The sequence below is a fragment of the Choloepus didactylus genome, chromosome 7 (genome assembly GCF_015220235.1).
Source record: "Choloepus didactylus isolate mChoDid1 chromosome 7, mChoDid1.pri, whole genome shotgun sequence".
NCBI lineage: Eukaryota > Metazoa > Chordata > Mammalia > Pilosa > Megalonychidae > Choloepus > Choloepus didactylus.
The window spans coordinates 98500205-98743997 of record NC_051313.1 but is presented as its reverse complement, the minus strand read 5'-3'; the positions used below and the strand labels follow the sequence as shown (position 1 = coordinate 98743997).

Below are 243793 nucleotides of genomic sequence, written 5' to 3'. Positions count from 1 at the left end.
TTTACAGCTGCCGGTATAACCCAGAGATAAGGAGAATTGACATGAGCACCTCCAGCTCTTCTGTCTGCAAATAGCGAGCACCCATAGAGGTGCACCATGTCATTTGGGGAATAAGCAAGATCCGGTCTGCAAGAACCTGGAGGCTGCTGAAACGGCAGAATTGACAGAATAAAGAGAGCTGAAAGGGAAACATTTTCTTTGGACAGTGACAAGATCAGAGACGAGGTTTTGCATTAGTTCATTGAATATCCCCGAACAACAGAAAAACAATAACCAATCCACGGCCCCTGCCTCTAGAAGTACCGGGTCTGGGTAGATAACACTTTTATCCAACATTTACAGTTCAGTGTAAACTGGGACAAGAACCCTTTCCGCAAAGCTGAGAGAAAGGAGTGCCTTAAGCGTCACGGCGCCGGCGTGTCGTGGTAAGAGCTACGAGGACTGGGATGGAAACAAAGAATTGCTTTTCCTCTGTAACTCTGCTAAGGTCTGCTACCTCCGACCCCAAGACGTCACTGGGAGAACCACCGCCTCCCCCACCTCGCCTAACATTTTCCACGTTTGCTCTTCACGGAGTGGGGAGCGGCCAAAGCCCACCGCTCACGTAGCCGCGCAGCTCCGCCGCCAACCACCTCACCGCGAGAACGCGGAGCCTGCAGGCGGCGCACGCGCAAACTGTAACGCCTGTGCCTCAGGTCTTGCCCTCTGCTTGCGGACGCTCGAGTTGTTTGGCGTTACCATGGAGCGTCGAGGGGCTGGGAAGAGCGGCAGGTTGTCCCGGCAACCCGGGAGGACGCAACGGCTCCGAGTGGGCGCGGGCAAAAGCGGCTGCGATGGTGTCCAACCCCGTGCACGGCCTTCCCTTTCTCCCGGGCACGTCCTTTAAGGACTCCACGGTGAGGACTTACCTGCCCTCCACCTGCCCCCACTTCCGGCCTCCCCGGGGTCTCGCCGCTTAGTGCTCCTGCATTCTCAGACCTGCCCAGGTCTGTCCTCTCCCTTCAAACCCGCCTTCTGCCCTACTCTGTTCTCACTTCGCCGCCGCCGTTCTGTCGTCCTTCCCCATCCAGCCTTATCCTCCCTCCCATCCTGTTGCCTCCGCTCCATCCCTCTTCAATGTCTGTACTCCACCCTGGCAGTCCAGCCGTACCGTCCTCCCCCCCCCCCCCCCACGTCCCAGTGCCATCTCCCTATCTGTATTCTTCTTGCTGCTCTGCTCCTCCAGCCCCTGCCTTCCTCCTTCTTAATCACTGTGTTCCTCACCTTACTCCCAGTATTTCTAGGCCCTCTCTCTGGCTCGTTCTCCCACACCATACCTTATTCTCTCCCCACCTCTTTCCGCCCACTCTTCTCGGAGCCCAGCATTTCCGCCATGCCTGCTTCCTCTTCTAAATCCCAGACCTCGTAATGTGTCCTACTTCCAGCTCCATCTACTGTCTTGTGTATCTTTTCCACTCATTTTCTTTTTTTCCTCCCGCCAGTTCCCACTCTTCCGGTTTGTACTTCTACCTAACCCCCTTTTCTGTCCTGCACTGCTGCCTTTCTACGGCCTATGCCACCCCATACTCATCCTCGTTTTATCTTCTTTCTTAATTACCATTTCTCCGAAAGTCAGACATTGAACACTTGCCCATCTTCCTCTCAAACCATCTTTCCTTGCTTTGTAGAAGATACTCCATTTCATTTCCCGGAACTACAATTGGTTACTTGCTATTTTCTCTTCCTTTAGCACTAGTCTTCTCCCCCTAATATTTTTGTAAAACGTTCCAATCCAGGTTTTGTTTTACTTCTCCCCCCACTCCCCAACCTTAAGTGTTTTCAGTTGAGTTCTTTAGACCAAACTGGGGTGGGGAAGCTTGCATTTGTTTCTTTTCCTGACATAGTTTAGCCCTTGACAAAATTATTTAGTATTAGTTTTAATTCTAACAGGGTTACTGAAATATAAGTTAGTATTGAGGTTCAGAAGGCTGATTATTCTGGATGAACCAATGATAATGGCATAATTTAAGCTGTAAGTTCCTCTCCACATTCATAAAGTTGAGTTAAAATATTTACTCAATTTCTTTTCTTTGAGAGAATGAATTTAAATCATTTCCATTGAAAATTTAGTCAAGGAATTTGGATTCTGAATTGCTCCTTCTTCACAATTATTCCTGCATTAAGACACAGCATGGTAGATTTTTGGTTTCATTGGACTATTCAGTTTTATGTAAATTAGAAAAGGTTGTAGGCAATTTTCTGCCTCATACAGGGGCAGTCAAAGGGTATAATGTTGGTGAGTGTGGGTTACCTGCAAAGCTGAATTGCAGGAATTGGTAGTAAAATAAAGCCGAAGAGGAAAAAAGATAATTTGGTAATGGGAGTATTAGAGTTGATTTGATTTGGGGGATTACAGAACTGTGCATTGGAAATAGTAATGAAATATAAAACTGAGTTGAATTAATTTGTGATTCCAGCCATCATATAGTAGGTGGGAGACTTTTCATATTTTAAATTCACTGGCCGAGTATCAGAAAATTTGCCTTATTTGAAGTTTGGTAAATATGGCTATCATATCTTCAACAGTGAAGGACTAGGTTATGTGTAACTCTAAGGGCATTCAGAAGGTGATAATAATGAATAATGAATAATGAATAACCTTAGGGGTGGGAGGCCTAGGGTTGCCTTGCCTGGGATTGCCTATGAGGGTTCACTAATAAAGGTGGTGTAGCTAAGTGACAGCAGAGATGTCCTTCTAAAACAGGGAGAGCTAACTGAAGCAGCTAATGTAGCTTCTGTCTTTTAGAGGTGGAAGAAGAGGAGCTTGAAGTTACACAAGTTACCCAGTGAGGAAGTCACCTCAGCTCATTTCATTCTAGGTCATGTGTATTATGTATCTGAGGCAGCTCCTGTCACCTGTGACTTGTGACCCTGAACATGTGGTCCTTAAACACAAGTCCACAGTCTGAAACTCTTTTAGCCAAAGAAGTTTCATCTATTGTACCTTTCATATTTGAACAGATCTTGAAAGATGGTAGGCTGGGCTCCAAAGAAATTATGAGGTAGACAAGTAAGTCTTTTTTTTCATTAAAAAATAATTATGAGTAGTTCTAAGTGATTTGTCACAGTGTTAGTGGTACATTCATATAACTCGGGAAGATAGCAGGATAACATATTACAAAGAAAAGGAAAAGGAAAGAAACATTCCATTGAACTAATACAACCTCTAATATTCATTTCTGCTCCTTTTTCTCTTTTTATATTTAATCTTTTATTTTTTTCCAATTACAAATGAAAACATGTTCATTGTGAAAAATTAACGTAATTTAGAAATGTATAATATAGACAGAGTAATGTTCCCCAACTCTTGTTTCTCTTCATGTACATGTTTACAAGCTTGTCATTGTAGTGCATATATACTTTTATGTGCTGCTTTTATTAGATCATAAACATTTTCCCTAAGTTGCTGCATCATCTTTTAAAACCAATATTTTAATGGCCGCAAAATAGCCCATTGAGTGAGTCTTTCATCATTTACTCACTCACATCATCATACAATGTTTTTTAGACTGTTTCAGACATTTTACTACTGTAATTAACATTGTAATGGGCAGCTTATATAATTTTCCCCCATAATTTTGAATTCTATCCTTAAAATACATTCTCAGGGGTGGAATTATTGAGTCCAAGACTATAAGTGTATAATATCATGTTATTTTCCAAAGAGTTATAAGAATGTACCTATGTTACTATGACAAGAAGGGCTTTTCATTTCAGGTAAGAATAAAATGTACAGAACCAGATCTTATAGGTTCCATGGATCAAAACCACCAGATAAGATGAAAACCATGGGAAGAATAGTGGAAAATTGAGTATTGATGAGATAGTATTTTAGTCTTTCATGAAAGATGAGCTGGTAGTTAAATTGGGGATTACCAAGCAGGGCTTTAAATTTTGTTTTAAGGTCAGGTCATTGCTTATCTCCTTGTTCCTTGCCAACTTTTTTTAGCTTATAGTACAAGAGTATTTTCTCAAAAGCTGGTAGTCAAAGGTGAAACCAACACCTATTGTTGTATTCTGGGTTTCTGTATTATCACATTATGGAAAGAGTCTTGGACCCTCAGCCCATCCTTCTGCTTCCAGGCAAGGAAGTCAACCATTCAAGAAAAGTAGTTGTCATTTGTGTCTACATTTCCTTACAATTTCTCACACATTGGTGTAGTTTAAGACCAATGTTCTCATCTTTCAGTGGAAGGATACTGCCTCTTAAAACAGTTCATATTGCAGATGAAAATCGGCACTTTTTTCCTCATATAATTAATTACAACTCTCTTTCACCTTTTCTTTTGTTTTAATACATTCTACTTTCCACTCATTGTTCATCTTTGTGTGTTTCTCCTAAACCCTCTCAGGCCCTCCAACTCTCCTCTATGTTGAGGCATGCAGAACTGGACCTTGGATCACAGGGGAGGTTCACCCAGGATTTAGAACAAAGAAGCTGATTTCTCCCTCCTGGATTAAATTTTTTAACCTTTGGAATAAAGCAATATGATATTCCAACAAAAAAATACAAGAGTATTTTAATGTAAACTTTTTTTTTAAACTTTGTATTGTAGTAACAAATGCAACTTAAAATTTCCTGTTTTAACCACTTTGAAATGTAAAATTCAGTGGTATTAATTGCATTCACAATATTGTGCTAACATCAACATCTGTTATCCCAATTTTCATCACTTCAAACAGAAACTTGCACCCCGTTAAGCATTAACATTCCCTTCCCACCACCCCCTTCACCCTGCCTCTTGGTAACCTGTAATGTATTATCTGTTTCTATGAGTTTGCATAGTCTAGGTATTTCGTGTAAGCAAGATCATACAATATCTGTCTTTTTATTTTTGGCCTCTTTCACTAAACATGTCTTTTAGTAGATAAACTTTTTTTTTAAATAGCTGTTTTACCTAACAAATATCTTTATGATTTTATTAATGACATAATTTTCTTCTTCAGAAAACAGCCTTCCACAGAAGCCAGACGCTGGGCTACAGGAACGGCTATGCAATTGTTCGACGTCCAACAGTTGGGATAGGCGGGGAGCGGCTCCAGGTCAACCAGCTGTCCCAGGCTGAGCTGGATGAGTTGGCCAGTAAGGCACCAATGCTAACTTACGGCCAACCTAAGCAGGCCCCACCTCCTGAATTTATTCCTGCACATGTGGCTTTTGACAAAAAGGTATTATCTGGGATTTTAGGCTACCTCTTGAATGCAGGTTTCTGAGAACCAACAGCTTGTAGAGAAGTTAACAGTAAACAGCAGGGTTCCCAGAGTGCTGTGAGGAGAAAATTGTTCAAATGCTTCAACCCTTAGTCACAGACAGCTGAACTGGGAATTGAAAGAGGCTTTTTCAGTGAGGAAACCGATTATAGGAAGTAAATATAAGACATTCCCTGTAGATTTCACTGGAATATTTTCCAAATACAATTAAAGAAAAGTTCGGACTTCTTGAGTTTGTATTGCTCTATTTTTATCTGCTCTGTCTTTTCCTCTTTTTAAAAGTTCTATAGTCTGTAATTGTGACAAATCCTTAATCTCTGTGAAATGCAAAATGTCACCATGAAAACAATGACTCCGTCTATTGTTAATTTTCTCCAAGCTGTCTCCATAAGATTTTGTCAGGCGGCATTGCAGATTTGGCATAACATAACCAAAAGGTGGTATAATATTTTTGTTTGTTTGTTTCTTAGTTGGCCTTATGCTTTTGCAGCGCAAGTTGCTTTATTTCCATTGGTTGACATTCCCACATTATCCTTTCTTTTCCTTGTCAGTAAGCCTCCTCTTTTCAGGTAGTTCTAACCATGGCAATGCTGCAGAATCACTGATGGAAATTTTAACAAATTCAGATGTTGCCCAACCTTTCTTCCATTCTAATTTTCAAGTGGTTGTTATGTATAACTGGATCTGACAGCTACTGACCAATTTTTATAAGTTAGCTTTGTTAATTTACTCCTCGCCTGTCTCTTCTTTCTTCTTTGTCTTAATTTTCATTTTATTATTATTTCTGGTAAATGTCTATGACATTTTCATCCATTCAGTCAACCTTTATTGAGTGCCTGTTGTAAGCTAGAAGCTGGGAGATACAAAATATTCTGGCAGAGGAAATATGCCATTTACTAATAATCACTTAGTTTTTTCTTTAAATGTGTCATCCAGAATCCATATCATCTCCTCTTCCCTATCTCAAGTTGACTCATTTGATAGAAACACATTTACATGTCCATTCACAGGCTGACCCTAAGCATTCTCTAGACAGAATAAATAGTACAATTGGGTTTTTCTTTACTTTTTCTTGTTTTTCGTGTTTATTCACAGCTGTGACAGGCATTGCAAATTCAGTAGAGAAAGGGGGAGAGGTGAAACCACACGAAAGCAGTGGGATAGGCTTTTAACACTTCATCAAGATATAAATCCTGGCACATTCAATTTTTATTGAAAGAATTGTTAATAACTATATTGTAAGGAAGAAAGTGATAAAGTAATATGGGTCACAAGAAACTATTAATGAAATTCAGAAGGAAAGAAATTGTGCCTGAGTAGAAAATAATAATAGTTCTTTTCTATGTTATTTTATACTAATTGTCATTATTTATTTTATTCTTATTTAGTATTATTCATGATTTATTTCTGGAAGGATGGGGGCATGAAGAATATTATTCACATTTTCATTTTCCTATTCATTTTACTTGGATCATCAAAATTTCTAAATAAATGATCCTTAACATAGATAATGAGGTAGAACATAGTTGAATGCATGGTTTTGAAACTAAGGTTTTTTTGTTTTGTTTTACAATAAGGAAATTACAGTTTTTATATCTCAAGGTCCACTTAATAGTCAACATATTTGCCCATAGTTTTTGGATATTCTCTGGCCTGTTCCTCATCCTCAGGATATGACTTCATTTCTTACTTAGGTGATAAAGACCAGGACAATCTAATATGAGCAACCTAAGTTTTACTCCTTGCTCCCATAAAATTCTTTTTTATTATCATCCACGATATTCTACATTCTGTTTTGCAGACTGTCTTCCCTTTTGTGTTCCTGATGTTATTCTTTTTTTCACCTTTTTTCATCTTTAATCCCTATTCTTCTTCCATTTCAAATGCTCCAGTAATAACATCTCTACCTAGGGTCATGCTGCCCTGTCGTGAAAAACTCTCTCTCTACCTTGTGACTCCTTTAAGCAACAGTACTTTATTCCTCACTTGACAGATCACTTATAATCTGACTCCTGCCCACCTCCAAGGCCCTAGACTACTTTTTCCTATATAACCAATGTTGTCTTTTTTGCCAAATGTAGAGGGTTTTTTTTGCCAGCATTCTCTTTGACTCATTTATAACATCTGACTGCTGATCCTCTCTTCCTTCTTGAAACCCTGTTCTTTTGTTCCCGTGACTCTTCCTTCTCCTGGTTTCCCTCCTCCTCTCTTTCTGGTTGCTTCTAATTGGCCTCCCTTCCTTCTCTCACTTCTTAGCGTTTTCAAGGTTCTGTTTTCATTCCTTATGCTACCTTCTTTGGAGATGTAACCCACATTCATGGTTTCAGCTATCACCTCAATGTAGACAACTGTCAAATAATTGTTTCCAACTCTGACCTTATTAAAACTCCAGATTTATATCCTACTGTCCATGAAATAGTTTCATCTGGATGAGCTGTTCACCTCAAGTTCTGTATGTCTCTATCTGAGCTCATCACCACTTCCCATAGATGTGTTCTTCCTAAAGTTTCAACTGGTAATCCAAGCTGTAAATCTGAGCCATCGTTGGCCTTTTCTCCTGTTCATTCTTCACAGTCAGTGAGTTGCCCAGTCAAGTATCTCTTACTTCCATTTCCTCTACCACTATCATAGTTCAAACAAGCAATATGACTCAAAGTGTTGTATTAGTCTCATGCTTAGTCTTTATGCTCATAACAGGGCTACTGCTTGGCTTGTTCCCCAAAGCATAGCTCTGATTATGTCGTTTCTCTGGGAAAATACCTTTGGGAGCTGTCACTGACTTTTGAATACAATTAGACTCTTTAGGCTGTCATTCTCATAAATGCTTTATTTGTCCTTAGTCCTTATAACACAGTATTCATATTTCTAGACTTTCCATCTACCACTTTCTTTCACATACCTCATGTTCCAGCTGGAAGGGATTACTCACCATATCCAGAATTTGCCCCATGCTTTCCTTCCTCTGTGCATCTGCTTACTGTCCTTTAATCTTCCTGGAATGTATGCCTGTTACCCCCTTCTCCACCCCCGCTTATTTTGAATATTCATATTCTAGCCGTTCATCAAGGCCCAGCTCAGATGTTGCCTTTTTATTGAATCTCCATGATCCCTTCAGCTGATCCTTCTGCTGAACACTCACAACACTTTAGTCTCTTGTCAGCCCCCACATTGTAATTTTTTGTGTACATGTTTTATTTTATCTCTCTTAATAGAATGTAAGTTCCTTGAGTCTGAGATTATGCTTATACATCTTTGAATGTTTCATAGTGCCTTATATACAGTGCCTTGGATGGAGTAGGTGTTCAATAAACCTTTGTTTTATAAGTGAGTAAATAAATGTCTTATTTTGAGATTGGACTGAAAACATATCAGTTAGTGTTCTGGTATCTCTGTATTTAATTCATGGTCTCAAAACTCAAATGGGGTTCTCAACATTGTCTGACAATCTTATACATTTCTCTAGTATGGTTGCTTTTTTTACTGTTCAGGACAATTCATGCCTTCTAGCACCTTAAATTTCCTATCCCTCAAATCACTGGCTTCTAGCTTTTATCTTCACCATTTTATCAGATCTTGTAACCAGTAGCTTCTTTGTTAGAAAATCCAATGGATGTTTACTCTTTCAGCACAATTTGATGTAATTGACACTTTTTTGGCTTATATGACACCATACTCTTGATTTTTCCTTCTACCTATCTCTCTGGCCACTCTTCTCCATTTTCTTTGTAGGTTTCTCCTCCCCCTTTTAGACTCTAAAATTTGGAGTTCCTCTGGGTTTGTTGCTCAGCCTGCTTCTTTTCTTTCTGTATATTATCTTTAGCCCAAACTTTACCTCTAAGCCTCCATCTCAAAAATATACCATTTCACTTGGATTAACATATTAAAATTCAGAGTCAAGGCCACCATCCTCAAACCTGTTTCTCTTCTAATGTTAATCAGTACAGTGAATATTACTACTATTCACCTAACTGCTCTAACTCCCAACTTGAAAGCCATCTTTGATTCTTCTCTTCCCTCACAACCCATATCTAATCTATTAACAAGTTCTGTCATTTCTATCTGTAAAATGTATCATTAACTTGTCCATTTATTTCCTTCTCCACTATTATTACTATTAAACCATTTATTTTCCATAAAGCAGCCAAACTTATCTTTTAAAAGTAAATTTTGGATTATGTTATATCCTGACCTAAAATGTTTCCGTGACTTCGCTATTGTAATTAAGACCAGCATCCAACTGAACAGGACCCTCACAGCCCTACTGGAGCTGGCCCTGCCTGCTATTTCCCTAACCTCACCTTGGGCTCCTCTTTTCCTTACCTACTATGCTTTAATCATACTGAATTTATTTCATTTATCCTTGAAATTGCAGCACTTTTTTCCCCTAATTCAGGAGCTTTGCACATACTGTTCCTCCTGCCTGGAAGAACTTTTCCTCCACCCTTCAGTGGCTGACTCTATCTCATCCTTCAGTGTGGCTTAAATGATACCTCCTGGAGACCTTTCCTGGCTGCTCTACTGAGAACATCCTTCTGTTTTTCTCTATCACTTTCCTTTCTTGGGTTTCTTCTTAGTACTATATAATTTGTTTAATTGACTTGTTTAATGTTTATCTGCCTCACCTGATTATATACTTCATGAGGGCAGGAATTTGTCTGGTTTATTCTGTAATCAGTGTTCATTAAATATTAGTTGAAAAAATAAGATGCATATACTTAGCAAATAAAATTAGTTTTCTGTCCCTGCTGAGAACTTAAAACTGTAAACATGCAAAACACACAGATATACTGTGTAAAATTAAAAATAATAAAAAATGTGAGTAGGCTTTTTATAATTGTGTGACAAAAATATTTATTCAGCATTTTCCCTTCTCAATCTTGAAGTAAATGCAAGTATTTCCATGTTTATTGTGACATTCTGAGCACTGTTTAGGAGTTAGGAGACGTGGGTTCTAATTTTGGTTCTTCAACTAATTAACTAACTAGCTCTGAGGACAGTCATAATAGTTTCCTCATCTATAAAATTAGAAGGTTAGAATACATGATAACTAAGACCCCATCCAGTTCTAAACTTCCATGAAAATGCATTTTTAAACACAGTATTTAAATATTATATTTTTCTGTCCTTTCTACTTAATATGCCAAAATCTACCTGAGAAAGCTAGTGCTAACTGCTAACGAGCTTTCCTATATTAACTTCTTTCTCAGTCATATCTTTATGAGAGGAGCATAGAACTCTTACTCCTATTCTTAAAAAGTAAATAGATAAGTGCCTTTTGGATTAACAATCAAATAGATAAGTACTTTTTGGGTTAGATTATTCTTTACCTGAATCCTTGCATATTGGTTTGACTCTCTGTAATATGAATTCCATGTTGAAAATACATAATTTTAGCCATTTTTATAGATTATATGCCAGAGGAAACCCAAGTACTTTATTAGACAAACTGATACCTGTTAAACTATCAGGAATGTGTATAGACAGAAAAAAAAAAAACCTTTTAGGGGGTGATTTAACAGGTGAAATTTTCACCACTTAAAGTTTATGTCAGGCAATCAATTCCCATTTATCCAAAGAACTTGAGAATTTATTTCCCCAGTTAATAGTAGGTTTCCTAAATAAGTACCAATATACTGTACATACATCACGAGTTACTTCTTTTCCCTACAGAATCCAAATATAATTTAAATTAATGTAAATCTGAGCTATACATTATTTAATCTTTCTTTGCTTCAAAGGAAGTTTTAGATTTTACAAAATACTCATACAATTACAATTCAGTACTGTAGATATACAACAATAGGAGATTAGGATTAATATGTACTGATCATATGGCACAGTCTAGAAGGTTTTTTTTTAAGTTTTTATTGAAATTTAACAATTTAACGGAAAACTGCACAGATCATAAATGTACAGCTAGATGAATTTTCACAAAATGGATACATCCATGTAACCAGCACTCAGATCAAGAAACAGAACATGATAAGTACCCCCTTTCCCCCAAGGATAACCACTGTACTGATTTCTGATGGCACAAATTAGTTTTGCTGATTTTGGTCTTCACATAAATGGAATCCTATAGTATGCTTGCTTTCATGTCTGGCCTCCTTTGCTCCACATGGTGTTTGTGAGATCCATCTGTGCTATTGTGAAGCATTGTAGTTTGTTTATTTTGATTGCTCTACAGGAATGATTCTCAAACATTTTAGTTTCAGGATCCCGTTACACTTAGAAGTTTTGAAGGCTCCAAAGAGCTCTTGTTTATGTGGATTGTATCTATCAATACTTGCTGTATTAGAAATTAAAACTGAGAAATATTTAAAATCCAAGAATATACAAGCCACAAATTCCATTATTTGAGAGCAATGATGTCATTACAAGTCATGTAGCTTCTGGAAAACACTGTACATCCATGAGAAGATGAGAGTGGAAAAGGCAAATAACTTCTTAGTATTGTTATAAAAATAGTGTTGACCTCCTGGATCCCTTGAAAGGGTTTTCCCCCATTGTTCTGTGGGTCACACTTTGAAAACTGTTGTTGAATAGTATTCCTTGGTGAATATACTACAATTTATCCATTCACTTGGTGATGGATTAAGGCAGTTTCCAGTTAGGGCTGTTAGAAATAAATAATGCTGCTGTAAATAATTTCGTTCACATATTTTGGTGCACATTTGTACACTTTTCTGTCGTACATACACAGAATGAGAGGGAATGTAGGATGCAAATGGAATGTAGGATGCAAATGGAACCATGTGAAATATTTTCCTAATTAAAAAATTAAATTTACAAAAAAATTCTCTGTCTTCACCCATCCCACTCCTCCCCACCACTATAGGAAGCAGCTGTCCTCCTTTGCAAGGCAAATGCCCCTCCCCTCTAATGTCCTCTCTCCATTACACCTGATTTCTCTTGCATTGTTAATCTCTCTCCTAGTCTTCTAACCCATGTGCTACCATAAATGACCAGAGCAAACCAACCCTTGGTCTTACCACCCTCTCTTACTACCCTCCCTTGTCTCCTTAAAGCATCCTTAAAGGCTTCCTGCCTAGGTTTGCTTTTAATAACTCATTGTCATTTGTTTTTTTTTTTTTTAATAGAATGTAGAACTATCTGGTTATTTGAGCCTCCCTGTCTCCCAAGTTTCTGTAGCCATGGTATTTTCATCTCCTTCTTTTGTCTTAGACAATATACCCTTTAGGAATATCAGTGTGTCTCAGACCTAGTACTTGATTCTCTTCTTGTTCTACACTGACTTCTTTGGTGACCTCATGCAGACTCATGAAATGTCTTCTATATGATTAGCTCTCTCCTGAATTCCAGACTGGTATGTGCAAGTGGCCTATCTGACATTTCTTCTTGAATTTCTAAGAGATATCTCAAACTAAATGTGTTCAAAACTGAACAACTAATTCTGCCTCACCCCCACTCCCCAGTGTCCTCCACTGCAGTCTTCTCATATCAAGTTGAGAGTAATTCCATCCTTCCAGTTGCTCATACCAAAAATTTTGGAGTTGTCCTTGACTGTTCTCTTTCTCTCATATCTCTCATCTAATCCATCTTCAAAATTTAACCAGAATTCAACTACTACTGTTCCCTTACTACTACGATTTAAGCCAACATTATTTGGTCTGGATTGTTTCAATAGCCTTCTAATTGGTTTCCCTACTTCCATCCTTGTCCCTACCCTGGCAATCTGTTCTCAACATAGCAGCCAGAATAATCCTGCTAAAAACACAAGACTGATCATGGCACATTCTTTACTGTACCTCCTAATGATATATTTGACAGCTGTCTTTCTCTACATGTAGGCCATCATAAAATCCTTGTCTCTTGTTTCCTTTGAATTATTTAAGAAATAGTCATCTCCTCTACAGGTGGGCCACAAAGTCTTTTCTCCAATTTTGACTTCTTTCCCAAAACCCAGTCCTGAACTTCAGATTTGCCCCTTGGCATGTATCAGTTTGACCTGTCATTTAATTTCAGTAAGTCTAAAATCGAATTCACCATCTGCCCTTCTAAAATTATCTCCTCCCCCCTTGTGTTTCCATTTCTGTGAGTCACTACTGAACTCCAGCACCGTGTTCATGATGCCTCATCTGGTTTCCATTCTCCTGCTTCCTCACTATCAATGCAGTCAGTCTTCCTTTGTTTTTCTGCTGCTGGTAATTTAGTACTCCAGGCTTGGGTTATTGCAGGGGCGTTTATTCTGATAGTCCTGCCTAGCACCTCCCTCTTCCACCACAGCCTGCATACTGCTGCTGGATTTCTCTCCTCTGCTTCTGTGTTATCATTGTCCAGAACCCCCTCTGCTCCCCTCTGCTTATCTAAATTCTTCCCAGTCTTCAGGTCTAATACATCTGTTATCTTCTCAGTTAAAACTTTCTCTGACAACTTTAGTCCATGCAGGTCCCCTTTCTGAACCACTACAACACCCGTTATCTAACAAGTAGTGAGGCGTGTGGAGAGAACATTGGGCTGTGAGCTAACGGACTGTGTTGCAGTCCCATCTCTGCCCCTAACTACCTGCATGGCCCCAGGCAAGCTATTTTACCACTCTAGGTCTGTTTCCTCATTTGTAAAATGAAGGAATTGGATTAGCTGATGGCTTCTGGCTCCAACATTTTATGTATCTGTAAATCTGTGGCTCAAAACCAGGCAGTTTCATATATGTTACTGTGATCCTGTCCCCACTTTCAGTTCTTTGTAGTTGATCTAAATGTTATGTAAAAGTTGTCTTTTTGTTCTTTGCTTTTACCTTATTATTTTTCTTCTCCATACATGCTGCTGCATTCATCCATTCCACCTTTTTATTATGCTTTAAGATCATCACTCCATTGTGTTTATATTTCTTCTATATAATTGTCAGTTCTATTCTGTTCTTTATCTTGTTCTTCCATGTTAAACACCGTACCTTTTTTAGCAACAACTCTCATATATAGAATTATTATAGAATTATAATAATTACTGTAATATATAGTCTATATTATAGAATTGTGTGGAATTATTTCATCTGTCCATTGAGTTGTATTTGTGTCTTAATTTAAGGGCCTCCCTTGGTTTGTTCCCCTTATTCTAGTAGAGATTTGGGTAAAACATTCTTGCCTACATAAAACATCATTCTAACATTTTCCTTCCCTGAAAGGAAATATTAAAAATATAAACAGCATGACAGAAATTGAAAAATTAAAAACCCCAAAGCATGTCAACATATGCTTTTTATAATATTATTTAATATTTTTTAAAACATACAATGGATGTGCCATTTTGACTCTGCATTGATGTTCCCAAGAAGACTGAAGTTTTGCTCATGTATGTTCTTGAGCACAGTAAGGGTATTTATGCCCTCTAAAGATTCTACAATGGATTGATGAGTTGAAAGTCTTTCATATAAAGTGTGTAAGAATGAATGTGTCTGTTTAATGGCAGCCAGTCTAATTGATATGAGATGATATCTCATTGTGGTCTTAATTTGCATCTTTGTAAGAATGAATGTGTCAGTAATAGTCATTTAGAAGGGACTCTGCTTCTAAAGAAATGGACTTGAGTCTTAGCTTTCATAGTCTTGTCCAATTTGTTTCTCTTTCCAGAAGTTCTAGGTGGGATTTTGACGTGAAGTTGAAGCTAGTAGAGTTAAGATCTTTGAGTAATCTCACCAAGTAACACCAGTAAATGGTGGTACAATACAGTTTGAGTATTTTTGGAGCAGAAGTAAGCAAACTTTTTCTATAAGCACAGAGTAAGTATTTTACACTTTGTTGCAACTTGTCAACTCTGCCCTTGTAATATGAAAGTAGCCATTAATAAATAAGTATGATTGTTTTCCAATAAAACTTTATTTTTGGGTACTGAATTTGAATTTTCATGACAGTTTTTTTTTGTGTGTTTATAAGATATTGTTCGTCTTTCCTTCGATTTCTCCAACCATTTATAAATGTGTAAAAACCCGTTCTTAGCTCGCAAATCCTGCAAAAAACAGGTGGCAAGGTAGATTTGGCCCCATGGACCATAGTTCACTGATTTAGAGGGCAGGAATGATGGTATTCAAATCTCCCTGTGTGGTTCTCTTTACAGAAGGGTACTCTGATTTTTTTTATGATGAGAGACTAATGCAATACCATTTCTCCCTCCTTTGTGTATTATAGGTGTTAAAATTTGATGCCTATTTCCAAGAAGATACCCCTATATCAAACGAGGAAAATTATAGAATCCGTCAAGTGAACATTTACTATTATTTGGAAGATGACAGCATGTCTGTCATAGAGCCCATTGTGGAAAACTCCGGGATCCCTCAAGGCAAGTTAATCAAACGCCAGCGGCTACCCAAGAATGACCGGGGAGACCATTACAATTGGAAAGACCTAAATCGGGGAATAGATATCACAATTTATGGCAGAACTTTCCACATTGTTGACTGCGACCGATTCACACAGGTATCCTATATATTTTTAAAAGTTGAGGGGTCTGAGGTATCATTCTAATTTGTAGAGGGATATGTTTCATTTATTAGAGTAATGGGAGATACTGATAATCAGTCCTATATGAATTATTATGCAGGTTAACTTGGTATTTATATATGTGTGTGTGTGTGTATATACATGTGATGGACAGTTTATTGGGAAGTTTGAGTTTTCAAAAATAGTACTATTCTGTGTAGCCAATATAAGCCTAAATTTTTTTGTGCAATTCATGTTTTTTTTATAAACCTTACTTGCTATATTCTAGGGAAACTTCCCATCTAAAGTATTCCTGAAATAAAACCATTTTTAAGTGAAAAAACCTTTCTTTAATATTGAGAAAAATTCTACATTTTCTTTATTTCATAAATTTTAGTTTTTTAATACAAAGTCAACTTAAAGTGTGGTGTATCTATAGAGAGAGAGGAGATGGTGACCTCTCTTTAGCACAAATGGTAATTAGGAAATCAATCCCAAATTTGTCCTAATTAAAAAAATATATTTCTAGAAGCAAAGATATAGTTTCACAAGTATTCTAAAATACTTCTAAATTTCTAAATTATTCTCAAGTATTTTATGCCATGGAACCGAATACCAAATGTGATTCATTTTTACCATTCACTAAGTGTTCTAGTTTGCTAATGCTGCCGGAATGCAAACACCAGAAATGGATTGGCTTTTATAAAAGGGGGTTTATTTGGTTACACAGTTACAGTCTTAAGGCCATAAAGTGTCCAAGGTAACACATCAGCAGTCGGTATCTTCAATGGAGGATGGCCAATGGTGTCTGTAAAACCTCTGTTAGCTGGGAAGACACGTGGCTGGTGTCTGCTCCAAAGTTCTGGTTTCAAAATGGCTTTCTCCCATGACATTCCTCTCTAGGCTGCAGTTCCTCAAAAATGTCACTCTTAGTTGCACTTGGGGTATTTGTCCTCTCTTATCTTCTCTGGAGCAAGAGTCTGCTTTCAACGGCCGTCTTCAAACTGTCTCTCATCTGCAGGTCCTGTGCTTTCTTCAAAGTGTCCCTCTTGGCTGTAGCTCCTCTTCAGAATGTCACTCTCAGCTGCACTGAGTTCCTTCTGTTTGTCAGCTCATTTATATGGCTCCAGTGATTTAATTTAGACCGACCCTCAATGGGTGGGGTTACACCTCCATGGAAATTATCCAGTCAGAGTCATCACCCACAGCTGGGTGGGGTGCATCTCCATGGAAACACCCTAATCCAAATATTTGAATGTAATCCCCACTAATACATTTGCCCCGACAAGACCTCATCAAAGACAGAACATGGCTTTTTCTGGGGGACACAGTATACACAAACTGGTACACTAAGGTCCTATGAATTCATTTTTTAATCCCTTTTTATTGTGGGATATAACATATAAATAGAAGTGTTAACTTTCCAAGTGCAATTTAATAAGTAGAGAGCAAATTTCAAAGAATATTATGGGTTACAGTACCACAGTTTCAGTTATTTCCTTATTGTGAAATATAACATATATGCAAAAAGTAATAACATTCAAAGTAAGATTTAACAAATAGTTATATAGGACATTTCCAAAAATGTTATGAGTTATAGTACCATAGTTTCAGTAATTTCCTTACTGTGAAGTACAACATATATACAAAAAGGTGATAACTTTCAAATTACAATTTAACAAGTAGCTATAGAGCAAATATCAAAGAAAGCTATGGGTTACAGTTCCACCATTTCAGTTCTTTCTTCTATGCTATTCTAATATCCTAGCAACTAAGGAAAAGAAAATTATATACAGGTTCAGTATTCATATACCCTCTTGTTAAATTCCATCATGTCTGTTGCTACCGTTTCCTCTAGTGACTCACTTCCAGTCTTCAGAGATGTCTAGACAGTGACCATCTTAACCTTGTTCATGTTGAAAAGGAGTATCGACTTAATGGGAAAGGGAATTATCTGGTTGATTCGTGTTCTTCAAGAGGCTATTGGCCTCTGGGTTTTGGATCTTAGTTGGCATAGGTTACTCTCTGGAGGATTTAAATTTCTGAAGAATAAGCTTAGTGAGTAAAGCTTTTGTAGAGTCTCAGATAGGGACCAGGGTATTCTTTAGGGTTTTGGGGACTACTGTTGACCTGGGCTTATCATACTATGGCCATTTGGCATATCTAGCTGAAGCTTGCATAGGAGTACCTCCAGGACAGCCTCTCAACTCGATTTCAAATCTCTTAGCCACTGAAACCTTATTTTGTTGCCTTTCTTTTCCCCCTTTTGGTCAGAAAGGCATTCTCAGCCCCACAATGCCAGGGTCAGGCTCATTCCCAGAATCCGTGTCCCACGTCTCCAGGGAAACATTCACATGGGGGGTCCTGTCCCAAATCGGAGGGGAGGGTAATGAATTTATTTGCAGATTGGGCTTAGAGAAAGTCCACATTTGAGCAACAAAAGAGGTTCTCTGGAGGTGACTCCTAGGCATAATTATAGGTGGGCTTAGACTCCCCTTTACAAGTTTCACAAGAGCAAGCCTCAAAATCAAGGGCTTGACTTATAAAGTAGGGGGTTCCTAAGTTCACATAGCATAAGTTCTATCCACAGTAATCCATCAATATCTCACTTTATCATCACTTAGTTGTACAATCCTCATCACTCTGCATTGTAAACAGTTTTCATGAGCCCAAACACCCTGTAGATCTTTTCAGCCCTCAGTTATTTGTCCCTAGTATTTGTGTGGTACTAGTAAGGTATTCCTATTAATTAAAGTCCCCAGTATGCAACAGGTAGATTTTTCCCATATACTATTCTGTCGTCAACTCTCTGTACCAGTGTTATACCTTAGAAGTATATCATGTAAGCACCTATCTAAAATTGTAGTGCTGATCTGTGGGATATATGCCTTTAAACAGCCCTTTCAATCCTATTAGCCTTGAATGCAGCTCTGATACTTACAATCCCATTAACAAACAATCATCACTATCCATTCCTATACCTTTGAATTCACCATTATTAACATATATGGACATATTAGATTATCATTCCCCTTTCACTAACTTCTGTCTATCACTAGGTCCCCAATATTCTACATTATAAGACATTGATTTTCCGTTGTTCAGGGAGTTCATTGTAGTGGTAACATATAATATCTCTCCTTTTGTGTCTGACTTATTTCATTCAGCATTGTATCTTCAAGGTTCATCCATGTTACCATATGTTTCAGGACTTTGTTCCTTCTTACTGCTGCATAGTATTCCATTGTATGTATATACCACATTTTGTTTATCTACTCATCTGTTGAAGGACACTTAGATTATTTCATCTCTTGGCAATTGTGAACAATGCCACTATGAACATCGATATACAAATGTCTGTTAGTGTCTCTGCTTTCAGATCTTCTGGGTATATACCGAGAAGTGGAATTGTCGGATCATAGGGCAATTCGATAACTAGTTTTCTGAGAAACTGACAAACTGTCTTCCACAGTGGCTGTGCCATTATACATTCCCACCAGCAATGAATAAGAGTTCCAGCATCTCCACATCCTCTCCAGCATTTGTAGTTTCCTGTTTGTTTAATAGCAGTCATTCTTATTGGTGTGAGGTGGTATTGATTTGAATTTCCCTAAAGCTAGTGAAGATGAACATTTTTTCATGTGTTTTTTAGCTGTTTGTATTTCCTCTTCGGAAAATGCCTTTTCATATCTTTTGCCCATTTTATAATTGGGCTTTTTGTACTACTGTTGAGTTGTAGGATTTCTTTATATATGTTGTATCCATCAGTCTCTTATCAGATATATGGTTTCCAAATATTTTCTCCCATTCAGTTGGCTGCCTCTTCACCTTTTTGACAGAGTCTTTTGAGGCACAGAAGCTTTTAATTTTGAGGAGTTCCCATTTATCTATTTTTTCTTTTGTTGCCTCTGCTTTGGGTATAAGGTCTAAGAAGCTACCTCCTAATACTAGGTCTTGAAGATGTTTCCCTATATTATCTTCTAAGAGTTTTATTGTGCTGTCTCTTATATTGAGGTCTTTGATCCACTTTGAGTTAATTTTTGAATGGGGTTTGAGGTAGGGGTCCTCTTTGATTCTTATAGATATGGATATCCAGTTCTCCCAGTCTCAGTTGTTGAAGAGACTGTTCTGTCCCAGTTAAGTGGATTTGGGTGTCTTATCAAAAGTCAGTCAACCATAAATCTGGGGTCTATTTCCAAACTCAATTTGATTCCATTGATCAATATGTCTTTGTGCCAATACCATGCTGTTTTAACCACTGTGGCTTTATTGTAGGCTTCGAAGTCAGGAAGTGTAAGTCCTCCCTTTATTCTTCTTTTTTAGGATGTATTTGGCAATTCAAAACCCCTTTTCCTTCCAAATAAATTTGATAACTAGCTTTTCCAAGTCTGACAAGTAGGTTGTTGGAATTTTGATTGGAATTGCATTAATCTGTAGATCAGTTTGGATAGAATTGACATCTTAACCACATTTAGCCTTCCTACCCATGGGCACAAAATATCTTTCCACTTATTTAGGTCCTTTTTAAATTTCTTTTAGTAAAGTTATTAATTTTCTGTGTAGAGGTCTTTTACATCCTTGGTTAAGTTTATTCCTAGGTACTTGATTTTTTTAGTTGCTGTTGTGAATGGAATTTTTTTTTTTAATCCCTCCTCAGTTAGGTCATTACTAATGTATAGGAACATTACTGACTTACGTGCATTAATCTTGTATCCACCACTCTGCTGAATTTGTTTATTAACTCAAGTAGCTTTGTCGTCATTTTCTCAGGATTTTTCAAATATAAGATCATGTCATCTGCAAATAATGACAGTTTTACTTCTTCCTTTCCAATTTAGATACCTTTTATTTCTTTATCTTGGTGAATTGCTCTGGCTAGAATTTCTAGCACAATGTTGAATAATAGAGGTGACAGTGGGCATCCTTGTCTTGTTCCTGATCTTAGGTGGAAGGCTTTCAGCCTCTCACTGTAGAGTACTATTCTGACCGTGAGTTTTTCATATATGCCCTTTATCATATTGAGGAAGGTGTCCTCAATTCCTGCCTTTTGATGTGTTTTTGTCAAAAAGGGATGCTGAGTTTTGTCAAATGCTTTCTCAGCGTCTATCAAGATATCAATTGATTTTTCCCTTTCTGTTTGTTAACGTATTGTATTACATTGATTTTCTTATGTTGAACCACTCTTGCATGCCAGGAATGAACCCCACTTGGTCATGGTGTATAATTCTTTTAATGTGCCCTTAGATTCAATTTGCAAGTATTTTTTTTTTTATCTTCATTTTATTGAGATATATTCACATACCACGCAGTCATACAAAACAAATCGTACTTTCGATTGTTTACAGTACCATTACATAGTGGTACATTCATCACCCAAATCAATCCCTGCACCTTCATTAGCACACACACAAAAATAACAAGAATAATAATTAGAGTGAAAAAGAGCAATTGAAGTAAAAAAGAACACTGGGTACCTTTGTCTGTTTGTTTCCTTCCCCTATTTTTCTACTCATCCATCCATAAACTAGACAAAGTGGAGTGTGGTCCTTATGGCTTTCCCAATCCCATTGTCACCCCTCATAAGCTACATTTTTATACAACTGTCTTCGAGATTCATGGGTTCTGGGTTGTAGTTTGATAGTTTCAGGTATCCACCACCACCCCAATTCTTTAGAACCTAAAAAGGGTTGTCTAAAGTGTGCTAAGAGTGCCCACCAGAGTGACCTCTTGGCTCCTTTTGGATTCTCTCTGCCACTGAAGCTTATTTCATTTCCTTTCACATCCCCCTTTTGGTCAAGAAGATGTTCGTCCCCCGACGATGCCAGGTCTACATTCCTCCCGGGAGTCATATTCCACGTTGCCAGGGAGATTCACTCCCCTGGGTGTCTGATCCCACGTAGCGGGAGGGCAGTGATTTCACCTTTCAAGTTGGCTTAGCTAGAGAGACAGGGCCACATCTGAGCAATTTGCAAGTATTTTGTTGAGAATTTTTTGCATCTATATTCATTAGTGAGATTGGCCTATAATTTTCCTTTTTTGTAGTATCTTTATCTTCTTTTGTATTAGAGTGATATTAGCTTTATAAAATGAGTTAGGTAGTATTCCTTTTTCTTGAATTTTTTGAATGAGTTTGAGCAGGAATGGTGTCAGTTCTTTTTGGAAAGTTTGGTGAAATTCCCCTGTGACGCCATCTGGCCTGGGCTTTTATTTGTAGGTAGATTTTTGATGACTGGATCTCTTTGCTTGTGATTGGTTTGTTGAGGTCTTCTATTCTTCTTGGGTCAGTCTAGGTTGTTTATGTGTTTCTAGAAAATTGTCCATTTCTTCTGAATTGTCTAGCTTGCTGCCATACAGTTGTTCAGTGTATCTACTTATGGTTGTTGTTTCTCTTGTTGTTTGTTTGTTTTTTAATTTCTTTGGGATCTGTAGTAATTATCCCTCTTCCTTTCTGATTCTGTTTATTTGGGTCTTCTCTCTTTTTGACATTGTCAGTCTAGCTAAGGATCTGTCAATCTTTCTGACCTCAAAGAACCAACTTTGGTTTTATTTATTCTATTTTTTTGTTCTCTGGTTCATTTTTCTGCTTAATTTTTGTTATTTCTTTTCTCTACTTGTTTTAGGGTTAGTTTGCTGATCATTCACTAGCCTTTTCAGTTGTTCGGTGTTCTTTGATTTTAGCTCTTTCTTGCTTTTGATGTATGCATTTAGAGCTATAAATTTCCCTCTCAGCATGCCATCACTGCATCCCATAGGTTTGATATTCTGTATTCTCATTTTCATTCATTCTAGATATTAACCAACTTCTCTTGCAATTTCCTGTTTGACCCACTGATTGTTTAGGAGTGTGTTGTTTAACTGCCACATATTGTTGATGTTTGGTTCTTTGATGGTTATTGATTTCTAGTTGCATTCCATTACGGTCTATTTTGTCCAATATTAGTATAGCTATCCTGTTTTCTTTTGGTTGCAGCTTGCCTGGAGTATTTTTTCCCCTCCTTTCACTTTCAATCTCTTTGTATCACAGTGTCTTCTAAATAGCGTACAGTGGTCATACTTTTTAATCCATTCTACCCATCTGTATCTTTTAATTGGTTTAATCCATTCACATTCAAAGTTATTACTGTGAAGGGCATTCTTGAACCAGCCATCTTATCCTTTGGTTTTAATTGTCAGATCTATTCCCGTTCCCCCCCCCCCTCTTTTGCCTTTAAGTTATCCTTACTAATACTCTTCCGTCTGTGCCATTTTCCAGACCTCTCACTTCTTTCTTTTTTTCTCAACCATTAGAGCTCCCTTAAGTATTTCTTGCAGGGCCGGTCTCTTGTTAAATTCTCTCAGCGTTTGTCTGTGAAAATTTTAAACTCTCAATTTGAAGGAGAGCTTTGCTGGGCGTAAGAAATTCTTGGCTGGCAATTTTTATATTTCAGAATCTAAATATGTCATACCATTGCCTTCTCACCTCCATAGGGCCCGCTGAGTAGTCAGTACTTGCTTAGTCTTATGTTGTTTCTCTTGTATGTGGCGCGATCTCAATCGCTTCTCCCTTGATGCTTTCGAACTTTCTTCTTCTTCAGCATTTGACATCTGATCATATGTGTCTTAGAGTAGGTTTATTTGGATTTATTTCTATTTGGAGATCATTGGGCATCTTGATTTGCATATTAATATTGTTTAGAAGGGTGGAGAAGTTTTCCCCCAACTGGTCTTGAAGCACTCTTCTAGCCTCTTAACTCATCTCTCTCCTTCTGAGACAGCAGTGATCTTTATATTTCCTTGCTTCATGTTGTCAACATTCCCTGAGATCGTTTCAAATTTTGAGATTTTTTTTTTTTAACCATTTGTGCTTTAGTTCTTTCCATTTGATTGCTTGTCCTTAGTTCATCTTTCTTTTCTGCCTCTTCAATCTGCTGTGTGGGTCTCTAGATATTTTTTAATTTGATCACACAATATTTTATTCCATAAGATCTGCTATTTTTTAATTTACTGTTTCAAATTCTTCTTTATGCTCTTTTAGATTCCTCTTGATGTACTTTATGTCCTTAACTATTTCATTGAAGTTGTTTTGGAGATTTGTGTGACTTCTTAATTATTTTGCCCAAATTTTGTGTCTCCTCCAGTTTTTTTTAATTTGTTCATTTGGTTTGTCCATATCTTCTATGTTCTTCAAGTGCTTTATGATTTTCTGTTGGCTTCAGGCCCTTTTCCTTGTCTTGATAAGGTTATTTTGGGAAATGTGGGATTATTTTGAGATTTGTATACAATTGGCAGAGCTACTGCTTGCTGGAGTGTAGTTTCCTATCCTATGAGATGTAGCCCTCTTGAGCTGCCTCTTGCTCTCAGCCAGCCTTCCCTGAACTTCTCCTTTGCACTGGGCAGAGTCCAAACCAGGTGGAGATTCAATCAGCTTACCAGTTCTTTGTGTGCACTGGGACTGCCTGCCCTGGGGGTACGATGTGGGCTCTGTGCAGTGTCCACTCAAGGGCACCCTCCAGCTCAGACGTGCCCTTCTCCCTGCCTGCCATGTCCCCATGAGCCTCTGGTGTGTGGGAAGGGTTCCTAGTGTTTCCATGTGACTCCCTCTCCTATCCTTGCTTCTTGCCAGTACACACCCCAGACTTCTGTGGGGGTAGAGTGAATGCTGCCTCACAGGTTCCCTCACGGGAGCTCCCGGCCATATGATTGTGGAGGATCACCTCTGCAGCTAACTGCCAAGGTGGGTACACAGGAATGGAGAGCTGCTGCTCACTCCCTTGTCTGGTGGCTATTTTGTGGCTGCTGGCCCCAGGAGGTGGTCCTGGCTGAACAAACTTACCCCGTCCCTCGAGGTGCAGTCTCTCCATTTTTTGTCCATGTCCCCACCACATATTGTAGGAGTCTCTCTATGGATGATAATACCCTGAAAACTGTGGTCCCGGGCATCCTCTGCCCCTCTCTAGTTTCTTCTGGAGTAGATTCCGCTCCACCTCGCCCACTCCACCATCTTCCTGAAAGTCACATTTTTTTCATATAGTAATTTATTTAAATATTTCCTGAGTTGCCTGCTATGTGCCTGGTAGTGTTCTAGGTTCCAAGGGTAAAGACTTGCCCTTATGAAGGTTACATTCTTTTTGAGGAGAGAAACAAAAACGAATAAATAAATATAACATATATCAAATGGTGATAAAATCCATGGAGAAAATTAAAGGAAAGGGGGTAAGACTGGTGGGGTGCTGTTTCTAAGGAGGGGTCATAGAAGGCCTCACTGATGAGATGACAGTTGAACAGAGACCTGAAGGAAGTGAAGAAAGGAGCCATGGCATTAATGCCATCCAAAAGGAATAGAGTAAAACAGTAAAGGAGGTGGAGGTTAGACCATCTTTTAAATATTGTCCCCTTCAAACATGTTTTGATTTCTCTCTAATTTTTATTGTTTATTTATTTTTAAAATCTTATTTACATGTACTCTATATCCATCAAAAAGACACTCTCATCTTCCCCCTCTCTCTATTCCCTGGTAACTTCTAATCTACTTTCTGTCTCTGCAGATTTGCTGTTTCTAGACATCTCTTGTAAGAGACATCATACAATATTTGACCTCATGTCTTAACTTATTTCACTGAGCAAAATGTTTTCAGGGTTCTTCCATGATGTCATATGCCTCAGAGCTTCTTTCTTGAAGCCAAATAATATTCCATCATGGGTCTCTTACTTTTTAGATGTCTGAGGTCATGTTTATCGGTTTCAGAATTGTACCAACCATGAGAAATTATAAAATGTTATGTAAATTTTAGGTGTTACAATATTTCTATGGTGTGTCTTTATGGAAAATTTGAATATGTGCAAGTTGATCACTGAGTAGTTGATCTAAGTCGGTTGTTTTAATGACTGATATTTGACTAGAGCTGTGTAGTTCAGGCACTGATGACTAGATTGAATTATGTTTTCTACAATTGATCTGCTGGTTTGGAAGCTGGCTTCTATGACAGTTTAAAATTTATACATGTAGTAATCTCATCAAATTTAGTGTTTTTCATTGGGGTGGACCTGTGAGTGTGTAGGGAAGATAATTTAATTGTCTTTATGGTGTGATTTGAACCAGAAATCACCTCTAATCAAATATATCACCACCCCTTCTTACCACCTTGTCACTGCTGCAGATAAATGTTTACTCCTACAGACAGAATTAAATCTAGAATTCATTATCTTTGTTAAAGTATTATTGCCAGTAAAGCAGATGTGAATTCTACTCCACAAATGCAGGCATGCACGAAATACTGTTTTATTTTTTAAAGATAACCTAAAACCATCTTGAGCCCCAACCCAACTGGGCTGGTGTTTCTAATCACCCTCGGCTTTGCCAAAGATTCTAGTTCCTAAGAAGAACCAAGAAGCAGTGGCACATCCAGATCTAAAGGGATCAGACAGACAAGGATTCTGGTGTGGACTGCTGTCCAGTGACCTAGGGCACCTCCCTGCTGCTTTGGTGCTAGGTGAGATCCTGAGACTGGGAAATGCTGGAGACTGACTGCTCCTGACTATGGTTGCTTCTGTGTTCTGAGCACTGCTGCAGAGAGACCTGCCAACCTCTGCCTGTTTTCCAGTCTGGGGGATTTCTCTCTTCTTGCCCCCAAAGGCACTACCTTCTCTCTCCTCTCCTTCTGGGACACTTGAGAATAATCACTTCATAGAGTTTAGGCTTTTCTAAGAGACAGGAAGAACAGTCAACTTCGGGAAGTTTCTACATTTCTGCCTAAGTCCCTAAGGTTAGGTTAACAAAGGACCTTGTTATCTGTTTGAAGCAACAGAAGGGTGTGAGTGAACTAGGCTCCTCAGTAGGTTTACTCCTTTCCAAAACATCCAATAATACCTCAATCAATAATCCTGCTATACTAATCCACCATCTCAAAGGAGAGGAGAATTTTATTGTTAGTCATTATCTCCAGTTGAGCAATTTTAATAGAAATTAAGATCATAATATTTTTATATTGAGAGGATATTGGAGACTGCCTAGTAAAGCTAGTTAGCTGCAGAAGTGATACTAGACCAAATATACTGGCCCTGAGTTCTATATGTTTTTCTATTGGGTTTTCTAAAAGCAAACCTCGTAATTCCCAGAAGGAACCCAGTCTTCGGGCTTATTTCCAATTCTAAAATGTAAACAGATACCATGAAATTATACTTTTCTTATGATCAAACAAGAAACAGGTTATTTTGGTGCTTTTAAGATGAAATGCTAAGTTGTAGTATAAAAATATATAGTGGCTGTGAAAATAATACTTTATTTATTTATTATTAGCAAAAGAAAATCAAAGATCATGTCAAATTCAGATGCTTTCTTTAATTTTTTTTTTTTTTTTGTGTGTGTGTGAGATGTGAGTACTTGATATGGTTTTCCTAAATTGCCAAAATGTTTTGTAGTCTAAAATAACCTGTGGGTAGTGCTTTTTTTTCCCCTCCTCTTTTTTTTGGGTAGGGAAAACTTAATCATATACCTGTTCTAAGTAAGTTGGAAAGTTGGGAATATGATTTCATCTTCACTTGGCCATTGTGCAGCTTGTCCCCACACCTAACATTGTTTTGAAACCATGGTTAGATGTAAGCAATCCTAGGACATGCTCTGTTCTTTGACACCTACGTAAATTTTATTGATCTGAACTCATATTTGGAGCTGGTAACCTTACTATCAGGTCTCCTAGACTAGCTTAGTGTATTGCCTAGCACTTTTTTTTTTTTTTTAATTTTTCTTGACTGTATTCTTTATTATTTTTTTTTAATCATTTTATTGAGATATATTCACATACCACGCAGTCATACAAAACAAATTGTACTTTCTATTGTTTACAGTACCATTACATAGTTGTACATTCATCACCTAAATCAATCCCTGACACCTTCATTAGCACACACAAAAATAACAAGAATAATAATTAGAGTGAAAAAGAGCAATTGAAGTAAAAAAGAACACTGGGTACCTTTGTCTGTTTGTTTCCTTCCCCTACTTTTCTACACATCCATCCATAAACTAGACAAAGTGGAGTTTGGTCCTTATGGCATTCCCAATCCCTTTGTCATCCCTCATAAGCTACATTTTTATACGACTGTCTTCGATATTCATGGGTTCTGGGTTGTAGTTTGATAGTTTCAGGTATCCACCACCAGCTACCCCAATTCTTTAGAACCTAAAAAGGGTTGTCTAAAGTGTGCGTAAGAGTGCCCACCAGAGTGATCTCTCGGCTCGTTTTGGAATCTCTCTGCCACTGAAGCTTATTTCATTTCCTTTCACATCCCCCTTTTGGTCAAGAAGATGTTCTCCGTCCCACGATGCCGGGTCTACATTCCTCCGCGGGAGTCATATTCCATGTTGCCAGGGAGATTCACTCCCCTGGGTGTCTGATCCCACGTAGGGGGGAGGGCAGTGATTTCTCCTTTCAAGTTGGCTTAGCTAGAGAGACAGGGCCACATCTGAGCAACAAAGAGGCATTCGGGAGGAGGCTCTTAGGCACAACCATAGGGAGGCCTAGCCTCTCCTTTGCAGCAACCGTCTTCCCAAGGGTAAAACCTGTGGTAGAGGGCTCAACCCATCAAACCACGAGTCCCCTATGTCTGTGGTCATGTTAGCAACCATGGAGGTGGGGTAGGTGAATACCCCTGCACTCTCCACAGGCTCCTCAAGGGGGCACTACATCTTTTTTTTTTTTCCTTGTTTTTCTTTCTTTTTTTTTTTTTTAACTTTCCCTTCTTTTTTAAATCAACTGTATGAAAAAAAAAAGTTAAAAAGAAAACAAACATACAATAAAAGAACATTTCAAAGAGACCATAACAAGGGAGTAAGAAAAAGACAACTAACCTAAGATAACTGCTTAACTTCCAACATGTTCCTACTTTACCCCAAGAAAGTTACATAATATAGCAACATTTCTGTGGACTTGTTCCTACTATATCCATCAGAAATTAACAGACCATAGTCATTTCTGGGCATCCCCAGAACGTTAAATAGCTTATCTGTTCTTCTTGGATTATTGTTCCCCCTTCCTTAATTGCTCTCTACTGCTAGTTCCCCTACATTCTACATTATAAACCATTTGTTTTACATTTTTCAAAGTTCACATTAGTGGTAGCATATAATATTTCTCTTTTTGTGCCTGGCTTATTTCACTCAGCATTATGTCTTCAAGGTTCATCCATGTTGTCATATGTTTCACCAGATCGTTCCTTCTTACTGCCGCGTAGTATTCCATCATGTGTATATACCACATTTTATTTATCCACTCATCTGTTGAAGGACATTTGGGTTGTTTCCATCTCTTGGCAATTGTGAATAATGCTGCTATGAACATTGGCGTGCAGATATCTGTTCGTGTCACTGCTTTCCGATCTTCCGGGTATATACCGAGAAGTGCAATCGCTGGATCGAATGGTAGCTCTATATCTAGTTTTCTAAGGAACTGCCAGACTGACTTCCAGAGTGGCTGAACCATTATACAGTCACACCAACAATGAATAAGACTTCCAATTTCTCCACATCCCCTCCAGCATTTGTAGTTTCCTGTTTGTTTAATGGCAGCCATTCTAACCGGTGTTAGATGGTATCTCATTGTGGTCTTAATTTGCATCTCTCTAATAGCTAGTGAAGCTGAACATTTTTTCATGTGTTTCTTGGCCATTTGTATTTCCTCTTCAGAGAACTGTCTTTTCATATCTTTTGCCCATTTTATAATTGGGCTGTCTGTACTATTGTCATTGAGTTGTAGGATTTCTTTATATATGCAAGATATCAGTCTTTTGTCAGATACATGGTTTCCAAAAATTTTTTCCCATTGAGTTGGCTGCCTCTTTACCTTTTTGAGAAATTCCTTTGAGGTGCAGAAACTTCTAAGCTTGAGGAGTTCCCATTTATCTATTTTCTCTTTTGTTGCTTGTGCTTTGGGTGTAAAGTCTAGGAAGTGGCCGCCTAATACAAGGTCTTGAAGATGTTTTCCTACATTATCTTCTAGGAGTTTTATGGTACTTTCTTTTATATTGAGATCTTTGGTCCATTTTGAGTTAATTTTTGTGTAGGGGGTGAGGTAGGGGTCCTCTTTCATTCTTTTGGATATGGATATCCAACTCTCCCAGCCCCATTTGTTGAAAAGACCATTATGGCTCAGTTCGGTGACTTTGGGGGCCTTATCAAAGATCAGTCGGCCATAGATCTGAGGGTCTATCTCTGAATTCTCAATTCAATTCCATTGATCTATATGTCTATCTTTGTGCCAGTACCATGCTGTTTTGGCAACTGTGGCTTTATAATAAGCTTCAAAGTCAGGGAGTGTAAGTCCTCCCACTTCGTTTTTCTTTTTTAGAGTGTCTTTGGCAATTCGAGGTATCTTCCCTTTCCAAATAAATTTGATAACTAGCTTTTCCAAGTCTGCAAAGTAGGTTGTTGGAATTTTGATTGGGATTGCATTGAATCTGTAGATGAGTTTGGGTAGAATTGACATCTTAATGACATTTAGCCTTCCTATCCATGAACATGGAATATTTTTCCATCTTTTAAGGTCCCCTTCTATTTCTTTTAGTAGAGTTATGTAGTTTTCTTTGTATAGGTCTTTTACGTCTTTGGTTAAGTTTATTCCTAGGTACTTTATTTTTTTAGTTGCTATTGAAAATGGTATCTTTTTCTTGAGTGTCTCTTCAGTTTGTTCATTTCTAGCATATAGAAACATTACTGACTTATGTGCATTAATCTTGTATCCCGCTACTTTGCTAAATTTGTTTATTAGCTCTAGTAGGTGTATCGTTGATTTCTCAGGGTTTTCTAGATATAAGATCATATCATCTGCAAACAATGACAGTTTTACTTCTTCTTTTCCAATTTGGATGCCTTTTATTTCTTTGTCTTGCCGGATTGCCCTGGCTAGCACTTCCAGCACAATGTTGAATAACAGTGGTGACAGCGGGCATCCTTGTCTTGTTCCTGATCTTAGAGGGAAGGCTTTCAGTCTCTCACCATTGAGTACTATGCTGGCTGTGGGTTTTTCATATATGCTCTTTATCATGTTGAGGAAGTTTCCTTCAATTCCTACCTTTTGAAGTGTTTTTATCAAAAAGGGATGTTGGATTTTGTCAAATGCTTTTTCAGCATCTATTGAGATGATCAATTGATTTTTCCCTTTCGAGTTTTTAATGTGTTGTAATACATTGATTGTTTTTCTTATGTTGAACCATCCTTGCATGCCTGGAATGAACCCCACTTGGTCATGGTGTATGATTTTTTTAATGTGTCTTTGGATTCGATTTGCAAGTATTTTGTTGAGGATTTTTGCATCTATATTCATTAGGGAGATTGGCCGGTAGTTTTCCTTTTTTGTAGCATCTTTGCCTGGTTTTGGTATTAGATTGATGTTAGCTTCATAAAATGAGTTAGGTAATGTTCCATTTTTTTCAGTGTTTTGAAAGAGTTTGAGTAAGATTGGTGTCAGTTCTTTCTGGAAAGTTTGGTAGAATTCCCCTGTGAAGCCGTCTGGCCCTGGGCATTTATTTGTGGGAAGATTTTTGACGACTGATTGGATCTCTTTGCTTGTGATGGGTTGGTTGAGGTCTTCTATTTCTTCTCTGGTCAGTCTAGGTTGTTCATATGTTTCCAGGAAATTGTCCATTTCTTCTACATTATCCAGTTTGTTGCCATACAGTTGTTCATAATATCCTCTTACAATTTTTTTAATTTCTTCAGGATCTGCAGTTATGTCACCTTTTTCATTCATTATTTTGTTTATATGGGTCTTCTCTCTTTTTGATTTTGTCAGTCTAGCTAGGGGCTTGTCAATCTTGTTGATCTTCTCAAAGAACCAACTTTTGGTGATATTTATCCTCTCTTGTTTTTTTGTTCTCTATGTCATTTATTTCTGCTTTAATCCTTGTTATTTCTTTTCTTCTACTTGGTTTAGGATTGGTTTGCTGTTCATTTTCTAGCTTCTTCAGTTGATCCATTAGTTCTTTGATTTTGGCTCTTTCTTCCTTTTTAATATATGCGTTTAGTGCTATAAATTTCCCCCTTAGCACTGCTTTTGCTGCATCCCATAGGTTTTGGTATGTTGTGTTCTCATTTTCATTCGTCTCTATATATTTAGCAATTTCTCTTGCTATTTCTTCTTTAACCCACTGATTGTTTAGGAGTGTGTTGTTTAACCTCCAGGTATTTGTGAATTTTCTAAGTCTCTGATGGTTATTGACTTCTAATTGTATTCCATTGTGGTCAGAGAATGTGCTTTGAATAATTTCAATCTTTTTAAATTTATTGAGGCTTGTTTTATGTCCCAGCATATGATCTATTCTGGAGAAAGTTCCATGAGCACTAGAAAAGTATGTGTATCCTGGTGATTTGGGATGTAATGTCCTGTATATGTCTGTTAAATCTAATTCATTTATCAGATTGTTTAGGTTTTCAATGTCCTTATTGGTCTTCTGTCTGGTTGATCTATCTATAGGAGAGAGTGATGTGTTGAAGTCTCCCACAATTATTGTGGAAACATCAATTGCTTCCTTTAGTTTTGCCAGTGTTTCTCTCATGTATTTTGTGGCACCTTGATTGGGTGCATAGACATTTACGATTGTTATTTCTTCTTGCTGAATTGCCCCTTTTATTAGTACGTAGTGGCCTTCTTTGTCTCTCAAAACATCCCTGCATTTGAAGTCTATTTTATCTGAGATTAATATTGCTACACCTGCTTTCTTTTGGCTGTAGCTTGCATGAAATATTTTTTTCCATCCTTTCACTTTCAGTTTCTTTGTGTCCCTGTGTCTAAGATGAGTCTCTTGTATGCAACATATTGATGGTTCATTTTTTTTGATCCATTCTGCGAATCTATATCTTTTAATTGGGGAGTTTAATCCATTTACATTCAACGTTAAAACCGTGAAGGCATTTCTTGAATCGGCCATCTTATCCTTTGGTTTATGTTTGCCATATTTTTCCCTCTCTCTGTTAATATCCTTTATTGTACCCATACCGAATCTCTTTAGTACTGAACCTTTCTCCAAGTCTCTCTGTCCTTTCTTTGTTTCTCTGTCTGTAGGGCTCCCTTTAGTATCTCCAGTAGGGCAGGTCTCTTGTTAGCAAATTATCTCAGCATTTCTTTGTCTGTGAAAAATTTAAGCTCTCCCTCAAATTTGAAGGAGAGCTTTGCTGGATAAAGTATTCTTGGCTGGAAATTCCTCTCACTCAGAATTTTAAATATATCATGCCACTGCCTTCTTGCCTCCATGGTGGCTGCTGAGTAGTCACTACTTAGTCTTATGCTGTTTCCTTTGTATGTGGTGAATTGCTTTTCTCTTGCTGCTTTCAGAACTTGCTCCTTCTCTTCTATGTTTGACAGTGTGATCAGTATATGTCTCGGAGTGGGTTTATTTGGATTTATTCTATTTGGAGTTCGCTGAGCATTTATGATTTGTGTCAGCTGAGGTTGCAGGGAAGGCTAATGACCACTCCCAGTTTTGTGGTCTGTGCCTGTTATTTGAAGCACTTCCGTCACACTGGGTTGTCTGGGGCAGCTCTGGGCTATGGGGCTGGCGATGGGCAGGAGTGTTTCCTGTCCACCAGGATGGTGGCTGTGAGCGGACACCCCCCTTTTCTTGGGAAGTTGTGGTGTTTAGTGAATTTTCTCAGCCACTGGATTATTGCCTTTTGTCTCAGAGCTCTCTTAGTTCTGCTCTTGACTTGACGTGCCCAAATTGCAATTCTTTTAAGCTTTCTGTATTGGGCTTCTTAGAGTAATTGTTTTAGAAAAAGAAAAAAGGATTTAAAAAAAAAAAAAAAAAAAAGGGCCCTCCTCAGAGATCTAATGGGTTATTGAAATGCTAATAGACAAAGCAACCAGGGCCATTAAGGAAAGGTCCACAGGGCAGAGAGATCAGCTTTTCTTCGGGATTTGCATATGCGCCTCAAGGCCTGAGCTCCGCCCTTCCCCTTTCTGTGTTCACCAGACTACAAAAATCCTCTGCTTTTATTTTGGAGTTTTTCGTGTTGTTTTTTTTCTATGCCTGTCTCCTCTCTGCTGGGCTGGCTGCTCTCAGATTCTCTGGTGTCTGGTCTCAGTCTATCTATGGTTGGAGTTTGAATCAGTAGAATGAGTTTCCGATAAGGGCTACCACTGCAGTTCTCCCTTCTCCTTCCCGGAGCTGACAGCCCCTGCTCCCACGGGACTGAGCCTGGCAGGGAGGGGCGCGGGTCCCCTGGCTGCAAAAACTTACAGATTTCGCTGATCTCAGCAGTTCGACATTTTCATGAGTGTTGTATGAAGTATGCCCAAAGACAGATTGCTCTGTGGTGTCCAGTCCACGCAGTTCCTGGCTTTTTACCTACTTTCCTGGAGGAGTAACTAAAACTTACAGGTCACCAGTCTGCCATCTTGCCCCGCCTTCTGCCTAGCACTTTTCTAATACGAAATACTTAAAGTAATTATCAGTTATTATCTGCATTATAGAATTGGGTCAGTTGGAGCTTTAGTACTGTTAACACATGCTCAAGCTATAAACTAAAGGTTAAATTGGGCAGTAGTGTAGAAATTATGGTTATACTTATTTTTACGCCATTAGATTATTACTTATTCTAAGAAGCCAAGAAAGATGGCCATTATTTATTTTGACTTATTTAGGTATTTTTGGAAAGTCAAGGAATTGAATTAAATCCCCCAGGGAAGATGGCTCTTGATCCTTATACTGAACTCCGGAAACAGCCTCTTCGTAAGTATGTCACTCCATCGGACTTTGATCAACTGAAGCAGTTTCTCACCTTTGACAAACAGGTAAGTGAACTAGGCTCCTCAGTAGGTTTACTCCTTTCCAAATGTGGCACATGTGTTTGTTGGCAAGTTGTTTTGGTAGAAGTATATTTCACAACATTACCTCTATAATTTAGTCGTTTGGTTCAGTGCTAGCTTTCTGATTTCATCTAGGTTTGGAGGCATAGCAAATCTAAATTTTATGTTAGAGAGCCAAAGAAAATTGTGGCATTAAGTTTTGTGAGTTCCACCAGACTTTTAAATCCTAAAACAATTCCTGAACTGCATATGCTTCCCATTTTATATTTCTGATTGAACATTTCTGTCCCCAAATGTGAGTTAATTTCATAGAGTCCTTTGGGAAACCTTAAATGAATTATTGGGAAATTTCAAAGCTATTGAATATATGTTGGTTTCTAATATTAAAATAGTTATTTCATAGAAACTCCTTTGCAGATGCTTCCCTGTGAAATTTTATATTAATGTATGAGTGTAGAATGTTCCTGGGTATTTTCCAACTCTGTTCCAACCTTCCTGTCCTCCTCTGTGGGCTGGTGTTTACAGACAGATTTGAATCTTTTCCTTTATGTACTAAAGGGAAAGAGTAAAAGGAGAGCATTGCCTTTTCTTCAGTGTCCTTCTTTCAGAAATTTAACTCCTTTTAGTTCAGAAAATTTTGCGTGTCAGCCACAAGGCCTTAAAAGAATTTTCTTTTTATCAGTCATACATCTGTTACTCCTTTGTATTTAAAGATTATGTTGTTGATATTGTTAGTAGAGATGTGTGTTGATGGGATCCTTCCGTATTATCAGCCATTCATGTGTACCTTTATTAATACATATAAACCACTGTAAAAAGGGGCCACTGCTCTTTTAATTCAGCTTCTTTTTCACTGACTAATATTTTGAATCTAAGCAAACTCATCTTTCTCTGCACAAACTTACAAGTCTATTATTTAATTATTTCCAAAATGTTGATATTTGGTAAATAATGTCCAATATTGTTTTAGTGTCTTTGATGAATTTTCCTTTTTCTATTTCACCCTCTGAGATTACTTCACAGTCTTTTCAGCTAATATTTTCATCACTGTCTTATATATAAATGCCCAAGTAGCTGAACTCTCTACTTGTAGGAGTCTTACTTAAATCACTGCTTTGGATCCCTCAAAGGTTCTTCGATACTATGCAATCTGGGATGATACAGACAGTATGTTCGGTGAATGTCAGAACTATATCATTCATTACTATCTTGTGGATGACACAGTGGAAATTCGAGAGGTCCATGAGCGTAACGATGGACGAGATCCTTTCCCACTCTTGATGAACCGCCAGCGCATGCCCAAAGTTTTGGCAGAGCATGCAAGTATGTTTGATTCAGTTTATCCTCTGTTGGCTGGGAACTCTTTGGAATCTCATAGGAGCTACTTAATCAGTGTGGTCGTTCCCTTTACACTGGGGGTGCTCTCTACCTGTGTTTTCCTAGGTGCTCAGAAAATGATTTCCCCAAACCTTTCCTCTTTTACTTGCCTCTTGGTCCAGGCATGCCTCTGAGACAGTCTGGTGGAGATGATGGATACCCAGTTCAAGGAAGCAAAAGCAAAACAGCACTGGGAGATGCATTTAAAGTACAGTAGGGGAAGGCTTCTGAGTTGAAGTGATTAAATAACAGATTTTTAATGAATTTTTAAAATAGGCCCATTTTCAGTCAAGGATGGGTTAGCATTTTCTTATGTGCTCTCCTGACTTCACTTCTCGCTTCAAGTGCTTCCTAAACAGGAAGTTTCTAGTGGGATAACTTGAGATTGGAAGAGGCATGTCTGTGACTCATAGAGGTGGAACCTTATTATGTCAACCTCTGCTCTTTCTTTGCTAGTTTAAAATAGCCTAGTGGGTTGGAAGGTGAGAATGCAGCAAAATACACTGACCACCTGCCATCCACCAATATTTCTCTGGAATAAGTAGGCTTGCTTTAGCTGTTTACTTAGTAGTTGAAGAGTTTTCTCTTACGAAAATGTCATCTTGGTCACATGTAATGACATCTCTCATGTTATTACATGACATGAGAAAATTCATTGAATTTTTTTCTTTTTACTATATTTTTGGGAAATAGGAGGTAAGAATTTCCAGGTATTGAGAAAGAGATTCATCTAGATTAGAAGTTAAAAGCAGTCTGCAGGATAGTTTCAACCCACCCACATGTTGTTTGGCCTGCACAGTGTTTAAAAACAACAGCAACAAAAACAGTGTTATTTGTGGGCAAGGAGTTGGAGGTTTCAGTCAATGAGAGAGTAGATACACACAAAAAAATGTGAAGATACATCTTGATTAATATGTGGTAGTTAGAAGCAATAAACAAGATGTAGCCAAGAAACAAATGGATGGATCTTAAATACGTAATGCTTTGTGGAAAAAAAAAAAGTTAAACAAGATGTATAATGCTATAATGCAATACCATTTACATAACTAAGAATACATGCACACAAAACATAGTTCACTTAGTACTCCTATAATCAGGCATAAAGCTGCACATTAGAATGGTTGCATGTGAGGGAGAGAAGAACGAGAGTGGGGAAAGGGAATTGTGTCATTGTATTGTAACTTACAGGAGACACACACTGTATGCTCACATACACACAAATTGTTTTAAGGGATTGATTCATAAAGTTAGCAAGTTGGAAATCTGTAGGGCAGGCTCTCAGGCTGCACATTCATTCAGGAGTTGATGTTGTAGTCTCCTATGAGAAACCTCAGTTTTTGCTCTGAAAGCCTTTCAACTGATTGGATGAGAGGCCCACTCATATTATCAGGAGTAGTCTCCTTTACTTAAATCAGCTGGTTGTGTATGTTTAACCACATCTATAAAATACTTCCATAGCAACACCTATTTTAGTGTTTGATTAAATAACTGGTACTGTATATAGCCTGGCCAAGTTAACACATAAAACTAACCAATATAGGGATAAAAGAGAGTAAAAATTAATTGTCATCATTTTAAAATTAGGAGAATTCATGTAAATAATATCTAGATTTCTGAGTTCTCTTGAGAAATAAAAATATCTGCTATCATGGTTTGTATTGTTACACAGCCTCAGCAACAACTGGATCAGTGCCCTAGGTCACTGTAATCCGGATGCTTCCTACTAATATTCTTATATTCAACCCCCTGTAGAACCCTCTTAGAGTTCTGTGACACTGGGACTAATACTGATTTTGGCTTTTCTGGATGTTTAAAGGAGTCTGAAATTCCTGCTGTCTGGAACTGACAAACATTAGATTTATGGTATAGTCAAAGAAACAATGGGGATGTATTCAAGGTAGTGTGAGAGGAATGACACTGAAACTGAATCCCTTGAAATCTCAGATTCCAGGTCTGACTCTATCTTATCAATGTGACCCATGTTTAAAATTTTCAGTATGTAACCAGTCTTCTTCTGTAACTTCTGAATTTTTTATTTTCACCAAAGGTGTATGGAGAGGCAGCCCTGTGACATAGGTATGAGACATATCTTTTTGTGGAAGTCATTTTTGTCATGAGGCAGTAGTACAGAAAAAGGCTAAATTCCTACCAGTTAAATAATTCCTTAAACTAGAATGATGGTGTCAAAGGAGTGTCATATAATTGGCTCTTGAAGGCATTTATCCAATGAATGGTTTGTATTAAATTCAATTAAACAAGAGTTAAATATCTGCTATGGAAATCATTTCATGTGATAAGCACATTTTCCACGTTTCATGTGGAAAATAAAATGAAGATGTACCTCCTAGACCTAGAATTCCCGACCTTCTGGCACTTCTAGTATCACTGGGGAGACAGGTCATCTGTTTTCCAGATTACCTGATTATATAATTAGTCATGTCATATAGAAAGTGCTCAGAAGAAGAGAGATGTGTGCTAGAGAGACTTAAAAAGGCTTTGAGGAAGAACTGGGATTGGGCCCAGATTTGGAATGCCATTAAGTGAAGGAAAAGATTACTCTAGAGAGAGCAACAAGAGCAAGGGACCAGGAATTAGGAATAAGTATGACATGTTTGGGGAGACCTGTGTGGCTAAGCAGAGAGTTTGTGTTGGACAGTAATAAGGAATTACAGGAGTGTCTTTCAAAAGTTCTCTCTGTCAGAGCTGACTTTTAAGTAAAGATGAATCAAAATAATATTTTTCTGATGGACAGAGTTAAAATAACAGGAATTCTAAAAGTTCTTTGTGAAGAGTAATTGTGGATTACCAGTATATGGTAAGTAATGTCAAAGGAAGGGCATGTGTAACAAAAGATTCTAGCTCTCTGCTTGTATATTTTTTTCAGCTTTTTATCTCAGGGCACTAGGTTCTGAAAGTCTAAATATATGAGTTATCTTATACTGGCTGTCATACTTTGACCCTGCCTTTTAAATGAATCCAAAAGAAGTTCTCAGACATTTAGTGCTCCAGAAATTTGAAAGTTTTTCCTCACGCTCTGGGCATCTTTATTGCCTTATTCAAGCAATACTTAGAGTTATCCATTATATATGAAGGAGGCACTGTGCTAGGCACTGAGAATCCAAGACTAGGTATAAGCCCATATCTCAAAGGCTTTTACAATCTAGTGAGTAATGCATATCAGTAAGCATGTAATTGCCATATAGTGTGATAATGCTACATTTGGAAAGAATGTCAGTGGTTCTGCATCCCAAAATTACCTGTAAAAATATGGATCCTGAAACTTCCATTTTCAGCAATGATAGATTAGGTATTTATGGAAATCCCTCCTAATATGTCATAATTTAAAATGCTGATTTTATATATATTTATATATATATTTTATATATATTTATATATATATTTTTGGCATGTTGGATTTGGTAACAAGTAAGGGGATTCTGCAGGGGCTAGAAGTGACACGAAATCACCAATGCATAAAGATAAACAAATACTAGAATTGGCGTTTATAGAAGACCACACAGGAAGGGCAGGAGACAAGGCCACAGGAATAGCAGGGTGAGAGGTCAGGGATGGGCTATCAGAAGGATAACCATTAGTGAGTGAACTAGGAAAAAACTCCTCCTGCAGGGGTAAACAGGGATGCTTGCCTCTTTGTGCCTTGGCTTTTGAGTAGAACAGGATGAAAGAAGTCTCCCTGAGATCCCCACAAACCTGTACTTTCATATGTGTGGGGCCAGCATTTACATCTCTTTTGTGTCCCCATAATGCTAAGCTGAAATTAAAAGTAGTGTGGCTTAATAATGCCCACAGGTACCCATCAAAGGAGAATGGAAATCCACTTTGAAAGAACTACTTTATTTTTTTTGTAATCCACAGATAATCCTCAAACTTTGTTAGTAGCTTTAATTTCCCTTTCCCCCACCCTCTCCCCCACCCCTTTTTTTTAAAAAAATATTGTGGTAAAATATCTATAACACAAATTTTGCCATTTTAACTAATTTTAAGTGCACAATTCAGTGTCATTTTTTACATTCACAAAGTTGAGCAACTGTCACCACTATTTCCAAAACTTTCTTGTCACCCCAAACAGAAATTCTGTATCTATTAAGCAATAACTTCCAATTTTCCCCTTCTGCCATTCTCTGGTAAACTCTAATCTGCTTTCTGTCTCTATGAATATGCCTATTCTAGGTATTTCATGTAAGTAAAATCACACAATATTTGTCCTTTCATGGAAAGAATTGCTTTGTGTAGTCAGGCCTCAAAAATTCCCACAAATAAAAATCACCAAGCACATCTTTAATGCAAAGAATTTCCACTTGCCTAGAACCATGAGGTCACAAAAAATCACCATAAAATAATAATAATAATCCCAATGAACTAGTCAGAAGAAACAACTGCATACAGACGTGAAAAGAATGAAAACATGTGAATTATAGACAATATAAAATAACTATGTCTAATTTTTTTTAAAGTAAAAATATGGCGAAGGAATAAGAGATTATCAAAATTGACTAAGTAGATTTGGGAAAGAACTAGAGAATTTCTAAAAATAATAAACATAAACACTGAAATGAGAAAGGCAGTGAATAGGTAAAATAGCAGATTAGCCACAGCTGAAGAGAGAATTAATGACCTGGAAGATAATCTAAAGGAATTACCAAGGGCACAGAACAAAAACATTAAGAGATGAAAAAATTAAAAGAGAGTTTAAGATATGTGGAGAACAGGTCCAATGTAGGTTTAACTGGAATTCTAATAGGAGAGACTAATGATAAATAAGGGAAAAGCAATATTCAAAGAGAAAATGGCTAATAATTTCCCAGAATTTATGAAAGACACTAACCTCAGATTTAGGATGTCCCGTGACCCTCAAGCAGGATAAAATCTACACCTAGATATATCTTAATCAAACTTAAGAACACCAGAGACTAAAAAAATCTTACAAGCAGCCAGAAAAAAGAATTACCAACAGCTAATTTCTTAGAAGAAACGGAAACGTAGTGATTTAGAGAGCTATTTCAACATCTATATCTCAGTTGATAGAACAAGTGCATACAAAATCAGCAAAGACATAGAAGAACAGTATCAACCAAGTTGATCTAATTGACATTTATAGAACACTCCAGCCAGTGATAGCAGAATATACATTTTCCTTAGTGCACACAGAACATTTACCAAGAAAGACCCTATTCTGGACCATACAACAAATCTCAGTCAACTTAAAATAATTCAGATTAGTCATACAAACCATGTTCTCTGACCACAGTAGAAATAAATTAGAAATCACTAACAAAAGATACTTGGAAAATCCATAGATATTCAGAAACCAAATGACATACTTCTGAATAACCCATGGGTCAAAGAAGAAATCAAAAAGGAAACTAGAAATTATTTTAAACTGAATGAAAATTAAAACACAAGAGATGAAAATTTCTGGGATGGAGTTAAACCAGAGCTTAGCAGCAAATTATAGCTGTAAATATGTAGAAAAGATGAAAGATCTCCAAGCAATGACTCTAGTTTCTACCTTAAGAAACTACAAAAATAAGAACAAATTTGTAGTTTTAAGATCTTTCACCAAGAAAACTCCAGGCCTAAATGGCTTTACTGGTGAATAAATTCTGGGAAATTATTAGCCATTTTCTCTATGCTTAAGAAGTGAAAGAATACCAATTCTACACAAGCTCTTCCAGATAATTGAAGGGGAGGAACATTTCCTAACTTATTCTATGGGGCCAGCATTATCCTGATACCCAACTCAGAAAAATACAGTACAAAAGAAAACTCTAAATGAATATCCTTCATGAACATCAGTGTAAAAGTTCTTTAAAAATTTTTAGCAAATTGAATCCAACAGTGTATAAAAAGAATAATATATCCTGACCAAGTGAGTTTATCCCAAAAATGCAAGGTTGATTGAACATTTGAAAATCATTCTGTGTAATTCATTATATTAACAGACTAAAAAAGAAAAGAAACCAACATATAATCATTTATTGTATTCAGAAAAGGCATTCAACAAAATCCTATATCCAGTCTTGATTAAAAAAAAAAAAAACCTGTAGCAAACTAGGAACAGAAAAAGATGTGGGACTAGGCATTAGACACTGGGAGAAGGATCCCTAGGATGATAGGGCTTTTAAGATGCATGATTGGGGAAATTATCAGCCCCTTTCCTGACATGATCAAGTACTGGGATACAAACCTTATGTACAATGTAGCATAGCCTAAGCCTACTTCCCTGTTTTTCCATTTTTGCAGTTATCAGTGAGGAGATTACCAGCCTACTTCTCATCCCCACCCAGTGATCAGGATTCTGGGTCCAACCTTATGTTTGCTGGTATACGTGTCATTCTGCCAGAACTGATTGACTGCTTTATGGTTTCCATAGAGACCAAGCTGCAGAGAATCAGTCTTAAAACAGGCCAACCCTTCATTCTCATAAAACAGTATGAAAAAATGGAATTTATTCCAAGAATGCAAGGTTCAGTCTTTATTTGAATAAATTTGAATAAATTTTTGAAAATTTATTGATTTACCCCATAAATGGATGACTGTAATCATCTCAATGATTGCCCTGCCCCCTGTTCCTGGGATTAGGTAGGACTCTTCTAATAGTAGTGGTCACTGCTGAAATGAATTTCTTTTTGTGTAGTTGTTTTTTTTGTGTGTGTGTCTGTCTCCTCTTACAGAATGTTATATCCATGAAGGCAGGAATCGCATCTTTATTGTTCATTGTTGTAGTCTCAGTATGTAGCTGTGCACCTGGTGCCTAGTTTATGTGGTCTCTAATAATTTGCTGCATGACTGAATAAATGGGTGGAGTTTAAACTAAATAACTTGGGGTCCCTCCTAGGTCTAAGACTATGTGTATAGAAGGGCATTTATTCTTTCCCCTGGAATGATTACTTCTATACATTAATCCTAAAATTAGTAACATGGCATGATAGTTCAAACTGAATATGGGAGAGAGACATTATAAAAACCATTTAGGATATTATTTTTGTGTCCTGTCAACAACTGAAATACACAGTTTTATATTCTGATGGGAATATAAGGGAGTTCTTGAACCTTGAGCAAAGAAAAATACTGTATTCCCTCGGGTTCTCAAGAATGCCCAGCTGTGTGTGTCAGTCTTCCTTCCCGTACTCATTCCTTCTCTTTTTCTCCCTCTTCTATCTTATGATAGAGGACTTCCCTCAGTGTGTGCTGGAAATCTCTGATCAAGAGGTGTTGGAATGGTATACTGCCAAAGACTTTATCGTTGGGAAACCACTCACTATACTTGGGAGAACATTCTTTATTTATGATTGTGATCCATTTACTCGACGGTATTACCAAGAAAAGTTTGGAATCACCAATTTACCACGTATTGATGTGAGCAAGAAGGAGCCACCTCCCGTAAAACAGGTAATGGAACACCACTGAGTATGGTGAAAGAATTAATCTTTTGATATAGAAATTTAAGAAAAAGGAAAAAAATGACTTATATGAAGAGCTGATTAAAAAAAAGGACAAAGTATATAACATAAAGCAGTTCACAAAAGAAGAAATAAAGAAGAAATTCCTATGGCCAATAAACATGTGAAAAAAGGTCCTCAATCTAACTGATAAATAATTAAATGAAAATAATGAAGTGTTTTGATCTATCTGATTTGCAGAGATTAAAAAGACTCACTAGAGGCGGGGCAAGATGGCAGACTGGTGAGCTGTATGTTTTAGTTACTCCTCCAGGAAAGTAGGTAGAAAGCCAGGAACTGCGTGGACTGGACACCACAGAGCAATCTGACTTTGGGCATACTTCATACAACACTCATGAAAACGTGGAACTGCTGAGATCAGCGAAATCTGTAAGTTTTTGCGGCCAGGGGACCCGCGCACCTCCCTGCCAGGCTCAGTCCCGTGGGAGCAGGGGCTGTCAGCTCCGGGAAGGAGAAGGGAGAACTGCAGTGGCAGCCCTTATCGGAAACTCATTCTGCTGATCCAAACTCCAACCATAGATAGACTGAGACCAGACACCAGAGAATCTGAGAGCAGCCAGCCCAGCAGAGAGGAGACAGGCATAGAAAAAAAACAACACAAAAAACTCCAAAATAAAAGTGGAGGATTTTTGGAGTTCTGGTGAACATAGAAAGGGGAAGGGCAGAGCTCAAGCCCGAGCTCAGGCCCTGAGGCTAATATGCAAATCCCGAAGAAAAGCTTATCTCTCTGCCCTGTGGACTGTTCCTTAATGGCCCTAATTGCTTTGTCTCTTAGCATTTCAATAACCCATTAGATCTCTGAGGAGGGCTGTTTTTGTTTTTTTGTTTTTTTTTTTAATCCTTTTTTCTTTTTCTAAAACAATTACTCTAAGAAGCCCAATACAGAAAGCTTCAAAGACTTGCAATTTGGGCAGGTCAAGTCAAGAGCAGAACTAGGAGAGATCTGAGACAAAACGCAATAATCCAGTGGCTGAGAAAATTCACTAAACACCACAACTTCCCAAGAAAAGGGGGGTGTCCGCTCACAGCCATCATCCTGGTGGACAGGAAACACTCCTGCCCATCGCCAGCCCTATAGCCCAGAACTTCCCCAGACAACCCAGTGTGATGGAAGTGCTTCAAATAACAGGCACACACCACAAAACTGGGCGTGGACATTAGCCTTCCCTGCAACCTCAGCTGATTGTCCCAGAGTTGGGAAGGTAGAGCAGTGTGAATTAACAAAGCCCCATTCAGCCATCATTTCAGCAGACTGGGAGCCTCCCTACACAGCCCAGCAGCCCAGAACTGCCCTGGGGGGATGGCACTCACCTGTGACATAGCACAGTCATCCCTCAACAGAGGACCCGGGGTGCACGGCCTGGAAGAGGGGCCCACTTGCAAGTCTCAGGAGCCATACGCCAATACCAAGGACTTGTGGGTCAGTGGCAGAGACAAACTGTGGCAGGACTGAACTGAAGGATTAGACTATTGCAGCAGCTTTAAAACTCTAGGATCACCAGGGAGATTTGATTGTTAGAGCCACCCCCCCCCTCCCTGACTGCCCAGAAACATGCCCCATATACAGGGCAGGCAACACCAACTACACATGCAAGCTTGGTACACCAATTGGACCCCACAAGACTCACTCCCCCACTCACCAAAAAGGCTAAGCAGGGGAGAACTGGCTTGTGGAGAACAGGTGTCTCGTGGACGCCACCTGCTGGTTAGTTAGAGAAAGTGTACTCCACGAAGCTGTACATCTGATAAATTAGAGATAAGGACTTCAATTGGTCTACAAATCCTAAAAGAACCCTATCAAGTTCAGCAAATGCCACGAGGCCAAAAACAACAGAAATTATAAAGCATATGAAAAAAACAGACGATATGGATAACACAAGCCCAAGCACCCAAATCAAAAGACCAGAAGAGACACAGCACCTAGACCAGCTACTGAAAGAACTAAAGATGAACAATGAGACCATAGTACGGGAGACAGAGGAAATCAAGAGGACCCTAGAAGAGCATAAAGAAGACATTGCAAGACTAAATAAAAAAATGGATGATCTTATGGAAATTAAAGAAACTGTTGACCAAATTAAAAAGATTCTGGACACTCATAGTACAAGACTAGAGGAAGTTGAACAACGAATCAGTGACCTGGAAGATGACAGAATGGAAAATGAAAGCATAAAAGAAAGAATGGGGAAAAAAATTGAAAAAATCGAAATGGACCTCAGGGATATGATAGATAATATGAAACGTCCAAATATAAGACTCATTGGTGTCCCAGAAGGGGAAGAAAAGGGTAAAGGTCTAGGAAGAGTATTCAAAGAAATTGTTGGGGAAAACTTCCCAAATCTTCTAAACAACATAAATACAGAAATCATAAATGCTCAGCGAACCCCAAATAGAATAAATCCAAATAAACCCACTCCGAGACATATACTGATCACACTGTCAAACACAGAAGAGAAGGAGCAAGTTCTTAAAGCAAAAGAGAAAAGCAATTCACCACATACAAAGGAAACAGCATAAGACTAAGTAGTGACTACTCAGCAGCCACCATGGAGGCAAGAAGGCAGTGGCACGATATATTTAAAATTCTGAGTGAGAAAAATTTCCAGCCAAGAATACTTTATCCAGCAAAGCTCTCCTTCAAATTTGAGGGAGAGCTTAAATTTTTCACAGACAAACAAATGCTGAGAGAATTTGCTAACAAGAGACCTGCCCTACTGGAGATCCTCAAGGGAGCCCTACAGACAGAGAAACAAAGAAAGGACAGAGAGACTTGGAGAAAGGTTCAGTACTAAAGAGATTCGGTGTGGGTACAATAAAGGATATTAATAGACAGAGGGGAAAAATATGACAAACATAAACCAAAGGATAAGATGGCTGATTCAAGAAATGCCTTCACGGTTATAACGTTGAATGTAAATGGATTAAACTCCCCAATTAAAAGATATAGATTCGCAGAATGGATCAAAAAAAATGAACCATCAATATGTTGCATACAAGAAACTCATCTTAGACACAGGGACACAAAGAAACTGAAAGTGAAAGGATGGAAAAAAATATTTCATGCAAGCTACAGCCAAAAGAAAGCAGGTGTAGCAATATTAATCTCAGATAAAATAGACTTCAAATGCAGGGATGTTTTGAGAGACAAAGAAGGCCACTACATACTAATAAAAGGGGCAATTCAGCAAGAAGAAATAACAATCGTAAATGTCTATGCACCCAATCAAGGTGCCACAAAATACATGAGAGAAACACTGGCAAAACTAAAGGAAGCAATTGATGTTTCCACAATAATTGTGGGAGACTTCAACACATCACTCTCTCCTATAGATAGATCAGCCAGACAGAAGACCAATAAGGACATTGAAAACCTAAACAATCTGATAAATGAATTAGATTTAACAGACATATACAGGACATTACATCCCAAATCACCAGGATACACATACTTTTCTAGTGCTCATGGAACTTTCTCCAGAATAGATCATATGCTGGGACATAAAACAAGCCTCAATAAATTTAAAAAGATTGAAATTATTCAAAGCACATTCTCTGACCACAATGGAATACAATTAGAAGTCAATAACCATCAGAGACTTAGAAAATTCACAAATACCTGGAGGTTAAACAACACACTCCTAAACAATCAGTGGGTTAAAGAAGAAATAACAAGAGAAATTGCTAAATAATAGAGACGAATGAAAATGAGAACACAACATACCAAAACCTATGGGATGCAGCAAAAGCAGTGCTAAGGGGGAAATTTATAGCACTAAACGCATATATTAAAAAGGAAGAAAGAGCCAAAATCAAAGAACTAATGGATCAACTGAAGAAGCTAGAAAATGAACAGCAAACCAATCCTAAACCAAGTAGAAGAAGAGAAATAACAAGGATTAAAGCAGAAATAAATGACATAGAGAACAAAAAAACAAGAGAGGATAAATATCACCAAAAGTTGGTTCTTTGAGAAGATCAATAAGATTGACAAGCCCCTAGCTAGACTGACAAAATCAAAAAGAGAGAAGACCCATATAAACAAAATAATGAATGAAAAAGGTGACATAACTGCAGATCCTGAAGAAATTAAAAAAATTATAAGAGGATATTATGAACAACTGTATGGCAACAAACTGGATAATGTAGAGGAAATGGACAATTTCCTGGAAACATATGAACAACCTAGACTGACCAGAGAAGAAATAGAAGACCTCAACCAACCCATCACAAGCAAAGAGATCCAATCAGTCATCAAAAATCTTCCCACAAATAAATGCCCAGGGCCAGATGGCTTCACAGGGGAATTCTACCAAACTTTCCAGAAAGAACTGACACCAATCTTACTCAAACTCTTTCAAAACATTGAAAAAAATGGAACACTACCTAACTCATTTTATGAAGGTAACAGCAATCTAATACCCAAACCAGGCAAAGATGCTACAAAAAAGGAAAACTACCGGCCAATCTCCCTAATGAATATAGATGCAAAAATCCTCAACAAAATACTTGCAAATCGAATCCAAGACACATTAAAAAAATCATACACCATGACCAAGTGGGGTTTATTCCAGGCATGCAAGGATGGTTCAACATAAGAAAATCAATCAATGTATTACAACACATTAACAAGTCAAAAGGGAAAAATCAATTGATCATCTCAATAGATGCTGAAAAAGCATTTGACAAAATCCAACATCCCTTTTTGATAAAAACACTTCAAAAGGTAGGAATTGAAGGAAACTTCCTCAACATGATAAAGAGCATATATGAAAAACCCACAGCCAGCATAGTACTCAATGGTGAGAGACTGAAAGCCTTCCCTCTAAGATCAGGAACAAGACAAGGATGCCCGCTGTCACCACTGTTATTCAACATTGTGCTGGAAGTGCTAGCCAGGGCAATCCGGCAAGACAAAGAAATAAAAGGCATCCAAATTGGAAAAGAAGTAAAACTGTCATTGTTTGCAGATGATAGATCTTATATCTAGAAAACCCTAAGAAATCGACGATACAGCTACTAGAGCTAATAAACAAATTTAGCAAAGTAGCGGGATACAAGATTAATGCACATAAGTCAGTAATGTTTCTATATGCTAGAAATGAACAAACTGAAGAGACACTCAAGAAAAAGATACCATTTTCAATAGCAACTAAAAAAATCAAGTACCTAGGAATAAACTTAACCAAAGATGTAAAAGACGTATACAAAGAAAACTACATAACTCTACTAAAAGAAATAGAAGGGGACCTTAAAAGATGGAAAAATATTCCATGTTCATGGATAGGAAGACTAAATGTCATTAAGATGTCAATTCTACCGAAACTCATCTACAGATTCAATGCAATCCCAATCAAAATTCCAACAACCTACTTTGCAGACTTGGAAAAGCTAGGTATCAAATTTATTTGGAAAGGGAAGATGCCTCGAATTGCTAAAGACACTCTAAAAAAGAAAAACGAAGTGGGAGGACTTACACTCCCTGACTTTGAAGCTTATTATAAAGCCACAGTTGCCAAAACAGCATGGTACTGGCACAAAGATAGACATATAGATCAATGGAATCGAATTGAGAATTCGGAGATAGACCCTCAGATCTATGGCCGACTGATCTTTGATAAGGCCCCCAAAGTCACTGAACTGAGTCATAATGGTCTTTTCAGCAAATGGGGCTGGGAGAGTTGGATATCCATATCCAAAAGAATGAAAGAGGACGCCTACCTCACCCCCTACACAAAAATTAACTCAAAATGGACCAAAGATCTCAATATAAAAGAAAGTACCATAAAACTCCTAGAAGATTATGTAGGAAAACATCTTCAAGACCTTGTATTAGGCGGCCACTTCCTAGACTTTACACCCAAAGCACAAGCAACAAAAGAGAAATTAGATAAATGGGAACTCCTCAAGCTTAGACGTTTCTGCACCTCAAAGGAATTTCTCAAAAAGGTAAAGAGGCAGCCAACTCAATGGGAAAAAATTTTTGGAAACCATGTATCTGACAAAAGACTGATATCTTGCATATATAAAGAAATCCTACAACTCAATGACAATAGTACAGTCGGCCCAATTATAAAATGGGCAAAAGATATGAAAAGACAGTTCTCTGAAGAGGAAATACAAATGGCCAAGAAACACATGAAAAAATGTTCAGCTTCACTAGCTATTAGAGAGATGCAAATTAAGACCACAATGAGATACCATCTAACACCGGTTAGAATGGCTGCCATTAAACAAACAGGAAACTACAAATGCTGGAAGGGATGTGGAGAAATTGGAACTCTTATTCATTGTTGGTGGGACTGTATAATGGTTCAGCCACTCTGGAAGTCAGTCTGGCAGTTCCTTAGAAAACTAGATATAGAGTTACCATTCGATCCAGCGATTGCACTTCTCGGTATATACCCGGAAGATCGGAAAGCAGTGACATGAACATATCTGCACGCCAATGTTCATAGCAGCATTATTCACAATTGCCAAGAGATGGAAACAACCCAAATGTCCTTCAACAGATGAGTGGATAAATAAAATGTGGTATATACACACGATGGAATACTACGTGGCAGTAAGAAGGAACGATCTCGTGAAACATATGACAACATGGATGAACCTTGAAGACATAATGCTGAGCGAAATAAGCCAGGCACAAAAAGAGAAATATTATATGCTACCACTAATGTGAACTTTGAAAAATGTAAAACAAATGGTTTATAAAGTAGAATGTAGGAGAAGTAGCAATAGAGAGCAATTAAGGAAGGGGGAACAATAATCCAAGAAGAACAGATAAGCTATTTAACGTTCTGGGGATGCCCAGGAATGACTATGGTCTGTTAATTTCTGATGGATATAGTAGGAGCAAGTTCACAGAAATGTTGCTATATTAGGTAACTTTCTTGGGGTAAAGTAGGAACATGTTGGAAGTTAAGCAGTTATCTTAGGTTAGTTGTCTTTTTCTTACTCCCTTGTTATGGTCTCTTTGAAATGTTCTTTTATTGTATGTTTGTTTTCTTTTTAACTTTTTTTCATACAGTTGATTTAAAAAAGAAGGGAAAGTTAAAAAAAAAAAACAAACAGGGAAAAAAAAAAGATGTAGTGTCCCCTTGAGGAGCCTGTGGAGAATGCAGGGGTATTCGCCTACCCCACTTCCATGGTTGCTAACATGACCACAGACATAGGGGACTGGTGGTTTGATGGGTTGAGCCCTCTACCACAGGTTTTACCCTTGGGAAGACGGTTGCTGCAAAGGAGAGGCTAGGCCTCCCTATGGTTGTGCCTAAGAGCCTCCTCCCGAATGCCTCTTTGTTGCTCAGATGTGGCCCTGTCTCTCTAGCTAAGCCAACTTGAAAGGTGAAATCACTGCCCTCCCCCCTACGTGGGATCAGACACCCAGGGGAGTGAATCTCCCTGGCAACGTGGAATATGACTCCCGGGGAGGAATGTAGACCTGGCATCGTGGGACGGAGAACATCTTCCTGACCAAAAGGGGGATGTGAAAGGAAATGAAATAAGCTTCAGTGGCAGAGAGATTCCAAAAGGAGCCGAGAGGTCACTCTGGTGGGCACTCTTACGCACACTTTAGACAACCCTTTTTAGGTTCTAAAGAATTGGGGTAGCTGGTGGTGGATACCTGAAACTATCAAACTACAACCCAGAACCCATGAATCTCGAAGACAGTTGTATAAAAATGTAGCTTATGAGGGGTGACAATGGGATTGGGAAAGCCATAAGGACCACACTCCACTTTGTCTAGTTTATGGATGGATGAATAGAAAAATAGGGAAGGAAACAAACAGACAAAGGCACCCAGTGTTCTTTTTTACTTCAATTGCTCTTTTTCACTCTAATTATTATTCTTGTTATTTTTGTGTGTGTGCTAATGAATGTGTCAGGGATTGATTTGGGTGATGAATGTACCACTATGTAATGGTACTGTAAACAATCAAAAGTATGATTTGTTTTGTATGACTGCGTGGTATGTGAATATATCTCAATAAAATGAAGATTAAAAAAAAAAAAAAAAAAAAGACTCACTATAGCCAGTATTTGCCTTGGTTTGAAGAAATGGGCATTTTCATATACTGTTAATGAGAGAGCCAAGCAGAATGACCTTTCTGAAGGGCAGTTTGTTATCATTTTTGTTTTTGTTTTTTTTTTACAAACAAAATACTATATGCCTCTTGATTTAGAAAATCTGCTTTGGAGAATATAAAAAGATATGTGCAAGGATGTGTATTATTGCAGCATTATTTATCATAAAACAGTATGTAAGGAGATTGGCAAAATAAATTATCCTACATCCATCTGTACAACTGAAGGTTAAAAATAAAGAAAGTAATTCTGTGCATATTAACATGGAAAAATGTCCATGGAGTGTGTGTGTGTGTGTGTGTGTGTGTGTGTGTGTATTTAAATTCAGTTTTATTGAGATATATTCAAATGCTGTACAGTCATCCACGGTGTACAGTCAATTGTTCACATTACCATCATATAGTTTTACATTCATCACCCCAGTCAATTTTTTAACATTTTCCTTACTCCAGAAAGAATAAAAATAAAAGTAGAAAAGAATGCCCGGAGCATTCCATCTCCCCTACCCTGTTTTTCGTTGAGTTTTTGTCCACATTTTTCTACTCATCTGTCCGTACACTGGATAAAGGGAGTGTGGGCCACAAGGTTTTATAATCACATAGTCACACCATGTAAGCTACATAGTTATGCAGTCATCTTCAGGAATCAAGGCTACTGGGTTGCAGTTTGACAGTTTCAGGTATTTCCTTCTAGCTATTCCAATACATTAAAAACTAAAAAGGGATATCTATATGAGTGTATAAGAATGCCCTCCAGAATGACCTCTTGACTCCATTTGAAATCTCCCAGCCACTGAAACTTTATTTTGTTTCATTTTGCTTCCCCCTTTTGATCAAGAAGGTTTTCTCAATCCCACGATGCTGGGTCCAGGCTCATCCCTGGGAGTCATGTCCCACATTGCCAGGGAGATTTATACCCCTTGGAGTCATGTCCCACGTAGGGGGACATGGTATATTTTAAAGTAAATATATAAAATATGGTCCTATTTTTATATATTACCATATACAATATCTCTTTATATATGCTAAGGAAAAGACCTGGAGGAATATACATCATAACATTAACAGTGGTTAGTTCAACATGTGGGAATGGGGAAGTAGAGAAGGAAAGGGAAAATGACAAGGGACCTTTCTTTATATACTCCCATGTGTAGCTTTAATATGTATGTTTTTTTACACCAAGCCCTGTATTACTTTAATAATATTTTTTGTTTTGATTAAAAAATAGAGAGTCGTTTAAAATTCTAGAACCCTAGGGCATTTCATTATTCCTTGTCTATTTATCAAACCCTTTGGCCTAAAAAGCAATTGGGAACAATAGAAAGACTGGTTAATTGAAGATGTGGAAATATGGCTTTCTTTCATTGCAACATAGCTTTCCTTAGAGCCACACAGAACTGCACACTTCTGTGTATACTACACAAGTCCATTCTGATCTGAACGTAAGTTCATGTATCTTTTAATGTACTGAGATAGTAATCCAATAAACTTAGTATTCAGAATTCTAGTCAAACCACATATATTTTTTCATGCCTGTCTTTAATTTGTTACTCATCTACCCATACACTGGATAAAGGGAGTGTCAGACACAGGTTTTTATAATCACATGGTCATAAGATAAAAGCTATATAGTTATACAATCATTATCAAAGATCAAGGCTGCTGGGTTACAGTTCAGCAATTACAGGTATTTCTTTCTGTCTATTCTAATACACTAGAAATTAAAAAGAAATATCTGTGTAATGATTCAGTAGTCATAGTCATTTGTTAAATCCTAACTCCTCAGTTACAATTCCTCCCTCTCATTTGATCATACTCTCAGTCTTCAGGGATATCTGGGCAGTGACCATTCTAATTTCTTCATGCTGAAAAAGGGTGTCAAGATTTTGAAGCAAAGGAATGAAACTGGTTGATGTTCTTGGAGAGATTGGTACCTCTGGGTTTCAGAGCTTATCTGGCATAGGAGCCATCTGGAGGCTTTAAGTTTCTGAAAAAATAAACTTAATAAGTAAAACTTTATAAGTCTTAGTAGAGCCCAGGGTATTTTTTTTTTATTGTAGAATATAACATATCCACATAGAAGTGTTAACTTTCCAAGTGCAATTTAACAAGTAGTTAGAGATCAAATTCCAAAGGATGTTATGGGTTACGGTTCCACAGTTTCAGTCAGTTCCCCATTGTGAAACATAACATACGCAAAAAGGTACCAACTTTCAAAGTACGATTCAACCAGCAGTCATATAGAAAATTTCCAAGAATGTAATGGGTTACAACACCAAAGTTTCAGTCACTTTCCCATTGTAAAATACAACACACAAACAAAAGGTGATAACCCTCAAATTACAATTTAACAAATAGCTATATAGCAAATTTCAAAGAATGCTATGGACCAGAGTTCCATCACTTCAGTTTGTTCCTTCCATCTATTCCAACACCCCAGCAACCAAGAAAAAGAAAATTATACAGAGATTCAGTATTCATAATCCTTTGTTAAATTCTGTCTTGTCTCTTGCTACCCCTTCCTCTAGTTGAATCACTCTTCTGATCCTCATGTCTAGGCAGTGACCACCCTAACTTGTTCATGTTGAGAAGAGATGTCAACATCATGGGAAAAGGGGATGCAACTGGTTGATGTTCTTGAAGAGGCCAGGGTATTCTTTAGGGTTTTCAGGAATACTCTTGGTTGGGGCTTGGCATTCTGTGACAATTTGTAATATCTAGCTGATGCTTGCATATGAATAAACACCAGAATGACCTCTCGACTCTACTGGAAATCTCTTAGCCACTGAAACTTTATTATTTATTTTTTATTTTTTCATTTCTTTTCCCCTTTTTGGACAAGAAGGCTTGTCAATTCCACAATGCTAGGGCTGGTCTCATCCCTGGGAGTCATGTCACATGTTGCCAGGGAGACTTGCACTCCTGAAATTACATATTTAGCAAGGCTAAATGTCTCTTTCTATTTTCCTGGGGTGCTCTTTGCCTCCCTCACCTAACACTTTCCTATTATGTTATATTAAAATATCTGTTTATGAATCTTTTCTACTAGACTGTAATTTCCTTGAGGGCAGGGTCTATGTCCTATTCATCTTTGTCCTCCCAGTGCCTAATAAACAGGAGACAGGTAATATTTTTCTTGAACTGAACTGAAGACAGTTGCCTCTGAAGTATATGTTTGTTCCCCAAAAAGGTGGGTAATGTCTAGGCAAGCCTTTTAGAAGCAATGTTTCTTTAAAAAACAACAACAACAAAACTAGCACTTGTGGAGCCTGAGAATCCTATAATCCTTCAGGTACTGCTTTTGAGGCCATAGTCTCATAGCAGATTAGCTCTCCTAGTCCTAGAAGTACAAGAAGTAAGGGACCAGCAAGTCTCCAGGTGGAGCAAACCTAAGCTAGAACACAATCTGGGCATCAGATCCATGTATGCTTCCTCCTGATCTAGCAGATCAGTTTGACCTATGAATGTCCTGAGTCTCAGCTTGAGTATACCCATTTCATATCCACATCTGTTTCTGACCATTCACCAGGGATTCTTCCAGACACTCCTACAGCTTTTCAGGCCTAGTTGCTACCCACAAGGTCCAGGGTTAAATTGACTGAGCTAAGTGGAGCTCTCCTACTTTCATGTAGAGGCAGAGAGAAAAAGTAGCATGAGTTAAGTCCTGACTACTCCTCCACCTCCCAACTCCAACACACACAACCCATTTTGGGTGGGCTGAGAAAACAGTTTCTAGATCTGTCAGGTTGAAGACCACAATCTAAAAAAAAGAGGCCACGGAGAGACCCATGGTCCTCACCATCCTAGGATGACCATAAGGGCTGGGATTGGGACTGGGGATGGGGCCAGACCCTGCTTTGACAGTAAGAGGTCAGTGGACATCAACAATCATTTCTGTCTAGCCCTGGGGGTTACTTGGTAGCAGCATCAGTTACTTTTTTGACCAGTGAGCACAATGTAAAATCTGTAAATAAAGAAGGGAGTGTGCAATGTGTTATTTTTTCTGAATATACTTGTGTACATGGGAATTGTTTTTTAATAAATGTTTTCTAGAGGTATTTTTTTAAAAGAAACTTACCTTATAACATCTCCTGTATTTCTTGCTTCCTGTATGTCTCCAGGAATTACCTCCTTATAATGGTTTTGGACTAGTTGAGGATTCGGCTCAGAATTGCTTTGCTCTGATTCCAAAAGCTCCTCCAAAAGATGTTATCAAAATGCTGGTGAATGATAACAAGGTGCTTCGTTATTTGGCTGCACTGGTAAGGCTAGTCTTTATATACAATTCTGTTCTGTCTCAGTAATGTATACAATTGTCCATTTTGAAAGCTGTAGAATAACAGTTGTCAGAATTATGTATTTACTCAAATGATCTTTTGATCTAGTATCCAGCCTCCGGGAAGGTTAGATAGTATTAAGTATGGTGCCTCTGAACCAAAACCTAGCTCAAGTCCTCTCTCCCATAATAGTCTCACTTAGATCTTCCCTCTCAAAATTTCAGAGACTTTTTTTATTAAGCAATTATGAGAGTCTGGTTTGGATTAAACTTGTGTGTTCCATTTGTTGGGGATTGAATCATGGCCCCCACAAGACATGTTCCATTCTTGACCCCAAGTTCTGTGGGTGTGAACTTATTTGAAAATAGGAAGATCCTATTAAGATGAAGTCAAATTGAATCAGAGTGGGCCTTAATCCCATATGATTGGAATCCTCATGAGCAAATTTGGACATGGAAGTACAAGCCACAGGAGGAGACTGAAGGAGACAGATAGCCAGGTGATGGCGGCAGAGACTGACTGCCAGCAAGCCACAGTGAGAATATACTATAGACTTCAGAGAAAGCATGGCCTACCAATACCTTGATGTTGGACTTCTAGCCTCTAAAACTGTGAGACAATAAGTTCCTATTTTTTACGCCAATCCATGTGTGATATTTGTTATAGCAGCCCTGGCAAACTAAGACAACAATATTGTGATTTCCTTGAGGATAGGGACTATGTCTCACTAATTCTTACCGTTACTATGGTATCTAGCTTGATATATTTTTACATCAAATATATGTAAAAAATTGTATTGTACCAATTTAACAGATGCTTCCTTTGAGAGGTAATAGAACATGGCATTTGGAAGCTGACAGACATAAATTCAAATCCTGAATATTCCACTTACTGGCTAACCTACCTGAAACAAATTACTGGTAGGATTTCAAAGGATAAGCCTAATAAAGGGAAGAAAATCTAGAAATAGGAATATAAGCATTTTATTTAGAAATATGGACATAAATATTAGAAGGGAAATCAGTTATTTCCAAGAATAAGAATTGGGTGTGAAAAGGTGGGTGAGGCGACTTTTCAAACCATCTACATATATCTTTGAAAAGATAAAAATTGAATGAAAACACAGTTGACTAATACATTTTAGAAAAATATTTAACAAGGCTTTAAATTAAAGACAGGGAAGGACTCTAGCAAGCACTAGGCTAACTAGAACACTCCACTTCCAGCAATTCTGATTAATTAAACCTTTATAGTACTAAGTTACTATTAAAATTCAAGAAGTTTATTGACTTATGATGTGGTAACTGTAGATTCCTTGAGGGTAGGACCCATGTTTTAGGAGACTTTGTAGGTACATAATAACTATTCATTGAATGAGTGAATGTATTTATTTACGCTTATACCGTCCATGAGTTATGCAATATAATATTTACCCATTTTATGTTTTCAGACATAAGAGTCAGAGGCTAATTGGCTTGTCCCAGGTCTCAATGCTGCTTGGGCAGAGAGAGGACTAGAACTCAGCTTTCTGACTTTTAACCCAATATTCTTTTGAATAAGAACCAGTATAATACTTAGACTAGGAAAAGGAAAAAGGACTGACAGGAGTTTTGTTTTTTTTTTTTTTTTTTTTGTTCTTTTTTTAAGTAACTACTTTACTTCCAAAATGTTCCTACTCTACCCCAAGAAAATAACCTAATATAGCAACATTTTTGTGAAATTGTTCCTACCATACCCACTAGAAATTAACAAACCATATATGTACACTTATCTTCTCTACTTGAAAAAATCTTGGAAAAATTATTATATAATTGATTACCAAAACTGTTAGGAATATTGTTAGACATTGCTAAATGAGGAGAAAGGATAAATTTATATTGATTGTAGTCTTCTATATTCATAAGTAACCTGGGAAAATATATCACAAAAGGTTGAAGAGTGCATAGAAAACTTCTAGTAATGATAGACTAGAAAATTTAGATCAGTCCTCTTACTGCAGACATCTAGAAAAACTGGAATACTATATATATATTCTGCTTGAAGGTGTTGAACAACTAACAATATGTGAATCACTGAACAAGAAACAAGAAGAGACGTAAATTCAGAGAGGTGAGCCTGGCATATGGGGGAGTTTTTTCCTGGGCATGTTTCTGATTCCAGAAGCAGATGTGAGGGCAAACATGGGAATCTAGGGCTTGTTAAAAGACAGAAACAACTGGTAAACCCTCTGTGCTTTAGTTCAGAAATGAATAATCCTTGTTGCCTGGCTTTGAATTATGTCAGTCCCTGAATTATCTCAGTACTAGAAATTGGATTAAGCTGATCCTGGGTTACTAATGTGCCCAGGCATCTGGCGTAAGCAGATGAAAATTGTCTGAAGATAGCATCATCCTAGGCCTCAAATTGCTGTTACAAACAATTTAAGAAATACAATTTCTAGAAAATCAGTGGAACCTAAAGTTGATTCTTTAAAAAGGTCAACAAAATTGACAAAGCTTTAGCTAGATTGACTAAAAGAGGAGACCCAAATTACTAAATCAGAAATGAAAGAGACAGCATCACTACTGACGTTACAGAAATAAAAAGGATTGCAAGAGAATATTGTGAGCAATTATAAGCCAACAAATTGGATAACCTAGACTAACTGGACAAATTCCTAGAAACACACAAACTACCAAAACTGACTCAACAGGACACAGAAAATCTGAGTGGACCAGTAAGTAAAGAGATTGAATCAGTAATTGAAAACCTCCCAACAAAGAAAAGCCCAGGGTCAGATGGCTTCACTGGTGAATTCTACCACACATTTAAAGAATAATTAACACTAATACTTGCTAAACTCTTTGAAAAAATTGAAGACAAGGGAATACCTCCTAACTTATTCTATGAGGCCAGTATTTCCCTGTTACCACAACCAGACAAAGACACCACAAGAAAACTACACACCAATATTTCTTATGAATATAGATGCAAAAATCCTCAACAAAATATCAAACCAAATGCAACAGCATATTAGAAGGCTTTTTACACCATGACTAGGTGGGATTTATTCCAACAATGCCAGGGTAATTCAACATATGAAAAATGAACCAATGTAATGTACCAGATCAGTAGAATGAATGGGAAAAAAACACATAATCATCTCAGTTCATGAAGAAAAACCACTTAACAAAATCCAACACCCTTTTTAGTTAAAGGCACTCAGAAAAATAGGAATAGAAGGGAACTTCCTTAATAGGATAAAGGCCTTTTATGAAAACAAAAACAAAAAGACACATAGCTAGCATCATAATGGTGAAATGCTGAAAGCTCCTGAAAGATAAGGAATAAGACAAGGATGCCTGCTTTCACCACTTCTATTTAACATAGTACTGGAAGTTCTAGCCAGAACAATTAGGCAACAGAAAGATATAAAAGGCATTCAAATTGGAAAGAAAGAAGTAAAACTATTTCTGTTCACAGATGATATGATCTTATATATAGAAAACCCTAAGGAATCCACACAGATAAATTTTTTTTAGAGCTAATAAATGAATTCAGCAAAATTTCAGGATACAAATCAGTACAAAAAAATCTGTTGTAGTTCTATGCACTAGCAATGAATAATCCAAAAAGAAAATTTAGAAAACAATTCCATTTACAATAGTATCAAAAAGAATATGATACTTAGGAATAAATTTTATCATGGAAATGAAAGACTTATGCACTGAAAACTACAAATCATTATTTATAATGATATTATCATTAATAATTATAATAATATCATTATCATTATATTAATAATTAATCATTAATAATTATAATAATATTAATAATTAATATTATTAAGATGACAGCACTACCCAAAATGATATACAGATTCAATGCAATCTTGATCAAAACCCTAATGACGTTTTTTTTTTTTTTTCAGAATTGGAAAACCGATATATTCTAGTTTGCTAATGCTGCTGGAATGCAAAACACCAGAGATGGATTGGCTTTTATAAAAGGGGGTTTATTTGGTTGCACAGTTACAGTCTTAAGGCCATAAAGTGTCCAAGGTAACACCTCAGCAATCAGGTACCTTTACTGGAGGATGGCCCATGGTGTCCGGAAAATCTCTATTAGCTCGGAAGGCACGTGGCTGGCATCTGCTCCAAAGTTCTGGTTTTAAAATGGCTTTCTCCCATGACATTCCTCTCTAGGCTGCAGTTCCTCAAAAATGTCACTCTTAGTTGCACTTGGGATATTTGTCCTCCCTCAGCTTCTCCAGAGCAAGAGTCTTCTTTCAATGGTCGTCTTCAAGCTGTCTCTCATCTGCAGCTCCTGTGCTTTCTTCAAAGTGTCCCTCTTGGCTGTAGCTCCTCTTCAAAACATCACTCACAGCTTCATTGAGTTCCTTCTGTTTGTCAGCTCGTTTATATGGCTCCACTAATCAAGGCCCACCCTGAATGAGTGGGGTCATGTCTCCATGGAAATATCTCATCAGAATTATCACCTACAGTTGGGTGGGGTGCATTTCCATGCAAACAACCTAATCCAGACTTTCCAACTTAATCCCCACTAATATGTCTAGCCACAAGATTGCATCAAAGAATATGGCTTTTTCTGGGGGACATAATACATTCAAACCGGCACATTCCACCCCCTGGACCCCAGAAAAACATATTCTTTCCAAATACAAAATACATTCATCCCATCACAATATCACAAAACTTAAAATCATTTCAGTAACGATAGTTAAGTAGAAGATCCCATCAAAATCAGTTATAGGCATGGTCAGTCCTAAGGCATAATTTTCCTTTAGCTGTGGATCTGTGAGCTTAGAGCAACCTGTGTGCTTCCAATATACAAAGGGGGGACATTCATAGGACAAACATTCCCATTGCCATGAGGAGAAAGAGCAAGGAAAACAGGGTTAACAGGACCAAAACAGTTCTTAAAACCTGCAGGACAAACTCCATTAGATTTCAAAGTCTGAGAGTCATTTACAGAATGACATTGCATCTTTGGGGCTTGAAAGAGCAGGAGTCTAACCCTTCCTAAGGGCCTTTTCAGCAGCCCTTTCCTCTCCAAACACTGGGTTGAGTTCTCCAATGTATCCACACACCGGGGAGACCACCTTCTCGGCCCCACCCTCCTCAAATATCGGGGCAGCACTCGGATTCCCTTCCATCTCCAGGGCACATGCTCAACCCCGTCAGAACAGTGGGGTGGCAGCCAGGCTCTCCCCAATTCCTTGGGAATATGCTCCACCCCCTTTGGAACCTGGGATGGCAAAACTCTTCCAGAGCATCGAGGCGGAAGGCCTACCCTCGACCTCCAGGGCCAACTCACCCTTTCCATGCATGTGGGCTTCTCCGCTCTCCCAGCCCGAGACCTCTTGACTCCAGACCTCAACCTCCACAGCTCTGTCTTTGAAGAAATTTTTCCTTCAGTTTGTTCCTTGTCTGTCTTCTCCAGTCCAGACTGGCAACAGCTCTGTCTATAAAGATCTCGCAAAAATTCTGTTGGCTTCACGTGAAGCATACAGGTCAAAGCCATCAGACAATAGGATTTTCCACAGATCCTTTCTGCTTAACTCCCTTTCCAATCTTGACTTGTACTGAAATGGCGGCTGGGTTCAATGTTTGGTTACATCCTCATGTTGGGCTGTAGCTTCTGGGATTCCACCCCCTGGAAGCCCGTAATTTTCCAAGCTATCAGCTTCTGGTTTCTTTGAACCCAAGAGTTCTGTTCTAAGTTTATCTCTCTCCGCTCGCATTTTACTATAAGCTGCAAGGAGAAGCCAGGGTACGTCCTCCACACGTAGTCTGGAGATCTCCGCAGCTAAATATTCCAGGTTGTCACTTTCAAATTCTTCCTTCCATCTGACACCAGCACTCAGTTTTGCCAACTTCTCTGCCACTTTAAAACAAGGATCGCCTTTCTTCCAGTTCGCAACAACACATTCATCATTTCTGTTCAAGTCCTTGTCAGAAGTATCTTTAGAGCCCATATTTCCACAAACAGTCTCTTCAAAGCAGTTTAGGCCTTTTCTATCAAGCTTCTCATAGTTCTTCCACAATCTTCCCCTTCTCCATTTAAAAAGCCATTCCAACATGTTTGGTATTTGCAAACTCAGCAGCAAAAGCACCCCACTCCTGGTACCAAAATCTGTTCTAGTTTGCTAATACTGCTGGAATGCAAAACACCAGAGATGGATTGGCTTTTATAAAAGGGGGTCTATTTGGTTACACAGTTACAGTCTTAAGGCCATAAAGTGTCCAAGGTAACACATCAGCAATTGGGTACCTTCACTGGAGGATGGCCAATGGTGTCCGGAAAACCTCTGTTAGCTGAGAAGGCACGTGGCTGGTGTCTACTCCAAAGTTCTGGTTTCAAAATGGCTTTCTCCCAGGATGTTCCTCTTTAGGCTGCAGTTCCTCAAAAATGTTACTCTTAGTTGCACTTGGGATTTTGTCCTCTCTCAGCTTCTCCAGAGCATCTGCTTTCAATGGTTGTCTTCACACTGTCTCTCATCTGCAGCTCCTGTGCTTTCTTCACATTGTCCCTCTTGGCTGTAGCTCTTCTTCAAAACATCATTCACAGCTGCACTGAGTTTCTTCTGTTTGTCAGCTCATTTATATGGCTCCACTGATCAAGGCCCACCCTGAATGGGTGGGGCCATGCCTGCATGGAAATCTCATCAGAGTTATCACCTACAGTTGGGTGGGGTGCATTTCCATGAAAACAACCTAATCCAAATGTTCCAACTTAATCCCCACTAATATGTCTAGCCCAGAAGATTGCATCAAAGAATATGGCTTTTTCTGGGGGACATAATACATTCAAACCAGCACTGCATCCTAATTCATATGGAATTTCAAGGTACCCAGAATAGCCAAAACAATCTTGAAGAGGACAAAGTTAGAGACTCATACTTCCTGATTTCAAACCTTACTACAAAGCTACAGTAATCAAAACAGTGTGGTACTGGCATAAGGATAGACCTGTAGACCAGTGGAATAGAATTGAGTGCCAGAAATAAACCCTCACAACTATGTTCAACTGATTTTCAACAAGGGTCCTAAGACCATTCAATGGTGAAAGAACAGTCTTTTCAACAAATTGTGCTGGGAAATCTGGATATCTACCTGCAGAAGAATGAAGTTGTACCCTTACCTTATACCATATACAACAATTAACTGAAAATAGATCAGATACGTAAGTTTTTTTTTAAACAGTTTTATTCATACACCATACTGTCTATCCAAAGTGTACAATCAATGGATCTCAGTATAATCACAGAGCTGTGTTTACACCACAATCAATTTTAGAACCTTTTCATAGCTCCCCAAAGAAAAACCCCATGCCTCTTATACCACCCCCCCCCATTAACGACACTTAGCTTCAGTGTGGTACCTTTGTTAAATTCATGGAAGAACATTAAGATATTGCTGTTAACTATAGTCCATAGTTTGCATTAGGTGGACTTTTCCCATATATCACCCTATTATTAACAACTTGTAATTGTGACATATATTTTTTCTAATTCATGGCAGAACATTCTTGTATTTTTACCATTAACCATCTTCATCATCCACAAGGTTCACTATGTTATACAGTCCCTTGTTTCATCATCTAGCTTTCTGTCTAGTGATATACATGACCCTAAGTTTCCTCTTTGAACCACAATCACACACCCCATTCATCCCTGTTATTTACACACATGATAATATGTTACCATCACCTCTGTCCATTTTCAAATATTTACAATCAGCCTTACTTAAAAATGCTGCACAAATTAAGCATTAGTTCTTCATTCTCTGTCCTCTTACTGTCTTCTGGTAACCTATATTCTAGATATTAACTCCATGAGTTTGCTCATTATATTTATTTCATATTAGTGAGATCATACCATATTTGTCTTTTTCTGTCTGGTTTATTTCACTCAACATAATGTCCTCCAGGTTCATCCATGCTGTCACATGTATCAGAACCTCATTCCTTCTTATAGCTGAATAACACTTCACCTGTGCCAGTTTGGTTGTGTTATGTTCCCCAAAACACCATGTTCTTCAATGCAGTCATGTGGAGGCAGACATATTACTATTGATTAGGTTGGAATCTTTGGATTAGGTTGTTTCCATAGAGATGTGACCCATCCAACTGTGGGTAATACCTTTGATTAGATTATTTCCATGGAGGTGTGGCCCCACCCATTCAGTGTGGGTCTTGATTTAATCACTGGAATCCTATAAAAGAGTGTCAAACAGAAGGACCTCAGAGCAGCTGAGAGTGACATTTTGGAGAGCAGCTAAGAGAGACATTTTGGAGACAGCTGTTGAAAGTAGAATTTGCTAGCCCAGAGTTTGCTCCAGAGAATCTAAGAGAGATGAAGACCAGAGTTTGCCCTGGGATATGCTAAGACAGGACCTCTAGGCACTCAGAAACATCCTGGGAGAAAGAACCAAGAATGCACAGGAGCTGAGAGAGGAGCTGGAACATAACCAGGGATCAGCAGATGCCAGCCACGTGCCTTCCCAGCTAACATGTTTTCCGGATGCCATCGGCCATCCTTCATTGAAGGTACTCTATCGTTGACACCTTAGCTTGGACACTTTTATGGCCTTAAGACTGTAACTTTGTACCAAATAAACCCCCTTTATAAAAGCCAATCCATTTCTGGCATTTTGCATAATGGCGGCATTAACAAACCAGAAGACCATCATATGTATATATCACATTTTTATTTATCCATACATTGGTTGATGGACATTTGGATTGCGTCCATCTTTTGGCAATTGTGAATAATGCCACTATGAACATTGGTGTGCAGATGTCTTTTCATGTCTCTGCTTTCAGTTCTTCTGGGTATATACCTAATAGTGGGATTGCCAGATTGTATGGCAGTTTTATATTTAGCTTCCTGAGGAACGGCCAACTGTCTTCCACAGCGGCTGTCTCATTTTGCATTCCCACCAACAGTGAATAAGTGTTCTGTTTTTCCACATTGTCTCCAACACTTGCAGTTTTCTGTTTGTTTAATAGTGGCCATTCTAGTAGTTGTGAAATATCTCATTGTGGTTTTGATTTGCATTTTCCTAATAGCTAGTGAAGTTGAGCATTTTTTCATGTCCTTTTTAGCCATTTATATTTCTTCTTTGGAAATGTCTATTCAAGTCTTTTGCCCGTTTTTAATTGGGTTGTTTGTCTTTTTATTGTTGAGTTGGATATTAAACCTTGTCAGATATGGTTTCCAAATACTTTCTCCCATTGAGTAGGGTGCCCTTTCACCTTCTTGACAAAATCCTTTGAAGCACAAAAGTATTCAATTTTGAGGAGGATCCGTTCATCTATTTTTTCTTTCATTGCTTGGGCTTTGGGTGTAAGATCTAAGAAACCACTGCATACAACAAGATCTTGAAGATGCTTCCCTACATTTTCTTCTAGGAATTTTATGGTATTGGCTTTTATATTTAGGCTTTTGATCCATTTTGAGTTAATTTTTGTATAGGATGGGAGATAGGGGTCCTCTTTCATTCTTTTGCTTATGGATATCCAGTTCTCCCAGCACCATTCATTGAAGAGACTGTTCTTTCCCAGATGAGTTTACTTGGGAGCCTTGTCAAAAATGAATTGACCATAGATGTGAAGGTCCATTTCTGAACTCTCAGTTTGATTCCATTGATCAAAATGTCTACCTTTATGGCCGTACCTGGCTGTTTTGACTATTGTAGCTTGGCAATATGCTTCCAAGTCAGGAAATGTGAGACCTCCAACTTCATTCTTCTTTTTCAAGATGTTTTAGCTACTTGGGACCCCTTACCCTTCCAAATAAATATAATTGGCTTCTCCATTTCTGCAAAGTAGACTATTAGAATTTTGAGGAGGATTGCATTGAACCTGTAGATGAATTTGGATAGAATTGACATCTTAAGGACATTTAGCCTTTCAATCCACAAAAACAGAATGCCCTTCCATTTCTTTAGGTCTTTTTTGTTTCCTTCTAGCAATATTTTGCAGTTTTCTGAATACAGGTCATTTACATCCTTGGTTAAGTTTATTCCTAGATATTTGATTCTTTTAGTTGCTATTGTAAATGGAATTTTTTCTCTTGATTTCCTCCTCAGATAGTTCATTAACAGTGTATAGAAAACACTACTGATTTTTGCATGCTGATCTTGTATCCTGCCACTTTGCTGAACTCACTTTTTAGTTCTAGTAGCTTTATCATGGCTTTTTCAGGACTTTTGTAGAATCATGTCATCTGCAAATTTTCAAAATTTTGCTTTTTCCTTTCCAATTTGGATGCCTTTTGTTTCTTTTTCTTGTCTAATTGCTCGAGCTAGAACTTCCAGTACGATATTGAAGAATAGTGGTGACAGTGGGCATCTTGTTTTGTTCCCGATCTTAGAGGGAAAGCTTTCAGTCTCTTACCATTGAGTAGGATGTTAGCTGTGGGTTTCTCATATATGCCCTTTATCATATTGAGGAAGTTTCCTTCAATTCCTGTCTTTTGAAGTGGTGTTATCAAGAGAGGATGCTGGATTTTGTCAGATGCCTTCTCTGCATTGATTGAGATGATTGTGTGGTTTTTCCCTTTCAGTTTGTTAATGTGCTGTATTACATTAATTGATTTTCTTTTATTGAACCACCCTTGCATACCTGGAATAAAACACATTTGATCATGGTATATAATTCTTTTAATATGCTGTTGGATTTGATTTGCAATTATTTTGTTGAGGATTTTTGCGTTTATATTCATCAGAGAGATTGGTCTGTAATTGTCTTTTCTTGTAGTATCTTTATATCGGGCTTTGGTATTAGGATGATGTTGGCTTCATAGTATGGTTAGGTAGTCTTCCCTCCTTTTCAGTTTTTTGGAAGTGTTTGAGCAGGATTGGTATTAATACTTCTTGGAATGATTGGTAGAATTCACCTGTGAAGCCATCTGGTCTGGGCTTTTTCTTGTTGGGAGGTTTTGATGCCTGATACAATCTCTTTACTTGTGATTGGTCTGCTGAGGTCTTCTATTTCTTCTTGAGTCAGCATATGTTGTTCACGTGTTTCCAGGAAATTGTTTGTTTCATCTAAATTGTCTAATGTGTTAGCATACAACCGTTCATCATATCCTCTTATGATCTTTTATATTTCTATGGGGTCAGTGGTAATGACCCCCCCCCCCATTTCTGGTTTTATTTGCATCTTCTCTCTTCTTTGTCTGTTTAGCTAAGGGTTTGCCAATTGTATTGATCTTCTCAAAGCACCAACTTTTGGTTTTATTGATTCTATTGTTGTTTTTATCTCAGTTTCATTTTTTCTGCTCTAATCTTTGTTATTTCTTTCCTTCTGCTTACTTTGGGATTAGTTTGCTGTTCTTTCTCTAGTTCCTCTGTATGTTCAGTTAGGTCTTTGATTTCAGTGTTTTCTTCCTTTTTAGTGTAAGCATTCAGGGCTATAAATTACCCTCTCAGCACTGCCTTCTACTGCATCCCTTGAGTTTTGATTTGTTGTGTTCTCATTTTCATTCATCTTGAGATATTTACTGATTTATTTTGACCTACTGATTGTTTAAGAGTGTGTTGTTTACCCTCCATATATTTGTACATTTTCCGGTTCTCTGCCTATTATTGATTTCCAGCTTCATTCCATTATGATCAAAGTGCTTTGTATAATTTCAATCTTTTTAAACTTATGAAGACCTCTTTTATGACTCAACATGTGTTATATCCTGAAGAATGATCCATGAGTACTTGAGAAGAATGTATATCCTGCTGTTCTGGGGTGTAATGTTCTGTATATGTCTGTTAGGTCTAGTTCATTTATCATATTGTTAGGTTCTCTGTTTCCTTACTGATCTTGTGTTTAGATATTCTATCTATTGATGAGAGTGGTATGTTGAAGTCTTCAACTATTATTGTAGAGATATCTGTTACTTCTTTCAGTTTTGCCAATGTTTGCCTCATGTACTTTGGGGCTCCTTGGTTAGGTGCATAGATATTTATGATTATTATTTCTTCTTGGTAAATTGCCTCTTTTATTAATATATAATGTCCATCTTTGTCTCTTACAACATTTTTGCATTTAATTCTTGTTTTGTCTGATATTAGAATAGCTACTCCAGCCCTTTTATGCTTAATGCTTACATGGAATACCTTTTCCAGCCTTTCACTTTCAACCTATTTGTATCTTTGGATCTAAAATGAGTCTCCTGTAAACAGCATAGATGGATCATATTTTTAAAATTCTTTCTGCCAATCAGTGTCTTTTAATTGGGAATTAACATTCAATTTTATTACTGTAAAGGCACTGCTTACTTCAACCATTTTATCCATTGGCTATTATTTGTCATATCTTATTTTTTTCTCTTTTTTCCTTTTAGTTACCCTTACAGATAATCTTCATTTCTACATTCTCTTCCAAGCCTATTTCTCCTGTCTTTTCAGCAAACTTCCTTTAGTATTTCTTGTAGGGCAGTTCTCTTGTTAACAAACTCAGCTTCTGTTTATCTGTGAATATTTTAAACCCTGCCTTATTTTTTTCTACATTTTTTATTGTGACTATAATATATATACAGAAAAATGGTAACTTTAAAGTATGTTTTAACAAGTAGTTAGCAGATTTCAAAGCATGTTATATGTTACAATTCCACCATGTCAGTTATTTTCTTCTAGCTATTCTAATACCCTAGAAACTAAAAAAAAAAAAAAGAAAAAAAATTCAAATAGAGATTCAGTATTTGGTTTGGTATGCGTAATCCTTTGTTAAATCCTATCTTATCAGTTGCTACCCCTCTCTCTCAGTTGATCACTGTCTCAATCTTCAGGGATATCTGGGCAGTGACCAACCTAACTTATTCATACTAAAAAGGGGTGTTGACATTATGGGGAAGGGGGATACATCTGGTTGATGTTCTTGGAGACACTGTTGCCTCTGGGTTTGGGTTCTGGAATAGGAACATTCTGGGGATTTAAGTTTCTAAAAAGTAAACTTTGTGAGTGAGACTTTTATAGAATTTCAGATAAGGACCTAGGTATTTGTACTGGTTTGCTAATGCTGCCATTAAGTAAAATACCAGAAACAGATTGGCTTTTATAATGGGGGTTTATTTGGTTACAAAGTTATAGTCTAAAGGCCATACAGTGTCCAAGTTAAGGCATCAACAATTGGGTACCTTCACTGAAGGATGGCCGTTGGTGTCTAGAAAACCTCTGTTAGCTGAGAAGGCACGTGGCTGGCCTCCACTTGCTCCCAGGTTGCGTTTCAAAATGGCATTCTCCAAAATGTTGCTCTTGGGGTGTTTTGTCGCCTCTTAGCTGCAGCTCCTCTTCAAAATGTCACTCTCAGTTGCTCTGAGGTCCTTCTGCTTGTGAATTCCTTTATATGACTCCAGTGATTCACTTAACACCCATCCTGAATGGGTAGGGTAACACCTCCATGGAAATTATCCAATCAGACGTTTTACTCATAGTTGATTGAGTCACATCCCCATGGAAACACTCAAAGGATTCCAATCTAATCAACACTAATACATCTGCCCCCACAAGATTGCATCAAAGAATATGGCTTTTGGCAGGACATAATATATCCAAACTAGTACAGTATTCTTTAGTATTTTGGGGACTACTGATGGTTAGGGCTTGGCATACTGTGGGCATTTGGAATATCTAGCTGAAGGTTGCATAAGGGTAACCTCCAGGATACCCTCTCAACTCTATTTGAAGTCTCTTGTCCACTGAAACCTTATTTTGTTACCTTTCTTTTTCCCCTTTATGGTCAGAAAGGCACTCTCAATCCCTTGATGCCAGGGCTAGGCTCATTCCTGGGAGTCATGTCCCATGTTGCCAGGGAGATTCACTCCCCTAGGAGTCATGTCCCATGTAGGTGTGAGGGTAATGAATTAATTTACAGAGCTGGGCTTAGAGAGAAAAAGGTCACATCTGAGCAACAAAATAATTTTTCTGGAGGTGACTCCTCAGCATAATTATAGGTAGGCTTAGCCTCTCCTTTACAACCATAAGTTTCACAAGAGCAAGCCTCAAGATTGAGGGCTTGACTTATTAAGCAGGGGGGCTCCTAATTTCACGTAACATATATTCTGTCGAAGATAAACAATCAGTGTCTCACATTACCTTCACTCTCAAATTTTGAAAGATTATCATAACCCCAAACACCCAAAAGCTCTTATCAGCCTCTAGTTATTTATCCCAAATGTTAGTGTGGTACTGGTAAGGTATTCCTATTAAATATAGTCTATAATATGCAATATGTAATTTTTGCATATACCATTCTGTTGTTAAGTCTTTGTACCAGTGTCATACCTTAGAAGTAGATCAAGCAAGCATTTGTGGGATACATACGTTTAAACAAACCCTTTCAATCAAGTTGCGTTCGATGTGGAAATGATACTTATAATCCCATTAATGAACTATCATCACTTCTGTCCATTCCCATACCTTTAAGTTCACCCTCATTATAATGTCTGTTCATATTAGGTAATCATTATCCCTTCACTAGCTTCTGACTACCTCTAGTTCCCCTATATTCTAAATTATAAGACACTGATTTTACATTGTTCAGGGAGTTATATTAGTGATAACATACAATGTCTCTCCTTTTGTGTCTGACTTATTTCACTCAGCATTATATCTTCAGGGTTCATCCATGTTGTCATATGTTTCAGGACCTTGTTCCTTCTTACTGCTGCATAGTATTTCATCATATATAAATACCACATTTTGTTTATACACTCTTCTGTTGAAGGAAAGTTGGGTTGTTTCCACCTCTTGGCAATGCCGCTGTGAACATCGGTGTCCAAATGTCTGTTCATTTCACTGCTTTCAGATCTTCTGGGTATATACTGAGAAGTGAAATTGCTGGATAATAGGGTAACTCAGTATGTGGTTTTCTGAGGAACCACCTATCTGTCTTCCACAGTGGCTGTATCATTATACATTCCCACCAGAAATGAATAAGAGTTCCAACTTCTCTACATCCTCTCCAGCATTTGTAATTTCCTGTTTGTTTAATGGCAGCCATTCTTATTGGTGTGAGATGATAATCTCATTGTGGTTTTGATTTGCATTTCCCTAATAGCTAGTGAAGATGTACATTTTTTTCATGTGTTTTTTAGCCATTTGTATTTCCTCTTCAGAAAAATGTGTTTTCATATATTTTGCCCATTTTATAAGTGGGCTGTTTGGAGTTGTAGGATTTCTTTGTGTATGCTGGATCCATCAATCTCTTATCAGATATATGGTGTTCTGGTTTGCTAATGCTGCCATTATGCAAAATACTAAAAATGGATTGACTTTTATAAAAGGAATTTATTAAGTTACAAATTTACATTTCTACAGCCATGAAGGTGTCCAAACTAAGGCATCAACAAGATGATACCTTCACTGAAGGATGGCCAATGTTGTCTGCAAAACCTGTCACTGGGAAGGCACTTGGCTGATGTCTATCCCGGATTGTGTTTCAGCTACTCTCTCAGCTCCTGTGTGTCCTTAGCTTAGCTTCTCCAAATGTCTCCAAGCATCTGTTTTCAACAGCTGTCTCCAGAATGTCTCCTTCAGCTCTTCTTGGGGCATTTTGTCATCTCTTAGCTTCTCCAGAACAAACTCTGATCTAGCATCTCAAAGTGTCAGCAAGCGTCTTTCCAGAAGTATCTCTTAGCTGCCCCCAGCTCCTTCTGTCTGTGGGCTATTATAGGACTCCAGTGATTTAATTAAGACCCATGCTGAATGGGCGGGGTCCATATCTCCATGGAGAGAATTTAATCAAAGTTCTCACTCATGGTTGATTGAGTCACATCTCCGTGGAAACATTCAATCAAGAGATCACACCCTAATCAAAAAGATTAATCAGTCTGCCCTTGCAAGATTTCATTAAAGAATATGGCTTTTTCTGGGACACACACACACACACACACACACACACATACACATGTACACAAACTGGCACATATGGTTTCCAAATATTTTCTCCCATTGAGTTGGCTGCCTCTTCACTTTTGGACATAGTCCTTTGAGGTACAGAAGCTTTTGATTTTGAGGAGTTCCCGTTTATCTATTTTTTCTTTTGGTGCTTGTGCTTTGGATGTAAGATCTAAGAAGCTACCTCCTAACGTAGATCTTGGAGATGTTTCCCTCCCCTATCTTCTTGGAGTTTTATGATACTGTCTCTAATATTGAGGTCTTATATCCAGTTTGAGTTAATTTTTGTATAAGGTGTGAGGTAGGAGTCCTCTTTCATTCTTTTGGATATAGATATGCAGTTCTCGCAGCCCCATTTATTGAAGAGACTGTTCTGTCACAGTTCAGTGGATTTGGGGACCTTATCAAAAATCAGTCAACTAGGAGGAGCTAAGATGGCAGCATAGAGAGGAGTGGAAGACTGTTAGTCCCCCCTGGAACAATTCATAAATGACCAAAAACTAGCAAATATCCTGGAATAACTGTGGGGAGACAAACGTGACTGTCCACTCATCATCCACCAACCTGAATTGGGAGGAATGCCTGAGATTGCAGCATAAAATCTGTAAGTAAAAAGTGCGGACGCACGCCAAGAGCCGAGAATCCCTCCTTCATGGAAGCCTCACGGTGCTAGAGAGCAGAACTCTCCAAACAAGCTAGTAGACCTCAGTCCAGCTCCAACTGGGGTTTTAATGTTAACTGCTCAATACAGACAGTGAATCCCCAACAAGCAGACAGAGACTTTTGGTGACAGCTGACCTTGGGAGAGTCAGGGGACATATCTGTCTCAGGATGGGGAGCCCAGAGGATTGGGTGCTATCTCTGGCTGACGGGTGAATCGGGGAGCTCTCTGTCCCTTTCTCTCTCTGTGGAGAAAGCCTCAGCCATTTTCAGCCCACAGTGCTTTGCAGTAAAGAAAGCCTCAGCCATTTTAAAATCTCAGCACTTTGACCTGCAGAGTCAGAGAAACAAAGAACTTATTGCTATGCAGATGACATCTCTGGAGGGGGCATAGCTTCCCAAGAGGAAAGGCAGGGGCCCAGCTCTACTGCCTGCCTTACTGGAACGAGACCTCAAAGCCTGGGGGAGGAGAACCACAGGCCACACCCCCTTACACCAGCCGGTGACAGGCTCACAGGTGCACCTGCCAGGCAGAAAAGCACAGGGTGTGTCAATCCTCTAAGAAAAACCATCAGGGAAAACGGATACTAAATATTTCCTCCTTTTGTGACCTGAGCCTGTTCTCGTCTGGAAAACCTGATTGGGGTGGTCTAGGATGTCGGATGCCTAGACAACAGAAGACTACAACCTACACTAAGAAAAACGAAGTTATGGCCCAGTCAAAGGAACAAACGTACACTTCAACTGAGATACAGGAATTTAAACAACTAATGCTAAATCAATTCAAAAAGTTTAGAGAAGATTTGGCAAAAGAGATAAAGGCTATAAAGAAAACACTGGACATATGTAAGGCAGAAATCGAAAGTTCAAAAAAGCAACTAGCAGAATCTATGGAAATGAAAGGCACAACACAAGAGATGAAAGACACAATGGAAACACACAACAGCAGATCTCAAGAGGCAGAAGAAAACACTCAGGAACTGGAGGACAAAACACCTGAAAGCTTACACGCAAAGGAGCAGATGGAGGAAAGAATGAAAAAATATGAGCAACATCTCCAGGAACTTAAGGACCAAACAAAGTACAAGAATGTATGTATCATTGGTGTCCCAGAAGAAAAGGGAAAAGGGATGGAAGCACTAATAGAGGAAATAATCAATGAAAATTTCCCATCTCTTATGAAAGACATAAAATTACAGATCCAAGAAGCACAGTGATCTCCAAACAGAATAGATCTGAATAGGCCTATGCCAAGACACTTAATAATCAGATTATCTACTGTCAAAGACAGAGAATCCTGAAAGCAGCAAGAGAAAAGCAATCCATCACATACAAAGGAAGCTTAATAAGACTATGTGCAGATCTCTCAGCAGAAACCATGGAGGCAAGAAGGAAGTGGTGTGATATATTTAAGATAGTGAAAGAGAAAAATCACCAACCAAGAATCCTATATCCAGCAAAGCTGTCCTTCAATTACGAGGGAGAGCTCAAAATATTTTCTGACAAACAGACATGAGAGACTTTGTGAACAAGACACCTGCCCTACAGGAAATACTAAAGGGAGCACTACAGAGTGATAGGAGAAGACAGGAGTGTGTGGTTTGGAACACAATTTTGGCAGATGGTAGCACAGCAATGTAAGTACCTTGGACAAAGATAGCTATGAATATAGTTGAGAGAGGAAGGTTGGGAGCATGTGAGACACCAGAAGAAAAGAGGAAAGATAAAGACTTGAACTGTGTAACTCAGTGAAATCTAGAGTGTTCAACAATTGTGGTAAAATGTACAAATAATGTTCTTTTATGAGGGAGAACAAGCAAATGTCAACCTTGCAAGGTGTTAAAAATGGGGGGGCATTGGGGGAGGGATGCAATCAACATAAACTAGAGACTGTAACTAACAGAATCATTGCATTTTGCTTCCTTTAATGTAACAAAGGCGATATGCCAAGGTAAATGCAGATAAGAGGAGGGGATAGAGGATCTAAGATGGTGGCATAGAGAGGAGTGGAAGCTATGTAGTCCCCATGGAACAACTGAAAAAAACCAGAAACAACTAGTAAATAATCTGGAATAACTGCAGGGGGACAAACGTGACTGTCCACTCATCATACACTAACCTGAATTGGGAGGAATGTCCGAGATCACAGCATAAAATCTGTAAGTAAAAACTGCGGATCCAAATTGGGAGACCCCTCTCCCACAGCCCAAGCTACAAAGCCTTGTGGTGCCAGAGAGAAGCTTTCTCCTAGCAAGTGAATATAGCTCAGCTGAGCTCCAACTGGGGTTTTAATTAGCGAGTGTGAACTGCTCACTATGAGGTACAAATCCCCAACAAGTAGACAGAGGCTTTGGGTGATGACTGACCTTGGAGAGCCGGAGGGTCGCCTTGGACTAGCTCTATTCCTTTTTCCACTCAGTGGAGAAAGCCTCAGCCATTTTCAGTTCCCAGTTCTGTGACCCAGACAAGGGTATAGCACAGGCAGAGAGAGACTATTGAAATGCTAATGACCTCCCCCTAAGGTATCTATCTTCTCTAAGAGGAAAGGGGTGGGGGCCCAGCTCTACTACCTGCCTTTCATTCAGAACTTAAACCAGTCAAGAATTATAGGCTAATCTTTGCATCAGGCAGAGAGTGCCCCTGCATGACCCGGCGGCCCGGGGCTTCCCTTGAGGGACAATGTGCTCTAGTGATGTAGCACAACCTTCCCTCAGCAGAGGTCCTGGAAGATCACAGCTGAGAAGGGGGGTCTGCTCAGAAAACCCAGGGACACTACTTCAATACTGCTGGTTTGTGGGTTAGCAACAGAGAAAATTTGTGGCAAAACTGAAATGAAGGCTTAGATTCTTGCAACAGCCTTGAATTTCCGGGAACACCTGGGAGGTTTCAATATTAAAGCTGCCCTACCTCGCTGACCACCCAGACACATGCCCCACGTTCAGGGTGGACAGCTCCAACAGCAAACCCAAACTGAGTTCACCAACTGAACCCCACAAAAATCATTTCCCCACACACCATAGAGACAGAGATGGGGAGAACTGACTTGAGGGGTATAGGTGACTTGCAGATGCAATCTGCTGGTTAGTTGGAGAAAGTGTACATCACCAACATGTATTTCTGAAAAATTAGATTGGTATTTTTTTTCCAACTTGAAAGAACAGTCTCAAACAAAGCAAATGCCAAGAGGCCAAAAACAACAGAAAATCGTAATGCATATGATAAAACAAGACAATATGGGGAACCCAATCCCAAACACCCAAATCAAAATATCAGAAGAGACACAGTACTGGGCACAATTAATCGAACAGTTACAATCGAGGGATGAAAACATGGCACAGGATATAAAAGACATGAAGAAGACCATGGAACAGGATAAAAGGGACATAAAGAAGACCCTAGAAGAGCATAAAGAAGAAGTTGCAAGATTAAATAAAAAAATAGAAGATCTTATGGAAATAAAAGAAATTGTTGGCCAAATTAAAAAGACTCTGGATACTCATAATACAAGATTAGAGGAAGTTGAACAACAACTCAGTGTCCTAGAGGTCCACAGAACAGAAAATGAAAGAACGAAAGAATGGAGAAAAAAATTGAAAAGGATCTCAGGGATACAATAGATAAAATAAAACGTCCAAATGTAAGACTCATTGGTGTCCCCGAAGGGGAAGAGAAGGGTAAAGGTCTAGAAAGAGTATTCAAAGAAATTGTTGGGGAAAACTTCCCCAACCTTCTACACAATATAAATACACAAAGCATAAATGCACAGCAAACTCCAAATAGAATAAATCAAATAAACCCACTCCAAGGCATATTCTGATCAGACTCTCAAATACTGAAGAGAAGGAGCAAGTTTCGAAAGCCACAAGAGGAAAGCAATTCACCACATACAAAGGAAACAACATAAGACTAAGTTGTGACTACTCAGCAGCCACCATGGAGGCAAGAAGGCAGTGGCATGACATATTTAAAACTCTGAGAGAGAAAAATTTCCAACCAAGAATACTTTATCCAGCAAAACTCTCCTTCAAGTTTGAGGGAGAGCTTAAATTTTTCACAGACAAACAAATGCTGAGAATTTGCCAATAAAAGACCTGCCCTACTTCAGATACTAAAAAGAGCCCTACGAAAGAGAAGCAAAGAAAGGAGAAAGAGATATAGAGAATTTTAACAGACATACATAGAACCATACATCCCAAATCACCAGGACACTTATTTTTCTCTAGTGATCACGGATCTTTCTCCAGAATGGACCATATGCTGGGACATAAAACAAGCCTCAATAAATTAAAAAAAAAAAAAAAAAAAACAATTGAACATATTCAAAGTACAATCTCTGACCACAATGGAATACAAATAGAAGTCAATAATTTTTGAATTATAACTCCGCTATTTACTTCCTACATGATATAAAATACACACTCTAATGACAAATGAATGGTTTTGAACTCAATGTAAAATATGTAATTTTTGACAAGAACTATATAAAGGTGGGGGAATGGAGGAGTATACGTACATAGTTTATGTTTCCTATTGAAATTAAGTTGGTATCAAAAAAAAACAAGATTGTTATGGATTTAAAAGTTTAATTTTAAGCCACACAGTAAACACAAATTATTAGAGAATATGACCATAGAGATGAAAAGTAGAGTATGGGTTAAGAGAAATGGGGGGAGGGGCAATGGGTAGTTAAGAAATGAGTGTAGGATTTCTGTTTGAGGTGAAGGGAAATTTCTAGTAATGGATGGTGGGAAGGTGATAGCATTACAACATTCTAAATGTGATTAATCCCACTAATGGAATGCTAGGGAGGGGGTGGAATGGGAAGTTTTAGGCTGTATATATGTTTCCACAATTGAGGAAAAAAAAAAAAAGTCTAAATAGATGACAATTGAATGCCAAGGGTAACCGTGGATAGGATCTGAGGATGGAGGACAGGAGGCTCAAAGGGACACAGTTGAGACATAAGGAAAAGGAAATATAGAATGTAAGCTTTATATCACTGTTGAATCTCTTGTACTTCTTAGGTGCGCTTAATGGGATTGCATAAAAGAATGTTCTTGTTCATGGGAATTGTATATGTGAATGATAGTGTTTGTTCAAGGATGTGTGCAGCTAGCTCTCATGTTCAGATGACAGAGCAATAGATGATGGATGAGAGATAGGGAGAGAGGGAGGGAGGGAGGGAAAGAAATAGCGATAGCGGTGTGACAATATGTTAAAGTTAGTGGATCGGGGTATCGGGGGAGGGGGGTCAGGGAATGCTGGAGTTCTGTGTATGGGGTTTGTATTGTTTTTGCAACTGTTCTTATAACTTTGAATTTATTTCAAAATAAAATTTAAAAAAAAGGGGGGGGATAGGGGAGGCATGTTAGACACTTGATATTGGTGGTGGTGTCTGACTCTTTACTTTGATTTAAGGTTATCTTTCCTTTTGCTGCTTCCTAGCTGTCATTTTTTTTCCTCTTTCTTTTTTTTTTCTTTTGCCTCTCTACCTTCTTTGACTCTCCCTCCTGCCTTGTGGAAGAATGTAGATGCCCTTATATAGATAGTTGTGAAGGTGGTGAACACATAAATATGTGACCATACGGAGAGCCATCAATTGTTTACTTAGGATGGAATGTATGACATGAACAAAACCATCTGAAAAAAAAAAATGGGTTGCTGAAGAAACCTCGAGGGCAATATACTGAGTGAAATAAGCCAGACACATAAGGACAAATATTGCAGGGTCTCACTGATAGGAACTAATTATAATATGTAAACTCATAGACATGAAATATAAGGTACCAAGATATAGGATGAGGCTAAAGAATGGGGAGTGGTTGCTTAGTGTAAGCAGAATGTTCAACTAGGATGAACTTAAATGTTTGGCAATGAACAGAGGTGTCAGTAGCAAGATGTGAGAATAACTAACAATGCTGAATGGTGTGTGAATGAGGTGGAAAGGGGAAGCTCAGAGTCATATATGTCACCAGAAGGAAGGTTGGAGGTCAGAAGATGGGAATGTATAAAACTGAATCCTATGGTGGGCAATGTCCATGATTAACTACAAATTTTAGAAATCTCTTCCATGAACCAGAACAAATGTATGACAATACAATTAGAAGTTAATAATAGAGGGGCATATAGGGAAAAAATATATATACCTATTGCGAACTATATACTCAAGTTAGTAGTATTTCAATGTTCTTTCATAAACAGTAAGAAATGTACTATACCAATACTATGAGTCAACAATTGAGGGGGGTTGGTTAGGGATATGGGAGGATTCACGTATCCTTTTCTTTTTTTTTTTCTTTTTTCATCTTTTGCTTTATTACTTGTCTGGAGTAATGGAAAGGTTATAAAAATTGAACAAAAATTAAGTGTGGTGATGGATGCACAGCTGTATGAGGGTACCAGGGGCAACTGATTGTACACTTTGAATCTTTGGATAATTGTATGGTATGTGAACAATCTCAATAAAAATTTTAAAAAAAATCAGTCTTTGTTCAAACACCACAATTGCATGGAACTTTGAATAGGAAGTGAGATACGGTAGGTTAGTATAGGCTGGAGTGAAATAGTGACACATCCCAGAATAATATGGGCAGATAATAAAAAATATATTTACAGCCTCCCCCTCCCCAGCCCCGAGGATCTGGGGGAAGGTGCGGATGTGTTGGACATCCTCACCTGGACTGGTGATGTTGTCACAAACATTGGGGCTGGCAGTTTGATGTGCTGAGCCCTCAATCATGAGACTTGTCCTTATGAAGCTTGTTGCTGCAAAAGAGAGGCTAAACTTGCATATAATTGTGCCTAAGAGTCTCCCCCTGAGTACCTCTTTGTTGCTCAGATGTGGCCCTCTCTCTCTCTAACTGAGCCATCTCGACAGGTGAACTCGCTGCCCTCCCCCCTATGTGGGACCCGACTCCCAGGGTTGTAAATCTCCCTGGCAATGCAGAATATGACTCCTGGGGATGAATGTGGACCCGGCGTCTTGGGACTGAGAGTATCTTGTTTACCAAAAGGAGGATGCAAAATGAGACGAAATAGTTTCAGTGGCTGAGAGATTTCAAATTGAGTCGAGCGGTCACTCTGGTGGACATTCTTATGCACTATATAGATAACACCTCTTAGGTTTTAATGTATTGTAATAGCTAGAAGTAAATACCTGAAGCTACCAAACTCCAACCCAGCAGTCTGGACTCCTGAAGACAATTATATAATAATGTAGATTACAAGGGGTGACAGTGTGATTGTGAAGACCTAGTGGATCACACCCCCTTTGTCTAGTGTATGGATGAGTAGAAAAATGGGGATAAAAACTAAAGGACAGATGGGGTGGGATGGGGGGATGATTTGGGTGTTCTTTTTTCACTTTTATTTTTTATTCTTGTTCTGGTTCTTTCTGATGTAAAGAAAATGTTCAGAGATAGATTGTGGTGATGAACGCGTAACTATGTTATACTGTGGACAGTGGATTGTATATCATGGATGATTGTATGGTGTGTGAATATATTTCAGTAAAACTGAATTTAACAAAAAAAAAATCAGTCAACTAGAGATCTGGTGGTCTATTTCCAAACTCTCTATTTGAGTCCATTTATCAATATGTCTATCTTTGTGCCAATACCATGCTGTTTTGACCACTGTGGCTTTATAGTAGGCTTTAAAGTCACAGGGTGTATGTCCTCTCACTTCTTTCTTTTTTAGAATGTTTTTGACAATTTGAGGCCTCTTTCCCTTCCAGAGAAATTTGATAACTAGCTTTTTCCAAATCTACAATGGAGACTGTTGACATTTTGATTGAAATGGTGTTGAATCTGTAGATCAGTTTGGGTAGAATTAACATCTTAATGATGTTTAGCCTTCTTATCCATGAACATGGAATATCTTTCCACCTATTTAGGTCCTCTTTGATTTCTTTTAGTAAAGTTTTGTAGTTTTCTCTGTAGAGGTCTTTTACATCCTTGGTTAAGTTTATTCCTAACTGCTTGATTTTTTTAGTTGCCATTTTGGAATTTTTTTCTTGATTGCCTCTTAAGTTAGGTCATTTTTAGTATAGGAACATTACTGACTTTTGCGCATTAATCTTGTATCCTGCACTTTGCTGAATTTGTTTATAGCTCAAGTAGCTTTGTCATCAATTTCTCAGGATTTTCCAAATATACAATCACATCATCTGCAAATAATGACAGTTTTAGTTCTTTCTTTCCAATTTGAATGCCTTTTATTTCTTTGTCTTGCTGGATTGCTCTGGCTAGAACTTCCAGCACAATGTTGAATAACAGTGGTGACAGTGGTCATTCTTGTCTCATTCCCAATCTTAGGGGGAAGGCTTTCAGTCTCTCACCATTAAGTACTATGCTGGCTGTGGATTTTTCATATATGCCCTTTATCATGTTGAGGGTTTCCTTCAATTCCTACCTTTTGAAGTAATTTTATCAAAAAAGGATGCTGAATTTGTTGAATGCTTTTCTTCATCCATTGAGATGATAATTTGATATTTTTCCCTTTCGATTTGTTAATGTGTTGTATTACACTGATTGATTTTCTTATATTGAACCATCCTTGCATGCCTGGAATGAACCCCACTTGGTCGTGGTATATGTGTCTTTTAATGTGTCTTTGGATTCAGTTTTCAAGGATTTTGTTGATAATTTTTGCATCTATATTCATTAGGGAGATTGGCCTGTAGTTTTCCTTTCTTGTAGAATCTTTATCTGGTTTTGGCTTAGAGTGATGTTAGCTTCATAAAATGAGTTAGGTAGTTATGCCATTTTGAATGTATTATGTCCCCCAAACGCCATTATCTTTGATGTAATCTTGTGTGGGCAGACCTTCAGTGTTAATTAGATTGTAATTCTTTGAGTGTTTCCATGGAGATGCACCCCACCCAACTGTGGGTGATGACTCTGATTGGATAATTTCCATGGAGGTGTTGGCCCACCCATTGGGTCGGTCTGAATTAAATTACTGGCACACTATATAAGATCAGACAGAACGAGCAAGCTTGCTACAGCCAAGAGGGACATTTTGAAGAAAACACAGGAACTACAGATGAAAGACAGTTTGAAGATGGCTGTTGAAAGCAGACTCTTGCTCTGGAGAAGCTAAGAGAGGACAAATACCCCAAGTGCAACTAAGAGTGACATTCTTGAGGAACTGCAGCCTAGAGAGGAACATCCTGGGAGAAAGCCATTTTGAAACCAGAACTTTGGAGCAGACGCTAGCCACGTGCCTTCCTGGCTAACAGAGGTTTTCCAGACACCATTGGCCATCCTTCAGTGAAGATACCCAATTGTTGATGTGTTACCTTGGACACTTTATGGCCTTAGGACTGTAATTGTGTAACCAAATAAACCCCCTTTTATAAAAGCCAGTCCATCTCTGGTGTTTTGCATTCCAGCAGCATTAGCAAACTAGAACAGTAGTGTTCCTTTTTCTTCATTTTTTTGAAAGAGTTTGAGCAGGAATTGTGTCAATTCTTTTTGGAAAGTTTGGTAAAATTCCCCTGTGAAGCCATCTGGCCATGGGCTTTTGTTTGTAGGAAGCTTTTTGATGACTGATTGGATCTCTTTTTTTGTGATTGGTTTGTTGAGATCTTCTGTTTCTACTTGGGTCAGTCTAGGATGTTGATTTATTTTGAGGAAAGTGTCCATTTCCTCTAAATTGTCTAGTTTATTGGCATTCTGTTGTTCATAGTATCCTCATAATTTTTAAGATTTCCTTGGGATCCACAGTTATGTCTTCCCTCTCCTTTCTGATTTTATTTGGGTCTTCTCTCTTTTTGACTTTGTCAGTCTAGCTAAAGGTCTGTCAATCTTGTGGATCTTCTCAAAGAACCAACTTTTGGTTTTTATTTATTCTCTCTATTGTTTTTTTGTTCTCTATGTCATTTATTTCTGCTTTATTCCTTGTTATTTCTTTTCTTCTACTTTTTTTAGGGTTAGTTTGTTGATCTTTCTCCAGTTTTTCTAGTTGTTCAGTTAGGTCTTTGATTTTAACTCTTTCTTCCTTTCTAATGTATGCATTTAGAGCTCTAAATTTCCCTCTCAGCACTGCCATCACTGCATCCCATAGGTTTTGATATTCTGTATTCTCATTTTCATTCGTCTCTAGATATTTACCAACTTCTCTTGCAATTTCCTGTTTGACCCACTGATTGTTTAGGAGTGTGTTGTTTAACCACTACATATTGTTGATGTTCTGGTTCTTTGGTGGTTATTGATTTTTAGTTTCATTCCATTACGGTCAAAGAATGTGCTTTGAATAATTTCAGTCTTTATAAATTTATTGAGGCTGGTTTGTGCCTCAGCATATGATCTATCCTGGAAACATTCCATAAGTGCTAGAGAAGAATGTATATTCTGATAATTTAGGATGTAATGCTCTATATATGTTTGTTGTTGAATTCATTTGTCACATTGTTTAGGCTCTCAGTTTCCTCATTGGTCCTCTGTCTGCTTGTTCTGTCTGTGGAAGGGAGTGGTGTATTGCAGTCTCCCACTGTTATTGTAGAAACTTCTGTTGCTCCTTTCAGTTTCACCAGTGATTGTCTCATGTACTTTGTAGCAACTTCACTGGGTACATAAAAATTTTTGATTATTTCTTCCTGGTGAATTTTCTCTTTTATTAATATGTAGTGTCCTTCCTTGTTTCTCATGACATCTTTGCATTTAAAGTCTATTTTGTCTGATATTAGTATTACTACTCCTGCTTTCTTTTGGCTGCTGCTTGCATGGAATATTTTTTTCCATCCTTTTACTTTCAGTGTCTTTATGTTGCTGGTTCTAAGATGAATCTCTTGTAAACAGCATATCTATGGACCATACTTTATTTCTTTTTTTAATCATTTTTAATTGTATAATATAGCATATATACATAAAAGTTATAGCTTTCCAAGTGCAATTTAACAAATAGAGAGCAAATTTCAAAGAATATTATAGTTTAAAATTCCGCAGTTTCAGTTATTTCCTTATTATGAAATATAGAAAGGGTAATGTCTTTCAAAGTATGATTTAACAAGTAGATATATAGGACATTTCCAAAGTTATTATGAGTTATAGTACCATAGTTTCAGCTCTTTCCTTATTGTGAAATATGACATATAAACAAAAAGGTATAGCTTTCAAATTACAATTGAACCAGTAGCTATAGAATAAATTTCAAAGGATACTATAGGTTACAGTTCCACCATTTCAATTCTTTCTTTCTAACTATTCTAATACCCTAGCAACTAAGAAAAAGAAAATTATATAAATATTCAGTATTCATAATCCTTTGTTAAATTCCACCTTGTCTGTTGCTTTCCTTCATCTAGTTAAATCACTTTCCTGATCTTCAGGGCTGTCTAGGCAGTGACCACCCTAACCTGTTCATTTTGAAAAGGGTTGTCAACTTTATGAGCAATGGGGACATCTGGTTTTTGTTCTTAAGATGCTATTGCCTCTGTTTTTGGGGACTTAGCCTACATAGGAGCACTCTGAAGAATTTAAGTTTCTGATGAATAAACTTAGTGAGTGAAACTTTATAGAGTCCCAGATATTCCAGGGTATTCTTCAGGGTTTTTGGGAATTCTGTTGACTTGGGCTTATCATACTGTGGCCATTTGTCATATCTAGGTGAAGCTTGCATAGGAGTAATGTCCAGGACAACCTCTTGATTCTATTTGAATTCTCTTAGACACTAAAACCTTATTTTGTTGCCTTTCTTTCCCCTCTTTTGGTCAAAAAGGCATTCTCAATCCCTCAATGCCAAGGTCAGGCTCATTTCCGGAATCCATGTCCCACGTCACCAGGAAGGCTCATTCATCTTGGGGTGGACCATACTTTTTGTCTATTCTGCCAATCTGCGTCTTTTAATTGGGGAGTTTAATCAAGTCACAGTAGATGTTATTTCTTTGAAGACAGTTCTGGAACTAACCATCTTATCCTTTGGTTTTTATTTTTCAGGTCTATTCCCACCCTGTTTTTTTTCTTTAAGTTACCCTTACTAATACTCTTCAGTTCTGTGCCTTTCTCCAGACCTCTTCTCTCTTTCTTCGTTTCTCAGCCTGTAGAACTCCCTTTAATATTTCTTGCAGGACAGGTCTCTTGTTAACAAATTCTCTCAGCATTTCTTTTGTCTGAAAATTTTAAGCTTTTCCTCAATTTTGAGGGAGAGCTTTGCTGGATAAAGAATTCTTGGCTGGCAATTTTTCTCTTTCAGTATCTTAAATATATCATACCATTGCCTCCTCATCTCCATGATTCCTAATGGTAAATCAGCACTTACTCTTATTTGCTGTTCCTTGTGTTGATGAATCACCTTTCCTTTGCTGCTTTCAGAATTTTCTCTTTATTTTGGCATTTGACAGCCTTATTAGTATGTGTCTTGTAGTGTGTCTATTCAGGTTTATTCTTTTTGGTGTGTGTTGAACTTTTTAGGGTACAACATGCATGAACCTTGAAAACATTATGTTGAATGAAATAAGCCAGACACAAAAGGACAAAGGTTGCATGATTCCACTTATATGAAATATCTAGAATAGGTAAATTTGTAGAGACAGCAAGTAGATTTGAGGTTGCCAGAGGCTGGGGAATGGGGTAAATGAATAGTTATTGCTTAATGAGTACATTGTTTCTATTTTGATTGATTAAAAATTTTGGAAATAGATAGTGGTGATGGTTGCAAAACATTGTGAATGTAATTAATGCCACTGAAATGTACACATTAAAAATGGTTAAAATGGGGAATTGTGGGAAGATGGTAGAGTAGGGAGCTCCAAGACTCAGTCCTTCCATCACAACCACCATTAAACTGGCAGGAACTGTCTGAAACAACTATTTTGATACTCTGGAGTCTAGAAGTACACTGTTCAGCATCCAGGGAGGAGCAGGAGGAGGAGGCTGATGAATTGTGATAAAGAGCAGTAAATTGCTCTCTCCATGCAGTGGCTACCTGCACCCATCCCCCACTATAAAGACAGGCTGCATGGGCTGCTGCCTCTGGCTAGCTTGCTGGTGACAGAAAGGAACATAAAAATCCTCTTTCCCAAGAACAGGGGTGGGCATGGCCGATCACTAATCACAGCTTTTGTTTAATATATTCAGATTGCTGGGGGCTCTGATCTGTGGGCAGCCATTGTTTCAACCTGCCCTGCATAGGGGCGGCAGCATTGGAGACTTAAAGATGCTGTGCTTCCTCAGGGCTGCAAGGGACAGGTAGCTTAAGGGCTGCATTTGCTTGACAGGACAGGAAAGCTCAGCTTTGGTGAACCATTAGAGAAGCTATTGGCACCCTTCCTGACCCCCTCCCCAGGGCACTTTGTAGCCAATCTGCACCTCCTGGTAGATTCCTGGCCCTGTTTTGGCTGGGTAAGACTGACCTGGAAAAGTCCCCTGTGGCATGCTCCTCCTCCTAGAATTTACCCTCCAGACAAAAGCAGCTTGAGACAAGGAAAAGAGTGTGAGGAACGATAGAGGTAGACAGTCTGGGGCGAAGGCCTGCCGGCTTCAGAAACACAGGAGAGGAAGGTCTGTCTCTTGGGAAACATAAGGGATGACCAAAATCCTGTAAACGGGAATTCCAAAACAACTAACGAGAAAAATCCCAGGACAAGATAGAGTCTCAGAAAGATAGAGAACTCTGCCTACTGCATTCACCTTGGGGCAGACCTTTCTGACAGGAGGGCTGAGGCTCAAGAAAATCTCTGTCTTATCACCAGCTGGTTACAAAAAAAAAAAAAAAAAAGAATAGACATCTCAGAGAATAAATCCCAGAGTCAACATTTAAAAATATTAAAATTGTACAGTGTGCAACAGAAGAGTACAAGACAAAGAAACAGGAAGTGATGGCCCATCCAAAAGAAGAGGATAAAAATCCAGAAAACACCAGTGAAGAAAAGCAGAGTGTGGACATACCAAACAAGGCCTTTTTTAAAAAAATGATCTTAAAAATGCTTGAGGAGATGAAGGAAAATACAGAGAAAGAACCAAAGGATATCAGGAAAACAATGAATGAGTCTTCCAGGAGTCTTAGTAAAGAGCTAGAAACCTTAAAAAGGAACCAGACAGAACTACTGGAGTTGAAAACCACAATAATTGAAATGAAAATTTCCCAGGCATGTTTCAAGAGCAGATTAGAACTGGCAGAAGAAATAACAAGTGGATTTGAAGACAGGACACTTGAAATGAGGCTGAGGAGCAGAAAGACAAAGAAAATTATTAAAAGCAAAAATAGCCTATGACACTTCTGGGACACCATCATGCTTACCAATATACACATTATGGGAGTCCCAAAAGGAGAAGAAAGAAAGAGACAGAAGGAATATTCAAAGAAATAATGAAAGAGAACTTCCTGAACTTAGCAAAACATGTGATTATGCACATCCAAGAAGCCCACTGAACACCAAACAGAATAAACATGAAGGAAATACGTATATTGATCACATCATCGAATGGAAAAATCAACTCAAAATGGATCAAAGGCCTAAATATAAGAGCTAGAACAATCAAACTCCTAGAAGAAAACACAGGGAAGCATCTTCAGGACCCTGTGTTAGGCAATGGTTTCTTAAACTTTACACACAAAGCACAAGCAACAAAAGAAAAAAAATAGATAAATGGGACCTCATCAAAACAAAAAAACTTTTGTTCCTCTGAGGACTTTATTATGAAAGTAAAATGACAACCTATGCAATGGGAGAAAATATTTGGAAACTACATATCTGATAAAGGATTAATATCCAGACTATATGAAGAAATCTTTCAACTTAAGAAGATAAACAACCCAATTGAAAGATGAACAAAAGACTTACATTTCTCCAAAGAAGATATATTAATGGACATAAAGCACATGAAAAGATGCTCAAAATCATTAGCCATCAGCGAAATGCAAATCAAAACCACAATGCAATACCATTTCATATCCAATAGAATGGCTGCTATTAAAAAAAATGGAAAATAACAAGTGCTGGAGAGGATGCAGAGAAATAGGAACACTCATTCATTGATGATGGCAATGTAAAATGGTGTAGCCGGTCTGGGAGACACAGTCTGGCAATTCCTCAGACAGCTAAGTATAGAACTACATATGGCCTGGCAATCCCACTGCTAGGTATATACCCAAAAGAATTGAAAGCAGGACTCAAACAGAAATTTGCACACCAGTGTTCATAGCAGCATTATTCACAATTGCCAAGAAGATGGAAGCAACGCAAGTGTCCATCAGCTGATGAATGGATAAATAAGATGTGGTGTATTACATACAATGGAATATTATTCTGCTTTAAAAAGGAATGAAGTCTTGGTACATATGACGACATGGATGAACCCTGAAGACATCATATGGAGTGAAATAAGCCAGATACAAAAGGACAAATATTGTATGATGTCACTGATTTGAAACAATTAGAATAAGCAAACTCATAAAGTCAGAATCTGGAATGTAGATTACCAGGGGATGGGGCAGAATAAGGACTGGGACATTAAGACTTAAAATGTACAAAGTTCCTATTTAGAATGATGGAAATGTTTTGGTAATGCATAGTGGTGATGGTAACACAGCATTGTTAATGTAATTAACAGCATTGAAATACATATCTGAATATGACTAAAGGGGGAAATGTTAGACTGATATATATGGTAACAGTAAATATTTTGTAAAAATTTCATGGAACCACACTACACAAACAGTGAACTCTAAGTTAAACCATGGTCTGTAGTTAATAGTACAGTTATTCAAGTGTGCTGCCATCAGCTGTAACAAATGTTCCACAGCAAGGCAAGGTGTTGCTAATAGGGTGGTGTATAGGTATCCTGTATTTTATACATGATTAATCTGTAAACGCACAACTTCTCTAATAAAAAATTTTTAAATGGCTAAAATGGAAAATTTTGTGTTATGTACATATTTTACCACAATAAAAAACACGCTGGCACTTACTCAAGAAAACAATATTAATAATACAATGCCCAGACACAAAGCAAGGAAACATGAAGGAAAATGAACAGAAACAATAGACAATAGAAATTGATCTATATGGACTTCAAATATTTGTGTTAACAAATGCAAACTTTTAAAAAATCTATATTTACTATGTTTAAGGAGATAAAAGAAAAGATTGAGAATTTCAGAAGAGAACTAGAAACAGTAAAAACAAAGTCCATTTCAGTTTTGAAAAAGCAGCATGTTAACAGAATAAAAGAGAAAAATTAGGTGCATAAAAGCATTTGGTAAAATTCATCTATTCATGGTTAAAAAAAACAATCTTAGTGTTTCAGTTTGCTAACGCTGCTAGAATGCAAAATACCAGAGATGGATTGGCTTTTTTATAAAGGGGGTTTATTTGGTTACAAAGTTACAGTCTAAAGGCCATAAAGTTTCCAAAGTTAGGCATCAGCACAGGGTACCTTCACTGGAGGATGGCCAATGGCGTCCAGAAAACCTCTGTTAGCTGGGAAGGCACGTGGCTGGCGTCTGCTCTGGACTTCTGGTTTCAAAACGGCTTTCACCCAGGGTGTTCCTCTCTAGGCTGCAGTTCCTCAAAAATGTCACTCTCAGTTGCTCTGAGTCCCTCTGTCTGTGAATTCCTTTATATGACCCCAGTGATCCAATTAACACCCACTCCGAATGGGCAGGGTAACACCTCCATGGAAATTATCCCATCAAATGTTTCACTCACAGTTGATGGAGTTACATCTCCATGGAAACACTCAATCAAAGAATTCCAATCTAATGAACACCAATAAGTCTGCCCACGCAAGATGGCATCAAAGAACATGGTGTTTTGGGGGACATAATACATCCAAACTGGCACACTTAGTAAAGGAATAGAAGGCAGTTTCCTTAATCTGATAAATGATACCCACCAAATTCCTCTTGCAAACAGCATACTTATGATGAAATGTGAAAGTGTACTCTTTGAGATTAGGAACAAGGCAAGAATTTCTGTAGCATCCCTTCTATTCAACATTGTACTGGAAGTCCTAGCTATAGCAATTAGACAAGAAAGGAAATAGAAAGATACAGGGATTGAAAATCAAGAAATATAGCTGTCGTTACTCAAAATTAATGATTGTATATGTAGAAAATAAAAAACGATTCTATATTCCACATTAGTAAGATCAATATACAATGTTGACCAACAGAAAATAAAGTTAAAAATGTGCCATTTAACATTTCATCACCATAATAAAGATAAATCAATATCTTGAACCCCTTGATATGATGCACTGAAAAGGACATGATATCTTTTCTGTGGTATTTTTCCAAAAATGCAAAAATGAGATGCATGAGGGACATTCAAGAAAATAACTGATCAGTGCTCTTAAAAAAATGTCAAGAACATGAAAGATAAGGAAAGACTGGAGGAGAAATAACAACTACATGCAATGTGGGATCCTGGATAGGATCCTGAAACACAGCTGAAGAACATTAGTGAAAAACAGGTGCAATTTAAATAAGGACAGTTTATTTAGTAGTATTGTACCAATATTATTTTCCTGTTTTTGGTCATTGGCTGATGGTTATGTATGATGTTAATATTAGAGGAAGCTTGGTGAGGGGTATATGGGAATTCTTTGTATGAGTTCTTTAACTTTTCAATAGGTCTAAACTTAATTAAAATTAAAAATTTTTTAAATTTTTTTTTTTTTTAAGTTAAAAAAATACTCGATCCTGCCAGAGCAAACCATTCCTACTCCCTCCAACTCTCTTGATACACCTCTGCCTGTAGCCCTGCTCAAAACTTTGTATTTTATTCTCCATGTGGTGGGAATCCTTTGGAAGTTTGAGAGCAGAGCTGTGATGTGATTGATTTATATTAACTGTATTGTGGGTGTTTCTTTAATTTTTTAATTTGTAGGAGTGTCAGATCAAAAAAGTTTTAAGACAGACTGGGGAATGGCATAAGGAAATTATTTTACTAAGAGAAAACCTAATGACTTTCTTCAATATATGAGAAGTCATTACACAAATATTTCCATGGTCTGAGCAAGATGATATGTGCTGAAGATGCAAAATGAGAGGATTTTAGTCAGAATTAAGCATGTCTGAATTAAAGTTTATTCTATCTAGAATTTCTCAATGGGTTGTATGATCAATCTCAGTGATTTGATTTAGGAAAAGTCTTGTCTGAAAGATAGTTTCTCAAAATTATTTTAATCCTGTGATTTTATATTATTCTTATTCCTCCAAACTCAATTTTTAAAATTATGTATATAAATGGATATGTTTAAAGAACTAAACTTTGCATAATTGTCTTAGTGTCCACTAAGTTGAACATGTCAACCAAGAGGTCTCAAACTGATAGCCTGTGGGTAGAATGTAGCCCATGTATGTGTTTTGTTTGGCTGTTATGTGGCTTTAAAAATTTGTGCCAACATTTTAAAATCAGGGAGTAGTAATCCAGATTTCTATCTTAAAAAACTAGAAGATCCATAACATTGGACTTACGTTCCCACAAGGCAACAAGCCACTGAAGTTGACTTGGGGCTGTCCCCTTTAGTTGAGGCATGTCCTTTCCAGGTCACCAGAGTGCCCCAATACCTATTAAACCCGTATTCCAACCTGCTTCACTTAAATTGAATACCTGGCCCCTGTAGGCATTTGAGTTTGGGAAATCTAGGTAGATCGTGGACCTTCCTCTTCTGATTATCTTCTTTTCTTCACCTCTCTAGGAATCACCCATCCCAGAAGACAAAGATCGCCGATTCATCTTCTCTTATTTTCTAGCCACAGACATGATCAGTATCTTTGAGCCTCCAGTTCGCAATTCTGGCATCATTGGGGGCAAGTACCTTGGCAGGACTAAAGTTGTTAAACCATTCTCTTTGGTGGACAACCCTGTCTACTATGGCCCTGGTGACTTCTTCATTGGTGCTGTGATTGAGGGTAGGTCTAAACACAGTTCAGGCTTTCCTGCTAGCCAAGTGAATGGATTCTTGCTAGTTGGAATTTAATTCATTTAACCCTTGTAAGAAGCAATTAGGCTGTATTCCAGCTGTGATAAAGATAATATTCTTATATATTTGGTACAATGTCTTAATCTTCTTCTTATCAATTAAACTCTAAATTGGTTGCATTTCTTGGCTATAAATGTATACACCAAGCTTCCTAAGCACTGAGCAACTTGCTGCATATTAGTTTATAGAGCTATTGGAAGTTCATTGGGGTCTCAAATGCATATCTGTGAATTTGTCATTGGGGGGTCAATATTATTTTATTCCTGATTGCATGATAGGAACATAACCAAGCTAAATGTATTGTTACCTTTTTTCCAGTGTTTGGCCACCGGTTTGTCATCCTTGATGTAGACAAATATGTTTTGAAATATATGGAGAGCAATGCTGCCCAGTATTCACCGGAAGCACTCTTGTCAACTCAGAACCATGTCCGAAAGCAAGAGGCTCCTGCACCAGAATTGGAAAAGTATGTTTTATTGCCTAGGGTCCATTTTGGTTTTGGCACATATTAGGTAGTCATGGAATAGTTCTTGAGAAAATGAATAGGTAATCACACTTCAGACTTTCAGGTTTCCCTCACCAACTAGAAGTTCTCAGACATACACAGAAGGTTCCCTGGGTCCTACGTAGAGACTAGTAATTTACAACTTTTTCAACTTCATTTATTTAACAAATAATTATTGAATGCCTACCGTGTGTCAGATACTGTCATTATATCCTTGAGCTTTTATTAGTAAACAAAATAGAGAAGAAGTTGTTCTCCTCATGAGTTGATCTTCTAAGCAGCAAGAAGAGAGACAGTAAACTCAGGTAAGTAAATTATGCAGTATATTAGTTTCCTAGGGCTTCTGTAATAAATTACCACAAACTTGGTGGCTTCAAACAACAGAAATTTGTTCTATCGTGGTCCTGAAGAAGAGAAGTCTGAAATCAGAGGCTTGACAGGGTTTGCACCTTCTGGAAGCTGTGAGGCCATTCCATGCCTCTCTTCTGGTTTCTGGTGGCTGCTAGCAATTCCTGACAGTCTTTGACTTTTAGCTACGTAACTTCTCTCTGCCTCTTTCTTCACATGGCCTTCTCTTCTGTGTGTCTGAGTGTCAAATCTCCTCCTTTATCTTATAAAGAACACCAGTCATTGGATTTAGGGCCCAACCTAAATTTAGGATGGTCTCATCTCCAGATCCTTAACTTATTTACATCTGCAAATATTCTTATTCCAAATAAGGTTCCATTCTCAGTTTTGGGGGTAAGGTGGGGTGGGGTTGGGTATGAATTTTGCCAGGGTCAAATATACAGTATATTAAGTGGTAAGTACCATGTGAAAATGGAGCAGAATAAGACTGGTAATGGTTTCTGGAGGGATGGAGGAAGCACATGATTGAGATAGGCCTCCTTGAGGAGGTGACATGGAGTGAACACTTGAAGGTAAGGAAGGTAGCCATGTGGATATCTAGAGAGAGAAAAGCTTTCCAGAAAGACAGGATGGTGAATGCAAAATCCTGGATGGTGTTATAACTAGAGTACTCAGGTAACACAGCAAGAAGTAGGTCATTGGGCATGCCTGGAATGGATTTAGTGAGTGTGCTGGTTTGAATGTATTGTGTCCCCCAAATGCCATTATCTTTGTGGTCTTGTGGGGCAGATAGATGTTTTGGTGCTGGTAGATTTGCTTGGAATATGCCCCACTCAGCTGTGGGTAATGATTCTGATGAGATGTTCCCATGGAGGTGTGGCCCCGCCCATTCAGGGTGGGCCTTGATCAGTGGGGCTGTATAAATGAGCTGACTCAGAGAGAGGGAACTCAGTGAGTGCAGCTGTGAGTGATGTTTTGAGGAGGAGCAAGCTTGCTGGAGAGGAACGTCCTAGGAGAAAGCCGTTTTGAGGCCAGAGCTTTGGAGCGGATGCTGGCTGCCTTCCTAGCTAGTAGAGGTTTTCCGGAGGCCATTGGCCATCCTCTGGTGAAGGTACCTGATTGCTGGTGTGTTACCTTGGACGCTTTGCGGCCTTACGACTGTAACTGTGTAGCAAAATAAACCCCCGTTTTTATAAAAGCCTATCCATCTCTGGTGTTTTGCATTCTGCAGCATTAGCAAACTAGGACAGTGAGTAAAAGAGAAGTAGTAGGTGAAATCAGGAAATTAACAAGGGGCCAGATCGTGTAGGACCTAGTAGGTCTTTGGAAGGATGTTGGCTTCTTTTTTTTTTTAGTGAAATGGAGAGTAATTGGGGAGTTCTGACTAGAGGAGTGAGAAGATTTGGCCTATATTTTAAAAGAATCATCCTGGCTTTTGTGTTGAGAATAGATCAGGAGGGAGATTAGTTAAGAGAATACTGCAGTAATCCAGGCAAGAGATGATGGTTCATGGACCAGGGTTGTACTGGTGGAAATGGTGACAAGCATTGTGATTTTGGATATATTTTAAAGGTAGAGCCAATAGGATCTCAGACATATTAGATAGGGATGTGAGAGAAAGAGAGTAGTTAAGGATGACTCCAGATTTTTTGGCCTGACCAACTGGAAGAAAGGAGTTGCCATCAGCTGAGATGGGGAAGCTGTTGACTGTGGGTAGAGAAGCATTTTTTCCCGCATAGTTGCAGCGGGTAGAGGGAGATCAGGATTTCAGTTTTGGATCATCTAGGTTTAAGATCTCTATTAGACATCTGTTCTGGTTTGCTAAAGCTGCTGGAATCCAATATACCAGAAATGGGTTGGCTTTTACAATGGGGATTTATTAACTTACAATTTATAGTTCTTAGGCCATGAAAACGTCCAACTCAAGGCATCAACAAGATGATAACTGGGCTCTGAAGACAGGCTGCTGGCATACAGGACACCTCTGTCTCATGGAAGGCACATGGCTGGCATCTGTTGGTCCATCTCTCCTGGGTTTCATTGCTTTCAGCTTCTGGCTTCAGTGGCTTCCTCTCTGTTTTCTGTGGGTCCTCTTTTAGCTTTTCTCTAAACTTCTCTGGTTTTTTTCTGTCTTTTATCCTCCTATAAAGGACTCCAGTAAGAGGATTAAGACTCACTCTGGGGCAGGCTCAACTGAAACAACCTAATCAAAAGGTCCCACTGACAATAGGTCTGCACCCACAGGAATGGATTAAAAGAACATGATCCTATCTGGGGTACATACAGCCTCTAAACCACCACAGCATCCAAGTAGAGATATCACACGGGCTGTTGGACATAAAAATTTTGAGTTCAGGCAAGAGGCCTGGACTGGAGATGTAAATGTGGGAGTTGTTGGCAAATAGATGATATTTTAGGCCATGAGACTGGATGAAATCACTAAGGAAGTCAGTGTAAATAAAGAAGATCAGGGCTCCAAAGACTGGACTCTGGGGTCCTTCAACACTAAGATTTGAGAAGAGGAGACTGAGAAGGACAGCCTGTGAGGCAGGAAGCAAACCAAGTGGGTATGGTGTCCTGGAAGCCAAATGAAGGAAATAGAAGCATCCTCCCTTTGCACAGTAGTGTGAGGCTGTAAAAATGGCTGTGCAAGCAAAAACCATGCAAAAAAATTCTTAATGGGAAAATATATATTGTTCTGTGGTTTTAAAATTTTTTTGTCAAAACATTATAAAGTCTTTGGTTATAAATATATAAGGAAATGAGAAAAAAGTAGTAAAACTAGTATCTTTTTAGTACATTGTAATTTAAAGCATTGGAAACATTAAGAAAGTATATTATTTCTCTGTCAAAGACTAGTAGTTTGAATAGCACTTGACTTCTTGTTATAATGGAGTGAGCAACTTTTCTTGGCAAACTCTCATACTTATTTCTAAGTTTGGATCAACTACCAACATTTCATTATTTTTGCTTTCATTGCCATGAAATATCTCTGAGAGTTCTTTTAATGTGAAGTTTATTGCTGGTGTCCTTCCTCAGGGACATCTTCATTCTTTCCATCACAACCACTTTCCTCATTTATGTGGGTAAGTTCTGCTTGATCACGTTCCTCTGGCTGCGTACTCTCAAATGACAGTAGTGTCAATATTCAACAGTCAGCTGTTTTCTATAACTCCATTTACTTTTTTTTCCTTTAAACAGTTTTATTCACACACTACACAATCCATCCTAAGTGTACAATCAGTGCCTCCTGAAATAATCACATAATTAGCATTCACCAGCACAATCTATATGAGATCATTTCCATTTCTTCCAAAAAGAAAAAAAATCCCACATCCCTCCCTTATATCCCCATATTATTGATATTTAGCTTTGGTATATTGCCTTTGTTACAATTAATGAGAGAATATTACAATGTTACTGTTAACTATAGACATTAGTTTGCACTCATTGTATTTTTCCCATATACCACCACATTATTAATACCTTATAATAGTGACATACATTTCTTCTAGTTCATGTAAAAACTTTTCTTATATTTGTACAATTAATCACCATCATTGTCCACTCTAGGTTTTGCTAAGTTACACAGTCCCAGTTTTTATCCTCCAGCTCTCCTTCTGTTCACCGTTTACTTTTGATTTGAATTTTACTTCTACTATTAATCACTTTTTGTTTCTTTGATGTACTTTCATCTTTGTTGGCCAATTCCTTCTTCAGTTATCCAGTTTTGTAAAATGTCACATGCATTTTTCATTGAGAGACAAGGAGGCAACATAACTCCATGTTTTGCTGTTGCCCAGTTTATGAACTGGATATCAGATGCATAGTGGCCAATCACAAACAGACTCTGAAAGAAGTGATACAATTGGTCACTGATCATGATGCACATCTATTATTTACATAGTGATCTATGGACTGAAGAGTTAGCAATGAAGTTTACACCTTTTGCAATTACTCACAGTTACCATATGGTCATAACTGAAATTCGAGCCATGTTGTTGGGGGACTGGATTTTTTCACTAGATGGTGATAAGTGAAATTCATGCAGAAGAGAGAGTGATTCTCTGTGTCAAATGCTGCTGATAGGTCAAGCAAGATACGGACTGAGAATTGACCCTGGGATTTAGCAAAGTGGGGGCATTGGTGACTTTAATGAGGAGTTTCAGTGGAATAGAAGTGGTAGGAAAACCTGACTGGAGTGAATTTAAGAAAACGTGTCAGAAGAGGAATTTGAGCCAGCAGGACTCTTTGGAGGAAGTTTGTTGCAAAGGGAAGTGGAGAAATAGTGTAGTAGTTGGCAGAGAGAGTAGAATCAAGACAAGAGTTTTGGTTTTGATCTTTTTTTTTAAGATAGAAAAAATATCAGTGTGTTTGTACGCTAATGGAAATGATCCTGTAGAGAGGGAAGCATTGCTAATGTGGGAGACAGAGGAGGAATTGCTGGAGTAGGTGAGAGGGCCTGGGATGGCATTTAGTACACAAGTGGAGAAATTGGCAATACATAGATGCACCAATCATTCATCTAGGGTAGCAGTTCCCAAACTTCTTGGTCTCGGGACACCGTTATACTCTTAAAAAGTAATTAGGGGAGGGGCAAGATGTTGGCATAGAGAGGTGTGGAATTCAGTTAGTCCCCTGGAGCAACTAACAAACAACCAGGAACAACTAATAAATAATCTGGCACAACTGCTGGGGAACAATCTTGACTGTCCACACTTCGTACACCAACCTGGACTGGGAAGAATGGCTGAGATTACAGCATAAAAGCTGTAAGTAAAACTGAGGAACTGCACCGGGAGCCCCTGCCCCACACAGAAGGCTGAGCTGCAAGACCTTGCCATGGGAGAAAGCAGCATTCCCAGTGCAAGCGAATATACCTCAGCCTAGCTCCAACTGGGGTTTTAATTAACAAATGTGTACTGCTGAATACAAGCTACAAACACAGACAAACCCGTAATAAGCAGCAAAGTACCCTGAGGTTGCTCTCAGTGGAGAGGAGGTGGGGCTGGTGGAAAAAAATTAAAAAAAAAAAAAAAATACAGGCTTTTAGAGACAGCTGAACTTAGAAAGCCAGAAAACTCCTGTGTCCGGGAAAGGGAGCCCAGAAGACCAGGTGCTATCTCTGGCTGACAGGCAAAACTGGTGGGCTCTGGACTGGCTCTTAAAAGGGGATTTCTTCAGATAGCAGGAAGATGGCGGCATAGAGAGGAGTGGAAGCTAAGTAGTCCCCCTGGAACAACTAAAAAAAAACCAGAAACAACTAGTAAATAATCCAGAATAATTGCGGGGAGCCAAATGAGACCATCCACTCATCATACACTAACCTGAATTGGGAGGAATGCCCGAGATCACAGCATAAAATCTGTAAGTAGAACCTGCGGATCCAAGTCGTAAGGCCCCCTCCCCCATAGCCCGAGCTGCAAAGCCTTGTGGTGCCAGAGAGAAGCTCTCTCCCAGCAAGCAAATATAGCTCAGCTGAGCTCCAACTGGGGTTTTAAGTAGCGAGTGTGAACTGCTCACTACAGGTACGAATCCCCAAAAAATGACGGAGGCTTTGGGTGACAACTGACCTTGGAGAGCCAGAGGGTCACCTTGGACTAGGTCTGAAGGGGACTGTCTGTTTCTTTTTTGGCTCAGTGGAGAAAGCCCCAGCCATTTTCAGTTCCCAGTGCTGTGACTCAGAGAAGGGTGGAGATAGCACAAGCAGGAAGAGAGACCATTGAAATCCTAATGACCTCCCCCTAGGGGCTCTATCTTCTCCAAGAGGAAAGGGGTGGGGCCCTTTCCATTCAGGACCAGACCCCAGAGGCTGGAGGAACACGGTCACACCTCCTCACACCAGTCAAGAGTTATAGGCTACCAGGCGCCACCTGCTGGGCAGAAAAGCACAGTGACCTGAGGCATCAGAGGGTGGAGCAATTTTCTAAGACACACCCTCAGGGAAACCAGATACTGAACATTTCTTCCCTCTGGGACCTGAACCTGTTCTGGTCTGGGAAAACCTGATTGGGGTAACCAAGGAAACCATGCCTAGACAACAGAAAATTACAACCTACACTAAGAAAAACGAAGTTATGGCCCAGTCAAAGGAACAAACGTACACTTCAGCTGAGATACAGGAATTTAAACAACTAATGCTAAATCAATTAAAGTTCAGAGAAGATATTGCAAAAGAGATAGAGGCTGTAAAGAAAACACTGGGCATACATAAGGCAGAAATCAAAAGTTCAAAAAAACAACTAGTAGAATCTATGGAAACGAAAGGCACAACACAAGAGACGAAAGACACAATGGAAACATACAACAGCAGATCTCAAGAGGCAGAAGAAAACACTCAGGAACTGGAGAACAAAATACCTGAAAGCTTACATGCAAAGGAGCAGATGGAGAAAAGAATGAAAAAATATGAGCAACGTCTTTGGGAACTTAAAAATGAAACATAGTAAAAGAATGTACGTATCTTTGGTGTCCCAGAAGGAGAAGAGAAGGGAAAAGGGGCAGAGGCAATAATAGAGGAAATAATTAATGAAAATTTCCCATCTCTTATGAAAGACGTAAAATTACAGATCCAAGAAGCGCAGCGCACTCCAAACAGAATAGATCTGAATAGGCCTACGCCAATACACTTAATAATCAGATTATCAAATGTCAAAGACAGAGAGAGAATCCTGAAAGCAGCAAGAGAAAAGCAATCCATCACATACAAAGGAAGCTTAATAAGACTATGTGCAGATCTCTCAGCAGAAACCATGGAGGCAAGAAGGAAGTGGTGTGATATATTTAAGATACTGAAAGAGGAAAACCGCCAATCAAGAATCCTATATCCAGCAAAGCTGTCCTTCAAATATGAGGGAGAGCTCAAAATATTTTCTGACAAACAGACAATGAGAGGCTTTGTGAACAAGACACCTGCCCTACAGGAAGTACTAAAGGGAGCACTACAGAGTGATAGGAGAAGACAGGAGTATGTGGTTTGGAACAATTTTGGGAGATGGTAACACAGCAATGTAAGTACACTGAACAAAGATAACTATGAATATGGTTGAGAGAGGAAGGTTGGGAGCAGGTGAGACACCAGAAGAAAGGAGGAAAGATAAAGACTGGGACTGTGTAACTTGGTGAAATCTAGTGTTCAACAATTGTGATAAAATGTACAAATATATTCTTTTACGAGGGAGAACAAGCAAATGTCAACCTTGCAAGGTGTTAGAAATGGGGAGGCATTGGGGGAGGGATGCAATCAACGTCAACTAGAGACTGTAACTAACAGAATCATTGTATTATGCTTCCTTTAATGTAACAAAGGTAATATACCAAGGTAAATGCAGATAAGAGGGGGGGATGGGGAGGCATATTAGACAATTGACACTGGTGGTGTTGTCTGACTCTTTATTCTGCTTTGATTTAAGATTATTTTCCCTTTTGCTGCTTCCTGGCTGTCATTTTTCTTCCTCTTTCTTTTGCCTCTCTACCTTCTTTGACTCTCCCTCCTGCCTTGTAGAAGAAATGTAGATGCCCTTATATAGATAGTGGTGAAGGTGGTAAACACATAAATATATGACCATACAGAGAATCATCAATTATTTACTTAGGATGGAATGTACAGTGTGTGAACAAAACCATATTTAAAAAAAATGGGTTGATGACAAAACCTCGAGAGCAATATACTGAGTGAAATAAGCCAGACACATAGGGACAAATATTGCAGGGTCTCACTGATAGGAACTAATTATAATATGTAAACTCATAGACATGAAATATAAGGTACCAAGATATAGGACAAGGCTTAAGAATGGGGAGCGGTTGCTTAGTATGAGCAGAATGTTCAACTAGGATGAGCTTAAATGTTTGGAAAGAAACAAAGGTGTCAGTAGCAAGATGTGAGAATAACTAACAGTGCCACATGGTGCATGAATGAGGTGGAAAGGGGAAGCTCAGAGTCATATATGTCACCAGAAGGGAAGTTGGAGATCAAAAGATGGGATTGCATAAAACTGAATCCTGTGGTGGGCAATGTCCATGATTAACTGTACAAATATTAGAAATCTCTTCCATGAACCAGAACAAATGTATGACAATGCAACTAGAAGTTAATAATAGAGGAGCATATGGGGAAGAAATATATACCTATTGCAAACTATATACTACAGTTAGTAGTATTTCAACATTTTTTCATAAACAGTAACAAATGTACTATACCAACACTACGAGTCAACAATTGAGGGGGGTTGGTTAGGGATAGGGGAGGATTCGAGTTTCCTTTTCTTTTTTTCTTTTTTCATCTTTTACTTTATTTCTTGTCTGGAGTAATGAAAAGCTTCTAAAAATTGAACAAAAATTAAGTGTGGCTATGGATGCACAGCTGTATGAGGGTACCAGGGGCAGCTGATGGTACACTTTGGATCTTTGGATAATTGTATGGTATCTGAACAATCCCAATAAAAATTTAAAAAAAAAGTGGGGGGCTTTCTTTCCCTTTTTCTCTCTCTCATCCTGAGTGGCTCAGTAGAGAAAGCCTCAGCCATTTCAGTTCACAGTGCTCTGACCCAGATGGGGTGGAGTTAACAAAGTCAGAGAGACAAAGGAGTAATTCAAGTGCAGAAGATAACTCCCTAGGGGGTGTATCTTCCTTAAGAGGAAGGAGAAGGGGCCCAGCTCTAGTGCCTACCATCCCTTCAGAACTCAGATCCCAGGGCCTGGGGAAAAACAGTCAAAACAGAAACAACTTAAGCTGAGAATTAAAGGGACCACACCTCCTTATACCAGTGGGGAGTGACAGGCTGACAGGTGCCACCTGCTGGGCAGGTTAGGAAAAGCCCAGCAACAGTCTGTCAGTCTTCCAAGACCACCCTCAGGGAAACCTGATACTGAATATAGGCCCCTTCTGAGACCTGAGCCCCTCCTTGTCTGGGAAAATCTGATTCAGGTAATCAAGGAAACCAGATGCCTAGACAATAGAAAACTACAAACCACACTAAGAAAAACAAAGATGTGGCCCAGTGAAAGGAACAAACTTACATCTCATTTGAGATACAGTTGAGATATTGTTTCACTTTAATGAAACAATCAAAGATTTTCAAATAAATATGCAAAATCAATTCAAAAACCAAGTCAACGAGTTTAGGGAAGATATGGCAAAAGAGATGAGGGATATAAAGAAAACAGAACAAATGTGAGGTAGAAATCGAAAGTTTGAAAAAACTACTGGCAGAATCTATGGAAATGAAAGGCACAACACAAGAGATGAAAAACACAATGGAGACATACAACAGCAGATCTCAAGAGGCAGAAGAAAACATTCAGGAACTGGAGAACAACACACCTGAAATCCTACACACAAGAACAGACAAGAAAAAGAATGGGAAAATATGAGCAACATCTCAGGGAATTGAATGACAACATAAAGTTATTCAGGCAGAATAACTTAGTGAATAACTTAGTGACTGAATAACTTAGTGAAACCTAGAGTGCTCAAAAATTGTGATAAAATGTACAAATATGTTTTTACATGAGGGAGAACAAATGAGTGTCAACCTTGCAAGGTGTTAAAAAATGGAGTGGTATTGGGGAGAAAAATTCAATCAATGCAAACTAGAGACTGTAGTTGGTGGAAACATTGTATTATGTTTCCTTTGATGTGGCAGCAGCAATGTACCAAAGCTGGATGCCTGTAAGAGGGGGATATAAGGGAGGGAAGTGGGACTCTTGGCATTGGTGATGTTGTCTGACTCTTCTATTATACTTTATTTTAATTCTATCTTTTCCTTTTGTTGCTTTTTAGCTGTCATCTTTTTCTTTTTCTTTTGTCTCTCCACCTTCTTTGACTCTTCCTTTTTCTTTGTGGAAAAAATGGAAATGTCCTTATATAGATAGTGGTGAATGCATAAATATGTGATTATGCAGGGAACCATCGATTGTTTACTTAGGACGGAAAGTATGGTGTGTGAACAAAACTGTCTTAAAAAAAAAATGGGTTGATGAAGAAACCTTGAGGGCATTATATTGAGTGAAATAAGTCAGACATAAAAGGGCAAATATTGTATGGTCTCACTGATGTGAACTAATTATAATATAAAAACTCATAGACATGAAATATGAGTTACCAGGATATAGAACGAGGCTAAAGAATGGGGAGCGGTTGCTTATTATGAGCAGAATGTTTAACTAGGTTGAATTTAAGTGTTTGGAAATAGACAGAGGTGATGGTAGCACGTTATTGTGAGAATAACTAACAGTGCTGAATGGTGTGTGAATGTGGTGGAAAGGGGAAGCTTAGAGTCACGTATGTCACCAGAAGGAAAGTTGGAGGTTAAAAGATGGAAATGTATAAAACATTGAATCTTGTGGTGGACAATCCCTGTGATTAACTGTACAAATATTAGAAATCTCTTTCATGAACTAGAACAAATGTATGACACTATAACTAGAAGTTAATAATAGAGGTCTATATAGAGAAAAAATACACCTATTGCAAACTATGTACTACAGTTAGTAGTATTTTAACATTCTTTCATCAACAGTAACAAATGTACTATACCAATACTATGAGTCAGTAATGGTGGGGGTTGGTTAGGGTTATGGGAGGATTTGAGTTTTCTTTTTTATTTTTATTTCTTTTCTGGAGAATGAAAATGTTCTAAAAATTGAAAAAAAAATTAATTGTGGTGATGAATGCACAACTATATAATGGTACCGTGAACAATTGATTGTATACTCTGGATGGTTGTATGGTATGTGAACAATCTCAATAAAACTGAATTTAAAAAAAAGTAATTAGGACCCCAAAGAGTTTTTGTTTACATGGTTTATATCTATTGATATTTACCATATTAGAAATTATATCTAAGAAATTGTAAAAAGTATTTATTCATTTATTTTCAAGAATAGTAATAAACGCATTCCATATTAACACAAATAACATTTTTTTAATGAAAATAACTGTATTTTTCCAAACCAAAAAAAAAATTAATGAGAAGTGTGGATTGTTTTCCATTTTTGCAAATCTCTTTAATGTCTGACTTGAAAGAAAACAGCTGCATTTTCATACCTGATTCTATATTCAGCCTGTTGTGATATCACTCTTCATGTAACGTTTGGAAAACTCTACTGAGCGCTTGTGGGAAAACAAGAGTAAAAAGGCAAATAATGACTTAGTATTGTTATGAAAATACTTTTGACCACCTGAACCCTCAAAAGCATCTTGGGAACCTTCAGGGATCCAGGAGTTTGAGAACATTGATATATGGTAACAGGCAGAAGGTAAAGGATATGGGTATGAATGCTGATGGGTCAGTAGATAAGGTTGTGGTGGCGGATCAATGGGGATCATCTTCTGGTTGTGTAGTAGTGCAATACGACGAATGAGGTTGGGGAGAAGATGTTGGAGGTTAAGGAGTGAGGGGAAGTTGTAAAATACTAATTTTATTGAATATATAAATAAAATGATTATAAAAATAAAATGAAAATAAAGACATAGCATTATTTTATCTATTACTAAGAAATTAAAAAAATGCCAGTTATAATTGATATTCACCATCGAATACAAAATACATCCTAATTCCAGAGATGTTAAAATGTGAAGATATTTGTCTGAGGACTAATGAAATATGGTAGCTGTCTAGGAACGTGGGACAGTGAGTGACTAAAGAAGCACAGTATGATGGCTGGGCAACATTCAGGAACTTGAGATTCATAGTCATATATAATTCAAATACCTCTCAAAAGTTTTTTCTGTAATTTTCCCATGTGATCTAGCAGACACTGAAAAACTTCTTGCTTTCGCACACTACCAGCAAAAGCATCTTTATTCCCCCTATATTTAGCAATAAGAAAAAGATAAATCATGAAGTCCCCTAGAATTAGACACCAGTAAAAATAAAGTTAAATTCAAGTTCAGGCTTAAGAGATCCATAGCTATCCTCATTTTGATCCTCACTTTCCCTCTATTCTATTGTGATGGTCAGCGAAAAGAGAGAAAATGCTTGAAGATGTTATGAACCCAAGTGTCATGCCTTCCGTGTCTTCTGGCTGTTCTGTTTTTGGCTCCTAATTCTACCCATTGGATAACACTCTCACTCTAGAGGAGAACCTAAGATGGCGGCTAGGTGAGACAGGGCAAAAAAACACCTCCATGAAAAACACTAGATAAAAACCAGAAAGTGACCCAGAATGCTAGTTACAGCGATGTGCCAGCTGGACGAGGTCTGCTAGTACCACAGGGGCCATACACTGCATTCTGAAATGAGTGAATAAGCTGGCTGCGCAGCGGTGTGGGGAAGCCAGGGGTTGACATTTGGAGACTGACTGGTTCTTTTAAAAAAAAAAAAAAAAGGGAAAAACCCAGGAGCAGCTGCAGTTATGACAGTGGGAACCACACAGTAAAACACAGCAGGAGAGGGTGGAGCCGGCCTCTCGGTGTCTGGCCTGGCGGATAGCCCGCTGCAGATACCCTCAGGGCCAGGGGAGCAGAGGGGAGAGCCAGAAGCAGAAAGAAACCCCGCGGCTTGCAGCTGGCTCCCCGGAGGGCTGGATAGACTCCTACCCAGGGCCATGCCCACAGCTCAGAGCCCTGCCAGTTGTCCTGGAGCTGGGAAGGAGGAACTGTGTGAGGAGAGGGGTGTGGAGATGCCCCGTTTGGTCATCTTTGCATCAGGCTGAGAGTGCCCCTGCACGGCCCGGCAGCCTGGGGCTTTCCTTGAGGGACGGCATGCACTGGTGACATAGTACAGCATTCCCTCAGCAGAGGTCCTGGAAGATCACAGCTGAGAAAGGGGGTCCACTTGGAAAACCCAGGAATGCTATGCCAAGTCCGGTGGTTTGTGGGACAGTGAGAGAGAGGGTCTGGGGCTGAACTGAAATGAAGGCTTAGACTCTTGCGGCGGCCTTGAATCTCCGGGAACCTGGGGGGTTTGAATATTAAAGCTGCCCTTCCTGCCTGGCCACCCGGACACACGGCCCACATTCAGGGCGGACGGCTCCAGCAACACACCCAAACTGAGTTCTCCAGCTGAATCCCACAAGAAGCATTTCCCCACACACCGCGGGGACAAGGTTGAGAACTGACTTGAAGGGGATAGGTGACTCGCAGACGCCATCTGCTGGTTAGTTAAAGTGTACACCACCAACTTGTGTTTCTGAAAAATTAGATTGGTATCTTTTTTTACAATTTGAAAGAACCCTATCAAGCAAAGCAAATGCCAAGAGGCCAAAAACAACAGAAAATCTCAATGCATATGATAAAACCAGACGATATGGAGAATCCAGTTCCAAACACCCAAATCAAAATATCAGAAGAGACACAGTACTTGGCACAATTAATCAAAGAACTACAATCGAGGAACGAAAACATGGCAAAGGATTTAAAGGACATCAAGAAGACCATGGCCCAGGATATAAGCGACATAAAGAAGACATTACAAGAGTAAATAAAAAAATAGAAGATCTTATGGAAATAAAATAAACTTGGCCAAATTAAAAAGACTCTGGATACTCACAATACAAGATTAGAGGAAGCTGAACAATGTCTCAGTGTCCTAGAAGTCCACAGAACAGAAAATGAAAGAACAAAAGAAAGAATGGAGAAAAAAAATCTAAAACATCTAAATGGATCTCAGGGATACGATAGATAAAATAAAACGTCCAAAGTTAAGACTCATTGGTGTCCCAGAAGGAGCAGAGAAGGGTAAAAGTCTAGAAAGAGTATTCAAAGAAATACTATATCTACACAATATAAATACACAAAGCATAAATGCACAGCAAACTCCAAATAGAATAAATCCAAATAAACCCACTCCAAGATATATTCTGATCAGACTCTCAAATACTGAAGAGAAGGAGCAAGTTCTGAAAGCAGCAAGAGAAAAGCAATTCACCACATACAAAGGAAACAACATAAGACTAAGTTGTGACTACTCACAACTGGAGGCGAGAAGGCAGTGGCATGACATATTTAAAACTCTGAGAGAGAAAAATTTCCAACCAAGAATACTTTATCCAGCAAAACTCTCCTTCAAATTTGAGGGAGAGCTTAAATTTTTCACAGACAAGCAAATGCTGAGAGACTTTGCCAATAAAAGACCTGCCCTACTTCAGATACTAAAGAGAGCCCTACCAACAGAGAAACAAAGGAGAAAGAGATATAGAGAATTTTAACAGACATACATAGAACCTTACATCCCAAATCACCAGGACACTCATTTTTCTCTAGTGATCACGGATCTTTCTCCAGAATGGACCATAAGCTGGGACATAAAACAAGCCTCAATAAATTTATTTACTTCCTACATGATATAAAATACACAAACTTTAATGACAAATCAGTGGTTTTGAACTCAACGTAAAATATGTAATTTTAGACAACTATATAAAGGTGGGGGAATGGAGGAATATAGGAACATAGTTTATGTGTCCTATTGAAGTGAAGGTGGTATCAAAGAAAAACAAGATTGTTATGGATTTAATAGGTTAATTTTAAGCCCCACAGTAAACACAAAGAAATTATCAGAGAATATGACCATAGAGATGAAAAGTAGAGTATGGGTTAAGAGAAATGGGGGAAGGGGCAATGGGGAGTTAAGAAATGAGTGTAGGGTTGCTGTTTGAGGTGAAGGGAAATTTCTAGTAATGGATGGTGGGAAAGAGCATTACAACATTCTAAATGTGATTAATCCCACTAATGGAATTCTAGGGAGGGGGTGGAATGGGAAGATGTAGGCTGTATATATGTTTCCACAATTGAAAAAAAAAAAGAAAAGACAGTCTAAATAGATGACAATTGAATGCCAAGGATGAACCTGGATGGGATTGGAGGATGGAGGACAGGAGGCTCAAAGGGACACAGTTGAGACATAAGGAAAAGGAAGTATAGAATGTAAGCTTTGTATCAATGTTGAATCTCTTGTACTTCTTAGCTGCGCTTAATGGGATTGCATAAAAGAATGTTCTTGTTCATGGGAAGTGTATATGTGAATTATAGTGTTTGTTCAAGGATGTGTGCAGCTAGTTCTCATACGTTCAGAAGACAGAGCAATAGATGATGGATGATAGGGAGGGAGGGAGGGAGGGAGGGAAAGAAATAGTGATGTGACAGCATGTTAAAGTTGGTGGATTGGGCTATTGGGGGAGGGGGGTCAGGGTATGCTGGAGTTCTGTGTATGGGGTTAGTGTTGTTTTTGCAACTGTTCCTATAACTTTGAATTTATTTCAAAAAAAAAAAAATCTCACTCTAACGATATACAAATCCTTTATTTGAGTAATGAAAAGAGGTTCTGAGTACTTGTCAGCCCTAAGTACTTTTTTATGTCAAGTGTCAGTTACAAGATGAAACTTGGAGTTAACCGTTTGTTTTCTCTGAACCAGAAAATTAAAATAGTGCACAGTTTACTGCTATTCAGTTAATCTTGAAGTTCTTTTGGAGTTTTGGATCCTTACTGCGATATATCAAACTCTGACTTAAGGATCACAAGTGCACATGCTTGTAAGCCCACCCCTCTACACAAATATGTATGTGTGAGTAGCATATATAAACACACACACCCACATATATTCGTATATACTATTCTTGTTCTGTTAGCATGCCCATTTGTGCTCTTCAGTTTCAAGAGGACTCTCCTTTCTTGCTCAGTGATCCTTTCAATCTTCTCTTTTTCACTTCCATATAGAAGTCTCCAAATATTCTCATTTCTTTTTTCATTTTCTATAAGCGCCAAGCTCTTACTCATTTACTTTGCAGTTGGTCCAGTATAAACATATTTAATTTTCCCACTCTTCACCTTGCGATGTTTCTGGACTATCACTCCTCTTCTCTTTACCTTCTTTTTTCAGACATAGGTAGCTGTCTATTTCTTCAAATTTAATTCTTCTCTTTTATGCTTGTAACCTCTTCCCTCCTGACTGTTCCAGAACTTTACAAAACAGGCTTCATGAATTGCTTTCTTCAAGGTCATCATTGTTTCCAAATCTAATGGTCTCTTCTCATTTATTCATTAATTCACCAGATATTTGAGCTTGCACCATGTGCCAGACCTTATCATAAATGTTTAGGCAAATATATGAGTAGGGAGTTCGTAGTCTAGAGCAGGGATCAGCAAACTTGTTCTGTAAAGGGGCAGATAGTAAGTACTTTAGGCTTTGCGGGCCAGACTGTCTGTTGCAAGAACTCAAATCTGTGATTATAGTGTGAAAGCAGTCATGACAGTACATAAATGAATGAATATAGTCGTTGAAATAAAACTTTATTTACAAAAACAGGCAGCAGGCTGAATTTGGTGTGTGGGCCATATTGCTGACCGCTTAGTCTATTTTAGTCTTTTTTTTTTTTTTTTTAATCTAGATATTGTATTGATTACTCTTTACCACCTCCTTTTTGAAACTCCCCCTTTTGAGTTTTGGAAAGTTTCTGTTACTCTCTACCTCTCTGAAAGCCCATTCCTTGTATCTTTTTCCTACTCTATCTACTAGGTTGGTGTTTCTCAAGGTCCTATTTTTGGCCCTCTTGTTTGCATTCTCTAAACTTTCTTGACAATTGCCATCTTATCCCATACTGTCTAAATGACTCATTCTCCATCCTGACCATTCTCCTGAATCCATTCCTACATTCCTGTCTGCCTGTTGGATGTGTCTTCATCCAGCTGAACTATCAGCACTTCACGCTTCTTAAAACTAAAAATGAAGCTGTTGTCATGTTCATCTTTCCACCTGTTTCTCCTTATTCCCTCTTTCTGTTTCTCTGTCTCCTACAGTTGAGATAGCAACTTAACTGTGCTAACATATGGAAAGCACCAGTATAGTGTCTGGCTCACAGGAGGCAATCAATAAATGTTAATTCCCTGCCTTCTTTTAATGACATTAGTGCTCCATTTTCCTTGATTTGAAACATTAGAGATATATTTGACCCCTTCAATTTTGTACTACATCCAATAAGCTTCTAAGTTCTTTAGTTTTATTCTGCAATATCTCTTTTTGCCCCTGACATCTCCTTTCCTTTTCACCATTTCCTAATGTAAAGAACTCTGTTAGGAATTACATTTGCCTGCACATCATAAAAACAAAAGCATGTATTCATTAGGTTAACCAAATGAAGGTTTTATGTTCCTCATGTGATACAAAGTCTGGAGATAAGCAGTTCAGGGCTGACTTCTGTCAGGGACTTGACTTCTTTCTCTTTTCAGATATCCTTCAGCAAGTAGCCTTTCTCCTCATGCTTTGCACTTGGTGGCCACAAAATCAATGTCTGATCTCCAGCATTGCATTATATTTCAGGCAGGAAGAAGGGGAAGAACAAAGGGTAAAAGACCAAAGGGCCAATCTCACTGGGTATTTCCTAGTTTTAAAGGGCTATCCCAGAAGCCCCATCTAACAACTTTTGCTTACTCTCATTGGCTGGACCAATCACATAGCTGGGCCAATCACATGGCTACTCCTAATTGCTTCCCCCAATGAAATAAAGCCTCAGTTACAAAGAAGGAGAGAGTAGATATTGGACAGGAACTAGGATCTGCTATACCCTCATTTCTACTTATGGAGGCTCTTCCACAATATCTCCTAACTCATATTCCCACCCCCACTCTCTCCATTTTTTAATCCATTTGCCAGACCAAATGTGCTGGAACTTGACTCCAAATTCATCATACCACTTTAAAAGGTGGCTGCCACTTAAAAATAAATGTCTAAGATTCTTAGTCTGGTATTCAAGACCCACCATAGTGTAATGCCAGAGACCCTCTCATCTAGAGTTGTAGCTCTGCTTTCCACACATGCTGCACTCCAGGCCAGGTGAGTTTATTGTATTAACCTCAGGCATGGCTTTCTTCATGCCTTTTCTTAGGCAGTTCCTTATTTCATTCTGCACATCCAAGTTCTCATATCTTTCAAGGTCTAGGTCAAATGCCACCTCCTCTGTTCAGCTCTTCCTGGTCCTCACATCTTCTGTACCTCTCCTAAATGGTATTGGTCAATTTCTCCCCTCTGTTAGGGATTTAAAGTCTGTGTCTTACCCCTCCTATTGGAGAACAAGCTCCTTACAGGATCCTTGTCATACTCAACAGGTTATTCTACTCTTCTGCAAAAGCTGGCATAGAGCCTTACATGTTCGAATAAAGAGCTGCTAGATTAATGAATGAATATTTCTACCAGGACTGCCAAAGGAATTTTGTTAAAAGCTAATATTTATAACATGTCTGCTATGTGTCTGGCACTAAGTGCTTTATATATAATAACTCATTTAATTCTCACAACAACCTTTATGAAGTGGCTTTCCTTAAAAACTCAGATGAGGAAACTGAAGCTCAGAGTGGTGAAGCTGTTTACGCAAGATCATGCAGCCTCTAAGTGGCAAAGCTGAAATTTTCATTCATGCAGTCAGATTCCAGAGCTCATGCTCTTTACAACAATGCTATTATTATTATGCCTTTCACCAGAAAAAAGCACCGAGACAGCTGAGATGTTCTTCAGAAACTACTCCTGACAACCTGAAGCCCTCTGGGCAAGTGACTCTCCGCACTGGCAGTGGGTTTGCCTTCACTGGGGCAAAGAGCTAAGGTCAGGCCAGGCAGTCGATTTCTTTGTGATTGAAATGGTCGCCCTTTAAAGCTGTGATATATTGTTGATATCAAAGTGTTGTCCGTCACCCAAAAGAAATACCATAGGAAGGGGAGAACAGGACTGCAGACTGTTTGCTTTTTAAGGAAACAAGGGCTTCCACTCAGGTCTTGCTAAGTGGAGGACTTCGCCCGGGTGCACATAGCAAAATATTGTTAAAGCAGACTGAAAACTGTGATGTGTCTCTTACCTATGGGAAATTACATTTGCTTTTATGGAAAAAACGGTGGGGCACAGGAGGGCTTAGGCAGAGTTCTCGCCTATCATGCTGGGGGCCCCAGAGTTCTCGGTGAACCTCGGCTGCCTCCCATTCAGCAGTGCCCGTTGGGGATAACCAGCTGGTCCCTGCATTCCCTTGTTTACCCATGAGAACAAAACCTTACCCTGGGACTTGCAACTCTCCTATTGAGCAGCCTTGGCTTGGGCCTGGCAGTAAACAAAGCAGGGGCTGTAACATGAACTAGCTTGTGCCTTAAACAGGACAACCTGTAAATTTACTCGTCTTGCTCAAAGGCACCAGATGCCCCGGGGCATTTTCTCTGTTGTATGAAGGGGGAATGGGTATTTGCTTCTTCAGGGAAGGGGGAGTTATCCTGTTTCTGAAAAGGGTTGGATGATCACATTTTAACTTTGTTCCATGGCTCTAACTCCTGGGATCATATGGAAGATAGGAATTTGACTGATTTTTGCCAGTAAAATAGCTCCCTGGCAGTGATTCAAAATTTAGCATAGATGATTAGAGTTACACCAGCAGATAAATATCTTCTGCTTCTAAAATAAATAATGCCCAAGAGCATTTAGATAGTGGGGTTTTTATAACAATTTTTATTGTTCACATTAACTACAAAAATGCCATGTGATCAGAAAAAAAAAAAAAATCAGGGAGGGAAAATTTGGGAACCACAAATAGAAATTAGCAAAATGACTTTTAAACAACCCCAAGATGGCTACTTCTAATATATTTTTTTTAATATGCATATAAATAGGATAATTCTATAATACTATTTTACCAGCTCTTTTCACTTGATAGTATATCATGAACATTTCTAATATCATAAAATATTCTGTATAGCACTGTTTTGAGTAGGTATTGCATTCACATGGATCATATATATATGAAGCCCCCAGTGAAAAGTTTTGCCCCACTTAGTTCTCACTCTCTACTCCCCATAGGTAACTATCTCTTCCATTAGTCTTTTGATTATTTTCTCCAAGTTTATTTACATAATATAAGCAAATTTAAAAATATTTTCTTACTCCCCACACAACTTTAACACAAAAGGTAGCATTTTTAATGTACTTTTGTGCTTTTCTTTAATGCAGCATTGTCTATGCAGAACTATCATTACATTATCTGACTATAGTGTAGCATTTTTAATGTACTTTTGTGCTTTTCTTTAATGCAGCATTGTCTATGCAGAACTATCATTACATTATCTGACTATAGTGTTAAATTTTTTAGCCATTTCCCTGTTTTTTGGACATTTAGGCTGTACAAAAATAGCCTTATAGATGTATCTTTGTATACACCCAGGATTATTTCTTTAAGATAAATTAGTTGAAATTCTCTGCTGGGCTTTTGCTTCATGTTTCCAGTTGTTCCAAAAAGTTTATTTCACTTTACCCCTTCCCCAACAAGGGTTGCCAGTAGGTAAAAAGGGAAGGTAGCTAAAAGAGAATATTTGGAACAATGAGCTTTTTGAACATTTTATACAAGAAAAAATAAGCACAGAAACGCGATGGTGGATTGATCTTGTTGAAGGCACAGAAGGAGAGGGATTCAGTGAAATGTGGTTGGGAATTCTTGAAACTGGAGTGAGGTGCGAGATCTGCTCTGGCCTCTGACATGATATCTGTGATGAACCTCATGTCTTCAAGTCTGTTTTCTCTTCATCGGCAAAGGGAAGAGGGCTCACTTAGATCTATTTGGGCCCCATTTTGTTCCCCAAGTATTTAAGTAGGTGAAACATGAGGGAGTCTTTTCCAGCTGTAAAATTCTTTATCATTGTGACTTCATGTTCAGAGGAAATAAAATTTAGGCTTCTACCAATTGTAGTTGTGCTTTGAAGGGAAAATCTCTGTCTTCCTTATGCTCTGGGTTCCTAATCTCTCTTCATTTCAGTAAATGAAAGCTTCAGTAAACTGAGTCTGAACTTCTCATTCCATCACTTCCATAGAGAACCTTTCACAAAATTCAGAGTGAATGGGAGAGGGAATGTTAAAACTACAAGAGATTCCTAGCTGCATAGTTAAATTGGAAAAAAAAAAGACCCAGACATTTATTTTTAGATGGTGTAATATTAACCTGCAACAACATTAAGCAACAATCATGTGACTCCTACTAACGGCAGACTTGGGATAGTGGTGATGTTGGATTTGGCTCCTTGCGGTGTAGTGATTTAGCAGATGGCAGAAAGGGAGGCTGAGCTTTAGCAAAAACTAGTGTGGAGGTCAGCCGTCAGTCAGCATGCAGGATGTGTTTAGTTAATGGTCGGTTCAGTGTCAAAGCTTTGTCATTAGAAGCTTCCCCATCTTCACCAAGTGAGAACTTTGGTCACTGAGATAAGATTGGTCACAAATAAATACCATATCCAGTCATTTCCTTCCTTTCTCTACAGCAAGCAAACTGAAGAAGATCCAGGCACTAAGGATCTGGAGACATTAATAGACACAATCCAGAAGCAACTGAAAGATCATTCATGTAAAGAAAACATTCGAGAGGCATTTCAAGATTATGACAAGGAAGCTTCAGGATTTGTGGACAGGGAGATGTTCTTTAAAATCTGTGAATCTCTTAATGTCCCAATAGATGACTCCTTGGTTAAGGAGGTGAGCTCCATTCATTTGCCCCCAAAGGCATTTGCTTGTGTGTTTTGTTTTAATTGGGGAAGGTTTGGGATGTTCAAATCAGATCTCCTATCCTGACTGTGGAATTTCCCCATTTCTGGGATTGGCATATTTTTTCTAAATGATATCCCAGGGCAGGAAACAAAATCTTTCTTTAAATGGGCATAGGGCTAGAGAGCACAGACTGGTTAGTAGACCAAGAAGTCATGGCTGAAGGTGGGCAGCAGAGGTGAATCCTGGAGGGGCAGCTGCCATAGGGAGACTCCAGGAGAAGCTGATTGAATGGGATGGCTGGCAGCCTTTGCCACCTTTACAGCCAGTGCCCACTGCAGCCCATCAGTAAGGCAAGCACGGAAGAGAGCATGAGTACTGCCCAGGGGCAGTGGTGTCTGCTCAGTTGGGGCAGCGGCCAACTGCAAATGTAGGAAGGCCATGGAAACTGTCCTCCCAGAATTTTCATGAGAGTGATTGAAGAGGGTGTTCTGTACCCTTTCTCACTAAAAACCCCTCTCACCAGGGTTCCCCTGGAAGTCAGAACAGAATCTCCCCTACAGTTGCTAATGCTCTGGCTTATTATTATCCAGACAGTCTCAATGACAGAAAACATTGAGGCGCTGTAGTCCTTTGTCAAGATCTTTGGGGAAAAGGAATGTTCAGAAGTTAAGCCTCATTTAGGTAAAGTTTATGTTTGGGGCTATAGAACAACCAGGTTGGATACAAGGGTTTTTCATAAACAGGAACAATTAGTGGAGGGTGGGGCAGATAAAAGGGTATTTGTTTATGTGGCCAAACACCCATTTAGCTTCTCAGACCTCAGACTGGCAGCACACCAGCTTTTGATTCTCAAGTCCTTTGCCCCATCTATGACACGACAGGGGAGAAGGGAACAGCAGCTCATGGGAAGTGGGGGAGGAGGGGTGGGCGGGGGGTGGATTTGTACTTGCCTTATCAAGTGCCTATTACCACTGACAGGTGGGCTTCAGAGGATTGGTTTGACTGGTGACATGGTAGGTCCTTATCTTAGAGTGTCATAACAGGAACCTACTCTTTTATATCTTACTCCACACGGCCTCTGTGGACAGAGTCTTGTATTTGGATATAAAAACAATTATAAGTATTTGAAAATGAAACCACCCTTTATAAATATGGATGTCAGTCATGAAAAGTTCAGCAGGTCATTCATTCCGTCTGAGCTTCGGTCTCAAGTGTAAAATGGGGATAAGGTCTGACCTATCTACCGGGTTCATAGGATTGTTTCAGAATCAACTGAGGACATAAAAACTCTGAATTGGTTTGCAAACGTCCAGAATCATTATGTATTAGCATGCTGCAGTGACACTGAAGGCAGCCCTGCCTGCCTGTCTTACCTGTTCTTTGCTCTCTTCTGCAGTTAATCAGGATGTGCTCTCACGAAGACGGCAAGATTAACTACTACAACTTTGTTCGTGCTTTCTCAAACTGACCTGGCCAGTGAGAGAATGCAAGATGAATTTTTGAGGTTGGACCTACACTGTGAAATCTACCTTGTGCTCTTTGTAAGGGGATTTATAGGGCTCCTGAGGCTCTGCTGCTTTTTTGGTTCTGACATTTCACTACTACTGAAGCTTAAATTAAACTGAATCCTATAGGATCTAAGATTGGTGCCTTTTTGGGGGATAAGGATGGAGAATGATTAAGAGCAGGAGGAATGATAGAATTTGCTAGGAGAAACATTATTTGGGGCATTGAACACATGCACACAGCCCTGGCTGTTGGTGCTAGCCACCCCCAACCCCACCCACCCCCAACCCCGCCACCTCCTCCTGTCCCAATATTGCAGGGAAATATACCACATGTTTTTCAAACTATGATCCCAGACCCATTGGTAGACCTGCATTTTAGAAGATGGAATTGAATCGAATAGAAAATAACAGAGTAGGTATGTATTGTTCCATGAAACTTGTCATTTCAATTGTGTGTGTTTTCACTGGGTTATGATATAAAATGTATTCCCTGATGTGAGAAGTTAAAAACAAAATTAGAAAAATGCTGCTGTTAGAGAGCCTGGCCTTGAGATAGGTGAAAAGACTAGTACCAGTCACCAGTTTCACCTTTACAAATGCTATTGCAAATTCCTCCATGTTACCCAAAATGTGGTATAAAGGAAGATGGGGTTACATACAGGATGCCTGGGTCTCTGAGAACCACTGGAAGGCTTCCCTTGGTTTTTCCTTTCCTGATGAGCTAAGCTACCTATCATAGCTTATTAAAGGTTTGTAAATGTATTATCTTGACTCTTTCTTCTGCCCCAGATTGATACCTCAGGAGGAACCTTCTTCTCCCCCATCATGTTATTCTTAACTATTTAAAAAGTCTCATTTTCAAGTATTTGAAAAGTCCTATTTCAGTCTAAAATAAAAATACTAATGTCTTTCCTTCTTGCCCCAGATTTGGAAGCCTGTAGTGAGGGGACGGGGGTGTCAGGGGGGAGGGGGAATAGTAGGTTTCTCCTTCTTTCTCCTTTATCCCTCCCTCCATCCTTCCTTCTTTCCTTTCTTCCCTCCTCCCTTTCTTCCCCGCCTCCTCCCTCCCTCCCTCCCACTTCCTTCCATCTGTTCCCTTTGCCCCATTCAGTCATGCTGCTGTTTCTGGCCCCTTGGAGGGTCTGGGAAGGGACAGGGAGTGGAAACCAGAGGAAAGGGGCAGCAGAGTAAATCCCTTCTACTGAATCCTGAGTGGCAGTGGAGCCATTACATGTCGCTACTTAACAGCCATTAAATGTCGCTACTTAGGAGGGAGTAGAGTTGAACGTTAGCTTGCAGTAAGCAATACCGTGGGAAGAAGAAATCACTTTGAGCCAGCCCCCAGGGAGTTAAGACAGAAAGAGAAAATGAGCGTTACCTATTAGCATTTGCAGTGGAGGCACACTATTAGCTGCAGCTGTCACATCTAACTTAAGAATGTGTATAAGATTGTTCAGAGTAGCTCATGGATACAGAGCGAACAAAATCTGCCCTGTGCCAATTTATATTCCCACTATCAATGAATGAGTGTTCCTATTTCTCTACATCCTCTCTAACACTTGTTATTTTCCATTTTAAAAATAGTAGCCATTCTAGTGGCACTCATTCATTGTTGGTGGGAATGTGAAATGGTGCAGCCGCTGTGGAAAAACTGGCAGTTCCTCAGCAAATTACCATATAATCCAGCAATCCCATTCTAGGTATATACCCCAAAGAACTGAAAGCAGGGACTTGAAAAGATATTCACACACCAACGTTCATAGTAGCATTATTCATAATTGGCAAAAGATAGAAGCAACCCAAGTGTCCATCAACTGAAGAGCAGATAAAATGTGGTATATACACACAATGGGATATTACTCAGCCATAGCAAGGAATGAAGTTCTGAACCCTGCTACAACATGGATGAGCTTGAGGATATCATGTTGAGTGAAACAAGCCAGACACAATAGGGGAACTATTGTATTATCTCATCTATATGAAATAATTAGAATAAGCAAATTAATAGAGCCAGAAACTTGAATACAGGTTACTAGGAGCCAAGGTGGGGGTAGGCAATGGGGAGTTAAAGCTTAACTGGTACAGAGTTTTCCTGTCTGGGGTGATGGAATAGTTTTAGTAATGGGTAGTGGTGGTGGTAGCACACCATTGTGAATGTAATTAACACGACTGAATTGTACATTTTAAAGTGGTTAAAATGGGAAATGTCAGGTTGTGTATGTTAACAGAATAAAAATTAAAAAAAAAACACAAAACAGTACAACATAAAGAGTGAACCCAAATATAAACCATGGACAATAGTTAATGGTATACTCATAACAGCATTGTTACATCACCTGTAACAAAGGTAGCACACATGCAAAATATTAACAGGGAAAACTGTATGTGTGAGGTGGAGTATATATGGGAATTCTACTTTTTGTATGATTTTTCTGTAAACCTACACTGCTGACAATTAAAAAAAAAAAAAAAAAGAAAAGACAAAAAAACTGCCCTGTGGGTGAATAATGGCTGTGACTTAGCCACTGCTCACACAGCTGGGCCTGTACCGTCTGCACCACAAGGGGGCCTTGAAAATACCATCTAATTAGGGGTGTATCATACCCATATCTTTAGGCTTCAAGTTGTATTTGGGAACAACAGATAGAAAAGAACTTCTCTAAATGTTGTTTTCAGAGAATCAAAGGTTATTTGGGTAAGCAACTTCAGAACATCCTGCTGACACACAAGTATGAACGTGTTCTTTGTAAAATAAAAATCAATTTATTGAGCTCTTTATTTGTACCATGAACTTAGCCAACACTATCTCTAAATCTCATTTCCCAAACACTCCCCACCCCCAGAAAAAAAAAACATACAAAACCTCTTGGACAGAGATGAGCAAACAGGTTCAGAAAGGTTAACTGCTCAAAGTCACCTGGCTTCTCATGGCAGAGCAGGAATGAAAACCGAATTTGCACCAAAGCTTATCTTGTTAGCAACCCCTCACCTTCAACTCAAGTAAATACTTCCTGTTTAATTCTCACATTGTGTGTCCTTGCCTAACTGCTACCTGCAGTGGCACTCACCTCTCAGCTCTGAGTGTGGTTCTGGAAAATGTAGCAGACAGCTGCAGCAGAACTTCCAGCAAGAGTAGGCCTCTGACACCAGTAATCCCACTGCCCACAATTTTTACTAATACCTGGATGTTTTCTATTCAGCACTTACACTACTATTTTGTGGCTTTTACATACAAACCAAACTCCCCATCTCCTCCAAGCCGAATGACTTCATGACATAGTAGGCATCAAGAACGGTGTGCTTCCTTCTGGAGCTTCCTGCCCATAAACCCCATGTCAAGAAAATCTCTACCCGCTTTTATAGTTTACTGTTGCAGACTCAAAAATAATGCACATCACTATATGCCACCTGATTGTAACTTACTCCTCTTCCATCCTTAATTCCAATCCCCTGATTCACTTCACCATAATGAACAAATATACTTCAAAAGGTATACATGAAATGACTACTGTTAGTGAGAAATATTAGAAAGTAAGGCTAAAACTGAGGCAAACTAACAAACAGGAAACTACAAATGTTGGAGATGATGTGGAGAAATTGGAACTCTTATTCATTGTTGTTGGGACTGTATAATGGTTCAGCCACTCTGGAAGTCAGTCTGGCAGTTCCTTAGAAAACTAGATACAGAGATACCCTTCGATCCAGCGATCGCACTTCTCGGTATATACCTGGAAGATCGGAGAGCAGTGACACGAACAGATATCTGCACGCCAATGTTCGTAGCAGCATTATTCACAATTGCCAAGAGATGGAAACAACCCAAATGTCCTTTAACAGATGAGTGGATAAATAAAATGTGGTATATACACACGATGGAATACTACACGGCAGTAAGAAGGAACGATGTTGTGAAACATATGACAACATGGATGAATCTTGAAGACATAATGCTGGCAAAATAAGCCAGGCACAAAAAGAGAAATATTATATGCTACCACTAATGTGAACTTTGAAAAATGTAAAACAAATGATTTATAATGTAGAATGTAGGGGAACTAGCAAGAGAGAGCAATTAAGGAAGGGGGAACAATAATCCAAGAACAGATAAGCTATGTAACGTTCTGGGGATGCCCAGGAATGACTATGGTCTGTTAATTTCTGATGGATATAGTAGAAACAAGTTCACAGAAATGTTGCTATATTAGGTAACCTTCTTGGGGTAAAGTAGGAACATGTTGGAAGTAAAGCAGTTACCTTAGGGTAGTTGTCTTTTTCTTACTCCCTTGTTATGGTCTCTTTGAAATGTTCTTTTATTGTATGTATTTTTTTTTTTAATTTTTTTTTCATACAGTTGATTCAAAAGAAAAAAAGTTAAAAAAAAAAAAAAAGGAAAAAAATATGTAGAGCCCCCTTGAGGAGCCTGTGGAGAATGCAGGGGTATTGGCCTACCCCACCTCGATGGTTGCTAACATGAACACAGACATAGGGGACTGGTGGTTTGATGGGTTGAGCCCTCTACCATAGGTTTTACCCTTGGGAAGACTGTTGCTGCAAAGGAGAGGCTAGGCCTCTCTATAATTGTGCCTAAGAGCCTCCTCCCGAATGCCTCTTTGTTGCTCAGATGTGGCCCTCTCTCTCTAGCTAAGCCAACTTGAAAGGTGAAATCACTGCCCTCCCCCCTAAGTGGGATCAGACATCCAGGGGAGTGAATCTCCCTGGCAATGTGGAATATGACTCCCAGGGAGAAATGTAGACCTGGCATCGTGGGACGGAGAACATCTTCTTGACCAAAAGGGGGATGTGAAAGGAAATGAAATAAGCTTCAGTGGCAGAGAGATTCCAAAAGGAGCCAAGAGGTCACTCTGGTGGGCACTCTTATGCACACTTTAGACAACCCTTTTTAGGTTCTAAAGAATTGGGGTAGCTGGTGGTGGATACCTGAAACTATCAAACTACAACCCAGAACCCATGAATCTCGAAGACAATTGTATAAAAAAGTAGCTTATGAGGGGTGACAATGGGATTGGGAAAGCCATAAGGACCACACTCCACTTTGTCTAGTTTATGGATGGATGAGTAGAAAAATAGGGGAAGGAAACAAACAAACAGACAAAGGTACCCAGTGTTCTTTTTTACTTCAATTGCTCTTTTTCACTTTAATTATTATTCTTGTTATTTTTGTGTGTGTGCTAATGAAGGTGTCAGGGATTGATTTAGGTGATGAATGTACAACTATGTAATGGTGCTGTGAACAATTGAATGTACGATGTTTTGTATGACTGCGTGGTATGTGAATATATCTCAATAAAATGAAGATAAAAGAAAAAAAAAAAAAACTACAAAAGCATGCCATGGAATTATATCAGACAATTACACCGAGAATTCTATGCCTTTTATTGTGTTATTTCAGAAAATATTTGTTGATCATTTGTTTCAAAATGCACATTAAAAAAAAAATCCATACAAAATTGTAGTTTTAAAACCAGACACAGTGGAAAAAGGATTTTGAAAAAAGCTCATCAAAAGTAAAAAGACACCCCCCCCCCCAAAAAAAACCTTTTACATGAAAGCATAAATACAGCAGGTACAAATTTTCCTTGAGTTCCTGTTGAAATTTGGTCCATAACATGAACAAGCTAAAGTAGAAAAACAAAAAGACAATTTGTCCACATTTGCATTATGAGTTGCTCAGGGCACCAGCAGCCTCAGCTCATCCTTCAAATGTCTGTTAAACAGAGGAACTGAAAAATGAGGTTTATAGTCTCATCACATAAACACTCAAATTTGTACCCAAGGAAATGGTGGTACTATCACAGCCAGACTATCAGGTGAAAGGGGCTATCCACGCCTGGCTGATTCTCAGAAAAATCTTCCTCCCCATGTGAACAAGAAACTCTGGAATGCTTTTAGGCAGAGAGATGGCGATGCCACCATACCGTGGGCACACGATAGAGCTTGTTCCCAGACGCTGACTTACTAATGCCCCATGAGGACGACTTTTTTTTCTCCTTTTCAACAGGTTTAAAATATATATATATAAGGACTTCTAAGGTGATGCTACATGTTCTAGAGAGCCACAGACATCCAGCCAGGGTCATGAAAATGGCATTTCTGCAGTAAGGCATGACTACCCCTTCCCGGGGGTCCCATCTCTCCCCCATTCCAGGGCGCTCTAAGGGACAGAAAGGCCTATGGAAAAGACCACAGGCTGGGAGAGTTATTGCACAACCCGGAAGAGCAAGAAAAAGGAAGGTAGGCAGGGGCAGCGGGGAGGGGGGCTGCTGCTAACAGGGGTAACACTGAGTCAGGAGCCAGAAGTAGTGCGGCCACAGCCAGACTCGGCCGGCTGTAAAATGGGTATCTATGAATTAACACTTGTGGCTGGAAAGTAAGACACCTTTGCTATACAAACTTTGGGTTGAATGAGAGGCTAAGTGAGAAGAGCCAAGGGTAAGGAAGTCTTTTTTTTTTTTTTTTAACATGGGGGAGACCGGAAGAGCGGGGTTCAACTAAGAAGGGCGAGAAGCACACGGGGCGCTGGCCTGCTGCACTTCCCTTAGGAGGCAAGGACACAGGTGCCTCGATGGACCACCTCGCCTGCTTCTGCCGCCACCCAGCCTGGGCGGAAGAGAACTTAAACAAGGGAGACACCAGAAACAGAACACATCACACCCGAACACAACAGGGGAAAGGCCATGACACGAGGCAAAACTGCTACAATCCGCGTCCCTTTTTATACTGAGGTACGGTGTCCTTGGCTGCACATGACAAGCAGCCCCACAGCTCTGGTGGGGGGGGGGGGCTGGCCACACATACGAGTGAGGACCACACGGCAAAGGAAGGCACTTCGTAACACACAGAGTAAGGACCTGCTAGGACAAAAACTCTGCAGGGGCTGCCCAGCACAGCAAGAGGAGTCAGAGCCAGCCAGTCTGAATGCTTTTCTTTCTCAGAGCTCTGCTGATCCCAGGCTTTCCTAAAAGAGCGTGTGAGTGGGGTGGGAGGTCTTTTTTCAGGCGTTGGGGGAGGTGGAGTTAATATTCATGCAAGAACTAGGGCGTACAGTCAGAAGTAGGTAAAGGCTTCCTCTCTGGACCAGCCATGGCTGGAGAGGGATTCTATTTAGATTTGCAAGTGATCGGACAATTATCTTATACTCCAGTAAGATTTACCAAAAAGCTAAAGGCCTGTAATCCCCAAAGCCCCCTCCTGAGGAAGAGCTAGGAAGGCAGAGCGAGGAAAGCCCGACTACTCAGCATTTTCCCAACTTGCCAGCCTTCAGCACACTGTTGGGCGGTGGAACTCAGAGGCCTTAGAAGACCAAGAATTAAGGCTTCTTCACTTGTGATACTGAGGTCTCTGGGCTGGGGGGTTAGATACATTCAGACTTCCCAACCTGCACTCACCTTATGCCTAGGAAAAGTAAACCGGGGAGGCTGAAGCATATGAAGGAAACCCAGACCAAGGCCATCCCCAGCCACATGGCAGCCAGCCAGCCACTTTCCACTTACAAAGCATTCATGGAATATAACTTCATGTTGTGGAATCTTGGCAGGATGGGCAATCTCTGCCCTTCCCTTGTTTTTCCCACTTAGAAAAGACAAGGGGTGTTAAGGAAGGTCCTAAAAGACAACCTGAAAACATATACCCCTGGAACACCCAACCCACGCTTCAGGGGTTTTCAGGATCTGAGGGGTTCCAGTCAAGAGAAGCATCTGCCAAGGTGCCCAGAGCACAGGGGTCCATTCTTGTGGCTTAAACGTTGGTAAGTTCTGCCTTGAGGAAGAACAGAAAAGGTTCTCAGCAACTCTTAAGGCTTGGTGGCTGGAAATATGCAGACTAGAAGTGCTTAGCTGTCCTCCTGGCTCAGCCTGAGACCCTTCCCCCAACAACCATCCATTTAAACTCAGGAGCTCTCCCAAACTTCAAAAGGAACATATGTGGTTTATCAACAGTGCAGCTCTCAGAACCCTGGGCAGCTTTCCCCATCACTGAACCTCCAAGGAAGAGAACAGACAGCGTGGGATCCCCCATTCCACCAAGACAGCCTCCCTCTTCCACCTCTGCCATCCCCGTGGCTTCCCTGCACGCGGGAGAAAGGCAGCAGTTGCTGAGGTAGATTAGCATTGCCTCTCCTGCTCTTGGCGGGTGGTGAGCCAGGCCTCAAATTTGGAGGTATTTGACAGGGCTGTTGCTGGTAGCTTGGCACTTCATTCAGGGACAGGAGAGAGTGTGTAAAGCTGAAGAAAGTGGCCCAAGTGGCCAAACTGGGACAAGCCAGCCCAACAAGCTCACAGGATGAAGTGGAACAGAATTAATTCAGCCTCTGGCAATGTGGTTTGAGCCAGTGCACCAAAGACTTGGCTCCACTCTGACACAAATGTGCCAGGGAAGCCGGTGGGGTGAAAGTACCCTACAATTACCATCTAACCCCACAAATCATCCCTGAAGCCCAAGCTGATGAGATGCCACCTTACTTATGGTCTCAGGGTTTTTGGGGGGAAAGGGGATTTTCTTTTTTAACATAGCAAAAAAGATTGTACTAACTCCCATCACTGACCACTCTCTCAGGAGCTTCCTTCAGGAAGCAGAGCCCCGGCTGACCCCAGCTACTGGGTCAGGGTACCACACGCAAGCACACTGGGCAGCGCCAGACGCTTTGTCTTAGGGAACAGGGAGCCCTGTCCTATCTGGCACTCTCATGTGCTGGGGCAGAGTGATGAAGATCTACATACATGAGAACAGAGGCGGCCTGATGTTGGGACTTCAGCTACACAGCTCACGACATCCCCAGAGCCAGGCAAGCGTACCCCACATAGTTGTTGAAGCCATGAGCCGGCACATTAACCTGGGTGCAACTGGGGATGGCAGCTGCCTGCAAGACACTGGCAAGGCCCTTCCACAGCAGCCTGCAGAGAACCCAGGATGGGCGTCCAGGCTGGTGGGGAAGGCAGGCCGGCTCAGGCGGCTGCTGGCTGAACACGCCCTCCACTGACAGCTACCTGCAAGCAAGGGAGGGAGAGTGACCTCAACTACAGCCTGCACCAGTCTGAGATGCTACGGGGTTCTGGCTCAGGTCTGTTTAGCTGATAGCAAGTTCACCCTTTGTGAAATTACTATTCCACAGACAGGGTGGGATGGAAGAAACGGGTATTTTCTATAACACTGTCCTGCTTCCTAAGGGCAACCAAAACAGCCAGGGCACCTTCCCATTTCTGCAACCTTATCTAGGCAGAGATGCTGGCAAAAATGGTCTTGGGAAACAATCCCTCATTCACGGGTAAACTAAAATCTATCTGTGATGCAAGTGACTTGCAGAAGGGGAGTTTCCTTGATGAAAAGACCCATCTCACCATCTGGGGGCAAAAATCCAAGGCCTGGTTTCCACTGTGATGCCAGGAAGAACAGCAGGATCTTGAAAGACAGTAACATTTCAAGACCCACCAGAAACTGCTCCCCTTTACCTCTGCACAGTCTGGAAGTTCTTAATTAGGACTTTTTAAAGCCTAACTCTTCTGGGAGTCCTCAGAAGGCACCACAGGGAGTTGGAGGCCTTGCCTTTGGGTGGAGGGGAGGGAAAAGAATAAGTGAGGAGGGCCAAAGGCTCCCACGGACATAGCTGTGTCTGCTCATCTAACCAGAAGAGTGATCTGAGTCAGTCCTGGTTTCATCCAGTCTAAAACGCTGCAGGTGTGCCCAACAAACATCAGAAATGATGACAACGATTCCAGAGAACACACAACAAGAGGCCACAGGGTGAGAAGCCCAGGTGACCCTCCCCGGGGCCCCAAGGGTCTGTGTGAGGCTGGAGCCCTTGAAGCTTAGTGTTCCTGCATTTAGAGAGATGAAGTCAAGACAGCAAGTTTGGCCCCTGACAAGGCAGGCTGGTTCTGGGAGTCTAGGACTAACATATCCTGGTCAGCTTTGTTAACTGCTGTTTGTTTTGGTATTGAATGCTGGTGAATTGGTTGAAAAAGCAACTGCAGCTGGGGTGGCTGAGGAAAGGCCTGGGTCAACTACTCCATCATTTCTGCTGCCATTACCTTTCCAGAAGGGCCTGCTGCTTGGTACGCTTTGCTCTTGCTCTAGAAGTGGGAAGACTTGTCCTCCATCGGCATCCCTAACAGAGCAACAGCGGCTGGCTTCCAGACCAACACCAGCCACTGGTGAGCTCTCTTGGGTCCTGGGACCTGACACAGTGAACGCCATCCTTCTGGACTGTGTCATCACGTCCCAAAGCCAAACGCCTTGGCATTTAAAACTAGCAGTGGCACTGCTGTGCCTCAAGATGGTGCCTGCAGAACTGGAATCATACATCTCGCCATTTTATCAGCACCAAGGAGATTATGATCCAAGAGGGGTGGCCTCTCTTCTTCTTGCCCACTCGACCCCAGGGTGCCAGGGCCTGCTCCTTGCCCCAGGCTCCGGCTCTGGCTCTGTGGTGTGATGCTTCCAGCCTTTCCGAGGTCCTGGGGGCTGAGCCGGGTGGTGGGTGGACTGTCCTGCAATCTTAGCTCCCTCCCATTGTAAAAATCAGACACAGAAAAATTGCACAATAAGGTAAAATGAAAAAGTAAAAAGAGAAAGAGGCAGCTGTGAAGGAAGAGAAAGAGGAGGCAAGCAGAAAGATAACCACGAGAACCTGGGAGTCTAGAAAACCCGACACGGGACAGAGGTGAGAGCGTGAGGTGGCTTGCGGGAGAGGAAGAGGAAGATTTTTGGTTTTATTGAGAATGGTTTATGAAGGAAAAAAGAAGAGGAAGCAAAGAAGAGAGAAAGAGAAAAGCCCCGTTTAGAGACAGGCTTCTGCTGTTTGAGATGGAGCATCACAAGCGGGGAGGGGGCGGCGGCCGAGGCCTGGGCTCCGGGCCTCCCTGCCAGGCCCCGCCGAGAGGATTCCTGTTGGCAGCACTTTGGCCTTAAGGAGACTTGAGTTTCTTAGTCCGTGGGGAGGTTCCATTCTCAGCTTTCACCACTCCGTTTTCGTGGTAACCTGGGAAGTGGAGGGAGACAAACACACATGGTGTTTCTGCCGGGACTGGAGCAGCAGCAGGGAGAGGCAGGTCCACTCAGCACGGCACACAGGACGAGCCAAAGGGGACCCAGGGCTGCAGGGCCCCAGGAGCAAATGGCAAACAGCAGGCAGCTCCCAGCAGGCTCCTGCTCTCCCCAGCGTCTTGCTGTAGGTGGCCCCGTTTGAAGTATTTGGTCTCTGGCTGTCCTTGGGTGGGAGGGGCTGGGACAACACACAGTAACCCAGGAAAGGCCCAGGCCTGCAACACGCTGCAATCACCCACTCAGCCAGTGTCCTCAGGTCCTCTTGGGCCCCCTGCAGGGCACCAGCCCATGTCAGCAACAACGCTCAGGAATGGTGAGAACTGCTGAGAACGGGGGAGGGTGGGGGTCGGGGGGTTGGAGAGGCCTTGGACGAAGCCCTACTCAGGTGCCAGCCACTCCTCCGACAGAAAAACCAGGATCTCTTCCATTGTTGTTGGAATGTGCTTGCTCAAAGCCACAGCTGCAGCCTGCCTGCACCTCCCACCACCCCACACCGGCCTGAGGCCTCCTCATGCCCAGCGTGCACGTGTCTGCACGTGTCTGGCTCAAATACACGCGCGCCTGTGCCAGGCAGGCTGCCACCTGGAGAAGGGCAGGTGAGTCAGAAAACAGACTCGGAGCAGACGTGCCCCAGGCTGGATGGAAAGTGCAGGGCTGGCAGCGCCCTGGGCCCGGGTGGGGGTGGGTGGTGGCTGGAGTGAGTGGGAGAGGCCAAGGGAGAAGTGGGTGTCCCACCCCAGCCACCCACCTAGCACTCTGGCATTTGGAGTCACTCTTGAACACAGAGGAGGAGCCAGTGCCCTGGGAGGCAAGAGGCAGGCAGAGATTGAGAGGGAGAGGGCAGGTGAGGACAGAGCCTGCCATGCTGCAGAGAACAGGCGGTGGCAGCAGTGGCGGCAGCAGCTGAACTGGGTCTGGAAGCCACCCTGAGGATCTGCTTCCCACCAGAATGCCCCACCCCGCCCATGCCCTGGCCACCAGCCAGGTAAGGGCCAGCACCGCCTGCAATCTGCCCTGGCCCTGGCCCAGGCCCAGACGTGTGCCAGGCAGCCCCAGGGGAGTGGGGAGGATGGAGGAGGAGCCAGCAAGGCTGGTCAGACTCGGTCTGGATGGAGCCCAAGGAGCTGGGCCTGGCTCCTTCTTCACGTCCCAGGCCGGCCCAGTTTGCTTGCTGCCTTGAGGGTGTTAGCACTCACCAGATTCCCTCTTGAGGAGCCTGGCTGGAAGTCTGGGGGCAGCCGGGATTCTGCGCTTGGAGCTCTGCTCGTTCCAGTATTCCCGCCAGTGCCGCAGCTGGGAGTGGATGAAGCGCCACATGAGCCAGGCCTGGCCGGCACACACCAGCAGCAGCACGCACAGCCTGGGGGGGCAGAGGGCGGCTCAGGGAGGGCTGGGGCCACTGCCTCAGGGACAGGGACAAGACTCCCCTGGCCCCATCTCCCCAGGCGCCCTCAGCCTCACCCCGACACCCACCCCCACCACCGCCACCATCCCAAGGAAGGGAATGGGGGGTTTGCTGGTGACAAGTGGCTATAGCCAGCGTCTCTGCTCTACAGACTCCAGGGCTGGTGAGGTTTGGGGCTTGGGAGCTGGGGAAGGGGAAAGTGAGGGACGCACATCCAGCTGCACGATCATGCTGGTCCCAAGTCTGTGTCCGATCCAGGTCCCTGTCTCTGTTTTGTACCCACAGCCCAGATGTGGCCTGCGGGAGCTCCCTAATCTAGTACAGTTCAAATAAATTGAATTACGACGTAGCTGAAATAACTCCAGAAGAGCGGCTTCTCACTTCCTGTGCCACGTAAACCTGAGCGACCCCAGCCAAATCACAACCCCTTCCGGGCTCGCAGGCCCCTCCACCAGCTACACTGCAGCCTCCCTCTGCCTTCCTCACGGGTGGGGAGGCCTGAGCCACGCTGCGGGAACATGGTTTGAAAGAGTCTGAGCACAGCTGTAAACCACCAAGGGAAAGACTAGATGTGAGCCCTCTCATGTGCCATAAAGCCCTGCACAGACGGAAGAGATTCGTGTTCTCACTGAGTCTCCGACCGCAGTCTGAGCAAACCCAGGCCAGGAAGTGAAGGTGGATTTGATGGAAACAGCTGGTATATCTCTTTGCCCCTCAGGCCTGATGTGCAGAGATTTCCAACTACGTATCACTGTGCAGAGACTTGTGGTCGGCAACGTCCTGACCCTCTGCAGAAGTCATGCCACGTTCAGGAGGCTCCACATGGCAAGCCCTGACTCGGCACCTTGGGCTCCTGCCCAACTCACCGGCAAAGCAAGGTATTGAAGTTCCCCTTCTCAGGGTCAAACGCTTGGTTTTCCATGCGAGCCAGTCCGAAACCAATGGCCAGCACGGCGAGGGTGAGGATGAAGAGGCGGGTGACCCCAAATACAGCAGCCCAGGCACTGAACCTGCTCGCAGAGGCAGAAAAAGGAGGTCGGACATTAGAGCCCCTGGGGGAAACTTCACCTGGTTTTCCCAAAGCAACCTCAAGTGGGGAGAAGATTTGGGGTAGCCTGAGAAGGTGCTTGAGGGATGAGCTATCTAGAATAAGATGCTCCAGGAAAAAAATAACCTTGAGGTGCTGCCTGCAGGTAAGCGGGCAGTTTACACCCGGAGTGGGACCGTCGAGTCACCCAAGGCTTGCAGGAGACCCAGCCCTGCACACCAGCGGCACCACTTACAGCTTCTCGTTGTTTTCATCTGCAAAGTAGAAGAGTCGAGCCGTGTGGAAGAGGAACTCAGTGGAGTACTGCAGGAGCAGCAAGATCAGGCCCAGGCGGCTCAGGCTGGGGAGAAAAAGAACAAAGATGACACGAAGCGCAGTGGCCAGGGGCCCACTGCCCTGTCTTGCTTAGGCTGTCCCCTGGTCCAGGGCTCTGCTTTCCACTGCCCGTTTCACTGGCTGGCCCTTCTCCATCTGCTAGGATTCACTTTTGTTGTCACAGCTGGAAGGATTTTTCCTCATGCTGCCCCCTGGGTCTATGCCTTGCTCTGTCCAGGTCTGGTGTCCCGACTTGCCCCCAGAGAACCTGGCCTAGACTCTTCAAGCACTTTTCACCTTGCACACACTGTTCTACCCCCATCACCTAGGCCAGAACCAAGCACACAAAAGATGCTCAAAACAAGTTTGCTGAACCTTGTTCATTGAAATACAAATACCTGAAGCTGTCAAACTGCAACCCAGTAGCCTTGATTCTGTAAGATGACTGTATAATTATGGAGCTTACACGGTGTGACTGTGTGATTATGAAAACCTTGTGGCTCACACTCCTTTTATCCAGTGCATGGACAAATGAGTAGAAATGACTTTTCATGAACCAAGCCTTCACAGCTAAAAAAGTACACGGGGAAGCAAATTCAACATAATGCAAAAATATTTACTCATGAACCAGACTCTTATAAACTTAGTACTCAGACATCTGCTTAATTCTAGGTGTGACTTTGTTAGGCAGCCTCCGGGATAATGTTAGATGTGGTTCAAACACAAAGCTAAAAGATTATAGAGTGAAATTAAAAATCCAGCTAAACACACAGGGTTTCATGGAGCCAATGAAATAACGTGGAAGCACATCCACAGGCACAGGTAAATGCGATCTGGCTGATTATACCAAACACAGCCGAAGAAGTGAAGAATCGATCAGGATGTGCACGGAATTGGCACGCCAGGATAAAAAGGTAAAAACCACCCAACATCTCCATTGTGGCCTACGAAGTCCAACATGATCTGGCCCAAGACCCTATCTCAAACCTCATTTTTTACACTCCAGCCACACTGGGCTTCTATGCCCATTCCCACCTCAGGGCCTTTGCACGTGCTTTTCCCTCTGCCTGCCAAGCTCCTCCCCCAGATCTTCGTGTGATGGGCTCTCACCATTCTTGGCTCAAGTCACTTCAGAGAGGCCTTTCCTTACCACCCCAAAGGTGCCAAATGGACAAGTCACTCCATTCTATTAACCGGTTCATTTTCTTCATTTTACCTACTCTTATTAATTTACTTGTTTCCTTGTTTACAATCTGCCTCCCACTGGAATGGAAGATCCAGGAGAGCAGGGCCTGGCCCATGGGAGGTGCTCAGGAATGTGCTGAGTGAGGGAAGCACTCCAAAAGCCAGGCTCTTAACCAAAATGAAACCCTGAATCATTTGGCATTTTTAAAGGTCTGTCCTTTGATACTGACTGTGTTTTAAAACTTCAACTTCTATGGGAGATCAAGGGAAGAGATGTTTATTTGGTGCAGGATCTATATTTTCTGTAGCATGCTAAATAATTTAACTTGTACAGTCAATTTATTCAAACACCATAATTACATGGAACTTTGAATAGGAAGTGAGATCTAGTAGGTTTGTACAGGTTAGTGTGAAATCCTGATACATCCCAAAGTAATTTGGGTAGAGAATAAATTGCATTTGCAGGGCCCCCCTGAGGAACTGGGGAAAAATGTGGAAATGTTAAACTTCTCCACCTGAGTTATTATTGATATTCTCACAAACACTGACGACTACCAATTCAGCAGGCCAAGCCCTTGATCTTGGGGCTTGCCCTTATGAAGCTCGTTACTGCAAAGGAGAGGCTGAGCTCACTTACAACTGTGCCTAAGGGTCACCCCCAGAGAACCTCTTTGTTGCTCAGATGTGGCCTCTCTCTCTAATCCAACTCTGCAGGTAAACTCACTGCCCTCCCCCTTACATGGGACATGACTCCGAGAGGTGTAAATCTCCCTGACAACATGGGACACAACTCCTGGGGATAAGCTGGGACCCGGCACTGTGGAACTGAGAAAGTCTTCTTGACCAAAAGGGGGAAGGGAAATGAAACAAAATAAAGTTTCAATGGCTGAGAGATTTCAAATAGAGTTGAGACATCATTCTGGAAGTTATTCTTATGCATTATACAGATATCCTTTTTAAGTTTTTAGTATATTGGAATAGCTGGAAGGAAATATCTGAAACTGTCAAACTACAACCCAGTAGCCCTGATTCTGTAAGATGATTGTATAATTATGGAGCTTACACAGTGTGACTATGTGATTGTGAAAACTTGTGGCTCACACTCCCTTTATCCAGTGCATGGACAAATGAGTAGAAAAAAGGGGGACAAAAATTGAATGAAACATAGGGTGGGATGGGGGAGGATGGAATGTTTTAGGTGTTTTTTTGTTTTTTTTTTAATTTTTATATACTTATTTATTTTGGGGTAAAGAAAATGTTCAAAAATTGATTCGGGTGATGAATGCACAATTATAAGATGGTATTGTGAATAACTGATGCTACACTGTGGATGACTGTATGATATGTGGCTATATCTCAATAAAACTGAATTTTTAAAAAAGGGGAAAGAAAAAAAAAAAAAAGGTCTGTCCTTGAGAAATCCTGCAGCCAAGTGTCTCTTCCTCTCCCACACTCACTTCTGAAAACTAAAAGAAGGACTGAGGGGAAATGATTGCTCCAGGAGTTGCTGCTGCACCTTGAAATGGTGAATATCCTTATCTAGTTTTCACTTGCTCAGTTGCATTTGGTGGAACGGGCATGACTGTGGAGGATCTGCTGCTCCCTGCCCTCTCAGCTCCATTTTCACCCCAAAACAATAATTCTGAGAACTCAGCCCAAACAGGGTTGGACACCTGCCCTTCTTCCCTTGAACACCATTGTATATGGAGAAAATGGATCTTAATGCCTCTTGCATCTTTGGGAGAAAGAAGTTACAGTGACACAGCAGGGGCCTGGCAGCAGCAGAAAGGGCTTCTTCTACGTGCATCCACACCCTGACTCTTGCCACCCACTGCCGGGGCAGCCGTACACGTTGGCTTCTTTACATCTGCTCTGCAGGCAACACAGGGCAGAGCCAGCACCACCATACAACGTCATCCCACAAAGACCCACCCAGGAATTGATTTTGCGATAGGCACCCAGAGACAGGGCCCCCCAGGAGGCAGGAGGCCCAAGTTTGAGAGCCACCTCCCTCCCTGACTCCACTACCCTGAGCCAGTCCTTCTCACAGGGCACCTGCTGTGGGAACATAGGAGATAATGGGCCCCAGGACCTCCAGGTACCTAGAAGTAAGTTCTAGAACTGCCAGCCTAGAGAAAGCACAAGGTATTCTCCTATGCTGCACTGATAAAACTCAAAAAGTCATCATAAGTTAGCAATGACACATCTCACTCATCACTATGGTTCTTTTCATAAAAGAAGCTCTCAAGACTAAATATTATAGCAACTTTTTCAACTTGCAGAACAACCAAGCAGCAAATCATGCAAGTGGGGCCTAATCTACTACTCTCAAGGGGATTTCAGGGTTCCAGCTCCGGCAGCATCTGCTACTGGGTACCATGGGGCAGGAGGCCAGCTTTGGCCTGCCTTCGACCTGCAGAGTCAGGTTCCAAATACCACTATCTCTCGGAAGCTTTCCCTGCTCACTCTCAGGTTGAGGCGGTCACTCTTCTGGGCCTCCAGAGCCAATGATTCATATTATATCATAGCAGTTCACACACTAAGTTTATCCTTATCTATGTCTGTAACTGTCTCTCCTACAAGGCTGAGAATGAACCACTGAAGATGATGAAGTCTTCCATTACCCATCTTTGTATTCCAAGGTCTTAGCATGGTGCTTGGTACACAGAAGGCATCTAATAAATGCCCGTTAATTGAATGGATGCATGGATCGATGCCTGGATAGACAGGCAAGGAAATCTTGCCAGTTCCAGGGTCTCACTCACTTTAAGAGGTAAGCTCCAGCTATGTGGACCAGGTACAGGCAAATATACTGGAGCTGACGGGGAATTTCCTCCTGGAAACAAAAGAACCAGATTGTAAATTTGCTCTCAGCCTAACTGAAGATGCTGGGAACGGCGGGAGGAGGGGAAGTGCAGAGGAATGAGGAAGGCCTAGAGCACCCTCCCCCTCCACAGCTGCAAGGCTGGGCTGCTCCAACACAGATGTCCCGTGTCTTGCCATGGAGTCCCAGGGACTGGCTGCTGAAAAGTCTGAGGGGGGAGGCTGCAGCTGCAGGCCCAGCCATCAGAGGGCAAGGTTTGGATTGAGAAAGCAGAGACAGGGACTGGGGAAGAGCTTTTGGAAATAATTCAGAGGGAAACTATCAAAAAAAAAAAAAAAACAGACTGTGGGAAAGGCAAAAAGCTTTCCTTCTGATACCTAGACTATCAGTTAGGTTCCCCCCAAAGCCGCATGTCTGATGTGGGAGGCAGGCAAAAGACCGATGCCGTGACCTGCTCTCATGGGGGTCTAATGCAAAGACTTCCACAGGGGTTGACTCAGCATGGCACTCAAATCCCCAACATGGTCCCATCACCACCCAATGCTCTGGGCTTCCAGTGGGAGGGAAGGGGGGAGTCCCACTGGGAATGGCAGGAGGGGAGGTGGAGAACGAATGACCTCCAAGATAGGAGGAAGAAGAAGCAAGTACTCACCTTCCGTACCTTCTGGAAATACAGCTCAGGAAGTGCGTGTAGCCAGTAGGCCAGCTGGCACAGATAGAAAAACTTCACCTGGAAGCTGGAGACAAGGGACTGAGTCACACAAGGATGAAAAAACATGTCCCCGTGGGTGCTTGCCAAGTACAGGAGGGAAATGTAAAGGCCAAGACTGTCTGGGGAGCCAGTCCAGGAGCCAGGAACGGGACCAGCCATTACCGCATTCCTGAGCCTGGGGACCCTGCTTTTTCCAAGGCTGCAGATGCAGGGTCCCTTAAAGGGATACGCAAAGTCCATGGAAAGAAACAAAAGTGATTAGAAGAGTGCAGAGGAGGAGGCATTCTTCAGCCTGGAAAAGAGAAAGCCGAGGAGGCTGAGGAGGGAGCGAATTACAGAGCACAACCACTGAACACATCAAAGAACAAATGGATCTATGCAGCGAAAGGAAGGATTTCAATCAGCTCTAAGGAGGTCCCATGTTGTTGTTGCTCTTAAGGATCTTATGGAAGGTCTAGAGTGGTCTCCTGAGGGAGGTGGGTCCCCCAGGGCAGAAGAGGGAGGGCAGGGGAGAGCTGCCTTTGCTGGAGCCTCAGCGAGATGCTATGAACGTGAATGGGCTGCTAAGGAAGCACAAAGCCCGCAGAACTGTATGCAGATGTTCTGCTCTGTGTCCCTCTCATGCGGTCTTGGTACTTCTGTGGTAAATGCTAATGCAGATGACATTTCATTCTGGGATCCTCTGTGTTAAGCACACGGGCGGAAGCGGCGCCCAGACAAATTTGCCTTCCAGAACACTACTTCCTAATCAGCTCGGGGTCTCACCCGGTCCTGACGCCAGCTGCCCTTTGGCTGTTCTGCCCTCATTCTGGGATGAAGAAGCCAGTGGGGACCGAGTCATGAGAATACTCACGGGAGACAGACGTGCGGGTAGTCTTCCCAGAGGCTTCTCGGGTTTGTTAAATATCCTTCCTGTAGTGGATGAGAAGATGTAGCAATTAGAGATGTGGACGTGAGGCCCGACGGGGCCCTGTGATGGACCCAGGGCCAGGGAAACACCCAGGCTCCAGCTGCCTGCAGGAGGAAGGGACAGGAAATGTCAAAATGAAGGATCTCTCTCTGAGGTACCCAGGGGCAAGTGACCAGATTCTCTACTGTGAAAGAACCGTAAGACAGTAAGAAGAGCAGAGGCCTGGGGTCAGAAGATCTGTGCCTGAATACAGGTCTAACGCTACTAGCTGCATCCTCTGAGCAAGTTAAATAGTCTCCTGAAGCTTCAGTTGGCTCATCTGTAACAAGTGGATAAAAATGCCTACACACATAGAGTTATTGTTAGAAATTAATGCCATAATTTACATGACAGGGTCTAGAACTGGACCTGCAAGCAGGGAGTCAAGAATACCTGTAGAATCAATAAGCAAATGGACTCTAGGATCACCGTTGACCGGAAAAATGAGGAATCTAGTTTGGCTTTGCGTATCACCATGAAGAGAGAGGATGGCAGGTCCCTGCTGTCTCGCCAAGTGTGTGGATTCTGGCACTTACTATACTGCATCATCACCAGCTGCCTCCATCATCCTGCAAGGTCCCCCAGCCAGGGTCTTTTCTGGTCCTTCTTTCTATCTCTAGCATCTAGCCCACTGCCTTCTACAGAGTGAGCCCCTAGGGCTGTAGAGTGGGAAGATAACTCAAAAACCCTCCTATCACAGTATACCCAGAAATTAAACCTAATACAAACTCTTTTGAATGCAAAGCTGAGCTCCCAATGAGAAAGGAAAACCCCCTGTGACCCAAGAGGGATAGGAAGTTAGAAACCACAGCAGTAAGGGATGGTGATGCTGTGGCAGCCCAGAAGGCACTAGTCTTAGGCCACAGTTTTCATGCCCATGTGGGGACAGAAGATGGTGTCTTGGGAGATGTGACTGAGACCCCGTATAAAATCAGGATCCTTGAAGGGCTGAATGTCAGAGAAAGGACAGACTACAAAGCATCTGCTGACCAACACAGGGAGATGAAGATGTGTGTCTCAGCCTGGGCTCTGAACGGAAAAAAAAAAACAAAAAAAAAAACCCTGAAATTCATAACCTCAGGTCCATGTTCACAGGGATTGGGAGTTCAAATTTGGCGGTCCAGGAACCACCAAGCTAAGAAATGAATATTAATAGTGCTTGTGGGCTGGGGATACCCTTGATATCCTCATTCAAGGATGGCCAGGATTCCTACAGATAAATCCTCATTAAAAATGAGTTTACATCCAAGATTACAAAACACATGAGGAAACAATCCACCCCAAGCAAGAGTCAGCTAACATTTCAAGAGTCCAGTAAAAACTCGTTGGCTGAATGAATGAATGCATGAACAAATGAATGAATGATGAATGCTTTACACAATTTCTCTCTTCTGAGGAAAAAAAAGCCCTTATTTATCACTCAGAGAAGACAGAGAAGGTTAGATTAGTACAACCTCATTTCAGAAAGAGGGACATGAAGGAAGAGGAAGGAAGGATCCCTTGAAGGTCGATGGTTTTTCAGCAGCTCAGGTGACATCTGAGTGTGGCCCCAATCTCCTGGCTCAGGCACCTCAGGCCAGGTTGCTTCAGTGAACGAAAAAATGAACAAGGCTGAGGGCTTTCCTGAGGAGACTGAGACCCTCAAATGTTCACACTGTCATGAAGGGCAGGGGATTAGCAGTACTGAGGAGAAAGAGAAGGCCAGCGGGGTTTAGTGGCAAGTCTTCTAGATTGCTATCTTTTGGATTCTCAATTGTATTTCCAAATGAGGTCACCAAATGCCCTCTGGCCTATCAGCATGCATTTCAGGTATAGTCCACAGCCCCAAACCCACAACTCTTGTGCTTCCTTAGCACAATGACCTGACAGGTCCCATCAGACACATGCACCAGTGTTGTCATGGTAACTCAGATTGGAAGGAAAAGGTCTCACCTCAACCCCTGATGGCTGTACTTCCAATCTTGTCTCAATACCACCATCCCCTCTCAACCCCCACCCCCCACCCCATCCCCACACAGATTGAGACCCAGGGTGGAAGGCTCTGGGCTTGCAGGGCGGGGAGTTTCCCTCTCTCACACACCCACATTGCTAATAAGCACCTCTGCCCTTCATGCAACTGAGTATCAGACCCTAGACACAGCCTCATGCAGCTTTCCACATGCTCTACCTAAATCCAGGGGAATCAGAGAGGAGAGAATGTCCTTTCCTAGAGGAAGCAGTGATGTATTTAAGGAGGAAAATGGTACTTCTGAGACTGAGGTAGGCGAGGATTTGCTGCCAGAGACAAAAAACAAAAAACAAAACAAAACAAAAAACTGGCCAAGAGAAGCAGCACTGAGAGAAATCTAAAGTCCAGATGATCTTGTGATTTTAAACAGGAATTCTCCTCAGCTTGGCCTCTTTTCTTAGGAGACAAAGAGGGCAGAACTTTGAAGCCAACAAGCAATGAAAACTCCCAGAAAAATGCTGCCTGCTCGCGATTTTCCAGTCCACTGGGACCGAGGAGGGAGGGGGTAGAGGGAGCCAGAGGAAAAATGACTCACTGCCCCGAGAACAGCGTTTTCCAGACCTCTGGCCAAGCAGCTGCCTAAGGGAGGATGGGGCCGCGGGTGCCCTCAGAGCTCTGTCACACCAGGCCACCTGGGTTCCGAGGGGACTGGGCTTGGCACAAGCAGTTACCTGCAGTCACCCACCCAAAGCACAGCCACTGACAGGCCTCAGCAGATGGTCTGGGGGGAGCTTTGTTCTCGTCTATGTTTGCAAATCAACCCGTGAACTGAGGCCTGAGCAAGCTGAAACAATTCTTCCCTTTCCCCCAGCACACTTCATTTTTGGTGTATGAGCAAAAAGCACCAAAAAAAAAAAAAAACCAGTAGAATCTAGACAAAACACAGTCAATTGCTACCTAGTTTCAGACATACTTTATATCGTTTATCCATTGAAACAGCCTTGTACTAAAAATCTACTCTTAACACCAAAAGCACAAGCAATGACAACAAAAACTGGACTTCAGCAAAATCAAAAACTTTTATCCACCAAAAGACATTATCAGAAAGTGAAAAGATAGGCTACAGAACAGGAGAAAATATTTGGAAATCAAATATCTGGTAAGGATTTAATATCCAGAATATACAAAGAACTCTTACAACACAACAACTAAGAGACAAACAACCCAATTTAAAAATGTGCAAAGGACTTGAATAGACGTTTCTCCAAAGAAGATATTCAGATAGCCAATAAGCACATGGAAAGATGCTCAATATCACATTAGCCATTAAGGAAATGCAAATCAAAACCATAGTGAGACACCACTTCACACTCACTATTATTTAAAAACAAAACAAAACAGAAAATAACAAGTGTTGGTGAAAATATAGAGACATTGGAACCCTCTCACATTGCTAGCGGAAATGCAAAATGGTTGCAGCTGCTACGGAAAACAGTTTGGCAGTTGTTGGAAAGTTAAACATAGAATTACTAAATAATCGGGCAGTTCCAAGCCTAGGTATATACCCCAAAGAACCGAAAGCAGAGACTCAAATAATACTTGTACACCAATGGTGATAGCAGCATTATTCACAATAGCTGAGAGATGGAAGCAACCCAAGCATCCATCAACTGAGGAGCAGATAAACAAAATGTGGAATAACCATACAATGGAATATTATTCAGTCATAAAAAGGAATGAAGATCTTACACATGCTGCAACATGGATGAAGCTTGAAAACATAATAAGTGAAATAAGCCAGATACAAAAGGAGAAATACTGTATGATTCCTCTTACATGAAATGTCCAGAAAAAGCACATGCATAGAGACAGAAAGTGGATTAAAGGGGGAACAGAAAATTATTGCTTAATGGGTACAGAGTTTCTGTTTTGGGTGATTGAAAGGTTTTAGTAATGGAAGGTGGTAATGGTAGCACAACACTGTAAAAGTAATTAATTGCCTCTGAATTGTACTCTTAAAATGGTTCAAATGGCAAATTTTGTTATATATATACATATGTAGTCACAATTAAAAAAAAAAATCAATCTGCTCTAAAGCAACTAGTCCATTAGCAGAAATCAGTCCTCATACAAAGCACAGCATTAAAAGTGTTCCCCTCCTCTACTGGGTTTTCCTGAGCAATAGATTTTAGGCTCCAAAATATGAAGTCAGACTCCCATAGAAGTCAGGGTGCCCACCCACACTGCTCTCTCCAATGGAATTTTTTTCTCCTAGACAATGAACAGTAATTCAAAGGGAGATTAAAAGTTGAAGATCAATGTTCTTATAAAATTATCGATTGGTTCATACACCTCCCGTAACTTTATGTCCACATAACTTTATATGTGCAGGGAGAAATGTCTGAATCAAACACGAAACTAAAACTGGTTGTTTCTGGTGGGAGGGATTTGGGGTAATTTTTTCTATTTTGAACTTTTCTGTATTATTCTTTTTTTTTTAATGATCATCTGAATTTTATAAAATCAGTCGATTCATCATTTAAAAAATGTCGAAGGTTGGAGCAAAAGGATACATTTGCAGTAATTCATTCATTCATTCCCGTTACCACTATTTACTAAGCACTTAGCACGTCAGGCACTGTACTAGGGGTACAGCGGGGACCATGGCACCCACTTGCAAGCAGCTTAAGGTATAATGTAAGAGAGAGACAACAAACAATGTGCGCATGAACAGGAAAAACACCACAGAAAGAGTGCAGCACAGAAAATACACACCAGGAAGTGGGGTGGGGTGTGGGAGCTGTGGATTGGGTTGCCGAGAAGGCCTCTCTGCGGAGGTAGAGACTTGGATGACAAGGAGGCCGTGGGATGTCAGTGGGTGGAAATCCCTAGTGTGAAGCCCGGAGACCACTGGGAGAGCTAGTGGAGCAGAGACGAGAACAGCATGGCTGGGCCAGCGAGCAGGAGGAGAGGAGATGGGCAAGGCCGTCAGGGCCCAGGTCACTGGAGCAAGGAAGGAAACCGATTTCCCTGTGAGTGTAATCAGAGCTTTCAGGAGGGGAACACATGACTCATTTTCAATTTAAAAATGAAAAAGCCTGCTTCTAGAAGGAAGCTATTCAGTGGTCCAGGCAAGACACAATAGTAGACAAGGGCAGGATTTCTCAAATATGGCACTATTGGATCACTTTGTGGTGGGGGGCTGTCCTGTGCATTATAGGAGTGTCAGCAGCCCCCGTCCTCCACCCACTAGATGCTGGTAGCACACCGCCAAATGTTCCATGGAGGGAGCCCCATTTGGGAACTACTGGACTAGGGGTAGCAGCACAGGTGGAAAGCAGTCAACAAAACCTCAATATGATCTGGAGGTAAAGCTGGCCAGACCAGCTAATGAACTGACCGTGGAATGTGAAAGAGAAGAATTAAGAAAAATTTGCATGATTACAGAAAAATACAATTGAAAAAAAAAAAAAACTACCTGTTTTACTCCTTTAACCCTCTCTTCTTCTTCTTCCTTAATCCCTTTCCTTCCACATAGAATGGTGCAGATGGAGGGGATGGGGATAAAGTGCTAAATGGTGTTATTAGGAGTCTGGTCACTGGTTCTTTCCATGGACCCATGGGTCTCTATTTCCTGTTGAGCATGTTGAGTAGGGAACAGGCTTTCACCATAATAAAAGACTGTTATGAGCTTCTCTAAGAAAAGTGCTCTATGCTCCCAAGCTAATTAGCATCATCGTTTTTGAGCCCCTGAAGGACTGAGAGAAGCAAAGAAAGAACAAATTCAGCATTTCACACTCTGGAAGGGGTATTAAGTAACTGGGCTCTTTGACCCCCACATCTGGTTTAAACATGTCCCAGCTGGGATGGGAATGTCTGGGGGGGAGGTTGAAAGGGTAAAAGTGACTCAGGGATGAAGCAATGCTTCTCATGAAAAACCAGTTAAATATCTGTGGTATCCTGGGGCTGTTCTGCCTCAAAGCAGCTGAGGGTCTCCAGAAGTGGGCATGAACCAAGGTGGGAGGGGGCTGCAATCCAGGAGGACCTGGCTTCCCAGGGTTAGCAGCTTCAACACAGACCACACAGCAGGGAATCCTGCTGGGGAGTACACAAGCCCTAGGTCCCTCACCTCAAATTCCTAGAGTTTAATTTAGGAAAACTGTTTGCTAATAAATAATAATAGAAATAAAGGCAATATAGAAAAGGACATGTTCACTCTTGCTTTGAGAATATGAATTCAACTTTCAGTCCTGGAGACAGAGACTTCCTTCTGATATGAAAGCCCACCACTGTCACCAAAGGAAGAAGAAAGAAGAGAGGGATCTGTGGAAGGCAGAGAAGAAATTTTAAAAAGGTCACAGCATAGCTGAATTTTCCAAGCCCCAGTCCTGGGGTTTCTCACAGGAAAATTCTAGCTCCTGAGAAAGAGACCAGGTTACAGGTCCAGGTGGCCTAGGGTGGGATGGGTGCTAATTAAACACTTCCTAGCACTACAGGTCTACTCTTGTTACAACAAATGCCAAAGGACTTCCATGTTCTCTCGAATGAAAGAATTTTGCCTTATCATAAGTTGATTGAAATGAGTCCTAATGTGTAGAAAGGAGAGGCAGATAAATCGTCTGGTCCTTGAGGCATCTGTGGGAATGGCATTGACTCTTGCAAGATCTGATGTGTGAACAGGGCAGATGCTGACCTTGCTTCTGAGAGGCAAACGTGGTGAAACAGAGAGTGTGCTGGAAACAGACCCACCTCACCCATTCCAAGTCTTATCCCTGCTATTTCAGAACTACCTGGCCTTGGGCAAGTTGCGAAATCTGAGCCTGGGTTTCTCCAACCCACAAAAGGTGTACCAGAATGAACATAAAATCTATCTCATGGGATAACAGGGCCTTGTAAAACAACGAACCGCTGTGTAGATATGATGACATTATTATTGTAATATCACATAATTATAAAAAGTATTGATTTTTGGACAAGATGACTCTCTCCAGCCATAAAGTGGCATCTGGTCCATTTGTCCTCTCACTCATAATACCATGAGGATACAAAAAGGGTTTCAGTTCTAAATGTCCCAAGTTTACCTTCTGCTCATCGCCCTTTTTCTTCCCTACAAAGTAAGCCCTTCACAGCCATTTATATTAGTGATCCAAGAAGAGACAGTGACACCTCGAGCCTGACACCCTTTGGAAGTCCCAAGGGCCACTCACCGCCACCACCACGTAGAAGCACCATATCACAGAACTGAGATGAAAGACGACCAGCTGTCCAGATTCATTGAACTTGCTGTGCTTGACCTTGGAGAGATGAAGCCGTTTGCTGATTTTCTAAAGGAAAAAGAAAAACTCACATATGGAATATACATGTGTACCGGTAACAGGTGAGTTTCAAACTCCTGTTTCCTCCCAAAGAGCTAGATATTGTAAGGATTTTGAAGCCAGCCATAATCCAAGTTATTTAGCGTAAGCCTACTGTGTGCATACAGCACTTAGTTAAAGGCAAGCAATTAGAGAAAGGCAAGATCAATGCCTTTGGCCTAGACATGGAGAAAACATCCCTTAATCATGCTGAGTACAACAAACCTATAAGGATTTCATATTTTATATTTCATATTTCAGGCAGCTCTCTCCCCACATAGTAAATAACTGCTGTCCCACATGCTGCGAGATGGCACAGAGATCAAGGTGTGGAGAGGGAAGGCCAGTTAACAGGCCCAGCCAAGGGATGTAAATGATGAGGGTGGATGGATTCAGAGCTGCAGCTTCCTCCAAGGCGAGGGCCTCCAACCAAAGACATCTCCCCAGCCTCTGATCTCAGATTCAGAGACATCACTTACATCTAAGACGTACTCCTGAACGATGGCATGCAAGATGATGGTAATGAAGATGTAGAACAAGATTGTGACCAGGTCCTTTGGCCCGTAGTGGTAGTGCACGGTCTCGCTGTCTGTGGAGAAAACAAGAACCACATCAGGATCCCTGGGGTAAATTCTGCAAGTCTCATGGAAATGCTCAAGATACACTATTTAAAGGGAGTTGACAAAATCCAAATAGGGAGCACACCTCTCTGCCCCCGAAAAGATGTTTGAAGCAGAAAGTGCCACCAAATGCTACCAATTTGCTGTAAACCTTAGACTTTGAAGGAGGAGTTTCAGCTCCAGAATCCTACCCAATCTCTGGCTGGCCCTTGGAGAGCACCGATGGGGAAGGCTAAGGAGAATTAACTGCACCACCATGTCATGATGAGTGTACCCTCCTAAATCTGGGCAGAATGGCACAGTGGTTGGGAGCCAGGCATTGGAGACCAACTCATCTCCAGCACTGCCCCATCACTCTCGGAGCCTCCATTACCCGCATGTATAATGGGACTGTAGTTCCATTTCACATTGGGGTTAAGAGTGAGGACCCAGGAGCCAGTAACACTGCTCTGTCATTTACATCCTTGTGACCCTGGGGCACCTCTTTGCCTCAGTTTGCTCATCTGTAAAATGAGCATAATAACAGTTCCTGCATCAAAGGGTTATTGCAAGAATTAGATGAGTTGATAAACGCAAAGTACTAAGAACAGCATATGGCAAATAGTAAATACTACTTAAGCATTTGCTATTATTTTTGTTGTTGGGCTATTGTAAGGATTAAATGAGATTCTCTGTCTGCAAGATGCTTATTGCAGTGCCTGTGACTTACGGAAAGCAGGCAATAAATGGTGGTTTATTAAAATGTTATAGTAATAAACAGAATCCCAGATATGTAAGTCTTAAAAAGCTCTGCTGTTGCAGCCTCTTTTTCTATGGACAGAAGAGAGTTTATACCCTTGTTCTAGTTAGCAGGCCACAGAGTTGCAAGAAGCTCATGAACGCCTGGCTCTCTGCTGCTCTGTAAATCTACTATCCCCCAAGGAGAGACACTGGTTGTCTTTCCAGCAGTGGTGTTTTGCCCTGAGTCACACACACGAGTCATCTCTCTTTGCTGGGATGCAATTACCAGAAGGTGGCCAGGGTCGATTTGCTTCAGGGTGGCCCTGAACTGAATTGGGTCGCTCTGAGAGTCAACCCATAACCTCGGCCGACCTGGACTGGGGGAATATGATGGTGGGCAGTGGAAAGGGGGCGGGAGGAGGTGGTGAACTCAGTGAGAACATGAACTTTGAAATCAGACAAACTTTCCTTTTTCCTCTCCCTCCTTCTTTCCACAAAGACCTACTCTGTGAGAGGAACCAGGCTAACTGTTGAAACGTGGAGATGAAACACACTGCCTTTGGCTTCAGAGCACACAGTCCAGCAGGGAGACTGACAAATAAACATAAAATTACGATACAGAGAGGCGTGTGCTGCCAAGAGGTAAACACAGTGGGCCATGAGCCAGGGCAGGCCAAGGCCCAACCTGGCTGGGTGGGAGGTGGTGGGGTAATTGGTCAGGGAAGGCCTGAATGGGATGACATCAGAACTCAGGGCTAAACAGGGGTGGTCAGGAGGGGGGAGCATCCTCTGCAGAGAAAGCAGCACCTGCAAAGGACGGAGGGGCTGAGGCTGGAGAGCTGGGGGCAGGGGGTGAGGCCATGAGGCCGGTGTGAATGGCCTTGTGAAAGACCTTAGACTATACCCTGAAAGCTACGGGGAAACATCAAAAAATTTCAAATTAAACAGTAAAATGATGAAGTCTGTGTTTTAGAAAGTTTATGCTGCCAACAGTGAACTGTGGCAAGCCTGGAGGTAAAGAGGCCAGTTGAGAAGCTGCACCGTGATCCAGGTAAGGAACAACAGGGTTTGAATCAAGTCAGAAGACAGAGGGAGGGTGTCACTGATACCAAACTGATGATACTTGGTGACCAACCAGAGGCCTGAGATGCAGGAGTGGACATCGGGCTGACTAACAGGCTTGGCACAAGGACAAGATAAAGTACTGAAGGTAAGGTGAAGAGATGAGCCTGTGACTCTGCTTCTTGTTTCTGCTCTACCATCTGTGGAACTGGAATAACATATTCCCTGCCTTCTCCATAAGGGAGGACTGAAGGAGATTAATTAGATGGCAGCAAAGTTTCATCATTAGGACATCATTGTTTCAGGTGAAACAGGATTTAACCTCAACCAAACAAGCACAGTCCAAAAGTAATCAAATAAGAAAGACTGTGGATCATCCATTTTGAAGTGTATAAGCACCTTTTGAAGGTCACCTGCCATTCTTCACCCCAAATACTATGGTTCCAGAAGATCTCATCATAGCCTTAAATCCTTCTTGAAACAAAAACGAATGTATGAATAAACAGATTCTTTTGTTCCCTCACTGTTGAGTACTAAGTGCATGTTTGTTTATCACTCAACAAACCATGCGCAGGGCTCTACTGGGAGCTGAGGAGATGACAATGAACAGGGTGGGTGTGCCCCTGTCCTCTTGGGGCTTAGCCGTCACATACCAAATACTCATATACTTAAAAGCCAGTGGACATTTCATTCCTAGGTATAAACCCAAAAGAACTGAAAACAGGAAATCAAACAGATACTCATACACCAATGTTCACAGCAGCATTACTCACAATAGCCAAGGGTGGAAACAACCCAAGTGTCCATCAACAAATAAATGGATAAACAAAAAGTGGCAGAGCCATACAATGGAATATATCATTCAAACATAAAAAGGGATGAAGATCTGAAACATGCAACAACATGGCTACATTAGGCTAAGTGAAAAAAGCCAGACACAAAAGGACAATTATTATATGATTCCATTACACAAACTACCTAGAATGTGCAAATTCGTAGAGACAGCAAGTAGACCAGAGGTTACCAGGAGCAGGATGGGGAGGAGAGAACAGGGAGTTATTGCCTAATGGGTACAGAGTTTTCATTTGGGGTGATGAAAAAGTCTTGGTAACGGATGGTAGTGACAGTTGCACAATACTGTCAATGTACTTAATATCACTGAACTGTAGACTTAAAAATGACTAAAACAGCAAATTTTATGTTATATACATGTTACCACAATAAAATTAAAAACAACAACAACAACGAAAAAACAAACCAATGTCCAGGTTTGATAAGTGCTCTGAGGGGGACTGAAGGCAAAGGGGGAAAATGACAAGGAGCAGAGGCCCCCTTAGAAGGGACTCATGGAGGTCGACCCTAAGGAGGGGACACTGTGGCCGAGGTGTGCGGCTGAGAGGTGGTGGGAGCAGGGGCTCTGTGGGGAAGATCTTGGTGGGCTGAGTTGTGAAGGGAGGTAGAGGGTGGGAGGAGAGGAGGCTGCGGAAGTGGCCAGGACACCTTGTAAATCAGGTCAGTGGTGGACTGTACCCTAAGAGCAATGGAAAGCCACTCGATTTTAGTCATGTATTTAAAAGATCTCTCTTCCCACCATATGGAGAATGGATTAGGGGCAAGGTCAGGAGACAGTGGGGGGCTCCTGTGGATACTCCAGTGAGAGGAGATGGCAGTGCCCTGCACAGGGATGGTGGCAGAGCAGTGGAGAAAAGACAAACTCCAGGTAGACTGTGGTGATAAAATTGACAAAGGCAGCTAATGGATATGCCGTGGGGAAATGATTCTCAAGTTCTTTCTGGAATATTTCCAACCCCAAAATTCGGAGTCTTCTTACATACCACCATGGAGTATGCCAATCTGCTCTACTGTAGGAACTCATCTAGCTTTGAAAGAAAGCACCTTCAACAACGAACTTCCCACTGCGGATGGGCTATCCCACCTGCCATGAAAAGGGATTCTTGGCTTTGCATAGAAGCAGCTAAAATAAGGGCTGTGGCTGTTTTGATAACCTCTGTAAGCAGTTGTCCCCTTCTGAAAGTAAGATTCTTCTTGATCTCCTGTTTGTTTCCTATGACAAAGAATATTCTCCTGTTTTGTTTCTTATCACCTTTAAGTGGCTTCTACTGCCTGCCAATAAATTTTCCAATCTTGTCCAAGTACTACAGTGCAGTCTCTGACCTCCTACCTCCTTGGGATGTGAGCTGGTGTCCTCTACTTGCTGCCATTCCATCTGCTTTTCAGACCTCATTCAAGTCTGGGCATCTGCCAACTGAGCTTCTTTCACTTTTTAAAGAGCATCGCTGTACTCCTTGGATGCTTCTTTCTCTGTCCTAATTATTTTCTTAATCCTTGCAAATCTGGGTTTGTAAAATTTACTTTCTATTCATTTGTGGGCTTACTGCCAATGTTATTTTCTCATTAGTTCAAATCTTTTATACTATATATAAATCCAGAACTCATATATGAGAAAACTACCATAAACAAAATCAAGAAGCAAATGATCACCAGAGGAAAATATTTACAATGCAGATCACAAAGGGCTGACCTTGCTAAAATGTAAAGATTTCTAGGACCTGAGAATTAAAAAGATTAAAAACCAATAGAAAAAATGGGCAAGTGATATGAACAGACAAGTCACAGAAAAAGAAACACAGACGGCCTTTAAACTTTTAAAAAGATGTTCAACGTTACACAGAAGAGAAATGCAAATGGAAACTACTCTGAGATACTGTTTCACACCTATCAGACTGGCAAAATTCAAAGCTTGACAATACACTCTTACTGAGGCTGTGGGGACACAGGCATTCTCATGTATACTGCAAGTGGGAATATAAAATGATATCAACTTTCTAATGAATTGGAATAACTAGCAGTAAATACCTGAAACTATCCAACTACAACCCAGAACCCTTGAATCTTGAAGACAAATGTATAAAAATGTAGCTTATGAGGGGTGACAATGTGATTGGGAAAGCCGTGTGGATCGCACTCCCCTTTGTCCAGTGTATGGATGGATGAGTAGAAAAATGGGGGCAAAAAAAAAAAAAAGGCACCCAGTGTTCTTTTTTACTTTAATTGTTCTTTTTCACTTTAATTTTTATTCTTATTATTTTTGTGTGTGTGGCAATAAAAATGTTCAAAAATTAATTTTGGTGATGAACACACAACTATATAATGGTACTGTGAACAACTGAATGTATACTTTGTATGACTGCCATAGTATGTAAATATATCTCAATAAAATTGAATTAAAAAAAATAATAGTGGGGTATATGGGAGAAAATGTACCTATTGCAAACCACGGACTATAGCTAACAGTTACCAGTTTAGTATTTTTTCATCAACAGTAACAAATGTACTACACCAATACTATGGATCAATAATGTGGAGGGGGGGATAAGGGGTATGGGAGGATTGGGTTTTCTTTTTTATTTCTTTTCTAGAGTAATGAAAATGTTTTAAATTTATCATTGAGATGTACGCACAACTATGTAATGATATTGTGAACTGGTGACTGTATACTTTGGATGTTTGTATGGTGTGTGAATGTATCTCAATAAAATTGCATTAAAAAATGATACCAACTATATGGAGGACAATTTGGCAATTTCTATCAGCTATAAAAGCATGTATTCTTTGATACACCAATTCCACTCCTGGGCATTTATCCTATACCTACTACCTACAATGTTCAAAATGACATACGTACAAGGTAATTTACTGCAGCACTGTTGTTTTTTATTGGATAAGTTATGGGTTTACAGAAAACCATACATAAAATATAGGGTTCTCCTCATTATATCACCCAATTATTAACACCTTGCACTGGTTTGGAACATTTGTTATAATTGATGAAAGCACATTTTTTAGAGTTTTACTATTAACTATAGTCCATAGTTTAAATTAGGGTTTACTATTTATGTTGTACAGCTGCATGAATTAAAAAATTTTTTTTCTACTAGTAACATATATACAACCTAAAATTTCCCCATTTAACCACATTCAAATATATAGCTCAGTGTTGTTAACTATGCTCACATTGTTGTGCTACCATCACCACTTTCCACTGCCAAAACTTGTCCATTATCCCAAATAGAAACTGTGTACATTTTAAACATTAACACCCTAATTCCTACCCTCACCTCATCCCCACTAACCTATATTCTGGATTCTGACTCTATGAACTTGCTTATTCTAATTATTTGAAACCAATGAGATCATACAATATTTGTCCTTTTGTGTCTGTCTTATTTCATTCAACACGATGTCCTCAAGATTCATCCATGTTATCACATGAATCAGAACTTCATTCCTTTTCACGGCTGACTAATATTCCATTGCGTGTATATACTAAATTTTGTTTTTCCATTCATCACCTGATGGACATTTGGGCTGCTTCCATCTTTTGGCAATTGTGAAAAATGTCGTCATAAACACTGGTGTACAAATACCTGTTCAAGTCCCTGCTTTCAATTCTTTGGCGTATATGCCTAGAAGTAAGATTGATGGGTCATATGGTAATTCTATACTTAATTTTCTGAGGAACCTCCAAACCATCTTCCACAGTGGCTGCACCATTTTACATTGCCATCAATGAATAAGTGTTCCTGTTTCTCCACATTCTCTCCAACTCTTGTAATTTTCCATGTTTTAAATTGTAGCCATTCTAGTGGGTGTGAAACGGTATCTCATTGAGGTTTTGATTTTCATTTCTCTGATGTTTAATGGTGTCGAGCATCTTTTTATGTCCTTTTGCAATTTGTATATTGTGGTCGTTTGGAGCTGCTATGTACCCCAGAAAAGGCCATGTTCTTTTAATCCATTCTTGTGGGTGCAGACATACTACAGGTGGGAGTTTTTAATTAGGTTGTTTCAACTGAGATGTGACCCAGCCCATTCAAGGTGGGTCTTAATCATTTACTGGAGTCCTTTATGAGAGGATAAAAGGCAGAGGCATTTGGAGAGAGCTCAGAGAGAAAAACAACCCAGAGATCTTAGAGAGAGAAATGCTCCAGAGATGATAAGAAAGAACCCACAGAAGCTCAGAGAGGAGGCCCCTGGAATCAGAAGCTTCCACAACAAAATACAGGAGCAAAGGACCAGCTGTTGCTAGCCATGTGCCTTGCTATCTGACAGAGGAACCCTGGATGCCAGCAGCCTTTCTTCAGAGAAGGTACCCTTCTGCTGATGCTTTAATTTGGGTATTTTCACGGCCTTAGAATTGTAAAATTGTAAGCTAATAAGCCCCCTTGTAAAGGCCAACCCGTTTCTGGTTTATTGTATTTTGGCAGCTTTAGCAAACTGAAACACATATCTTTGGGAAAATGTCTATTCAAGCCTTTTGTCCATTTTTAATTGGGTTGTTTGTCTTTTCGTTGTGTTTGTAGGAATCCTTTGTATATTCTGGATATTAAAATCTTTACCAGATATTTGATTTCCAAATATTTTCTCCCATTCTGTAGGCTGACATTTCACTTTCTTGATAAAAGTCCTCTGGTGCAAAAAAAGTTTTTAATTTTTTTTGAGGTTCCATTTATCTATTTTTCTCTTTTGTCATTGTGCTGTGGGTGAAGTCTAATAAACCACTGTGTAATACAAGGTCCTGAAATGCTTCCCTACACTTTCTTCTACAAATTTCATAGTTCTGGCTCTTATATTTAGTTCTCTGTTCCATTTTGAATTAATTTTTGTATGTGGTGTGAGGCAGGGCCCACCTTCATTCTTTTGCATATGGATATTCAGTTCTCCTAGCACCATTTGTTGAAGAGACTGTTCTTTCCCAATTGAGTGGTCTTCACCCCCTTGTCAAAAATCAGTTGGCCATAAAAGTGAGAGCTGATTTCTGAACTCTCAATTTGATTCCATTGGTCTGTATGTCTGTCCTTGCGCCAGTACAACGCTGTTTTCATTACTGTGGTTCTGTAAGTTTTAAGATTGGAGTATGAGTCCTCCTACTTCTTCTTTTTCAAGATGTCTTTGACTATTTGGGGGCTCTTATCCTTCCATATAAATCATTTGATGATTGGCTTTTCCATTTCTGCAAAGAAGATTGTTGAAATTTTGTTTGGGATTCTATTGAATATGTAAATCACTATGAGTAGAATTGACATCTTAACAGTATTTAGTCTTTCAAATCATAAACACAAAATGTTCTTCCATTTATATAGGGCTTCTTTCATTTCGTTTAGCAATGTTGTATAGTTTTCTCTGTACAAGCCATTATATCCCAGGTTAAATTTATCCTAGACATTTGATTCTTTTAGTTGCTGTTTTAGTTTCCTAGGCTGCTCAAGCAAATACCATGAAATGGGTTGGTTTAATCAATGGGAATTTATTCACTCACAGTTTGAGGCAGGGAAGCCCAAATCAAGGTGTCATCTAGGTGATCCTTTCTTCCTGAAGACTCACGTTCCGGGGCTGGCTGCCAGCGATATTTCAGCTCCTATGTCACATGGCAACGGCATCACCCGGTCTCTCCCTTCTTTTCTGTGCTCCATCAAGGTCTAGCCTCTTGCTTCCTGTGGCTTCCTCTAATGCCTGTATTTATTCTCTTATAAAGGACCCCAGTAATAGGGTTAAGACCTATCCTGATGGGGCTGGGCCACACCTTAAATGAAGTAACCTCATCAGAAGGTCCTACTTACAATGGGTTCAACCACAGGAATGGGTTAGATTTAAAAACATGTTTTTCTGGGGTACACAGAGTTTCAAACCATCACACTTCACTCTCTGGAACCCAAAAGGCATGCTCTTTATATATGTAAAATACATTCATTCCATCACAATATCCCAAAAGCCTTAAGTCATTTAAGGAATAATGCTTGGTACAAAGTCTCAACAAAATCGGCTATGGAGGTTGCAGTGGTTTGAAGCTGCTCTTTATAACTATTTTTTTCTTTCTGGTCCTCAGCCTGAGTCCTTTCAAGTTTCTCGTCTTTGAGTTCACTGATTCTTTCTTCTGCCAGGTTCAATCTGCTACTGAAACGTTCCTGGGAATTTTACAATTTAGTTATGGTGGTCTTCAATTTCAGTAGTTCCGTCTGGTTCCTTTCAAAATTTCTATCTCCTTACTGAGATTCTCATATTGTTCATTCATTGTTTTCCTGATTTCCTGTGGTTCTTTCTCTGTATTTTCCTTCATCTCCTTGAGCACACCTAAGATCATTTTTTAAAGCCTTTGTCTGGTATGTCCCCAGCCTAATCTTCTTTGTTGATTTTTTCTAGATTTTTATCCTCTTCCTTTGGATGATCCATTGTTTCTGTTTCTTTATTTGTCTTTTAATCTTTTGTTGCACACTGTACATTGCTAATATTTTTAAATGTTAACTCTGGTATTTATTCCCTAAGATGTCTGTTTCTTGAGTTTGTATCATTACTGACTAATCCGAGTGAGATTTTCTTGAGCGTTAGATGCTAACAAAACCAAGCAAAACTAAGCACACTGTACATTGCTAATATTTTTAAATGTTAACTCTGGTATTTATTCCCTAAGATGTCTGTTTCTTGAGTTTGTATCATTACTGACTAATCCGAGTGAGATTTTCTTGAGCGTTAGATGCTAACAAAACCAAGCAAACCTAAGCAGAAAACACCTTTCAGCATCTTTGTATTGGCTGAAGCTCTCCTTCAGAGTTCAGCCCTCCTATCAGGAAGGTCAACCCAAGGCAAATGCACAGTGCAGGGTTCTCCCTGTCTGGACCTGTGTCTTGTCTTGGGCTTGGGCTTGTAAATTCCCCTATTTACAGGAGTTTGAATGCCCCCACTACTTCCCAGGAAACAGACCTTCTCCCTCTCCCAGGTGTTCGACTCCAGGACTTAATGCCCCAGGCCACCCACGTTAATTCTTTCTTACACTACTTTCCTTGTCTCAAGCTGCTTTTGCCTGAAAGGCAAATGCTGGGAGGGGGGCATGCCAGAGAGGAGTTTCCCATGTCGGCCTTTCCCAGCTGGAGTAAGACCAAGGACCCACAAAGTGAGCACCAGCTGGCTCAAACTGCCCAGGAGAGGAGATGAGGGAGGGGCCAGGGAAGGTGCCTGGAGCTTCTTTGATGTTTCCCCAAGCTGCACTTTCTTGAATGGGCCTGGGCCCAGCAAATGCAGCCTTTCAACTGTCCTCCACAGCTCCAAGGAAACATGTCTTTAAGTCTCCTCTGCCACCTTTGTCCAGGGTGGTTGGAATGATGGCCACCCTCAGAGCTGGGTCCTCAGTAATCTGAAGTAGCTAATCAAAACAAGTGATCAGGGATTGAACAACCCCTGCCATGTCCCTCCCACCCGGATATTCAGGAAATAGGTTTTTATGTCTCACTCTGGCACCAGCAAGCTACTCCAGGGGCAAGACCCTATTGCTGGCCATGTGAGAGTGGGGCGTGGGCAACGGTAACTACCAGGTGGAAAGAGCAATTCACTTGTATCTACCACAATTTACCAGGCTCTTCCTCCCACTCTTCCCTGGATGCTGCATAGTGTTCCAGAGTCTAGAAATATTTGATTCAGACAGTTCCTGCCTGTTTAATAGTTGTTCTGGTGGAAGGACTGATTCCTGGAGCTTCCTACTCCACCATCTTCCCACAATTACCAGTACTGCTTTTAATAGGAAATAATGGCTCAACAACCCAAGCTATTTACCCATACAGAAGACTAGTTATAAAAAATACAGTTATAACTACACGGGAGCTCCTCAAATTGTGGCTGTGGACAACAAAGATCAGGATCACTGGGTGTGTCTTAGATATACACATTCTTGGGCCGCACTCCAGGCCTATTGGATTAGAATCTCTGGGTAAGGGGCCAGGAATCTGTATTTTAACAAGATTTCCAGGTGACTCTGATATACATTAAATTTTAAGAAGCAATAATATAAACAATGAAACTTTTAAAAACAAGAGGCAAGATTAAGAAGAGGTAAAATGAATCAGAACAGTGTTTACTTTGGGGAGGAGTTATGGAATAGAAGAGGCTTGAGGGAGCTGGGAATGTCGCATCTTGATCTGGTGACGGTGACATGGGTGTAGAAAAAATAAAAATCACGACACTGTACTTTTAAGAATATGTGCACTTTACTGCGTGAGTTATACCTCAATAAAATTTCTGAAAAAATGATGCTCTCTATGTATATGCTGAAATAAAATGATAGCCAGGATATATTATTTTTAAAAAAGCAAAGTACAGAACAGCACAGAGTAGCCCACCTTTTATCTAAGAAAGAGAGGGAAAGAAAAAATATGTATTTGCATAAAGCAGCACTGGAAGACAAGATGAGAAATTCTGGAAGGGACACAGGAAACAACAGTGACTATCTACCAGAGGTGAGAATGTGAAAAGGAGGGAAGGGGTGGGAACAAGACTGCCATTTGTGACTTTATATACAAATTTATATCTGAAACATGCGAGAATATCTTCTCAAAAATTTTTTAAATAAAAAAAGTATATCTTCAAATTCTTTCTGCTCTGTACAAATAAAACTAAAAAGTGGTATCTTCTCTACCTTGCCACTCTTTTTTTCCATGGAGACCCAGACCAGCTGCGAGCAGAGCTTAGGCTCATTTCTTGAACTGTCGCTTACCCGTCATGTGATCCAGGTTCTGTCTGCCTCTTAACCCTGCTGAACAGTGGGGATCACACCATCTACTCTCTCACACAGCTCTGAAGATAAAATGGATATGTGACTTATCAACTGTAAAGTGCGACACAAAAAGATGAGACCATCATGGCTGTTTCCAATAGAATCTGGAGCTAAAGGAGCAGGACAGTCACCACACAGCATGGAGACGTACCCTCAATAAGGTGCTTGTTTAGGATGAACACCGCAGACAACACTTACATGCCACTGACTGAGCACCTGCCCCGTGCTGTGTACTGAGCACACCTAGGAAGTCATTTCACCCTGTTCACAGACACAGCTCAGAGGCAATCAGGAGCCCAGCCCCAGGCCCTGCAGCTAGTTAGGAGTGGAAGCAGCACCCTCAGCCTACTGCCCAACTCCAGGGGACAAGGCGAATCATACCTCTCTGCTTCCGGACTCTCCTTCAAATCCCACGGAGGGCCCGCTCTCAAACCTGAAGGCCTGGCCCATACCCTGGCTGGTTGGGAAAAGAGCGGGGCTGAGGACACATGCGGGGCACACAGCCTCCACGGGCAGTGGCCGCCACCCCTGCCCCACCTGCCAGGCTGCCGGGCCGCTCCCTCCCCTGCCTCCTAACCTGGAAAATGTGGGCAGTGGCGTCTGTGAGCACCGTCAACACCACAACACACTTGGGCCGCCCAGGGAGTTAAAAATCTAGCTGATGGACCTTCAAAGGTACCATTTTAATCCCATATGATTTGGAATCTATTTCTGCCAGTTATAGTAAGGCAGGAGGACAGGGAAAAGGATACTTTAAAAAATAAAAAAGATGTAGCAAAGATGAGGGATCAGAAATCAGGGTTCATATACAAGACCATAACCCTCCCTGTGGCCTTCAAGAAAGAAAGAAAACTCCTAGGTGCCAGGCATGTACCCCTTCCTCACGGCAGTTCACAGATCTGTGGCTTTCTATATACTACATGCCCTGGGCAGACAACGGACAATGGGCGTTCAGCAGGCCATACCACTGTGAAGAATGCCCAGAGCTCGGGGCAAGGCGTTAACTTTTCTTATTATTCACTGAGCACCATAAAGAAAAAATAATTCCTCAAAGTCACATTAAAAGAGTCAAGAGTTCACTCTGGCAGACATTCTTACACACTATATAAATAACACTTTTTAGGTTTTAATGCATTGGAATAGCTAGACGTAAATACTGAAACTACCAAACTCCAACCCAGTAGCCTTGCCTCTTGAAGACAACTGTAAAACAATGTAGATTACAAGGGGTGACAGTGTGATTGTGAAAGCTTTGTGGATCGCACTCCCTTTATCCAGTGTATGGATGGATGAGTAGAAAAATGGGGACAAAAACTAAATGAAAAATAGGGTGGGATGGGCTGGTGATTTGGGTGTCCCTTTTTATTTTTATTTTTTATTCTGATTCTTTCTGGTGTAAGGAAAATGTTCAAAAATAGACTGGGGTGATGAATGCACAGCTATATGATGGTACCGTGAACAGTTGACTGTACACCATGGATGACTGTATGGTATGTGAATATATCTCAATAAAACTCAATTAAAAAAAAGTCACATTAAAAGAAAAACACAAATTAGGGCAGTTTTTTTTTCTTGGATAAAAATAGTTTCAACAAACCCAATTGTTAAAATATGGACAAGGATTATTTCACTAAGAAGAACAATTAGAAAAAAAAAATTATGCTAGCTAGAGAGGGGGAAGGAGTTGATCAGAGTTTGAAGAAGTAAAGATGTGGGGTGGGGCCCAGGCCGGAGGATCTGAGAGGCAAGGGAAAGAGCAGGTTGATTCAGAAGGAGATAGGAGAGGAAAAGGATAGGGCCAGCAATTCAGAGATGCAGTCATTAGGGGCTTCACACTGGTTAACAGTTAGCCGCAGAGACTCAGTGATTCTGTTTATTTAAACCTCCAGAAGCTCCACTCTGAACAGGACAAATTCTCTGGCTGTGACCGAGAGGTGGATAAAATCAATCTAGGCTGGAAGGGGACATGACAGGGGCTTCTGGGGTGCTGGAGACACTGATTCGTGCACTTTGTGAAAATCCATCAAGCTGAACAATTATGATTTGTCCACTTTTCTGCACAATTGTTAAACTTAAATAATAAGTTTACTGGAAACAAAAATCAAGCCCAGGGCTGGCAGTAGTCCTGGGTCAGCAGCTCCCCACTGCTTTTAGGTGGCTAACCAATAAGGCCAGGGACACTGGGGGCTCTAGTGTATTTTCCTCATGTTTGTACAGATGGGATTACAGAGTCAGAATGGATCTTGGTGTCTGTTTGGCTGGATAATCTCCCTCTGAGGCCACAGGGGGCCCAGGACAGAGCCAGGCTCCTGTCTCCCAGGTTGAGCGCCCCATACTCATGACCCTGTTTGGCAAACCCAGCCCTTCCCAAGCTTCCCTGGCCCTGGTGTGAGCAGCCCAGTCCCTATCACCTTGGGAACATCCATCAAGTCTCTGTGCCTCAATTCCCTGGGCTGTGAAAGGACTGGGTCTAAAGTCTCCTCCAGCTGGACAGGCCACATGTCTGGGTTGGGTGGTCGTCATCTGCAACCAAGGAAGCCTTCCATCTCCAGAGCCACTATTGCCCACTTGTCCCTTACCCTTCTTGTCTCCCACGAGGTCCTCTTACAAAGAGGGGCTCAGTTTTGTGATGCCAATCTTTCAACTGTACGGTACAGGCACCAGACAACACTAATTCCTGCTGGCAAGCAAAGGGAACAGGAACGTACTCTGAGCCCGGGACAAAGGCCTTTGGCTGAATGAGGCTTTAAAAGCATCGGTCTGAGGTTGTTTTTATGAGCAGCATATCTCATACTACAAGGGGCTGTGAGGACAATAACCAAGGTACGAGGTAGGTGGTTCCCAGGCTTTTCATCTCTAGCTGCAAAATGCTGCACAGCAGGATACAGGGAGGCGGGGCAAGATGGCAGACTGGTGAGCTGTATGTTTTAGTTACTCCTCCAGGAAAGTAGGTAAAAAGCCAGGAACTGCGTGGACTGGACACCACAGAGCAATCTGTCTTTGGGCATACTTCATACAACACTCATGAAAACGTGGAACTGCTGAGATCAGCGAAATCTGTAAGTTTTTGCGGCCAGGGGACCCGCGCCCCTCCCTGCCAGGCTCAGTCCCGGGGGAGGAGGGGCTGTCAGCTCCAGGAAGGAGAAGGGAGAATTGCAGTGGCTGCTCTCATCGGAAACTCATTCTACTGATTCAAACTCCAACCATAGATAGACTGAGGCCAGACACCAGAGACTCTGAGAGCAGCCAGCCCAGCAGAGAGGAGACGGGCATAGAAGGAAAACAACACGAGAAGCTCCAAAGTAAAAGCAGAGGATTTTTGGAGTTCTGGTGAACACAGAAAGGGGAAGGGCGGAGATCAGGCCTTGAGGCGCATATGCAAATCCCGAAGCAAGGCTGATCTCTCTGCCCAGGGCACCTTTCCTTAATGGCCCTGGTTGCTTTGTCTATTAGCATTTCAATAACCCATTAGATCTCTGAGGAGGGCCGGTTTTTTTTTTTTTTAAATCCTTTTTGCTTTTTCTAAAACAATTACTCTAAGAAGCTCAATACAGAAAGCTTCAAAGAATTGAAATTTGGGCATGTCAAGTCAAGAGCAGAAATAAGAGAGCTCTGAGACAAAAGGCAATAATCCAGTGGCTGAGAAAATTCACTAAACAACACAACTTCCCAAGAAAAGGGGGGTGTCCGCTCACAGCCACCATCCTGGTGGACAGGAAACACTCCTGCCCATCGCCAGCCCCATAGCCCAGAGCTGCCCCAGACAACCCAGTGTGACGGAAGTGCTTCAAATAACAGGCACACACCACAAAACTGGGCGTGGACATTAGCCTTCCCTGCAACCTCAGCTGAATGTCCCAGAGCTGGGAAGGGGGAGCAGTGTGAATTAACAGAGCCCCATTCAGCCATCATTTGAGCAGACTGGGAGCCTCCCAACACAGCCCAGCAGCCCAGAACTGCCCTGGGGGGACGGCACTCACCTGTGACATAGCACAGTCATCCCTCAACAGAGGACCCGGGGTGCACAGCCTGGAAGAGGGGCCCACTTGCAAGTCTCAGGAGCCATACGCCAATACCAAAGACTTGTGGGTCAGTGGCAGAGACAAACTGTGGCAGGACTGAACTGAAGGATTAGACTATTGCAGTAGCTTTAAAACTCTAGGATCATCAGGGAGATTTGATTGTTAGGGCCACCCCCCCTCCCCGACTGCCCAGAAACACGCCCCACATACAGGGCAGGCAACACCAACTACACACGCAAGCTTGGGACACCAATTGGGCCCCACAAGACTCACTCCCCCACTCACCAAAAAGGCTAAGCAGGGGAGATCTGGCTTGTGGAGAACAGGTGGCTCGTGGACGCCACCTGCTGGTTAGTTAGAGAAAGTGTACTCCACGAAGCTGTAGATCTGATAAATTAGAGATAAGGACTTCAACTGGTCTACAAACCCTAAAAGAACCCTATCAAGGACAGCAAATGCCACGAGGCCAAAAACAACAGAAAATTATAAAGCATATGAAAAAACCAGACGATATGGATAACCCAAGCCCAAGCACCCAAATCAAAAGACCAGAAGAGACACACCTAGAGCAGCTACTCAAAGAACTAAAGATGAACAATGAGACCCTAGTACGGGATATGAAGGAAATCAAGAAGACCCTAGAAGAGCATAAAGAAGACATTGCAAGACTAAATAAAAAAATGGATGATCTTATGGAAATTAAAGAAACTGTTGACCAAATTAAAAAGATTCTGGACACTCATAGTACAAGACTAGAGGAAGTTGAACAACGAATCAGTGACCTGGAAGATGACAGAATGGAAAATGAAAGCATAAAAGAAAGAATGGGGAAAAAATTGAAAAACTCGAAATGGACCTCAGGGATATGATAGATAATATGAAGCGTCCGAATATAAGACTCATTGGTGTCCCAGAAGGGGAAGAAAAGGGTAAAGGTCTAGGAAGAGTATTCAAAGAAATTGTTCGGGAAAACTTCCCAAATCTTCTAAACAACATAAATACACAAATCATAAATGCTCAGCGAACTCCAAATAGAATAAATCCAAAAAAACCCACTCCGAGACATATACTGATCACACTGTCAAACATAGAAGAGAAGGAGCAAGTTCTGAAAGCAGCAAGAGAAAAGCAATTCACCACATACAAAGGAAACAGCATAAGACTAAGTAGTGACTACTCAGCAGCCACCATGGAGGCGAGAAGGCAATGGCACGATATATTTAAAATTCTGAGAGAGAGGAATTTCCAGCCAAGAATACTTTATCCAGCAAAGCTCTCCTTCAAATTTGAGGGAGAGCTTAAATTTTTCACAGACAAAGAAATGCTGAGAGAATTTGCTAACAAGAGACCTGCCCTACTGGAGATACTAAAGGGAGCCCTACAGACAGAGAAACAAAGACAGGACAGAGAGACTTGGAGAAAGGTTCAGTACTAAAGAGATTCGGTATGGGTACAATAAAGGATACTAATAGAGAGAGGGAAAAATATGGCAAACATAATCCAAAGGATAAGATGGCCGATTCAAGAAATGCCTTCACGGTTTTAACGTTGAATGTAAATGGATTAAACTCCCCAATTAAAAGATATAGATTCGCAGAATGGATCAAAAAAAATGAACCATCAATATGTTGCATACAAGAGACTCATCTTAGACACAGGGACACAAAGAAATTGAAAGTGAAAGGATGGAAAAAAATATTTCATGCAAGCTACAGCCAAAAGAAAGCAGGTGTAGCAATATTAATCTCAGATAAAATAGACTTCAAATGCAGGGATGTTTTGAGAGACAAAGAAGGCCACTACATACTAATAAAAGGGGCAATTCAGCAAGAAGAAATAACAATCGTAAATGTCTATGCACCCAATCAAGGTGCCACAAAATACATGAGAGAAACATTGGCAAAACTAAAGGAAGCAATTGATGTTTCCACAATAATTGTGGGAGACTTCAACACATCACTCTCTCCTATAGATAGATCAACCAGACAGAAGACCAATAAGGAAATTGAAAACCTAAACAATCTGATAAATGAATTAGATTTAACAGACATCTACAGGACATTACATCCCAAATCACCAGGATACACATACTTTTCTAGTGCTCACGGAACTTTCTCCAGAATAGATCATATGCTGGGACATAAAACAAGCCTCAATAAATTTAAAAAGATTGAAATTATTCAAAGCACATTCTCTGACCACAATGGAATACAATTAGAAGTCAATAACCATCAGAGACTTAGAAAATTCACAAATACCTGGAGGTTAAACAACACACTCCTAAACAATCAGTGGGTTAAAGAAGAAATAGCAAGAGAAATTGCTAAATATATAGAGACGAATGAAAATGAGAACACAACATACCAAACCTATGGGATGCAGCAAAAGCAGTGCTAAGGGGGAAATTTATAGCACTAAACGCATATATTAAAAAGGAAGAAAGAGCCAAAATCAAAGAACTAATGGATCAACTGAAGAAGCTAGAAAATGAACAGCAAACCAATCCTAAACCAAGTAGAAGAAAAGAAATAACAAGGATTAAAGCAGAAATAAATGACATAGAGAACAAAAAACAATAGAGAGGATAAATATCACCAAAAGTTGGTTCTTTGAGAAGATCAACAAGATTGACAAGCCCCTAGCTAGACTGACAAAATCAAAAAGAGAGAAGACCCATATAAACAAAATAATGAATGAAAAAGGTGACATAACTGCAGATCCTGAAGAAATTAAAAAATTATAAGAGGATATTATGAACAACTGTATGGCAACAAACTGGATAATGTAGAAGAAATGGACAATTTCCTGGAAACATATGAACAACCTAGACTGACCAGAGAAGAAATAGAAGACCTCAACCAACCCATCACAAGCAAAGAGATCCAATCAGTCGTCAAAAATCTTCCCACAAATAAATGCCCAGGGCCAGATGGCTTCACAGGGGAATTCTACCAAACTTTCCAGAAAGAACTGACACCAATCTTACTCAAACTCTTTCAAAACATTGAAAAAAATGGAACACTACCTAACTCATTTTATGAAGCTAACATCAATCTAATACCAAAACAGGCAAAGATGCTACAAAAAAGGAAAACTACCGGCCAATCTCCCTAATGAATATAGATGCAAAAATCCTCAACAAAATACTTGCAAATCGAATCCAAAGACACATTAAAAAAATCATACACCATGACCAAGTGGGGTTCATTCCAGGCATGCAAGGATGGTTCAACATCAGAAAAACAATCAATGTATTACAACACATTAAAAACTCGAAAGGGAAAAATCAATTGATCATCTCAATAGATGCTGAAAAAGCATTTGACAAAATCCAACATCCCTTTTTGATAAAAACACTTCAAAAGGTAGGAATTGAAGGAAACTTCCTCAACATGATAAAGAGCATATATGAAAAACCCACAGCCAGCATAGTACTCAATGGTGAGAGACTGAAAGCCTTCCCTCTAAGATCAGGAACAAGACAAGGATGCCCGCTGTCACCACTGTTATTCAACATTGTGCTGGAAGTGCTAGCCAGGGCAATCCGGCAAGACAAAGAAATAAAAGGCATCCAAATTGGAAAAGAAGAAGTAAAACTGTCATTGTTTGCAGATGATATGATCTTATATCTAGAAAACCCTGAGAAATCAACGATACACCTACTAGAGCTAATAAACAAATTTAGCAAAGTAGCGGGATACAAGATTAATGCACATAAGTCAGTAATGTTTCTATATGCTAGAAATGAACAAACTGAAGAGACACTCAAGAAAAAGATACCATTTTCAATAGCAACTAAAAAAATCAAGTACCTAGGAATCAACTTAACCAAAGATGTAAAAGACCTATACAAAGAAAACTACATAACTCTACTAAAAGAAATAGAAGGGGACCTTAAAAGATGGAAAAATATTCCATGTTCATGGATAGGAAGGCTAAATGTCATTAAGATGTCAATTCTACCCAAACTCATCTACAGATTCAATGCAATCCCAATCAAAATTCCAACAACCTACTTTGCAGACTTGGAAAAGCTAGTTATCAAATTTATTTGGAAAGGGAAGATGCCTCGAATTGCTAAAGACACTCTAAAGAAGAAAAACGAAGTGGGAGGACTTACACTCCCTGACTTTGAAGCTTATTATAAAGCCACAGTTGCCAAGACAGCATGGTACTGGCACAAAGATAGACATATAGATCAATGGAATCGAATTGAGAATTCAGAGATAGACCCTCAGATCTATGGCCGACTGATCTTTGATAAGGCCCCCAAAGTCACCGAACTGAGCCATAATGGTCTTTTCAACAAATGGGGCTGGGAGAGTTGGATATCCATATCCAAAAGAATGAAAGAGGACCCCTATCTCACCCCCTACACAAAAATTAACTCAAAATGGACCAAAGATCTCAATATAAAAGAAAGTACCATAAAACTCCTAGAAGATAATGTAGGAAAACATCTTCAAGACCTTGTATTAGGAGGCCACTTCCTAGACTTTACACCCAAAGCACAAGCAACAAAAGAGAAAATAGATAAATGGGAACTCCTCAAGCTTAGAAGTTTCTGCACCTCAAAGGAATTTCTCAAAAAGGTAAAGAGGCAGCCAACTCAATGGGAAAAAATTTTTGGAAACCATGTATCCGACAAAAGACTGATATCTTGCATATACAAAGAAATCCTACAACTCAATGACAATAGTACAGACAGCCCAATTATAAAATGGGCAAAAGATATGAAAAGACAGTTCTCTGAAGAGGAAATACAAATGACCAAGAACACATGAAAAAATGTTCAGCTTCACTAGCTATTAGAGAGATGCAAATTAAGACCACAATGAGATACCATCTAACACCGGTTAGAATGGCTGCCATTAAACAAACAGGAAACTACAAATGCTGGAGGGGATGTGGAGAAATTGGAACTCTTATTCATTGTTGGTGGGACTGTATAATGGTTCAGCCACTCTGGAAGTCAGTCTGGCAGTTCCTTAGAAAACTAGATATAGAGCTACCATTCGATCCAGCGATTGCACTCCTCGGTATATACCCGGAAGATCGGAAAGCAGTGACACGAACAGATATCTGCACGCCAATGTTCATAGCAGCATTATTCACAATTGCCAAGAGATGGAAACAACCCAAATGTCCTTCAACAGATGAGTGGATAAATAAAATGTGGTATATACACACGATGGAATACTACGCGGCAGTAAGAAGGAACGATCTGGTGAAACATATGACAACATGGATGAACCTTGAAGACATAATGCTGAGCGAAATAAGCCAGGCACAAAAAGAGAAATATTATATGCTACCACTAATGTGAACTTTGAAAAATGTAAAACAAATGGTTTATAATGTAGAATGTAGGGGAACTAGCAGTAGAGAGCAATTAAGGAAGGGGGAACAATAATCCAGGAAGAACAGATAAGCTATTTAACGTTCTGGGGATGCCCAGAAATGACTATGGTCTGTTAATTTCTGATGGTTGTAGTAGGAACAAGTTCACTGAAATGTTGCTATATTATGTAACTTTCTTGGGGTAAAGTAGGAACATGTTGGAAGTTAAGCAGTTATCTTAGGTTAGATGTCTTTTTCTTACTCCCTTGCTATGGTCTCTTTGAAATGCTCTTTTATTGTATGTTTGTTTTCTTTTTAACTTTTTTTTTCATACAGGTGATTTTAAAAAATAAGGGAAATTTAAAAAAAAAAAAAAAAAAAAAAGAAAAGAAAAAAGACAAACAAGGGGAAAAAAAAAAAAAAAAAAGATGTAGTGCCCCCTTGAGGAGCCTGTGGAGAATGCAGGGGTATTCGCCTACCCCACCTCCATGGTTGCTAACATGACCACAGACATAGGGGACTGGTGGTTTGATGGGTTGAGCCCTCTACCATAAGTTTTACCCTTGGGAAGACGGTTGCTGCAAAGGAGAGGCTAGGCCTCCCTGTATTTGTGCCTAAGAGTCTCCTCCTGAATGCCTCTTTGTTGCTCAGATGTGGCCCTCTCTCTCTGGCTAAGCCAACTTGAAAGGTGAAATCACTGCCCTCCCCCCTACGTGGGATCAGACACCCAGGGAAGTGAATCTCCCTGGCAAGGTGGAATATGACTCCCAGGGAGGAATGTAGACCTGGCACCGTGGGACGGAGAACATCTTCTTGACCAAAAGGGGGATGTGAAAGGAAATGAAATAAGCTTCAGTGGCAGAGAGATTCCAAAAGGAGCCGAGAGGTCACTCTGGTGGGCACTCTTATGCACACTTTAGACAACCCTTTTAGGTTCTAAAGAATTGGGGTAGCTGGTGGTGGATACCTGAAACTATCAAACTACAACCCAGAACCCATGAATCTCGAAGACAGTTGTATAAAAATGTAGCTTATGAGGGGTGACAATGGGATTGGGAAAGCCATAAGGACCAAACACCACTTTGTCTAGTTTATGGATGGATGTGTAGAAAAGTAGGGGAAGGAAACAAACAGACAAAGGTACCCAGTGTTCTTTTTTACTTCAATTGCTCTTTTTCACTCTAATTATTATTCTTGTTATTTTTGTGTGTGTGCTAATGAAGGTGTCAGGGATTGATTTAGGTGATGAATGTACAACTATGTAATGGTACTGTAAACAATCGAAAGTACAATTTGTTTTGTATGACTGCGTGGTATGTGAATATATCTCAATAAAATGATGATTTAAAAAAAAAAAAAAAAAAAAAAAAATGCTGCACAGCAGATGGTAGTGATAAAGCCGACTGCAACCAACAGAGCCAGGGGAGGGATCCTTGTCACCGCCAATGACTGCAAAATAAACCCTTTTCTTTTAGAGATCCCCTAAGCTCAGCCTTTTTGTCCCTAGGTCTATAGCACCCGGCAGGCTGGGAAACATCAAAGCTACCACATTTCCTTACAAATGAAATTTCACATTACCTTACAAAAGTGTCCATGACTTTTTAGGGAGCTGCAGCCTCAGCTTCAAACTTAACCCATCCAGTGATACTTGCTGTCCCCATTCCCCCACCCCCTACACCAAATATTTGTAGAAAAAAACAAACTTGGAGAAGAGAAAGATGCATGTAAGTTATTAAATTTACTGGGTTCCTTAACTAAATTACCTTTGAAGTGAGAAGCACAGGATTATTTGAAAGTCTAACAAGAAGTTCACCCAGGTCACTTAGAGCAGTTAAAGGGAACAAGAATCACCTAAGGATGTTATTAAACTGTATTTGGCATCTGTTGTGGGGTCTGAGAGGCTGCATTTCTTACGTGTTCCTAAGGTGATGACAATGGTGTCGGTCTGTGGACAATCTGAATAGCAAGGACTCAGTAGAGAACTCCTAAGGCTTCCTGTCTTCAGGAGCTGCTGTGTTTGAGGCGGTCACCATCACTATTTTGCAGATTGGGAACAGAGACCCAGACATTAAGTGGTTTGCTTAAGACAATTTAGTAGATTAGTGGCTCAACTTAAAACCACTACATAGTCTAGTATGTGAATAAATCTTAATAAAAAAAAATCTTGGGACAAACAAACAAACAAACAAACAAACCACTACATAAATACTTGGCCCATTTGGGGTCCCTCACCTGGTCTTGATCAGAAGGGAAGCCAACAGGCCTTGAGCCAGCCTGGAAGAAGAATCAAACCTCTACTATTTTCTGATCTTTTACAGTCCATATATTTCTGGCCATAACACCAGATGCTTTGTGGTATGTTAATCAGAAAGAAGACTCAAGAGGATCTAGTGGTAAGACCTGACACCCGACATTTCACTCATTGCCAAAAACTGGGCAGGGTGCAGGGTTGCCAGATAAAAAACAGGACAGCCAGTTAAATATCAATTTCAGATAAACAATGAATAATTTTCTAGTATAAATATATCCTCTCCTGGACTTTTATTTGCTAAGTCTGGCAACCCTAACAGGTGGCAGTGAAAACAAGGGGAGCAGGATGATAACAAGGAACCTTTCCTGTTTCATCCCTGTTGACCCTAAAGAAAACACAAGGACACCAGTTTGCCGGGTGCTCCACAAGGATGCGGAGACTTAACACTGAAACTACCATGGCCATCTCCTCTTTTATTTCATCTCTCTGAATGGAACTTAATTTTCTTAACTACATGATTATAATGTGACAAAAATCACAAATTTATTGCTGGGAAAAAGGAAGTAGAGAAGGAGAGTTGGGGCAAAACAAGAGAGTTGGGGCAGTCTAGAAAGCCTCATTAACATTACTCTTAGCTATTCTCCATAGAATTTGAAAACCTCAGCTGAGGGAGAACATAAAGATTTAAAAATGATGGACCACTTTGTATGAAAACAGTTACTGCTTTGCTAAAATTCCATTTTTGAAAGTTGAGCTGAGTAAGTTGCACACTATTTGAAGAAGAAACCTTCGATGTCAGAATTTACCCTCATTATACAAAAAGGATACATTCTGGTACCAACAGTCCGAAAGAGAGTTGGGGGAGGATTTTAAAATCACAACCTTAACAGGCCTGCTATTGTGAAGCGATTTTTCCCATGAGAAGTTTTCTTTCCTCCAGCACTTACAAACCAAACATCACCATACTAGGTTGGCAATTAAGGAGCTCAAAACAAAATTAGAAATTAGATAGGCTACTCTGATTTGTGTCTCTTGGTTACTTGCTTGCATATTTCAAATAGCCCCAAATGGCAAAATTTAAACAAAACATGGGCTATTTAACAATAGCTTGTCCTCTCTTTCTAAAGTAACTGAAACTCCCTCAGTTTAGCAAGGATTTTTTTTTTTTTTATTTCAGTCTCCATAGAGACTGTCAAAAATTGCCAATGCCAACTATATTTCAGGTCATCATGGCGGGGTATTGGGAAAAGTTTTCAATTAGCAATAATCGCTCCACGGATAAACCTCATTGGCTACCATACTGGCACCGTGCAAAGCTAGCATGGATTTTAACATACCTTTATCCACAGCTCCGTTCTGGGGTCCAGAGGAGGGCTGGAGGAGCAGACTGCAATAGCCCAACCCTGCAAAAAGCTGCTCCAGTCACACTGGCCTTTGTTCAGTTACTAGGCCATGTCGGGGTGTTTGCTTCTCACTTGAGGGTCTTTGCACATGCTGACCCTTATGCCTGGAATGTTCCTTCTTCTGCCCTGACCTGACAATACATATATGAAACCTACACAACCCAAATGCCACCCCCCGAACTCAGCTTCTCAGAAACTTCTTCCTTCATCACCTTCTTATATTTCCTTATTATATAACCCTGTATCCTTATCACATAACCTTCACCTTATCACTTAACTTTTATCACCACTCTTATCACAGTTGTAATTATTTAGTGTATACTTGTTTATTTTCTACCTTTCCCTAATAAGTGGTAAGATCCCTGAAGTCGGAGATCAAATGTGTTTTGTAAATTACTTTATACCCAGGGCCTGGCACAAAGTGGGCACACAAATATTTGTCTGGGTTAATTAATTCACACAAACTAAAGCACAGTCCAACCAATGCTGGCATACTCCTGAAACATGTGGGAAGTTCTTTATGCTCAGAGGCTCTAGGTTGGTGCTGGAGCATAAGGTCTACTTTTCTCACCCTAGGTATGAAACGATGCTTTAGGTTATCACTTTTCCAACAATTTCTCTGTGAACAATTTCAAACTCAAAAAATCAACTCTTTGATCTGATTTCATGAATACGCCCTTCCCATAACACAAGGAGGCCCTGATCACAAGCAGATCAAAATATTCCTGGTCCCCAGGATAATACTTTCTCACAGTAAATTAATAAAGCAGAGCGAGGCTATGATCTGGTGTCGCGTAAAAGGTGACTTCAGGGAGGAATGTTCTCAGAATCATGGTACAGCTCCTGATAACTGGTTATCTCATTGTAAATTAATAAACTGAGATTCTGACATTAAAAAAAGAAAAAGCCCATGCATTTTATATTGACAAAACCACTTAGGATATATGGATAATAAGTATTAAATGACAGAGGGCATTTTGATAATACATACATGAAACCTTTTAAATGTACATACTATTTGACCCAGAAATGCCAATAATAAAAAGTTGCCAAAGAAAATAATTGAGACTGCATGCAAAAATTTAATCAGAAGAATGTTTACTGTAGCACGTTTTCTACAAGAGTAGAAAACTGGAAACTTAAACATCCAATAATAATGGAGTTGATTAGATGACTTGTGGCAATTCCTATTAAGAAATAACTTTGCAGTGTTTTTCAAAATTATTGAATAGAATAGTAATTAATGACATAGAAAAGGTTCATCATATGTTACTAGTTAAAAAAGGAGGTTATGAATCAATACTCCAAAATATCAACTGTAGCTTTTGCTGGGTGGTGGAATCATATGTGATTTTTATCTTCTTCTTATGTTTTTCTGTATTTTATACATTTTCTCTTAGTCATGTATCAATCACATAAATGTATTTTGGAAAGTGTTCATTTAAAAATAAATTTTAAAATAGTAAATCATAAGGACAGCTGGGTCTAGGGGGGCCTCGACCTTCTTAGGATTTCCAAGGGACAGGAGTGAGGGAGCCTGATGGGACCTTGTGCTACATGGCATCAAGCAACACAGTCCACTGCGCCCACCACGGCTGGAGGGCGCCTTGGGCTGAGCAGGCATTTGCCTTCTTTCCTACGACTACCAGGGCTTGATGGTGTGTCCTGGCCAACTGATAGAGACACCCTCTCCAGTATCTTCTTTCACGAACATGGAGTTCTCTTCCTCTCTCACCAGCATTTCTCAGTCTGACTCACAGATGGAGGAAATGATTTGACTGTCCCTAACTGCCCAGAAGTAATGCTTCTCCCGATCCTGGCCACAGTGACCGCAGGGGGCAGGTGAGCCCAAAAAAAGATTCAAATCTGCACCTCCAGAGGCCAGAAGTTAAGGGATTTGCCCCAGTCCTTCACCTAGTAGTTGGCAGACCCAGGCAAAGAAAAGAATCTCACTTTAAAGTAAAGACAAGCCAACTTTCTACTATATAACAAGATTATATTAGTTATACAGTATTTGTTTGATTTAGCAAACAAAAATTCCTCCTTGCTTCATCCCAAGGGCACCTGGTGCTTTGCAGATGAAAAAAGATGTCTGGCTCCTGAGGGTGTGGCCGAGACCCAGGGTTGCAGAACAGTGGCCCAAGGGCTGCACTCGGCCTGCAGATGTGTTAATCTGCCCCATAATTCATTTCCAAAATTTCTAAATTAGTTGCCAACATTACAAAACCAAGATAATTCTACCTACGAAGCGAATTCTTCCACTTCTTAGTGACACTGCACAACTGGCTGAAAGGGAGCAGCAGCAGCCCCTTGAAATGTGCCTTTTCCCCAGCCCAGTTCAGCCACTTATACAACTGACTGGCCCTTCTGCTCCTGGAGTCGTAGGCCCTCAAATGGACTGGGAACTGCTTAGGAGGACCGTGCTGCTCCTGGTGTGGCACTAGGTTCCCCGTAAGCTCTCGGAAAATACAAAATGACTGCATGACGTGAAGCCAGCTCACTAGTGCAGCAGCTCCGGTCAGTGGGCCTTATGGACAACAGGTGTCGAGGCACATGTCTGGGGACTAGGGTTTATTCTGATTCACCAATCCAGTCCCAGTACAGCACTGTCCCCAAACCATGTTCCCATGTCCCACTGAAACATAACATCCTGCCTACTCTCCTCATCAAAAATTTCTAAAAACGAAGAAGCACGCTTGAGGATGGGTTGATGGTCTTGCTGGGCTGGTGTCCTGTCTCCAACAGAAGTCAGCACCAGGAGCTTTAGAGAAAGGAGTGGGAGCTGCACAAAGAACCCCATGGTGCAGTGGTTTCCTTCTGACCCCACAGCTGGAGAACCACGGGAAGGCAACTAGGTGCTAGCCCTGGAACACTGCTATCTTTAACTGCATGGGGATGGCGGAAGGCTGAGTTTAAACCATCTGAAGGACATCATGCATGTACACGGGAAAAAGATGTTTCCAAGTTCTTCAGGGTTAACAGGGCCAGGGGAGGATAGAGACTAGTGCTTCCTTACCTGATGTAGGCACGCTACGTTATACTGAGGTAAAATAAATAGGAAGGCAGTCTTAGGCTGTGACCTGTAAAACAAAGGGGAAAAATTCAGTTTAACTTTTCTTTGGGCGCATCAGAAGAAACCAGTGGAGCCAGCTATTAGCCCCAGGGCCTCCCTTTCAACATTCCAGACCCCACAGGCCTCTGAGGAGGCTTTTAACTAATATAGAGTTAGTACCAGTTTTGTTTCCATTTTTCTTTACTGACATCCCTCCCAATACTTGCACTAAAGACAAACAAACAAACAAACAGCAAAACAACCCCGGGCCTGGGGTGGTATTTAGGCTTGTACTCAACAGCAGATGGAATGAAGAAAGTTGTGAGCTTCGGTAGCTGAGATCTCACAAGCTAAGGGAAAAATCTGTCTGCCATTCATTCATTCAAGTATTTATTACATACGTTCTGTGCACCCAGCGTTGTTGAAGACAGAAACTAACAGAAGATGAAGTCACAGCCTTCAAGCTTAGGACATAGCTGGGGTTTCCCCAGTATTTTGGTTGACTGCACATTGGACAGTGCCCTGAAAACCTAAACCTGAGCTCAGAACAGAGAATTCCAGGCTGCTAATTTCACATCTATTCTAGTGGGGGGCAGGGGACAAGGCATAACACCCCACACAACTAGACCTCTGATTTGTTTATTTTCGAAGGCTTGCCTTTAAATTCTTGACTGTGCTGTGAAAGAACCTGGTTGTCGACCCTCCTATTAATGCCAATCAGTCCTGCAGCAGTTTAGCCTGCAGAGGGGTTCGAGGCCTGGGCTCCAGAATCAACTGCGTGGGTCCAAATGCTCACTCTGCAAGTAATCTTATACTCCCCAAGCCTCAGTTTCCTTGTCTATAAAAACAGTTATTTGTAGTACCCCCTCACGGTGTTATTGTGAGAGACTGCAATTCAACGAGTCGCAGTGGTGCTGGCCCAGGTGTTAGTGTTTTTTAAAGCTCCCCAGATGTTTGTTATACAGCTGGGACTGAGAAACTGTCACCCACATTGTTCCGGGAAACGTGCAGAAGCCAGATGAGGGGAGGTCCAGATTCAGTCCTTTCTTAAGAGGCCTGTGGAGTCGCCTCATCCATAGAGAATTAACACGGAGGTATGAAGGATGCATGCTTGGGTGTGGGTGTAAACAAAGAAGTGACAGCCTCTCCGTGTCACGTGGATCCTGGCATGCCCAGGGAGCAGTTACTGTCCTTGGACGTCTACCCCTGAAAACAACACTCCACTAAAGACCAAACTCCTCGTCAACCAGACCAGGTAACTCTGCTGTAGGTGTCATTCCATCTTTTTATGCAGCAATGCACAAGTGTCTTGGGTATTTGTTGCAGCTGTCATAGACAATTTCTATCAAGCTCACAGGGGAAAAACTGACATGAGAGTACGTTATGAGAAGGAGCTCTGGAAAGCACAAAGCCCTGCACAAAAACCCAGGTCTTCCCAGAGCCCCACTTAAAACCTTTTTCCTTTGATCTTCAAGACCTTTACAATATGTTCCCAAACTACTCTTCTAGTTCAATTGCCTGTATTTCTTTAGAACAGATATAATTTGTTTCAGTCAAAACGGTCTACTCACTGCTTCCTTTGGGGTTTTTGTCTCCTCTCACATTATTTCTATTCTTTTTCTTCAATACTCTCCCCCTAAATTCTACTGATCAGAATTTTACACTCACGACCCAGCTCAGTTGTATGCTTCTCCACGAAACCTAACTCCTCACAGGGCATGATCTTTTCTTCCTTGGGGAGCATTCTGTGCCATATCCTGCTGTGTTTTCATTTCCATATATGTACTTACAGTTCTCATCAGCTACACCCTTCTTGAAGGCAGGAACTCTGCTATCTCATGTTTTGTCATATTCACTCTCAAGTAACTACCCAGATATATACAGTAAGTTGCTCGGCAAAATGCTTACTGAATTAGGTGAAAAATCAAAAGCTGAGTCCATACTGGCTTGCTTCATTCAACAGTATTTACTCCCCGTCTCGCAGGAATAGACCCCAGTGCCTTCACTTGAGCCGTCCTCTCTGCCACCAACGACATTCTCTTCAAGACTGGACCAGTCGTTAAACCACTGCCAGGACCAGCTCTAGTCCAGCTCCACACACAACGCCCTTCCTGGCCACCCAGGCCCTCCCCTCCTGGAACTCCACTCGCACTGAAACATCCTTGACACAACTAAATCTCTATTACTGTCCACCACGACTTCTTTGAAGGTAAACTTTGTCTTCTCAAACAGACTGAAATCCCTGAAAAAGGAGATCAGAAGCAGCAGAAGGAAATGGGAGAAAAGGAAGGTGAGAGGAGAAAGGCAGGCAGGTAGGCAAGAAGGAAAGAGTTACCACACATCCACCTGCTCTAGGCGTAAGCCCCTCATTCTGTTTCATTCAGGAACGCACTCATCTGTTAAGGCCGTGAAGTGGACCTCTGTGGGTTTTTGGCTGCCTGGCATCCATCCCTTTCTAACAGCACCAGGGTTCGCTGAGGGAAACGCCTCTCCCCCAACTGGGTAGGGCCACCTGAGGTGTGTGTGTGTGTGTGTGAGTAAAGAGGGACTTCTGGTAACCATGTCCCTCCTCGAGGAAGGGGCCAGAACCTCTACCTAGGACAGGCCCGCGACTGGAGCCCAGTCATTTGGACGCCCTCTCCTGGGCTCTGGCTCTTGGGTGAACGGAGGACGTGCTGGTCAGTGCCACGTGCCTACCCAGCTCCTCCTGCTATGGTTCCTGAGCCCAGTCCCCAGTGTGCTGGTGGGTGCCCAGCTTCCCATCAACTCTGTGAGCCCCTGGACAGTCTTACATGGGCCAGGGTCTGCTTCTAACATACATTATTCTGTGAGTCCAGCACTGGTGGTCAACCCAGGCCACAAGTTAGAATCACTGGGGGAGTTTAAAAATCTTTATTCCCGTGCCACGCCCCAGGCATATTAAACCAGACTCTTCGGGGCATTAGAGGGTTGTAAAGCTCTGCAGCGCATCCCAACATGCAGTCAACTCTGAGACCACTGTCAGAGTCTGTCCCTCATCATCCTCTCTAAGGAGACCGCACCGACTAGCCTCTGTCTCAGAACTCCTCCTGTGTCCGTCACAGAATTTATATATTTATTTGACATGCCACTGTATAAACTGTGTTTATAAAACTTTACACAAAGGATTAAAGAGTAATTTTTTTTTCTAAAAGCTACATTCTTATTAAATAATATTTAAATCTTCTTTTTTAGATTCTGTTAATCAGACAGACAAAGGTACAAGTCTACTTAACGTACATGAAACTATTCAGAGTGTAGTTACTTGTAAAATGTTTTGGTCAGTCTTTTGTTTACTAATGCCAACATATATATAGGTGGTTATATAATAAAATCCTCCTTGCATATCCTAGCATCTATCATGAATATTTCCTATTAGATTACCCCTAATGTTTAACACTGAAAAGTCTGACCAAAATTTATGGGCTCTGTATGGGGTTGTATACAAACACATAGAGTATGCTGCTCTGGGGCTCCTATACTAAAAGAAGAATCCCACTTAACACATTTTTTTTTAAGGAAGATAGACATTTGGTATGTAGGCTCTACATATATTCTTGCCCTAGCCCTGTATATATTTTAGGGCAAACATGAATGCCAGTTCCACGAGGGCCAAGAGATTTTTTTTCTTTTTAATGGTTTTATTGTGGTATAATTTATACACCATGCAATTTGCTCATTTTAAGTGTACAGCTCTAAGGCGTTTATCCTTTTCTACTATTTCATTCACTGGAATGTAAGTTCTATGAAAGTGGGATCTCACCTACCTTGATTATCCTCAACCCTCCATAGCCTGACACAGTGCTGAGAACATAGTGCTCAGTAAATACTTGACAAATGATTAAGTGGGAGAACCAGATTGTACTCAGTTATCTGATTGTACTCAGCCTATCATCTGACCACATTCATAGTTCTGTGGATGTCCTCTCTCTCTCTCCCCCTGGGGTCCAGCCCAGTGCCAGGCATATAGTAGGTAGCTCATAAGCATCTACTTGATGATCTAATGCTGCAAGCAGCTGTGTTTAGTAATCACAGATGAATGCTTATGTTTTCTGAACATAACTCTGAGAGAACAGGATTTAGGGCTCTGATTAAGGCAAAAATACTCGAGTCCAGTATTTTTCCACCCCTACCCCTCTGGTAGGGGCAGCACAAATCATTAAAAAAAAAAAAAAATGCATCTTTTTTTTCAAGCAGTCATGTTTGCTCCCACTTTACCACTTCTCAGCAAGATAGAATCAGTTCCCCCCATTTTATCGATAAAGCACCGAATGGGGCACAGAGAGTGGCCTCCTGAGACCCTAATGACGCAAGCAGGAAAAAGGCAAAATTTGACTTCATGTCTTAAAAAATTTGCCCCCCAAACAGTTTAGGATACAGACAACACAGACCATAAAATAGAATGGCAATGTAAAATGTAAGTAAGAGAAGAAAATAGAAAATATTGAAGGCAGAGAGAAGCAGCAAGGCATGAGGCTGACCCATGAAAATGTATTACACAAAGTCCTATTAATTGGCCAAGGGTGGCCAGAAATTTGGCTCTAAGCTTCCTTGCAACCATCTGGAAGAGGAAGGAGTAACCAATTAGTTCCTGGATTCAATATATCCATTAATTTTTTTTTTTTTAAAGACTGCTCAAAAAGAGCAACCTTACTTCCCCAGCATAAAACCACAAAAAAAAAAAAAAACAAAAAAAAAACAACTCTCTGTGCTTTAAAAGATCCTAAGGCACCTCAAAACTTCACTCCATAACCTCTCCTGAGCTCAGAGGAGGGTCAACACAAGTCCCTCTGTAAGCACTCGCTGCGTTGGTATAACACAGAGGGCTGAGAAAGAAAAGCCTATTTAAAAATGCCATTCCAATTATTTTTTCATCCCTCTAAGGCTGTTTATAGGAAACATTATTGAGTTTAATAGTATTTTAAATGCCAGGCTCAGTGGACAAAAGGTTAAAAGTGGCAATGTGCTAACACACTAATGCAAATGAAGAAAACTAAATTATGTAGGAGGGACCACATTACAAACACACACACACACACACACACACACACACACACACACACAGAAAGATTCATTAAATTCTTAATTAAAACAGGGCATCAAACACAAAGGCAGAGACACTGAACATCCTTTCGTAGCCAAGCAAAACCAAAACTGTTCCACATGCTGTGTTCTATCAGGGGCACAGGAACCTGAGTTCTTGGTTGCACCAAGATCAAGGATGCCTGTGAAACAGCTCCTTTCAGCAAAGCACAGCAGACTTGGGTTCCAGTCCCAGTTCTGCTGTGGACTAGTGGGGTGACCTGGGGCAAAGATTTTACCACCCTGGATCTCCAGTTCCTCAATCGTTAACAACAACAATAAAGATAATGGCAGTTAACATTATCAAGAGCTTATTCGGTGCCAGGCATGGTTCTAAGTGCTTTACATGAATTGTTTCATGTAATTCTTGCAACAACCCTACAAGGTAGGTACTAATCATATCCCCATTTTAAAGATAAGCAGAAAAGTATAAGGTAGACCAAGGTAGTTAGAATGGATGTCCTTAAGAGGCCCTCCCCAACTACAATGAGATACCACTTCATATCCACTAGGATGGCTATTATTTAAAAAACAGAAAATAACAAGTGTTGGGAAAGATGTGGAGAAACTGTAACTCTTATGCATTGCTGGTGACACTATAAATTGGTACAGTTCCTGTATAAAACAATTTGTCAGTTCCTCAGAAAGTTAAACAGAGAATTACCATATGACCCAACAATTCCGCTCCTAGGTATAAACTCCAAAGAATTGAAGACAGGACTCAAATAGATACTTGTATGCCATTGTTTATAGCAGCATTATTCATTATAGCCAAATGGAGGAAACAACCCAAGTGTCAATCAACAGATGAAGGGATAAACAAAATGCGGCATATCCATGCAATGGAATACTATTCGGCCATAAAAAGAGATGAGTTCTGATTCATGCAACAACATGATGGACCTTGAAAATATTATGCTAAGTGAAATAAGCCAGACACAAAAGGACAAATATTGTATGATACCAATTATATGAAATATCTAGAATAAGCAAATTGTAGAAACACAAATTATGATTATTGAGGTTACCAGGGCCTGGGGGTAGGGAAAGTAGGGAGTTATTGTTTAATAGGTACAGAATTTCTGTTTGGGGCAACGAACAAGTTTTAATAATGGAAGGTAGTGATAGCACATTTAAGAAGTAATCAATACCACTTAATTGTATACTTAAAAATGGTTAAAATGGCAAATTTTATGTTACATATCTTACCACAATAAAAACAACTTTTTAAAGAAGCCTGTCATTTCTTGATTCCACTTACTGTTCAATACCAAAAACACAGTCTTACATTGACAATTGCTGAGAGGTCTTTCCAAAAGTTTAAAACGTTGCTTCTCCATCTTTTACCTTCACTTTGCTTCCTCACCCCGTAAAAACAAGATCCAATTATCATCTATATCTGACAGAGTGAGAAAGTAAGGCCTAAGCCACAAGCCTAAGCTTCCAAATGCCCTGATCGGTTCTCTTTTTGCTGCAAGTTGGTGTCTGGGCACTGAAGATAAAAGAGGAGAACAGAGATGAAAGCAGTAGCAGCACTTTCCTTTTATCCTTGGGTTTGGTTTATTGTTTATTTCCTGGCAGATATCTCCATGCTTTGGGAGGATTTATACTGGTAGAGCAGCCACTGAGAAAAGACAGGGCACAAGGGCCTTATTTCCACAGAAAGCAGCTCTGCTTAAAGCATTTCTGTCCCATGAACCATCACTCCCATTTAAGGGGATGGAATACAAATGGTAGCATATGGCTTAACCATAATCCCCGTGACTGATGATGAAGAGACTCATTTTCTTCTTGCTCAGAAGAGCAGATAAAGACAAGTGGGACATCCCGCTGGGCCTGTGAAATGAGGAGTCTTTAAAACTTTCCTTCTTTCCCCAGCTTAGCCAGTTTTCAGGAAGCCAAATGGTCTCAACTCAGGCTTTCCCCAAATTGATTCTGCATCTTTATGCTGAGGCAGTAGATAGGAAAATTTCAGTCAGACAGGAAAACATTTGAAAGTCACACCCAATTGGTGAGGAAGAGGGGTTTTGTTTTGTTTTGTTTTGTTTTTAAGAGTCTTTCGGCGTTTCTTTCTGGAGTGTTTGCTTCCCGAGGTTCCTGCTTCATGAGAACCTGGTGGGTCCAGCTGGTCACCCACACGTGGATGTAAACGGCCAGGACACAACGCCCCCCCGTCACCCAGCAAAAGGCAGATACGGCTGAAACAAAGATGCTTTTCACTTTTGGTTTCTGAAAATCTCCCTTCGGGATGACAGAGTCTGGCTGGAAGGCCGAGAGCCCGAGAGGCAGTAGGCAGAGCTCCAACAGTAACCTCTCTGTGTGGCTTTTAGCATCACCTAGAGACTCTGGTTTTCTCACATGAAACACTGTCTTGATACAAGAACTTAAGCAAAGCTAAACCAACACACAGCCAAGAGAATCTCCACAAGCCTCTGTCCACAATGCTGAATAGACTCACTATTAGCAGTCCCAATCGTGGTTTTATATTAGTTCAAAAAATGACAATATATAACATGAGAAAAATCCATAATTGGAACAGCCACAATAAAAACATATTACTTGTTTTATTATATTCATCAGTTCAAAAGTTTAACTTTATATTGGCATAAAGAGGAATTTAGAAAGGGTGACTTGAAGAGCTTTTATAATGTTTGAAGTTGGACTTTTTAGAAAGATACATATGAAGATCGAACTTGCCAAGCTATCCATCCACAATTTGGGAAGTTAATCGTAAGTACTGAAAAACAGGAGTGGCCTAGGAACAGTTCTTCCTACTTCTTTTATATCCACAATTTAATTAAAACTTCAAGAAGACAGTTCCCTTTAAGCTTACAGAGATTGAACATGACCTATTGTGTGCCTCTTTACAAGTAACCTTAAGTAAAATACATATGGTTGCATATATTCATTTCCTGAAGGCCTTATATGTGTACCCAACCCCTCCCCTCAAAGTAGAGCACTGGATCATTATTTCTAATACTCTTACTTGATCATATATTTCATGTTCCTCTCCTCTCTTCCCATAACTTTTTCCCTTATTTGGACAGCAAAGCATACATATAAACCACTCCTCATGAGAGCTAAAAACCAAAATATAAAGAATTACACACACACAATAATTTTTTAAGAATATCAATATTCTTAAAACTTATTTCTCTTGCACCCACGTGGCAGAATTTAGCTTACTAGTTGCATTGTGGATATTATTAAAACATGCACGTTGGTCAGGACAAAATATTTGCATTCTGGCCAAAAGCTACCTGTTCTGATGCAATATAATCTTAAAAATAAATTAAAAATAGAAACAGAAAAAAGAGTTTTGGCATGTAAAATTTTAGGTTACAAGTGATTTTTTGGAGAGTAAGATTAGGTAACATTTTAAATTTGACTGCACCAACATACTATCAGTCATTTTTTTAAAATTACAGAAGTTGTAGGTTTACAAAAACATCATGCAGAAAATACAGAGTCCCCCTATATTCCTCTACCCCCTCGTGCACACAGGTTTTCCTATTATTAACAGTTTGCATTAGTGTGGTTCCTTTGTTACAACTGATGAAATATTTTATTTCATGGTGTCATCTTAAGGGCAGTTTTAAAAGAAGCTGTAGCTCCATAAAGGCAGGAAGCACAAAGCAGGGGGTAACTCCAATCACTACAGACATGTCTCTGTCAGCCAGTCACTAATAGTTTGCAATCATCAAGAGTGGGTGCCATGGCTGAGTGTCATGGCTGGGAGATTTCAAACGGAGTCGAAAGGTCACTCTGGAGGGCATTCTTATGCGCTATATAGATATCCCTTTTTAGTTTTTAGCATATTGGAATAGCTAGAAGGCAATACCTGAAATTGTTGAACTGCAACCCAGTAGCCTTGATTCTTGAAGATGAGTGTATAACTATGTAGCTTACATGGTGTGACTGTGTGATTGTGAAAACCTTGTGGCTCACACTCCCTTTATACAGTATATGGACAGATGAGTAGAAAAACAGGGACAAAAAGTAAATGAAAAATGGGGGGTGGGGGGCATGGGGTGTTCTAGGTGTTCTTTTTTATTTTTATTCCTATTTTTATTTGTTTGGAGTAATGAAAATGTTCAAAAAGTGATTGTGGTGATGAACGCACAACTATATGATGGTACTGTGAACAACTGATTATATACTGTGGATGACTGTTAGGTATGTGAATGTATCTCAATAAAACTGAATTAAAAATAAAAAAAAGGTGGGTGCCAGGGAAAATCATTCCTAAGGAACTTCTGGCATTTCCTGACAATCAGGAAAAAATAAAAGGATTGTTCAGGGGCCTCACAGACACAGGGTGAACCAGCTGTACCAGGCGGGCCCCAGGTATATTTGAATTCATTTGCTTTGTTTGTGCTTAGGAAAGGAAAAGTCCGCAGAAAGAGTGCTCTCCAGTGAGCATTTCTAATTTTTTACCACATGGAAAGTTTCCCACTCAAAACATCACCATGTTGATCACCATGTTGCAACTGAAGAGCCAGGCATGTGAATCAGAGCTTCCTAGATAAATGAGCCTCAGGGATGGAGTGAAGCAAAGCCACCTAACTGGAGCCATGAACCCGGCCTGAGAGCACAGCTGACCACCAATTCTCACAGGAAGCTTTCAGATTCCTTTCAGTACTTGTGTAGAGCACTTAAAGGGAGGCCCTAACCCAGGGATGTCCACCTCTGCCCCTGTTTGAACTGATAGCCAGCTGGGGCTTGAGAGCAAATATACGAGTTAAATAAAACCATTCAGCAGAAATTTTAGATCTGTAATCTTTGTTATCCCAGTTTCAGTACACCCCTACTACACTGAGGGATATGTCAATGAAAGAGATTAAGTGCTGGGTCCCAGCAAATTGGACACTAGTACGATATGCAGCTTTACTCTTCTATATGCAGCAAGAAGTCAAGGTCAGACCTGGGAACTTTGCTATGTGCATCCTGCTCCTGAATCACCTTTATCTCCTGACAGTATCTGCTTCACACCAAATGCACCCAGCTCCTATGAATGGGCTTTATAACTACATTCTGGCTGGCATGACGTTCATCTTGCTTGAGTTTACAAAGACCTGCTAAGGACCATATGCACAAGGGCATCTGATAAATGAAATTTAATGATAATCATTAGATTCAGGTGAACTAAAGGAAGACCAGGAAGGTTAATGGAAAAAACAAATCCAGTACTCAAAATGTCCCTGTGGTGAAAAAAAATGATATTCACAAGGGGATATTCCTAATCATCTTCAAAATGGAGATGGAAAATAACAACATAAAATACAAGAGTTCCCAGAAGAACATGCTACAAATGAACAGAAAATACATCGAACCCCAACGGCATGGCCTGAGGGAACTACTTCCCAGACTCTGCCAAAAACCAGTTCCCCTATTCCTCTACATTGAACAAACACGGTCTGGGGAAATGTTGATATTTAGGTTAAAGGCCATATTTCAAGATTACACATACATGCACTTAGATATAACCATATGCATTTCTATGAAATCTCATTTTCCTAGCTTGAAAGCAGCATCTAAATAACATCTAAAAAGGTGAAATCTGAGTTTTCATGAGGTTCTGACACAGGGACTTGGTGCTTTTACTCATTCCACCAGCTAGGCCAATCTTCATCACGCCTCCTGGCACTCTGGGAGTCTGTGACCTCAAACAAGGGTAACGACAGTGTAGGAAGAAAATGAAACAGCAGCAGGAGAGGCTGGCCCCGCCTGAACTTACAGACAGGGCTCGGAGGTCAGGGGGAGGCTCCAGGCACTCTCACATGCATGCAAAACCCCACCTGCTGATGAACACAGGCCTCAGAGCAAGGTCCAAGGGCCAGCAGTCCTCACCCCAGGCCCATTCAGCAACTCTGTTTCGGGAGAGGAAGGGGGTGGGTGGGTAAACAAGGAGAAACAGGAACTGCTGGGGACCCCAATGATGATACGCTTTCACCAAGGAGCACAGACAATCTCTCTGCAGGACAACCACACAGCAGGAGTCTAAGGTGGGGAGGGCACGGACACACACGAGCAGACACACCCAAACATACACACCCAAACGCACACACGCTAAGTGGAAGGAAAAAGAGCAAGCGAGTCCTTTGAGGAGACAGGGAGAGAGGTAAGCATGGTTCCGTTTCTTTCACTCTTCCAGCCACTGCTATGTCCGCTGCACCCCCACCCCTCCCACTGCACACACACCCTGATGCAGCAACCAAGGTCATGCCCATACACAGGGCAGGTTAAAGAACTATCCACAAGTGCTGTTTCTGCCATCTGCCCCTCACCAGACACTGGGAAAGATGCCAGATTCATCTTCCTAAAGTACCACAGGCCCTGTTCAATAGTCCTCCATGACTCCCTATTGCCTAGGATAGAATCAGAACCCCTCCCTGGCACTCCAGGTCTCCACAAGGTGGGTCCACTTGCCCTTTCCAAGATTCCTGCCTTGACTCCCAGATCCAAGAAACCCCCTACCCCCCACACACCATCCCAAGCGAGAAAGGAACCACTCAAATATGCACCCCAGTTAGATAAATTAGCATGCAAAGGATCATTTACAATACAACAAAATCCTCATAGCAAGAGGGTACACACGGAGGTTTGGAGGTTCGTGTGTCCAGAGGAGGTTCCCTGGCTGGGACTGGTGCTGCCCCTCCCACCAATGGACAGTGAAAACATGACCAACAAGGATCTGCCTGACCTGCATCCTGAATGGCTGATTAGGCACAAAGGAGGCAGGAAGAGGGCTAAAGGCAGAGGGAGCCACGTGAGCTAAGGCAGAGAGAAGTATGAGAAATACAACTTCCAGGGAAAATGCGTAGTTTGTGTGTGGAAGGTCAGGGTGCAAAAAAGAGGAGGCTGGAAGTTGGCAGTAACCAGGTGCTAAGAAGGTCCCTTTAGGGCAGGTATAAAAAACAGACTTTATCCTGTATGAGGGAGATAGTCACTTAACAATTTTCTAAGCAGGAGATAACGCAATGAGATGCCCATGTAGAGCTCATTCTGGACTCGGGGTGGAGAATGGATTGGAGAAGGGGAGTGTGATGGTTAGGTCCATGTGTCAATTTGGTCAGGTGATGGTGTCCAGGTGCATCCTGCCCTACAGAACTTGGACTCATGCATCCCCATAGTTGCATGAGACATTTTTATAAAATCTTTTATTTACAGATATCTCTTGTTGGTTCTGTTTCCCTAGAGAACCCTAATTAATATAGGGAGGTAAGCCAGGCAGCATGGAGACCAGTTAGGAGGCTACTGCAGGAAGGATAGCGCAGGCCTGGACTAAGGGCAGTGTTGACACAGGAGGGTGTTGGGCAATTTTCATAAGACACAGAGGCAGAATGAATTAAGGCAAGGGAGTGGTCATGAGTGGCGCTCAGCTCTTGTTCAGGAAACAGAGGCCCAGATATACAATTTAAATGGAATGCGCTAGGTGTTACAATACAGTTGTTCACAGGGCATTGTGGGTGGTGGTACCATCAACTGAGAGAGAAAACAGAAGTAGTAGTCTAGGGGCTGGGGGTGGTGGGTGGGACAGGGAGGCGGAGAAAGACCTGTCAACCAGGCCAGAGGAAAACCAGAAAGGGCCGCAGTTGCCGAGAGAGGAGAGCACTCGAGGGGTCAGTGTCAGCCCCATGGCACTCTGGGGAGGACCAGTAAATCTGGGACTGAAATACAAGCTTCACAACGGCAGGAGTCCTTGTCTGTTTTGTTTTCTGATGAGTCCCACGTGCCTGGAACGGGACCTCAGTAATGATCTGTGGAATGAATGCATGAATGGTCCATCATAAGTGGTAACCAGGTCACTGGTGACCTTGTCAAATAAATTTTGGAGGAAAGGTGGGGACAGGAGCTATTGTCGCTGGGTAGCACAAAGTGGGAGAGTGGAAACAGAAAGAGTAGATGACTTTTTCAGGTGGCTTGACTATGAAGTAAAGCAAAAGAGGCTGCAGCTAGAGGGGCTGGAAGGTCAGGGAGGGATGGGAGAGGCTTGAACCTATTATGTGGTGAGAAGACTCAGAAGGAAAGAAGCAGTTGTATGCACAGAATACTGGAGGGAGGAAACTGGAATTACATAAACTCCAGGGGTATTTCTTTAGGAAATGAGATCTAGAACTCCAGGACTGATGCCCAAGGAGGAGCAGCTCCCATTAGCTACCACCCCCTCCCCATTCCCTCTAAAGTTCTGACACATGCCACTAGATATAGAGAAGATGTTCAGTTATTGCCCCTCGAATTATGTAATTCAGAGGGAGTGGAGGACAACAGGAAATTGAAGAGGAATATGGACTCCTGGGGAGAAAAACAAAAACAAAATTAATACTCACCTCCCTACCCCCATTATATTGACAAAGGGGCCAGGACATGCTTCTGCTATCTATTTAATTATTCTGTTGAACCAATGCTATATACTCAGCAGCAGTGCCTCCACTTTGTTTGTTTCTCAAGAGGCAGAGGCAGGAACACCAGGATGGATTTATAGGGGGGTTACTGTTCTGTAGGTTCCAAAGGAAAGAACTGTTAGGGTGCTGGCCAGAGAGCCGTCGGGAGGCCTCTAGCTTCCTATCAGTCTGTCAGCCCCACAGGAGGCCCTTACTGATCGGTTCAGAATCAGAACCCGCAGGCAGGCAGATAAGCCCATGGCCGTGCGCCAGGGTCCACATTCTAAGGCTGGCAGTGATTGCCACAACTGCCAGGAGAGTGATTCCGGAGGCTCCCTCCTGGATCTCACAGCAGCCATACCAAGTATTCAAAACAGATGTGCCAAGGCAAGCATTAAAAGGGTGTATGTGTGTGTGCACGTGCATGTGTATGCATGCATGCAAAAGCTAGCTGGTAAAACACTTTAACACCCCAGAAACTAAGTCTTTGTATATAGCATTGTCTCTAGAAAAAAGGAATTAAAAAAAAAAATCAATAATTCAATCACAAAATATTTATTGAGCATATGCTCTAGGCAAGGTATGTTTCTAGAGGAGATGCAAAAAAGTCTAAGACACACTTCCTTCCCTCAAAGGCTCAGAGAACCAAATCAGGAACTGGGGTATCAATCTAGTCCAACTACCTTCTTTTAGAAATGATAAAAGAAGGTTTCCCTTGAGCCAACATTTACTGCAAAGCAAGGCAAGGATGAGGCACTTTACATGATTAACCTCAGGTAACCCTATGAAGAATAACAATGTCAACCAACGTTGAGATTTTATTAAATGCTAGGCATTGTGCTAAACACCCGGAAAGGATTACCTCAGTTAACCTTCAACTCGATAAAGAACTATCACCACAACTACTACTACTTCTTACTGAGCTGTATCATGTGCCAGAACTGCTCTAAACACTTGCAGAAATTATCTCATTTTATCTTCCCAGAGGCCAAGTAAGGGATGTAGCACTGTAGCACAGAAATTCTACCTGTTTTTTTTCCAGCCTCAAAACTCTAAAAACTGTCCCATATTTTATAATTTATCAATTCAAATGTATCAGGTACTTAATGGAAGTGAGTCAGCCGCTCCCCCAAGTGAAACTGTAATTTTCTGTTGGATAGGGATATTCAAAGACTAGCAGTAATGCAGACATGGTGATTAGAATCCCATTTACCCTACACTGGAAATTTCTCCTGGTCCCTGAGGGCTGAGTGAACAAAGCACTGGGGTAATCAAAGGAAATGGAGTTAAGTGGTACTTGAGTATTATCTGAACTAGCCACAAAAGATGACACTTAATGTGCCACCACTTTAAGAAGCAAAGGTGAGTCTGGTCTCACCAGAAATCAGAGCCGTAAGTAGCTTAAAGTAGACGTGCTGCATTATTTGGCTTACTGCAGCCAGGAGATGTCTGCCCAAAACCCTGTTGCAGTTTACAGTATTTCAGTAACATTTGTTTAGCTTTTCCCCCCTTTCCTTCTACCTGCCAGCATATATGAGGCAGGTTCAGAAAGGAAGTAGAAAAGAATCTGTAAGTGCAACAGTGCTGAGTACTCTCCATTTGCCCCTCCAGATCCTGTTTCCACCTTGCCCTGTCCCAGAACAGAGTGGGTGACATCTCTGGAGTGCACTGATGGGGTTCCTGGACCTCTGGTTTCAGGTGGCATTCTGCAGGAGATGAGAGGATGTGTGGAAGGAATTCATTAAGCCCATCTCCTTCAGCTATAGCTCCCTCACATTCTTTCCCCCACCCCCTCTCCCCTCTCTACCCCCTTAGTTCTGTATTCATACCATCCCAGTCCCTTCAGGCTTAGGGATATCTCTCCACTTTCACAAGCCCGGCAGGTGTCTGACCCTTACATTTCCCCTGATCCTGCCCACGCACTTGCCCTGATAAACAGTGCATTCACAACCTTTCATTCCTCAGTTACCCCATGTGTTTCCTGTCGGGAGCCTGGCTGATGTACTACACTCCTCAAATTAAATGCTTAATACTCACACCACTTGACAATAATTAGCCTCATCAATACAACCCCTGGCAGCAGGGCATCTTGAATTAGCAAAATTCTCTATACATATGTGCTGGGAATATTCCTTGTGAAAACAGCAGGAGGCAGACATACAGCCACACTCTTAGGGCCAATTAAAGGACCAAATGACCAGTGGTGTTGACAACCAGTGTCAGAAATAGCTCTACTTGTGCAGGACTACCCCACACTGGCTTCTCACAAACTCTGATGGAGACAAACCACTAGTGGGGATCAGCAACCACTAGTGTTTGGGGGAGATGGGAGCTTCACTGAGAGAGGCAGAGGGTGAATGTGGGCTCTCAACACCACTGACTTTATGTTGCATTTTCAATCCCAGCGCGGCTTCACAAATACTCAACCATGGAGCTTTTAGTATTTATTTTGGAAAATCACGCCCACCATGAATGGAGACTGACAAACTGATGAATAATAACCCTCCCTTGGTTCTGACAAACAATGTGTTTTAATATCTGATCTGCCATCAGGAAGTTAAAGGATCTTCACTTTATGTGCTCAAACCACTGCAGAAAAGGAGGGTGGGACGGAAGGGATCAGCCAGGGAGTCCCAGACTTCTACCTCCTCTTTCACAAAGGGATTCTTTTCACTTTTTTTTTCTTCAGAATAATGCGGGAATTAGAGAGAGTGGGTTTGAGGGGGAGGGTGGGTGAGGCAGGAGGGAAAGTCTGCAAACAAATGGGCCTCTCATCTCCGGGATGTCTTTCTACCTTTTCCTACAGCTGAGTAGCTTGGGGGCAAGTTGTCTGCCAAGCTTCCCCGCCCGTGTAAACACTCTGGCACCAGCTGGGGTTTGGAATCTGCTGTGCCTCTGCCAGCTGGCGACCTGGAGATGGATCAGATTAAAGGAATGCGTAATGAGTGAGGGGATGGGGACAGAGGCTGTATTTACACAGAGGGGGTCTGCAGGGGTCAGTAAGACACTGGCCAAAGGGTGCTCTGGAGGTGAACAAATATGAAGGGAAGAGAAGTGGGGTTTCAACGTGCCCAAGCACCACACCCTATCCAAATGTCCCAAGGCTGTTACATTCATTTATTTTTTTCCTTTTAAAAATTGACTTCTTTGTCCTCGTCTCAGTCCCCCTCAGCATCTCCAAGCCAATTACACACCGCCCTTTGAAAGGTTCACAGCTGGCTGCTCCAGAAGGCTCAGCGTGATCAGACAACACGGACACTCGATCCTTTGCGATCCCAATTTGGGAACGTTAACACGGAAACCCAAGCCACGTGCTGACAAGCAGGCCCGTGGCCACGTTCAGTCCCAGAATGAAGCCAGGTGCTCCCATGGCAGGACACAGGCAGTCAGCACCCCCGGGCAGCCATCCTGGCCTGCAGCCTTAAAGACAGCGACTTCCTGCCCTCCCTACAAAGCCCAAACGGCAAGGATTCAGAGGAGAAAAGCCACTGGACAGGACCAACGGGCTACTCAGGCTCTTCTACTGCCCTGCAGAGGGCGCGGGGGACTAGAGCAGGCTAAAATCTGAAGTCTGCACAGGTACATGGTACACCTGGTCTGAAGGCCACCTGCAGCCCAAGTGAAGCACATGCAGCATCCACACCTCAGGTGGTTTAGATGTTACTAAGAAGAGGAAGTAGGCAGCACAGAGGAGGCAGGAGACCTGTTCTGCCACTCAGTCACAAACCAGATGCCTAGCCCTAGGTGACCCCCATCCCACTAGCTAGGCCTCTGGTTTCTTATCTCTTAAAGGGTAATTGCCAAAGTCCTTGTGCTTACATGGATTCTTCTACAAGTTTCAGGAACATGGACTCACCTTCAGGTCCCGGGTTCAAGCCTCGGCTCTTTTCACTCTCTTGGAAATCCTTGCCACGCTAGCCACCTCTATCCCAGTGACATTCAATGTACATTCCCTACTAGTATCTTTCTCCTGGGAGCAGTGCTGCATCTTTACCTAAATTGCTCATCAGCAACTCCCATTTGATGTGCCAAAATCAAACTTAGCATCTTTATTCCAAAAGCTGGTGCCTTGGAGACAGCCCTATAACTGCCTGTGTCCCAGGCTTCAGTCGAGGACTCCCCATCTTCCCTTATAGCCACCATTGGATTTTTCCTCTATTATTTCATTAAATCCATTATTTCATGATTTCCATTATCTCTACCCCCAGTGTTACTAAAGAGCTCCATCTCTCACTCAGTATTCAGAAGAGGCTTGTAACTGGATTCTCTGCTCAGACCTCATTCCCTTTCCTTCCTTCCTACCATCTTAGAACACCCAGACTAAACTTTATAATACAGTGATATGTGCGTGCATGTGTGTATACAGATATATATATATACAGAAAGAGAACATCACACACCCCCTTCCATGGCTCCCCACTGCTTAGAGGACAACGTCTACTTTCATCTGACATTCCTGACCCTCCTTTCCTCCCCACCCTTGGTTATCACAGTTTCCCAAACAAACTCAGCATAGTAGCCCTCATTTTCCTAAAGGATATTCTGAGAATATTATTCCATGAAATACTCTTTAAGTTCAACAAATGTGTTTAGTGTAGAGATACAATACCCATGGCCACTACATGAAGACTGAAGAGTCCTGTAGTAAAGGAACCCATCCCATTTACCCTAGCATTTCCCAAGCCTACCTAGCCCAGGAGCCCTTGTGTGGCATTACAACTAGATACTATCCTCACCCACCTTCCATTTGTTTCTCTGTCCTGACTTTCCTTGAAGGGCCAGCCTGGCCTCACCTCCCCTGGAAGCCTTCTCCTCCATCCTGCCATCAGCTCCCATGGCTGCTTCCTTCCTTCACACCTGAAGCACTTACTGTCTGTACCTTGTTGTTGGGAGTTAAGAGAGAAAAAGGGTTAAGAGCCTGGATTTTGAATTCCATTAGGCAAAGAATTTTAACTTGTGCTAAAATCCCAATTCTGCCCTCCCTAACTCCTTGCTCAGTGTAGATGGAGACAAAAGAATCTATTAAAGAGGATTGTTGAGGGTATTAGTGGGATTAGTGGGTCAAGTACTAGCATGGGGCCTGGCACATAATGGATATCCAATATGGAGCAGTCCTTTTTCTTCTTATTGTTTTTATCATTGCTTTGTCATTTATCATTTTCTGTTTATCTTGCAGATGGGATGCCCCAGGAAACTCAAGGTCTAAGCACTGGTGTCCCATACATAAACCACCTTAACAAATATACATTGATGAAGGCCAACAACAGCTTCATCTCTCACTGAATATCTTGGGGAAAGAGGTAAAGCCCTCAGCCCTAGCCTACTGGCACTGATCAAGCTTGACCTACAGCTGCATGTCCGAAGATACTTCAAGGCAAGAAGCCCCTGAATATAACCATCCTGCCCTGACCCCACTGCCTGTTTGCTTACTACACCCCTCAAAGTAGAGTGGAAGCCTTTTAGGAAACAAAGGATTTAGATCTCACCCAAAGTGGGCTGGGTGGCCCATTGCCACTGCCCCATTATCAGAGAACAATGGGCTGCTGTTCTGAGGTTTAAACTTTGAAATTTCAATTGCTGTTTTTAAAAGCTTACATTTTCACCACAGGCCATTTCATTCATGTGACTTGTTCAGTTAATATCTGGAACTGAAAAGTTTCATTTCCACTTCCAGTCAATCTTGACGCTTTTGAATAGGATTCTCTGAATGATTTTAATACTCCCATTTTGCCTCTCTGAGCCACTCTTCACAAGGCTTCTGAGAAGCAAAGCTTTTATTTGCAGGAGGTGGGAATGACATCTCCTAGATCAAGGGCAAGGTTTATCTTTACAGCATCCCTTGGCTGCTTTGCTGACAACTCACCTCATTCCCACACCCCAACTTCCACTGCAGTCTCTCTCCCTCCCTTCTATCCATTCACCGTTCCCGCTCTCCTCCAAGCCGCGGGCTCTGTCACTAACCAAGCTCTCCATCTTTCCATGTCCAAAACAAAAACAGCTTTTCTGTGCCTTTTTCTGATTGTCAAAATGACATACACAATTGAAAATATATATATATGAAAAGTAGATAGATCAGAGAAAAAAATTTAATTACTCGAAATTCTACAACATAGAGAAAACCATTGATAATATTTTATCAATCACCCTTAAAGATATTCTTTTATAAAAATAAAACAAACCTAAACTTTTACAGAAAAGGGCCCACAACCAATATGGCATTTTGTCATCTTTTTAAAAAAACACAACCAAATGTTTGGACATCATTCTATGCCATTGCATATAGATTTATGCCAACATTTTAAATTGATCTAACCTCATCATTTAAAGAGCCTCATCTTTTAAAAATGCTAACAACTCAAAATATTTAGATATAATCTTGAGTAGAAAAACAATCAGAATCCAGTCTGTGCAATTTTATTACAACCATGAAAAACCATACAGTTCATGTAAAAGAACAGAGTTGAAACTCCATCAGCTGTGTTAAGTGGTAGCTTGAGAAAATCTGTTTATAAAAGCGATATTTAAACAGCAAAGAAAGTCCTACAAGAAGAATAACTCTTAAAATGCAAACTCTCCAATATTTTATAAAATGCTATCATGGTTTGTATAACAATGTAGCTTATGAGAGGTGACAATGTGATTGGGAAAGCCATGTGGATCACACTCCCCTTTGTCCAGTGTATGGATGGATGAGTAGAAAAATGGGGGCGAAAAAAAAAAAAGGCACCCAGTGTTCTTTTTCACTTTAATTTTTATTCTTATTACTTTTGTGTGTGTGGTAATGAAAATGTTCAAAAATTAATTTTGGTGATGAACGCACAACTTTATAATGGAACAGTCAGTGAACAACTGACTGTACGCTTTGCATGACTGCATGGTATGTGAATATAACTCCATAAAATTGAATTTAAAAAATGCTATCATGGTTAGGCCATGCTTCAGTGTGAAATATTTCAAGCAGCTGATCTCCATTTAATTTAATTCCATAGTCTTCCTGCCAGTGGGAAAAGGAAACAGCAGTACTGAAGCCATATGACCTTTGGAATAGGGAAGAGGTGAGGGGTAATTCCAGAGCTTGAGGTGCTTGCGGAGGGGATTCGTGGGCAGAGCCATGGGTTGGGGACTGAGGGCTCACCTTGGCACAAGAGAAGATGGCTGAGATTGTTTACTTATGAAGGAATGTATGGAGTGTGAGTAAAACTTTAAAAAATAAAGAGGGACACAAGTGCTGGAGAAAATGTGGAGAAAGGGAGGTACCTAATCACTGCTGGTAGGGAAGTAGAATGCTGCAGCCCATTTGGAGGGCAGTGTGGTGCTTCCACAGGAAGCTAAGTATGGGGTTGCCATATGGTCCTGCAACCCTGTTATTGGGTATATGCTTGGAAGAACTGAGAACAGGGACACGAATGGACACTGCACATAGTGTTTATGGTGGCAATATTCATGATTTACAACGGATGGAGGTGGCCTAAGGGTACATCTACTGATGAACAGAATGGTGAATGGTGGCGTATACATACAATGAAATACTGAGTGGCTACAAAAAGGAATGAAGTTCTAAGGTATGCAACTAGGTGAATGGACCTTGAGGACAGTATGTTGAGTAAAATAAACCATAATGAAAAGATACATATTATAACACCTCACTAATACAGACTAACTGTAATGTGTAAACTCTGAGAATTGAATCTGAGAGCATAGGTTATCAGGAGAAGGCTTATAGTAAACGTTCCTAGATTGAAAGCTCCTATAGCAGTTACAACTGTTCCTGAGTTGTAATGGTTATTTCTAAATTCTGAGATGCTGAGCATTTTGTGTATAACCTGGTCGGTCCCTGGAACCTTGGGTATCTGTGTGACCCCTGAAACTCAGAGCCAGACTGCGACAGCTATGAAAGTCAATATCACCCCATACAGCAAATATTAAAAAGGCTGAAAAAGAGATCAGACTTCAATTAGAGATATGAACAAAATGGACTTGGTTAAGACTAAAGTAAATCAGACTAAACAGTAAAGGATGATATTGACAGTGTTTTAAAACTTCAGCTTCTGTGTGGGACCAAAGGAAGAGATGTTTATTTGGTGCAAAATCTGTATTTTCTGTGGCACACTATATAATCTAACTTGTATGGTCAGTTTATTCAAACACCATAATTACATGGAACTTTGAATAGGCAGTGAGATCTGGTAGGTTTATACAGGTTAGTGTGAAGCCCTGCTACATCCCAGAGTAATTCAGGCAGAGAATAAAAAACATTTGCAAAGCCCCCTTCAGGGACTGGGGAAAAATGTGGAAATATTAAACTACCCCACCTGGGGAATTACTGATATTCTCACAAGTATTGGGGGCTACCAATTTAGAAGGCCAAGTCCTCGATCTTGGGGCTTGCCCTTATGAAGCTTGTTACTGCAAAGGAGAGGATAAGCCTACTTACAATTGTGTCTAAGAGTTACCCCCAGAGAACCTCTTTTGTTGCTCAGATGTGGCTTCTCTCCCTAAGCCAACTCTGCAGGTAAACTCACTGCACTCCCCCCCTATGCGGGACATGACTCCCAGGGATGTAAATCTCCATGGCAATGTGGGACATCACTCCCGGGGATGAGCCTGGTCCCGGCATCATGGGATTGAGAAACACTTCTTGACCAAAAGGGGGATGAGAAATGGAACAAAATAAAGTTTCAGTGGCTGAGAGATTTCAAATGGACTTGAGAGGTCATTCTGGAGGTTATTCTTATGAGTTATATAGATATCCCTTTGTAGTTTTTAGTGTATTCAAATAATTAGAAGGAAATACCTGAAACTGCTGAACTGCAACCCAGTAGCCTTGATTATTGAAGACAATCATATAACTATATAGCTTACATGGTGTGACTGTGTCATTGTGAAAACCTTGTGGCTCACACTCCCTTTATCCAGTGTATGGACAGATGAGTAGAAAAATGGGGACAAAAATTAAATGAATAAAAAGGGGGGACAGGGTGTTTTAAGTGTTCTTTTTACTTTAATTTTTATTATTCTTGTTTTTTTTTTTTTTTTTGGAGTAATGAAAATGTTCAAAAACTGATTGTGGGGATGAATGCACAACTATATGATGGTACTGTGAACAACTGTACACTTTGGATGACTGTAGGGTATGTGACTATATCACAATAAAATTGAATTAAAACAAAAAGAGAGAGAAGAGGGGCTCAGAGGCCACAGAGGAGAAGTCCTCATCAAACTGACTCAACCTGTACATTTCTCAACAGTCTCGGGTGGATCAGGCAGCTTTGTTTATAAATAAAAATGTGTCCAGTGTGGGACTGATTCTGAGATGCAGAATAAATAACCTATAATCTGAAAGTGGCAGAGAATGACTACTTAATAACAGCTGCAATATTTATGGAATTAATTAATATTCATGGCCTAGGAACTAACATCGATTGAGTCCTTCCTCTATACCAGACCTCATAAAGTGCTTTACATGATTAGTTCACTCGATCATCATAAAAACCCAGGTAAGGCAGATACAATTATTTTCATCCCCATTTACTGACAAGAAAACTGGGGCACAGTTATCTAATTAAAAGAAGGAGCCAGGTAAAGGTTCAAGCAATTTGAATTCAAAGCCTGCACTCCTAACCTGTATACATTTCAACATATTTATAAGCACATCACAATCTGGCAACGTGAAATGGAGAATCAGGGTACATATCCATATGGCTAATGCAATAAGCCTCAAATCCACACTATTTTTCAGGGGCAAGTGAACTTGCAAAATATTCATAATAATAAACCTTCTTCTCTTTAAAGAGATCTACGTACTTTACAAGAATGCCACAACTATCTTTCACTTTCAAGAGGTCTATGGAATCCACAAAACCGATTGTGACCTGGAGCCAGTCCTCTTCAATCTGTTTAGTTTTACACATGCAGCTAGTCTGGGACTTTGGCCACGTCACCATGGACATTTTGTAGAAGTGGAGAAAAGGCACTTAGGAATAATCATGGAAGTCATTCCTGGAGGAAGCTGAGCTTGCAAGCTGAAGGACAGTATATTTAGCTTAAACATGATGGGTGGAAGGTCTAGAATACTATATTTGGGCAAACCATTGATTTGGGGCTTGGTAAAGTTCTGGTTTTGGCAGCAGTGCCCTTCTACTCCCTGTCCCAGGCCACGTGGGCTCAGCTACAGAGCAAAATCTGCCTGACTTTTTCTCCCCAGGGCTCTGGAGAGCAGAAGTGGCACAATTCTGCCAGGAAGGATGGAATGAGAAACACAATCAGCAATTAACAAAATAGGAAACCTCAAGAGAAGGCGATCCTGAAGCACTGGTGGTCCCATCCATAGGCCTGTAAACCCCTGAGGGTTCAATTCTGTAAGGAGCCCCTCACAACCCTCATCATACTGGTTTTATTATCAGCTTTCCTCAACAGACTGAGCAGAGAGTGTGTCCTAATCATCTCAATGTCCTAGATACCTTCACAGAGTGGGTGCTCAATAAATGTTTGTGGAATGAGTTAAAAGGTGGCAGCACTCAGATACCTCTAATACTGTATGAAATTTGGTAGTGTGTGAATTGACTAATCTAAGCTTAAGAAGTATTGGGCAGATCAATTAGGTTAACTGTTATCAACAATGAATCAAGATTTATTGAAAAACAAAAAGTCACAAAGAGATAGTAAATATGACCCCAATAGGTTCCTCCGGTCTCCTAAAGCAGGAAGATTCCATAAAATGTGTAAGTGATTAGAGATGTGGCCCAAGTCCACCCAAGAGGTTCCATGCCACTAATTCAAACAAATAATGCTCCCTCACATACTTCTAACCTCCGATCTTAGAGTCTGCACTCTTATTTATTTATTTATTTAAGAGAGAGAGAAAGAGAGAGAGAGAGAGAGAGAGAGGAAGCTGTACATGAACTTATGCCTTCATTCATGCTTCCTAATAGATAATGGGAGGGTGGCCTTTTGCAAAGTGAGATCTGTGGGATGCTATTAAACATGACTTGAAAAGACATGGTCAAACAGGTCTGAGAAATTGTGGATGCCGAGAAAGTTATAAGCAATGTGAATGTCCAAGAAAGGGAGTATGGTACGGAGAGTCTCCCACAACTCTCTGACTCAGGACCTCCCAGCCTCCATCCCTAGAGATGTCAAGAGCCTGGAACCAACATCAGGAAACATCAGTATAATAAACATGATAGATTACTTAGAATATCTTGACATTGGGAAAGTTACTTGAATTTTTTAACTCTCAGTTTCCTTACCCTTAAAATGGAATAAAAGACTCAGGTTCTGAAGTCAGAAACATTGGCTTTGAATACTGGTTCTGGCATTTACGAGCAATGGGAGCCTGGTCAGGTTACTTAGTCTTTCTACATTGCAGTTCTGTCATCTGTAAAATGGAAGTAATCACAGAATGTATCTCACAGGGTAGACATTGTGGGATATTGTGATTATGAGAATTGAATGAGAGAATACCGGTCAAGTGCTTATTACAGTGTAAGCACTCAAAACATGGTTGCTATTTTTGTATAAACATCACAGTGCTATACCAACGTTACCCATTCTTTAAGGGCCCAATCTAAGACCCACCCTTCATTTATGAAGCTTCACTGATTACCAAATCTAAAGAATACTATACTTCCACAAATTTATTAGGCATTTAGTCATATGCCAATATGTAGCATTAGATCCTACATTGACTAGTGTTTCAGATATAATTCTTGTCTCAAGTTCCATCTTTTCCAAAAATAGAATTGGGGGAGTTAAATGAATTTTAAAGCTATACATATGTACTGTAAAAAAATTTTAAAGAGAAATATATAAGGCTGAAAGCTAATGTCTTCCATAACTTACCTCCTAGAGATACAATGAATGTTGACTGTCTGCGTATCTTTCCAGATTATGCCTGTGCATATATAAAAGTAAGTTTTTTTTATTAAAATGGACTCATCCTATACATAATAATCTGTATCCTATTTTTTTTCTCAGACATCTGTCCATGTCAATACATAAAGATTAATCTCATCCTCTTTTAAAGAGCTATAGAATATTCCATCATACAACTAAACCACAATTTACCCCATTGATTCAATATAGTTGGATATTTAGGTCGTTTCAAAATAATTATGACTTTATGGCAAGAGCTCAGTCCAGTGTATTTGGCATCTCCATAGAGTCAGCCCTGTGCTGGGAACATGGTAAGCATTTGATAAGTTCTGTTGTGTGAATTCTGATAACACTTGCCCTGAACCAAAGGATTATTGGCCAGCAGCCTATTAAATACAACTCTCAATAACCAGGACTGCCATATGAAGACAGGAAAACACTACTACATATAAATGGAATCATACAGTACTTGGCCTTCTATGACTGGCTCCTTTCACGCACCATAGTGTTTTCAAGGTTCATCGCCAGGTAGCATGAATCACTACTTCATTCCTTTTTATGACTGGCCTTGGGATATAACTCTCAGATCAAAAAGACAAACTGTTCAATAAAGGTTCAATACTGGCTCCTTACCCATATTAAAATTATTTGATGACACAGCAATTCCACTCCCAGGAATATATTCAAGAAAATGGAAAACATATGTCCACGTAAAAACTTGTACATGATGGTTAACAGCAGCATTATTCATAATAGCCAACAAGAGGAAACAACTCAATGCCCATCAACTGATGAATCAAACAAAATGTGGTATATCCACATTCAGAATATTATTCAGTCATAAAAAGGAATGAAGTAGTGATTTATGCTACCTGGCGATGAACCTTGAAAACACTATGGTACGTTAAAGAAGCCAGTCATGGAAGGCCAAGTACTGTATGATTCCATTTATATGAAATTTCCATATTACGGATTGAATCATGTCCTCCGCAAAGACATGTTCAAATTCTAATCCCCAGTCCTGTGGATATGAACCCTTGCATAAACTGGATCTTTGAAGACGTTATTAGTTAAGATGAGACCAAACTGAATGAGTTTTGAGACAGCAGGAGACAGATGAGGAGAGAGATGGCCACGTGACAGAGGCAAGGACTGAGTTCCAGACTGCTGGCAAGCCACTGAAGAAGATTATAGACTTCTGAGAAAGCACGCTGCTGCTAATTCCTTGATTTTGGACTTCTAGCCTCCTAATGTGTCAGACAATGAATTTGGGTTGTTTAAACCAACCAGTCTGTGGTATGTGATACAGCACCCCTGACAAACTAAGACAACCCAGACTAGGCAAATCCATAGAGACGGAAAGTAGATTAGTGGTTGTCAGGGGCTGGAGGGACAGAGGAACGAGGAATGTCTGACAAAGGGTACAGGGATTCTTTTTGGGGTGACAAATGTTCTGGAATTAGATGGTGGTGATGGTTATAGAACTCTGTGGCTATACTAAAAACTATTGAATTGTAAAATTTAAAGGTGAATTTTATGCCAAATCAATTATATCTCAATAAAAAATGAAAAACGAAATTATTTGAAAACTGCTTATCAATTAATAATTCTACTTTACCACTTATTTACTGAAAAAAAAATATTACATGAGAACCACCAGAATGCCTAGTGCTATTCTGGGTGCTAGAGACACAGTGGTAAGCAAGACCTCCTGAGGAACTCAGAGTCAAGCCATGGAGAGCGACAAGGCCACACACGATGGAGGTGGGGTAATAAGAAGCATGAGAGGGGGTACAGGAACCTGGAAAAATGCAGCAGGAGCAATGACTCTGCCCAGGGGTACAGAAGGGCTTTTCAGAAAAAGTGGGCTGTGGGCTGTGGGCTGAGGGCTGAGGGCTGAGGAACAGCTGGCCAAGAGAAGAGTAGGGGCATCCTGAAAGAAGAATTTGTATGAAGGGCCAGAGGTGAGAGAAGCATCATGACAGGGCTGGAAAACACTCAACAGGGAAGAATCCCATTACCCAGATGTACCAAACAGTATAATTTTAAAAACCCAACCAATATTTGACTCCTGCTACATACCAGGCACTGTCGTAGATGCTGAGAATACAACAGCGAGCAAGACCAAGGAGAACATTGTTAGAATTCCTAGTGTATAACTATATGCTTTCATGGGTTCATGGTAAATAGTTTCTGGCTAACTGATTCATTGGTTTGAACATGGTATTTAAAGAGGACAAGGACAATTCGTCAATATTTATCAAGAAAGCAAATACAAATACCCTTTGACCCAACCATTGCAGTTCTGGGAAAATATTCTACAAGTTATATTTGTAAAGGTTCAAAATGACACATGTACCAGGATATTCACTGCAGCACTGTATGTAAGAGCAAAAGATTGGAAACAGTCCAAGTGCCCCTCAAAAGGGGACCAGTTCATGCAAGGATGGTTCAACATAAGAAAAACAATCAATGTATTACAACACATTAAAAACTCGAAAGGGAAAAATCAATTGATCATCTCAATAGATGCTGAAAAAGCATTTGACAAAATCCAACATCCCTTTTTGATAAAAACACTTCAAAAGGTAGGAATTGAAGGAAACTTCCTCAACATGATAAAGAGCATATATGAAAAACCCACAGCCAGCATAGTACTCAATGGTGAGAGACTGAAAGCCTTCCCTCTAAGATCAGGAACAAGACAAGGATGCCCGCTGTCACCACTGTTATTCAACATTGTGCTGGAAGTGCTAGCCAGGGCAATCCGGCAAGACAAAGAAATAAAAGGCATCCAAATTGGAAAAGAAGAAGTAAAACTGTCATTGTTTGCAGATGATATGATCTTATATCTAGAAAACCCTGAGAAATCAACGATACACCTACTAGAGCTAATAAACAAATTTAGCAAAGTAGCGGGATACAAGATTAATGCACATAAGTCAGTAATGTTTCTATATGCTAGAAATGAACAAACTGAAGAGACACTCAAGAAAAGATACCATTTTCAATAGCAACTAAAAAAATCAAGTACCTAGGAATAAACTTAACCAAAGATGTAAAAGACCTATACAAGAAAACTACATAACTCTACTAAAAGAAATAGAAGGGGACCTTAAAAGATGGAAAAATATTCCATGTTCATGGATAGGAAGGCTAAATGTCATTAAGATGTCAATTCTACCCAAACTCATCTACAGATTCAATGCAATCCCAATCAAAATTCCAACAACCTACTTTGCAGACTTGGAAAAGCTAGTTATCAAATTTATTTGGAAAGGGAAGATGCCTCGAATTGCTAAAGACACTTTAAAAAAGAAAAACGAAGTGGGAGGACTTACACTCCCTGACTTTGAAGCTTATTATAAAGCCACAGTTGCCAAAACAGCATGGTACTGGCACAAAGATAGACATATAGATCAATGGAATCGAATTGAGAATTCAGAGATAGACCCTCAGATCTATGGCCGACTGATCTTTGATAAGGCCCCCAAAGTCACCGAACTGAGCCATAATGGTCTTTTCAACAAATGTGGCTGGGAGAGTTGGATATCCATATCCAAAAGAATGAAAGAGGACCCCTATCTCACCCCCTACACAAAAATTAACTCAAAATGGACCAAAGATCTCAATATAAAAGAAAGTACCATTAAACTCCTAGAAGATAATGTAGGAAAACATCTTCAAGACCTTGTATTAGGAGGCCACTTCCTAGACTTTACACCCAAAGCACAAGCAACAAAAGAGAAAATAGATAAATGGGAACTCCTCAAGCTTAGAAGTTTCTGCACCTCAAAGGAATTTCTCAAAAAGGTAAAGAGGCAGCCAACTCAATGGGAAAAAATTTTTGGAAACCATGTATCTGACAAAAGACGGATATCTTGCATATACAAAGAAATCCTACAACTCAATGACAATAGTACAGACAGCCCAATTATAAAATGGGCAAAAGATATGAAAAGACAGTTCTCTGAAGAGGAAATACAAATGGCCAAGAAACACATGAAAAAATGTTCAGCTTCACTAGCTATTAGAGAGATGCAAATTAAGACCACAATGAGATACCATCTAACACCGGTTAGAATGGCTGCCATTAAACAAACAGGAAACTACAAATGCTGGAGGGGATGTGGAGAAATTGGAACTCTTATTCATTGTTGGTGGGACTGTATAATGGTTCAGCCACTCTGGAAGTCAGTCTGGCAGTTCCTTAGAAAACTAGAGATAGAGCTACCATTCGATCCAGCGATTGCACTTCTCGGGATATACCCGGAAGATCGGAAAGCAGTGACACGAACAGATATCTGCACGCCAATGTTCATAGCAGCATTATTCACAATTGCCAAGAGATGGAAACAACCCAAATGTCCATCAACAGATGAGTGGATAAATAAAATGTGGTATATACACACGATGGAATACTACACGGCAGTAAGAAGGAACGATCTGGTGAAACATATGACAACATGGATGAACCTTGAAGACATAATGCTGAGCGAAATAAGCCAGGCACAAAAAGAGAAATATTATATGCTACCACTAATGTGAACTTTGAAAAATGTAAAACAAATGGTTTATAATGTAGAATGTAGGGGAACTAGCAGTAGAGAGCAATTAAGGAAGGGGGAACAATAATCCAAGAAGAACAGATAAGCTATTTAACGTTCTGGGGATGCCCAGAAATGACTGTGGTCTGTTAATTTCTGATGGATGTAGTAGGAACAAGTTCACTGAAATGTTGCTATAGTATGTAACTTTCTTGGGGTAAAGTAGGAACATGTTGGAAGTTAAGCAGTTATCTTAGGTTAGTTGTCTTTTTCTTACTCCCTTGTTATGGTCTCTTTGAAATGTTCTTTTATTGTATGTTTGTTTTCTTTTTAACTTTTTTTTTTCATACAGTTGATTTGAAAAAAGAAGGGAAAGTTAAAAAAAAAAAAAAAAAGAAAAAAGACAAACAAGGAAAAAAAAAAAAAAAAGTTGTTGTGCCCCCTTGAGGAGCCTGTGGAGAATGCAGGGGTATTCGCCTACCCCACCTCCATGGTTGCTAACATGACCACAGACATAGGGGACTGGTGGTTTGATGGGTTGAGCCCTCTACCATAAGTTTTACCCTTGGGAAGACGGTTGCTGCAAAGGAGAGGCTAGGCCTCCCTGTATTTGTGCCTAAGAGTCTCCTCCTGAATGCCTCTTTGTTGCTCAGATGTGGCCCTCTCTCTCTGGCTAAGCCAACTTGAAAGGTGAAATCACTGCCCTCCCCCCTACGTGGGATCAGACACCCAGGGAAGTGAATCTCCCTGGCAACGTGGAATATGACTCCCGGGGAGGAATGTAGACCCGGCATCGTGGGATGGAGAACATCTTCTTGACCAAAAGGGGGATGTGAAAGGAAATGAAATAAGCTTCAGTGGCAGAGAGATTCCAAAACGAGCCGAGAGATCACTCTGGTGGGCACTCTTACGCACACTTTAGACAACCTTTTTTAGGTTCTAAAGAATTGGGGTAGCTGGTGGTGGATACCTGAAACTATTAAACTACAACCCAGAACCCATGAATCTCGAAGACAGTTGTATAAAAATGTAGCTTATGAGGGGTGACAGTGGGATTGGGAATGCCATAAGGACCAAACTCCACTTTGTCTAGTTTATGGATCGATGTGTAGAAAAGTAGGGGAAGCAAACAAACAGACAAAGGTACCTAGTGTTCTTTTTTACTTCAATTGCTCTTTTTCACTCTAATTATTATTCTTGTTATTTTTGTGTGTGTGCTAATGAAGGTGTCAGGGATTGATTTAGGTGATGAATGTACAACTATGTAATGGTACTGTAAACAATCGAAAGTACAATTTGTTTTGTATGACTGCGTGGTATGTGAATATATCTCAATAAAATGATGATTAAAAAAAAAAAAAAAAAAAAAAAAAAAAGGGGACCAGTTAAACAAATGAGGAAATTCTCTGTGTATCGACATGGAAAGATCTCCAGGATATTTATTATCTGAAAAGCAAGATACAGAACAGTGTACAGAATATGCTTCATCTTCTGTAAGAAAAGGGGTGGCAATATAAGTGTATGTGATGGTGTGTCTATAAAATCTTATGTATCTTATATATTATACATTCGTAATTGCTTATATCTGTATACAAAAACTAATAAAACCGGTTTTGGGGGGGCATGGGGAGCTGGATGAGAACAGGTGGGGAAGGCACCCTTCTCCATGTATTCCTTTTGATGAGTTTTTGATTTTTGAACTATGTGAATGTATCACACCAAGTGGTACCTATTCCAAAAATTTTTTTGTTTTTACATTTAAAAAGGCCAAGATGATAGGTTCTCTACTGATATCACATGCTGAAGCAACCAGCATTTCTAATGTGGTCACTAGCATCTCCTTCCCATTACCCAAGAGTGCCTCTGGGACAGCATGGGTAGGAAAACCTCAAATCACCGCCCCCAGCAGAAAGGCAACTCAGGACTCCTGCTGGTCTTGCAGGGTTTGCAGGAACATTCTTGGTAAGTTCACCAACTACGCGTTAGACACAAAGGGGCTGGGCACACTGATAGTATACAAAGCATTCCCTTCCTTCGGGGGGCTCACAGCAAATGCAAGGAGCCATCCCCGGCCTACTGCTCACGAGCTTCCTAGTGTCAACCTAACAGAGGCACTCCCATGCTTGACAATCTTCAATGGCTTCCCATCACCTAAACAGAGGACCAAATGCAAACTTGTGAACAAAGGCCGCCATGGTCCGAACACCATCTCTCACCTCTTTCTCCCTAAACCCCACCCCTCAGTAATATAGAGCCACTCGTCATGCCACACACGTCTCTGTCTTTGCACATGTCCTCCCTCCACCAGGAATACCCTCTCCCCAGCACGTTTATCTGGCCGATGCCCCTCGGGCCTCAAGGCCCAGCCCAAACTTCTTTGGAAAATAAACTGTGGCTAATCCTCCCCGGGGATCTGTGCTCTTTTCCTAATGTGCACACTGTACCTTGCATGCACAAGAGTGGCAATGACAATGTCATCTCCCAAAGGACGCTTGGCTCCATGACAGCAGAATCTTTGCCTTCTCATCTTTTATCCCTAGCACCAAGAACAGTGCTTGGCAGAAAGCAGATGCTTGGTCTAAATCTAGTTGAATGAACACAAGAGAAGTACAGAGGCCAGCAGAAAGGAGGAATGAACTATACAAGGAAGAATGGCCAGAGAAAGTGTCTGAGCAGGCAGTGTGTATGCAGGCACCAGAGGAGAAATACAAGTTAGTTGGAGGAAAGGGGGAAAGAGAAGATTCCAGGAGGGGCAAGAAGGCAGGGTGTATGTGCATGAACAAAATCAGAGAGGCATGAAAGAGGAGAAACCGCAGGTAGTGGGCTTTGCAATGAGGGCTCAGGGCAGGGGTGGCCTGAATAAGGTGAAGAGGAGATCCAGGACAAAGGCTGGTCAAATTGCTAAGCAGCCCAGGCTTTAGGTGGGTGCCATGGGAGGGTTTTAAGTAGGGGAGACCCATGCTCAGCTCTTGTTTTAGAACAGTCAGTGGTAGCTGTGTGGAGGAAGGACCAGAGAGGAGAAAGACAAGAGGGTGGGGGCTGGGGTGCAGGTTAGGACCCACTGTAACTGGTTATCCATGAGAGAACTGTCAAGGCCTGAGCCAAGGCCAAGGCAAGAGAGGTGAGGGTGAGAAAAGACTGCAGGAGGTAAAATCAATGGGACTTAGTGAATGAACTTCAGTAAAAGAACTGACGTGGCAGGGAGGCAAGGTACGGGAGAAGTGACAACTGCAGGTTTCTGTTAGGACAGAAGCATTTGTGTTATTTCCTTCTTCTGGACTAAGTAAACTACAGTCAGCCTGGGGGGAGGGGTTAATAACATTGTGGGTGATCATCAAGAGGCCTTTGTAAAAAGACTCCTAGATGTTCCATTAGGGTGCTAGATATCAGACAAAGGGACATTTTCCTTGCATCTGTTTCTAGGGATCTGCAAAAGTTTACAGATAGAAGGAACATGACTGATGAGATAGTCCTCCTCATTTTATCAAACACACTTCAAAGAATTATTTACTAGCATCCCTGTCAGGTACTCCCAGGTCCAAAATATAGGTAGAACCTAGTATATAGTGGGTGCTCCATAGCTTTTCTGAAGGAATGCTAAATACACACCATGCCTACATTCCTCTCTCCACTAATCAACCAAACCATGTACCTCCCCACCCTTACCTCTCCCTAGAAAATCCTTCACAAAGGAAGTTCCCACTCCCTCTGTCTTCTCTCAAAACTGAAACAAAACCAGCTTCCTTAGATTCCTTAGCTTAAAAAATAAAAGGTGGACGAAAAAGACGTTCTATCTAGCTGTGGCCCTACTTCTTAACAAATTAGATGTAAACAAATACCTTTTAATAAGTCCAAAGGACACTTCAGTGATAAAGTCACACAAAAGCTACCTACGACAGTAAAACAGAATGATATACATTTTCAAGGGCAACACCAGCATCAATGCATGTCTCAGGGTTATAACAAGGTCTAGGAAAAAGTTGTTTCTCTCTCCCAGTTCTAACAGTCGTTGCCTGCCCTACACAGCCTTGCTGCCTATGTGTGTCACAGGAGGCCCCACAGTTTCCAATGTCTCTGAATCAGGAAGATTTTAGGTGCATGGGACACCCCCACCCTCACCAGCACCTCCTGACTTCTCTGGATTTACTTTCTGGTTGTGGGCCAAGATTGAAACTTCCCCAGGTGGAAGTTCTCACAGCCTCCTGACCTGACTCCCTAGCTCCAACGTCACCCTCTAAATCGCTCTCCACGTAGTCTCCAGAGCAAACTCATCAGCTCACTGTCCTGCCCAAAACTCTTCAAAGGCTCCCCATTACTTCCAGGATAAAGTCTCAACTCCCTGGCATGACATACAAGGCCCTCCATGATCTGGCCCCATCCCTTTCCCTTTTTCTTCTCCGCTTTGCCCCATCTCCCAGGCATTCTATGACACTAGCCTGCTGAGTACACTTGCCCACCCCCTCCTTCAGAAGGATGCACTGCTGCCTCTGTGTGGCTGCCCTCTCACATCCCCTTCTTCCTCTGGCCTTATGTAGCAGTCCATTCCCACCCCTATTCTGGTCTGGGGACCCCTCCTCCATGTTCCCAAAGCATCAACTCCAGTATTCATCATCAAGTTTCTGTACTTGTCTCCTTTCATCTGTCTCCCTTACTAGATGGTAAGCTCCCTGTGATTAGGAACTGTGTCCTTTTCCTCTGTGTTCCCAACATCTAGAATGATGCCTCCCACAAAAGCACCTTTTAATTAACATTTGCAGAATGAGAAGGGAAATGATCAGAACCAACTCAGTCCAGACTCACATTCCTCAGGCCATCTGACCACTGAGACTTAAGAGACCAAGCAAACTGGTCAAGTTACACTGGACTCGGCTGCAGGTAAAGCTATAAGTGGTCAGTGACAGTCTGATGTGGCCACAGTTGTCACAGTTAGAGTATCTGGATCCAAGAAACCCAGGGAACAGTGTCTGAGAAGCATCTCATCCCCTTCTTGCTCAAACTCCAAAAATGACCACAGCAGGGCAAGTTGGGCCAACAATTATCTTAGCTGGTTTCCATTTCAGGTTTCAGTGTCTTGCACAGAGTAGGTACTCAGTATTTGTTGAATGATTAAAAAAAAAAATTATTGAATGGCAAGGTGGTTGAATAATGTTGAATGAGGATTTCCCAGGCTGGGTGTTAAGAATGCCAAAAATGTTTCTTTCAATTTCTTGACTGATAAAATGCACCATATAGCCTTTTATTCCACAGGGCTATACCACTGTGGCTCCCTGGATGAATCATTCTGGATAGTCAAATTTTCCATATTGCTAAAGATATGGGTATTGAGACTCTGGCATTAATCTTTGTGGATGATTAAAACCTATCCGAGTATATTATATATCCTTGACATGTTCATGAAGTTACAAGATAATCATCATAATCAACCACTGTACTGTACTATTCTATCATAATGACCTCGAAATCTACTGACGCTATTTGCCAATATACTAACTGCCACAAGGACTTCGTAGTTTTTTTCATTTCTCATGACTTCTAAGTATTTAATAATGTACAGCCCTCCCAGCTATTGGCTACCATAAGTCTGTCTCCCCTAGTCATCTCTCTCATTTTTACTTCTTACTTTTTCTGTGAGTTTGCAAAACAGATAACCACCCTTCATATAACTGGAGGTAAACTACTTTGGGCTTTGAGCAAGGACCTGAAAATCCAGCCTACGTGCAGTGTACATGGCTTTAGGGTATGGATTTAGGGACACCTTCAGGCTCCAATATTTCAAACATTAAATATACGGAATAATTCCTACATGTAACGAGGCTCCAAAAGAATGTAATCAAGTACTGATGCATCTCCTCAAAAAATCTCCCACCCTGGAATTGTTTATTTTTCATTCCCATAATTTTGAGGAAGAAAAAGTGCCATTTTGGTCAAAACGGTTGAAGAGAGAGGCGAGGTCCAGTTCTGAAGAAGGAGCTTGTAGAAGTGACAGCATTAATTAGCCAGACAGTATTAATTAGCACTTTGGAGTGCTGTTGGGGGTGGCAGATCACAGGTCAGGATTTAGACCCTAGGTTCACCTTACCGATTTGGAAAAGAAAAAAAGCCACAGATGCATACTATGTGTATGCGTGATGAATATATCATCGAATATGAAAATACTCTCAATATCAGGGTTCTTGACCACATTCAGAGGACTCTGCAGGGCAGAAGGCTAGAGGAGTGACCTCCTTTTGCTCCCCCACAAACCCCTGTCAGCCTTGGAGAAGTCCAAAGTGCTAATTAATACTGTCTGGCTAATTAATGCTGTTAGTTCTACAAGCTCCTTCTTCAGAACTGGACCTCACCCCACCCCCAGATAACGATTCCTTTCTGATATATGGATTTTCTCCTTCCCCATCACCAAAATGTCATAGATTTCCCCATTTGTAAAACTCAGCAGTTCCACTAAGTTGTATTATTACATGCCAAACCCAAATTTAGGCTAAACCCTGCCCTCAACTCAAATAAAATATGAAAACAAGATTTGAATTTGAGCCCACTCATCTAATGGAGGCACAGCTTTACTCTTACTAATCCTAACTCTATGGGATTGGGAGGATAGTGCTTCCTTCTCTCTCCTTCCAATATCTGACTGGCAACTTATGTTTTATACCCATTTGCCAGCAGCCCTGTTCTGCAAATCCATGTTAAGGAGGTACAACTGAGCCCCAGGACTGTCACCACCCCATGAAGCTAAGGGGGGCCCACAGAAGGGAAGGGGCTGGGTGAGCCACACAGATTTTTAATGGCAGAATCTGAGCAGGAATCCAGACTTCCTTGTCCCAGACCTCACCCCTTCCGCAACCCACTCCTCCCTACCGCAGGCATGTCACAGAGGCCCTCCACAGGGCATAGCCACATCTCAGGCCTCATGGACTCTGAAAGAGGGGCACATATTCTAGCCTTCATGCCCAATCCAGAGACCAAACTGCTATTTAAAAAACAAAAAAGTGTCACCCATTCTTTTCCATGCCAACATCCCTCTTCCAACCGACAGTCACAATATCCACCCCGACATGTTATTTCTTGCCTACTGAGGACAAAAGTTGATCCAGCACAAAGTGAAACTAGCAACTAAACACAGTCTAAACTCCAGAAGCTTTGGGTCTGAAAAGCTCAATTCTGCTCCAAGTTCCAAGGCATTTTTCTCAGCAGGAAACCAGGCATTGTGAAGTAGGCTGTGCGATTTCCTGCAGGACTCCAGGAATTGCTGGAGGGAAGGCCTGTTTATCCTGGAACTGCTCCCCCAGCTCAGGAGCCCCCAAACTGCTCTGGACCTTTGGGAAAGGAGCTGATATTAGAACCCTAGCACCGCTAAATCCTGAAACCATGTTCTCACTGACTCTCAAGACTATCTTTCCACAGATTACAGCGCTGTGCCAGGTACACAGACCATAAACACTTGTTGACTATAACCAGCGTGGTCCAGACTATTCCTGAAGGCAAAGGGGTGGGGAGTCAACAAAGAAAGCAGGGGCATATTTGCATAACTTACATAGCTACCCTTTGTCTTGTGGTAGGCAAATCCTACTCCCTTCCCACTAGATACAAATAATGCTAGACAAAAATAATGGTGGAGGGTCATTCAAAACTTCTTTTTTTAAAATTCTCTGTTAAAAAAAAAAAAATTAATACCCCCGAGGAGACAGTATCTATACCTTTGTAATGAAGAAACAAACTGATTAAACAAATAATGCTCTACCCATTCAAAATTCAGGAGCTTTATTATTAAGTCTTCTCCCTATTCTGAAGGCAGGGCAACTGAGGCTCAGAGGATTATGTCCTTCCCACCCCACGTTTGAGCATCACCTCCACCAACCCAAAAGGAATACTACAAACCATGCTGAGGTTTTGATGTCAAAAGTCTTAAACCTTATGGAGAAGTTCTCCTAACCCCAGCCAGGGTGTCAGTCAATTAAAGTATGAGAAATCAAACCCATCCATAACCACACACAAAATTTTATTCCCAAATCAGTAACCTGCATATAAAGTATCAGCTGTGCCTCACAAGATGTCTAGGAGTGACAGACACTCTTCTCTGAATACTGAGAACCCTACACCTCAGGTTATGTCTTCCTTTTAATGTTTTTTTTTTTTTCCATGAATGTCTTTATTTTATTACTCATCTACCCATACCCTGGATAAAGAGGGTGTCAGTCACAAGGTTTTTATAATCACACAGTCACAAGATGAAAGCTATGTAGTTATACAATCATTATCAAAGATCAAGGCTAATGGATTACAGTTCAACAATTTCAGGTATTTCCTTCTGGCTATTCTAATACACTAGAAACTAAAAAGAAATATCTATATAATGAGTCAGTAGTCAAAATCATTTGTTAAATCTAACTTCTCAGTTACAACTCCTCCCTCTCGTTTGATCATTCTCTCAATCTTCAGGGATATCTGGGCAACAACCATTCTAACTTCTTCATGCTGAAAGGGATATCGATCTTATGTGGTAGAAGCATGAAACTGGTTGATATTCTTGGAGTCTAGTACCTCTGGATTTCAGGGGCTATCTGGCATAGGAGCCATCTTGGAGGCTTTAAGTTTCTGAAAAAATAAACTTAATAGGTAAAACTTTTATAGCGTCTTAGATAGAGTTCAGGGTATTCTTTAAGGTTTTCAGGAAAACTGCTGGCTGGGGCTTGGCAATGAGGTAAGGACTTGATTTAATAAATCACCCCTTCTACCTAAAGCAGTGGCTTGAGGTTCAAGCCCAACAAGTCTGAAATTGCACCTGCCACTTACATCAAGTTTAAGACCTGTTTCCTATCCACAAATAGTTTATCAGCTTTAAACTACCACACTCTGACCTCTTTGAAGACAGGGACCCCACCGAATCCATCACTGTATTCCCAGACCTCAGCATGGGGCACACAGAAAGCATTAAGGCAGTCAATAAGCAACTGCAAAATAAATGAACGTAACACTTTTAAGCTATAACAATTTCAAGACTTCTACACTTACACTGGCATTCAAAGGTAGGTTCTAGAATCTCAGTGGGCAGAGGCATAGAAAAAGCACTGGACTTGAGTCAGAAGATGTGGGTTCAAGCCCCAGCTTTGCCAAAAATTCATTCTACTGTCCTGGACAAATCTCCCAGCCTCTGGGGGACTTACTTTCCTCGTTGGTAAACACAGTAGATGACTTCTAGGTTTCCCTCTAGTAAAATATGAAAAGAAGATGCACCCTTGAGCTATGGCCACAATATTAATTTGATGATAAGGGCAATGAAAATATAACAGCCAGAGGCATCTATTCTTACACAAATGTTGGGTAATAACAGGCAGGAACTTTAACAGTAAGTAAAGCTTCTGCTCATTTGCCTATGTTCCTATGTTCACATGTGACATACACACAGACTCAGAGAGATGCAAATTTCCATGACTCTTCCAGCACTGCTTCTAAATAGAACAACTACCCACAGATATTACTTCCAGGTAATAAGCATATTCCACTCAGACAAAGAAAAATAAAGCAGCCTGTGGCTACATTCCATAGACATCCCATTCATGGAAGCATTGGGGCTGAGCTCTAAATTGAGCCAGACATTGCTGAATTCTTATTTTGGCTCTGACTCTAACTCCAGTGGATGGTCCTTGGCCAAGTCTCTCCTCTAGAAGCCAGGTTCTGGATGGTATGACAACCCCCATAAACCATCCAGATTACAGGGTGAGGCTAGTAAAGCATTTCACAGATGTAAAGTGCTGCCAACCCCTGAAGACAAATGAGGGAAGCCATCAGGATGAGAATCGCAAAGCAGTCACCTAACCCTGGGGCTCCCAAGGCCTTAGAGCTCACCACTCTCAATCTGGCTCTATTTCCTCTGTGAAAAGCAAGGAAAGCTGTGCGAGCTTATACCAAAGGCTGTTCAAAAGAGTCACCTGCAAAGCACTTTCAGCCACAGAGTTAACAAGCAACATTAGCCAGCTGTGACTAAGCTAGGTTTGGTTCTCTTCTACTCTGGGACATTTGAGACAGTGGAAGTAAATCAAGGCAAAGTAGCAGACTGTGTAAAAGATAAAGGTCTGTTCATGAAATAAGAAGGGCTGGTTAGGAGCCACATTAGTAGTTTTACTGTTTTCCTTTCCTTTTTTTTTCCTTTCTATAACTATTAGGTACCAATGGACACCAGATTTACAGGGCTGGATAAAAAGGTTAAGAGACAGTATCAGTAAAGTTTCCCACAGAGCCTGCTAATAGAGCTCTCCCTGACTAGAAAGCACTTCTGTCATTTGGGAACTCTAGTCCAGTCTTATCAACCCTCTGGCTTCATCATTTCTCAGGGTGGGAACGAGAGGAGCATCAGCCATGCCACAGAGTGATTTCTGAGGCCTCTGTCCACGAAGAAGCAGATCAAAAAGGAGCTCATGCCTGCCACAGTGAAGGTTTCACCATAGCAACACATGTTATTCTACAAACAGGACTGAAGTGCTCTGTTGTGACCGGTCCGAAGAGTGCCCCCGAGGAATGAGTGACTGTGGATTCAGACAGCAGAGCAAGCAAGAGAAAAATGGCACCTATTTAGCTTGCCAGGCAGTCTCCTCGTGGTTTTCACTCCTGGACAAAGCTGACAGTGGCAACACTAAGACTCTCCAATACCCGTAGCCCATGTTCTAATAAGATGGATGTCAGAGAGAAAACAGATGTGCCAACTCCCTGGGGAAAATGAGCATAGAGCAATCTTTGGAGAGAAGACATCTGGCACTGGAGAACTTGGGGAAAGGCCCATTTTACCGCTAAGGTCTCATCTCAAAAACATACCAAAACTAAAAAAAGAGAGAGAGAAATATACCCAAAGGGCCCAAAAAGCAGGTCTGATGGCAGAGGATGGACTCAAAGACCCAACAATGAGTCAATAACAATATTAATCGCGTGGTTTTTGATACCATCAGTCAAGTGCCACGTGCCAGGCACAGTACAGGGCATTTTTTACACGTATTATTCTTCAACCTACAGTATGAGTTAAAACTCACTAACTTATCAGTGCCACCTTTCTGGACATCACATTTTTGCCAAGGGAAGAAATAGGTAACCTATATGCGTTTATGTCCTGTAGGATAGGGTAACTCTTGAGGCTTGACCAGGAGAAAAATTTGCTCCAAATCTCTACTCTTTTCTGTAAATCCCTGAGTGATGCTTGAAGAAAGCCAACCTCAGAACAAGGGCACTCAAGAGTAAGTGACCCCTCTCGGTCTCCCTTCACTCACTTCTCTATAGCATCCGTGAAGCACTATGTCAGAAACTGGGGAGGCCCATGTATGACATCAGGCACTGTAAAAGCTCTTCCTTTTGATTTCCAGAACTGGCAAGAGGAACTTCCCCAAAAGCACAGTTGAAGTTATTCAAAAAAAGATGACATTTGTCTGTAAACATATGTCCTCATTTACCTACCTCTCTATGAACATGATACAGGGAGAATCGTTCTGCAACGCTGACATTATAACAGGACCAGCGGCCTCACTTCAGGTTGTGATGCTGGGTGTTTACTGCCTACAGGTAGTCTGGAGGATGTGAGCTCATGCCATGGAACCCATGTGCTAACAGGCTATGACACAATGGGCTTCCATTGTGTATGCTGCAAACTTTTCATCCTGACAAGTCAACTGAAGTGTCAGGAACAGGTAAGAAAGTGTTTTCTAGAGAAAAGGTAGATCCACTACATGCTTCTCCAAAACAACTAAGCAAACATCAGCTACTGCACAAAAACTCCTCTGGATTCTAAACCCTTAAGTCATCACAGACCAAACAGAAACCAAACCTACAAAAGGCAGGCCCACAATTTTAGAAACATTTCCTTGTAGCTGCAGAGTGTGCAAATGAGCTTAAAAAAAAGGTTTCTGTCTCAAAATGACATTTTAGAAGTAGTATATAAATTGCTTCCTCTCTATGCGAAGCACCTCCTTTTTCTCATTATTCGTTAATGAAAGAGTTTTCCTCTTCCCCTGCCTGTTTCAGTTTGAAACGTGGCACTGAACAGGAAAGCAAAGGGAACCGGGAGGGGAAAATGCTGCTTTCAAATCTGACACGCACACACACACACCCCAACCAGCCACCCAGACACTGAAGGACGGTCAGGCTGGATTCCACCTAAAGAAAGGACTGAAGGACCAAACTGCTAAGGAGAAAACTCCTCCTTGCGCCACCTCTCCCTTAAGCAAAGTTAAGAAAGAGAAAGCTGGAAAGGAAGGAGGGGGAAATAAAGCTCCACATTCCTGACATTTTTTAGCCAAGTGCTGTGGCTGCACAGAACTGCTCTATTCCAAACAGCCAGTATGAAGGGAAGAAAACCTGGGTTCAGGGAGAACAACCTGCCCCCTGCCTTGGTAATGAGAAAAGGGATCTCAGCATAGCCCAAAACGAGGGGGGGAAAAAAAGGCGGACGTTGTGGGGGGGCGGGGTTATCACCCTTTCATGGGTATTCACAAAAGGAAGTGATCCCAAGGGAAGGAATTCGAGGTCATCATCTCCCAAAGGAAAGATAATTGAAGTCCTGGGGTTCCTGAGAGGAAATGAAAGCCCTTGTGAACACTGGAGAGCTGACCAGTGAGATGGAGACTGGTTCCGAGACAGGGCTGCAGCTGCCTGGGGTGGTGAGGGGAGAGGGGAAAAGGCTGGGCAGGGGATCCCAGGAGGAGGAGTGGCCAGGAGAGTTTTCCCGACTCAGCTTGTGAATGAAGGAGTCCTAGCCTGGCCGTAAGACAAACCTAAGAGCCTGATGTCCTCTCTCCCTCTCCTCTACTCCTTCCCCTTCCAGCTCCTTCAGCTTCAGTCCTCACTTCTAGGAAAAAATGTGTTAAGTGCTGGGCTGACCCCATCCTCTTTCCATGCATGTCACCCCACCACCACGTGCATCCCTACACACACACATGTACCACACACCTCCACCGGACCACTCAAATGCACTTAGACCCTAAGTAATATCCCATAAATACTGTGCTGGGTTATGAGGAATCTACCCTGGTTTTACTCCAAGTGCGGAGATGCCACTTTGTTTTTCCGAGGTCCCTAGGAATAACCTGGATGTTTCTGTTCTCCCTTGGTAGGCGGGCAGCAGAATTCCAAGCCTGCCACCCCTCCAAAAAAATACCTAACTCTGTGGAGTCAGTAGGTATGTATAGGCAATGTGGATGTAGTCTGTATCTAGCACAGAACACCCTCCTTTATAACGGAGGTTTGGGTTACTGCCCTCCTTCTCCCAGATCAGCACAGATGGGTGATCCCAGAATCCACCTCCAAGAGAAGGAGACAAGTTACCCTGCCAGAGTAAGAGCTCCTAGCACCTTTTAACTCTCACATAGAAGCTGGTTTAACACATAGGACTTTTCACTAGACTAGAAGCAGAGAGGGAAGCAGATACTAAGCTCAAATACCAGGCAGCTCTTTTTAAGCAAACATAAACCAGGTAGAGCCACAAACCTTAATAACTGTGGAAAACACAACAGAGAGCCACAAAACTATGCAGGAGTCTTCACTGGCCACAGAGCACAGCTATGAGGTCTACAGCTGTCATGTGTGTCTTCTCAGCCACACCCTCCAACTCTGAAGACGCAGCACTGGGAGATCTCTTAGAATGAAGGACAGCCAATAGATACTGATGGTATTGGCCAAGCAAAAAAAAAAAAAAAAAATCTCTGATTTCATTAAGCTATTATTATGATAAATATGTGGCTCCAGGAGCAAGAGATTTGTTTTCACTTTTGCAGAATATGTTACGCCTGTTTTTTTGCCTTCATGATTCCACTTAAGCCTAACAATAACCCTGTGAGTGTAAGAGGTTTTACTAACCTCACTTAAATGATGGAGAAACTGAGACTCCAGTTTTTTTCAGGCTAGTGACAGTGTAAGGTCTGGGACACAGAGACAACCCTGCCTTGACAAAGGCAAGCTGTCCATGAGGGCAATTAGTGGGGGAATGAAGCAATGGAGCACTACCAGAAACTCAAGCATGTACCCAAATCCTAGTTTCAGATTTACTTCCTACAGACCCTGAAGACCGGCCAAGGACACAAACATCCAGCTCTGATTTGGGCAGCACAAGATTGTCCCCAGCTTGAGGACAGCTTCACCAGCCAAGCAGGACCTTGTCATCTGTGGACAGGAGACAGGGAGCCCAGAAACAGAGGGATGTGGAGGGATAAATTAGCCATGCTAGGAATCCTCCATGTCCAAAGCAGTTTGCAAATGGTTACAGCTTCCTAACCCATCCCTAGAGAATGCAGATAAGCAACCCTACCCAGTAGGGAGGACAAGGCCCAGTCTCAGAAGAACCAGAGACCAAGGTGAGAATGAGGGGAGTGTCACCTATCTTGCTTTTGATACAAGATATACCACAGCAAGCCCTATACCCAGATTCCTCCAGTTCTTCCCACTTTTGAATATCACATTTTTCTTGCTCTCTGCAAGTAGGGAGTCCTTCCCATCAGCTCCCTTGTATTCTGACCCCTTGGGGGCTTACTAAAACTCCCTGTTCTCTGGGGCCCACACCACCACACTGCTGTGGGGTCAGATCCCATCCTCTGCCCCTATTCCCACAGCTATAAGTGAATCGCCTTTCCCCTAAATGCAGAGGGTGCCCCTACCCCTCTCCTTTAATCCGTAGAGAGAGAGAAGCCCTGAGTCCACAACAGATGAATCTAAAGGGACAGTCCACAGAGTAATAAAGGGTACTCTAAAACTTGCCTTTGAGGCGAGGGCAGGAAAAAGAGGGCAGGAAGATAGCAGAAGTGAACTCCTGGGATAGGCCGGGGCCACACGTGAAACCCTGAGAACGTTTCAGAGTTAACGATGCAAAAGACCCAGAAAATCAGGTGGAAGGTGGAAAAGGGTCAGGGTCCCTCCCACTGGAAGAGCCGGTGACCACTGCTTTGAAGGGGGAGTTGTGCAATGACTGCGGGTCTGGGAGTCTCCGAGCTTAGCTCCCGGATGCTAGAAAGAAAACTCCACGCGTCGGGCCAGAGTGGCAGCTCTGCGGTTGGTTCGAGGCCAGGCTTGGGTTTCAGGGCTCCAGAAAGAGCTGCAGGATACGCTGGGTGCCCAAGGGGGCGACAGGGCTGGCACGGCGCGGGGCTGCGGGTGGTGTCTGGGCTAAGAAGCCGAGGGTGGGGTACGGTGCACAAAGCCGGGAGTGCAGATAACGTACATGGCAGCCAGTCGCCCCCAGCTCTGACGAGGACCCCGGGGACCTACAAGAGAATGCCGGGCAGGAGGCGCACGAGAGGGGGCACTGCCCGCCCCGCCCGTTTCCCCTCCAGTCTTTTCTCACCTCGAACATAAGCCCGATGAGGACGCAGAGCACCAGGCAGAAGCCGATGTCCGCATGATTGTGAATGACGAACTCCTGACTGAAGAGCGGGTAACTTTTCGTCCTTCTGCGGAAAGCCATGGCAGCGCGCGCGCAACGGCCGGCCGGGCCCGCACCCTGCGCTCAGCACCCGCGCGGCGCAAACTTCTCCAGCCCCGGCCCGGTCCGCCCGCCGGCCAGCCGCCTGCCCGAGCGCGGAACAACTTCTGGGCCCCGCCCCCTTCCTCCGCCCGCCCCCGCCGCCCGGAACCGCCCCCAGCTGCAGCCCCCTTCCCAACCGAGGCCCGCACTCGGCGCGCAGGGCTCCCTCGTGCTCCGCCTCCCGCGCGCTTAACCCTCTGGCCGCCGGACACGAGCGGCAGGCGGCGGCCTTGGCGGGTAGGGGCGGTAGGCGCGGCCGGAGTCCCGCTAGCCCTGCGCCTGCCCCGCGCCGGGCCGCATTCTCGGTCCCTGCGGCGTGGCTGCCGCGCGGAGGGAGCAGGCCGTGGGGAGGCGAACGCCAGGCCCTGCCCGGACAGGAAGTGGGTCCGGGTTTCCCACTCCTCGGCGGCCCGCTCCTTCCTCCGCGGGAAGGGAAGAAGGTTTCGGGAGGCTGCGTGCTGGCCGAGGAGTTGGCCGGGCCGCCAGATATTCCCGGGGTTGGGGGCTTTGGGTCTGAGGGTCTCCGAGAGTTGCACAGGTTCGGTGGAGGGAGAAAAGCTGCAGGCCTGCCTTCTCACTGGCCACAGCGCCTTGCGAGCGCCGGGCAGGAACGTACTGGTTGAATCGATAAATGAATGAGCAATCAGACATTTATTGAGAGCTTGCAATGGGCACAGCTTGGTTCAGAGTGTTGGGAATAGGCAGTAAACAAACAAAAAATACCATGCCTTTGAGGAGCTTACAGTCCAATGGGGGGAGTGGGTGTTAGGTTGAAGTTTTGCTCTCTAACTTTTGGGACCTTTGTGCTACCATCAATTAGTTTTACCCGTGTTACCCAAAATCTACCTTCAGTATTAATTGATCTGAAGAAGTGGAAGAGTAAAAACACTGAAGAAAAAATACCAAAGGAACGTACTCATTGAAAATTTCTGTTTAATATTAAATTTTTAAAGAACCCCCAGAATCCCAAAAGTTTAGGTCTTTTTAGAAAATTAGCTTATATTGGCAAATATTGGATTTAATCCTACCAGTAATGAAAGAGAGAACGAATCAGTTTCCAGATACACAAAAATGCAAAATGAACAGAGCTATTTAAAATCTATTCCCTTTTTTATTAAGTCCAGAGTTATTTCACTTCTAAGTAAATAACGATTTCCAAAAAATGACACAGTATATAAAATGTGATTGAGGCTGGAGTTCCTAGAGAGAATTTAGTTCCCAAGCTTCCTGACTATTCAGTATTTAGCAGTCTTTGATCTATAATTCCTTATCTGACTCCACAAAGTGAGAAAGTAATACCTATATGGATTAGACCTCATTTAACTTGAAGACTAACCTTTCTTAAAGCTGGGCCTTAGGCTTATGAGGAATATGAAGATCAAGAACCCCTGGGGCACCATGATTTTCCGTCTCTGAAAATCTTCAGCTTTTCAACCTGTACCTACATCTGTTAAGTTGAAAAATACGGAATTGGTTCCTTTGTAGGTCAAAACTGTGGAATATCAGCATTTGGATAGTTCGACATAATAATTCATTTTCACAGGAGTTTCCCCCTGTGACCATTTATAGAGGATGTTGTAGTGTGAATTTCCTATAGTTGGTGAGATGTTGACCTTGACAGCCTCTTAACATTCAGAGTTTAAGATGAAAGTCCTGGGAAGTGGTTAGTTAGTATACCCTCACATTCATAGATAGGAAGCCCAAAGTAAAGGAGATATATAACTCAGGTTAGGTTAGCTCATGCTGCTGACTGCCAGTCCTGGGCCCTTTCGAGGACAATTGAACAATTAGATGTAGGGTTTTTAGATGCAGGGTTTGCATGACTTGTTCTTTCATCACCTTCAAACCTTCTAGAGGAAATACTGGATGCCTATGTCGGCCATCACAGCCACCTCTAGATCCTAGTTACTGAAACCATCTTCAACCCCAAATATCCAGTCTTGGAGTCCTATGAATTCTACCCTCAGAATCTAAACACACACACACACACACACACTCCCTCCCTTTCATTCTCACCTCCACCAGTCTACACCTGGCTCATACTAATTATCTATTACTCTCTCTGCCTCCACTTTCTCCTCCTTTAATTCATCATTCCATAGAAACATCTACTGAGCACCTACTAAATGCCAGACACTTTGCTAGTTACTAGAAACTAAAATAAGGCAACCCCATGTGGTGGTTTTAAAATACGTCCTCAAATTTTTTGATTCTCTTCTTTTCCAGAGATGGGAATTAACTACCCTCCCCTTTAGATGGGCTGGACTTAGTGGCTTCCTTCTAACAAATGAGAATAGAGCAAAAGTGATGGTGAAGTTACACTTGGAAGTGTTACTTCCAAGACTAGGTCATAAAAGACGTGGCTTTCTCCTTTCTATTTGATCACTCGCTCTGGGGAGCCAGCTGCCGTATTGTGAGAATATTCAGGCAGTCCTATGGAGAGGTCCATATGGCAAGGAACTGAAACCTCCTGCCAACAACCAGCAATAATTTGCCAGGACTCTGAATGGGCTGTCTTAGGAACAGATCCTCCAGCCTTAGTCAAGCCTTCAGATGACTTATTGACTGAAACCTCACAAGAAACCTTGAGCCAGAATCACTCACGCAGCTAAGCTGTTCCCAAGTTGCTGAGCCATAGAAACTGTGAAATAATAAACATTTATTGTATGAAGCCTCTAAAGCTTTTTGTAATTTGTTACACAGCAATAGGTAACTAACATACTCTGACTTCAAGGAGCTTACAATCTTTTAGAAGAGAAAGAGGCATCATTACAATTCAGTGTGATGACAGTGACTCTAAGAACAATTTGAAATATCTACACCATGAGTGCAAAGAAAAGGTGACTTATTTTGTCTGGGATATAAGGAAGATGACATTTGGATTAGGCCTTTATCTAGTAGGATTTTAATGACAGATACAAAAGAGGATTAGAAGATAAATTTTAGAGAATTAAGATGGGCCTGGATTGTAACAGGTTTTGAATTCTATGATAAATAATTGTGATTTTATTCCCCAAACAGTGGGAAGAAATGGGAGTTTTTAAGCATGGCCAGATCCATGTTTATTATTTATAATCCAAAAAGAATTATCACATTTATGGGGAATCATTCTGATTGTGGTATCAGAGAGACCACTTGGAAAACTATTACAGCAGACCAGTAAAGACATAATTCTCAAAAGAATAGTGGTGATAAGAATAAAAGATGGTGAATTATTTCTGAGACATTTTAGAGGTTAATAGGATTTGGTGATTGAATATAAGACATAGGTAGGTGAAAGAGTCAAAAATTTAAGCTAGGGTGATGTGAATAATAGTGACATCATTAAAATATAAATATATGGAACAACAGAGAAATAGCAAGTTTAATAGAGAAGATAACCTCAGCTTTGAAAAGCCTGGGTTTGAGGAGTCACAGGACTTCCAAATCAATACTTCAACAGGTCATTTGCAAACTGTCAGATTGATCTGAGGATGAAAAATCAGAGCTAGAGGTAAGTATTTCTGGCTCATCTGTAATGTGATTATTGAAGCCATGAAGCTGAATGTGTGTTCCTGGAAGAGTGTGTGGAGAAAAGCCCAAGGTCAGGAAGAATTCTAATGAACCTCAGCACTCAGAAGGGAGGAGGTGGAAGAGGAATGCATGGGATGAAGGAAGCCAAGACACAAGGATTTCTCAAGGGCAGGTGAAATCAGGCAGGATGAGACTAAGGTGAAACACATGGATTTAGCCATCATGACCTTTGAGAGCTCAATTTTAACTGAACATTGGAATGGGTTTACAGCAATTAGAAGATGAGAAAAGAGGATGGAGAGTAGTCTATTCTTTAAAGAAGTTTGACAAGAAAAAGAAAAATGGATGGTGTTTTAAGAAATACACAGGATAGTGAGGGACCTTTAACTTATATTTGTCTTTTGAGATTGAAGCATGTTTCAGACTGAAACAACTCAGGAGAGAGAGAGGGAAATACCTGAAAATACTAGAAATATGGGAGATTGCTGATGAAACCAAGGAAAACTCTCAGGCTAGGGCAAGGGCCTAAGAACGGGTGAATATATAGTTAGGTCTGGAGGTGGAGGAGATAATAACCTCTTACATTTATATTGCATTTGACAGTTGCTCTGTGCGGGAGGCAAGACAGTTATTACCACCCCTTTTGGTAGCTGCTCAGAGACACATGGATGACCAAGGGCCACACAATTGGTGGGTGGCTGAACCAGGACCCTGAACAATGAGTCCGGCTCTCAGCACAAAGTTCCCTTTGCTGGACCACACTGTAGCCTGTTCGGGCCTCCTGAAGCACAGCCTTGATCAGATAAGCCTCCAGCATCTGCCCCTCTCCAGCCATCCAGCTGTGGCTGCTGACAGCACTGCTTCATCAATCTCTGTGTTTTTCTTTGCCTCACACTGTCCTTGTTCCAGAGCCCTTTGTCTAAAAGTTAATTGTCCTTCAATATAAAGTGTATGAACCTCTTTCGTCACAAAGCTGTCTTCAGGGCACTAGGCTGGAGGGATGCCCACACTACCTTAGGCCTATCAGTGTGGTTGTCTATGAGTTTGACCCCACCCTCATCAGATGGTGTGACCCTTTGGAGCAGGAATTCGGCCATTGGCCCTCAGATTCTGACAGTAGCACGAGAGTCCCACGTGGCATATTCTCATCAAGTGTTTGTCCGATGCTTGATGGAATGAGAGATGCTGTTGCTATGGGCTGTGTAAATGTGATCACTATGCTCAGCCTTGCCCACATGGAGCAAAGCATTATTTTTTTTCCCTTAAACTCTTTCTTTGGAAATAATTTCAAACTTACAGGACAGTTACAAAAATAATACAAAACCCAACTGGGCGTTAATGTTTAAATGGTATGGAGTTTCCATTTGGAGTGATGGAAAAGTTTTGGCAGTGGTTGCTGGGGATGGAGGCACAGCTTTGAATGTGTAATTAACACTACTGAATTGTTTTTCTGAAAAAGGGAGAAAAGGGAAATTTTATGTTGTATATATGTTATCACATATACACACATACACACAAATCCATAGAATGGTACCACACAAAGAGTTAATTCTATATTAAACATCAGGCTAAAGTTAATAGCATAACTATAATAATATTTGTTCATCAGTTTGACAAGGATACTATTCTAATGCAAAATGTTAATAATAGGAAAAACTGCAGTGGGGTGGGTATATGGGGACTCTGTCCTCTCTGCATGACTTTTCCATAAACCTACAACTCTAATAAATTTAAAAAACAAAATACAAAACCCATGCAGAGAATGCCAGCTACCCTCCCCCCACCCGAATACTCAGATCCACCAATTTTAACATTTTGCCACATTTGCCATATCGTTCTATCTATCCATCTATCAATCTATCTGTCCATCTATTAATCTATTTTCTGCCCATTTGAGAGTAGGATGTATACCTTATGCTGTTTTACCACATAATATTTCCATGTACATTTCCTAAGAACAAGGCTATTCACTTGGGTAATCACCTTAAGTACATTTACCAAGTTCAGGAAATTTAACATTGATATAAAGCTTATAATCTATATTCCAGTTTTTTATATGTCTCAATAATGTCTTTTTGAACCTTTTCTCCTCCATTATCAGATCCATCCAGGACCATGTATGCCTAGCATGCTTCTGTATTGATGATGGAAAGGTCCATCAGCCATGAGTAATCAAAGGCTCACCCAAAAGCAGAAAATGAACTTTCTCACACAAGAAGCCCTGACCATTTCCAAGGGTCAGTAATTCATCAAAGACTAGGGTTTCACTAGCCTCTCACTTTGCCACTCTGTGTTTCCTTTTGTCTCAGGCTTGACCCTCATGGTTACAAAGTGGCTGCAAAAGCTCCAGGCATTTTATCCTTCATACCACAAGACCCTGTAAGCAGGGGAGGGGCATTTTGAAGAATGAAGAAATCTTTGCCAGAAACTCCTCATGCCTCATTGATCAGAATTGCATCACATGTCAATCCTAAACCAGTCATTGGCAAGAATAATGGAAGTGACATGATTGGATTAAATTCAACAAGAATTCATCCTCAGAGGGCCTGGGGAGAGGTCTAGCCTCCTTTGAAGAGTCTGGCTACTCTTTACCTGAACAAAATAGGAATTGGTATGGAGCAAGTATCTGGAAGTGTCTGTGCCATGTATTTTTCCCCAGGGCTTTTTACTCTTTATACTTTGTCTCTTTGCTTTCACAGGATATACTCCTTTCCCCAAAACAAGACTTGCTTTCTAATTTCTCTACACTAGGCACATGAACATTGCAACTGTTATAGTTTGAGCTAAAGGATTTCCAACTTGACAGCAGAAGTGTTGGTGCTCTGGCAGTCCACACATTTTATCAGGCTCAGCAACACTTTTCACCAAAGAATTGTCAGTGTGTTTCATGGCTATTGAGTCTTCTTACCCCCAGTGCCACAGCAGTTTAGTGGAATCAGTAGTGTACCAAGGGCACAGCAGTGGGAACTATCAGTTCCTGGAGCAGGCAGTAAGGGGTTTCATGATCTGTAAAGAATTTTAAAATGATAAACCTCTAAATACAATGTGGTATCCTGGGTTGAAACCTGGTACAGTAATGGAAACACTAATGAAATCTGAGTAAAGTCTGTACTTTGATTAATGAGATTTCACCGATGTTAATTTCTGAGTTTTGATGAATGTAGCAGTGTTGTTATGTAAGCTGAGTGAAGGATATACAGGACTCTCTGTAGTGTCTTTGAAACTCTCCTGTGACTCTAAAATTATTTCAAAATAAAAAATTTTAAAAAGAATGAAACTGGCTAAAATCAGTCTGCTTTTTTCTTATTACCATGCACTGGCAGTTCTAGACAATGTTCGTGATAACATGCTTGCCCCCAACATTCTAACATCTTTTGGTCTAATTCTAAACAATTGTTGTTGTTACTGTTGAGTCTTAAAAATATGTATGTAAGCGTCAACATTTTTATTGTTTATCCTTTTTAAAAGAATCTATTTTTAATTGTGGTAAAATATATATATCATAATAAAAATCATTTTAACCATTTTAAGAGGACAATTCTCTTTTTTTAATTAATTTTTATTGCAATATATTCACATACTATGGCAGTCATACAAAGCATACATTCAGTTGTTCACAGTACCATTATACAGTTGTGCATTCATCACCAAAATTAATTTTTGAACACTTTCATCACCACACACACAAAAATAATAAGAATAAAAATTAAAGTGAAAAAGAACAATTAAAGTAAAAAAGTACACTGGTGCCTTTTTTTTTTTCACCCCCATTTTTCTACTCATTCATCCATACACTGGACAAAGGGGAGTGTGGTCCGTATGGCTTTCCCAATCACATTGTCGCCCCTCATAAGCTACATTTTTATACAATCATTTTCAAGATTCAAGGGTTCTGGGTTGTAGTTTTGATAGTTTCAGGTTTTTACTGCTAGCTATTCCGATTCATTAGAACCTAAAAAAGGTTGTCTGTATTGTGTGTAAGAGTGCCCACCAGAGTGACCTCTCGGCTCCTTTTGGAATCTCTTTGCCACTGAAGCTTATTTTATTTCCTTTCACATCCTCCTTTTGGTCAAGAAGATGTTCTCCATCCCACGATGCCGGGTCTACATTCCTCCCTGGGGAGGAATCCATTTATGTGTATACACCACATTTTGTTTTTCCATTCATCTTTTAATGGACACTTGGGTTGTTTCCACCTTTTGGATACTGTGAATAATGCTGCACACTGTTGTACAAATATCTGAGAGTCCCTGCTTTAAACTCTTTGGAGAATATACCTAGAAGTGGAATTGACAGGCCATGTGGTTAACTTACTATGGAAATACCAAACTGCTTTCCAAAGTGACTGCAATATTTTACATTCCCACTACAAGGTACAAGGGTTCCTATTTGTCTGCATCCTCACCAACACTTGTTATTTTCCATTTTTATAATAAAGGCCATCCTATAGGGTATGAAATGGTATCTCATCGTAATTTTAATTTGCATTTCTCTAATGAGTAATGATGCTGAGTATCTTTTCATATACTTATACAAATCTTGGCCCATTTTTTAAACTGGGTTATTTTTCTTTTTGTTGTTGAGTTGTAGGAGTTCTTTATATATTCTGGATATTAAACCCTTATTGGATATTTCCAAATAGTTTCTCCCATTCTTTTGGTTGTCTTTTCACTTTCTCAATAATGTCCTTTGATGCACAACAGTTTTTAATTTTGATATCATGCATTTTACCTAATTTTTTCTTTTGTTGCTTGTAGTTTTAATGCAAAAATCTAAAAATCCATTGTAATTACTCAAATGTTCCAATTGGCTAAAGCTGCCATTATGCAAAATACCAGAAATGGATTGGCTTTTATAAAGGAGATTTATTAGGTTGCAAATTTACAGTTCTAAGGCCATAAAAATGTCCAAACTAAGGCATCAATAAGAGGATACCTTCACTGAAGAAAGGTTGATGGCATCTGGAACACCTCTGTCAGCTGGGAAGGCATGTGGCTGGCATCTCCTTGTCCTTTGCTCCCAGGTTCTAGTTTCAAGAAGGCTTTCTCCAAAATGTCTCTGGTCTTCTGTCTCTCTTAGCTTTTCTCTGTCTCAGCTCCTGTGCACTCTTGCTTGTTCTCCCAAATGTCTTTCTATCTGCAGCTCCAAGCGTGTAGGTCCATACTGTCCCCTGAGCTCTCTTAAAGACTCCAGTAAACTAATCAAGACCCACCTTGAGTGGTGGGGTCACACTTCCATGGAAACAATCTAATCAAAAGGTCTCACCCACAGTTGGGTCGGTCACATCTCCATGGAAACAACCCTAATCAAAAGATCCCATAAATAAAAAGTCTGCCCCCACAAGATTGCATTAAAGAATATAGTCTTTCCTGGGGTATGTAACAGTTTCAAACTGGGACACTTCATTATTGCCTTTTTTTGTATTTAGTTGCTTTTTTATAGTGTACCATTTTTATCTGCTTTTTCTTTCCTTTTCTCTGTATTTTCTTAGTGGTTACCTATGTGATTACCATTAACATCTTAAACTCATAACCTAGTATGACTAGTATCAACCTAGTTTCAGAAGTATACAAACTCTGTACTCCTATATATCTCCTTCCCTCCCCCTTTATATTATTATTGTTCCAGATCACATCTTTATATATTGCATGCCCATTAACATAGATTTAGAATGTTATTTTCACAGTTGCTTGTTAAGACATGGGGGTGGGGAGAGCAATTACAAATTCAAAGTACAATACAGGATTTTATATTTACCTCTGTAATTACTTTTACTGATGTTCTTTATTTCTCTTTATGGCTTTGAGTTACTGCCTAGTATCCTTTTATTTCTGCCTGTTTTCCTTTAATGGATAGGTGATAATGCAGAAAAGCCAAGTCCCATGTCTGAGGTCAGCTAGTGACTCAGTGGCAAAGTAAGATGTGAGAACTAGGACTCCTGAACATGCCAGGGCTCTAACCACTGCACCCCATTTCCTCTTTCCAGCTCTCATTCAGCTGGAGACAGATTAATTCCACACGACTAATGAATGTGCCACCTGACTTTCAGATGGGAAGATCAGGGAACTTTTTAAAGGCACACAACTTGGCTGGATATTAGAAATGAGTAAATTTCATTCAGAATTCCCACCACCAGAAAAATACTAGAATACGCTATTTGGAGAGCAAGAGAAAATTTTCAGGCATTGTTTTCCACTAAATTCTACAATTTAGGGGGGCAACTTCGATGGAAGTTATGTTGGAAAGTTAAACTGCCCACAAATATGCTTATCCTTAGTTTTTCTATGGACAGAAAAAGGCAACAATCATCAGAATAACACCATTGTGATGCAGTGGCCATCACGTTAAAGGAAAAGCTCAACAGCAAGAACTCTGTGCAAGGAAGATTTTCATGGGCCAACACGCAACTCATGAGTCCCTATTTACTTGATAGCAGTGTCTGCCTTTTCTGTGCAGCTGTCTCCTAGATTGGAAAGAAACTTAGACACTATCTTGATTAAATTTAGGCACCTCCTTTGAACTCTTGTCACCAGTCTTTGATTTCATTCCATCTTTGCTTCTCAGATCACAGCCCACTATAAACTTGTGATTTGTCAGATGTGGAAACTACATACAACTACTGGGTTTCTGTCTTTGCACAGCAACCTACCACAATAATTGGTTAGGTGTGTCCTGCTCCCTGGTGAGCTAATAATTTATCTCCTACCCAACATGCTTGGAAGGATGATGGATGGATGGATGGATGGATGGATGGATGGATAATTGGGTAGATGGGTGAATGTATGAATAGGTGGATAGATGGGTCAATGGATGCGTGGATAGATGAATGGACCAATATGCAGGAATCAGTACCATTTCATCTTTACTTGGTACCCAAGGCAATTCCATACAAGGGGCCCCAAAGAGATCCTGCTTTCACAGAGGAGCCATGTTCAGAACCAAAGTTAATTTTATGTTGATTAGAACTGTATCCTGAAAGGCAGGAATCATAGACATCCATCTATGTGCCTTAGTAACCAGTTCATTCCCTGCCACATAATAGGGGCTGAGTTGACAAAAATGGATGAATGAATGAATGAATGAATGAATTATTTGAAAAGCACCAGGAAGGCTTCCCCTGCCCCCCACATTCTGATTCTTTGTGCTTATATTTCAACATTAAAATTTCATTCCTTTACAAATCAATTGAGTATCCAGAACTGCCCAGTTATGATGCAAAATATTCCTGATATTAAATACATTAAATCCTTTCCAACTATTGACCTTTGGTCATTAGCTAGTCACATTGCTGTCTATTCTGATTCTTTGCTGATGAGATTAAGCATGAGCAGGTCCACAGTTTACGCTGACTGAGACTGAACCACAGGACTCTTGAGGGAGAGAGCCCTTTACAGGAGGAAGCCCCAGGACTGTGAGAAGGGACCCAAAGTCTCCCTTCTCTCATCGCCAACAGCAGCCAATCCCTTGCCCTGATGCCATCTGAGAAGCCCCTTCTGATATCATGGGAATTCTTCATTTTGCCCCATGGGTTTCTGCAAGCTGGGCAGGGAAGGAAAGAAATCAAAAGAGAAGAAGAAAGGTGAGAGCAAGAAAGGAAATGAGAAGAAGGGGGCACAAGACGGTAATGAGGGAAGAGAGAGAAAAGGAGGGAGGGAGGCTGGATATGGGGAGGGAGTGGGGAGATAAAAAATAGATTGTATTTGCAGCATGATGCCTCTAGTAAAAATATTATCATTATCTTGCCTGAACAGATGTGCAAGGACTCCTGTCTATTCATTATACAACATGAAAATGCAATATATTTCTATCAGCCTCATCAGAAATCTTGGCAGATGCTGTCAAAAGGTGTACACTGTTTCTGAGATGTGATTTTTCCAGACTGTGTACTGTAGTTTTTGATTGAGCTTAGAATAAAGAGGAAAGAAGAACTAATTGTGAGTGTATGTATTTAATTTGAAATTCTTCTCTCCAAGGGGATCTTGCCTTAGACCACTTTGAACTCTTTTGAATAGCCATGTCAGCAGAACCAGTGGTCTGGGGCTAACTAGCAGTCTTTAGGGCCACATAAAAGCCCTATGCCAAAGGCTCATTTCTTTAAAATAGCCCTCACTGCCCAGTTTTCAGGGCTTGTTTTTTGTGGGTCTCACCTCCCCTTACCCCAGTGTTTTCCAAAGCTCCCATTCCCCTCTCCCACTTCAGCCCTGACTTCAGTGTCCCTGTCATGCCTTAAGAGGCCTGCAGTGTGTGATTGAAGCAAAGAGCATTTTGTTCCCAGTTGAACAAGGCTCAGGGAAACCAGCAGTGCCAGAGATGGGAGTGGGCACTGTTTGTCTCTGAACAGGAGCCGTGCAGTGTGCAAATTCCACATGGCAAACACCACCTTTCCCTGGGAAGGCAGCCAAGGCCTGGAGCCCCGCGTAAGGAAACCCCCTGTGAGAGGCCTTTCCTGAGCACCACAGAAAATACTTCTTTTCATAGACTCTGAGTCCCCTTCCCTTCTAGCCATAAATGCCCACATCACATCCCCTTTCCTGGCCTTCTACTTTCTGCTCACAGGCCAAGTGTCCCCACCCAGGCGTCTCATGGCTCACACACATCTTCTCTTTGCCTTCGACACTCAACTGGCTTCCCCAGCCCTCAGAAAGGCTCTTTTCCCAGCTGGGATATCAACTCTCCCTCTGTCCAGGGCTCCGTGCCTCTCACATGAACCTGTCCATGCCACAACCTAACATCTCCAGAAGCTCCTCTAGGGTTGAACAGAAATGATTTGTTGACTTTGCCAGATTAGCAAGGGGAGCAAATTCCACAAATGCTTCTGTCCCTAAGTCTCAAAGTTCAGACCTCCAGCTGGATAGCAGGGGTGGGATAATGCAGGTAGCCTAAGATCACTCGAAAGAATAACAATAACAGCAATGACACTTTCCAGAGTAATTACTAATTGGCAGGCAATTGTCTAAGCCCTTCATGTGGATTTTAAAAATGTAATCCTCACGACAACCCTCGGCAGTAGGTACTATTATGATTAGCCCCCTCTTGCTGAGGGAAAATGGAAGCCCAGATGTGTTAAGTAATTTGCACAAGGCCCCAAGCTAGTAAGAGGCAGACCCAAGATGTGCCCAGGGGATGGGACTACACCTGGATCCCAAGCCACTCTGCCACTCCTGAGGTGCATTGCCTCAGGCCAGGCAGACTTCATTTCCTAAGTCACAGTTTCCTAATCAGGAAAATTATGGGATGTGGGTGATTTTTTGGAGGACTTCCATACTCTGATTCTGTGATTCTTTTTCCTAATTATAAAAGTACTCAGAAAGATCTCCATATTTTCTGGACTCAAGGCCTAAGGGATAAAGGAGGAGACAAAACTGATCTTTGGTGACCCCTAAAGGCGCCATCTAAGCAACTTGTCCCTCTCTCCAGACCAGGCCTTTGGAGCAATCCCTACCATCCCTCGGGGCCCCAGGGCAGAGTCCCAGATGGGTACAAAGAGGGCTGTCCCTTATCTAATGACTGACTCAGAGGCAACAGCCCCTGCACATCAGGATGGGCAAACCTGAGCTCCTGATTAAAAGAAAGCTGCTTTTGAGTGTCTCCTCTCCTGTAAGGGGATGCACATACTGGCATGTGGTAATCAAAGGTGAACTCCACAGCGGCTCCATTCCAATCTCTTGGGCAAGAGGGGAGTGATTCTCTGCGTCTTGATAGGAGCGGGAGTCATAAATACTGTTTCAGATATGAGAGGCCCTGGGAGTCAAGATGCCAACATCACATGCTCCCTCTTGGAAACCTCTGTGACTGTCCATTGCCTGGGGAAGAAAGTCCACAACCCTTAGCTTGGCTCCAAGGAGGCCCATGAGCACTTTCTCGCTTTCCCGCTTTTTCCTTGGCCTCTGCCTTCCCTAGGAATTCATGAGGCCTTTCCCCTGCCAAGACTGACTGAACCACTCATATTAGGTCTATTTTTTTGTCTCATCTTAACATTTCACCCCTTTAACAATGGCCTTGCAATCAGTAGCATTTTGTTGTTTATTTGGTGGCATCTTCTCTGTCTTAGTAGTATGTAAAATAATGATGCCTTACAGCCAAAGGCATTTCAGATTTGATGAAACACAATAAGTAGCAGTCTCCAGATTTGAGCTCAGGCAGCCCCTGGGAACATGTCTACCCATTCTCTTAGTCTTTTTCTCACAATCAGACCTGGATCATCCCTGGGTTCCTGTATGGCCCCAGGTTGTAATCAGAGTTGATATTCAAAATGTTTAATGAGCAGACCAATAAGAACAGAAGATGGCTGTCAACAACTGGCATGTCTGTCCTGGAGTTTACCTGCTGAGCTCCAGCCTTGGATGTAGCACTCCTTACCTGTTGGAACTCTACCCTTCAGCTGTTTGCTTTCCTTTCTTATTTTATAGACACTTTATAGTGCACTCAGGAAATTGGTCCCCCACCCAATCCCAGAAGACAACCCCTAATTAGTTTAAGCCTAATTGGTTATCCCAGTCTCCTTCGCCATTTCTGGCTTTGGTGGTGGGCATATATATTGGTTTTCTATTGCTGCTGCAACAAATTACCACAACTTTATCTTAAACCAACACAAATTTATGCTCTTACAATTCTGTAGGACAACAGTCCAGAATGGGTCTCACTGGGCTAAAATCAAGGTGTTGGCCAGGCTGTGTTCCCTTCTGGAAGCTCTAGGGGAGAATCGGTGTCCTTGTTCATCCAGTCATTGGCCGAATTCAGTTCCACGAGGTTATAGAACTGAGTTCTCCATTTTCTTGCTGGTTGTCAGCTGGAGGTCTCCATTAGCTCCTGGAAGCCTGTCTGCAGTCCTTGCATTTAGTTCCCCACATCTCAGAACCAGCAACAGGGTATCTAATTCTTCTAAGGCTGCCACCTCCCTCACTCAGCTAGGCTCATGTGATTAGATTGGGCCCGCCTGGATAATCCAGGATTATCTCCCCATCTCAAGGTATGTATTCTTAATCACATCTGTAAAATCCCCTTTGCCATGTAAGATAGCATATTCACAGGTTCTGGGAATTAGGGCAAGAGCATGGGAGCATGGGGGTGGGCATTGTTTGACCCACTTCTGGCCAATGAGATGTAAGGGAAAGTCACCTGGAGGGGAGGGGAATATTTTGCTCCCCAATAAGGAGACATTGAAGAGACTTGCCCCTCTCCCACCTACTTTGAGTTGGTGTGAGGATGTGATATCTATAGCTGTAACAGGCATCTTATGACCACAAGACATCAACTCCAAGAATGAAAGGTAGCACAATGAGAATAGCAGAGTAAAAAGATTAATGACAATGCTGAGTCACTGAAATAACCGTAGAACCACCTCCCTCCAGATTTCTTGTGAGGTAATGAAATGTCTTTATTGCTTAAGCCACTGTTAGTCAAATATTCTGTTACTTATAGCTGAACTCACCCTAGTTGATATTCAATCCCTTCATTTATTGCACCATTCCAATAATACTTTGATTCACTACTTGGAAATCTATCTGCCTATCCTACCTAGTATCTTTTTTCTTTAAGGGTTTTTTATTTGTTTGTTTAATATATCTGAAAAGAATGCATATACAAAGAATTGAGACATGAGAAGGCATTGCTTAAAAATTAAAAAAAAAAAAAAAAAAAAAGGAAACTGCAACCCAAATAAACTGATAACATTCCTTCTAACACTTACGAAGAGTCTTCGTAAGACTCTCCATGATTTTTATTACATTGGAGAGCCTCAACTGGCTGCTCTAGAGTTCCTCATATGCAAAACAGAAATAAGGGGATTCCCCTGACTGGTCCCCATGTTGTTAAATGTTCTCCCCACCCCACTCCCTCCCCCAGCTTCTTAATGAAGCGAGTCTCCACCCCCATCACTTGAAAGAGGACATGACTCATTCCATAGACATCTGTCTTTCAGCACCAGTTCCCATATTTCCTCTATATACCAGGTCTTCAGTTGTGTTCTAGGAACACTATACTATTAAGCTGCACATCTGTCCAAGCATATTAGACAATGACTGATAGGGAAAAATTTTTTAATTATGAACTCAATCTATTTGGTGTATTTCAAAAGGTGCAATACGTCTCTTCATTTATCAGTAAAAGGAGTTAGAAATTAACTTAAAAAAAAAAATCAGCAAATGGCAAACAAATTTCCTTGAAGGTCAAGGTCACATATACAGTACATCCCAGAAAAGAGGAGGGGCAAGACAGGTTCCACCTACTTTCATGAGTTTCATCGAATACTGAACCTACTCAAGGATGGAGAGAAAGGGCAACTTTCAAACAGGCGTATGTTATTAAATGGGCATTTACTATATCCCTTCCTAAAAGCACCAGGTGGGGAACATGGTTTCTATTTAGATCTAGGAGGTGGAATGTGGAATCAATTCATCCTATCCCCACTGGTTAATGAATTACAAAACAAGACTAAATAAAAACAAACTCCCCTCAAACTCCCCTCACCCCTCAAAAAAAAGTAAAGAAGGAATACAACTAAGATGTCCCAGAGCGCCCTCCAGAGTAGAACCAGGGAACAGCTTCAAAATTCATTTTAGTCTGTTACAGAGTCATCGCAAGCACACCTTGGTTTTAACCAGAAAAAAGAAAATTTTTTTTGAAACAACAAACAAAAACTAGTACTGATCATTTTCCTGACAATCACATATATTCAAAATTAACTGGTATTGGAAGGGGGCAGGAAGGCCACACCCATGGACCTCGTCTCACATGAGTGCATGTGGGTAAGTGCAGGACATTTGTCATTATTGCAAAAATGAATTTTAATTTTTAATTTTCAGTTTGATTTCAACATTGCTTTTAGTATGATGCCTGCACCAGGTGTGCAGAAAGGGCTCTGGAAAGATGGTCCTAGCAGCACACACCTGTGGCTCTCTTAGGTTCTGGGGGCTCCAGGGCAGCCAATATTGCTTCATCAGATATATTCTTTAGGCCTTTCTGTGTGAGTGCAGAACACCCCACATATCTGACAGACTTCAGGTCTGGGCCAGCTTTTCAGCAGTCTCCGGAGTGATAGGCTTCTGCTTGCTCTTGGCAAATTTCTCAATAGGAGAGAGGTCATTGCTGAGATCAATTTGAGTCCCAACTTGCAAGAAAGGAGTCTTTGGACAGTGGTGAATTATCTCAAGTACCCACTTTTCTTCCACATTTTCAAATAAGGACAGAAAGACCATGAAAAACAGATAGAAATACATCCGTTTGTGGATAACTCAGAGGTTGTAACCTGTCATAGTCCTTTTGTCCTGCGGTATCAAAACGTCCAAGAGTATATGGCTCTCCACCAACCATAACTGTGAGTGCACAGTTGTCAAAAACAGTCCGTACCTATTCAGATGGAAATTTGTTTATTGTGTAGGATATCAGGAGACATGTTTTACCAACAGCACCATCACCCACAACAACGCACATAATTGTCTGCATTGCTGAAAAAGCTTTGTACCCACTTTTAAGTATTTCAAATCCGATGTTGACCTCAGCTCCTCCGCCGGGGCCTTGGCTGTACCTAGTCTCTTGGTCCTACTGTAGTATTGATACCACCTTCCCATCCCCACCCCAAACCTCAGCCTATTAACCTGGGGCCTGGACCTCCTGCCTAGCTCCTGCTGGCCCCATCTTCAAGGACGGGGACAAGGCCCTGTATTTCCAGTCATGGCTGGGGATCTGTCTTGGGTGAACAGATGTCCCTTGGCTCATGACACTGCCTGCCAGATTGTACCTCTTGGTTTAGATGATTGAGTTATGCCAGAATTTGCTGGGCCCTTCAAACATGATTACCCGGACTGCTGGCTGCCTTTACAAGGGCTCAGTCCCGTCAGTCCTGTGCCACCTACTCTCAGCTTTCCCCTCTCTGTTAATCCTGCATCTCTAGTGTCAATCATACCGACACCCTGCCCACCTTGATGCTCCAGCATGTTAATATCCAGATATACTAGACTGCTGGCCATTCTTTGAAAAGTCCTTTCACATTTATGTCTCTATACCATTCCTCACACAGTTCCTCAATCGGAAATACCATTTCTTTATTCTAATATCTTTACCATTAAATCATTATGACAATCATGTAAGAAAGTGCTATTAGTTCCATTTTGCACATGATTTTAAAACATTAGGTAATTTATTTAGGGTGATATGATTAGTAAGTGGCAGAACTGGGGTGCTAATATAGGTCTCTTTGACTTCAAACCCTGGGTCTTTTCACTCCCCTGTTGGTATTTTATAGGAGATCACGCCTACGGTGGTTTGAAGCTGTATGTACCCCCCAAAACATGTTCTTATATCAAATCCATTCCTATGGGTGTGAACCCATTGTGAGTAGGACCTTTTGATGAGGCTACTTCAGTTATGGTGTGTGTGACTCAGCCCAATCAGAAAGGGTTTACTCCTATTACTGGAGTACTTTATAAATGGAATGAATTCAGACATGAGAGAGAGAAAGCCACAGGAAGAAAGAGGCTGGACGTCAGTGGAACCTGGAAGAGAAGGGAGAGATCAGCAGACACTGCCATGTGCCTTGCCATGTGATGGAGGAGCCAAGGATCTCTGGCAGCCAGCCCCAGAACTCTAGTCTTTGGGAAGAAAGCATTGCCTTGAGGATACCTTGATTTGGACATTTTCCCAGCCTTAAACCATGAGCAAATAAAGTCCCATTGTTTAACTGGACCCATTTCATGGTATTTGTTTGAGCAGCTTAGGAAATGAAAACAGTGCCCAAGTCTTAAAGGACTTGTCTCCCTCACTGCATTATAAGTACCTTGAGGGCAGGGAGTCCTGTCTTAGTCTTTATTGACCTCTAGAGGCAGCAGTTTATGGGTGAACACTTAGACTGGCTTTGGATATGTCTGTGGGGGTGTTGGGGTGTTGGTGGTGGGGAGACTGATATATAGTATTTTCTGCTTTCCATGGCCAATTTCTATCATGGCCAGTTTCAAGCTACCCACATGACATCATTGAACAAGAAGTCAGGAAGAGTTGCGCAGTAGCACATTATTATATGGCATTTCTATCACACAGATACAATAGATGTGAAAACCTCACAGCACAGATAATTGTAGAATATTGTGAAATAATTAGGAAGTGACGAGTTTTGAGTATTTACCACCATTTTTATTACCTTTGTCCTTAATCTAATTTATTTAATTGCAATTTAATGTAATTTAATATTTAATAATTGCTGTCTTTAACAACTGGCTTGTGAATTTCCTGGAAATTTAACCATTAGCTTTGCAAGCCTGTTTGAGCCGGCTCCAGCACACCACTGCTAGACTCTAGTGTGATGCTTTGCTTTTAATAGGCATTGGAATGACAGAGAAGAGACGAATAAAAGGAGCATGAATATCCACGAATGAGCTTTGACTATAGCTGGTAACCTGGATTTCAGTTTTCTTTTCTAGGTTGATAATTTCTTAGTTCCTTCCCTCATATTTAACAGAAGGCCAGAGAAATTAAAAAAAAAAATAGTTGAGGGTGGAGCCCAAAGAATAGCCAAAGCCCCAACTAAATGGCTATGAACACTGAACTCTGCCCAGGGTCAGGGTGGGGCCCTATGACTGCTTCCAGTTCAAAACCAGCCTCTGCAATTGGGCTTGAGGGAGCTGAGTTATAACTGTTTCTCCTTTCAACTCTCTCCGACCACGCCCACAACAAGAGAAGTACTGAAGAAAAAACACCAGTCATATTATTATTCCATTACATTCCAGAAGGGACTGCCTCCCAGCAACTGGGGAATGTAGAAAGAAGTAAAAACTAAATTGCAGTCTGCCGACTGCAGGAAAAAAGTTCCACACTGACTTCAGCTATCATAACCTTTTGTTGTGGGTGCCCTGCTGATCTCAATGGAAACTGGAGTGGGCCGGCACAGCTTAGGGAGAGAGGGACAGCTGGGGAATCAGCTGTGTTGCATTACAGTCAGCACTCTCCCTGCCCGTGGTTCAGGGATTGTACCATATATGGACTCAGGCTCAGGACAGGCATTCCAGCTGATTTGCATCAGGACTCCCCTAAAATTGCATCTTGGGATTAGGTCATTGTTACCAGCAAAAGGGAGACCCCAGAAAGGGCTGGTCAGCATGAAGAAATCGGAACCAGTTGTGGTCTGGCAAGGAAAGGATCAGGGAAGGAGGGTGCAGCCTGTTTCCAGCCAAGCTGGGCTTAAGAATGAAGGCAGAGCCTGAGAAAGCTGTGGGAGTGATTCTTAGCAGCAGTTACAATAGGAAGGGGGTGGCAGAGAACCAGCCCCTTTCTGTAGACTCCATCCTGCCTCTTGCTGGCCTTGAGCCTCAGGAGCTTTATCCTCAGGCAGACACAGACAAGGGCATCAGAGGTCAAGGGGAATAACTCCAGGATTTCAGAGGGGAGAGGCAGCTTTCCGACTATGGGAAAATGTGGTTATGATGCCACTGAGAATGCAAGGAACCTGCATTTTACTGGCCAAATGGAGGACAGTCTAGGCTTCTGAGTTATTCCAAAATCGAGGTGGATTCACCCAGATAGAACACAACTAGTTAACCTACAACATTGTTCTGGACTAGATCAACCCAATTTGAAACAGCGGAGCTGTGGGAATCCAGGGAAAAAGAAAAGGAAAGTGGGGTATGGGAGTGATTTGCTTTTAATAGATGGACAATTAACTGGATCCAATTTGCAAAGATGATAAACTTTTGTTTGTTTCAGCAACTTAGTTACTTTCACCATCCTTCCTTCCTTCTTTCATTCCCTCCTTCCTTCCTTCCTTCCTTTTCTTTTCTTAAAGGTCTAGCTTGAATTGTTTCAGTACACTTCTCTTTATATGTACCTCTTGATTTGGTTCAAAAGGCCAGAACTATGGAATAATCTATGGCAGTGAGAATGAACTATTTGATACGCAAAGCACAGACAAATCTCACAAACATAATATGGAGCAAAAGAAACCAGACATAAAAGAGTACTATGAAATCCCATTTATATCAAGCTGAAAAACAAATGCATGATGTTAGATGTCAGGATAGTGGCTCCCTTGTTGGGGTTAGTAATTGGAATAGGCTGGGAGGTCTTCAGGTGTGCTGGTTATGTACTAATTCTTTGGGTGCTGTTTACACAGATGTGGACACACCAAGCTGTACACCTACGATTTGTGTGCATTTCTGTATGTATGTTATATTTTAATCAAAAGTTTATTTAAAAAACAAAGAACCAGAATGTAATTTTGTGAAATAATAGGTCACAGGAAGAGCGAACTCCTGTAGGCCAACCAAAAGTAAACGTCTGTGGGTCGGTGTGGCTGAATGGCACTACCACAAGGCGAGGAGTCAGAACACCCAATTTCCAGTCCCATTTCTGCTATTCATTGGTAGAAGTATCTTGGAAACTTAGCTCCTATTTCTTGCTTCTTCAGCTGCAGAACAAAGGAGTTGGAGTTGATTAAATGATCTAAGAAGATTACTGTTTCCTACTTTTTCAGTAAAGATGAAATATGATTTATTGCTCATTTTGTCTCTTACATGATCTTCTTGAGAGGAAAGCTCTCCAGGCTTGGTGAGTTCATGGACCAGTTTTTGTACTGTCAACACACACACCCAAGCTCACATGCATGTATACCCAGGTGTATTTGGCACTTCTCAGCATCCTCTTATCACCTATCATCCTTGACTATCACACTCATCTTCTCCTTTCTCCTTCTTCATGCTCACCTCCCCCTTTCTTGATCTTAGTTAGTGATTAAAATGCTTCTGGAAAACCTAAAGGAGTCCCCCAACTCCATTGCCTGCCAGGAAAGGTTAAGGATCCCAGCTGAAGACCAAACACCAAGAGACGTGGATAAGAAGTAATAATCACTTATATTTGAATAGTGCTTCCCCATTCATTCCCAAAGCACTTTCATAACCATTATGCCATTTGATTCTTTATAGTAAGAAGAGTAAGAATGCAGGTACTGTGGCCAGATTGCTTGGGTTGGAATCCTGCTCCACCCTCAGCACATTACCTCTGTGCCTCAGTCTCATCTGTACCAGGAGGTGAGCATTAAATGAATTAACATGCAAAGCACTTCCAACAGTGCCCTGCACATAGTTAGCATCTGATAAACGTTAGCTACACCACCACCAATAAAAAGGCCACAGAGCATTACCTACATTTTACAGAGAAGAAACTGAGGCTCACTGAAGTTGAAAGACTGTTTATCACAAGGCTAATTCGTGGCAGATCCAGAACTGGAACCCAGGCCTTCTGGGTTACAACACTACTTTAAATTATCAGGATGACTTGTCCATTTTTATGTAATAATAATAATAACAGCTGCCTTTTACTGAGCATGGCTAAGTAACCAGGCACTGTGCTGGGTGCTTTATATAAAGCGTCTCATTTACTTCTATAATATCCTATAAGGCAGTATTGTTGTCTCCATTTTACAGAAGGACAAATTGAGGCCTAAGAATTTAGAAAACAAAGCTGGATCACCCAGATAGTAAAGGGGAACCCCCCAGGGCCTGAGTTTTCAACCACTTATGCTCTATAACCGCTGGAAGGAAAAAGATCACCATAGCCACTTGCTTTATAAACAACTGGGAGTTGCCACAATGAATTGGGTGATATTTGTACATTCCCCAGGGCCAGGCAGAGGTCCTTGTTATCCATCCTTCATCTTTCATCCCCATTGCTTTGGGCACTGGATACCCTTAGGCTCTACCACACCTATCAAGTTTCCAAAGAAAAGACAAAAGAAGGGAGAGAAGAAAGACATTTCATTTGAGAGCAGCTAGTTCTGGAAGGGAGGGATGCTGTTCTTGGCAAATGGCATCAGACACTGTCTGGGAACACCTTCCTGGTTTAAAATTTCCAGTGCAGGAATGGAAGCAGCACGTTGGCTGGCTCTGCCCCAGGCTGGTCTAACTCTGACACACATTCTGATGCACACACGTGGTTGTGGCTGGCGGCACAGACAGACAGGACTGTTTTGTCTTCTATTACTTTTTCGCTATTGCTAGCCCGGCCCTCAAGGTCCTTGATCCCCGCGCGCCTGATTAGGGGGTCGTCCCGAATCCATTCACCCTGTCTTTGCCTCCTGGGGCCCCCTGGTGGACAAGAGAAGGCTGAATGAATCATTGGAGGGAGGAAATAAAGGCAGGTATGGGGAAGGCGTGGAGGGACCTGTTGATTTTTTTTCCAAACAGAGTTTTCTCTTGTCCCACACTGGGTGAATTATTTACTATGACTTAAGGGACTGCAAACACAACAGCCCTGACCCCATAATGGACTTTGACAGGGAGGCAAAATAAAGGGTTGACCTCTCCTCTTGATCTCTGGAGTGCTCCACAACTCCCGAGGCATTTAGAAGGTAGCACATTTAAAGGTTTCCCAAAAGAACGCAGGCTGTGGCTTGAGCAAAGGTTATTTACTCCCACAGAAGTGGCATTTTTATTGCTAGTTTCAGTGTCCAGAAGGTGTGAAAGTTATTGCAAATCCTGACAGTCCATACCACCTGAGAAAGGCCAGAAAGAGGTCACACAGGCCAGTGCTGCTAAAACTTCAGGTGCACAGTTTGGAAGCACAGTCCTGTTAAAATGCAGATTCTGACCCAGTTGTGGGGCCTGGGAATCTGTGTTTCCAACATGTTCCTGCTCCTGGTTCAAGGACTACTCTTTGGACTAAGAGATACTCCTGTACTTTTCTTGATGCCCTTCACCCCACCCTCCACTACCATCTCCCAACCAAAAAGTAAAATAAAATCAAAAGATGGAAATTGCATTTCCTGTAAGTGTCTTACATAACCCTAAATAATTGGAAAGGAACTGACGGTAATTACAATTTTAATCCACCCCCAACGTCCTGTCAGAGGATGGGGCAAGAGGATAAAGATTCTTAGGAAGCCTTGGGCAATTTTACAGAACAAGCAAAAATGGTGGTATTAGAACTACCTCTTTTGCTACAAAATGCATTCGTAAAGATGGCTTTAACTGATAAAGGTGCATAAAAATTACTAGAAAACAAGGTTATAGGCAAATTTTATTTTTTCTTTGTGCTTTTCTGTATTTCTCAAATTTTCTACAAATAGGCCTGTGTTGTTTTTGCTAACCTTGAAACCTCCTTATGTTGCTGAAGTTTACAAGCTCTTTCCCTGGTGCTAGCTGAGCCAGAATGGAATCTTTAATATCTAAGGGCTGAGGCTGTGTATACAGGTCTAGTGTGCATATAATTGAAGCCTCCGGGCTGGCAGGGGAGAGGGGCAGACTCTTTCGGTGTTGAGGAAATCAAGCCAGCAGGGCAGGACAGTGTTGAATCACTGTATGGCAGTGAAAGAAGGATAGAGAAGGCCTATGAGGAGCACTGAGTCTGCTTCCTCAGGTCATGCTGACCACTTGCTGGCCTAAGGTCTGATGTGTTTTAGTGTCTATGCCTGTGAGTAAGGGCAATTTGCATGAATGATGGTTTAGCATCTTGATCCATGAATCAATGAGCAGACTGCACAAATCCATGAATTCTGATCATGTGCATTTCACAGATGGGAAAAGGCAAATTAGGGGAAGGAGGTTGGAGATGGTGGTAGTAATCATGGAAATGGAAATAGAACTTTCATAACTCAGGTTTCAATTCTATGGCATTTCCTTTAAATCAGGGATTCTCAATCTTCAGAAGCACCTGGTGTGGCATACATTTGGATAAATACAGGTCTCTTTTATCAATACAGTGCTCCATATAAACTAGTTACTCAAAAATTTTAATACATTGTTTCTTTCATGATGTTCTGTGCATGGAGCAGAGAGAAATTTTAGCAAATTGCATCCGTTTCCCCTGAGAGCAGTCACTTTTGCAAAAAGGTTTGCACACACACTCACCCAATACCTATTTGTTAAATAGAATAAAAGAATGTTGAAGCAAAACAACAACAACAAGAAAACCTGGAATTAGAAAGCAAAAAGTAAAAATGTTGACGCAACAAAATTTAGGAGGATTGAAACAACAAAACCTTATGAAGAAACAGGAAAAGGGATAATTCTGAATTTAGCAATCCTCTATTATTTCTAAATACATGAGATGACTTCACAGGTTTTAAGCATGTGATTTCTAATGTTTGAGGAAATGAAATTACAGGGTGGGCCTGTTCTTAGATACCTCCATTCACTGTTCAGGAATGAAGACTGACTTTCTGTTACCAACTTGGCTGCTGTTTGCTGTTTTTGCTAGCCCCACTCAGTTTTAAGTAATCCTTATCCTTTATGCTCTGGGCTGCAAAGGTAAATATAAGCAAAATTTGCTTCTTTTGTCTCCATTCTCCACCTTTCTAGGTCCTTTATTCCCTTGACCATGACCCTTTCTATCAGGTGTCCAATATTTTCCTGGTTTCCTCTTAGAAAGAGAAAAAACTCCTTTATACAGAGGTACAAACAACTGATAACAGTTTATAATAGCACAGATAGGTTCTACTCCAAGCCAAACTGTTAGCAGTCAAAATTTGTCTCCTAAGGAGCCCCTTGCCTAAGCCTGATCTTTGTGTTCAGCATCGAGGAGCCCCTGGCTACATGAGCACCTCCCCAAGGCTCTCTATCTGCTCAGAGAAGGCCCTCTACTGGCAATCTTCCGCTAATACCCACACTCCTCTCCCTCTCCCCATCCCAAAAAACTTACCCAACCTTGTCCAAGCCTTCAGTGTCTTTATCTTAACTTGACCAAAGGTACTAAGAGGTCCACTTAACAGTGAGAATTCATGGCAAGTGTATTTTTGAGATGAGACAGCTGAACTTCAAGTCATCCAGTGTAGGCTGCCCTGTCCTTTGGCCCAGGAGCTCAATAAAGGTTGATAACAGAGGAGTTGTGTTGTGATATGGACATTTCCTCAATTCCAAAGCACCTTCCCAGGGCTCTGTGGGCACCAGTGACTCCCCAGCAGTGTTGGAAGACAAAATTCTTCCCTGAGCAAAGCAGATAAGTTGAAAACGTAAAGAGGTACTTGCTAGATCAGATCATTGCCATTAACCTATGTTTGCATTGTCTACTTCTGATCCAAGGTCCCTGGCTAACTAAGCAAATCAAGACTTGACCAGTTAAATTTCCCCTGCAGTGGCTTCAGCACAAGCCTAAAGAGCCTCTGTTGCAATGAAGTGTGCTTCCTGACTCCCTTGCTAATGGTAAGTTGGGTTCTGTAGCACACATACCACATTGGGAGATCCAGAAGTCCAGATGTGGGGCTTGGGCTCCCCTTTCTCTTGTTAAGAACCAGCCCTGAGTTTCCCACAACTCTGCAAGGCCTTACCACTATCCTACAACTGCACCTAATAATTGGTTATGAAAAACAGTCTGTTATAGAGAAAAGCATCTGGGAAGGCTGCCTAACATCCTGACTGCTGCGACGTGCTAGGATCAGCAGCTAATGAAAACAGTGCCTCACTTAAATTCACTTGCTGTCAGAGTTCTGAGACCCAGGTCAGCCTAGTGTAAACTTGAGAAGGGAACCCTCTGAAAGTTGAAGTTGGGGAGAAGTCTGTCTTTTTTAAGCCAGGCTGCAGTAGCATCTGGGTCAAATCTGCAAGACACCCTGTTTAGGGTACAGACTGGAGCCTGGCCAAGAGCTTGAGCTGTAGTGGGTCACCCAACACTCTTGAACTCTCCAGGAGAGTGTTCCTAACAGATACCCAGTTCCAACTAATTCTTAGCCCACTTAAGATTGTCATCAGGAAGAAGTCACTCAGTCTAACTGAGGATGTAGGATGGGGGCAATTGGAGAAATATCTGCCAGGAATGGGGGTGATGTACCACCTACTTTCTGAACTGAGATCACATGTGATTGAACAAAAAAGAACTCCAGGCAGAGTAAATTATATACAAACATAAATGTTACCAGTTTACCTCTAAATATTTGTCAGCCTAACTTTACCTATCTTGAGAGCCATATAACATAGTGGTGTTAAACACACAGATTCTGGCATCAGATACATCTGGATTCAAATTCCAGTAGTACTTGCTGTGTGATCTTGGGCAAGTTACTCAACTTCTCTGGGCCTCCATTCCTTTATTTGTAAGATGGGGATGATTATAATAATAGTACATTCCAAGTAGGGTTATTGTGAGGATTAAATGAGTTAATGCAATCAAAGTGGTTAGGACAGTGCTTTGTATTTAGTAAGTGCTCAATAAGTATCAGCTACAACCTTGTGTATGTGAAAGCTCATCATCTTTCATAAAAGTCAGGTTTACTGAGGTATAATTTGCATACAATAAAAATCAACCCGTTCAGTGTACAGGCCTATGAGTTTTAGCTGACACATATAGTTATGTAAAACCACCACAATCAAGTTACAGAACAGTTCCATACCCCAAAAATTTCCTGTATGTCCTTTGGTAGTCAACACCTCTCCCCATCCCTAGCCCCTGATAACTGATCTTTCTGTCCCTATAATTTTGCCTTTTCCAGAGTGTCATATAAATGGAACCATATAGTATATATCAGAAAGCTCATCATTTTCAAAGGGTGATTTATATATTTGGCATCCAATAAATTTCTAAATGCACTGAAAGAATCAATTTTTATTCCGAATCAAATGATATATTCCTATTGACTTACAGAAGAGATATACTATTTTTGAAATGCCTCCTGATTCAGTACTTTTGTGGGTAAGTGGATCTTTCTCATATGCTATCTACTAGTTATTATATCTTAACCTTGAGGCTAGAATTGGCAAGGAAGAGATGACACAGAAGAAATCTCAGGTATTCAGGAATGGGAAAAATAAAATAAAAAAAACTTCTCCTTTTTGCCTGAATAGAAGAGGAGATAGAATCAAGTGAGGAAAGAAGTGAATCAAGTGTTTCTCCATCTCTCCCTTCTGAAGGAAGCTTGGGGGGCTGTGGAGGAGGAATGCCAAGGGCAGGGCTTTAACTTAATTTAGTTTTGTTTTCCTAATTCCCAGCGTGGACCCTGGGAGAAGAATGCATTGCAGCCCACCCTGCATCAAGTCTAGGAAACAGCCACTCCAAAGTAAACTTAGTGGCACAGTGGTCAAGAACTGGGGAGCCAGAGCTTAGCTTTCCCTCGACTGTCTGGGTTCTTATGTGGTAGGGGACTCCAGAGATTCCCTCAAGGTATGGAAGAAGAGATAGTGGCTGAGTTGAGAGCTGTTCATTGTATAAAGGAGCAATGACCCCACAGCAGAGACCATGGGCAAGTCTTCTAGACCAGGGACTAGATGGAGAATAGGGCAGCCACTTAGAGGATTTTAACACAAGCAAGTGGCCCAGAGGACCCAGGCAGTCAGGAATCACTCCTCAATCCTGGTAAAGAAGGCAGATGGAAAAGCACACCTGCAGTAGGCTTAGCCACAAGGTTAGCAGGGAGAACAGCACCCTGGACTAGCTAGACGGTGGTGGGGAACGGAGCATCCAAGGACAGTGTATGAATCTCGGAATTCCTTTATTTTATTCCCCTTCTGATTCAATTAACACGTCTGGCTCCCAACCATTTCGTGGAAGCAGAGGGGAGAGCAGCAAAATCTGAAAGACGGAACAATTTTCCTCAAGTATTGTTTGAATTATTGTAGCAGACTAAGCTGACTCAGTAGGCAAGGGCTTGTGAGTAAGTACTCAATTAGAGATGCAAAAAAGGATCCAAGTTTTCTCAGCTCACCTGAGCATAATGGTGCACATTTATAGCTCCACTCTGCTCCTACTGCAACTTCACAGCTACTTTATCTTAATTTCTGATCTATTACCTCTTGACAGTGGTCCCTAATACTACGGCTTGAAGAATCTTGGTCTTGCAACTTCTGTGGGAGTTGGATATTTTAAGAAACAGTGCAGTGCATCCCTCAGCAAATAATGACAAAAAAAAAAAAAAAAAGGTTTTGTAGTTTAAATAGGCATTCCATAACTCATCTATAAGTTCAGGATTTCATCCTTCAAATTTCTTCAAATGAGGCTCTTTTGGATACATATAAAAGTATATCCTGCCATTAGATGCACGAATGCATTTCCAGAGGACAAATGTGAGCTTTTTATGATGAAACAATCAAAATGGGATTTGGCTGCAAAAAGAAGA

The 243793-nt window shown here is 41.1% G+C and overlaps 2 protein-coding genes, 1 non-coding gene and 1 pseudogene across 3 annotated transcripts; 1 reads left to right on the top strand and 3 right to left on the bottom strand.

Moving 5' to 3' along the window:
* The first annotated feature begins 510 nt into the window (after positions 1 to 510).
* Positions 511 to 115241, top strand: EFHC1 (EF-hand domain containing 1). The gene is made up of 11 exons (XM_037844773.1): positions 511 to 896; positions 4987 to 5208; positions 15396 to 15683; positions 34298 to 34447; positions 35593 to 35785; positions 43032 to 43252; positions 55529 to 55669; positions 90891 to 91104; positions 91494 to 91641; positions 113247 to 113457; positions 114866 to 115241. Exons 1-11 carry the CDS (start codon positions 834 to 836, stop codon positions 114935 to 114937), a joined length of 1923 nt encoding a protein of 640 aa, XP_037700701.1. The 5' UTR covers positions 511 to 833; the 3' UTR covers positions 114938 to 115241.
* A 6118-nt stretch (positions 115242 to 121359) lies between these two features.
* On the bottom strand, positions 121360 to 146018 carry TRAM2 (translocation associated membrane protein 2). The gene is made up of 11 exons (XM_037844671.1): positions 146013 to 146018; positions 145156 to 145240; positions 142255 to 142364; positions 141629 to 141745; positions 134378 to 134436; positions 133465 to 133549; positions 132754 to 132824; positions 128724 to 128828; positions 128307 to 128450; positions 127232 to 127395; positions 121360 to 125970 (listed from the first exon to the last, which is right to left on the bottom strand). The coding sequence occupies exons 1-11, from the start codon at positions 146016 to 146018 to the stop codon at positions 125897 to 125899; spliced, it is 1020 nt and encodes a 339-aa protein (XP_037700599.1). The 3' UTR covers positions 121360 to 125896.
* A 20571-nt stretch (positions 146019 to 166589) lies between these two features.
* Positions 166590 to 166730, bottom strand: LOC119541041. Its single transcript, XR_005218173.1, has one exon. It is a non-coding gene; the product is annotated as a U4 spliceosomal RNA (small nuclear RNA).
* A 64915-nt stretch (positions 166731 to 231645) lies between these two features.
* On the bottom strand, positions 231646 to 232215 carry LOC119540664 (annotated as a pseudogene).
* Positions 232216 to 243793: the final 11578 nt, after the last annotated feature.

Coding starts and splice junctions, on each gene's coding strand:
- EFHC1 (XM_037844773.1), top strand. CDS start 834: ATGGTGTCCAACCCCGTGCACGGCCTTCCCTTTCTCCCGGGCACGTCC. Junction 34,448..35,592: donor TTCTCACCTTTGACAAACAG/GTAAGTGAACTA, acceptor GATCCCTCAAAG/GTTCTTCGATACTATGCAAT. Junction 91,642..113,246: donor CCTGCACCAGAATTGGAAAA/GTATGTTTTATT, acceptor CTTTCTCTACAG/CAAGCAAACTGAAGAAGATC.
- TRAM2 (XM_037844671.1), bottom strand. Junction 134,437..141,628: donor GCTTCTACGTGGTGGTGGCG/GTGAGTGGCCCT, acceptor CATCCACTACAG/GAAGGATATTTAACAAACCC. Junction 128,829..132,753: donor GCTGGAGCTTACCTCTTAAA/GTGAGTGAGACC, acceptor TTTTCTCCCCAG/CCTGAGCCGCCTGGGCCTGA.